The following is a 288,358-nucleotide window of genomic DNA, read 5'->3' as shown; positions in this document are numbered from 1 at the left end:
GCTCTGGGTCTGTACTCGCTGGAATTTAGAAGGATGGGGGGTGGGAGGGGGATCTCATTGAAACCTTTTGAATGTTGAAAGGCCTAGACAGTAGATGTGAAAAGGATATTCCTTAAGGTAGGGAAGTCTAGGACAAGAGGACGCAGCCTCAGGATAGAGGGGCATCCATTTAAAATGGATGTGGAGAAATTTCTTTAGCCAGAGGGTGGTGAATTTGTTCCCACATGCCACTGTGGAGGCCGGGCTGTTGGGTGTATTTAAGGCAGAGGTTGATAGGTTCTTGGTTGGACATGGCATCAAAAGATGCTGCCATAGATACAGCCTGGCCTGCTGAGTTCTTCCAGCACTTTGTGTGTGTTGTTCAGATTAAAATGGTTCTATTATATTTTTCCAGCGCCTGATCTGTATTTATCCCACTGAAACAGGCACATTGGGAAGTACGGTAGCATAGTGGTTAGCACGCTTTACAGTACCAGGGACCAGAGTTCAATTCCCACTGCTGCCTGTAAGGAGCTTGTACATTCTTCCCAGATTTCCTCTGGGTGCTCTGGTTTCTTCCCACAGTCCAAAGATGTATCGGTTAGGTGGTTAATTGGTTGTAAATTGTCCTGTGATTAGGCTAGAGTTAAATTGGGGGTTACTGGGCAGCACGGTTCGAAGGGCCAGAATGGTCTATTCCATGCTGTGACCCATTTCCAATTGACTTTTAATTTTGGACTGGCCTGTATCCATTCCCATTTCACTTCAAAATGTTATAATCACTGTTTACGATATGTTCTCCCACTAATGCATACTCTGCTTAGCCTGGATCATTTCCAGAACTAAGTCCAGCAATGCCAGCTTCCTTGTTTGGCCACAGAAGTACTTACTAAGAACATTGTCTTGAACACCTGTCAGAATATTTTCTCCTTTTTCTCTTAAGCTGCAATCTGCAAGCCAGACAGCATCTGTAGAGAAACATTTGAGGTCAATGACAAAATCATTGATCTGAAATATTGTCTCTGATTCTGTCCTGACAAGCTGCCTCACTGGTTGTGAGTATGGATGGATGTGAAGGTAGTCTGGGAGCAATCTTCAGCTCTGTTGCTGTAATATTGTTGGGTTCAATTAGTCTGTCATAACCAGTGCTGTCAGCTACTATTTCACATTATATTGGCTTAAGATTGACTTTATGTTGTGGAGACCTTGGGAAATGTCATCCACTCAGTGAAGACATGGTGGACTGAAGAGCTTGTTCCTGTGCTTCAACTTGCTTTTTGGCATTCATGTCCTCGTTCATTGATGACACATATTTATAGAACCTCCTATTGCTTATTTGCCACCACAGTTCATGACTCTAACCTGATTATTTTGGTCACAAGTAATTAGGGAAGTGAGTTAAGGAATGTCAGATGGAATTTAACTCACACAGGTGCAAGATATGACCATGCGATACAAGAGCATAATTAGGCCACTCAGCCTATCAAATCTGCTCCTCCATTCCATCATGGCTGATGTATTATCCCTCTCAACCCATCTCCTGCCTTCGCCCCATAATTTCTGTTGCCCTTACTAATCAAGAACCTATCAACCTCCAATTTAAATAGTCCACTACTCTACTCTCTCCACCTATGACTGTGGCTAAGCACAATTCAAATGCCATCTATAAATTTGCCAACAGTTGTTGGCAGAATCATAGATAGTGACAAGGAAGTAATACCGGAATAAGATTGGCTGGTTGTGTGGTGTTGCAACAACTTTGCACTCAATATCAGTAAGACCAAAGAATTAATTAAGGAAAGAGAAGGGGAAGTCAAGACAAGACAGACCCATCCACATTGAGGGAACAGCAGTGGAAAGAGTGAGCCATTTCAAGTCCTTGGATGTCTGAAGGTCTATCCTGGGCCCAACGAATTGATACTATCATGAAGACACAACAGCAGCTATAGTTCATAAGGAGTTCCAGGAGATTTGGTATGTCACCAAAGACTAGCAAATTTCTAAGTGTACCACGGAGAACACGCTAAATGGTTGCATCACCACCTGGTATGGAGAGGCCACAGACCAGGACTGGAAAAAGCTGTGGAGGGTTGCAAACTCAGCCAGCCCCATCATGGGCACAAGCCTCCCATGAACTGAGGACAGCTTCAAAACACAGTAACTCATTAAGACCCCCATTACCCAGGACATCCTCAGAGAAGGTAGAGGAGCCTGAATACAAACTAATTATTTTAGGAACAATTTCTTTCCCTCCAACAGATGTCTAAATGGACAATAAACCAACTCATGAACACTACCTCACTATTTTTGCTCTACTTACTTAATTTAATTTTTAAATATATTTTTCTTATTGTAATTCATATTTGTATACCTTTTGCATTGTACTGCTGCAAAACAATGAATTACATGACATATGTCAGTGATATTAAACATGATTCTGATTCTGAAATTTACCCCATGATATGGCCTCCACAACTGTCTGTGGCAATGAATTTCACAATTTCACCACCCTTCGGCTAAAGAAATTCCTCTTCATTTCTGTTCTAAAGGGACATCCTTGCTTGTATTCTGAGGCTGTCTCGTCCAGTCCTAGACTAACCCCACTATAGGAAACATCCACTCTATCTAGGCTTTTCAATATTTGATATGTTTCAATGAGAATACCCCTCCCTCCATTCTTCTAAACTCCAGTGAGTACAGACCCAGAACCATCAAGTGCCCCTCTTTCATTCCTGGTATCATTTTCATGAACCTCCTCTGGACCCTTTCCAATGCCAGCACATTCCTTCTTAGTAAGGGGCCCTAAACAACTCTCAATGATCCAAGTGGGGTCTGACCAGTACCTTATAAAGCCTCTGCATTACATCTTTGATTTTATATTCTAGTCATCTTGAAATGAATGCTGATATCACTTTTACTTTCCTTACCATTGACTCAACTCTGCAAATTAACCTTTGGGCAATTCGGCACAAAGATTCACAAGTCTATTTACACCTCTGATTTGGAAATGTTCTCCCCATTTAGAAAATGGCCTACACTTTTATTGCATCTATCAAAGTGCATGGCCTTACATTTCTTTACACTGTATTCCATCTGCCACTACTTTGCCCATTCTCCTATTCTGTCTAAATCCTTCTGCATAACTCCCTGCGTCTTCAATACTTCCTTCCCCTCAATCTTTGTATCATCCACAAACTTGGCCATAAGGCTATTGATTCCATCATTTTGATAAGTTAAACAAAGGCAGGACTTAAACCACAAAAGGTAGGGCCCTAGAGAGTGTTGTAGAAGAGAGCTAGGGGTATGTGCACATAATTGCTGAAAGTGGTAATACAGATAGAGATAATAGACAATAGGAGCAGAAGTAGACCATTCGGCCCTTCGAGCCTGCACCGCCATTCTGAGATCATGGCTGATCATCTACTATCAATACCCGGTTCTTGCCTTGTCCCCATATCCCTTGATTCCCCTATCCATAAGATACCTATCTAGCTCCTTCTTGAAAGCATCCAGAGAATTGGCCTCCACTGCCTTCTGAGGCAGTGCATTCCACACCCTCACAACTCTCTGGGAGAAGAAGTTTTTCCTTAACTCCGTCCTAAATGACCTACCCCTTATTCTTAAAACATGCCCTTCGGTACTGGACTCTCCCAGCATCTGGAACATATTTCCTGCCTCTATCTTGTCCAATCCCTTAATAATCTTATATGTTGCAATCAGATCCCCTGTCAATCTCCTTAATTCCAGCGTGTACAAGCCCAGTCTCTCCAACCTCTCTGCGTAAGACAGAGAATTCTCAGGAATTAACCTTGTGAATCTACGCTGCACTTCCTCTACAGCCAGGATGTCCTTCCTTAACCCTGGAGACCAAAACTGTACACAATACTCCAGGTGTGGTCTCACCAGGGCTCTGTACAAATGCAAAAGGATTTCCTTGCTCTTGTACTCAATTCCCTTTGTAATAAAGGCCAACATTCCATTAGCCTTCTTCACTGCCTGCTGCACTTGCTCATTCACCTTCAGTGACTGATGAACAAGGACTCCTAGATCTCTTTGTATTTCTCCCTTACCTAACTCTACACCGTTCAGATAATAATCTGCCTTCCTGTTCTTACTCCCAAAGTGGATAACCTCACACTTATTCACATTAAACGTCATCTGCCAAGTATCTGCCCACTCACCCAGCCTATCCAAGTCACCCTGAATTCTCCTAACATCCTCATCACATGTCACACTGCCACCCAGCTTAGTATCATCAGCAAACTTGCTGATGTTATTCTCAATGCCTTCATCCAAATCGTTGATGTAAATCGTAAACAGCTGTGGTCCCAATACCAAGCCCTGTGGCACCCCACTAGTCACCACCTGCCATTCCGAGAAACACCCATTCACCGCTACCCTTTGCTTTCTATCTGCCAACCAGTTTTCTGTCCATGTCAATATCTTCCCCCCAATGCCATGAGCTCTGATTTTACCCACCAATCTCCTATGTGGGACCTTATCAAATGCCTTCTGAAAATCGAGGTACACTACATCCACTGGATCTCCCTTGTCTAACTTCCTGGTTACATCCTCGTAAAACTCCAATAGATTAGTCAAGCATGATTTGCCCTTGGTAAATCCATGCTGGCTCGGCCCAATCCTATCACTGCTATCTAGATATGCCACTATTTCATCTTTAGTAATGGACTCTAGCATCTTCCCCACTACTGATGTTAGGCTGACAGGACAATAGTTCTCTGTTTTCTCCCTCCCTCCTTTCTTAAAAAGTGGGATAACATTAACCATTCTCCAATCCTCAGGAACTGATCCTGAATCTAAGGAACATTGGAAAATGATTACCAATGCATCCGCAATTTCCAGAGCCACCTCCTTTAGTACCCTAGGATGCAGACCATCTGGACCTGGGGATTTGTTAGCCTTCAGTCCCATCAGTCTACTCATCACCGTTTCCTTCCTAATGTCAATCTGTTTCATTTCCTCTGTTACCATATGTCCTTGGCCCATCCATACATCTGGGAGATTGCTTGTGTCTTCCCTAGTGAAGACAGATCTAAAGTACTTACTAAATTCTTCTGCCATTTCTCTGTTTTCCATAACAATTTTACCCAATTCATTCTTCAAGGGCCCAACATTGTTCTTAACTATCTTCTTTCTCTTCACATACCTAAAAAAGCCTTTACTATCCTCCTTTATATTTCTGGCTAGCTTGCGTTCATACCTAATTTTTTCTCCCCGTATTGCCTTTTTAGTTAAGTTCTGTTGTTCCTTAAAAATTTCCCAATCATCTGTCTTCCCACTCACCTTAGCTCTGTCATACTGTTTTTTAACGCTATGCAATCTCTGACTTCCTTTGTCAACCACTGTGGCCCCTTTCCCCCCTTTGAATCCTTCCTTCTCCAGGGGATGAACTGATTTTGCACCTTGTGCATTATTCCCAAGAATACCTGCCATTGCTGTTCCACTGTCTTTTCTGCTAGGATATCCATCCAGTTAACTTTGGCCAGCTCCTCCCTCATGGCTCCATAGTCTCCTTTGTTCAACTGCAACACTGACACCTCCGATCTGCCCTTATCCTTCTCAAATTGCAGATAAAAACTTATCATATTATGGTCAATACCTCCTAATGGCTCCTTTACTTCAAGATCGCTTATCAAATCCTGTTCATTACACAACACTAAATCCAGAATAGCCTTGTCCCTGGTCGGCTCTCGTACAAGCTGTTCCAAGAATGCATCCCGTAGGCACTCTACAAACTCCCTATCCTGGGGTCCAGCACCAACCTGATTCTCCCAGTTCACTTGCATGTTGAAATCCCCCATAACTATTGCGACATTACCTTTGCCACATGCCAATGTTAACTCCCTATTCAACTTGCACCCAATATCCATGCTACTGTTTGGGGGCCCGTAGACAACACCCATTAGGGTCTTTTTGCCCTTACTGTTCCTCAGTTCTATCCACACAGACTCTACTTCTCCTGATCCTATGTCCCCCCTTGCAAAGGACTGAATCTCATTCCTCACCAACAGGGCCACCCCACCCCCTCTGCCCACATTTCTGTCCCTACGATAGCACGTATACCCTTGTACATTCATTTCCCAGGTCTGATCTCCCTGCAGCCATGTCTCCGTTATCCCAACAACATCATAGTTACCCATTCGCATCTGAGCTTCAAGCTCATCCGCCTTATTTCAGACACTTCGTGCATTCAGATATAGAATTTTTAGCCCATTTCTCCTCTCTCTGTTTAAATTGCTGCCTATTGTGCTTAACCCAGCTCCCCGAACTCCCATCAGGCTATACGCCCCTTGAATTTTGTTGTCCTTCCTAAATTTACTTATTCTTTCTGCACATTTAACTCCATGTTCCATCAGACCATCCCTCTGTACATGTGTCCTCCTTATCACTTGTTACGCCTCACCTTTCTCTACTACACACTTAATATTCCGGAATAGTGGTGAAGATGGAGTTTGGCATGCTTACCTTCATCGGTCAGGGCAATGAGCACTGGAGTTGGGATATGTTACAAAGTACAAATCATTGATGACACTATACTTGGTATTGGGCACAGTTCTGGTGGGCCAACTATTGCAAGGATGTCATGAAGCTAAAAAGGGTGCAGAAAAGGTTCACAAGGATGTCACTGGGACCAGAGGTCTTGAATTATAAGGAGAGACTGGATAGGCTGTAAATGTTTTCCCTTGCAGAATAGGATGCTAAAGGGTAACTTTACAGAGGTAAATAAAATCATGGGAGCTGCAGAAAAGCTGGATGGTTATTTTCTGTGTTTGAAACAGACCTTTCCCTTCAGAACACTCTGGAGAGAGACAAGTGTACCAACATACTCTCCATTTTCCCTGGGTGGCAACAATTTGTTGTCTTTTGCACACTGGTTGTCTGCCCCGTTAATGCAGTCTTTCATTAATTTCATTATGGTTATTGGATTTACTGAGTATGCTCACAAGAAAATGAATCTCAGGGTTGTATATGGGGACATATGTACTTTGATAGTCAATTTACTTTGAACTTTGGTTCATTTCCATTGCAACTATAAGAACATCTGCTCTTTTATTCCTCACTTTCCAACATAGAAAGGCCCCAAACTTTTGCTGGCCAAATTTTTTTTAAATTACTCCTTGGAACATGGCCAGCACAGACATGACCAGCCTTAACTGCCCATCCCTAAATGTTAGAGGTTGTGGTACACGTTGACTGGGGAATTTCACTATCTGGACTCAACAATGAAGAACTGGTGATACATTTCCAAGTCAAGATTCTGTAAACTTGGAGAACATACAATGATGTTTTAATGCACTTGCTGTTCTGGTCCTTTCTAACTGAGGTTGTGGGTTTGGGAGGTGCTATTAAAGTGGTCTAGGCACATAATTATAGTGCATGTTGTAACTGGTGTACCCTGGGGTCATAGTACAATGGTGGTGAAAAGGCTGCATATTCAAAGTTGTGTTGGGGTGCCAGTCAAGCAGGCTGGATGGTCCTGGGTGGGGTGGGGTTGGGTTGCTTGACTGTTATTGGAGCTGTACTCTCCCCGGGCAAATAGTATGTAATTATGACCTGAGCCTTGAAAAATTTAAGGGTGTCAAGAATACAAGAAGTTACTTGCAGTTAGATGCTCAGCCTCTAACCTGCTCATCATCAAACTTATGTACCTCACTCAGTTGAGTTTCTTGACAATGGTGAACCCTTTGATCAGGGGTTCCCAACATCTTTAATGCCATGGACCCCGACCATTAACTGAGAGGTCCATGGACCACAGGTTGAGAATCCCTAGATGTTGCTGTGGGGGACTTAACAATAGTAGTGCTTCCAAAAAGAAAACCTAGGCATCTTGTTGAAGATGGTAATTTCTTGGCACTTTTGAGGAGTAAATGATGCTTTCTGCTTATTAGTTACATCTGTTTCGAATGTTGAGGAGTTGTAAATAGAATTGAACATTGTCAACCTTCAGAAAATATCCCTACAACATAGGGTCAAAAGTGGGGAAATTCATTGAAGGAGGAACTGAAGATGTTAGACTTAAAACAATTTCCTAAGGAATTCCTGCAGACATATCCCACGTTGGGATGATCAGCCTCCAATAGTGACAACCATTGGTGCGTCTCCCTTTACTTCGATTTTTTAGTTAGGTCATTGTATTTGCTTTCATTAGATAGAACAGAGAGGGTGACTGCTTCACAGAACTTCAGTAACCTTGTGCTTTGTCCCCCTGTCAGGATCAACCTTCCACACTGTTAAACTAATTAACTTAGCTTCTCCCCTTCTGCTGGCACTCTTAACCCTTGCTGTCGATCACACCTGGTTGTTATATTCTTGACAATGAACAAACTCCTTCACCAATATGATATCCTGTGCCCTTGTTGTTCAATATGAAAGAGTTTGATTCATCAGGGCACTAGATGTTTCACATAGCATCAAGTTTCTTTGCCTATATTGGAGCCAATTTCACAGTGCTTCACAGAGCCACTGACTGCCAGTGGGACAGGAAAGCTAGGCAAAGGTCAAGTTCTTGGTTTGTAGACCCTTATTCCTATTTAAACATATCTCCAAATATTTATGAAGGGCTTATTTAATTCACTAAATTAAATTCTGCTGAGTTTGAACACATGTCCCATTTTTAATCCACTAATACACCGACCATTCAAAAGGAGTTTGTAGAGACATGAGAAGTATTAGGACAGTAGAGAGACTGTTTCTTTTCCCCCAGGAAGGTAATAGGCCAGTGGTGTGTTATTAAGTATATAAAATAATGAATCCTGGTTGATAAAGAGCTTTCCTTTTGTAAAGAGGTCTGGTAAAAGACAAATGTTAGAGCCAAGTTGCAGAAGTTCAGGTGGCAGGGGCAGAAAGAATATTTTGAGGCAGAAAATTTCAGATTAAAAGCGTACTTATGTGAGCACCATGACAGAACCTTGCAGAAGCTTGGAGAGGCTGAGCAACGATGTACTTACTTCCTGCACGTTTGGCTTGGACCACTTGTGAATATTGCACTCGGACTTAAGCCAAACGTCAGGCAGGGTTCAGACAGTCAAGTTCAGTTACTGATCAGCCACAAGTCAGAACAAATGTGAGCAGTAAGTAGTGCCCTGCTGTTTTTATCGACAACATTTAAAGGTGAATTGATTTTTGATGCCTTTTCACACACATGCTATAGCCAGTGTATTTTTTTATTTTAAATCAATCACATCTCTGAAAATCATAAATCATTATATTACATCTACAACCAAAAATACAAAATTTCTATCAAAATAAGCATTGCATATAACTATAATGAAATAAACTCTTCGCTAGTAGACTGTCATGTCCATAATTGAGGTGTTTTTTTAAACAACATGCTTTCTTAGCATTTGCATTAAAGGTGAGTGTTAATAAAAGAGCAACACATTTGGCCTTATGACTGGACGGTGGCAAGTTCCATTTCTTCCTTACAGTTCATTCTCTAAGTGCAAAATTGTATAGTGCATATGGAATTTCCTGGAATAACAAGTTTCACCCTGGCATCCAGATCTATGATGATGCACTCCCCTGGCTTGCCAAGCAATTTCTAAGTGTTTTTGTATGTGCACACAGAATTCATCCCTCCTTTGATAACCTTTTTGTCAGACATGCTGATCTGTGTCAAAAATCACAGAAGGCTCTATATTCAAACACTGTATGTGAATAAAATGCTTACAACTCACCCAGAGCTATAAATTTCTCCTAATAAGAATGCTGTTAGTTGGTCTTAGAGTACTTGGAGTGTGCTATTTGGAGTGTTGACTTAAGTAGAGAGAATGGTTAATTTTCTTCAAAAATTCTTCAGATCGGTCAGATGGTGTAGGCCCCTTGTGCTCGGAACTGTTAATCAAAAACGTGTAGCTCTAATGTAAACTGTCAGCTGAAGCTCTAGCTTTCTATTAATAAAAGTAGAATATATTCAAAATAGGTGTGCTGTTAGCAATTAAAACAGTAAAAATGTCAATTGCGTAGGTAGAAATCTTTTGCTCGACAATGTTTTGATCACAAAAGTCTACCCAAAAGATTAGCCTGGTTCCCTCTCCTGACGATTTTTTTTTAATTTTCCAGTGTGCTTCTCTTTTTAATTTTGTGTCACAAATCCATGGGATTACAGTAGAACATGGGCGGGAGTGGGAAAAAAGCAGAGGGTGGATGAGTAATGGCTTTACCTCATACACGTCTGCGCCTAAATAAATGACACATTAACAGGCAGTCAGCTTGCACTCAAAGTTAAACCCACCCTCAGACAGAAAAACAAACACAGTGACTATAGTCTCAAAGCGGACAATTTGGTATTAAAGTGCAGGTCAGTTTATAATAATTTCACGCATCCTTTTACACAATTATGACACTGCCTCAACTCTTAACACCAGCATTAGAACAATGCCTACCCCTCTACATCATCCCTGACCAGCTGTGGATGATCTTTGCTCTCATTCATCACCCTGAGGGAGACGGCTGCTTAACTAGGAATAAAATTGCAAATGCTGTTAGACCGCAGACTTTTGTCCAAAAACCTTGGGGGGGGGGGGGGGGGAACAGGGAGAGTACTTGAAAATAGCTTCAACATAAAGCTGCCAGACAGGTTTCTTCAATCACCTCGACCCAAGCAGGCTTTAAACCCGGGGAAAAGGAGTGCATTCTGCAAGTTTACATTTCAACTTGAAGTCTACCTTATGGAGCACCAAAGAACCAGATAACATCAAGCTAATCTAGTGCAATTGCTTGATTTCCAACTCCTCATCTAACATTTTAAACCCAATTATAATTAGGAAGCTGTAATGCGCTAGACTTTTTAAATTGCATTCCATATTCTCTGGAAACTGAAGATAAGTTACCCAGGTCTTGAGGATTCTCATTCATGGTCCATTGCCCCGAATCCCAATGAATTAAGAAACATACTTATTTGAACAATTGGGAAACTGGCATGCAACTAATGCAGCCCAGCATTTATCTCAGCACCTTTCCACATTCCTCTCACAGCTATTGTCAAATACAAGCAAAACATCTTTCTACACACAATTCAGCTAGTATGACTGGAGAACAATCTAAGTCATTAGTTTTTCTTTCCAGCTTTCTCTTTAGTAACTGCAGCATTGGAATTAGTATTGTCATTAACTGCTTCCCAGCTCTGACACATTCTAGCTCAAAGAACAGCAGCCTCCATAGCAATGGCTAAAGCAGCATGTCTTACAGACTTTCACCATTACAGCAGTGCACATGACCATTTCAGTAGACAAGAGTAAAACAGAATTTCAGGTCTCACATTTTTCCCCCATTTGAGGATCATTTTTTGTAAGATCTGGGAATAAATTTCTTATTTGTATAGGAAAGTCTGCACGAATCAACACAAAATCATCCCTTAATTAGGTGTGGCATCATACCACAAGCAGCCTAGAAGTGATTTCTGCTTCAATTCCCACACTTTTGCTCTCATTAGCAGGCATTGATATCAGGTCCAATTTACAAGGACCTTTGTACGCCGGGTACAGAACGTGTAAACCAGATTTAAATGAATCCACAAACAGAGACGAGCTTTGTCCTCGATCACTGTTTGAAGCCTCTCAAAAATCTAACATCTCACTTGAGGCATTAACATACTTTCATTCCTGAGGAGTAGCAGGTGCACAGAAAAATTCAACGCCACTCTTAACTCTTCTGAATTTAGCAACTCGCTCCCGCTGCCCAAACTAACCAGTAAAAGCATGGCACTAAACTCATTCCATAAAGAAATTCCACCTTTAAATGCAAAGCGGTTTGGCACTCTCGCAGCCTCTACGCCTCACCAGGAGGCAGTCGGAAGTCAAAAATGCCAGGATGGTTAATTACATCATTAAGGAAACTCAGACAAGCACAAAAACGAAAACAGACAAACCCTTAGACCAGTACCACCATCGGTTAAACCTGTGGCACAATGGAAGTTACAGACAAAAAGGTTCATTATATACACTTCATGATATTGCAGTCTCAAATACAACTGGAAGCAACTGCTGAGAACACAAACTAAGTTCGGTACCCAATATTCAAAGACAAAGGTGGCCAAAGCCACAAAAGACAGGACAAAATGAAATTCTCCAGTGAAGAATTGAGTAGTCAGCATCTTTCAGAATAAGCTTCAAACGTCCATTGTCTGGCAGTATCCGGGAATGATTTAGAAACAGGTCAGAGCCCTTAAAGAGCAAGTGCAAACATAGCAAACTCAGTGAGTCAGTAAAAAAATCTCTGAGCCTCAAGGCTGCCACATAAACACCGCTGTGTCTCACATGTAATCTGGAGACGGATCTCCTCGTAGGCACAGGAGATACCTGAAGGAATGTATGGAAGCAAATTGAGTCTCTCTTGAAATTAACCTTGGTCCTGGGACATGCAAGTGTGGCCCACAAAAAACAGCGATTGGGAGGGTGAGCTTTTCGAAGGGCACCTGGCCACATCTCAGGTGGCACGTGGCCTGCATTTGCCAGTCTAATCATTCCTGGCAAAGTTGTCCCAGAAAAGCACTGTTACTGTCTCTAGGTCCCATCTCCTTCTGATCAGAAGTACAGTGCTGGTTCACTACTGTAATCCGAATGGGAGCTGCTGTCTGCTGGTGTGAGCTGAGGATAAAAATGGAACAAGAGTGAGTATTGAGCATCATTAAACAACAAATAGCACTGTATAGAAGCAGACAGAGGTTAGTATAAAATGATAATACCCTTATTACATTTTCTTTTATACCCATGTGCTATCTCTGTTATTTGCTTATTTTCCTTCTTTCTGTTTCCTAGTTATTTCAATCCAATGAGTGATCTCATGTTCCCAGCATTGCCCATAGTTTTATGGCTTTTTATATTTCTATTGTCTTGCGCAACTACCAACTCTACTTCCTAACTTTGCACCATCAACAAATGTGAAGAAGCCATTCGTCATTGCCTTCATCCAAGTTACTCACATATTCTCAGGGAACGGAATTTTAAATTAGCTCAAAATCATTAGTCTTTCGTGTTTTACTTGCATAATCCCTATTTCACTATTATATCATTTGATTTTATCTTTACACATAATGCCACTCGTTTTATATCACTTTTCCCCAGCCTTCTCCCAAATGCCATTTCCGAGTTGCAAGTCCTTGTACCCACTGTCCACTGGGTTCCTGGTCCCAGTCTCTTCCAATGGTACAGTGACACCAATACAGCAGTAGGAAATTCCCTAAGAAATAAGGACATCTTCCCACACCGTTCTTTTGTCAAAAGTTCATTACACAAATTGATGTCAAGCTGAGTACATTTGGGTGTTTTCATTTAGTAATTCAGAAGATTTTAATCCGTGAGGTTCTTAAGCTGCTTATATCCGGTATTCTCCAAACAGCACCCAATGTGGACCACAGCAATGACATTTTTCCTTTAATCTTCAACACCTTTTCAAGTCTACATGAGACATCTACTCACCTGGAGCCAGATATGTAACATGGCGCAGGTGCCCATGACTTTCACACAAATCTTATAAGCACTGTTGTTTCCCAACTCCCTTTTCCCTTTCTCAATCTGAACTCTTTAGTTCTCCCAGTTCATGTCAAATTAAAATTATTAATGCTCCTTTCACTGCTGCAGCTTTATCACCCCTTTTCTTTTCCCCAGATACATCTCATTCCCAGCTTCAATCCAGTTCTCTGTGATGGCCTTCCAGCTCATCCATTTCCAGTGCCTGCACCTCTTTTTTAGGTAACCAATAATAATCAATAATCCTTCTCCCACCTACATTGGCTTAACATCCTTTCTACAACCCCATTTGTTCTTTTCACAATGACTTTACTTCAGTCCAGGTGCCTGTATTGTATGAAGTGGAACCCTAATTCTCATGCTGTCTTTCAGCTTTCTTCTTTACTTCCCTGAACAGTTTATCCTTTAAAGCAATTAACTTGCGTCTTGGGGAATAACCCTGAATTACCTTTTCTAAATTTGGAAGAGATCATCATAGTCCCTTACGAGGGAACAGGGAGGAGGTCCTGACGTGTTACTCACCTCAAAGTTTATAACTGGCTGTCACCCCATGTTACGCTGCAGAATACACATGCATATAGTTCCTGTCAATATTATGGATCCCCCTTGTTGAATCTATGGCTTATCCTCCACTAGTAACATAATGGTCACCACATCAACCAGCAGGCAAACTCCCTCACTGAACGAACTCACCATGTTGTCCTCTGTCATGGATTCGTTATTCTGCAGCAAGCTGTCCCCACTGGACAAGTTTTCATTCAGCTTCTGCTCCTGCCATGTATCAAATGGCATTGTGTGTTTAGGCGTGTAGCTCGACAGGTCTGTATCAAAGGTGGCAGGGTGAGTGGCAGGAAAGGGAAGAAGATTAAGAAATTTTTATCTTTAAGATTGTTATCAGATCATAAATGGCGAAATATCAAATCGCTAAGTTTGTTTTAAATTATCCTGTACAGTGGGTGAGATGAGATCAGCATACACATCCACTGACTGGAAGCTGCATGAAACTTTGCAAAACCCGAGGAAAAAGAACGGAACTGAAATTATATGGAAGTTCAAAAAGTGATTCAGATGTATCAATGTCAGTCTCTCATCCAGAGGGCAGCAAGTACATAAAACGTCTTTTCTGAGCTTCAACATGTACTTTCTGTGACTACTACAGGTGATAATCAAACATCAATGCTAACTTCTACTACCTACTTTACTAGAAAATCAAACACCTTAAGATTTCTAACTAAAGAGGAGAAACAGTATTCTCGACCAAAAGACAGTGGAGGCTAATTTGCTGAAAGTACATGAGGCAGAGCAACTTCTAGATGCAGAAGGCATCAGAAGGGGAGGTGGAGGTAAGAGAAAGCAGGAGTGTGGTATCTGGATACAACATCAGCCGTAATTGTACTGAACAGTGGAACTGAAAGACCAAATAACCCCATCAAAACCTATTCAAATAACTCCTGTTTTCCTACATTTAGCACTTACCCTCACCATCCAGCACAATGCTGAACCTTCTGCTGAATTAACCATATGATCTACTCTAGTAAGCATGATCTGATGTACCTGTGACTTCTGTCAGTCATAATAACATTACTTCCTCTTTTATGGTATTCGCTGCGATTTAATTTTTATTCTTAGAGGACCTCACTCTCATCTCTATCCTGTGGTGACCATAATACTTATTATAAAGAGCTGCCTTCTTGTACATTGTAATCAATAATCTACCACCAAAATAGCTCAGTTAAGACTTCTATTTCATTTTTTCTTCATTCATTGTTCTTCTTTCCATTTGCTTTTTAAATTTTGAAGACAACTAGTTCTGCATACAGTGGATTCCAGTTAATTGGGACACGTTGGGACCAGAACATTTTGGCCCAATTAAATGTCTGCCCCGATTACCCAAAATTTCATGGAAATAATTAAAAGGGTATAAAAAAGCTATTTCCATTTAACTGAGTAACAAATTATATATTTAAATGAAATACAGAACAAATTAAAACACTACCAATACACTACAATAAAACTGCATTAGTTCCTAATAGTTATCGATGGATAAATTCATCCAGTGTATGCTGCCACATTAAATGAACAAAATCAGCTCAGATACCATGTGCAGATAATGGGCTGCCTTTACTTAATGCTTCAGTCTTCATTTTCATTGTGACATTCAAGATGATTATCAATACCTTCAAATTCTCAGTAGTTCCTAATTTGTACACTCCCAGCCAGTTCTGACATCTAAGTCTAAATGCTTGAAACTACACCGAGGTAAAGAGTTTTGCATTGTCTTACTGCTTATTTCTCACCATTAGTGACAAAAAATCACTACTTTTTGAACACAAACACACACAACTGACACTTTTTAAAGCTACTTGCTCTACGCACAGTGTAGTGTCTAACAGTCATATAAGTGTAAGTGACTGATGTTAGTTTGAAACTGTTCGGCAACAGTCTCCCGTCCCGGTTAAGCGGCATGTGTCCCATATAAAAGCTGGGAATCCCTTCTATTTTCTCAATTAAGTTTTGTTCTCTAAGTTGTCCCAAATAAGCAGCTGCCCCGATTAATTGATGGCCCAATTATCTGGAATCCATTGTATTTTAAAAAGCTTGCAGTACCCCACTGTAGCCACCAGATGATGCTATTTCCACAGTTCTGCCTGGAACAAAGCTAACATGGTCTCAAATGGGCCTTTGCCATTGGTCTGAAGGAACATTCATCACGAAGACAGATATTCCAGCTATTTTCAAAGGAGAAATACATCTGGACTTGGCTTATTTTCTTTTCTACAGGACTTTATCAAACTGGGAATTTTACAATAGTATAGTGTAACCCAAATTGATTTAACTAACAGAGTTTAAGTTTTGATGTGATCTGAGCTCTTCCCTCTGGATTATGAGTTCAATTCTCAAGATTAGTGTCCAATAAAATAACTATCAACTTCTAAGCAAAATGAAGAACCAGAGTGGCTTAAAGTGAAATGGTTCCTGTTGCAATGTGAACAGTAATTCCCCTAGCAAACACACTTCCAGCCATGAAAGCCAGCAATTACTTTGCCCCACTTAAACCTATTTTTAATTTTATTGCATAAACTTGTATAATTTTGCAAATTACTGACAGAACCTTTCTGGGCAACATCAGATCATATTCAGGCAATGCTTCATCCATGATTTGTTTCCTGAACCTTGCGTTCAACATTAGTTGATCGAAGAGCTGATTGTGGACTTCAGAGAGGGTAAAACAAGGGAATGCGAATCAATCCTCGTACAGAGATCAGACGCGGAGAGAGTGAGCAATTTCAAGTTCCTTGGTGTCAAGATTTCTGAGGACTTAACCTGGTCCCAACATGTTGGTGCAGCTATAAAGAAGGCAAGACACTGGCTATATTTCATTATGAGTTTGAGGAAATTTGGTTTGTCTTCTAAAACACTTGTAAACTTCTACAGATGTACCATGGAGAACTTTCTGACTGGCTGCCTCACCGCCTGGTATGGGGGCTAGGGGAGGGGGACTACTGCAGAAAGTTGTAAAATCAGTCAGCTCCATCATGGGTACAAGTCGCCACAGTATCAAAGACATCTTCAAGGAGCAGTGCCTCAGAAAGGTAGCATCCATCATTAAGGGCCCCCACCATCCAGGACATGCCCTCTTCTCACTGCTACCATCAGGAGAGAGGTACAGACGCCTGAAGGCACAGACTCAGCGATTCAGAAACATCTTCCCCTCTGCCATCGGATTTCTAAGTGAGCTTTTGACCCCATGAACACTACCTCACTACTACTTTTTAGTTTCTGTTTTTGCACTACATATTTTAATTTACCTATTTTAAAATAAATATATGCTCTCCATAATTTTGTTTTTTTTCCAATATTTATCATGTGTTGTATTTCAACATGTGCCCGTGATATTGAACCTGATTCTGAAAGTTCCTGATTTATTCTAGATCCAAGCAGCAGTCCTGTTGTTGTATCAGCCACTTTCCCCAGGAGACTCCCTGCTCCCCAGCCTAGTTTTGTGAAGGGAACAGTAGATGTGGGTCTTATTTCCCCACTCTTCCATTACTAAAATGACTGTTCTGTACATGTCCCTCAATGAAAGGCTTTGCTGAATCAATCCTGATTACTAAAACAAATGGGAATGATGTGAAAAGGTCTGTGCTAAAGATGGGCAACACAATGCACAGTAGAGCTGTTACCTCACAGTGCCAGAGACCCAGCTGTAACCCTGACCTCGGGTGCTGTTTCTGTGGAGTTTGCATGTTCCCCTAGTGATCAAGGTCTTCTCCGGTTTCCACTCATGTTCAAAAGACACATGGGCAGGTAGTTTAATTCTCTACTGTAGAGGATTGGGAAGCTTTTAAAAACCAACAGAATGCAACTAAAAATGTCATCAAGAAAAAAAATTGAATACAAAAATAAGCTAGCCAATAATATTAAGGATACCAAAAGTTTCTTCAGATAAATAAAGTTTAAAAGAGAGGCAAGAGTGGATATCAGACCACTGGAAAATAATGCTGGACAGATAGTCGTGGGGAACAAGGAAATGGAGGACAAACTGAATAAGCAGTTTTCAACAGTCTTCACTGCGGAAAACACTAGCAGTATGCCGGAAGTTCAAGAGTGTCAGGGAGCAGAAGTATGTAAAGTTGCCATTACAATGGAGAAGGTTCTTGGGAAATTGAAAGGTCTGATAAGTCACCTGGACCAGACAGAGGTCCTCTGAAAGAGGTGACTAAAGAGTATGTGGAAGCATCAGTAATGATCTTTCAAGAGTTAATTGATTCTGGCATGGTTCCAGAGGAATGGAAAATTGAAAATGTCACTCCACTCTTCAAAAAAAGGAAATTATAGGCCAGTTAGTCTGACCACAGTGATAGGGAAGGTGTTGGAGTCTATTATTAGGGATGTGGTTTCAGGGTACTTGGAGGGACATAATAAAATGGACCACAGTCAGCACAGTCAAGGGAAAATCTTGCTTGACAAATCTGTTGGAGTTCTTCGAAGAAATGAGAAGCTGGATAGACAAAGAAAAACCAGTGGATCCCGTATACTTGGACTTTCAGAATGCCTTCGACAAGATGCCACACGTTAAGAGCCCATGGTTTTACAGGAAAGATACTAGCATGGCTAAACCTGACTGGCAGGCAGCAAACTGAGAATAAACGGAGTCTTTTCTGGTTGGCTGCTGGTGACCAGTGGTGTTCAGAGTTTTGAGGAAGTAGGGAGGTTACTGAAGTACTTAGATTAGGAGAATGGGCAAAGTAGTGGCAAATAAAATGCAGTATTGTAAAGTGTATAGTCATGCACTTTGGTAGAAGAAATAAAAGGGTAAACTATTTTCCAAATGGAGAGAAAATATAAAATTCAGAGGTGCAAAGGGTCTGGGCGCCCTTGTACATGATTTTCTGAAGGCTCATGTGCAGGTTGAGTCGGTGGTGAGGAAGGCAAATGCAATGTTAGCATTCATTTCAAAAGAACTAAAATATAAAAGCAAGGATGTAATGTTGAAGTTTTATAAAGCACCGGTGAGGCTTCACTTGGGAGTATTCTGAGCAGGTTTGGGCCCCTTATCTACGAAAGGATGTACTGACATCGGAAAGGATTCAAAGGAGGTTCACGAAAGTGATCGCAGGATTGTCATATGAAGAGCGTCTGATGGCTCTGGGCCTGTATTCACTGGAATTGAGAAGAATGAGGGATGACCTAATTGAAACCCATCAAATGTTGAAAGGCCTCGATACAGTGGATATGGAGAGGATGGAAGAGTCCAAGACCAGCCGACACAGCTTCAGAATAGAAGGATGCCCTTTTAGAATGGAGTTGAGGAGGAAATTCTTTAGCCAGTAAGTGGTAAATATGTAGAATTCATGGCCACAGGCTGCAGTGGAGGCCACTGCCTTCATTGGGGAAAGCTGATCACAACCTGGTTTTGTTACAGCCCAGATAGTTTTGTTATAGCCCAGATATAAATCAATTGTGATGAGGCATCCCACTACCACACGCTCTTTTAGGAAGTAGACTCCTGAAGCTGAACAGGCCCTGAGAGACTGCTTCGGTACTACTAACTGGGATGTACTGCAAGGGGGGTTCTGTGGGGGCGTTGAGGAGGTCACTGAATGCACAACGGACTATATTAACTTTTGTGTGGATGCCGTTGTCCCTGTTAGAACTGTTCGCTGCTATCCCAATAATAAGCCCTGGATCACTAGTCACATCAATGGCCTCCTAAACCAGAAGAAGAGGGCCTTTAAAGATGGTGATCGGTTGGAGCTTAAAAGAGTTCAGAAGGAACTCAGAGTACAGATAAGGGGGGCAAAGGAGCAGTATAGGAGGAAGCTATAACAAAAGCTGCAGAAAAAAAGCATGAAGGAGGTGTGGGATGGGATGAAGATCATCACCGGATGCGGTGCAAAGCGGGGGGCAAACATAAGTGGAGATGTGGAGAAAGCGAACCAGCTGAACAACTTCTTCAATAGGTTCGACAGCACAATCTCATCCTCACCGCAGAACTCCACACCAGGCTTACTTCCCTCACAGGAAAATAGCCACTCACAGGAGACCTTGCCCACGCCCAGGATTACGGCTGCACAGGTGGAAGGTCAACTGAGGAAGATCTGTACCAGCAAGGCGGCGGGACCGGATGGAGTTTCCCCACGATTACTGAGGGCCTGTGCGACTGAGCTGGGAGAACCACTACAGCGCATCTTCAACATGAGCCTGGAGCAGAGAAGAGTACCCAGACAGTGGAAAACATCCTGTATTGTCCCGGTACCGAAGAAACCACAACCAAAGGAGTTGAATGACTTCAGACCTGTTGCCTTGACGTCGCACGTGATGAAGACCATGGAGCGGCTGATAATACAGAATCTGAGGCCACAAACCAGGCACGCCCGGGATCCTCTTCAGTTTGCGTATAAGGAGAAGGTGGGAGTGGAGGATGCTATCACGTATTTGCTGCACAAATCCCTCTCTCACCTAGATGGGTTCAGTGGTGCTGTGAGGATTACATTCCTGGACTTCTCTAGTGCCTTTAACACCATCCAGCCCAAGATCTTAAGGCACAAACTAACGGAGATGGGAGTATACTCTCACATGGTGAATTGGATAGTGGACTACTTGACAGATAGACCTCAGTATGTGCGGTTGGGAGACTGTAGGTCTGACACGGTGGTCAGCAGCACAGGAGCGCCGCAGGGGACCGTGCTCTCTCCGGTCCTGTTCACCCTGTACACATCGGACTTCCAATATAACTCGGAGTCCTGCCATGTGCAGAAGTTCGCTGATGACACGGCCATAGTGGGGTGTGTCAGGAATGGACAGGAGGAGGAGTATAGGAAACTGATACAGGACTTTGTGATATGGTGCAACTCAAACTACCTGCGTCTCAATATCACCAAGACCAAGGAGATGGTGGTGGACTTTACGAGATCTAGGCCTCATATGGAGCCAGTGATCATTAATGGAGAATGTGTGGAGCAGGTTAAGACCTACAAGTATCTGGGAGTACAGTTAGACGAGAAGCTAGACTGGACTGCCAACACAGATGCCTTGTGCAGGAAGGCACAGAGTCGACTGTACTTCCTTAGAAGGTTGGCGTCATTCAATGTCTGTAGTGAGATGCTGAAGATGTTCTATAGGTCAGTTGTGGAGAGCGCCCTCTTCTTCGTGGTGGCGTGTTGGGGAGGAAGCATTAAGAAGAGGGACGCCTCACGTCTTAATAAGCTGGTAAGGAAGGCGGGCTCTGTCGTGGGCAAAGTACTGGAGAGTTTAACATCGGTAGCTGAGCGAAGGGCGCTGAGTAGGCTACGGTCAATTATGGAAAACTCTGAACATCCTCTACATAGCACCATCCAGAGACAGAGAAGCAGTTTCAGCGACAGGTTACTATCGATGCAATGCTCCTCAGACAGGATGAAGAGGTCAATACTCCCCAATGCCATTAGGCTTTACAATTCAACCGCCAGGACTTAAGAACTTTTTAAAAGCTATTATTAATGCTTTTTGAGATAGTGATTTAGATGCATATCATATTTTTTTACTGAGTTAAGTATTGTATGTAATTAGTTTTGCTACAACAAGTGTATGGGACATTGGAAAAAAAGTTGAATTTCACCATGGGGATGAATAAAGTATCTATCTATCTATATCATTGGGTAAATTTAAGACAGAAGTCGATCGATTCTTGATTAGTCAGGACATGAAGGAAACGGGGAGAATACAGGAGACTGGAGCTGAGAGGGAAAGTGGACTCAATGGGCCAAATGGCCTTATTCTGCTCTTATATCTCATGTCATATTGCCCTTAGTGTGTAGGTAGAATCTGGAGGGTGATAACAGACATGTGGAAGGAAAAACTGGGATTAATGATGGTTGACAGTGGTCCAAAAGACCCATTCCATGTGGTATCTCTCTGAGACTTTATCAGTTCATGACTGTACAAGGTCAACTGCCTGTTACCTTGATGCATAGTATGATTTGATTTCGAATCATAGCTATTTGAATGCACCAAAGTGACTTATAACAGCCTTCCCTGTGGATTCTCTGTTGGAAAATACCAATTTACTGCCCCACTTCACTACTCTGTGCTGAGTACACAGGATGGACCTCTGCCAACTCATCACTTCATTCTCATCACTTTCTGCAGTGAGAGAGACCCTTTGAGTAGAAAGGTTTCATTTGTGATTGAAACTCTAGTGCACGAGCCCGATGTCCCCCGCGTACTCCCACCCGGACACGCACCTGAGGCCACGCTGTTGCTCACAGACGTGGGAGAGCTGGTGTAGTTGGGACGTGGAAAGCTGCTCATCGAGAGCTGCTCCTCTTCGTCATCCTCACTCGCTTCAGATTCCTCCTCTTGAATAAGCGAGCTCTCAGAGGGATACTCAAATGTTGTGTGCAGACTAGAATCATTGAAAGAAATCTTCATCTGGTAAAAAGGTAACAAGAAAGGGCAGATGATTAAACCAGGTGTGAACTTCAGCCTTCCTCCACAGCTCAGTTTTAATCTACTTAATAAAAGGCTTTGACTTGTGCTGTAGTGGGAGGTGGGAAGTAGTGGCAGATGAAGGGAGAAGGTTAAGAGTATAAGTGGCAGGAATGTAAATAGAGGAAAAGCGAATGGGAGACTGGAAGCTACGGTCACGATGAAGGAAGCCAGAGATGGACCTCCATTGCTGTCCTAAATGCTAGTGGTGTAACAGGCAAGAGAGAGAGAGTGGGAGACAGCAGGAACTGAGAGAAGTGATGAGACAGAAAGCAGATGGGGAGGGGGAAGAAAACAGGAGCTGTTAGTAGTAGGGACACAAGACACTGACGGAGAACAAGCACTTGGCATAAAGAAACAGTGTGCGACGACAAGAGCTGAATGTAAGCAGGCCGTCAGTCAGAGCACAGGAGAAATGAGAAGAGTACAAAGAGCTAGCAGCCAGCACCATGAGAACAGCCCAGAGACTGCGAACAGGCCAGAACTTCGAGAGGTTTGATTTTCAATCGTTAGAATAATGGATTAAACAGGCAAAGGGGAAATTAGAACTTGATTCATTAAACAACTTACACTGGGCACATTAAAAAATAATCAGACAGTCATGAGCCAAGGGTGTGCAAGTGTGAAGGAAGAGGCAAGAAAAATACACTTTAAGTTGATGGCAGCTGAGGAAAATTAACTACAGTGCTTTTCTGCCTTCTTTCACAGATCAATGTTAAGTCTTAATATCACTTATGATAAACTTAATAGTAAGAGAGCACTATATTTAATAATAAATAAAGGCAAGGTGGAGTAAGATCAAATGCATACGGTGGTGTAGCGTGACACAACTACAGCTCAGAGTGTCAAGAGTTCCAGCATCCTCGGTGAGGAGTCTCTCTGTACATCCTCCCTGTGGAATGTGTGGGGTTTCTCCGACCCCTCTGCTGTGCTCCCACAAACCAGTGTTGGTTAATTGGTCATTGTAAATTGTCCCGTGATAAAATTAGGGTTATATTGGGGGTCGCTGGGCAGTGCAGCTCGAAGGGCCGGAAGGCTGTATAAACATGAAGGGGAACTCTGACCAACACATACAAGGAGAATCACCGGCTGGAATTCCAGCTCCAGACATGAGTATATCCATGAGGCCGAGAGCTGCAAGAGTGAGTAATGGATTGAGAGGCCAGAACTCTAGGTATTCCCCAGTTGTGACTCATTCACTGAACCATATTCAGCCCTGAATCCTGCAAGGGTGATACTTCCTTTAGGGAATACAGCCAGGGCCAAGCCTTAGGTATCAAAGGTGCTCCAGCAATCATACAATTGTGAACGTACAAACATTCTCACATACCAGTCAGGAACTTCAATTGTACCAATAGTTATCAACCGAGATATTATCAATACATGTTCACACAGGTATACAGAAAGATCAGAAAACTGGACCCACTGAATGTTCAGAGTTCTAAAAATCTATTGAAAACATTTTTACCCAGTACATGGCAAGCTCAACAAGACAGGTAACAGTTCTAGACTTGCAAATGGAAGTTCTACATCTGTAGGCGTTATCGATGAGAGATAATTTTGGTGGTTATGGAATTGAGTTAAATTTATCACGGATAGGCAAGAGTGCAAAGATGTGGTGTAGCAGGTATGAACTGGAAACCGTCATTTGCGATCAAGTCAGTCACCAGGGTGTGGGAAGCATTCAGAGATGATGAGAGCTCAGACCACATCCTCACACAGATGTACAGAAAGATCACAAAATTGGAATTCTTCGAACGTTAAAAGATTATACACGGTTGTGCCAGGCACAAAAGGAAATTGAGGTCTCAGTCCTACTGAAACCGAGTATACAATGTGCAATATGAAAATGAGGACAACAAAGGTGGAATACAAAGCAGCTGAGAAATGAAATCAAGCTGTATTAAAATATGTGGCACTCATGACCAACAAGGAAATGGTGGTTTTGGGCAGGGTTGGGAATGGAGAAGAAATAGAAACACAAAAACATAAACAATAAGCGCACGATAAACAGATGAAGCAGTAAGCGACTCAGTACTTGCGCCTGCTCAGAAATCCAAATGTTTTATCTCAGTGCCACTTTCCCCCATGAAGCCCAATTTCACTCCATTCTTTTAAATATCCACATACTTCACCTATCACCATCTTTAACTAGGAAGTAGACCAAGACTGCAGTGAGAGACTGACTAAAACCTGCAGCCTGAATTCAGAGTTCAAAGTACATATATCATTTCTGGTCGTCTCACTACAGGAAAGTTGTGGAAGCCATAGAAAGGGTGCAGAGGAGATTTACAAAGATGTTGCCTGGATTGGGGAGCATGCCTTATGAGAATAGGTTGGGTGAACTCGGCCTTTTCTCCTTGGAGCGATGGAGGATGAGAGGTGACCTGATAAAGGTGTACAAGATGATGAGAGGCATTGATCACGTGGATAGTCAGAGGCTTTTTCCCAGGGCTGAAATGGTTGCCACAAGAGGACACAGGTTTAAGGTGCTGGGGAGTAGGTACAGAGCAGATGTCAGGGGTAAGTTTTTTTTTACTCAGAGTGGTGAGTGAGTGGAATGGGCTCCCGGCAACAGTGGTGGAGGCGGATGTGATAGGGTCTTTTAAGAGGCTTTTAGATAGGTACATGGAGCTTAGTAAAATAGAGGGCTATAGGTAAGCCTAGTAATTTCTGAGGTAGGGACATGTTCAGCTCAACTTTGTGGGCCGAAGGGCCTGTATAGTGCTGTAGGCTTTCTATGTTTCTATACTAACATATACAACTCTGAGATTCATTTACTTGTGGGCATACTCAATAAATCCACAACAGAATCAATGAAAGATGGCACCAACTGGGTGTTCAACCAGTGTGCAAAAGACAACAAACAGTGCAAATACAAGTAGTAATAAATGAATAAGGCTAGGGAGGTCACAGGCTGAGTGTGGGGCAAGTGGCAAAGTCACCAACACTCTGAAGTAGCAGTAAACTCAAAATACGGAACACTCCCAGGCAGTCAAAAATATATTATGTTTTTGTTTAAAAATCTAGCAGTTCATACCTTCCTCTCATGAGAACTAGAGATCTAAGTCAGGAAGCTTGACTCATTTCCTCTTTGCCCATGCTGAAGTATCACTGATACTTCACTGAAATACATCAGTGCGAATCTTTCAAATTCATGTACATTTTCCTCTCTAACCTGAGTCAACTTTGGGTTGGTAATTCAAAATATCTTGGCCTCCATTTTCATTGCAACAGCTCTTTTAAAAAAATGGTTAATATTAATTACGTGAACTGCCAGATCTGTATCGATAAGTATTCCATCCCATTGTTATAGAGCAACACTGGACCAGTACAGGACATCTTCATTTATGGCTGGATCTCAAGTTGGGCCCAAAATAATCCATGAATTTCTGGTCCCCAAGTCTCTGTCCGCAAGCTGGCATTAGATTCCTGGGACAAAGCTAGTGAGAGGGATTCATGTTCTTAGTTCAGGTCTTCAGTGGCCCACAGCTTCCTCAACACATTGTCGAGTCAGCAAAATGGAGTAGGCACAGTGGTCACTGATTACTGCTTTAAGGAGATGTGCCCTGTCCCATCGCGCACCCTCTCTCCCTCTCAAACACACTTGAGAAAGACGTGAGGTGTTTTGGTTAATAAAGGAAACTTTCTTGCATGTCACTTTAATCATTTGTGTACCTGCTTCCATACCTTCTCCACCGTTCTTGCCCACTCAGATATTCTACCAGTTGACTTCTGGGGTACAAGTACTATGAGGGGATAGGACTGGAGGGGAGAGGTCTATTACCATAATTCCTTAAACACATTTATAGAGGTTTTAAAGACAAATTAGTTAATAAAGATTTTTGTTTTGAAGTGCCAACCCTACCACAGCCTCACTCTCAGATTAGAGGGAGGCAAATCTCAATGAACTTGAAAGACTTGCACATAAAGCTGACGTAGAAAAGTTCAGTGATAACTCAGGGTGGACAAAGAGGAAATGAGTCAACCTTCCTGACTTAGTGGGGCAAACATTTCCTGTTCTCATGACAGGAAAACTAGAACAGCTAGTCTTTTAAAACAAAAATCACATAATTCTCATCTTTTTAGAATGGATTGCTGTGCTGTCGTAAGCACGTATCTCTGAATGCTTCATTGAGTTTTACCTTTGCATGTTGACGGCTCTGCACTTTTCATTGAGCATTCAAATAAAATTCTTTACACCTCACCAATTAGGGTAAAAAATTGGGAAAAGCAAAATATTTCAGATTTCTGCAGTAAAATACACAATGATGGAATACTCAGCAGTTGAGAGAATGCAAGGGTACAGCGGGGGGGGGGGGTTTACAGAGAAGCTTTTCAGCTCAATGATCTTTCACAACACAGAAAACCTATAATACAGGAAGAGTCCATTCAGGCCATCACATGTACAGGACAGAGCTACAAAGCTGAGCCCACTTTCTAGCACTAGTTCTGTATGGAGCCTTTTTGGGTTGGTCACGGCTCTGAGTAAATATGGTGACAGTTTCTGCCTCCTCCACCCTTTCAAGCAGAGAACTCCAGACCCCTATAACCCTACCATTTATTTTCAATCTATATCCCCTCAGTTTGATACTGCTGCGAAGGGAAATAGATCCTTACTCACTTTTTCTAGCTTGTCATGATGTTAAACTATTACATCTCCCCTCAGCCTCCAAAGAAAACATTACAATCCTGCCAATCCTTCTTTGTGGCTACAAATTTTCAACCCTGTCAAAAGCCTCCAATTGTTTTTGCAGCTTGATCAGTGCCATCACATCTCTCCTGTAATTAAGCAAGATGAAGTACTCAAAGCTTTATTTACAGTTCCAACATAACCCACAGCTTGGTGGTGCAGCAATGTATATCTGCTGCCTCATATCATCTGCCAGCTCCCTCTATGACTTCAGCCTCCTCCCACATCTCAAAGACAAGTGTAGTGTGTAGTTGAGAGGCTGAATGGAGTGTACAAATGACTAGAAAACTTGTGGGAAATAGGATTAGTGAATTGCTCTGAGAACCAATAGGGTGAAATGGTGTAGTGTAAAAAAAAGATAAATTCCATGCTAATAAAGGAAAGCATCCAATTTGCCTTTTTAAACCAACTTGTTGACACATATCTCTGGACATACACTCTATTCCTCTGCACCACCCCGTATCCTCCCTCCATGCCACTCCATATCCCCCACTCAGTGTATATTCCCTTGCTCTGATCCACCTCATTAACGCAGAACTTCACACAGAGCAGTCGTCCGGAGGGTGAAAGGTTGCTGTCAGAGGAGCACTACAGTCTGTGGTACTTATCCTTTCCACAAGACTGAACGCAGGGTATAGTTGCACATAATTATAGTAAAACACATTTCTCATGAGGTGATTTCAGCAGTCTGGAGGAAACAACAGAAAAGTCAACAATCAGAGCCTCTCACCTGTTCAGTGTTAATAGATAGATTTAATTAAAGATAGGGGAAGCTTACAGCTTGCAATAAACTTCTTCATGCAATGATGCAAGCAGAAAGCCTCTATCCTCCATAAAGTATTTGCATATGCACTGATAGCCACTCTACTGGGAAAACAGAATTAACCCGTAGCTCTCCTTTATCAAGGATGGATGCAATTGGACAAATGGGTTACTCGCATACTCTTAATTGTTTAATGACTACATGGAAATCACCTTCAGTCTGAGATCCTCAAAGTTTCTTTCACATTTAGTTGAGTTAGGATTCTGAAGAAATATGCAAATTAACGAAAAGGGATGGGGGAAAAAAAAACAATCTGTTGGAGGAACTCAATGGTACAGCGGTATCTGGACCCATTGAGTTCCAAACAGATGGTCAATATTTTGGGTCAAGACTGTGCACCATAACAAAATAACTATTACAGTATAAGAAACATCTACTAGAACATATGGTAATGGCAGCCTAGTAGTTGTGGCTTATAACAAAAGCTTATGAATTTTAAGTTTACAGACTGAATTCAATAATTTGAGGCAGTTCATAAATGATCATGAAAGTCCATCAGTCAGTCATGAACAATCATTAGCTTTGCTGATAATTAACATCTGCTCAGTAAAACCTGCTTGTGACTCTCAAAAAATAACTGAAATTCAGTCACTTTAACAGTCTCCTTGTAAGTCACTCAGTCATCATCCTAACTGGGGATGGGCACAAAATCTCCGACTTTTCACATTCATAGAGGAAAAAAAATTGTATCACTGTACTATGGAAATCCTGCAGATAAGTTGGGTTTCTACACAGACTAACCAATCTCAACCGGCTTAGAATGGCTTCACCTATCAGCTTCTAGCTAGTCCTACTTCCCTTCCTGCCCCCCCACCTTTTTATTCTGGCATCTTCCCCTTCCTTCCCAGTCCTGAAGAAGGGACTTGGAGCCATTATGAACAGTTTTGCTGAGGAAGCTCAGTAACTTAATTGAAGTCTTCATTTTGTGCAACGGATCAGAGTGCTGGAGGAACTCAGCAGGTATGGAAATGAATACCTGCTGAGTTCCTCCAGCACTCTGATGCTCTTGCAAGGGGCAACAGTTCATAATGGCTCCAATACAGAGAATAAAGAATAAAATCTTTGATAGAGTAGGTAAATAATTAGCCTTTGTATACATGCCAGCTAAAAATAATGAGCCTTCCACTTTCCTACCACTTCTGAGCTCTCAGTTTGTAGTTAAGTGGTTACCCAGGTGCCTCAAGAACAAAATGGAATTTCTGCCTTCACGATCTTTTCCACACATCACCATACTCAACTCCTTTCTTTTACAGTTTTTGTTTGCTTTATTTCAAAGTTTTAAATTTTAAACTTGAGACATTACCATTTAGCTTTAACAAGATAGAGAAGATGGACACATGGGGTTTGATGCGGGATTATATATGCACAGTGAAGTTTTGGATTTGTGGAAGTTTGAGGATCTGTAGTGTTTGCTGCCTCAAACTCTTCCCTCCAACTGTGTCAGGCTTTTCAGTGCTACAGACAAGAGCACTGGGCTTCAAATTTCACCCCAAAATTTGAGAAAGAGAAGCTGAAGTCAGATACATCAGTATTACAGTGGAGTAAAGGGAATTATAGAGGCATGAGAGAGGAGTTGGCCAGGACTGATTGAAATAAAACACTGGCAGGGATATATATCCCAAAGAGGAAGTAATAGTCTAAAGGCAAGATGATACAACCGTAGCTAAGAAGAGAAATCAAAGCCAACATAAAAACCAAAGACAGGGCAGAAAGTAGCAGGAAGTTAGAGGATTGGGAAACTTTTAAAAACCAACCGAAGGCAACTAAAAAAAGTCATTAAGCTAAAGATGGAATACAAAAGTAAGCTAGCCAATAATATTAACAAGGATACCAAATGTTTCTTCAGAGACATAAAGTGTAAAAGCAAGTTGACAGTGTATCTCAAGTCATTGGAAAACAATGCTGGAGAGGCAGTAATGGGGGACATGGAAATGGCAGACAAACTGATTAGTATTTTGCACCAGTCTTCACTGTGAAGGACACTCACAGTCTGGTGGAAGTTCCAGGTGTTGGGAGTCATGAATTGTATGAAGTTACCATTACTAGAGAGAAGATTCTTGGGGAACTGAAAGGTTTGAAAGTCAAGAAGTCACCTGGACTAGATGGTCTGTACCCCAGGGTTCTGAAAGAAATGACTGAAGAGACTGTGGAGGCATTAGTAATTATCTTTCAAGATCCACTCAATTCTGAATTAATTCCAGAAGACTGGAAAATTGCAAATGTCACTCCACTGTTCAAGAAGGAAGAGAGACAGAAAAAAGGAAACTATAGGCAAGTTAGTCTAACCCTAGTAGTTGGGAAGATGTTGGAGTTGATTAAGGATGAGGTCTCAGGGTACTTGAAGGCACATGCTAAAATAGGCATGGTTTCCACATAGGCATGGAAAATCTTGCCTGACAAATTTGTTAGAATTCTTTGAAGAAATAACAAGCATGACAGACCAAAGAGAATCAGTTGATGTTGTGTACTTGGATTTACAGAAGGCCTTCGACAAGATGTCACACATGTGGCTACTTAACAAGCTATAAGCCCATGGTACTACAAGAAAGATTCTTGCATGGATAAAGCAGTGGCTGATTGGCAGGCAGCAACATGGAAATAAAAGGGAGCCTTTTCTGACTGGCTGCTGTTGACTAGTAGTGTTCCACAGGGGTCTGTGTTGGAACTGATCATTTTTATGTTTATATGTCAATGATATGGATGATGGAATTGATGGCTTTGTTGCAAAGTTTGCAGACAATATGAAGATAGGTGGAGAAGCAGGCAGTTTAGAAGTAGTAGAGAGGCTACAGAAGGGCCTAGACAGATTAGGTGAATGGGCGAAGAAGTGGCATATGGAATATACTGTTGGAAAATTTATGATCATGCCCTTTGGTAGAAGAAATGAAAGGGTTGAGTATTTTCTAAATGGAGAGAAAATACAAAAAAGTGATGTGCAAAGGGACTTGGGGGTCCTTGAGCAGGATTCCCTAAAGGTTAATTTGCAGGTTCAGTCTTTGGTGTAGAAGGCAAATGCGATGTTAGCATTCATTTCACGAGGACTAGAATATAAAAGCAACGATGTAATGTTGAAACTTTATAAAGCACCGGTGAGACCTCACTTGGAGTACCATGAGCAGTTTGGGCCCCTTATCTTAGTAGGATGTGCTGAAACTGGACAGGGTTCAAAGGAAGTTCATGAAAGTTACTCCAGGATTGAATGACTTGTCATTTGAAGAGCTTTGATGGCTTAGGGTCTGTATTCACTGGAATTCAGAAGATTGAGGGGTGATCTAATTGAAACCTATCAAATGGTGAAAACGCTTTGATAGAGTGGATGTGGAGAGGATGTTTCCTATGGTGGGGGGGGGGGGGGGTGTCTAAGACCAGAGGACACAGCCTCAGAATAGAGGGACATCCTTTTAGAATGGCGATAAGGAGAAATTTCTTTATCCGGAGAGTGGTGAATAAGGGGAGTTATTTGCCACAGGCAGCTGTGGAGGCCAAGTCTTTATGCATATTTAAGGCAAGAGATTGATAGACTCTTGATTGTTCAGGACATGAAGGGATACGGGGAGAATGTTGGAGATTGGGGCTGAGAGGAAAATTGGATCAACCATGATGAAATGCCGGAGCAGACTCAATGGGCCGAATGGCCTAATTCTGCTTCTACGGGCTGAACACCAGTTTGTTTTCCCCTCTCGGGCCTCAACTCTTCAATCTGGTTTGAAGTCCGCCCCAGCAAAGGCCAGCTTGGCAATTGCTGTACCTGCATTCTTGAGAGTCAATTTCACCGAATCCTTCAGGAGATCGCACAATTGCTAGCTAGTTTAGTAGGTTCAAAAATAGATGGCAGTGGGGATGAAGCTGTAGTTGAACTTTCAGGTTGAGGTCTTCAGGTTCCTGTACATTCTGCCTGATGACAACATAAAGAAGGTGTGGCCTGGATGGTGGGGGCCCTGATGATGAAAGTCACCTTCCTGAGATGTGCCTCCTGTAGATGTCCTCAATGGCAGGGAGAGCTGCACCCATGATGCAACTGGCCTGGTGCATTCCTGTGCATTGGAGCTTCCATTCCAAGACATAATGAAATCAGTCAAAATTTTTCCACTATATATCAGCAGAAGTTGGTCAGAGTTTTTGATGGTGTGCCAAAACTCCTTATACTTCTAAGAAAAGAGAAGCTGACATGCCCTTGTTCTGGTTCAACCAAGGGCACCATGCTGTGAGAATGGACATCACCTGGTTTTCAGGTCAGAGAACAAAAGGAGACTGAAAGCTGAGTTGTCTGCCTTATGTTAATCCTCAGCAGTCTCACTAAAATGTCTGCTTTCTGATGCATCAGCAAATATCCAAACACAATGACTGTTAATGCCTCTGTCACTGCAAAGCGCACTGGCAAAAAAAATGGACTTTTTTCCTTTAGGTTAATAAGGAAGAAAACTAAGGTGCAGTTGCACTAATAATCACTAAACAACGATCACTGCTGGAAGCACGTGAGGAAGGACTTTCAGACTCCAAGCAATTTAATCTGGTTATTTGGCCCCCAAGTCTCTCCCAATCTAGACAAAAAGATAATTATCTTGGAAAGGTAGAAAAAGCATCCAGTAACCATTCCTCATATTGGGGTCAATGGCCACAGGCAAAACTGAGATATAATCTTTCACTGAATACAAAGCATAAGTAAAACCATAAATATATGTTGTTCTCAGCTCAGGGTATCGATGCCCCTCCCTTTCTCAGCACCACGAAGAAACAACACCTCCCAATCACCACTGTCACCTCGGATGGCAGAATGAGCAGAGGAACGTTAAACGTCTGAAGCCTATTTAAATGTGTGCACACCAGAGTATACTTGTGACAGAATTTTGTAGTCATGGCCCCTTCAAGATTTGTTGCTCCGGCGCTCACCAACAGTTTAATTCAGCTTTCTCAGAGCTAAGGTAATAAAGATCAAACGAGCCAAGAAATAACAGTGACCCATGTAATACTGATCCCACAAGCTCATAGGCAGCACTGCCCAGCACCCAGGGCTCAATCAGACACCGCTCGTTCTCCGCTCCTGAACATACTGCGCACTGATGTCATGAAAAGGGAAGAGTACAATTTCACTGATTGGTCATTGCCCACACTAATAGGCTTGGCGATAAATGACCCTGAAGTGTGTCCCTGATTTTTATTTAAACATATGGCCATTTAACACGTCTGAAAGGTACAATACAGCTCAAAAAACACACTCCAGACTGACTCAACATTCACACACAAAAACATCACTGAAAGAGAGTCAGGTGATGCTGTGCAGATTTGAAGTTAAGCAGCAGGATATGCAAAGAGAAACTGATTTCATCAAATCGCACCCATCACCTAAATCACCTTTCTGAATGATTGGTAAAATCTATTTGAGCTACTATGAGGTGCACGTCTAACAAATTTATGTTTCAAAGATTCAAAGTACATTATCAAAGTGTGAATGCAGTACACAACCTTGAGATCTGTCTTTGCCACAGACAACCACAGAACAAAGAAAGGAGACTATGGAATCCATTCAAAGAAAAACAAACCCCCAACGCACACACACAAAAAAAGACCAAATTGCACAAATGGCAATAAACAAAAAGAAATGAGGGGAAAACACAGAATATAAAACACCAAACATCAAACCAGTCCAGGTATATTCAGTTCAGTTCTAAACTTAAAGAAGCACTAAATCCTTTTTTATACAAAAAAAGTTTAGAACAGTACTTCCAAATGAACTGGTAAAGATAGCCAAAATATTTTTCACATTTTGAAATAATCTAAAAGGGAATTTCCTTGTCCTTTATGTAGCACATTCCTGATTTTTTTTAAATAAATTATACATAGGTAAATGTACCCATACATCAGGAGAAAGACCTATTCCAGATTCTCCTGAATTTACAGAATCCCACAAATTCCAGTTGCATGGTATCAACTCCAAATTTACTGAAGGCCCATCCCATCCCTGTGAAATCAATAACTGTCTTGTGCTGCTGCATTTTAAAATATTATTAATTTCTATGACTGCTTTCATTTCTACAGATCCAAGATTGAATCCTGCCAGATTTCATGCCCTAACACAGGAGCTCCAAGACATTCTCAATCAGACGATAAGATACAAGAGCAGAATTAGACCATTTGGCCCATTGATTCTGCTCCAAATCAGCTCACAAAATCAAACTTTTTTTCACCTTCCTCTGCTTTGAAACCCTCCCACAAGCTATCTATTCTAGTTTACTTGTTTAAGCTCAATAGGTATAGAACATCCCTATAATTATTACTTTTGGTGTGGCAAGTATTGTTTGTGCTATCCTTTACCATGGAGCATATATACCATGTTTACATTCAACTCCTATTTATTGGATGGAAGCCTATCCAATTTGTGGATCAGTCCTGCACACCCCATACACACGGCATCTCTCTGGACCCAAACATCCAAGATTCTATCTGAGTGGGAGTCCCAGGGAAGGTCACCACTCTCTGGATTTCATGGCAGAGCAAGGTATTCTGCATTATTCCTTTCTGTATTGTGAAATGGAGATGCTGCATCGCAACACCCTGGATAATCAAGCACCAACTCTACTAAGGTGCGAAAATGCTACTGAACATTTGGCATTTTACCACAAAAAATACAAATAATATTCCAAATACTTCAATAAAATTTACCAGAAAGCTTTGCATTGTGCAGTAACCCAGCAGCAAGTGAAGTCCAACAAATTGTCTGAAGTCACACTACCGTTTACCAAATATACTGTCCATTTATAACGTCGTAATTATACCAAAAGAACGTGAACCTCGCATTCATACAAATTCTGAGGGATATCAAGCTGATCAGAAACACAAGGAAGTCTGTATGTGCTGAGAATCCAAAGCAATGCACACAAAATGCTGGAGCGACGTTTTGGGCTGAGACCTTTCTTCGGGACTGAGAATGAAGGTGGAAGATGCCAGAACAAAAAGGTGGGGGTGGGGGTAAGGGAGGCTAGCTGGAGGGTGATAGGCGAAGCCAGGTGGACGGGAAAGGTCTGTGGTAGTGGGTCTGTGAGAGTACACAGTCGAAGAGTCAGAGGGCAGCAAGAACCTGAACTCTTACCCAAATCTTCACCTCCAGGAAACTACAATCAGGTTCCCTGACCAATTCCTGACAGGAACTACCTTATATACAGCAAAAACTACTTCACAAATCATTCAAACTATGTGTTACGCTCCATACACTTCTTCTTGTCAGAGATTTAGAAGATGGTGCTTACTCCCTCCCATGTCCTCGATTGAACACATCCGTTTGCAAAATGGGCTTACCGCTGCATTCGAAGAGATGATGCATTTAAAACAGTTCCCATCTTTGTCACTCAATTTTCTGAACAAAAACATGACCCAATTCAATAGAACAGAATTATAAATCACCCAACTCCATTTACTGAAAGATAATAAGAACTACATGCACTACACAAATTACATTAAGTATATCAGTGAAGACAGATTTATAACTGTGTTAATGAGCTTTCTCCAATATACTCTAGGCTCAGATAAGACTGAATGGTTAAACAGAACCCAATTCTCAGCAACAAAAGCCGACAAGATCAAACTAAGTGAAGCAAACCTCTGGCTTTGTTCTTTTCTCTCTCCCTAACAGTGATAGAGATCACGTACAAAATCAGTTCCAGGCTCAACGCAGAAATGTGGATACTGTTAGGAATAGGAAGCATTTGGTTTAAATCAGCTCTCCGTCACCAAACTCATCCAGCAAAGGGATGGAGTCAGCTTGTCTGTGCTCTACGAAATAAAGGCATTCTGGTGTGGTGCTGGTAATCTAATGATCCAACAAACAGTATCTCAAATCCCATACGGAGCTAATATCCAATTGAATATTGGTCACAGAGCTGCTGGGCCTTTAATTAATGGTGGGAGTAAAGTTCTCTGACTCTTTTTTTAATCTCAAGTAGACCCTGCTTTCTGCCCAGATTGGGACGAGCTTCAAGTCTCCTCCTCCCTCTCCCCCCTCTCACAAAAGACACAGCGAGTGGCCAAAACATCAGGAAGCTTGTAAATTAAAATGGAAAGCATCCCTCCTGTGAATAGGACATGTTTAACTCACATTTTACTTCAGTGCCAAGCACTGTTCTCCACTATGAGAAGCACTCTGCCTACATAAGAAATTTAAAAGACCCAATGCTGACTGACAGCCAGCCACATAAATCAGGACCAGCTACCTGGGGCAAAGTAAAATGAATATTTTTTAGCTCTTCATTGGAACAGCGAACATTCAGAGGTGTGGCCAGCCAAGCAGAGAGGAAACAGCATCACACACAAAATGCTGGAGGAACTCAGCAGGCAAGGCAGCATCTAGGGAAAAGAGTAAACAGTCGACGTTTCGGGCCAAAACCTCGACTATACGTTTTTCCACAGATTCTGCCTGGCCTGCTGAGTCCACAAGCATTTTGTGTGGGTCTTGCTCCGATTTCCAGCATCTGCAGATTTTCTCTTGTTTGAGGAAACGCCATGTTCGGAATGCTGACAGTCTCTGCACTACACAGTCACACTGCTTGGGTACCCTGGGACTTCCTTATGCAATACTAGCTGCCCTTTAGACTGCTCTGCTACCCTCAAGCAGTGGCAGATACAAGTTAAGACCTTGTCTAGGTCAGTATAAAAGACAATTGCACAGTTTCTTGTATGGTCACAGGAAAAATGGGACTCCTGGGAGGTGCCAACCACTGCCAAAGCAAAGTTAGCCATAGTGGACTGGAGCTGTGATACAATACACAAGAGCTATGACTGAAGAGGCAGGGCCAAACAACACCTGCCAATGCTTGAGGATGGGCCAAGGATGGTTGGATGAACTACTCACTGATTTATAGGAATGGTTCTTTGTTAAATAGATGCATCAGAAAAAGATCACAAACAGTTCCCAATAACACAGGAAAAACACATACTCCTCTACAAGGTAAAATAATCTAACTTAAAAAGTGAATTTCCTCACTGACTGATGAAGAAAGTTGGCCTCAGTGAAAATCTTGTCAGGTTTTGTATAGACAATACCAACACAGTTATTATGCATTTCTAAACAAGTGCGGCGCCATGGTAACATAGCAGTTAGTGTAACTCAATTACAGCTCAGGGCGTCAGGAGCTCGGAGTTCAGTTCTGTAAGATGTTTGTACACCCTCCCCATGAATGCCCAAAGACGTACTGGTCAATAGGTTAATTGGTCATTGTAAATGGTCCTATCATTAGGCTAGGGTTATATAGGTGGGCTGCTGGCCAGTGTGGCTTGTTAGGCCAAAAAGACCCGTTCCACGCTGTATCTCTAAATAAATATTAAAAGTTAGGAAAGGCCATGTATGGTAAAAAAAATACAGATCGAAGTAGGGAGCTAGAAACAGCATGCATATTGTATTGTTTTCAAACTGTCTACAGCCAGCAGACAACTTGATTTCCACTTAACCTGGAGTGTTTTGCAGTGGAGGTTTATAATTACTTTCACATTTGCACTATTAATAAAGAAATTGAAGGAATCTACAAGTCTGAGTGTATTCTGGGACATTGTCACATAAACTTCCCACCAGTATTTGAAAGAATTTTATTTTTGAGATAGTAAATGCATCTTTCTGCTGGTAAACAGGTAGCCATCTTTCTGAAGACAAAACTATTGAGGAAAAAAAGAATCATTGGTGATCAAAGCTGCACTGCAAAACCATATCCTTCAAGAATACTTATTGGAATGGAGGCTGCAAACCTTGTCGGACACGAATGCCCTTCAGGATAGCGGCACTGCAAATCGTGCAGCTGATGCACTGCTCCAGGTTCGACTCTGAGCTCCAGTTGCAATCATGAGAGGTCAGAGAGTTTTGCCCTTGTCACAGAGGGACTCCTTGGGGCCGTGTCCCACGCTCAATGTTCATCAACGACCTTCCATCGCAAGGTCAAATATGAGATGCTGGATGATGACTGCACAAGTTCAATCCACTTGCAGTTCTTGCAAGATTAACACTACCCAGGACAAAGTAGCCCTCTGGTGGTCGCCCCATAGACCCTTCTACAAACACCTTACAGCTACAACAAGTACCCTATCCTCTACAAATGAACTTCACTTGTTTGCCACAGCTACACTGAGGGCATCTAAACCAACAGCTCTAACAGCAAGGTAGGCGGGGCCATTGGCACAAGGAAGCAGCACCATTTCTACAGTCTCCTCAGAGATGCACAAAACACTGACTGGGAAAGATACATGTTGCCTCGTTATTAATGAAATCTTGGAATTCCAACATTGTAAGAGCCCTGTTGCAAATGTTCAAGGCAATAGCTCAGCACCATTACCTCAAAGGCAATTAAAGCCAACACCCATAGCCTATGAATAAGTACATTAAAACACACAGTAATCAGATTGACAAATAACAGGAAGCTCACGCCCGGATTAAGTCCCGCGATCACATGCAAACAAAGGTCACGTGGCTGCAAAGCCGGCAGCAGCTATGTAAAGTCTAAGTGTTTAAAAGGCCACTGCCTCCAAATGACTGTTTTATACCAGCTCATTAAAATAGTCAGCTCCTGAAATACAAGCTAAAGCGAAAAAGAAAGCTGATACAAAGCAATGTCATTAAAATAACTGTATCTGCAGAATATGGATAATAACTCTGCTGCAGGGTGCCACTTGGTCATCCAGTAACCTGAATAGGTTAGTCACAAACACAAGAAAATCTTGGTGGCCACCCATTTCAATTCTACTTCCCATTCCCACACCGACAAGTCAGTCCATGACCTCCTCTACTGCTGCACTCTGGTTGGAGAAGCAACACCATATATTCCATCTGGGTAGCCTCCAACCTGATGGCATGAACATTGTTCTCTTGAACTTCTGATAATTGCCCCTCTCCCTTCACCATCCCCACTCCCGTTTCCCTCTTCCGTCCATCATCTCCCTCTGGTGCTCTCCCACCCTTCCTTTTCTTCCATGGTCTTTTACTCTCTCCTGTCAGATTCTTCGACCTCCAGTCTTTTATCTCTTTCACCAATCAACTCTCCAGTTCTTTACCTCACCCCAATCCCTCTCCCGGTTTCACCTATCACCTACCACCATGTATTTCTTGCTCCCCTCTCCCACTTTCTTACTCTGACTTCATTTTTTTTTCCAGTTCTGATGAAGGGTCTCAGCCCAAAGTGTTGACTGTTTATTCCTTTCATCAGAAGCAGCCTGACCTGCTGTAATCCTCCAGCATTTTGTGTGTATTGCCCTGAATATGTTAGTGCTAATTACCCAATAATGACAACTCAAAATCCTTTCTTCTACTAACACCAACTACCAATTCCTTTTCAATGCACGTGTCCAATTATGGACACCAACTCAAATCCTCCACCTCTGCTGACATGCTTAAAAACTGACTAGGACTGTCAAATCAAACTGTCGGTAATCTTCATTTGATGGGAATGATAAGCAATGTTGTTTTCTAATTGTACAGTGTGGCATCCGTTAGTCTCGCCAGACCATGGATCTGTCCCCTCTCCAGGGCACAGGCCTGGGCAAGGTTGTAAGGGAGACCGGCAGTTGCCCATGCAGTGAGTCTCCCCTCTCCACACCACTAACGTTGTCCAATGGCAAGGGCCGATACAGCTTAATTGTACAGTAACTTTTCCTCATGCTCAATCATTCGTCCATTAAATTCCAAATCAAATGGAAAATGCTTCACCTCACTGCTACAATTTAAAATTTGTGTTCAACCTCTCTTCACTTCTTCCAGTCCCACAATTCATCCAATTTCAGTACCTGGATCTATCGTTTGTCACAACATTAGCTACCACCGTGCAGCCTAACATCAAACGGCTTACTTACATTCTTCAGTAATATTGCACTTTAAGAATAGTTTTGTTTTGATGTATCACTGCAAATGGAGAGGAGTGAGGGAACCAGATCATTGAGTTGAAATCTAGACCTGCCACAGATCAGACTCCAGCAGCTGTGACAGGCTTGACCAACTCTCACTTCTGTCAAGTATCATTTTTCTCCACTAATATATATAATTAACACTTTAACTTTAAATCTCATTATAACAATTGACACCTCTATTGTTAGCTGAAAGGAAAATTACTGATAGGCATAGAAAAGTATAGCACACAAACAGGCCCTTCATCCCCTCTAGTCCAAGCCAAGCCATCTAAGGTGCCTACTTCAATTGACCTGCTCTGCGACCATAGCCCTCCATACCCCTACCATCCAAGTAACTATCCAAACTTCTCCTAAATGTTGAAATTGAGCTTGCATGCACAAATTGTGCTGGTAGATCGTTCCAAACTCACACCACCCTCTAAGTAAAGAAGGTTCCCTCATGTTCTCCTTAAACTTTTTAATCTTTCACCCTTAACCCATGACTTCTGGTTGTAGTCCCACCCAACTTCAGTGGAAAAAGCCTGCATGCATTTGCCCCATCTATACTCCTCATAATTTTGTATACCTCCTGTCAATCCTCTACGCTCCAAGGAATAAAGTCCTAACCTATTCAATAATAATGTGCAATAATTTGCTGTTGAGATGAGTAAAGGAGAGAAAGCAGCCCAGCGGTAGCAGTCTCTTGCGGCCCTTGTCTCTTTTATCTGTGCCTTTGAGTCAAGCGGCCTGCTGTTCTTACAATTCATGAGTCAGTGCACAAATCCTTTCAAAATGTATTTGTGAAATGACTGCACATCTGGATGAACAACATACGGCCAATAATAATCACTGGAAGCAACACATTACTTCATTTTGTGTGTTCAAATAACAAACATGATACACATAGTGAACGTTACAGCTCCCAGACTCCAAGTTAATGGATCAGCTTCGTTCAAGAGGATTAAATAAAAGAACGCAGTTTTCAGAACTTACAGACCCTCATTCCAAAATATGGACAACATAAAATCTTACTAAAGCCCCTTTTGTTACAGATGTATTTGGGAAACTCATCATATTTCACATCACTCTCAACATCCAACGAGAAATTAAATTAAATTAAGTGTGCAGCTTTGATACATGTGAGCCATAATTGGTATTTGAGTAAAATGCTATTTCTTTTAAAGGTTTGCCAGATGACAGTCTTGACAAGATTTGAGTTTTTTAAAAATGCCTACATATAAACTTATTTGGGTGGAAAACTAACTGCTCGATAGCGTGAAGTGTTCTGCTGGCACATCAGCTGCTGGAGTTAAGATCAGAATAATCCTTCACAAATCTCTTACTTGTTCAAAAATGCAATAATAAGCATCTTTATATCCACAACACATGAAAATTATTGAAACCAGATCACCAGAGCAAATTGCTTGGGACAGGCCTACAAGTCAGATTGCATTGGGAAGAAATGTTACTCAGACACCTTGCTCAGCCTTTCAGCATACTAAACCCCCCCAAATGCAGCTACCATTGATATCATAACTTAGTCCAGGGCAAGATTTGCACTAAAAGATCTGGGAGCCCATTCCATGCTTTGGGGCAAGGGGTAGAAGAGGCTCAATAGTAATCTTAAATGTTACTTGTATCAGTTGTACACTACACTTTCACATTTCAATCTCACATTCTTTCTAAACACTTTGATTTACCCTTTCCATTTTGTTTGCTATATTTATTTGTCTGTTGAGACACAGTGCAGAATAGGCTCTTCTGACTTTCAACCCACATCACCCAGCAATCCCCAATTTAATCGTAGTCTAATAACGGGAAAATTTACAATGATCGATTAACCTGCCAACCAGTAATATCTTTGAACTGAGAGAGAAACCTGGAGCACCTGGAGGAAACCCATGTGGTCTTGGGGAGAACGTACAAACTCATTACAGGCAGTGCTGAGAATTAAACCCAGATCACTGGTAATGCAAAGTGTTGTGCTGATCACTACGCTATCGTGCCACCTACTCTTTCTTCCTAACTTAGGATACAGGATTTAATTGTCAATAATTTTGATAAAATAAAATGAAAGTTAGGCTTTAACTATTATAACTTTCAGAAGAGCACAAAATTAAGTACATAGGCCGAGACAATGCACAATTATAAGTTTTATGTAATACTATGACTACTTTGCACTACAATGGACTTCAAAAATACAACTGCAGATGCTGTAGATCAAAGAATACGTACACAACGCTGGAAGAACTCAGCAGGTCAGGCAGCATCCGTGAGATAAGAGTAGCCAACGCCCACTCCTGATGAAAGGTCTCGGCCTGAAACGTTGGCTATGCTTTTCTCATGGATGCTGCCTGACCTACTGAGTTCTTCCAGCGTTGTGTACGTATTAATGGACTTTAGCTTATGTTCTAATAGTGTCTTTCATGTATAATTTATATTTTTCTTATAAATGTTGCATCTCCAATATTATGTGCTTGTGAACCTGCTGCAAGTACATTTTTCACTGCACCTGTACGTAAGATATTAAACTCAATTTGACTATAAAAAGCAAATAATACTCGTTTCAATTTATTGCTTCCAGCCAGTAATATAACATATGAAATATAAATAAAATACAAAAACAAACATTTTCATTAACGGCTGAGTACATACATGAACCTTAAACCTAACATTGCAATTTGTTAGTTGATCAGTGTAGGGTGAAACTGAGATGCTGATGATTAAAAATAAAACCCTGCCAATCTACTCATAACTCAGCCCTGTGACTAGTGATCAATTTCATCACTGTGCACCGCCTCCAAAGCTAAAGCACTTTTTTCATTTCTTGCTGATCTGAACTCAACCCACGCACGAGCTGGGATTAATGAGAACTTGTCCCAAAACTACAGGGGCAGTCTGACAAGAGGTGAACCTCAGATTCTGCAAAACCTGGCCACTGAACAGAGTCCTCAAGGTGTGGCCACAACTGTTTGAAAGCCAATTTGCCACTTAAGGTATGTTTGACCCAAGTTCTGCACTGTGTGGTCATGCTCTGTCTGAATTGCATACTGTTATTTTGACTCAGTTGTACTTTGGCTTCAGTTGAAAATGAATTGGCACTGAGTGAACTACAGCTTAGTTTCTTGGCATGTTCAGTCAGATTCTGATTCTACAAGTGCTACTAATAGGTTACATTATTTCACTTTATCATAATTGCTTTAATTTACTAAACAATTTTTTTAAAACCATTAGTTGTTGGATCAATAAACTCTTCTCGGGCTTCCAGCTGGGTACAGGTACCGACAGCAGAGTTTGTTTTTGAAACTTGGGTTAAAATCAATACCCGTACCTGGATGGAAGCCTGAGAAGAGTTTATTCATCATATATGCCGGGAAAGCACTAGATCCTTTTTCAGTATTGGATCAATTCGAATAGTCTAATTGTCTTTGACTACTGGAATTTTTTATAAGTGGTTCATAAATCTACCAGGAGTGGGATCTCGTCAATATGCTACTGAAACTCACATGCCTTTGAGCTTATTCTGCTTCACAGGATACCTCAGGGAATGTTCAGCCTTCCAAATCTGGGAAATTCTAGGTGGGCTGCACAGAACGTCTTGGAGACCCTGAAGGAGGCAGTGATGGTGGATACTGTTGGATGATCCGGAGAAGAACATCAAAGTCATTTGGTCAAACGCTTCATTGATGGAACTCTCAAACAAACAAGACCTTGTTCAGCTGTTGGCAAGAACCCTCCCCATCAGATCGCTCTTATACAGCCAGACTCTCAATACACTGCCTTCAAAATAGCTGGGATGCATCTCAGAGTCCATCTCCAAGGTGGCCTGGAAAGAAATTCAGTGGCCTTTGTCAAGGAGCTGTCAGAACAGCTGGTAAATATAGGTCTCCTTTTTCCGCGGGTTGTATCCAGTGATACATACCGAGGCAAACACCAAAACAACTCAGTGGAAAACACATTTCATTCTGCCCGAAACTTATTGGTCTTCCAGTACAAAAATCAAGTCAAGTCACTTTTATTGTCATTTCAACCATAACTGCTGGTACAGTACATAGTAAAAATGAGACAACATTTTTCAGGACCATGATGTTACATGACACAGTGCAAAAACTAAACTGAACAACGTAAAAAAAAAAGAGAAAACTACACTAGACTACAGACCTACCCAGAACTGCGTAAAGTGCACAAAAACAGTGCAGGCATTACAATAAATAATAAACAGGACAATAGGGCAAGGTGTCAGTCCAGGCTCTGGGTATTGAGGAATCTGATAGCTTGGGGGAAGAAACTGTTACATAGTCTGGCCGTGAGAGCCCGAATGCTTCAGAGCCTTTTCCCAGACGGCAGGAGGGAGAAGAGATTGTATGAGGGTGATTGTCTGGGGTCCTTCATAATGCTGTTTCCTTTGCCGATGCAGTGTGTAGTGTAAATATCTGTGATGGCAGGAAGAGAGACCCCGATGATCTTCTCAGCTGACCTCACTATCCGCTGCAGGGTCTTGCGATCCGAGATGGTGCAATTTCCAAACCAGGCAGTGATGCAGCTGCTCAGGATGCTCTCAATATAACCCCTGTAGAATGTGATGAGGATGGGAGGTGGGAGATGGACTTTCCTCAGCCTTCGCATAAAGTAGAGACGCTAAAAATACCTAGAAACAAATGATGCTGGTGGGCCCACTCGCTAAGGCCATGATGAACTTTGGTGCAGTCACTGCAAAGGTTGTGTGGGGAAAGGCTACTGTTTCAGGCTGTATCAACACAGGGCAATTATGCCATGTTTGAGGATGAACATTGTAAGGGAATGCATTGAACTGTTCAGTGTAGGGAATAAAAATAATGACATACACCAATTGTATTCCTGTATATTTTATGAATAAAATAAACTTTAGGGCAGACAGAGACTGGAAATAGCACATCTTGGTCCAGAACAATTGGTAGATGGTATTGTTTCCAACTATACATAGGCTAGCCGCAATCAAAAATGCGAAGTTGTAAAGAATAGGTTACACTCAAGCTTCTACCAACCAAGCGTGCTTATCAGAGAAAGATCATGGAAACATGACACATGCATGGTCACTGGAACCAGCTCGATCGCTGGAAGTAGTACCTGCAGCAGGAATATTGGGTAACTTTAAAAGCAGCGTGACTTGAGTTAGATGCAGAACCTCACCACTCCCAAAGCACGTAAGGTGAATTATAAAGGAGAAGCTCTACCAAGCCCATAAAATTCACTCGGTATTGCGCAGAGCAAACACCCCACCCACTATCACAAACTGGTGTCAAAAAAAAGCAGCAAGAAGTCAACACCTAAAATTTGTGATACCAAAATATAAACAGTCAGATTAAAACAGCTAAAAATACTAGCAGCTATTATTTTTCCACAAGTTTGTCTCCTTCACTGAAAGCCTGGGCCGAGGGAATTCTTAGTGAAACACAATGTTAACAAGGCCAAGAATAATCCTACAACATCTTGTTTAAAAACACACTGAGCAAGCAATAGTTGGGTGTATAGTGCTTCAGCAACGAAAAGCAAGGCGTGGCTGCTCTTTCAAAAGATGTTCATCTACTCTCAGGTGAAATACTGCCACTGATAAACAAACTCTGATGAATATACCATCTACTCAAGTGAGACAGGACCTTGTCAGAACTCTACAGTTTCCAAAAACAGCAGTTCTCGCAATACAATAATTATCATATGCGGTTTATACAGCCTTGTAAAATTTGGTTATACCGCAATGGTTAAATCACTTGACTAGTAATATGGTGGATTCCAGTTAATCCGGACACTCTGGGACCTGTACATTTCGACCCAGTTAAGCGGCTGCCCCAATAGTGAAAGTTTCGCGGAAATAGTCAAACAGGTATAAAAAAGCCAAACTACTATTTAACTGAACAACAAATTATGTATTTAAATGAAATACCCAATAAATTAGAACACTACCAATGCTACTACAGTATTATAAAACTCTGAATTAGTTCCTAATAGTTATCAACCAACAAGTTCTTCCGGTATACACTGTGGGGTTTGGGGTGTCCAGGGAGGAATAGCACCTCTGGTGAAGGAAATTATCGTGTCCATTCTGGGGCAGCTAACTCACCTTCTCTGGATGTGTGGTGAAGAGTATATTATCTGGCTGCATCACTGCCTGCTATGGAAACACCAATGCTCTTGAACGGACCAGTCCATCATGGGTAAAGCCCTCCCCATCATTCAGCATGCCTGCATGGAGTGCTGTTGCAGGAAAGCAGCATACATCAACAGGGAACCCCACCGCCTCTGTCATGCTTTCTTCTCACTACTGCCTTCAGGAGGTGCTGCAGGAGCCTCATGACTCATTCCAGCAGGTTTGGGAACAGTTATTATCCCTGAACCACCAGGCTCTTGAACCAGAGGGGATAACTTCACTTGCTCCATCACTGAACTGTTCCCACAACCTATGCACACACTTTCAAGGATTCTTCGTCTGATCTTCTCAATATTGATTGCTTGTTTATTTATTTATTGTTATTATTTCTGCCTTTTTGTATTTGCACGGTTAGTTGTCCTTTGAACACTGGTTGTCCACGTGTTGGGGTGGTCTTTCATTGATTCTATTATGGTTATTGTAAGTTAGAGTATTTCCACAAGAAAATGAATCTCAGGGTTGTATACAGTGCCATACATGTACTTTGATAATAAATTTATTTGAACTTCAGGAAAAGTTATTTCCTTTTTAACACAAATAATGAAGTTTATCAAAACTTACCAAGGAAACCACATCCTTCTCCAGCTCCTTTGTTCTGAGCTCCCACCCTTACACGTTTCTCTTATGTATTTGAATATTCTGATTACTTATCATGTAATTTTGTATTTTTGTTTAAAATGACTGAGCAAGGATTCCAAACCAAAGTCACGATTGGGCCAAGATTTGGTTAAAGTATTAATCAGCATTTTTTTTAAAACTTAGATCTGACATTTTGTTAATGTTCTCACCTCAGAAGTTTACTCACACAGGTGCTTGTTGCCTTCCATCACCTTTTCCACTCCTCACTGGGAGGTTTGGAGGAAGAAGCATCAAAGCCAATTCTGGTATCAGAATTATTTTGCTCATGAGCAGAACTGTGAATGACGTCTGGCAAAGCCAACTTTCATCTGTGAGTACCAACTTGTGTTTCTAATCATTCTATGTCTATGGGATATTAAACATTTGACCCTCAAAGGTTAATTCCAGCAAGGCCAAATAATATTCCAATGACATTAGTGAGAAGTAAATCAGCTAATAAGTAAAACAACAGTGGGAGCTACTGATCACAGAACTACTCTACAACAACTCCACTTATCTCCTCCCCAATTACTATGTCGGAAGCACCATTGTGGCCCTGAATTGAGTACACAATTAACCATCCACATTACCAGCTAATTACTGGCTCAAGAAGAGTAGCTTTGTCCACCTCAAGTAAGCTTGGTACCAAAATAACCAACAGGATTTAAAATCTTAATCTCAATAGATGTCTAAGCTCCAGAGAAATCAGCCCAAGGAGATCTTTCCTACACATTACTGGATTCCTGACTCTTTGGGAAATTTGGTTGCATACTCTTGGAACATTAATAGCACAACACATCCACTAATCTGTCCTTTAAAAACATTTTTCATCTACATTGAAAGACAAGAAGCTACCCAACCTGCTGAGACTACCAGCAAGTATGATGAAAGAAAGAGTTAACATTTAAGGGTTGTTAACCTTTTATAAGAACTGGGCTAAATTAAACTGCATTAACTACATTAATAAATAATTACACTGGATTCTTGAAAACTTGCTTAAATCAAGTGTTGAGGCTGAGAGAAAAACAGAGCTGGAGGAGAGAACTGACTGCAACTTGGTTGACCTTCAACCAGTAAATACAAAATATTTAACATCCTCTACGCACATCCAGTTAGTTATATATAGTGATTAGCCAAAACATCAATTTACTACAGTCCCAGGAGATGCAGCTATTCCAAGACACACTTCCTGCCAACATATTTTCACTGAACACACAAGTATAACTTATTTTTGAAACCACTTCAATGATTTTAAAACACATTTAAATTCTTGAGAATGGAGAAAATAATTCTTAGAAAGTTATCTTTACATGAAACAGAACAGTATTGGTTCTATTTATCCTATACTAAAATATTGAGGTTATGGTAACATAGTATTGACAGAATATTTTTTTTAAATCTCGTCATTACTGGAAAAATTTGAAAGCAAGCTGTATTTATTGGCTAAATCCCTCTTGGGAGCTCCATCAAAGCACATTCAATGGATAGAATGCCAATTCCAATAAAGGGGAAACTTCTAACCAAGGGTCTCTGTCAGAAATGCTGTCCCTTCAAATGTTACTATACCTTGCTTTGTCATTTTAGCTGCAGTTAGAGACCACATTCAGAACTGTGTGCACATACTATGCAGAACGGAACTGGCACCCAGCTTCACCAGCAAAGTTCTCTACCAGGGTCCCAAAAGGAGAACCCTTCATTTTCATTTGTAAAATTGTTCTATTTTCCAGAATAGTCACTTAATCATTGTCAAAGGTTCATAGACAGGGTGTGACCAACTATGTACCAACTCTCTTCATTAATCAGAATATTCAAGAGCATTACAATGAACTGTACTGGAAAGATGAAACTACCGGTAATTCCAATTCTACATGATTTCTCCAAAGCCAATCTGTGCCGATCCAATTACTGATAGTTTTAAATTCCATTTGAAAAGAACTTTTCAAGTTTTCACAGCTCCAAATAGATCATCAGCTTTGTATATTACTTTGTCCTTATGCAAACTTGCCTTTCATAAATGGCCAGATCAAAAAAATTATATATTTACAGCAGGTGACAAAGCCTAGTTTGCAATGCAACTCAGATATTGACCCTCCTAGGAAACTAACTTCTACTTTTGTTGCAGACATCATCCTGAAGACATTGGCTGCACAACCAGCTTCTATTTTTACAGCTACATGTAGACTGTATCCCGATTACAGGGCTATCAACATCAGTCAATTGTATAACCCTAGTGTTTCATCCAATTTCTTCTCACTCAACAGCCATCCTAGATGTAACCAATATGCTTCTTCCCTGTCAGACAGGGAAAACCTGTACTAAAAAGCAGTGCAGGGTCACAGCTGATTAGCTCTACGGATCGATTACCTGGATGGAGAATAAGCAATGAGCTTACATATCACTGACATTACAGATTCTACAAGGCTTTCACCAAATTGACATTTGAAACTTTCTAATAAATGGCATAAAAAGAATGTACCATTTATCAAAGTTCTTAGCACAAACAGTTGGCTAAACCTCCTTGTTTAGCTGCTGCTTTTGAGTTTGTTGAGCCTCCCCAATGACACGAGTCCACAAGCGTCAAATTCTTCAGCTGAGCACCAGCAATGTCCACTCCACCTTAGTTTTGAAGGTGGATGCTCAAAGTGGGAAAAGAGCAAACCCGAGCAAGGAAAGGCACAGCAAGAAATGGGGAACAAGATTCTGTGTAAGGGGGATGTGACAAACTGCAGGGAGGCAAGGAATAAAGATCAATAAGTGATCTAGGGCTGAAGTGAACGTGATTGTGAATAAATTAAACAGAAGATTTTAAAAGTATTTACACAGCAACATTCTTGACTTCACTGCAGCCTCAAGTGCCTTACAGGAAATAAAACCATGTATCATGTGAAGTTACAAACTAATGATATATTGCTGCCACAGGCAAGATTCCACTCAAAGTTCAAAGTACGTTTACTATACAACCTTGAGATTTGTCTGCTTACAGGCAGCCACAAAACCAAGTCCAAAAGAACCTGATTTTAAAAGAAAGACCAACATCCAATGCGCAGAGAGAGAGAGAAATAAAACACAAATCATGTAAGTAATAAAAGCAAGTAACAGCATTCAGAACTAAAGAGAGCCCATAGACCCGGAGCAGCCAGAGTAGGCCCAAAGACTCAGCCGATCACACATCAGGTCAAATCATCGTGAAGCTCGCAGAAACAAAGCCTGGAGCAGCCACTCAGCCTCAGCACCACAGAGAGAAGAATAAACAACATGGAACAACAAGCAGAGTCAGTCCGACCCTTGCCTCTGGCCTCGATACCCTTCTTTTCCAGTCTATCCGTCCAGTGTTTAAATTGCCCAAACACCGGCTCATCTCCTGAACTAGGATCCAGACCCCGCCCCAGCACTACACTCTGGGCCTAGACCCTGACACCCAGCCCATGGCCACAGCCACGTTCCAGCCCACACTCGACCTTTCCAAATCGGCTCTGTGCATAGATTGATCCAACCTCGCTGCCGGTTTAAGTGGATGGGCTCCATCGCTCATTCCAAACTCCATTTCCAACATGCCTCCACCTCACTCCAACCACTTCTCCTCAAACATTCTACACTCCAACTTTGCATCCCACCTGCACGCCTTAACCCTCGAGTCAGCCTCGCCTTTGCACGCCTCTTCATTGCTTGTGATGATAATTTACCACAATTTACCACAGAAAAAGTGTTATTAATAAAGTAATTAGTCATATTTCTTGCCAGTAAGCTGTCCACCAACTTCAGTAGCGTCATCTTAAAGCAAAAGCAACCTTTGATCTTTCACCACTGATAGAAATAAAATTTACCCTGCTTGGCTGAATGATTGTTAACATTGAGGAACTGGATCTAAAATTTATTTGTGTTTTCCTTCTGTTCATCAGTGCTGAAATAAAGTTATAAAATCATTTGAAATCCAAATAAAGGAGTCATTAAAATGACAAGGTCTGCCCTGTGGAAGCTGGACAAAAGGTCAATGCTTGCCTTTTTCCTAATCTGGCCACAGATTTTCAAAGAAATGAATTTATGAAAAAACAGAATACAGCAGATGAAGGCACTTGGATGAACGTTTCCTAGAGATGAATATTTCTGTTCAGAGTGACCTCCTTCCACTGTTGTTGGCATTGAGTTGAATCCTTCTGTTGAAGAAATTATTGACACTCAGTTATCAGTGGAAAGATTTCATGTAAAGAGAAGGTTGAGGAGAGAAGACTTTAATTCAGTGGAGTTGGTTCTGACACATTTTCTCTCATATTATCGCTGGGCTTGTCTCGGTCTGACAAGAACGATACATCTTAATTTGTCTGGACAGCAACTGGCTTTTTCTTGGATTTTCTTTTATAGAAAAGAGAAAGACCTTCACTCCAGACATCAGGCAAGAATGCCTCTCAGCTGCCGTGACAATAAAGGAACCATTAATTACCCGAGAAGGATTAGATTTAATATTTTAAAAATGCTAATCTTGTTTGCATCAGGCAGTACCACAGCACTGACTGAAACACCAACCAATGATCTTGCTCTACTTAACCACAATGCACAGCAGCAGACCTTTAGAGAGAAGCCAGCTTTCAAACTATTCATTATTCACTTGTGCTGAGAAGTGGAAGAGCCTGAACCCTTGAAACGTTACAAATCGCCCAAGGAGCAATGTGCATCAAGCAACAGAATTCTAATGAGCTCATTACGGCATCTTAGCCAGGACATGCACCATCAGTAGCGCATTAAGGTCTTGTAGGGAGATCCGTTATTATGCAGCAGGCTTCGGAGACAGCTATATTACTTACTTGAAAGGAATGCCAACTCACAGCTAGCTGATCTGTACTTTTTGCCTCTGACACAAATGGGCAAAACCAGCCATTGAGAGGATATGTGTGGAACAGTGAATCTTAAAATTACTCCACAAATATTTCAAAGGAATTAATTGCAATTTGTTCTGCAACTGAATGCATCTTCCTGAATACAAAATCTTCAGAAGAATGGAGAAAAACAAGACTGCTCTGGGTTCTTAGCTGTAAACAATCTTTGTAAGTGTTTGAACAGTCGATTCAAGAGAATGGAAGCAAGGGCACAGTAATAATTTTACAAGAATAACTTTTGCCTTACAAATATGAAAATAAATTAATCATCTGCAATAATCAATGCTATCATCTGAGCAGGGAGAATTATCCAACCATATAAATTCCTTGATTGAAACTTCAAAAAATTAAACAAGACCATTTTATTGGTGTTGGGACCAAATAATACTTCGGATTATCACAGAAAGACAACTCATTCCTTAAACTAAACCAATTTTCCATCTTGTCCTGTAACCATTTAAGTGCAGGAGTGTGGATTTCAAATTGCCATTTCAGCAATTTGCAGAGCCATAGCCCTCAGGAGAACAAGACACAGCTGTGTCAAATGGTATTGACAGTAATGGATGTAAAAAATAAAAGTAATTTTAGGGCAACTGATCAGAACAGACTTTCATTTAATCTAGTGAGAGGCAAAAGGAAATGCAATTTTTTCCCTAAACATTCACATTTTTGAAAAAGCGAAAAGCATTAGCTTTTCAAAGTAAGCGGTTTCATAATTCTTTTTGCTTGCTCAAATCATCACCCTTCGAACTAGTAAGTGTCTTGCCAAATTAGGTACACGGTATTTCTGGGCTCTGAAAAAATCTGTAACTTAAGTGGCTTTTGGATTAGCATGGGGTCATTAACAGCTGAGACCTGTGCCAATCAATGATGCTCCCTGGTGTAAAAACTCTTCAATATTGTGACATGGAACGGTCCTCACTCTTCAACAAAGTGAAATTGTATCACAGTATTTCCCAGTTTAATATGTAAAGCCTCCTAAAAAGAAAAGATGGACTTAAGGGTGAGCTGCTTCCAAGGCTGGACTGATGATCAATGATAAATTGGTCTTTGTCATGCAAGATGTAAATTTACCCAACAGAATTCTATTGAATATGGGAGTCAGCACAAAGACGCTACTGTCAGGGTGAAAATGATGGGTCAATTTAAAATCTAAGCATTGTACATTGCTTGTTTTATTAGTACTGGGGACAGCTTTTGACTAATCACTTAATTTCCCCATTAGCATTATTTCCACTTTGTATTCAGATCCAGCACAACCTTGAATATAAAAATAGAAGATTACAGCAGTGACTTGCCCCTCCATACCTCATCCATTACATTAAAACAGCAAAAGAGTCTTATTTTTGAATGCACAGGAAAATTGATGATGCTTCAAATACAGACACAATACAAATTTAAGTTCATACCACATTGAGAAACCGGTATTTAATTCAAATTGGAATTATTGAGTGCATTCCTGGTCAGCTACCTACAGAAAAGATGTCAGCAAGATTGAACGAGTGCAGAGAAAATTTACAGGGGTGTTGCCGGGTCTTGAGCACCTGAGTTACAGGGAGCAGTTAAATAGGTTAGGACTTCATTCCCTGGAGCGTAGGTGAGTAAGAGGAGATTTGATTAGAGGCATACAAAGTTATGAGGGGTATGGATAGGGTAAATACAAGCAGGCTTTTTCCACTGAGGTTGGGTGAGACGAGAACTAGAGGTCAGGAAATTTCTGCACTCAGAGGATGGAGCAAGTGTAGAACGAGCTGCCAGCGGAAGTGGTGGATGCGACGTTTAAGAGAAATCTGGTTAGATACTTGGATGGGAGGGTATGAAGGGCTATGGTTCAGGTGTGGGTCAATGGGACTAGGTAGAATAACAACTCGGCATGGGCTCGATGGCTGAAGAGCCTGTTTCTGTGCCATAGTGCCCTATGAGTCCATGACTAAGTCACTGACCAGCTCCTTTGTTTTTCTGACACTGACAGAAATGCTGTTATCTTGACACCATGCCACCAGGCACCTGTACTCCATATTTGCTTGAGATCCACACCTCAACAGTGATAATATATCCTTTCCTAATTACTTGGTGTAATTGTTATGTTAAAGTTCAGTATTTTGTACACAAGACACCCAGGTCTACCTGAAAATCAAGACCGTTCAACCTCTCACCATTTAAACAAAATACAGACTCCACCCCATTAAAGTGGAGTTGATCACATTTATTTTACATTACGCTCCATCACCCATGTCCTTGCCCATTCATTTAACTGTGCCATATTCCCTAAAGCTTTTGTATTTTCCTCCCAGTCCACATCACCACTCCAGCTCTGAATCATCAGAAAAACTGGATATATTACATTTGCTTTCCTCTTCTACAGTAGTGCTAGGAAGCTTGTGAACCCTGTGGAATTTTCTTTATTTTGCATATGACCCAAAACATGATTAGATCTTCATGCAAGTCCTAAAACTAGATAAAGAAAACCCAATTAAATAAATAACACAAAAATCGTTATATTTGTTCATTTATTTGTTGAGGAAAAAATGATCCAATATTATATGTATTTATTGGAAAAAGTATGTGAATCTCTGGGGTAATGCCTTCTACAAAAGCTATTTGGAGTCAGATGTTCCGGTCAATGAGCTGAGATTAGAGGTGTAAGTTGTAGAGATACACCAAGCTGGAAAAGGCTACAAAGGATTTATAAAGACCCAAGTGTTCATCAGTAAGAGAAATTGTCTGAAGATGGAAGAAATTAAGTATTGTTACTACACTCCCTAGGAGTGGACATCCTGCAAAGATCACACCAAGAGCACAACGTGCAATGCTGAAGGAGATAACGAAGAACCCAAGGGCAACAGCAAAAGACCTGCAGAAATCTCTAGAACTTGTTAAAGTCTCTGTTCATGTGTCCACTGTAACAAAAACACTGAAGAATGGCGTTCATGAAAGGACACCACTGCTTTCCAAAATAAATATTGCTGCACATCTCAAGTTTGCAAAAGTCCACCTGGATATTCTACAACACTTCTGGGATCTGTCTGTGGACAGATGAGACAAAAATTTTTTGGCAGAAATGCACATTGTTACATTTGGAGGGAAGAGGGCACTGCACACCAACACCAAAAACCTCATCCCAACTGTGAAGCACGGTGGAAAGAGCATCATGGTTTGAGGCTGCTTTGCTGCCTCAGGGCCTGGACAGCTTACAATCGTTGAGGGAACAATGAATTCAAAACTGTACCAAGACATTTTAGAAGAGAATGTCAGGGTTGCAGTCTGTCACTTGAAGCTTAATAGAAGTTGGATAATGCAAGAAGATAATGATCCAAAAGACAAGAGTAAATCAATAACAGAATGGTTTAAAAAGAAGAAAATTTGTGTTTTGGAATTGCCACGTCAAAGTCCTGACCTAAATCTTATCGAAATGTTGTGGAAGGACCTGAAGCAAGCAGTTCATGCAAGGAAGCACACCAACATCCCAAGATGAAGCAGTTTTGTAAGGAAGAATAGCATAAAATTCCTCCAAGCTGATGTGCAGGACTGATCAACAGTTACTGGAAACATTTGGTTGAAGTTATTGCTGTACAAGGGGGTCACACCGGTTACTGAAAGCAAAGGTTCACATACTTTTTCCAACAAATACACATAATATTGGATCATTTCTCTCAATAAATAAATGAACAAGCATAATATTTTTGTGTTATTTAGTTAATTGGGTTCTCTTCGTCTAGTTTAAGGACTTGCTTGAAGATTTGATCACATATTTATAAAGAAATTCCACAGGGTTCACAAACTTTCTAGCACCACTGATTATCACTGCTATTGCTAGTGAACAGCTGGGGCTCAACACTCATCTCTACAGCACCAAACAAGGAAAAGGCACTCTTATATTTTCTCCCTTATCTACACATGAGTATATTACTCATAATACCAAGCATTTAAATGTTGTTTAATAATCCCATGCGATAACTTATTGAAGAAATGTTGATAGCTGAAATACACAAGGACAACACCCATTTACTAGAACCAATCATCCATTTTCTGGGCCCTTTGGAACAAAATTACCCATGCCATTCTCCTTTCTCCAAACAGGAAACACAGTTAATCAGCATTCACCCCTGTTACCCAATTAAGCTGTGAACTTTGCCTGCGGTTATTGTTCCACAAAATTGGCTTCTGCCTTTTCCACCAGCCACTCCCTTGTACTTGTGTCATTTATAGATCTTTTAACTAAAGATTTAAACATTCAGAGTACATTATCAAAGCATGCAGACAAAATACAACTGAGATTCGTCCTCCCACAGGCAGCAACAAAACAAAGAAACACCATAGGACATGCTCAAAAAAATAACAAACACCCAGCAGGCGAATAAAAACGAACAAATTGCACAAATGGCAAAAAGTGAGTGAACAACACAGATATCAAACCAATAGTATTCAGTTTAGTTCAGTTCAGCGTGGCGCCACTGGTCAATGCAAGCCACAGGACCATTCTTTGATGAAACGGCCCAATCCAAATCAATCGCTCCTATCAAACTGCCCAAAAACATCAGAAAAAAGAGTAATCAGAATCCAGGAACACATGCAATATGAATCGCAAAGTTCCCCAAAACGAGTACACAGCCTTGCTGATCAATCCTGGCAATGTGGATCCCAAGACTCCTGCATTTTCCTTAGACAGCAGCTGGTAAAAGGGAGAGAAAGACCTCTCCGGTCTCCACGGTCCATATTAAAATATTAAAAGGTTTCAAAAGGAAATACAGAAAACTTCTCTTGGGTGGGAAAAGAACAGGGATACAGCTTTAAAGTGTGTTTGAAGGCAAATAAACAGCAACATTTTTTTTGGAGAGGTTGTAATATAGATCTAGCATTCTTGCTCTAGTAGTTTTCAACAGAGGAGGCAGCCTGATACACAAATGACAAGTTAGGAACTGCTTACTGCTCCAAAGTAACTCGGTCTCTCAAGTCTTTTCCAGCATTCTGATTGGATAATTGCTGATCCTAGCTCTGCATTCCCACCTTTCCCTAGTAATTTTTCAATGCCCCTCTCCTCATCAGGAACTTTTTTTAAAAGAATATCAGGAATATGATAGCAAAATGTGAAAAATATAATTCAGATTACAACCAAGAGGATCACTTTCATAATCACAACACTAATTATTTTGGCCACTTTGTAGTAAAATAGACTTTTGTTTTAAGAAGTTCCTTCCTAAAATTTCATATAATGTGTTAGTGTTTTTCATACAAATGCTGCTTTATATAAAGCCTATATAAGCTTATGTGCCCATAAATTTGTCATTACATACACTTACTTGTGCATATGGCAACAAACCCAACTTTGACTTTCATATCCAATTGATACCCTATTGGGATGAAATAGATCAGATAGTAAAAAAAAGCTCCTAGCACATTGATTAATCTTTGTTATCTCTCACTGGGTCAGAGTACTTCGGTATAAAGCTATTTCCAGAAGGTGCAAGAACAAACTTGATTGGACTCTACATATAAAATATTATTTATTTCCTCAAAATTAATCATTTGGCCCTCAGCCCTCCATACCTCTCCCATTCATGAACTAGGTGGCTTTTAAATGTTGCTAATGTTTCTATCTCAGCCACTTTTACTGGCAGCTCATTCCACGAGCATAAAGAAGCTGCCCCACTATCTCTTTTAAATCTCTCACCTTCAATCCTAAATCGATGTTGTCCCCTCTTGCTTTTCACAACTCCTCCCTGGGAAAAAGGCTATGGGATTTCATCCTGTCTATGCCCCTCATGACCTTACATACTCCTATCAGGTCACCCCTCAATGTGCTGTGTTCCAGGAAATAAAGTCCTAGTTTACTCAATATAACTCAGCCCCCCCAACCCCCACCCAAGTCCAGGCAACATCCTGGTAAATCTTTTCTCATTCTTTCTAGTTTAATAACATATTTCCTATAACAGGAATACAATACTGCAAGTGAGGCCTCACCAATGTCTTATATAACAGCAACAATGTCCCAGCTCCTATAGTCAAAACATCAACTGGTGAAGGCCAGCTTGCCAAACACCTTCTTCACCACCCTATCTACCTGAGATACATCTTCAGTGAACAATGCACTTGCACTCCCTCTATCTGCAAACATGACCATAGTTAAAAAATAAACAATGCATGTATATTCTACAAAAATATTGAATAAAATTAGATGAATCAGTATCAACCACACTGATAGAGTGGATAAATTTTTACCACACCCTAAGCACTATAATATCACAGTTACCAACCTGACCATCATCGGAGCATGGTCACTGCTATGAAAACAACCAGGGTGTTGGCACTATCAGCCTTTCGGATCTCGTTAACATCCAAAGAATAAATGATGAAAGGTAACCAAGATAACGTCAAAGACATTGGAATATGATTGCAGGAAATAAAGAGTTAAGTGACATGGTATCATGACAACAACCTTTCCCTCAACATCAACAAAATAAAAGTAGGGGACTCGTGCACACGTTCCAGTCTACATCAATAGTGTTGAAGCTTTAAGTTTCTGGGAGTGAACATCACCAACAGCTTGTCCTGATCTAAGCATGTTAATGAAACAGCCAGGAAAGATCACCAATGCCTCTACATCCTCAGGAGGCAAAAGAAATTTGGCATGTCCCCATCAACTCTTACCAATTATTTTATTGATGCACCATAGAAAGCATTGACTCTGGTTGCCATTCTGTTCATTTGGCAACTGCCCTGTACTTGACTACACAAAATGGCAGTGAGCTGTGGATGCCTCCCCTTTATAGATTCTGTCCATACTTCCTGCTGCCTCAGAAAAACAGTCAATGCAATCAAAGATCCCATTTACCCCTCCCATCAGGCAGCAGATACAAAAGCCTAAAAAGTCAGCTTCTAACCTACTGTTACCAAACTCCTGAATAGACATCTTGTACAATAAGGTAGACTCTTGATCTCACAATTTATCTCAGTATGATCTTGCACTTTATTGTTTACCTTCATTCTTGTTTCATTCAATCCTTATACACCTCCATCCCACATCAAGAAGGCCTCAAAGCCCTCCGCTACTTTTTGGATAACAGACCCCACCAGTTCCCCAGCACCACCACACTTCTCCGGTTGGCGGAGCTTGTTCTAACTCTCAATAACTTCTCCTTTGGTTCTTCCCACTTTCTCCAGATCAAGGGTGTAGCCATGGGCACTCACATGGGCCCCAGCTATGCCTGCCTCTTTGTGGGTTATGTGGAACAGTCTATGCTCCAAATCTATACTGGCACCCTCCCCAACTTTTCCTCTGCTACATCGACGACTACATTGGTGCTGCTTCCTGCACCCATGCTGAGCTCGTCAATTTCATAACTTTCACCCAGCCCTTAAATTCACTTGGTCCATCTCGGACACTTCTCTCCCCTTTCTTGATCTCTCGGTCTCCATCTCCGGAGACAGACTATCCACTGACATCTTCTACAAACCCACTGACTCCCATAACTATCTTGACTATACCTCTTCCCACCCTGCCCAGTGCAAAAATGCCATTCCCCATTCCCAGTTCCTCCGTCTCCGCCGCATCTGCTCCCAGGATGAGGCTTTCCGTTCCAGGACTTCCCAAATGTCCTCTTTCTTCCAGGATCGTGGTTTCCCTTCTGGAGTCATCAAAGATGCCCTCACCCGCATCTCCTCCACCTCCCGCACTTCAGCCCTTAACCCATCCTCCCGTCACCACAACAGGGACAGGGTTCCCCTTGTCCTCACCTACCACCCCACCAGCCTCCGGATCCAACACATTATCCTCTGCAACTTCCACCACCTTCAACAGGACCCCACCACCCAGCACATCTTTCCCTCCCTACCCCTCTCAGCTTTTCGCAGGGATCGTTCCCTCCATGACTACCTGGTCCACACGTCCCTCCCCACAGAACTCCCACCTGGCACTTATCCCTGTAAGCGCAAATGCTACACCTGTCCCCACACCTCCCCCCTTACCACCATTCCGGGCCCCAGACAGTCCTTCCAGGTGAGGCAACTCTTCACCTGCGAGTCTGCTGGAGTTGTCTATTGCATCCGGTGCTCCCGGTGTGGCCTCCTCTACATCGGCGAGACCCGACGCAGACTGGGGGACCACTTCATCGAGCATTTCCGCTCCGTCCGTCACAATAGACAGGATCTCCCAGTTGCCACCCACTTCAACTCTGCCTCTCGTTCCCATCTAGATATGTCCATACATGGCCTCCTCTACTGCCATGATGAGGCCAAACTCAGGTTGGACGAGCAACACCTCATCTACCGTCTGGGTAGCCTCCAGCCTGGTGGTATGAACATTGAATTCTCCAATTTCCAGTAATTCCCTCCCCCTCCCCAAGGTCCCTCTCTGCCCCTCTCCCCTTTCAACTTTCTGCTCCTTTATCTCTACAGTTCTTTCATGCTTATCCCCTCCCCCTTTTATCCTTCCTCTGATTGGTTCTCCACCTGGCGCCTCTAGCCCTTCCCCCTCCCCTATCTCTATTACTGGGCTTCGGCCCTCTCTTCCACCCCCCTCCCCCCATTCCTGATGAAGGGTCTCGGCCCGAAACTTTGGCTACTCTTTTCTCACAGATGCTGCCTGACCTGCTGAGTTCTTCCAGCGTCGTGTACGTATTCTTTGATCCACAGCATCTGCAGTTGTATTTCTGTGTTTCTTGTTTCGCTGTAGCTTTTGTGTTTTATTCTGCATGATTGTTTTACCTGGTTCTACAGCAACACACCGTATCATAATTTAAAGTTAAAGTTTCAAGATTAGCTTTATTTGTTATGTGTACATCGAAACATACAGTGAAATGCATTGTTTGCATCACAACCACAGTCCACGAGTGTTGCCACGTGCCTGGTGCCAACATAGCATATCCACAACCTACTCAACCCTAACCTATAACTTCTTCAGCAAATTATCTGTTTGAACAGAAGGCAAGATAAGTTTTTCACTGTACATGTGACAATAATAAAGCAACACCAATAATGTGGCCACTCACCTTTCTTTCATTTACTCAGCTCGACATAGGCACAGCACAGAAGCATCAATGGACTGCACAAGAGAGCAACTCCATTCACTCCTCTGAACAACTCATTGATAGTTACCTATGCTTGACAATAGCAACACCACTTTAGTCACTGTCATTCATCAAGTCTATGGTTCGGTATAAGCACATCTTAAACCTGATCAATCTGCTCTTTGCAAAGCCTTCTTTCTGTCCAGCAAAGCTCATCGTACCCCTGACAGAGCAATGGGCTGCTTTGGTGCAAGTCTACTCACCACTGTAGAAAATACCTGGCTAAAAGTCAAACGCCTCAGTGATCTTCTAGTGCATCACCACAAGACTCCCACAACTACATAAATAAGATTGCTACAAGACCTTTTGGAAGATTTGTCATTGCTGTTGAGACAGAACACAAGAGCACTCACTCTCAATGAGACAAAACTTTGATATCTGATATTCTTTAAGTTTCTGGACTTCAAGCTTGCTTTTCACTAAAGACGGCTGTACATACCTAGGGGGTACATACTTAGGGGGTATAGTGAGTTATGCAGAATGCAGCCGCAAGTTACAAATTGAGCACCTTCTGCAGATGGAACCTGATACAACAAAATGAGAAATTATCCAAAAGACAAATCAGAACAACTTCATGGTGAGATATTGTGAAGTTTAACTGAGAAAAGATAAGTGGACATATATTAAAACTAAAGCATAATATTGCTGGCCTATATTCAAGTGAACGTGAGCTGCAAGCTAACAGGAACAGTCATTCTCTGGAGAAATGTATGCTGGTTTTGCCACCAACTGTGGAAAATAAATGTCATGACTTTGTGGAGTGTGACCTTCATGATCACTGGAACAACACTGGAGTCCAGTCACACAAATTTAGCTTATATATCCCTAAAAAGATTTGCCTTCTCTTCAATTTAGGTATTTAATATGATAAAATAGGGTAGATCCAGGGAGACTGCTTCTCTGGTGCAGGACAGCAGAGCTTAAGGATTGAGGGGCAGACCAGCTGAAAGTACCTGGACTTGGCCAACCATCCACGTTCACTTTTTCTGAACATACAAGGCAGAAAAAAAGATAACCCAATCAGCCTGCAGTTCTCCAAGTGGCAAGTAGGCCTGGAGCAACGTGCACTGAGATTACACCTCTGGTTTTCCTCATGACCTTTGAGGGCCTACCACTAACAAAGGCTTCAGAACAGTAACACAATCATTCAAACAGATTTGCATAAATTAAATATTAAGGAATTAAAGTAAATAACAGATTAATACTTTGCATAATCTAAGGCACTGATTATTTGACAGTAGACCTGATAAATTAATTAGTTTACCGAGAAGACGGATAAAAACTTGATAGGGGCTATGTTCAAATGATTTAGATGTCCTCCCTTCAAAGCCTTCTTCAGCTCATGTCTTTCCACCCAATTATCAAAACTGCAACTATAACCCTCCACGTCAGTCAACATAATCAGTAACTAAATGACTTTACTGAACAGCTAAGCTATAAATTAATAAACTATGGGGCAAGAACATGGGCATTACTCCCCATCCTTATCATACCTTTTGGATTACCTTTGAGATTTGTTCAGAAAATCACATGGCTGGGGTAAAGTTTCTTTGTGAGGTTTCCTTTAACAGAAGGGATCAACAGAACAGGGCCTAATACTGAACAATATCTTCAGGAAATATCGAGCATTTGAACTAGAACAAAGACACTTTTATTAACCAATAAACAATGTGGAAACTAACATTGATTCGCACTGCACTCAGTATTTCTGTACACTTTATAAACTAACTACAACTCCATTTATCAAAATTATGAACAATTATCTCCTATATCATACATTAGGAAGAGAGGGTGGGTAGCTTTACAGTACAGGTGACCCAGGTATAATTCCTGCCCCTGCCTGTAAGGAGTTTGCATGATCTCCCTGGACTGTGTGGGTTTCCTCAGGAGCTCCGGTTTCATCACATGGTCCAAAAGATGTACCAGTTGGCAAGTTAATTGGTCATTGTAAATTGTCCGGAGATTAGGCTAAGGTTAAATTGGGGAGACTGCTGGGCAGCACGGCTCAAAGTGCCAGAAAGACCTATTCCTTGCTGTACCTCAATAAATAAATAAAAGTCTTTGGTACATTTAGTTCAAATGTATTTGGTCCATATTACATGGACAGCTGGGCATTCCTTCTGCCAGATCACTGCTCTGCTTCAAAAAGTGATAATGGTAAAGATCACAGAATATCAAGAACCCGCAGTATTACTCTACTGCCTAAACTTGGCTTTCTCTAAAAAAAACTAAAGCCAACATCTAGCCAGGTTTTAACAACTAGGTGCATGCATTCAGCATCTCTACTGTTGAACACTTCTCAGGGCCAAACAAATTCCAGATGAATACTTTGAATTGGTCTCATTAACAGCAGTCAACTTGCCAGTCAAGAGTAAAATACAGTCGGCCCTCCTTATCCCCGTATTCTGCATGCGTGAATTCAACCAACCGCAAATCGTGAAAATCGGAAGTGCTCTTCCAGCACTTGTTGTTCGAGTATGTACAGACTTCTTTTTCTTGTCATTATTCCCTAAACAATGCAGTATAACAACCATTTTACATAGCATTTACATTGTATTAGGTATTATAAGTAATCTAGAGATGATTTAAAGTATATGGGAGGATGTGCGTAGGTTATCGTGGATCGGGATCGAAAAAAATCGCAAGTTCTCTTACTAAGTAAGTCGGAACAGGTACATCTGGTATTACTTAGCATCAGTTAGTCAAACTTTTGTCTTAGTATATAGTATATATTTTACCCTTCTATGCATATAAAGCACTTAACATGTGTTTCAAGCACCGGGCTCGGGAACAGAAGCTCTCAGGACAGACCGCTCCAGAGTGCGCTCTCCACCGTGCCGGGTTGATGTGGAGGATCAAAAACCCAAAACCCAATAATTAAACCACTGCATTACTTAGTAATAATTGTAGCTTTCATTGGGGCAGGGCCTTTCTCACTTTATCTTTTAAAATTGTTCCGATCGTTGACCAATGTAGCCTAACACTTTTCCAATAACCGATGGCATTTCACCTCTTTCCGATCGCTTTATTATTTCCACTTTATTTTCAATTGCGATCATGATTATTTTCATGAACAGAAACACTGCGCATTCAGAGCTCTGGTGCCGGGTCCTAATGTCCACCGCTCTGAGACAGGTTAAATAAGGTCTGGGGGTTCCGCTGGGTCCAAAGGTCCAGCACATTGAGACAGGTTGAATAAGGGTCTTGAGCATCCGCAAATTTTGGTATCCGCGAGGGGTCCCGGATCCAATCCTCCGCGGATAAGGAAGGTGAACTGTATTTCACTTTTACTTCCATTTCCACACCATCCTGTTCATCCTTGACCTTCTCTACTGCCAGAGTGAGCAAGGCCCAATGCAAACTAGAGAAATACCTTACGCCTGGGTCGTCTACAACCAAATGGTATCAGCTCGGAGTTCTCCATTTTCAAATAGCCATTAACTGCCATGTTCTTCACTCCCTTAATCCACTACCAATCCTCCTGTCTGTCCTCTTTCGCATCAGCTCACCACACCACCCCCTCCCCAGCCCTATCAGCATTTTCATCCCCTCCCACTCCGGGTTTCATCTGCCTTCCGCTCAGTGAATGCCTCCATCTCCATTACTTAATAGATTGAAACAAGGGCACGATTGAAAAGTTTTCTGATTACGTCAAAGAACTGATACAGAAGCAAAAAGCTCTAAGTTGTGGCTGATATCAATGGAATGATTAGCTGAGCAGAGGAGTGGAAAATGGAATTCAAAATAATATGCTGTATCTGAGAAGAGGAACCAAGTGAATGAATCAAATTGGTTATTGGTTAGTGCAGGGATCCCTAGTCCAGAGTTTCCTAGTTGTACATATTTATCTTGTACAGTCTAGGATCTAAAAAATCCATTTAATTCAGGGTTTTAAATATCAAAATTAATACATTGGGTAAAATCAGACCGTTTTCACTGGAGGAAGAAATGAAAAGTTAAAGACCTGGGGCCAAAACTCAAGTCGCAACAGACCACTGGCTGGATGCCACAAATACACTCATATCTTTTTTTGTACACAAAAAGCTAAACAAACTAATTTCCTGCATTTCAGACACATCCCACACACTGTGGAGCAGCTCCCAAGTCGCCAAAAGATTTTGGGTGATGTGATCCTAAGGTGCCCCTGCAGCCTTTCATGGTTTGACTCAACAAAGACTTTTGGTGCTTGATAGAAACTTAATTAAATAGATTAAATTATTTCAGCATCAGAATCAGATTTATTATCACACTTAACATGACATGAGATTAAACAACGGCGGCTGCACAAAGGTTACAGAATTAAAATGGGAACATATTAGAAAACAGTAATAGGTTATAATAAAGCCACATAGAGTAAATATCCTCCCATTCTCACTGCAGCCAGCTTTGTGTAAAGGTCAGCGGCTGGATGTGAAGTGTTTACAGACTCTCCCGAACTTGAGTGTTATTTAGTTGAGCCCAGTGCCATGACCAGCAGCAGAGGAAGATGTGATGAGCTGGCATCTGGCCTGAAGGTAATATGGACTACTGTGTTAAGCCTAAAGCAGATGGAAAAACTTGATGAGCTAAGGCCTGAACAGTAACAGACAGCAGTTCCCCAAGGAAACATCCCAAAGAGGAAGAAGCATTCTAAAGGCAAGATGACACAACTATGGCTAGCAAGAGAAGACAAAGCCAACGTAAAAGCCAAAGAGAGGGCATATAATAGAGCAAAAATAAGTGGGAAGTTAGAGAATTAGGAAGCTTTCAAATACCAACAGAAGGCAACTAAAATAGTTATTAAGGTAAAGGTGAAATACAAAAGGAAGTTAGCCAATATATTAAAGGGGATACCAGATTTCTTCAGAAACAAAGTATAAAAGAGAGGAGAGAGTGGATATTTGACCGCTGGAAAATGATGCTGGAGAGGTAGCAATCAAGGACATGGAAATGGTGGATGAACTGAATATGTATTTTGCATCAGTCTTCACTGTGGGAGATACTAGCAGTATGACAGAAGTTCCAGGTGTCAGGGGCATGAAGTGCATGAAGTTACCAGTACCTGAGAGAAGGGCCTTAGGAAACTGGAAGGTCTGAAGGTAGATAAGTCAGCTGAAGGTGCTCACGCCAGAGTTCTGAAAGACATGCTGTAGCGATCGTGGAGACATTAGAAATGATTTTTCAAGAATCACTAGTTCCTGGAATGGATCCAGAAGACTGGAAAATTGTAAATGTCACACAACTCTCCAAGAAGGGAGAGAGGCAGAAGAAAGGATACTACAGGCCAGTTAGTCTGACCACAGTGATTGGGAAGATGTTGGGAGTTTATTGTTAAGGATGTGGTTTCAGGCTACTTGGAGGCACATGACAAAATAGGCCTTAGTCTGCATGGTTTCCTCAAGAGAAAATCTTACCTGACAAATCTGCTAGAATATTTTGAAGAAATAACAAGCAGGTTGGACAAAGGAGAATCTGTTGATGTTATGTATTCTGGATTTTCAGAAGGCCTTGACAAGGTGCCACACATGTCAAAGCTATGAGCCTGTGATATTACAGTAAGGATTCTTGCATGGCTAAAACAGTGGCTGATTGGCAGGAGGAAAAGAGACAGAACAAAGGAAGCCTTTTCTGGTTGGCTGCCAGTGACAAATGGTGTTCCATGGGGGGTCTGGGTTGGGACACGTTCTTTTTACATCATATGTCAATGATTTGGATGATGGTATTGATGGCTTTGTCGCAAAGTTTGCAGACAGTATGAAGATAGGTGGAGGGGTAGGTAGTCTTGAGGAAGTAGACAGGGTACAGAAGGATTTAGACACATTAGAATGAGAAAGAAGTGGCAAATGGAATAGTGTCGGGAAGTGTATGGTCTCGCACATTGGTAGAAGAAATGAAAGGATTGACTATATTCTGAATGGAGAGAAAATACAAAAAACTGAGGTGCAAAGGGACTTTTGAGTGTTTACGCAGGATTCCCTAAAGGTTAATTTGCAAGTTCAGTCCATGTTGAGGATGGCAAATGCAATGATAGCATTCATTTCAAGAGAACTAAAATATAAAAGCAGGGATGTAATGCTGAGACTTTATAAAGTACTGGTGAGACCTCACTTGGAGTTTGAATGGCTTTTCATATAAAGAGCGTTTGATGGCTCTGGGCCTGTATTCACTGGAATTCAGAAGAATTAGGGGTGACCTCATTAACACCTATCAAATGATAAAAGGCCTTGATAAAGTCGATATGGAGAGGATGTTTCCTATGGTGGGAGAGTGTAAGACCAGAGGACACAGCATCAGGATAGAGGGGCATTAGAACAGAAATGAGGAGGAATTTCTTTAACTAGAGGGTGGTGAACCTGTGAAATTCTTTGCCAAGTCTGTATGTATATTTCAGGTGGAGGTTGATAAATTCTTAATTGGTCAGGGCATGAAAGGATACAGGGAGAAGGCTACGTGGACTTTGCATCATGCTTCGCTGTGTGCCAGAGGACTGTGAGTGTCAGGGAGCAGGAGTGAGTGCCATTGTTATTACAAAGGAAAATTGCTAGGCAAACTGGCAATAACTGTCTTAAGGTGGATGAGTCACCTGGACCAGATGGACTACAGCCCAGAGTTCTGAAAGAGGTTGCTGAAGAGATAGCAGTTGCATTAGTCATGACCTTTCAAGAATCACTTGATTTTAGCATGGTTCTGAAGGACTGGAATATTACAAATGTCACTCCACTTTTTAAGGAGGAAGGAAGGCAAAAGTAAAAAAAAAAGACCAGTTAGCCTAACCTCAGTGGTTGGGAAAGTGTTGAGTTCATTATTTAGGATCAAGTTTCAGGGTACCAAGAGACTAATGATAAAATAAGTCAAAGTTAGCATGGTTTCTATAGAGGGAAATCTTGCTACACAAGGCTGCCTAACAAGATAAGATCCTATGGCGTTATAGGAAAGATACTGGCATGGATAGAGGAATGGCTAACAGACAGCAGGCAGTGAGCGGGAATAAAGGGGGCCTTTTCTGGTGACTACTGGTGTTCCTCAGTGGTCAGTATTGGAACTGCTACTTTTCACACTGTTTGTCAATGATTTAGATAATGGAATCACAAACAAGAGAAAATCTGCAGACGCTGGAAATCCAAGCAACACACACAAAATGCTGGAGGAACTCAACAAGCCAGTCAGAATCTATGGAAAAAAGTACAATCCGCCTTTCAGGCTGAAACGCTTTGGCAAATAATGAAATGATGGCTTTGTGGCAAAGTTAGCAGATGATACGAAGATAGGTGGAGGGGTAGGTAGTGCTGACCATGCAATGCAATTGCAGAGGATTTAAGCAAATTGGAAGAATGGGCAAAAGTGTCAGATGGAATACAGTGTTAGAAAATGTATGATGCATTTTGGTAAAAGGAACAATAGTGCAGACAATTGTCTAACTGGAGTGAAAATTCAAACATCAGAGGTGCAAAGGGACTTGGGAGTCCTCGTGTAAGTCTTCCAGTTTAATTTACAATTTGCATCTGTGGTAAAGGCGGCAAATGCAATGCTGCCATTCATTTCAAGGGGAATAGAATATGAAAGCAAGGAGATAATGCCGAGTCTTTGTAAGACTCTGGTCAGGCCAGACTAAGAGTATTATCAACAGTCTTGGGTCCTATATCTCAGAAAGGATTTGTTGTCTTTGGAAAGAATCCAGAGGAAGTTCATGAGGATGATTATAGGAAAGAAGGGGTTAACATAAGAGAAGCATTTGGCAGCTTTGGGCCTGTACTCACTGGAATTTAGAAGAATGCAGGGGTGTCTCATTGAAACCTACCAAATGTTGAAAGGACTAGACAGGGTGGATGTGGAGAGGGTGTCTCCTATGGTGGGGGTATCCAGAACTACAGTGCACAGCTTCAAAATTGAAGGACAACTCTTAAGAACAGAGGAAAGGAGGTTTTTTTTTTAGCTAGTGAGTGTTGAATCCGTGGAAAGCTCTGCCACAGACTGCGGTGGAGGCCAAGTCCGTGGGTATATTTAAAGCTAAAATTGATAGTTTTCTGATTGGTCAGGACATCAAAGGTTATGGTGAGAAACAGGTATATGGGGTTAAATGAGATCCGGGATCAGCCATGATGGAATAGTGGAGCAGACTCAATGGGCCAGATAGCCTAATTCTGCTCCTATGTTTTATGGCCTTATGGAAACACCAGCTGTAGGTCATTCAATTCAATGCAACATCCTAAGGACAAAGCAAGGCTACTCAGAATGAAATGAGGACATATTTCCTCTCACAAAAAGGAAATTGGAATATCCCTACAAGTCTAAAATAGACTTTGTACCAACTGCATAGAAGGTGTATCTGCAAATCTTAGACTCGCCCCTATATATCCAACATGGTGCAAAGTTCACGGGTCATAACTTAGCTGTAAAAGAATAAACTCAAGGTGGCAATTGAGTTTATTTACATTTTGCAGAAACTGTCAATACAATACTTACTTCATCAAAGTGGTCTAGGTGAATAGAGTTCAGTTCGAGGACATAAAGAAACACACAGGAGAGAAGTAATTTACAAAATATTGGGAAGTACAGCTGATCAGGTTCTGCTAGAAGTATTAATTAGTTCCATGTTATTTTGAGAACTGGGAGAGTTCTGAAGAACATTCATGCTGTGACAAATACTTGGCTGCATTTTATTCCATTGAAATGCCAAAAGGGAATGTAAAATTGAGCTCCAATTTCTGAAATTTCGTTAATGGAAGCAGTCCTCAATACTCTGTATCCCACAATGATTTCTTTAAAACTAAAGCACTAACCTAAACAGCAATGGTGTTACTATTTCACATCTCAAAAGAGTTGTCTTAAGAATCCTCCAGGTAAGATTAATGGATTGAAAATGGCTAAAAGCACCTTTGCTTAATTTTAGTGCCAACTCAGACTCAGCATTCTTGTTTCAGTGTCACTAAATGAAGATTCAAGCTGCCCACGACTGATGCTTCAGATAAAGTGCATGCAAGTTGCTCTCTTACCGAGTCACCTGCATTCCAAGAACACAGGTTCACACTCACTGCAGTTTGGTTGTCCAGGTACTGAGAATTCAAGTCACACTCTAGAGAGCACAGAGCACAGATTTTAGAGCTATATACTATACAGTATCACAAATTTCAAGATCTGTCCCATAACTAACTGACTTCTTTCCGAGGGCAGTTAAGCATCAAGTGCATTGAGGGTCCAAGTCTGGACAAGTAAGGATGCCCGATCTCCCTAACACCACAGCTGGAATGGAGAGATGTTTATACAATAATAACTATTTTGAAGGCCACAGTCAAGATTCATAATTCTGGACTTAATTTAATATCCACAATGGGATTTAATACCTCTGGAATAAGAAAATTCAACCTCAGTCATGTGAGACTGGGGTGTGGAATTGTTATCTTTCTTGCAGTTTTACCTTGTATTTTTATATAACCACCCACATACGTGTTAATGTGCAGAGCTTTCTGGTTAATTAGCGTACAGTTGCTTCTGAATTTTTCCAGAAACTTTTAAGTTTTCAGTAGCAGGTGTCTGGCCACTTCAGTCTGGGTTAATTGTTGAACAGTCAGAGTACAAGATTTCTTTTTTTCTCAGTTCCTCCTTTGTTCATTCATCAATCTTGCAACACTTAATATAACTACTTAGCAATAAGCTTTCTGCCTCATTCTGGACTTCCAAAGAACCTCTGGATTGCAAAAGCAATAGGATCCAGTGGTAGCTTAGCCACGTGCCCTCAACCTCTCCCGTTTCTGATCTTGTCATGTTTAGCTGACTCCTATTACTGGATAAACAGTAATTTCCTATTATCACATACAGTGAAGACCAGGCTTATATAAGACCATATGCATTTACTGTCATAGCTGACAAAGGCCAGCTTCAAGCACCATCAACAAAACCGCTCAACTGATCTCCCAGCTCAGCTACATTTGAGACCCTCGTCTACATCTGAGTCCTTCCTGAGTGTTTTTCTGAAGCTGAAATCACGCAAGCTAGTGGGGAATATTTCATACTGACTTGTACGTAGCACATTTGAGGTTTTAGGAGTTCAGTGACCCGTCACAGATTACCATTCTCTGCTCTTTTAGCCATGGTGTTTGTGTGGCTGGTCAAGGTGAAACTCTAACCAGTGGTAATTCCCAGAAAGTTGATGATGGGGATTCACCAAAGTTGATGCCACTGGACATCAGCGATGGTGGGCTCAACTGCCTCTTGATGGAATTGATCGATACATATCTTCATAGTATAAACATCAGCTGTCACCTTTCAGCCCTTGACTTAATGTTGTCTTTAGTTTACTTCATGCAGGCATCAACTATTTCATTTGGTAACAGAATAAATGGAATTAAATATTGTACAAACAGCAAATCTCCCCATTGCTGACCTTATGATGGAAGAAAGCCATTAATTAAGCATGAGTAAATGGTTAGGCTGCAACTCCCAAAAATATAAAACACTGCAGCAATAAGCAAATAACCTTTTTTTAATGTAGCAATCCTCAGTTACAACACTCATATAGATTCAGCACACTATCAACACTATATAGAAGCAGTGTAAATAAAGTAGGAGATTTCAAGCCTGCCTTCAATAGCAGTTTACAAGCAACTCAGGGGAATGGTGAAGGACTTAGTTTTCTAACTGCCTGTGAGGAGAGTGATTGTTCTCCACCTTTCATCAAGTTCAAGTTTGTTTAATGCCATTTCCTGTGCACAAGTGTAAGGAGAATGAACAAATTCTTACTGTGGATTTGATGCAACACAAGAAAAAATGCAAAAGAACAATAATAATACTAAAAAGCGCATAATAAGTGTAAATACACAGGATACCTTATATACGTAGATTGATTGTATATTCATAAAGTGATGCTACGCTGTACATACGGTGACTGATAGGCAACAATAAAGTCATGGTGGAGATGGTGGGTGGAGGTGTTAATCAGCCTTACTGTTTGGAATCAAACTACTGTGCTTCTGTAGAATGACGTGTGTATGAATGTGCAAAGTCCAGCTCTCTTCAGAGGTGTTGGCGAGCCTTCCTGACTGTACAGGATGTGCTCTGGGTCCATGAGAGGTTGTGCGTGATGTACACTCTGAGGAGTTTGAAACTGTTTGCAGTTTCCACTGCTGTGCAGCTGATGTAAAGGGGGTTCTGATTGACATGTTAATTTGCTTTTAAATCAGAAAATTATATTTTACATAGAATATCAGGCAGTATCTTTGGGTTAATGATCCTTTATCATACTCAAATGAATTAGAGGTGAACAAATCTTAGAAAGCAGGAACAGAAGACAGGAGAAAAAAGTGGCAGGTAGAATACAGAAGGATATGACCGGAATGGGATTGTGTATGACAAACGTAGGTAAAACTGATCTAAGAACCTAAAAGTAGATTTATGGAGGCAAATCAAGTATTCATTCTCTGAAATTATTTTATGGTGCTGTTTCCAGAAAGCCATAATGAGCTAATCTGCCAATGAAGATGAACACAACCCTCATCTTTTAACCAAGCAGATTACAACTTCTGTTTTTAACACAATAACTCCACGATGATGCAGCACTCTTGTGACCTTTGTAGTACCAGACCAATAGATTTCCCAGATCAGCCCTATTAATATGCTTTTATTTTCACTTTTAAAATATGTAGTATGCTAAGTTTTCCAGTAAACCTGGCAAATTTAAAGGGATTGAGAAATAGAGAAGAACTCCAGAGTCTAACTACATTAGTTGCCTGACCCCAGCACAAGCTCTAACAGTGACTGCTTTGCAGATCTCTGGTCTGGCCACCTATTCCATCTGCATTCTGAACTCCCAGCTCACGAGGCAGAGACCAAACCATCTGGATTTCCAAGCAATCAGATATTACATTTGAATCTAATACCAAGTTCAATAGCCAGATAGTGATTCTGCTACTCATTTATACCTCCTCTCCATCTCGCTGCTTTAGTTGTCCCACTACCACCCTCTTTTGCCTTGCCACATCATCCTTGTCATCCAAGCACTGATCTCTCCTCCACGGTTCCGTACCGTTGCTTGGAGGAACAGACACTGGAAGATGACACAACACACAATCTGCTGAAGGAACCCAGCAGGCCCAGCGGCATTTGCAGAGAAAGAAATTGTCAGTCCTCGCGAAGGGTTTTGACCCAACAATTCCTTTTCCCTCACAGAATCTGCCAGAGCTCCCCCAGCAGATTCTTCGTTCCTTCCTACCATTTCCCCTACTGCGAAAAAACTTGTTACATTTCAGATTTGTTCTAGTTATAATTAAAGGTTATCAACTTTAAACATTTGTAATTATAGTTCATTTCCATAGATGTTGCACAACTTGAGTACTTGCAAACATTTTTTACCTTTACTTCAGATCTCTGGCATCAGCAACATCTATTTTAATCTTGCTATGTACTTTTCACACATTCCACTAATGTGACACGTCCTATTTTAATAATATCCCACTAACCCCAAAATAATTAGCAATACACATCCTTGCAGGGTGAAAACCAGACAATCTTGATTGACACTCAATGGTAACATCAAGTTTGGGGCGGGACGAACAAAACTGAAATCAGTCTCTCATGTAAAGCCTACAACGCGGGAGATTCAACTCGTGCGTTAAACCAGCTACTCTCACCTGTTGATGATTGACAAGAGTCAACTCCAATCAAAATCCAGACAATGAATAGCTATGCTAACCAGACAAAAATCTGCCAATGCACAAGTAACTTTGCTCACACGAAGTGAACGGGATAATTCACAACCTTTCCAGGTGAATCATTTTATTACTCGCTGTGTGATCCAAACAAGTTACTGTTTATCAGGAGATATCAGATCACAAATTATCAGCATGTTCACATCTGTAATAAATGAAAGATACAGTAGTGAAACTAATGTAGAAGATGCAACCAGTCTAAAGTTAAATCCAATTTACTAAGTCTGCTATACCAATAGGAAAATCATGACAGGTTCAGAATTCTGTTTCACAATCTCACGCTTCACATCATAGAAAGCCAGACTCTTGCACGCAGTCTGAATAATCTCTACTACTACTCACATATAGAAATAATACATTCCATTGGGACTCGCAAATGGGAATATCATATATACCAGTACGACCCTCACACGAGATCCAGAATTCTTGCCCAGATAAAGGCGTTCTTCATTCTGCACCTGACCTGCTCTGCAGTTACACCGTGTCCATGGTAACTATCCTTGAATCTGTGGGACTTGTGCAAAAACACAATACATCATTTCCTTTGTCCCACCAAGAATTTAAAGAAATAGTACGGTTTTTGAGATCCTCCGAAAGCTCCTGCAGAGCGAAGTTTCAAAAACACCAGCATCCATATTCTCTGCACAAAGAATCTGAGAGAGTAGAACCTACAAAAATCAGACACACTCTGTGGCCACTTTATGAGCTATACTTCCCCAATAAAGCAAACATCGAAATCAGCAAATCATGTGACAGCAACAAAATGCATTAAAGCATGTAAACATGGTCAAGATGTTCTGTTGTTATTCAGATCAAACATTAGAATGGGAAAGAAATGTGATCTAAGTGACTTTGATCGTAGAATGATTGTTGGTGCCAGACGGGGTGGTTTGAGTATCTAATCTCCTGGGATTTTCACACACAAGTCTCCAGTGTTTTCAGAGAATGGTGCAAAAAAGAAGAAAAAAGTTCACTGCAGCAATTCTGTAGGTGAAAGCACCTTGTTAATGAGAGGTCAGAGGAGAATGGCCAGAATGGTTCAGCTGACAGTAATGCAAAGAGCCATGTGTTATAACAGTGGTGTGCGGAAGAGCATCTCTGAATGCACAACACATCAAACCTTGAAGACCACACCAGGTTTACAACCCTGTACATGATAAAGTGGCCACTGAGTGTGGATTGTAGGTTTTCGTTTACAGAAACAAATTATTTCCAATCTTGCAGTGTAATGTATCTAGCAATTTATTGAACAACCGAGATTTACTATCTCCATTACTGTATGTAACACAATAGAACCACAGAACATTAAAGCACAGAAACAGGCCTTAAGGCCCTTCTTGGCTGTGCCAAACCATTTTTCTGCCTAGTCCCACTGACCTGCACCTGGCCCATATCCCCCCATACACCTCTCATCCATGTACCTGTCCAAGTTTTTCTTAAATGTTAAAAGTGAGCCTGCATTTACCACTTCATCTGGCAGCTCATTCCACACTCCACGTGTGAAGAAGCTCCCCCCCCAATGTTCCCTTTAAACTTTTCCCCCTTCACCCTTAACCCATGTCCTCTGTTTTTTTTCTCCCCTAGCCTCAGTGGAAAAAGCCTGCTTGCATTCACTCTATCTATAGCCACATAATTTTATATACCTCTGCCAAATTTCCCCTCATTCTTCTACGCTCCAGGGAATAATTTCAGTCTATTACTACCAAACCTGTCTGAACCATTTATAGCCCAGTGCAATGCATTAATCTTTACCCAAAATATCGACAACTCCCTCCCCCGCCCCCATCATCACAGAATTCCTCCAGCATATTGCTCAAGATTGACCAAATCGTTAAGCGAGAGCTGATAGATTCTGGTGTCAAAGGTTACAGCCAGAAGGCAAGAAGGTGGGGTTAAGAGGAATAATATATCAGCCATAATCGAATTGCGAAGCAGCTCAATGGGCCAAATGGCCTATTTTGCTCTTATAACTTATGCCAATGGATTTGTGTTTATTTTACACCACTGCTGCTCTCAGATGATTCTGACAGCCTCTAGAAAATCCAACTGATTACAGAGCTCAGAATGAGGGATCAGACTTCTAATCAAGAAATTCTTTCCACTGAACAAAAATATATGCTGGGCCAAGAATAACATTCATCACCTTGTACAGTGGGCATGTGTATTCAGTTGAAAATTGAAGCTGTCAAAAGCCCTGGATTGCATCTACTAAGTCTCGCAGGAATTCAAAGATGAAAAGTAAGCTTTCATGAAAAGTACTAATATAGTTCCAATTCAAATAAGATTGCAGTTTACAAAATGACCAAAGCTGATGAACAACAATGCTGAATAATTGGGAAGATTTTAAAACAGCTTTTAGAATGCAGTAAAAACATTTCACAAAAAGAACACACTAGACACCCAAGAGAATTTATGGATAACACAAGAGAACAACTCAGGATCAGAAGAGACATATACTGTAGCAAGAAAAAGTATGTGAACCTTTTGCAATTACCTGATCTACACTGGTCTCAACTCCTCTTCTGTGTCAGTTCCTCAAACTTTCCAATATTTATCTTTAAGTATACCTTATGAACTGCCCTCCACCATATCTAGATTTCAGAGATACACAACCAAGAAATTATGAGAGGAATACATTTGCAAGACAAAGGGAAAATATGAAATCATATCTTCACTAAATAGTGAAGAATTGTATAAATGTCAGTTGAAGGATGGAATAGCAATAAGACAATTAAGAGATAGAAGAATGCCAAAGATTTTCAGGAAATATTGAATGATTAATTTTGCTTCAATACTTAGAAGTAAGATAAAACAAGTGGATTGTAACATGGTAAATGGTAGGGCATTGAGGAATGCAGTAGAACAGAGTGATCTAGGAATAATGATGCATAGTTCCCTGAAAGTGGAATCTCATGTGGATAGGGTGGTGAAGAAAGCTTTTGGTATGCTGACCTTTATAAATCAGAGCATTGAGTATAGGAGTTGGGATGTAATGTTAAAATTGTACAAGGCATTGGTGAGGCCAAAATTGGAGTATTGTGTACAGTTCTGGTCACCAAATTATAGGAAAGATGTCAACAAAATAGAGAGAGTACAGAGGAGATTTACTAGAATGTTACCTGGGTTTCAGCACCTAAGTTACAGAGAAAGGTTGAACAAGTTAGGTCTTTATTCTTTGGAGCATAGAAGGTTGAAGGGGGAATTGATAGAGGTACTTAAAATTATGAGGGAGATAGATAGAGTTGACGTGGACAGGCTTTTTCCATTGAGAGTCGGGGAGATTCAAACAAGAGGACATGAGTTGAGAGTTAAGGGGCAAAAGTTTAGAGGTAACACGAGGGGGAACTTCTTTACTCAGAGAATGGTAGCTGCGTGGAATGAACTTCCAGTAGAATTGGTAGAGGCAGGTTCGGTATTGTCATTTTAAGTAAAATTGGATGGGTATATGGACAGGATAGGAATAGAGGGTTATGGGCTGAGTGCAGGTAGGTGGGACTAGGTGAGGGTAAGCGTTTGGCATGGACTAGAAGGGCCGTGATGGCCTGTTTCCGTGCTGTAATTGTTATATGGTTATTTGAGATGAGTGTTTTTAGTAACAGAAAGAGATACAGTAAATAATCAAACTCATACCAGAAAGCAATCCAAGCAGATTGCTTCTACACATCTTAAAAGAACCCAATTGATAGTGGAGACATCACTACACATTTAATAATTTGTTACAGAAGGGTATTGAACCAGACGACAAGCAGATAGTTAATACAATACCTAAATTAAGGGGAATAGAACTCGCCTCAGGAATTACAGGCTAGTTGGTATTAAAACAAAAACACAAGATATAGGATCAGAATAAGACCATTTGTCCCATTGAGTCTGCTCCACAATTTCATCATGGCTGATCCACTTTCCTACTCAGTCCCATTCTCCTACGAGGCCACAAGGAGCAGAAAGATAATGAAACCACCCTCAAAGGGGAGGATAGAAGAACTTCTATTCAGCAGAACATTAATGAACAATGGAATTCTCTGACCAAATTTGGTAACGTTGAGGAGGAAGCAGAGCACATACACACGATGCAATTTATTTTAATTTTCACAAGTCCCCACACAAGGTTCCCCATCATAACTACTAAGCCCTGAGATTGCAGTGAAAAGGAGCAAGCAGCTGAATAGATTGCTAGCTCACATATGGACAGAAAGCAGTGTGGAAGCAAAGCTCTTCACAGTGCTGGGTAATGGTGTTTTAAGGGAATCATCACCGGGACTCCAGCACTTTAACAACGTACATTCATGTGTTGGAACCAAAAGCCCAACTACTAAATTTGCAGTTGAAACCAAATTTGGGATGGGGGTCGGGAGAACAGTGAACACTGAAAAAGAAAATTATACAGAACATCATCAAAACTACAGAACAGGGAAACAAGCAAAGATCAGTGCAAATAAATTCAAGGGGATGCATTTTGGTAAAAAAAAAGGCAAGATGTGAGATCACAAGTGCAAGTTCTACATGGAGTAAACATAGAAAACATACAGCACAATACAGGCCCTTCGGCCCACAAGGTTGTGCTGAACATGTCCCTACGCTAGAAGGAAATCAAAAAGATGCTGAAGCACCAGAAGATGCCATACAGGTTAGTAAGATCATTAAAAGAAAGTATTCAAACAAACATGGAGTTATTGTGCTAAACCTGCACAGAATACCGGGCACAATGCTTTACAGTACCAGTGACCCGGGTTCAATTCCCGCCTCTGCCCGTAAGGAGTTTACACATTCTCCTCGTGATTGCGTTGGTTACCTCCAAGTGGTCTGGTTCCCTCCCACTTTCCAGCTGACAGCCCAGGTAAATGCAAGAGGCCAGCAAACAGACAACGCGAGGGGTGAAGCCCTTAGATGTAGATGAGTGAAAAGAAGAGATCTGAATACACAAACACAAGCCTGGGCTGGCTGGACCACACAGCCTGATTCTGTCCCACATTCCCTGTGTAATCTTACATATCTGCTAAGCAGCTCCAAATTATGACTAGCTTCCTAGTAAAATCAGCCATTCACCAGTTTAAGATCAAAATAACCCGCAGAGTGAGAATGCTACTGCCTGTGTGACAAAGGGAGAGTTATTTTTGGGACCAGTGATTTGCTGATCATAGTGAACCATTCAGGCAATATGACATGTACAATCCATCCTGTGGGCGATTTCATATAAACCACAGGCTTTAAGTTTCCAGTCTGCTGTGGGAGATTCCATTCCCTCTTGACAGCCAAAAAGCACCCAGAGACCATGGGATTTTCATGAGAGCACAAAACCACAAGTCGGTAGATAGTGAAGTTGGGAAATAAATGTGCACTGGAGGAGACATTTAAAGAGGCAACCACAGAATTGAACTTAACCCAAATGTTCGTCCAAAACCATACGCAACAGAAGAGGAATTGCATAATTCGCCTGGGACAAATGCACAAAGAAACATTTGGCAACCTTCCCTGCCTTGACATGTAAATTCATCGTGCATATAAACAAGTTATCACCTGAAATCGGATGCCTACCTTCTTTCTGGTGGAGCCACTCTTAGATAAACAGGATTTCTCCAACGACAGGTAGCCTCCTATCACCTGAATATCTTCAGCAGCTGGGTAACGCTTCTTTAATAATGCCCCTAGTTTGGCAAGTTCCTCAGTTGGCTGCTTGTCAGGAGAGATCTCACTTGTGTGGGTAGGAGCTTCTTGGCTACTGTTTGCTGGCTTTCGCTGAGGGACAATGATGAAGGTATTTCCACTCTTCCGTTGCATAAAGGGGTGGTGTGGCCCACCAAAGGATTCACTGGGAGACTTGTCTTTTTTTACAGATGGCTTTTCGATGGTTGATTGTTTTGAGGTTTCTTCCGTAACTAAAATATCATCTATGTTAGTGACAGGGAGGTCACCTTTTCTGATCAGTACGACAGCAGATTCAGCATCCTGCTCTGCGTCTGACAACTCGGTGGGCAATATGCTTGATGTTTCTTCACTCGATGAAAGCTGGGCATTCGTGTGCCTGGAATACACATCATAACTACCTTTTGATGTAGGTTTACTCAAGGTCTCTTTCATCTCAAAATCTGCTCTGGAAAGAGGAGATTCTTCATCAGACAGGTCCTCTTTTCTTTGATCGTTTTCCTCTGGCTCGCCTGAACTTCTGTCTGTTTGAATCACAGTGGGCGCAGAAGCATTAACGTCAGGTTTTGGCTTTTCATCAGATTTATTGCTCACTTCCCTGGAATCACAAATATCCCTGGATGCCACAGGGGCATCCGCTCTTTTCTTTGGAATCACAATAAATGAGTTCTTGGATTGCTTTTTAAGATTTGCCAGCGCTCTTGCTTGGATATCATCCTCTGGAATGGACGCAGCATCTGGCGGAGTGGCAGGAGCGATCTCAAAGGTGTTGTTGAGACTGGTGGAAGCAGACACGCCATTGCATAGGTTTGGAGTGACTTTGGCTGCACCCTCCACTTTCCCCAGATGAGTGGGATTCTCAGGCAGAGGGGCACAACGAACCTCAGCCGCAGTGAGTGAGGGTGCTTCAGGGCTCGATTTGGGAGATTTTCCAGAATCCACTTCATACTTTGGCCCCCATTTATCAGTTCCTTTGGAGACTTCCACACCGGACGCTTTAAGAGGAGTGGGCACCCGGACATTCCCAACATCATTTGCATTTGAGGGATCTTGGTGGGCTATCTCCCCATCCTTCACTGAGTTCACATGGTTCCCCACAAAATCAACTTCGGAAAGACCATTCTCTATTACCTTACTTCCCTTGCTGGTGCAATCTTTCAAACCATTCTCGTTACTCCTCTGTGAAGGGGATTTCCAAGGGTGCAAATCCTTCTGCCATCCATCAGTGTGCAAACCTTCAAACTGCTTACGATAAGACGACACAGAGTAAGGTCTGTCTTCAGAAAGGCTGGTACCTTGATCCTTCAAGGCAACATGGGGAAGGGAAGACGTAGCGCCTGGAGACAGGGAGGAAGGGTGTCTTATGGGGGACGACAACGGGAGTGTTTTGGAACGAGAGGGAGACACGCTGCTCACGACAGGACCAGGTGATCGCCCAGCCTCCGAGAGCGAGCTGCCCCAGGATCTAGACTGGGCATCCGACCGTGCTGAACCATAGTTGTGTTTAGAGAGGACTAAAGGTTTTGGCATCAAGGGTGGCTTGCTCTGTCCGTCCTTGGCGGAGAATCTGTCCAGCAGATTCTCCGTGCTCCTCGACCGGGCTGGCTTCACGTAGTTTTGGTCAAACTTCTCGAGCAAGCGGCTGACTTTGCCGTGCAGGTGCCCCGAGCCGGCCTCCTCGGCGGCCAGGGTGCTCAGATTCTCCTCGCTGCGGCTCAGTGGCGCCTCGTAGACGAACACTTCGTCGGCTCGGATCTCGGTCACACCGGCCTCGCCGTCCCGCGGCAACAGCTCGCTCAAGCTGCCGACACGCGGCGAGTCGCCGTGCCTGGGGCTGGCCTCGGAGAAGTAGTCGGGGTCGGACTCGATGATGATGATGTTGTCGGCCCGGATGGTGCGGACGCCCGGGATGTGGCCGTACAGTTCCAGGAGCCGCGGCAGCGAGCGGCCTGAGGTCGGGGCCGCGCCGCCACCTGGCTCACGGTCCCCCTGCCGCCGCTGCCGCCTCTCCCGCTTGATGAACGGGTTTTCCTGGACCGGAGCGATGCTCTCCGACAGCACGGAGCCGCCATCCTCCGCCTGCTCCAGCGGCGGCTCCGACCCTTGGCTGGCGCCCGGGCTCTGCGCCCAGCCGCTGGCAGCTGAGGCTCGGGCTCGGTCCACCGCCTGCTTAGCCTTCCGTCGCTCCAGAATCTCCCTCTTCCATGCCGGCATCCTAGCCATGGCTTGGGCGTCCGGAACCGGCTCCTGGGCGCGGGGCGGCAGCCTCTGCTCGCTCAGCGACATCCCGACCGACCGCTCGCCCTCTCCGCGCTGACTGACTGGCCAGCCCGGAACCTCTGACTCCGGCTCCCCCTTCCTCCACCGTCCCGCCGGCCACCGCGCCCCGGCCCGACACGCCCCCGTCTCCATGGCGACCACAAACACAATCACGGGAGTAGCTCCGCTGCGCCACCTGCCGGGAGCGGCCGACTAATCCAGCCCGGAGACGACTAAGTTTCCAACCTCGTGACAGCCAACCTGGGACAACTTTTCTCCCACTTTGTCAAACCCGTGTTAATTTCCTCTGAACTTCAACAGTTCCTCCGGAGTAGCTTGCAGGACTTATTTATTAACATGTTAAACGAATCATTAGCTAATACAGGAAAGTGGGGATGAGGTAAAAAATCTTATTTTATACTGAAGTAGGAAGGTTGGACGGATGATCATTTCCGTTTTTGTTGTTACCTTATTATTCCTCTCCTTTACCATTTGTGTTTCTATGTTTATCTGCAACCCTACAGGCAAGTAAATGTCATCATTTATGTATGGTAGGCTATATCATAGCCAAAGCCATTCTTAATTGCACCGAAGAAGTTCACGGATTCATCAGCATTTAATCCAGCAGTGGAAGGATGCTACGTAAATAAGGTGGCCATACTGGAAATCTGGTGTAAAACAGTATACGTGTTGACAGAAATGTAATTAGTGTTTTGTTTTAGTAAGGTAGAACTGGCATGTGCCCTCATAATCATTCGAAAATATACGCATAGAAATGCCTATGCACTTTGTCCTCAATAGCATTCAACAAGTTAATACTTCTCCAAAAACCAGGAAAGATAGCACCCTCTGAATGCCCGCCCTGCCACTAATCTGAAGCGCTCATCGCTCCCTGAATTCACTTTTGCACACCACTTTCAACCACGCCTCGTCCTCCGACTTGATCACAGACCCGCTGGCCTGTGTGGGTTTTAGCTGCAGATGCTGGAAATCTGAAAATGCCCTCAACACTCAGCAGGTCAGGCAGCATCTGCGGGAAGAGAAAGGACATTATTATTTCTGGTTGGAGACACCTCCTCAGTGACGGTGAGGTGCCGAACAGGTTTACCAGGATGCTGGCTGGATGACAGGGCATGTGCCGTAAGGAGAGGTCGGACAAAGTTGGATTGTTTTCTTTAGAATGCTGGAGTCTGAAGGGAGATCTGGTAGAAGTTTATAAGAAGCATAGTCAGAGTAGACAGCTGGTATATTTTTACCCAGGGCTGAAATGTCTAATACCAGAGAACCTGTAGAAGGGTGAGAGGGAGTAGGTTCGAAGGAGATGTGTTTTTTTTTTACATTTAGAGTCTGGGATTGCACTGCTGGGGGTTTGGTGGAACCATTCAACCATTCAAGCGGCTCTAGGATAGGGTCATAAAAGTGCAGAAAATGTAAGGATATGGACCTTGTGTCGGCTGAAGGGACTTGTTTATCTGGACAGTTACTTCTACTTTAATTCGCCCGTTAAAGAGCCCGAAAGGCCCGTTCCTGTGCAGTACTGTTCTAATTTCATTATTACTATTGTGGTGTCGACCTGATAACGTCCAGCTTTAAACTGCTAGAGCTGGCATGAACTTATCCCGTTTAGCACAGTGTGCCGCACAATACAAGGTTGAGTGTTTTTGTGCAAAGGTAGAACTTGTTTTCCGCAGGAATTGTGTGATGGTCACTCATACCAACGCTGGCTTGGTCAGATTCTTCTACAACAGCAGATTGTTTAGGATGAGGTCGTAGCTTCACCGCTTGTGTGGTTGTCTCTTCGCCTGCCACACGTTTAGTCCAGCCGCTAGGTCCTTCTGCTACTGAGGCAACCTCGGATAATGAAATTCCGCCCCCACCCCACCCAAGCAAATTACATTCTATACATTCCTAGAACTCCCTGCATCATTGTTCTTCCTGGTAGAAAACAAACGACAATTAATGCTTCAACAATGGGAGATATGGCGAAACACTCCCAGAAAGCACTTCCCGTCATTGAGTCATCTCATCGGGTGGGTCTACGCTGCTAGAGGCAATGGCGGGTTCTTGTGCGGTACTGTTCTATGTTCAATGTACGGAGAGGGAAATTGAGCTACCTCCTCAGGTGAATGACCTTTCAGAAACCTGATTAAAGATCATCGACCTGAAGTTTCTCTCACCACAGAAGCTGCCTGACCTGCTGAGCAGTCCCAGCTTTCTCTCTCTTCATTGTGATCCAAGACTTTCATGTTGGCTGGAGAGTCTAACGCTGTCTGTACAACTTCGCAAGAATGATACTGAAAATTCATCAAGTGCGGGTGCTGAAAATCTGAAATTTTTTTAAAAAAAGAGGAAGTGGTGGGAATATTTCACACTGCCGGTAGTATTTGTGGAGAAAATAAAGCGGAGTTAGGGTTCTAGTGAAAAATTCTTCAAAAGAATTGGCAAAATGGGAAATCAAGTTGGCGTTGATTTGCAGAGAGGGTGTGTGGGCGGGGGATTTTCGGACAAAGGGTTCATCTCCAAAATGGTGTCGCCAGGACTGCTGAGGTGATTCTGACGAAGATTCTCCACCTGAGACTTGGCTCTATTTGCCTTCCCACGGGTACAACCTTACCCCGTCGCGTATTTCCAACATTCTTTGTTTTTGTTTTAGAGTTGCAGCTGTGCTGGGGTTTTCGTTTATTGAGCTGGTCTGGTCCCACTCTTCACAGAGCCGTCGCGGGGCTTTATTAAAAATCCAGAGGTACACTAGTAATGCGATGCGCTTCCAGCGCTTTGTTTCCTGTTTCAGAGTGTTGCTTGAGGAACAGCTCTCCAAACGTTCCTGGGAAAGACCTTGCAGGTTTGAGTGGACTGGGAGTGCATGGAGGCGTGGAGTCTGTGGCGGGAACAGACTCCTGCCACAGACCGGGCGGCAGGGCAAGTAGAATTGCGAGAGCCATACGGTACGTCATCAATGACGTAGGGTGCCCTCGGGGAGGGGGGGTAGTTGATGAGAGATATGAAAGTGAGAGACTATTAGTCACGATACACAAGCCAAAGCTGGTTTTGTTTAAGTTGAGAGGTGACACGATGTGGCTGACTGATCTGCAGCTACAGCAGTTAAGTGCCAGTCACACAGCTGTGGGTCTGAAATCATGTCTGTATACAGACCGGATAATTATAGCACATTTCCTCCCCCAAATGATGTCAGTGAAATAGACTAGTTCCAAGTCATTGTCTTCAACGCAGCCTTTTCTTTAACACAAGCCCAACTGCCGTGCAGGATTCAGACCCTGAATCTCTACTCTAGATTACTGATTTACCAATCCAGTAGCATGGCCAATATTCTACAATTGTAGTAGATCTCCCTGCACATCCCCTCCTCATCTCTCAGCAGCTCACCGTCCCTGAGATGTATTAAACAGCTCTTGCGGTTCTGCTTCTGATGGTCTTCCCTCCTCAGCCCCACTCCAGTGCCTGCACCCCCAGCACAAGCTCCTTGCCTGCTCATCTCTCGCTCCAGGTCAACAGAGCAAGCCTGGCAAAGCAGGACTGAAGACAGCCACAGCAGCCCAGCGGGAAGGGGCCTGAAGGGACACTGGATGCCAGAAACTATGACAAGCTTTTGTCTCTCCACCCTCACTCTTCCAAAGATTCAAAGTACATTTATTGTCAAAGTATGTATGCAGAATCCAACCCTGAGATTCATCTTCCCACAGACAGCCACCAAACAAAGAAAACAATGGAACCCGTTCAAAGATCAATGCTCTCTCACACAAAAAAAATATCACGCAAACAGCAACCAAAAAAAAAAATGACAAACGAAAAATACAGAATGTGGAACACGAGAGTCCTGGCACATTCAGTTCAGCTCTGTGTTTGTCATGAAGACACAGGCTGCCTCGGTTCAAAGTCGTCCAAAATAGCAACCAAAAAAAAAGAGCGACCAGGAATCAGAAACACAACATAACATGAACTACAGAGCCCGATCCACTGACCATGTCAATGAAACCCTGCCCAAGACCCCAGACTCCAGCACTATTGAGGGAGAGAGACTATTCGAACACAGGGACTTTCCTTTGGGAGAAAGACAGGGACCGTCACACGTACCTTCCTCTGGCAGCAGTGAGCGAGAGGCTGACAACACAGCACTGAACACCGGCTTGCCCTCCGCACTTTTCAATATTCCTTGGAGCTTTAATTGTTGAGGTCGTAAAGAAGTGGAGTCGATCATGGGCTCACTACTATCTCCAGGCTTCTCGGAGCTTTAATCATGGAGGTCGTAGAGAAATGGAGTCGATCACTACCGTCTCCAGGCTTCTCAATCTCAAGGCCACACACTTCGCTCAAAGCCTTACGGAACAGCAAAGTGCCAGATCACTCAATCGCCCCAATTACAGATCACCAAAATGCCGATCACAGACTCCAACAATAGCAGGACCACATTTGAAAGAAAAAGACAACAATAGGAAATTATAAAGATTTGTCTTCCAGGCTCTGGAGAAAATGCTCTGTGCATGGCCATATCTATCTTATTGATGCAATGATTAACTGCCAGGCTGCAAAAGGGCTTGATGGATTCCCACAACTCTGGAACAGCCGTCAATAATCACAGTCACAAGTAACAGTAGTTTGTCAATATAGAATTCAGAGCCATAGTGTAGACTGGTGTGGACTTCTACACACCAGGGCTGTGTACAGTAGGAGCTGTACATTGCAACTCAATTTGAGGAATGAATGCCATTCCTTATCCAAAGTAAAAAGGCTAGAAAAGCACAACAGGTCAGGTAGTCTCTGTGTTATATCTGAGACTCTTCATCAAAACTGAACTTTGATGAAGTGTCTCGGACTTCAATTATTAACTGTTTCTCTTTTCATGGATACTGACTGACCTGCTGAGGTTTTCCAGTATTTTCAGTTTTTAATTCAGATTTCCAGGATTTTTCTTTTTCTTTTGATTTTCATTTCTTATCCGAAGGCTTGCCCTGAGACATCAGATGGAAACCAGCAGTTACAAAGTGTGACTTGCAAGAAGTGTTACCTGCCTTACACAGAAACTGCCATTTAGTCTTCGGGTAACCGGGGTCTGTGGCTCTGAAACTCTACACACAAATGCAGAGATCAGCCCCTGTCTGGTATACTCCCTCTGCCATTCGAGGAACGTCAGCAGCAAAAAGAGGTGTACTACGAGATGTTTGATCACAGAGGCAAGTGTAAAGAAATAATATACATGGGGAAAGAGAGTGAGAGGGAGAAAGAGATTCAGGGAGCATATTCTATGAATCAGAGTTTTGTCAACTTAAGGTAAATCTGCCAGCGATGGAATTGGTGTATTATTATCATATGTACTAAGATACGGTGAAAAGCTGTTTGTACAGATCAAATCAGTACATTGTGTATTGAGTAGAACAAAGAAAAACAGAACATGGTAATACTCGTGTTAGGGTCACTGCCGGAGACGGAGTGAGTGATTTGGAGAGGAACTGTTGCAGAAGAGTTTGGATGCCCCTCCATTTAACCCAGGCGTGAGGCTGGATTGCTCCAAGCGCCGAGTCAATTTGGTGAGGACGAGAACAGTGGCCAGGTGTGTTGTTGCTGTTGGATTCGAGTCCTGGAACGTGGAACTACCCAGAGCTTGGACAATGTAAACATTGGCCCAAATAGACTGGAAGCCCAAGGGTCGGGTACAGAGGTGAAGGTAATGCTGATTTTGCTCGCTCTCCAATGAATGTTCATTTATTTCTCCGTGGCGCTGAGGCTGTGAACTGATCCGGCTGCTGTGCATTTCTGCCCTGCTGGTGTGATGACTGGGGATTGAGGCTTGGTCTGCACCTACTCCAGCTGCTCTGGGGGTGGATTTGGGACTCAGTCTGGTTCAGGATACTGTTGGCTTGCTTCTACTGTTTGCAGAGTGTGTTTTTTCCCTCTCTTCCTCTGCACAGTAGTTTCTGATCTTTTATTATTGGGTTATTCAGGTCTCTTGCTTTGTGGCTGCCAGTTAGCAGACAAATTTCAAGGTGTGTAATTTATACATTCTGTGATAATAAATATGCTTTAAATCTTAAATGTTGAATCTTTGAATTACGATGCAAAATAAAGAGCTCTGTAGCATTTCACAGCCAGTGACTTGTTAGTCAGTGGTCAGAGTCTGCGGCAAGGACTGAAGGCAGTAACTTGATACTAAACTGTATGAACTGTTCTTCCACTTTCACACAGAGCTGGCAAAAGCTGGAACTACCTCAGTCTCCAAAAGAATTCAACATGAAGCCCGAAGTGGAAGTCTCCAAAGGAGAAGGAAGACAGTCTGCGGTCTTTTGTATAAGCTCCCTGCATTCTTAAAATGTCATGAAGTGTTTCACAACCAAAGAACCACAGCTGATGTGAGATTACAGTTGATGTGTAGCTGGACACAGTTGCAATAAGACGCATTTTATGTTGGAGGGCTGCAATTGACCAAAGAACTTGTTGCTTTGCTCTCAGCTGGGGACATGGGACTTTCTACATCATTTGTACAGCAGACACATAACTGTCTACATCTACAGCAGATAGTTTCCTGGCCAAAAAAAAAAAACATTTGTTGGTACACTCCTTCAGTTTGGTGGCAGAGTTAGTCTGATGGTGCGTTTGGGTCTAAAAGAGGGCTTAAGCCTTGGGGTAAGAAATGAGGTGGCCCTTAGAGCAAAGACATTGCATAATAGAAGTAGGAAGTCCTGCTGTTTGTATACAATTACACTGAGCATTGGTGCTGTCAAACCTGTATACAGCTTTCGTCTTGTTATTTAAAGCAGGAACTAGTTGCATTGGAGCTGTTCTGAGATGGCTCACAAGAATCAGTCCTCAAATGAAGGGAGTTTGCTCCACAAGAGGATGAGTAGGCTGAACACTCGCTCAACTTTAAAGAATGAGAGGTGATCTTGTCTCGACAAAGCAGGTGCTGAGGGATAGACAAACCAAAACTACAGATGCAAGAAACCTAAAAATTCTGGAGACCTTCAACAGGTCAGGTTGCATCCCTGAAATGAGAAATGAGGTACATCAATAGAGAAATGAGGTACTTCAATAGAGATATGAGGTACATCAATAGAGCTGTAGTGGAGCGTGTATCAAGCTTCCAATTCCTTGGTGTCCACATTTCCGAGGATCTCACCTGGTCCCTGAACTCCTTCATCCTGATCAAAAAGACTTCCTGCGGAGCATCAAGAAAGCTCACCTCTGTCCCAGGATACCGACGGACTTTTACCGCTGTACCATTGAGAGCATACTCACCAACTGCATCTCAGTGTGGTATGGCAATTGTCCCGTATTGGACCGCAAAGCACTCCAGCGAGTGGTGAAAGGTGCCCAGCGGATTGTCGGCACCCAATTGTCCACCATTGAGAACATCTACCATAAACGCTGCCTGAGCAGGGTGAAAAGCATTATCAAGGATGCATTTCACCTTAACCACGGACTTTTTACTCTCCTCCCATTTGGTAGGCACTACAGGACCCTCTGCTCCCGCACCAGCAGGCACAGGAAGAGCTTCTTCCCTGAGGCTGTGACCATGCTGAACCTCACATCACAGTGCTAAGCAATATTGCACCCACATTGAACTGTCTCAGTACTTTTATATTTGTGTGCTGTAGCACTTACTTTTTATTCAGTTATTTTGTAAGTAACACTGTTCTTTGCATATTCTTTGCTAATTGCATTTCATAAGCTTTGTATCTGTACTCAGCACAATGACAATAAAGTTGAATCTAATCTAATCTAATCTTTGACCTGTTGAGTGTTTCCAAAATTGTCCGCAGATCCTGAGAGGATGTTTCCCTTGTGGTAGAAGCGGGACGATAGTTTCAAAATAAATTCTCATCCATTTAAAATGGCGTCGAGGAGGAATTTCTCTCAAAGGGTCATGGATCTCTGGAATTATCTACCCTAGAATCATAAAAGCTGAATTGCTCAATATATTCAAAACAGATCTAGTCTGATTTTTGGACCATAGTGGGGTTGAGCCTAATGAGGATTAAGCAGAAACGTGGCCATCAGATTCAACCAGACCAGCCATGATCTTTTTGTGTGGCAGAGTGGGCTTGAGGAACACATAACCTACTCCTGCTATTATTATCCTACTATTAAGTAGTAACATATCCAAAGCTTTCTGGTATCTTAGCAGTGCTGGAAACTATCCACCCCCTTTTCTATTCTTGAGATATTACCAATTCTATTCAGATAAACAAAAGATGTTATTGTAACATACACACACACACATTGGAATGCAGAAAGCTCTTGAACTGCATGTTCCACACCTTAATTCATGCCACTGACATCTGCATCTGCATCCCACACCCTGCATGGTATTTACTAAAACTTGTTTCCATAACATGCAAACAGACATTTTTATTTAAGCTTAGTTTGATAAACAGATGAACAGCAGAACATTTAAATAGGGACTTTAATTATTAACCACAATACTAAAAAGAGCAACTTAAGCAGACACACATTGATTTATAAGTAGTTTCTATGGTCTGTGATGGGTGTGACTGGGTACATGAATATGTGTGTTAGTGAGACGAGTATGGTGAAAAATAGACACACACACACAGACATTTGCAGGCACAATACATTAAACAAGGGATAGTACTGAATGTAGGGAGTACAGTAAAGGCAAAGGTTCACAGAAACATGCTGTGCTTCTCAAGTTTATCACACAAAATGCTTTGCTTGCCGAGGTTCCACAATGAGAGGAATCTGTTGTTCTGCAGGTTAGAGTGGCAGAGGAGTTTGGACATAGCAGGAGTGTGAAAATGTCAGTGGAAATCATTTACTCCTTTAGTTATAACACTGCATCCACAACATTCACAGAAACCGTGACACGCTTGCACTCGTACTTGAGGAGTGGGCATCATTAGCGCAGCAAGCAATTCTCGCCAGTGTCCAGGCCAAACACAGGTCAGAGCTGTCCAGTCCTGAAGAGGAGTCTCGGCTCAAAACGTCAACTGGTTATTCATTTCCATAGATGCTACCTGACCTGCTGAGTTCCTCCAGCATTTTCTGTGTGTTGCTCTGACAAGCTGCCTTGACCAAACAACGATAGCAGTTTTCCTTTCTTAGCTCTTCCCTAAGGAGGAATTATTTACATTTTAATTCAATCTTAAGGGTTTGGAGTTTCAAGATCTTGGGAATGAACCTCCAATAAACTGCTAGCCAGGAGAATACACATCACAGTAGTCTCTGTTTTATTATTTTGTACATTATCATTGCACAGTATTGCAATCGGTAAATTATTATTGTATATTATTCTGTACTTAATATTAATTCATATTTATCATTATTATTGCCAAGTGTGTTTTTAAATGTTGCTATCGTAACAAAATAATTTCCCACTCGGGATCAATAAAATACTTACTATTAAGTCCTCACCCACCCTGGACGTTCTCTCATTTCCCTGTCCCATTGCGCTAAAACTACAAAAGTCTGAAAGCAAGTTCAGCTTCTATCCTGCTGTTATGGAACTATTGAACAATCAATTTACTAATCTTCATCGCAACAGTTTTTGATACAAGTTTTCCAAAATGCTTTTTAGAACTTGAATATACTGTCCAATCCATTAACAGAACTGCTTCTCTACTATAGTTTGAAAACTTGGCTGACAGACACTGAAAATCTTACTCTGCTTATTGGAGTAAAGGGTTAAAGTGCAGATGAACATAGACTAAATGAATGGTGAGTGTCCTACCCGACCTTTGCAAGGTGCACTTTCATCCTGCGTCAATGGCACTGCCCGAGAAACAGCGAATGCTGAGAACATGCAACATTCCAATTCAGTTTCGTGGTGTGCAGTGATGTACTTTAGTTAATGCATTGGGTGTGACTCTTCCTTCCCAGTTTTCTGCAAATGGATTACACCCAAAATGTTAATCCTGCTTTGCCTTTCAGCTTCTGGTTATATTGTTCAACATTTCTAAAACTTTCTGAAGACTTAAAAGGAAAACCTTTAAATATTAATGATTCTTCAGTTACAGACTTACAACCTGAAAATGGTCAATGTGTCCTAAATATGTTTTCTGTTTGTTAGTACTCCCATTCTGTTACTTCAATGCCACAAGCTCTTACTTAGTGCAGTAACTTTTAATGTGGCACCTTATTAGAAAATCAGATGCACCATATATACAAAGTCTCATTTATCTATCTCGTCCATTACATTCTTAAAGGACTCTAAGACAATTACCAAACATTAGTTTTCTTTCGTAAAATCATGTTGGATCTGCTTATGGACTTTCCAAATATCCTGCTGCCAAAATTATACTTTTCTGATGACAGATGGCTGGTCTATAGTTTCCTGGTTTCTCTCTACCAACTTTCCTGAATTATATTTATTTTCCAATCTGCTGGAACCTCTCCAACGTTCAATAGATTTTGGAAAATTGAATCAGGTTTAATGTCACATACATAAGTCATAAAATTTGTTGTTCTGCGGCAGGAGTACAGTGCAATATTCGAGGGGTGATTGATAAATTCATGGCCTAAGGTAAGAGGAGTCAATTTTAGAAAACCTAGCACATTTTTCAATATAGTCCCCTCCTACACGTACACACTTAGTCGAGCGGTCGTGGAGCATACAGATCCCTTCTTTGTAGAAGTCGTCCACAGCAGGGGTGATTGATAAATTCGTGGCCTAAGGTAGACGATGGGTTATACAGCTCTCCTTACATGCATGTGCAGTTCAACTCTGAGTGAAAATGCAGAAAGTTTGAAGTTAATAACTCATCTCCTTCTACCTTAAGCCACAAACTCATCAATCACCCCTCGTATAATGGGCTATAGACTAGAGTAGTGGTAAATACAATACTTTACAGTACAAGCAACCCATGATCAATTCCCATCGCTACCTGTAAGGTGTTTGTACATTTTCCCCGTGACCACATGGGTTTCCTCCAAGTGCTCCAGTTTCCCCCAACATTCCAAAGATTATTGTAACTTGTCCCATGATTAGGCTAGGATTAAATTGAAAGATTGCTGGGTGGTGTGGCTCGAAAGACCAGAAGGGCCAGTTCCACACTGTACCCCGATAAATAACTAATTAAAACTGTAAATTACTGTAAGTCAAGTCAAGTCACTTTTATTGTCATTTCGACCATAACTGCTGGTACAGTACATAGTAAAAATGAGACATTTTTCAGGACCATGGTGCTACATGACACAGTACAAAAACTAGATTGAACTACGTCAAAAAAAACCCAGAGAAAACTACACTAGACTGCAGACCTACACAGGACTACATAAATTGCACAAAAACAGTGCAGACATTACAATAAATAATAAACAGGACAATAGGGCAAGGTGTCAGTCCAGGCTTCGGGTATTGAGGAGTCTGATAGCTTGGGGGAAGCCGAGGAATGTAGGCCCGTTCCCTCCAGCAAGCTGAGGTCGCGTAATTCAGCCAGATCTTTATGGAGGTTTGTTTTTGGGCGATCTCTGTATTGTAGTAGTATCTGGCGATGGTAGATAGTCGCTCTGTTATCCATGTGTCCTAATCAAAAATTGTATATCAAACTTAGAATAGAAAATTAAAGTAACACCAGGTCTGAAAGGCCGCTGCTGCCGTGCCTCACCGCCTCATGGGAACATATAGTTTTTAAAAGTTGTATTCAGTAAGTAGTGCAAAGAGAGCGGAAAAAGAAGTAGTGAGGTAATGTCCATGGGTTCAATAGCCATTCAGAAATTTAAAGGCTGAGGGGAAGAAGCTGTTTCTGAATCGTTGAGTGTGTGCCTTCAGGCTCCTGCACCTCCTCCCTGATGGTAACAATGAGAAGGGGGCATGTCCTGGGTGATGCAAGTCCTTAATGATGCATTCTGTCTTTTTGAAGCACCTCTCCTTGAAGATGTCCTGGACGGGGGGAGGCTTGTACCCATGATGAATCTGACTGAGTTTACAAATTTCTTCAGCTTATTTTGAACCTGTGCAATGCCACCCTTCTCCCCCCCCCCCTCCCCGTATTAGATGATGATGCAGTTTCTCATCATGTCTAATCTCCCTGTTACGTCTGCACCCTAGGATGTGGGCCCTCAAGTCTAGGTCAGTCTGTGGTTACAGTGGTCTGTCTAGTAACACAGTAAAAAATGATTACAATGTGCTGCCACCTACAGTTACTTCCTTGTATGTGCAGGTGCAATTAAAAAAACATGCATCATAGGCAAAATTGCATCAGATAAGCAGCATTCAAGAGAAAATAACTAAAACACAAACTATACACAAATTTTACAAGAAATAACACAAGTAGAACTTAACTATCCGCTGTAGTGCAAAATGACCTAAGTGGTCATAGTGTTGCTATGCTGAGGATAGTGATTAGAGTTGTGCAGGTTGATTCAAGAACTGTGGTTGGCTTCTGTACCTCCTGCCTGATGGTAGCTGCAAGGAGATGGCATGGCCTGGATTATGGAGATCTTTGGTGATGATGTTTCCTTCTCAAGGCAGATACTGCCAATGTTGGAGAGGGATGTGTCCATGATATATTGGACTGAATCCACTATTCTCTTCAGCTTCTTGTGTTCCTGTGGATTCAACTTATATATCACCATGCCTTCAGTCCTCAGTCCCGAAAATCCTGGTTCACCTGCAGTGCTGGATACTTTGACAAGAAGTTCAGCAGTTCAGGAAGGTGGCTCAACATAACCTTCTCAAAGGGAATTAGGTACGTATGATAAATGCTGACCTGGCAAATTAAACCCATATCTTTATAAATTAAAATATATTTAATAAAAAATAATTCATTCAAATCAAAACCATCCCATTCATATGACCGGTAACACCATCCAATATCCTACAATTCATTTCCTCCACCAGCACCTCAGTTGCTCGGAAAGACCCAAGAACAAGGGCAGCATGTACGCATTAAAACACTGCCACCTACAGTTTATTCTCCAAATTACACACCAGCTGACCTGGAAATGCAGTAGTCTAATCACAGTAACTTCATCTCTGGAAAGACTACCCAACACTACTACAGTGGGACCACCTTTCCTAGAGGGACTGCAGTGGTTGGTGATAGTGCCTGAATTCCACCTCTCAAAAGCAATTTGAGATGAGCAATAACGCTCCGTGAAAAAAAAGCAAAAGATACTCAGCTGCTGTTGCCCTTATTCTAAAAGATTTAATATTGTTAAAATACTTTTAAGTTCCTCAATCCTTTTGTCACTTGGTTACCAATTATCTTCAGAATATATTTAATACAATGAGGGTGAATACGCCACAAAATAATTGTTTAATTTCTTGAGCACTTCCTTATTTTTTCATTAATTCCTGCTTCTGCTCTTAACTTATTTACTCACTGCCCGCTACGGCACTGGTGTTTAAGGCAGGAATGAAGGTTCCCCATCTCTGGTGGTGTTCAGGGCTTCTTTCATCATGTCAGTAGTTTCCTCTCGGTTTTCATTACTGTCAGCCATGCGAATGTCAGGTGGAGACTCAGGGACACCATTGCACTCATATGTCGAAGGATCCTTCATTGTTGTTCCTGTAAAATTCTTCATACCTGTCTACATGCTTTAAATCTCCACAGCCCTCTAGTGCTCTCTCTATACCTTGTAGTAACTAAAATGGTGCAATACTCTCACCAGTGTTTTACAGTTCCATCGTCACCTTGCTGCTCTGGATTTCTATGCTTTGGTCCATAAAAACGTGCTACCTGTATGTCATATTCATCACCTTAATAACTAGTTCTGCTTCTTTCAAGAATCTATGGACACAAACAACACGATCACTGTTTCTTCTCATTTAGTATCCTACCAAATAATATAGTTTCTTGCATTGTTTGCATTCCTTAGATGCATTGACTAATACTTTTACATTTGGATTTTGTTTTTCCTTTGTGTGCTCTTAAGCCTACATTTTAATCACAATTGGCAAACTTCTTAATACTTGTCCCTATATTTAAATCTATATTAGTAGTTCATCCATTGTGTCGTATGACATGGGCAATCATAGTATTTCCAAGACCGTGACTGTTCTTGGCAAATTTTTCTACAGAGTGGCTTGCCATTGCCTTCTTCTAGGCTATGTCTTTACAAGATGGGTGACCCTAGCTATTATCAATACTCTTCAGAGGTTGTCTGTCTGGTGTCAGGGGTTGCTTAACCAGGACTTGTGATATGTACCAGCTGCTAATACAATTGACCACCTGCCCCCATGGCTTCACATAACTTTGATTGAGGTTCTAAGCAGGTGCTATACCTTGCCCAAGAGTGATCTGTAGGCTAGTGGAGGGAAGGAGAGCCTTGTGGTAGTACATACCACAAAAATCAAGAGACACAGTTGCAAGAAAAAGTTTGTAATTACCTGATTTTCTGCATTACTCATAAAAAGTAGTCTGATCTTCATCTGTCACAATAATAGACAATCTGCCTGAAATAATTGCACACAAACGTTTGTACTTCTCATCAATACTGAGTACACCATTTAAATAATCACAGTCTAGGTTCAAAAAATTATGTGAACCTCTGGGGTAATGCCTTCTACAACAGCTATTTGGAGTCAGGTGTTTCAATCAAAGAGATGACATTGGAGGTGTTGGGGTGTGGGTTATGGAGGTGCCCTACCCTATAAAAGTGACACACTAAATCAGGTTACTGACAGAGCCTGCTTTTCTCAAGAAAGACCTGTTTATGTGCATGCCTCAATTAAAACAGCTTTCAGAGGACCATGAAAGAAAAATTGTAGAGATGCATGAAGTTGGAAAAGGCTACAGAAGCACTTCTAAAGACCTGAGTGTTCTTTAGTTGACAGTAAGAGAAATTGTCTACAAATGGAGGAAATTCAGTACTGTTGTGACTCTCCCTAGGAGTGGCCATCCTGCAAAGATCACACCAAGAACACAACATGCAATGCTAAAGGAGGTGAAAAAGAACCCAAGAGTAACAGCAAAAGACCTGCAGAAATCTCTAGAACTTGCTAAAATCTCTGTTCACGTGTCCACTATAAGAAAAACACTGAACAAGAATGGTGTTCATGGAAGAACACCACAGAGGGAACCACTGCTCTTCAAAAAAAAACATTGCTGCCCATCTCAAGTTTGCAAAAGACCACTTGGATATTCTACAATGTTTCTGGGACAATGTTCTGTGGACTGACGAGACAAAAGTTGAACTTTTTTGCCAGAAATGCTCATTGCTGTTTTGGGGAAAAAGGGCACTGCGCACCAACACCAAAACTTCATCCCAGCTGTGATGCATGGTGAAAGGAGCATCATGGTTTGTGGCTGCTTTGCCGCCTCAGGGCCCGGAAAGCTTGCAATCATTGAGGGAACAATGAATTTCATTGTGTGCTGCATCTACGAGGCTGAGTCGGGCAGCGCCGTGGAAGTCCATAACGGGGTTATTCCCTTCTGCCACCGGCGTGGGATGGTGAGTCTGTCGGGACCCTGAGGACTTGTGGAAACTGTGTGGTGGTTTCTTTCGAACTTATAGTCTTTTAACATCTTTGGACTATTTTTACCGCGCCCATGGTTAGTTTTTTAATCAAATTTTGGTATTGTTTGCACTGTTGTAACTATATATTGTAACTATGTGGTTTTGTGCAGGTCTTGTAGCTTTAGTTTTTGGTCTTGTTTTATCTGGTGTGTTTGGAGCTCCTTTCTGGGGAATGCACTAAGATAGTAGCGCAATATTAATACGCAGCAGCCTCTCCTGACTCTGGATTGGGGATTGCCAAACGTTATGTGGATTTTCTGGTGTAGTCTATTTTGTCATGTGCTTTGTCGATATCATTCTGGAGGAACGTTGTCTCATTTTTTTAACTGCATTGCATTTGTGGTTTTTAAATGACAATGACAATAAACTGAATCTGAATTAGAAGTTGTATGGACATTTTACAGGAGAATGTCAAGGTAGCAGTCCCTCACCTGAAGCTAAATGGAAGTTGGATGTTGGAATAAAACGATGATCCAAAACACAAAGTAAATCAACAATAAAATGGCTTAAACAGAAAAAAAAACATGTTTTGGAATGGCCAAGTCAAAGTCCAGACCTAAACACAATTGAGATGCTGTGGCCTGTGGCTGTTCGTGTAAGGTATCACAGAAATATTGATGAACTGAAACAGTTTTGTATGGAGGAATGGTCTAAAATTCTTCCTCACCGTTGTACAAGCCTGATCAGTAGCTACAGGAAATGTTTAGTGAAAATTATTGCTGCTAAAAGAAGTTCTACCAGTTATTAAATACAAGGGTTCACGTAATTTGACCAGCCTGGACTGTGAATGATTAAACAATAAAGACATGAAAAGTACAATTGTTTGTGTGTTATTAGTTTAGGCAGATTGAATTTGTCCATTATTGTGACTTAGATGAAGATCAAACCACATTTTATGCAGAAAACCAATTGCAAAGGGTTCACAAACTTTTTCTTGCAACTGTAAATCACAATGAATATCTTCTGTCACTACAAAGTCATAGCCATTACCCTTTTCTCAATTTTTTTCCTTAGCTCCTGTGTGCTTTAATGTCTTGATCAGTCTGCCACATAGAACTTTGTCATACTTTGGTAGATCCATGCATTCTACATCAGAGTGGCTAACCTGATGGATCCACTAATGAAAAATTCAATCCAATTAGACGTACTGCTGAACAAACACACACTAGTCCTTATTGATTAACCCATGCCTCTTCAAATGCGGAGATAGATACACACGTACATGAATCACTACATTTGTTTAAGTCTGTCTGTATGTACAGTGGTTATATAGTCTATCACTTTCATTCTTTTTGCATCAGTTGTCCTCTGGTTGTTGAATGCATAAGCTTTTATAGCAGCATAAACAAGATGTGGGTTCTGGTGAGCTCACATCTTGAGTACTATGTGCCACTCTTGGCCTCAGTACTCAAGGAATTCATTTTAAAGAGAGAAAGCAACAAAGATTCACTCTAGGATAAGAAAACAGTCCCATGGTCAGAAAGTGCTGCATACCCACTGCAGTTTGGAATGGCAGATGTTACCTTACCAAGATTTTCTTCCACGGATTAAGAGGATAATGCAAGAAAGGGGCTTTCATGGCTGGAGAGCTCAGAATCAGCACAACCGCCCCCATACTAACAACTTTCTATAGGAGCAGCACTCAGAGTATCCTGTCTGGCTGGATCATTTTGTGCTATGGACGCTGCAAGCCATTCAACTGCAAGGCCCTACAGAGGACTGTAAAAACCAGCAAGAGGATCACCTGGGTCTCCCTCCCTCTGTTTGTGACATTTACTGGGAACATTGTAGATGAAGGGCACGAAGGACTGTTGGGGATCCCTACCACCCATCCCACAATCTATTTGACCCACTGCCACCAGGAATAATGGACAGGAGCATCACGACTAGAACTGCCAGACGAGGTAACAGCTTCTCTCCTCAGGCTGTGAGACTAATGAATACCCTACCACCGAGGTCTCATCAGTCGGGGCAGTGAGCTGTTTACTGCTTACCTGTGCTGTGCACTACGTGCATTTTAAATTATATTTATGTACTTATTGGAGGGAATATTTTGTTTTATGTGCTGAATGTTTTGTGGACGTGTGGAGGAACGCTATTTTGTTTGGTTGTATATACATACAGTCCGATGACAATGAATTTGAAGTAGATCATCCTTTTGGACAGGTTAGAAAAGAAAATCCACTTATATGGCCGTGGATGCTTAGGTCATTGTTTAATAATTAAATAGGTGACTGTTCCCTCCATTTGTTTAATGAATGTATCCAAGACTGAGAATACATTGATTTTTGAGCACTATGCTAATGAACAATGAAGGGACAGTGGAATTAAAATTAATTGATTAAGCACAATTGTATTGACTGGCAGAAGAGGCATGATGGATTGTGTCTCTTTTACTATATCTTTACATTTGTTGAATTTTAATTTTGTTGATGTATATCTAGAAACTAATGAGGAACAAATCTTTTTTTACTTAAAGTTAGAAGGTAAACTGGAATAAAATGGCATGTGATAATCATGATTAAATGTCTATAAGATCATCCATTTCCAATTGAACCTTATCATCCCTATAAAATTCCTGTCACAACACACATTAACATTCTCTGCCTTTGACTCTGAACTGCAGAATTTAACTGGATCAGGTATGAAAGGAAATGTTTAACTTCCAAGCAGTCAGTTGCACCACTGCCAGGGAGCTGAATGAATGGCGTCACAAAGAGAAAAGTTACCTTCAGCAAGGTAACTGTGACCGGACTGAGAGAATGAATCAGGTGGCGTTGTGATTCTTTTAATGCTGGTCCTGTGCCCACAATAATTGTAGAGGATGTTGCATTCTCTTCTTGCTGCAGTCTAGTCCTATCAGGCTAACCTCAGTACAAGGCAAGCATTTATTTTGCCAGTCCGGCACAAACCCAGTATCGCAGAAAATTAGGGACTTTGAAATTATAATTACAGAATATTTGATCAGACCTCTCAGTAAGAGCTGAAGCAATGCACCATGAATTACTAATAAGTGGTTGCTGCTGTTCCTTAGGAAACAGGTCAGCCATTATACACACAATTAACAACAAAATGAATGACTCTTTCAGCCGTTGTTTATCGAGGAAGGACTTTGCATATGGAAAAGCAAACCTACTGCTCTTTAAACCTCACCTGGGAATACATACCAGACTTGGGTTTAAACATTGCACCTGTAACATCACCTTCAACCTTGCAACACTCCTCTGATATATAAAGGGTGGATCAGGTGCAATGCATTTTGAACTTAGTCTTCACACCCAAATGCCAAATGTGAAAGTCATAGTGCTACCAAATGCTAGGTTGTTTATAACTGTCAAATATTCTCTTCACCTGTAGTTTTGCAGCCTACTCAATTGTTAATTTTTCCCATTTAGAACATCTAGGCAGGGTGCTCTCCACTCTGTAAATACTAACCTCCATCCAATGAGTGGAAGGTACACAAGATCAGGTGAAAGGAGCCCTCTGTACATGTAAATATAAATGTAAATAAATTAAGAGTCTCCTTCCTATAGGTTAGATTAGTTTCATTCAGGAAATTGCTATAACATAATGTTAACTGGGCCTTGTCTCAACACACAGCAAAGCAATACTATTGCTGCTAGCTGAACTACCTCTTAACCAGCTTTCAAACAGGGATCTTATTCAATCTCCAGATCGCATGGAAAATAATAATCCATTCCTGAAATTCCTTAAAAGGTGTTAGAAAGATAAAAACAAAAATCAAAACGATAAAAGTGGCAGCTTTCTGAGAGAACCCTATCTCAGGGTGTAAACTAAATTTAACAAGGCTTCCTCTCTCAGGGTGGCCACCTTCCACAGTAAACGAATACACAACACACAAAGAAGCTTGAACAAAACAGTAAGACATTAGGCTCATCTGAGTACAGGAAGCTGATTATGTTGGCAGCAACAAACTGATTGCCTGTATTTAACCTGAAAACAATTGGAATGGTCTTTTGACACTAGCAGCATGAGTTGTTAATACAATTAACCTCAAATGCCTCCATTGTTGATATACAACTGTGAATTCTATTAAGATGTAAATAAATTACGAGCCAATCACTCAGGGCATCAGTCACAGCGGCTTGAAATCAAAAGTAGTCTGCAAATAAAAAATTTGAAACTCAATCTACGAAAGGTTGTTTGCTTACAAAATCTTTATTACACTCTCCTGGAGACCAGCCAGGTGACTTGGTAATACAAGATAGCATAGGGAGCTGTCAGGTGTCGTTAGGACATTTAGGAGAAGGAGAAACAGAAAGAAAGAAAGGAGGAAATGGATAAATTTTAAAATTTAATTCAACAACATCTTGGATTATTTCTATCACTTCTAGTCCAGTGAATATATCAGCTAAATCCCTGTAAGAATTGCAGAACATAGAACTCCACTGTTACCTTCAACCTTTGGAAAGTTTGAATGAGTTCCCAAACATAAACCTAGTGTGGAGTCATCTATTGATTAAAGTTTCACCAAAATGTTAACATATTCAGAGGAGAGTATCTTGGTCCTAGGCAATCACCGCACCCTTTCTCACCGTTGACTCTGATTAAAGAGTAATGGGGCAAGACCACTTGAGGGTTGAACTGGCCTCTGGAGCTGAAGGTTAGTCGTGAACACACTCTTTGTGCTTCTCCTCACAGCAGGCCAGCAACCAGGTTCACTGTCTGGTTGTACTGTGCTCAACAGCCACTGCGTAATAAAGCAACCACCATGACATCACTGAGACAAGAACCATCATTTAACTCAAGTTTTCCCTCCTTACAGCCATCATCCAACACCCCTGGGACTTGTACATCTGGGAGTCAGTTGGCTTGAACGTGAAAGGCAGAATGGATGGTTTCAGGCCTCAGTTGACCCGGCAGGCTCGTATCATCAACAACTGGAGGAGAATGAAGACTGGTGACATGATGAGGCCATACCATAGGTGAGTGCTTTGTTCTACCAGCTTTTGGCACAGCAGCATCTCAAAGACAAACTTGAGGCTAAGGACAGTCAGGATCCAGAAAAGGCGCATGATGGCCAGGCGTTTCTCACCATCCTGGAACAGGCGGACAGAGACAATCATGGTGAAGTAGGTACTGAGCCCATCGGCAGTGAAAAGTGGGATGAAGACATACCACCAGTCCAGCTGTCCCACAAAGTTGTCCACCTTGACAGCCAGCAGCACCGAGAACACCAGGAAAGCTGTCAGATGCAGCAGCATTTCAAATGTGGCAAAGCCCAACCATTGTACCAACTCACGCAGTGAGAACAGCATCTTGGTGCCAGCGTTGCCCAGGCCCCAGAGAGGCCCTGTGTCAGTCAACAGGAACCAACAGCTCACATCAGTACAGCAGCAGCTCCTGGTGTGGACTTGCAGAGTAAACAAACTTCACTGAAAAATAACAGAAACATTTCATTTTAACAGGGATCATCACTCTCAGTAATGGCACAAGACTATAGCATTTTTACAGAAAATCTTTGTACTTCCTGTAACAAACTTTTGTAACCTCACAGAGTCCTGCCTCACAGCACTAAAGACCTGGTTCAATCCCAACACCAGGTGCTGTATGTGGGGAGTTTGCATCACTCTGCCTCTGACCACATGGGTTTCCAATGAATGCTCCAATTTCCCCCACATCACAACGACGTGGGTTGGTGGGTGAATTAGCTGCTGTAAGTTGCCCCTAGTGTGTGGTGTAGAATCTTGGGGAAATGTGCGGAGAACAAACAGAATGGGATAATGCCAGATTAGTATAAATGGGTAGTTGAAGACCAGCAGGGACTCTGTGGGCCAAAAAGACATTTTCCATTCTGTACCACTCCATGACTCTAATGTCACACAGCACATTACAGCCAATTGAATAGCCTGAAATCCAGTCAATGTTATAATTTAGAAAGAAACAGAACAGTCAACATACACAAAGCAAGCTCCTGAAATCAGAAATGTGGCAAAGAGCTATTGACAGAACAGGCTTGAGGGGTAAATATTAGTCTAGGTATTGAGTTCAAAGTCAAGGGGTTATGTTAAAACTTTATAGAACTTTGGTTAGGTCACAGCAGGAGTATTACATTCAGTTGTGGTTGCCCCACTATAGGAAGAATGTTGAGGCTTTGGAGAGGGAGCAGAAGAGGTTCATCAGGATGCTGTCTGGTCCTGGTAGATCTGATAGAGGCTGAAAGATTATGACAGGCATAGATAAAATATACAGGGAGTATCTGTTTTCCAGGGTAGAAATGAATAATACTAGAGGGCATGCATTGAAGGTGAGGGGGGTAGGTTCAAAGGGGATGTAAAGGTAGATTTTTTACTCAGAGTGGTGGATGTCTGGTATGGTGATAGAAGCAAATACACTAGAGGCTTTTAAGAGATGTTTAGATAGCCACATGAATATGTGGAAGACGGAGGGATATGGACATTATATATAGGAGGGATTAGATTATGTTTTTTTAAATTTACTGTTTAGCTGGCTCAGCACAACATTGTGGGCCAAAGGACCTGTTTCTATTCTACGCGAAGGAAAATTCTCTTGCTTGGTCATCAAAATAGGAACCAAAAGTTCTGTTCCTAAGAATTCAAATAACACCATGGATCTGGGCCATTTATATTCAATTAAATGGAAACACAGTAACCATTAAATACCAGTCTAAGATGCATTCATTTACGTGGCTTTCAACCCACATCCATGCGGCAAAATCTCAACCGCTTAGCAAGCTATTCAGATGGATCAAATCCAAACATATTAATTAGTTCAGCTGCCCACAGATCAATCAAGCAATAGTCTGAAGTAACGATTTCTCTCAGTGAACTTGCCTGGTTAAATCATGTCGCATCAGCAGTACAGACAAACCAGGATGCAATGATACAGAGATAGAGATTCTGGAAGTACTCAACATCAATTTCATGATGTTGTATGGCATCTGATCAAACAAACCCAGGAAATCTGCTGATTGGTGCCTACAGTCTTCCCTTGGCGATTGAATTTAAAGCACTTAATGCACAGGGTAGTTAGAACAGAGAACATTTTCAGAGTGGGAGATTTCACTGTCCAGAGCAGCTCTTTAGCACCTCCACTAACCAAGCCAACAAAATACCCAAGGTCATCGTGGACTTGTGGCAGGTGAGGAAAGAAGCCACAGGAAGGAGAAACACACCTATCCATGAAATTGGCAGCTGAACTGCTTTTGCACTTGCAGTATTAACAAGGTCCCATCCCACCTGTACAGCAAGGACCCCCTTCATCACTCGATGCCACTTATTGATGGGATAAAAAATAGGGCAGCCTAAGACTACACCATGAAACACCATTAACCACTAACAGAACAGTAATCCATCATAACGTATACTTGCTACATCGCAGAGGTAAGCTGCAATATGATAGTGAATTTGAAGCTACGAGTTTATTTATTGAAGCTTTAACAAAAAGAGTAAAAGCAGAAGCAGTAGTTTTTAAGACAACATCAGATTACACTGGATAAGAAGTTTTTCAAAAGTGTTGCTTCCTCAGTATTTTTTTTTTGTTTATGATAAGACTGCTTGAAGCTGAACACGAATATAATTTCAGACCACTTGTATCATGATGAAATTTGGAAAAACAAGAAACTTAACTTTTATTGAATATAATGTGTTTAATTGCAAAATGCTTCATCTAAACTAAAATGTTTTGTTGATGATTTTCATTTGTACTCAGTGTCTTAAGTGTCCAACAATAATCAGCCAGCATTGACAAGACCACAAGATATATGTAGGAGCCAAATTAGGCCATTTGGCCCATCGAGGCTGCTCATCAAGCCATTTCATCATGGCTTATCTATTTTCCACTTCAGCCCAGGTCTTCTGCTTTCTCCCTGTATCCCTTCATACACCGATCAATCAAGAACCTATCAACCTCTGCCTTAAATATATGTAAAGACTTAGCCTCCACAGATTCACCACTCTCTGGCGAAAGAAGTTCCTCCTCATCTCCATTCTAAAAGGATGCCCCTCTATTCTGAGGCTGTATCATCTGGTCCTAGAGTGACCCACCAGAGGAAACATCCTCACCACATCCACTCTATCGAGGCTTTTCAACATACAGTGAGTCATAGAAACATAGAAAATAGGTGCAGGAGTAGGCCATTCGGCCCTTTGAGCCTGCACCGCCATTCAGTATAATCATGGCTGATCATCCAACTCAGAACCCTGTACCTGCTTTCTCTCCATACCCCCGATCCCATTAGCCACAAGGGCCATATCTAACTTCCTCTTAAATATAGCCAATGAACCGGCCTCCACTGTTTCCTGTGGAAGACAATACCAAGATTCACCACTCTCTGTGTGAAGAAGTTTTTCCTCATCTCGGTCCTAAAAGGCTTCCCCTTTATCCTTAAACTGTGACCCCTCGTTCTGGACTTCCCAACATCGGAAACAATCTTCCTGCATCTAGCCTGTCCAATCCCTTTAGAATTTTATACGTTTCAATAAGATTCCCCCTCAATCTTCTAAATTCCAGTGAGTATAAGCATAGTCGATCCAGTCTTTCTTCATATGAAAGTCCTGCCATCCCAGGAATCAATCTGGTGAACCTTCTCTGTACTCTCTCTATGACAAGAATGTCTTTCCTCAGATTAGGGGACCAAAACTGCACACAATATTCTAGGTGTGGTCTCACCAAGGCCTTGTACAACTGCAGTAGAACCTCCCTGCTCCTGTACTCTAATCCTTTGCTATGAATGCCAACATACCATTTGCCTTTTTCACTGCCTGCTGTACCTGCATGCCCATCTTCAATGACTGGTGTACAATGACACCCAGGTCTCGTTGCATCTCCCCTTTTCCTAATCGGCCACCGTTCAGATAATAATCTGTTTTCCTGTTCTTGCAACCAAAGTGGATAACCTCACATTTATCCACATTAAATTGCATCTGCCATGAATTTGCCCACTCACCTAACCTATCCAAGTCACCCTGCATCCTCTTCACAGCTAACACTGCCGCCCAGCTTCGTGTCATCCGCAAACTTGCAGATGCTGCATTTAATTCCCTCGTCTAAATCATTAATATATATTGTAAACAACTGGGGTCCCAGCACTGAGCCTTGCGGTACCCCACTAGCCACTGCCTGCCATTCTGAAAAGGTCCCGTTTACTCCCACTCTTTGCTTCCTGTCTGCCAATCAATTCTCTATCCACATCAATACCATACCCCCAATACCGTGTGCTTTAAGTTTGCACACTAATCTCCTGTGTGGGACCTTGTCAAAAGCCTTTTGAAAATCTAAATATACCACATCCACTGGCTCTCCCCTATCCACTCTACTAGTTACATCTTCAAAAAATTCTATAAGATTCGTCAGACAAGATTTTCCTTCCACAAATCCATGCTGACTTTGTCCGATGATTTCACCTCTTTCCAAATGTGCTGTTATCACATCTTTGATAACCGACTCTAGCATTTTCCCCACCACCGACGTCAGACTAACCAATCTATAATTCCCCGGTTTCTCTCTCCCTCCTTTTTTAAAAAGTGGGGTTACATTAGCCACCCTCCAATCCTCAGGAACTAATCCAGAATCTAAGGAGTTTTGAAAAATTATCACTAATGCATCCACTATTTCTTGGGCTACTTCCTTAAGCACTCTGGGATGCAGACCATCTGGCCCTGGGGATTTATCTGCCTTTAATCCCTTCAATTTACCTAACACCACTTCCCTACTAACATGTATTTCCCTCAGTTCCTCCATCTCACTAGACCCTCGGTCCCTTACTATTTCCGGAAGATTATTTATGTCCTCCTTAGTGAAGACAGAACCAAAGTAGTTATTCAATTGGTCTGCCATGTCTTTGTTCCCTATGATCAATTCACCTGTTTCTGACTGTAAAGGACCTACATTTGTCTTGACCAATCTTTTTCTTTTCACGTATCTATGAAAGCTTTTACAGTCAGTTTTTATGTTCCCTGCCAGCTTTCTCTCATAATCTTTTTTTCCTTTCCTAATTAAGCCCTTTGTCCTCCTCTGCTGGTCTCTGAATTTCTCCCAGTCCTCAGGTGTGCCACTTTTTTTTGCTAATTTATATGTTTCTTCTTTGGACTTGATACTATCCCTAATTTCCCTTGTCAGCCACGGGTGTACTACCTTCCCTGGTTTATTCTTTTGCCAAACTGGGATGAACAATTGTTGTAGTTCATCCATGTGATCTTTAAACGCTTGTCCAGGCCCAGACCCATCAAATGTTCCTTATATGACAAGCTGTTCAATCCCAAAATCATTTTTGTGCACCTCCTTTGAACTCCCTTCAGCATCAACACATCCATTTCTCCTTGACTGCAATGCCCTGGTGAAACCTTTCACCATGCTCGGCACTAACAGCACCAAGATTTGCAGGGAAGAAGTCTAAATGGGAATGCTGAAAATGAATCTTTAGTGACATGTTGCACTTCATGGTTTTATATGCTTGAAACATGTTGTCATCCAACTGCATGTAGTTTGCCAAGAAAATTTTCAACAACATCCCTGAATGCCTTCCATGCAGTTTTCTCTGACCCCGCTAGAAGTTCTTCAGAGTGCCTATCATCGATGACCTGTTTGATTTGTGGACCAACAAAAAATGTCTTCCTTAATCTTGGCATCAGTTACTCTGGGAAACATCTGTCTCAAATATCGAAATCCTTCACAGAAATTTATAGCCTTTCTAAAGCCTGTCCTGCCATGCAGCATCCACCATAAGCATGCCTGGACAAACAGAAAACACTTCAGCTTACATGTGGGGAACAGTTTAATTGACTTAAAATATAAATTGAAATAACAAATATAGGTGATTTTAAAAAATGGTGCATGATAGGGAAATTTTGTGGTGACTTTCCTGATCAGCAGCCCAAAATCAATAAGATAGGCCCAAAAATATTCAGGAAGCAAAATCTTTGTTGTCCAGTGTTATTTTACAGATCAATGGCCCCCAAAATAGGGTCACATTGGATATATTCACATGTAGGTCAAAGGACAGAGGAAGGTAGAAATTTTCAGAAGAGTAAGCTGATACTCAATCTGCAAACCAAGGATCAAGGTTACAATCAATGTTACTAGCGTGGTTGGAATGGTTCAACTTAGCTGACAATACACAGTTGGATGGCAAAATAAATTTTAAGGGGGCAGAACAGGCTTATTGACAGGCTAAATAAGTGGATAAAAAAAGTAGATTGAAGGTAAAGGGTAGAAAATAAAAATACATTTAAGTGTGATAAAATATTAACACTTGGTCTTCAAAGGGAGATTCAAAGTGTTCTTATAAATAAAATACAAAGCGAACATAAGTTATAAGTTTGCAATCTGGAAAATAAATGATATGCTCATTTTTGTTGTGAGAGAATTAAAGTACTAGGGCCATAGTATATAGGATGGCCATTCAACCCATCAGCACGTTAACTGCCAGGCGTGCAATCCTAATAGCACTCCTATTCATCCTGTGCCCTTGCAAATTGCAATTCCCATCAACCTACCCTCTTGATTTGTTCTTCCATTAATAGACCATAGGGCAAGTCTTCAGGGCATGAGGGAATCCCATACAGTCAGGCACAGATATCAAAATCAACACCAAATCTGCACTCATGGAGCTGTAGGAACAGTTGTATTGATTGCTGCACCACTGTGCCACAACAGACTTAGCTCTGATCAAAGTCAAAGTAAAGTTCATTGTCATTTGCACAGCTGCAATGAAAAACTTACTTGCTGCAGCATCACAGGCACACAGCATCAGAAACAGTGTTCACATGAAAAACATAAATTATACAAGAAAGGACACAATCAGAACAAAATAAAACAAAGTCCATTGTAGGTGAAAGTGACCATGCTGTTGCTATACTAAGGTGGTGATTAGGGTTGCTTCAAGAGCCAAATGCAATTACAAGGACCTTGGGAGGATACACTTCCTGAGAAGTAGCACAGAAGTCCATATGAATCCTGGTGTGCAGGATTTGCTGATTAGCAGAAATTAAATTAATGGAGTTCCAAAGAATGAGAAATTATATCAATGAAACGTTTAATTCTAAGAGGGATTGACAGGGTTTCTACTGGCTGGAGAGACCAACCTGTGATATACACCCAACCCATGAATTGGACCCATCGCTACTGCATTCACCATCCTCACAATCTCAGCAACTTTGCTTCAAGCTCAAATGGCCGCTTTCCTACCATCTTGGGTTACCAACAGTCTCGCTTGTGAAAGGGATATTGAATTTGCAGTTTGGTGTTAATAACAAGATTTCGATTTCCCCATACAATCATAGAGCCAGGGATCCTCAGGACAGCCCCAACAGCTGAAAGGGAGCTACCTGTAAGATAATCAGGCAGCAGAGCATTGGATTGAAAGGAGCATGGTGTCTACAGCTGAAGATTGAAAAGTAGAACTCCCTCTAGTTACCTTGTTACCCAATACTAGGCTTCTTTCCACAGAGCAGAACCAATTCTCTGGCCCCAACAAGTGGGCACAGGTCTAGATACCGGGGTCAGGAGCAGTATTTCCCAGCTTGTGGTTAATACGTGTGTGGAAGATTTAGATTGGTAAAGTGAATGAGCAATCTCGAAAAACCTGACATTATCCACTTTAGCAGAAAGGTCAAATACTTCCACTTTGAAAAATGGTGACAGCCCATTGTTGCATTCAAAGGGACCTGATACACAAAACACTGAATCTAATATGTCAATACACCAACCAATTAAGGTGCCAATGGTATGCTGCCCTTTACTGCAATAGAATTTGAATACAAGGGTAAAAATACATTACTGTAATTATATAGAATGTATTGTTATAATTATATAGGATCTTGATAATATCACAGAGCCGATTGTGTATATCTTCTTACCCTAAAAAAATAAGATGTACTTGCTCTAGATTCTGCATCAAAGATTCACCAGGAATGACGGGTCTTTCAAGAGACCAAACATGGGGTAACTAGTCCTGCATTCCCTAGCGTTTAGAATTTGAAATAATTTCACGGAAATATAAAATAACAATTCTTGGAGGTACGATTCTGGGGTATGACTGACGTGTGGAGAAATTTCCAGATTCAAATCGTTGGGAGTTCCCGACCCCAGCGGTGTGGAGGTTCTGTCAGAGTTTATGCAAAGCTCAGATGGACGGATATTGGAGCAATTAAAAAAAAACTATATGGGGTCGGGGCAGGGAAGCGGTGCTGGAGGTAGATCAGCCGTGATGTTGTTGAATGTGGAGCCGAGCATTATCAACTCCGCTCGGCCCTTTCGGCCTCTCCCAGGCCCGCGACCTTACCTAGGAATGGCGTCTTTCCCGGTATGCGATTCCTCGCTCGGAAGCTGAGTCTTTCCCCGATTCTCGGTACTCGGCACCACTCAAGGCGGAGATTCCGCTCCTGCCGACGGGCGCTCTGCTTCCCCAATGGTCCTACTCACTCACACCAGCAACAGCTCGCACTGCGCAGCCGCACGATGGGCTCTCCTCTCGCGAGACTGCGCACGGGAGCCCGGCGGCGGCGGTGTCGCAAAACGTCGGGAATCGTGAGTATGGGAAGGGAATGAGAGGTGTTTGAGGGTGACGATAGGGAGTGGGTATCGGAGAGTAAGAGAGGAATGAGAGGTGCCTGAGGGAGTTGTGGGTGAGGAATGATGGTGTGGGTGGTTGGGGAGGTGAGTGAGGGATATCTAAGGTGTGGGTGAGATGAGTGAGGGATGTCTGGAGGGGTGAGTGAAGATGAAAGTTGGTGGGTTCTCGAGGTGTAGAGGGGAGTGAGGGAGATATCCGGTAGGCGAGGATAGTAAGGGGCTTGGATGTGGGATTGTTGAGAAAAGTAAAAGAGGCTGCCAAGAAGAGTGATGGGTGTCTTGGAAGGGTTGAGGGTGATAGAGGGCATGAGGTTCTGGAGTTGGTTGGTGATGAGAGTAAGAGGGAGGTGGAGAGAGTAAAGCGACCTTATCATATTGAACAAACATGAGGAAATCTGCAGATGCTGGAAATTCAAACAACAACACACACAAATTGCTGGTGGAACACAGCAGGCCAGGCAGCATCTATAGACAGTGCTTCTCCCTATAGATGCTGCCTGGCCTGCTGTGTTCCACCAGCATTTTGTGTGTGCTATCATACTGAAGGTGGTTGGGGAGAGTAGGGAGGTTTAGGATGGTATGGCAAGTGAAAATGATATGTGGAGAGAAAGGGAGTATGGGGGGGGGGGGGGGGAGACACCTGTTCATGTAATCTGGAAAGTGTTGCAAGGTAATGCAAACCTATTTAGTCTATGAACAGTAAATGAAAAAGTGGCCAATTGTGAAGAACTGTAATCTTGAGCACATTATGGGAGGCAAGAGGTGTAAGCAATTGATGTAAACAGCTAAAGTGTCATGGTTGGTAGATGCCCCTTCAGGGCAATGTGCACTCTGGAGTTGGAGTGAAAGTGAATTTTACAGACAGAAGTACTGATGAGTTAAATAGTAGAGTGTGAACGGTCGAAATAAAGGGCTTGCATTTAGTGAAGGATGGGGGATGTTCTATTATTTGCTGGATTATGTGTTACTGATGTCAATAGCACATTCTTTCGACACTGCATGTAACATGGGGCTATTTTAACAGTTGTGCTTTCTAATTGTTACAATCTACATTTGCCTTCAGTTCAAGGACATGAACTGAAGAGTCCATTTCTGTGTTGTATGACTGTATCAGCCAATGTGTATATTTATAGTTTGGTATACACAGCCAGGTGTTACTGCGCACCAAGATAATAAATTTTTTTCTTCACTATATGCACCAAGCAATTTGTTCTTAGTGATTGAAACTTGCATCTCAACTTTGTTTTCTTCTGCTCTCGATCATCTCCCTTGTAAACTCTTTTAGCCAGACTCAAGGGTAGTTCTCAGATTCATTTAGTTCAGCAGCGAATTACCAGTTTCATTCATTCAGCACAACATCGTGGACTGAAGGGCCCGTTCCTGCACAAACCTGTTCTATATTATCAATATATAAAATAAATTTCAAGTAGCAATACTGAGATGTGAAGTTGACCAACGTGGTAGTGTATGGAAATTTGTAGCAAGATATAATGAGCCTTTAGCAAAGAACATCATGTTGTTTTTATGATGAACAATCCAATTAAATGTGCATCCAGTTAAGTACTTTATATTTCTGTGCTCAATTATACTAAGATTAAAATAACATTTGTAATTTGTAATTTTCACAAATGTTTTCATTAATGGCAGCCATTTTTCAAGTAGTTGGTGTAACCAGTTCAGTGATGGTGAATGGTGTAAATGGGGCTGAGTGGACATAGTAATCCTGACCATTTCTACATCAGATATTCAGGTCTTGACCATAAGACATCAGAGCAGAATTGGGCCATTTGACCCATCGAGTCTACTGCACTATTCCATTATCTTCCCTATCTATACCATTCTCCTGCCTTCTCTCATGAACCTCTGACTAATAAACAACTATCAACATCCACTTTAAATATACCAAATGATGTGGCCTCTGCAACTGTCTGTGGCAATGATTTTCACGTATTCACCACTCTGGTGAAAGAAATTCTTCCTCATCTCAGTTCTAAAGGGACGTTCCCCACCACTATAGGAAACATCCTCTCCATGCCCACTCTGTCGAGGCTTTTCATTGTTCAATAGGTTTTAATGAGAGCCCCCTCCCCAATTCTTCGAAACTTCAGCCAGTACAGGCCCAGAGCCATCAGATGCTCCTCATAGTTAACCCTTTCATTCCTGAGATCATTCTTGTGAACCTCCTCTGGGCCCTCTCCAATGCCAGCACATCCTTTCTTAGATAAGGGGTCCAAAGCTGCTCGGAATACTATCACAATGTTACTTATTCAGGTGTTTCTGTTAACTGTTGGCTTTGCATGTTGAGAGGTGAAATAACTTTATGATGTACAGTGCTATCAAAGATTATGGGGCATTAATGCAAAACAGTAGGAGTTATTTTTATATAACTTGGAGGAGCAACAACTCTTATTCTGTCTGGGTAACCTCCAAAGTGAGGGCATGAATATCGATTTCTCCTTCCAGTGAACAAATATCCCTTCCACTCTACTCTCCACTCTGACCTTTCAATTCTTTTCAGCTGCCTACTATTTCCCCCTGGGTCCCCTCCTCCTTCCCTTCCTCCTATTGTCCACTCTCCTCTCCTATCAGTTTCTTTCTTCTTCTGCCGACCTTGCCTACCTGCTTGGCTCTCCTTCCAGCTAGCCTCCCCCTCACCTTCCTCCCACTTTTTTATTCTGGCATCTTCCCCCTTCATTCTCAGCACTGATGAAGGGTTTCGGCCCGAAACATCGACACCATAGGCTCCTCTCCCACTCTCAGACACCTCTTCCCTTTCGTCACCCTCAGACACTCCCATCCACAGACGCTGCCCGGCTTGCTGGGTTCCTCCAGCATTCTGTGTGTGTTGCTTTAAACTTCCAACATCTGCAGACTTAGTTATTTCTATAAGTTGTTACTAAACTCTCACGCAGGTATTCAGCAAACAGAACGGACAGGGTCAGGTTGAGTGAAAATAGACTGACTCCTGGGTGTTGCTACTGGTTTGTACAGTTTCTACTCACAACAAACTGACAGCTCTCCTGAGTAGGAGAGGCAAGCACAGGCCAGCGTTATTGTAGAGTTCTCACCCTTCTGCCCATTGTCGGTGTCTGTGATGAAAAATCAAACAAATGAAGTTTCCCTTCTAGAAGCCCATTCGGAGCCATGGACCTGTCCTTCCCATGGCTTCTCGGTCTGAGACCTAGCCACTCAGCTAACTTCAAATGCGATAGCAGAACCCACACCACCTCCACCACAGCTCTCTCACTTGTACAAAGGCTGGGCAATTCCTCCCTCTCAGCAACCAGGGGTTGATAAGCCATTGGAAAGGTCACTGGCATGGCACGTGGGAAGCAAGTTCAAGTTTGATTGTCATTCAACCATACATGAATACCCAATACAGCTACTGAAGGGAAGTGTTGACAGTTTCAGCAGTATCAGTCCGTGATTCATCTAAATATTACACCCAACATCTAAATCTTAGCCCTGTTTCCGTTGCCACAGATACAGCCTTACCTGCTGAGTGCTTCCAGCATTTTGATATCTTTTTTTTAAATTTGAGATTTTTAGCACCCACCGTTTTTTTTACTTTTTCTGATACAACATAATTTGTTTGTTCAATCACATTCTCAGCTAATTTTCAGATTCCTTGGCCCTGACAGCTATAGCCGTCCTGCCAAAGGGTTTTGGCCTGAAAAGTCGACTGTACTCTTTTCCTAGACGCTGCCTGGCCTGCTGAGTTCCTCCAGCATTTTGTGTGTGTTGCTTGGATTTCCAGTATCTGCAGATTTTCTCTTGTTTATAACTGTCTCCTTTTCTGGTGTTTGCCTTGGACTTGCTCTGCCTTCACTCCCTGAATCCCAATGGTTGCACGCTCGAGTGGTTTAAAACTCAAGTACAGGATGAAGCAATTGGCTGTAGTCTGATTATTGTTATGTGTCATTTACTGTTGAACTGCCCAGTCCTCCAGACTCACCCTGATTATCTTTGTTCCTTTTCCCGCCACCATTTGCTCTTCCCCTTTAATCATCACTAAGTCTGAGGAGCTCATGTAATTTTATCATAAATTCAAGAACATTTACAAACTCTGTCTGGAATGGAAAACCTTCCTGTGTCAGATACACCACATGTTTCTGTGTTACTGTTCTCTCCTAGCTTGGAATACCAATGAGATCTACTCTGTGCTTTTTTCTAATGCAAGCTCCTACCCCCATACTGACTAATACTGGATGTGACTCCTGCTTCTCTTTCTTTCCGAAATCTCTAGTCTGTCTTCAAATTACTTGAACATCTTCACCTGATTGGGGCCTAATTTTCTGACAGCTTTACATTTGAGCCCTTACTTCCCCCTCACCCCTCACCCTTTCTTGCTACAGTTTGGTTCCTCAGTCTGTCTGAGTGACTGCTAACTAAGTCAGATTGATATTTGCTTTAACAGTGTCTTGGTAAACTATGCCCAGTTCTTCTGTCCTTGCCTCTGACTTTGTTCAACATCTGACACGATCAATCATGCCATTCTCTTGCATTGTACTGCTGGGTCAGTGAGAACAGATCCACAAAAGTCCTATGCTTGCTGTTTGTTGCCAGAGCTTCAAATGCAATATTCCTTCACTGTTACCTTTGCGATCTGCTTTACTACCTGACAGCCCCATCAAACAACAGTGCCAGTTTTCCACAACATTGCTTAGCACTCGGTCATTTTGCATTCCTCTTGTACCTCAGTCTCCTTCAGGTAAACATTGATAAAATCGACACTGTGATCACCAGTCCCTGGCACAGACTCTGTTCCCTTGCTACAGTACTCCCTTCTACCTCTTCGACTGTGTCAGACTGAATCTGATCATTTGCATAGTAGCATTCTCTTTGAATATGGGATGGACTTCCAGTGCCCGATTATCTCCATCTTAAAACTGCCTACTTTCCCCTCTTGCTTCAGCCCATTTTCTACTGCAGCACATTTTGATGGTGTGGCTGCCTCTCTCTACAAATGCTACCTGAGCTGAAGAGTATCTGTAGATTGTTGTTTATTTACTGAACAAGTAATTTCTTTGCTACTAACGATCCATTTACTGTTTTATTGCTTGCTCAGACAGGACTTGGTTCAAATTGTATTCTGAAGCTGATACTGTGGTGATGTATGGTAAGTGTTTCATCGGCCTGTCATGTTATGTAGCTATAATTAAACCTGTACACGATTCACAGAATGGGAGCACAGCTACTCACTGGTTGGAGCTGCTGCCTCATAGTTCTAAGCATCCAAGTTCAATGCTGACCTTCAGTACAGTCTGGTATGGAGTTGGCTTGTTCTCCCTGTAGCAACACGTCTCTGATTTCACACCACGGGCTAATAATGTTTGATTGAAGACTAAATGGGTACTGTAAATTGCTTGTAGAGTAGATGGGGAAAATCAGGAGTGGGGTAGGTCGAGTTGTTGGTGATATGAGGGGGAACAGTGTGTTGTGTAGATGGTGCTTGTCAGGCTGTGCTTGTGTTTCCACGCTGTTTAACCCTCACTATGATGACACATCATTAGGGGAAATTTTTCGGTAATCCATGCTGTTGAGTCTCTCAAAAGCAGAGGTGGTGGTGTATTTCTCATGATCAACTCCTTGTGTACTAATGTGTCAGAGACATCCCAGTTTTGCTAACCAGACCTGGAATATTTTGCAATTAAGTGCCGTCCATTTTACCTGCTGCAGGAGATTTCAGCGATTCTTTTCAGTAGCGGTGTACGTTCCACCTCATCAAAGAGACTCTAGATTATCTGTCCGATGAAGGCAACCTGCACGAAACAGCACAGCCATTCCCCATCATTTTGGAGGGGAGGTGTTAACCAAGCCAGCTTGAAAAAGTCACTAAATAATTATCATCAACAAATCACTTGTAGTACCAGAGGAAACAACACACTGGACCACTGTTACACTGAGATCATGAGTGCTTACTGTTCTATTCCACGTCTATACTTTGGAAGGTCTGATCACCTGGCCTTACTTCTACTCCCTGAGTATAGGCAGAGACTGAAGACTGCAGCACCGGTAGTGAGGTCCAAGAAGGTACGGACGAGGGAAGCACAGGAGCGCCTACAGGACTGCTTTGAATCGGTGAACTGGACTGTATTCAGGGATTCATCTTTGAATCTGGATGAGTATGCCCCAGTTGTTACCAGCTTCATTGAAACCTGGATGAGTGTGTGCCTACAAAGACTTGCTGTACAATCCCAAACCAAAAGCTGTGGATGAACCAGGACGTTTGTCATCTGCTGAGGGCTAGAGCTGTGGCATTTAAGTCTGGTGAGCCAGGTCTGTACGAGAAAACCAGGTATGACTTGCAGAGGGCCATTTCAAGAGCGAGGAGAAAATTCCGAGCGAGGGTGGAGGTGACACCGGAAGCGCGTCAACTCTGGCGGGGTTTGCAGGACATTACTTCCTACAAAGCGAAACCCAATAGCATGAATGGCAGCGATGCTTCGCTACCAATGAGCTCAATGCCTTCTATGCCCACTTTCAGAAGGAGAATGTAACTACAGCTGGGAAGGTCCCTGCTGCACCCAATGCGATGTGATCTCTTCCTTGGAGGTCGAAGTCAGGCTGTCTTTCAAGTGGGTAAACCTTCACAAGACAGCAAGCCCTGATGGAGTACCTGGTGAGGCTCTGAAAATTTGTGCCAACCAACTGGCGAGTGTATTCAAGGACATTTTCAACCTCTCATTGCTACAGTCGGAAGTTCCCACCTGCTTCAAAAGGGCAAGAGTGCCCAAGAAGAGTAGTGTGAGCTGCCTTAATGACTGTCGTCCAGTAGCACTCAATCTACGGTGATGAAATGTTTTGAGCGGTTGGTCATGGCCAGAATGAAGTCCACTGCAATACTCAAACTTCTACAGATATACTGTGGAGAGCATCCTGACAGGCTGTATCACTGTCTGGTATGGTGGGGTGCGGGGGCTATTGCACAGGATCAAAAGAAACAACAGTAAGTTGTAAAATTAATCAGCTCCATCTTGGATACTAACTTTTGTAATACCTGAGACATCCTCAAGGAGTGGTGCTTCAGAAAGGCAACATCCATTATTAAGGACCCCCATTATACAGGGCATGCCCTCTTTTCATTGTTACTGTTAGGAAGTGGGTATAGAACCCTAAAAGGCACACACTGTGATTCTGGAAGAGCTTTTTCCCCTTTGCCATCCGATTCCTAAATGGACATTAAACCCATGAACACTCCTTCACTTTTATTATTTCTGTATTTGCACTATTTTTAATTCAACTATTTAATATATATATACTTACTGTAATTGTTTTACTTTGGTATTGTATTGTACTGCTGCCACTAAGTTAATAAATTTCACGACATATGCCCGAGATATTAAACCTGATTCTGATCATTCTGCTGATAGTCATTTTTATTGGCATATCATCATTCATTGGATTTAAGAAAACAAAGTGTGTGATTAAAGGACATTATGTTGCAACATGCAACTTGTGAGATGGTGCCCCCTGTACTTGCATCAAGTGTGGTGTATATTTTGGTTATTGAATATAGCTGACATCAATAGGTAGCTTGGGGCTGTGTAAGTTTTGCCTCGTCATCTCCCGGCTTCTAATACCATGCTTCATTCTTTTCTTGCAGATGGTGGAGCGGAAGCTGTTGGTGTTGTTCGGTAGCCAGACTGGCACGGCACAGGATGTGGCCGAGCGGATTGGCAGAGAAGGAGTACGGCGCCATTTTGTATGCAGGGTTTTGCCTTTGGATAGTTACCCAATAGTAAGTACCAGTGAGTGGTGACTGTACTGACCTTGACTTCAAGTGCTATCGGATATGTGTTTTCTTTTTCTGTTGTTACCTGTAAGTACTAACAGTGCCATGGTTTATCAGAGGCATGCCTCCTCAAAAAATAGGTCTGCCTCTGTTTTGTGTGAAGTACTTTGGCATCCTGGGGATGTAGGCCCAGCAACAGAGAATGCATTTTGCCACCTAAAGAAGTCCCAAGTGAGTTACTGTTTCACTGTAGCCTTTTTTTGTAATGTAGGAAGCACAGTGTTCACATGGTACATAATACATAGCAAACCCCATACACAGCAATGAGCTAATGAAAAAGAAAATAATCAAAAATGAAAAAAACATAAATTAAACAACACAAAACTAACCAGGATCAGGCTGCATCTGTGGAGAGAGAAATGGAGTTAATGTTTTAGAATATTGACCTCATCATAGAAGTCTGATTTGTCCTTTTGCTTGTGTGGCATCAAGTGTTGGATTGACCCCAGTTAAGGATTGGGAGTATGGAAGCCATTGACTTTGTTTCCTGCTTGAAGTTCCACTGCCAGCTCAATGGCTTCATCCCTCTCCCTCTACAGAAGTAGTTCTTGTTTGCCCTTCATCTAGGCTTCTAACTACATATCTGCACCATCGTTAAGCCCCCCAGCTTTCATCTCTGTAAATATTTCCTAACTTTCTACCTTTGTCTCAGGTGAATTTTTGCTGAAATGTTTCTGTTATCTTCAGATGCTCTATAAAAACAGAAATTGCCAAAGACATATCCCACATAAAGCTCTTTGTGGGTCATTGACCTTAAGCATTATCTCTATCTCTATATATCCAGCAACTTCCAACTCCCAGTGCCTGCACTTCATTTGCTTCTCACTCAATATTCCACAACTATCTTGCCATCTTCCAGCACTTGTCAGTTCCACTTCACTATATCGTCAACAACACACACACACTGCTGGAGAAACTCAGCAGGTCCAGCAGCATCTCTGGGAGGGTAGAAAGATTGGCCCCCGAGTTCTTCCAGCAGACTGTATGATGCTTCAGATTTGAATGTCTGCAGTTCCTCGTGTATCACCAAATGTTCTGTCGTGCCCTAGCACACTAATTGCCATTCATCAGCCCAATGCTTTCTGACCAATTTTATCATAGCATACAGCAGTGGTTGTAATTTAAAATTCTCTCGGTTTAGCCCTACATTTTTTCTCATCTTCTGCTTGAACCCTCCATTTAGGGCTTCATGTGCCTCACCATTGACAGCCTTTCCTTCAGCTGCTTGAGCCCAAACCTCTGGCACTCTCTAAATCCTTTCCTTTCTACTTCTGTCTCCTGCTCTAAGGTAAACCCTGATTCAATTACCTTGATCAAGTTTCTTGCCACTTAAAAAAAGTTACCAGTGTATCTCAGTATCATATATATCCTGCTGCTGTCTGTAAGGAGTTTGTATGTTCTGTCCATTTCCATGTGAGCTTCCTGCAGGCATTGCACTTTCCTCACACGTCCCAAAGACGTACACATTAGTAGGTTGTCCTGTCCTGTTCATGTCCTGACGAAGGGTCTCAGCCCGAAACGTCAACAGTGCTTCTCCCTGTAGATGCTGCCTGGCCTGCTGCGTTCCACCAGCATTTTGTGTGTTTTGCACATTAGTAGGTTAATTGGGTGCATGGATGTGCTGTAATTGGGTGGTGCCGGCTTGCTGGGCCAGGAGGGAATACAGTGCTGTATTCCTAAATAAATGAGTAAAATTTAAAAGAAATTTCTGATCCTGCATCTGGGAGCGCCTGCGGATGAGTTAAGGGCACTCGATATAAAAATCATTATCATTGTTTTCAGCAGTAGTTTAAATGTAGTAGACAGGGATCGAGGTACAGGTTCACAAAGCCGTGCCATAGTTCTTTTGTATTACAGTCACTGAAAACAGATTGCTTTGCATGTTAGAAACTCTGCTGCTACCCTGTACCTTTTATTCTGATATTCTGACAGCACTTTTCTCTACCCTCTCAGGCTGACCTGATCCAGGAGCCTCTGGTGGTGTTTGTGTGTTCCACCACAGGCCAGGGTGAACCTCCGGACAATATGAAGGTAAAGTATCATCTGCTAAAGTCTCCTCATGCCGATATGCTGTCCCTGTTTTCTTTGGGGGCTGGGAAGCGGATCTCTACAAACATAAAAGTACAGATTTTATTAAAATCCTGCTAATGAAGAATTTACAGTGCTGAAAGTTACTTCATTGTTTGGGTAAAATGAAACATGAATAATTTTTGCATAGTGCAGAATGTGAATGGTCTAGAAGGAAGTGTTATGTAGTTAGACTATTCTCCTGATACAAGTGCAGTGCAGGTGAATTGGGTTACAGAGCCGCACAGTACTGTATCACAGTGTGAGAGAGGGACAAAATCATTCATATCAGCACGAGTGCAATGAGGAACCTGAGTGAAATGTAACAGCAGTGGTCTATTTTTCCAGGCCTCTGTGAACAAGCAAAGAAGCTAAGTGATTTTTGTACCACTGCTTGTTTGACCATGAGAAGCACAAGTTCTCCTCTAAGAGAAAGAGCTTTTGCCTGTTCTTTCTGCCTTCAGTCTTTCCTCAGATGATCTTGGCATGTTATCCACTGTTGAGCAAAGATCCTGCTCACTCCCCTATGTCCTATAGCGTCCCCACTTCTATTCTGGTTCCCCATCTGACCTCTCATGGCTCTCTCACCCCCATCTGACCTTTCTTGGCTTTGCCCTAGTCTCCTGAACCCTTATTCCCCCAAACCTCTTGTACCTTTATACCCTTAAACCCCTTTTGCCCCTCTTCCCTCAAATCCCTTTTGCCCCTCTTCCCTCAAATCCCTCTTACCCTTATCCCCTCAAACCCCTGTCAAGCTCCTACCTGCAGCTGTCAGCCTCATGGTGGTAAGGCAGCAGCTATGAAGTATTTTCCCATTGGTTGACAACCAGACTGTCAGTGTCCAAGGTTCCTCGTTGATCATGCACTCTAACCATTTTTTCTGCATTCCCACATACTTCCCTACAACATTCATGTACACAGAGTTTGTATAATTATAGTTATATAAAATAGTTCTGTCTAAGTGCTCCCTAAAGTTCTCCCTTCCCTGATAAACGCTGACTCTCATTTTGCCTGTAGAAATTCTGGCGGTTTATCTTCCGACGGAATCTTCCTGCTGCCTCTCTCTCCATGGTGAATAGTGCTGTCCTTGGTCTTGGAGATTCTTCCTACCCCAAGTAAGTGGAGTAATGAATCTGCAAACAGAGGGTTTAATCAGTGATTGTTTCTATGGATCATGATGATGAGTGAGCTAGAGATTTTATAATGTACCGTAGATTCCGGACTACAGAGCGCACCTGATTTTAAGCCGCTGGCTCTAATTTTAGAAATAAAATCATTTTTTTAATTGTAAAGGCCGCACCGGATTTTCGGCAGCAGGTGTCCCACGTTGTAATATGAGATATTTACACAGAAAGATATTACACGTGAGGATTTTTTTAACTTTTAATTAAATCCATATGGTAACAAAAACAAATACATATTGCAAATGCTTTTTTTCGAACCGTGCCCGTACGCGGCTACTTTTAAATATACGTTGCGTATACTTCTTTACTGAACAACATTCCAATATCTCCTAACGACTGGTAAAAAATATATATATTGCAGCCTACCAGGAAAAGTTATTGATACCTTTAACTTAAAAGCAGAGTTCGCTCAGATCCAAAGCCGCTCGCGTAATGCGCTCCCTCCCTCCGTCCCGTTTCATCGCAAACCGGCATTTTCCCACAAGACACCGCGAAACCGGGTGTGACGTCATAGCATCCCGCGATGTAGTACAGAAAACAAATATAGTTTAAACTAAGTAGGCAGCACAATGCTTCGAGTGTTTTCCATGTTGATGAGGGTGAGTACAAATGACTGATTTACAATAATTTAATTGTGAAAGTGCGCTTGATTTATCGTACAATTTCATTGGACCTCTGTGAACTACTCATCAATTTTATTGGTCTACTGTTACGAGGCAAAATGTTTACGAGGCGGCATGAAAAAAATCATGCATTAGCCGCTCCGGATTATTGGCCGCAAAGTTCAAAGCTGTTCAAAATGTGGGGAAAAAAGTAGCGGCTTAAAATCCGGAATCTACAGTAATTTAATGTCTTTCCTTGCAGCATATTGAATGTTATAGAATACTGCTGCTCAGTGTTCAGTGATCAATAGTGCACTAGTGGCAACATGTCTAAACAGTTGTTTTATGTGCTCTGTGAATATGGCATGCACACACAGTGACCCCCTCCACCCTGCCCTGGCTCCATGTGGTCATGTCAAACAGTGATTAAGGCCTGCTTTGATGTAACTTGTGCACCGTTCATTGGCTCTGTAGTAGCTGCTGACATGGTGTGCCTTAACTGGATTGCTGAGGTGTGGTTTAACATTAATTAAAGGTTGGAAGGTGGGGAGTGCAAGACGTGCAACATCTTCAAGCTGGAGTCTCCTTTAATTTATTCAATGTTTTTTTTTTCTTTTGTGCTCTTACCTTTAGAAGGTATACAATGCATTGGCCTTTATCAATCGTGGGATTGAGTTTAAGAGCCGAGAGGTAATGTTGCAGCTATATAGGACCCTGGTCAGACCCCACTTGCTCAGTTCTGGTCACCTCACTATAGGAAGAATGTGGAAACCTTAGAAAGGGTGCAGAGGAGATTTACAAGGATCTTGCCTGGATTGGGGAGCATGCCTTATGAGAACATGTTGAGTGAACTCGGCCTTTTCTCCTTGGAGTGACGGAGGATGAGAGGTGACCTGATCGAGGTGTATAAGATGATGAGAGGCATTGATCGTATGGATAGTCAGAGGCTTTCTCCCAGGGCTGAGATGGCAAGCACAAGAGGGCACAGTTTTAAGGTGCTTGGAAGCAGGTACAGAGGAGATGTCAGGGGTAAGGTTTTTTTACGCAGAGAGTGGTGAGTGCGTAGAATGGGCTGCTAGCAACGATGGTGGAGGCGGATACAATAGGGTCTTTTAAGAGACTCCTAGATAGGTACAGGGAGCTGAGAAAAATAGAGGACTATGGGTAAAGCCTGGGGAGTTTTCTATGTTTGTATGTTTTGATTACCTGACTGACTGCCCACAAGCTCCTTTGTAATGAAAGGTCATCAACCTATGTGAGAATCTATAAATTAGAAGCATTTAATTAATCTGATCTGATCTGATTAAAATCTGAAGGCTGGGCTTCTCATCTACCACTGATAACCTTTGCCCAATAAGTATCCACCTTAAAAATATTGAAAGATTTTGCTTTCATTGCATTTTCAAGAAGTGGTTTTAAAGATTTGTGACTCACCAAGCAGAAAATTCTCCTCCGCTGTTCTAAATGTATGACTGTTTATTGTTGCAACAGAATCCACTGACTTGTGCGACTGCAGCTCCAACAATTTGCTGAGGATCATTGTGATCGTAATTTTCCCCAGTTCCACCCTCCCAGCTCCCAATTTACTGCAATTTCTGGGGTATTACTCATATTCCGTATAGTGAAGACTGTTGCAAAACACTTAGTTTTTGGCCCATTTTATCTTATTCTCCCATCGGTTCCCAGTCTTCACGTTTTCCAGTTTGGGACACCAGCTCTTGATTTAATATCCAATCTAAAAAATGTATGGGGCCAGTGATGTTCTCCCACGGTTAAACATTGGACTGTCAGCCTAGATTACACATTCATGACATGGTCTGATCATAAACAATCTCATCCCTTGCAAAGACACCACTTCTCTCAGAGAATCAGAATCAGATTTAATATCACCGGAATATGGTGTGAAATTTGTTGTCTTTGTGGCAGCTGTACAATGCAATACTTAATAGAAAAAAACATGAATTACAGTAAATATATATAACTAAATTAAATAAGTAATGCTGAACTAAAGAAGAGTGAATCTCTGATGCTGTCTTTCCATGAGGGTGGTGGAGGCCAAATCATTAAAGATATTTAAGATAAAGATTTATAAATATTTAAAAGATTGAGGAATTGAGGTCTATCAGAACTGACACAGAACAGGAGACATAGAACACCCGCGGTAATATAGAATGATGGACAATCTTGAGGGGCTGAGTGGCCCCTCAAGATTTTCTTGTGTTCATTGAAGAGTACTGAAACTAATCCAATCCACTCCTTGCAAATGATCTAATCTTGCCAACTCTAGTAGTTGCTTTGTTCTTAAGCCAAGTCAAGCTGATACATTCAACTTGGATGTGTGGCTAGAACTGGAGTCTGTGTGTAGCAGTAATAGGCAGATACAACTGTGAGTATATGTGCAGCATTGAACATAAGAGAATCTTGAGTGAAAGAGATTTATCAGTTTCATTTGATCATTCCTGATTGATCCAAAATTATTTAGGTTAAATGTTGATAGAATCAGTTTGGAACTTAAAAAGCAGAAAATGCTGAAAATACTCAGCCAGTCAGACCTCATCTGTGGGAAGAGAAACGGAATGAATGTGTTCAGTTAGGAACTGTGGATATGAATACATTTAAATGGGCGAGTTTCCAAAATGAAGGCCTTTTGTTTTCATGTTCTTTCTAATTAAAGGTTCAACTTTATTGCCAAGAAGCTGAGTAAGCGCTTGATGCAATTAGGATCCAATAAACTACTACCAGTGGGATTGGGTGATGACCAACATGATCTGGGGTAAGAGAGCTCTCTGCAATTCTCTTGAAAACTGCTCTTGAATGCTTTGGTTGATTAACAGAACCATACAATATTCATGTACATACAAAATGTAGCTTGTGTTGTTTCTCAAACTGACTCAACACTAATCCACTTCTGCTAAGCCCTGATACTGTTCCTTATAGTTCTGTTAGAAGGTAACTGCTTTTATGAGTGTAACTAATGATGCTTGAATGGTTTAAAACCTGTGAGCTTAGCAGTAACCATGTTCAGTCCTGGCCTTCCTGTGTTGCAATTGCCTTTCCGTTGTTCACAGGCAAACTTTGCTTTAACGCAGTTGATAGCCACGTTTTATAACACTTCCTTGTGGTTTTTTGAGGGGTCTTTTACTCTCTGGACAATTTGTTGTCTGGATGTGGAATGCAAGCACAGCTGCCTATGTACAATATGGAAACTGGAGTTCTGTAAATGTCAAGCTACTTCTAAGGTAGAGAAGGTGCAATAATAGAGCTAGCTTGGTTCTTTAGAAATGTAGAATTTGACAACAGTTTTTATTTCTGCAGGAATCTTTCTGCATTGTTGTCTATATCATACAGATATACCACTGATCTCAAAACAAGGAATGTGTAGGTTATTGACAAATAACAAAGTTAATACACTGTATGTCATCTTCTCCATATTTGATCTTGGACCTCCTAGCTAATGATATCACACTTCATCTGACCTTTAGCCTATAATCTATGTTCATATTTCACACCCTGGCCAAGTTTGCTGCGGGTTAATCTCAAAGCAGCCATTATTACATGTGAATTAACTGAAATTTTTATTATACTCACGAACTATTTATATTGCAGGCTACTTACTGACTGCGGGTTCCAGCTGCTATACATTATTGTCCATGTATTTTGTGTTTTCTGATGGAATCGTCACATCATCTGCCACTAATATATAAAATGGTTTTCTTCTGAGAGATGCTTCAGAACTAATGTAAATGCTCTTTCCCGTCCAGACCAGATGCTGTAATTGATCCATGGCTAAAAGAATTCTGGGATCACGCTTTAAGAATCTATCCTCTTCCACCAGGGTTAACCATGCTTGGTGATGATGTCATGTAAGTACAGAACAGCAAGCAACTCGGGAGGGAGGCATATGCCTTAGTTGTAGGTTTCTCTGTTGCAAAGTAAAATAGGTTCCGAATGGAGGAGTGAATGATTGGACCAAGAATCTCACACTGGGCAAGATGGATTGTGGCTATGTAGAACTAGCCATTATTGCCCTGTAGATGTGGGTAAAGGAGACCTTGACATCTGCTGCACATCTGATCTGTTGGACAGTAAGCACTGGTTCTGGCATGGTGGTTTATCTTGCACTCTGTTGGACACCATGGGATGCTTCAAAAACACCTCCTGTGGATTCTCAGATTTTTACTATCTTGGCTTGGGATAATGGATTTCTGGGAGCTATCGTTCATCTTTTCAATCAAATTAATTTTGATACAGATGTGCAAGGTGATACATTTGGTAGGAGAAAAATCTGATTTCTTCAGTTAGCAAGAATGTGAATAGGGTCTCCCTTACCTTAATTTTCATCTCCACCAGTAAGTGTGAGAAATTCATGGTCTTTGGCATTGGGATTTAGCCTGCTGTTTCCTCCTTCCCTTTGATCCACCTCGCTTTAGCTCAGGACCCTAATCTCACCCAGCAATGACAATTCAAGTTCTTTTCTTGGTTCCAATATGTAAGCTGATTCTGTTAATGGTTCTCTATCTCACTCTACTTTGTGCTTGCCATCACCACCAGTTTCTGATATATCTTTCACCTCTCAATCCTTGCAAATTGCTGCCCCATCACCAGTCCAAAAACATTGCAGATGGTCAAGTTCCCCAGATCCATGCTTATCTTTGTCAGAATGTTGAATCCCTCCAATTAGATTTCTAACTCTCTACAGTGCTGAAACTTCTCCTGTCATTCTCAGCAGTCTGTTTGAATGGGTTGAGGGAATCCAACTCTCCTTGTCCTTTCTAATATGTCTGCAGCCTTTGAATGCATCTTTCTCCTCCTGTATATCTCCAACTAGAGAAAAATACACACCCCAGGTCCCATTCGTAGCTCTCCAGTTACAGCATGAGTATCATCATCGAAGCTGCTGGAGCTACCCTTGGTTTTCCTCAAGGTTCAGTCCACAGCTCCCTCCTGTTTCTAAATTCCCAGCTGCTCCCTGGCACTGTCATCTGAAAACACTGCATTTGTTTTTGTATGAATGCTCTAAAATCATCCAGTTTTATTTTTAAATCTCCACCTTCTCTACTGACAACTCGTGTGTTGACAATACCTGGCATAATTTTACAACCTCTATCTCTGCTGATTCATTGTGAGTCAATGATATACAATTTCATTTCACTAACCTGACTCCCAGTCCAAACTCTTTCTGAATTGCAAGACTTTTTTTGCCTGATGTGCAGTTCTGGATGCTTAGAAATGTCTTCCAACAAAATATTGTGAACACTAAGCCTTCAGTCTCTGTCACAAATTTAATTTGTATCCAGCAATTTCATCTCTCTGCCTGACATTGAATCCGTCCTGGTGTCACATTTTACCCAGAGGTGAGCCATGAACTAGTACTATTGAAAACCGATCTCTTGTTTGTGTTAGCTTGAGATGAATATTTTGCAAGTATTATCTCCCTCATTCTACTGTATGTCGTCTTCTAAAACTCTGCTGCCTGCGTCTTAACTCACACCAAAACCTGTTCACCCTGCTCTGTTCTTGCTAACCTACAGTGCTTCCTGGTTAAGCAATACTTTGATTTTAAAATTGCAGCTCTTGTTTTGAAATCATTCATAGGAAGCTGCACTCCCTGTCTCCAACTTCTTCTCCAGCTCTAGCATTTACCAAGTCATTCCTGCTTCCCAGGTCTGGGCTCTTGATTTTCTATTTAATGATGTCACCTTTGGTATTGTGCCCCAATCTTTTCCCTTTTTCATTCCTCATCATTAATAGTGCATTATACCTAGTACCGCACTCACTTAACATTTTCCCCAGTCTAAAGAAAACTATCCATCGCCACTCTTTTCACTGCTCTGTTTCTTGTTACGTAACCACCTGGGCTGCTACAGCCTTCTTTTCCCACACCTTTCAATCTGGATGACAGATTACGAAGCATGTTTTGGAATTCCAAAGCTACCACATAAATGCAATTCCATTTTTCACAAAAACCTTTACCAAGTTAGTTAAACTTAATGTGCTTTTAACTAATCTATGTTGGCTTCTTTTAATCAATCCATGCTTGTCCAAGTGAGAGCTTGATGACAAAATTCAGGGTAACATTTGAGTGAAACCCACACATAAGCCATCAAAAGTGAACATAAAAGATAGCACAGCACTAATCTGAATGGGGATTTCTCCTCAAAAATGTCATACAGAAACAGGACTTTCAGATAGTCCATCAACCACCCATTTTACACTAATCGTATAGTAATATTATAATTATTCTTCCCAAAGTCCTGATAACTCCCCCAGATTCTACCCAGGGGCGGCATGGTACAGTACAGTTCAGGTGACCTGGGTTCAATTCCTGCCACTGTCTGTAAAGAGCTTTTACTTTCTCCCTGTGAACGTGTGGATTTGCTCCCACAGTCCAAAGACGTACTGGTCAATTGGTCATTGTAAATTGTTCCGTGATTGGGCCAGGATTAAATTGGGGGATTGCAGGGCACCATGGCTTGAAGGACCAGATGGGCCTGTTCTGTTCTGTATCTCAATAAATAACAAACACACACAAGAAGCAATTGACAATGGCCAATCAACCTAGCAACCTACACACTTCTGGGATGTGGGCGAAAACTGGAGTTTACGGGTAAATTCAAAGAAGGTATGCAGGGAAGAGGATGGTGGGTGCCTGAAATATATTGCCTGGGGTGGTGCTGGAGGCAAATATGATAGAGATTTTCAAGAGGCTGTTGGATAGACATGTGAACATGCAGGAAATCAGTGAATATGGACATTGTGTAGGCAGAAGGGATTAGTTCTGTTGGGCATTTGATTACTTATTTTTTTGGTTTAGCACAACGTTGAAGGCTGAAGACCCTGTTCCTGTGCTATACTGTTCAATGTTTTAAGTCTCTGGAGTAGGGTTTGAACCCGGTGATGTTTGTCTCAGGGATGAGCACTGAACTTGTTCAGCCATTATACTGCAGACTGACGTATCAAACTGCACAAATGACAGTTTTCAGCAGGTTGTTTCAGTGATTGCCAGTATTGGTGAGATTCACTTTGTTGGTTCTAATGAACAATACTACAAATGCTGTAAATATCTAATGGACACAGGAAACTATGGAAAGAGCAGATGAGGCAACATCTGTAGAATGAAATTATTAATATTTCGGGTCAGTGACATTTGCCTAGATTGAAAAGTTCCAGCACTTACGCTTTCATTTTCTTGGCAATATGGACGCTCTATGTTTCAGATCCAAAAGCTTTCTGAATGTGACAAACTTCATCTGATTCCATGTGTAGATTGCCATCAAAGTACCGCTTTCAGTTTGAGGAGGATGCCACCAATGGCGTATTAGTGGGACCTTTTGACACCGACAGACAAATTCCTGGTCCGCCCTCACAGCTCCACCCATTCCCTGCCCGGATGATCGCCAACAAAAGGGTCACAGATGACAACCACTTCCAGGATGTGCGACTGATCACCTTTGATATCACTGGCTCCGGCATCGAGTAAGAAATGTCTGAATCTGTAATTTAAATTTCAAATAGCCTACTATGATTAAACTGTGCAGAGACCCCAGCATCAGACCTCTCTATTTTGTCAGTAATGTCTTTGTGGGGTGGCTGATGAATATTAGTTCTCCCAGTTAATCAGACGAGTTACCCAATCCTATCCCTATTGATTTCCATCTTTCCATTTTGCCAATTGTGGGTGAGAACTCACCTACCTCTGATCCACTTGTGATCAGAAATGCAGATTTGCGTTTAATTTTTAATTTTTATGATGTCAGAACATGCCAATGAAAAGCTTTTGAAGTGTAGTGAAGCTTTTGCAGTGGTGGCTAATTTAAAGTAAAAAAAACACAAGATCCCTGATGTGAAGTTCTGATACTATCTTCCATCCTTTGGGAGTTCTTGTTTCATGGCTGTCTCTGCAAAGAGTAAGAATTTCACCTTGTATACTGTGTACATTCTCTGGTATTAAATTTAACCATTCAGTGTGGTAAATGGCCAGATCATCTATTAATCATATTTGATGGACAAATATTGGCCAAAGCACAAGGAAAACTCGTATGCTTTTCACATGGTGTGATATCAACTTCTGAAAGAAAGTAGTTCCAAGAGTGCAGCATTTCTCAGTACTGCACTGAACTTTCAGTGTTCAGAAAATCCTATTGAGAAATTTGCACTCGCAGTCTATAAAAATGATAAAAATGATTCACGTGGAGGCAAGAGACTGCAGGTGCTGGAATCTGGAACAACAAAAACTTTTGCTGGAAGAACTCAGCAGGTCAGTCAGTATTTGTGGGAGGAAAAGAGTTTTTGACATTTCGGGTCAAAACCATAAAGGAATTGCCAGTGTTTTAGGTCGTATTGGCAGGGTTTCGATCTGAAACGTTGACAATTCCTTTCCACCCACAGATACTTTTCGACACACGTAGTTTCTCTAGCCAATTGTTTGTTGCTGAATGACTCACACATTTCCTGAAATTTCTGTATATTTAAAGCTCAGTTGGTGACAGTGATTTTTGTACCGTATACTTATGGGTAAATACAGGGTTTTGAGAGGATCTGCTCATGGAAATGGAAATGAGGCACTATAGAAAGAGGCCATTCAGTCCATAGTACACATGCTCTTTCAATGATAGTTCAACAGCTCTGACCTTCACCCAAACATCATCAAAATCTTCCCCTTCAAGCAACTGTCTCATTCTGGTTCCTATAAATCTGAATCTACTATAGCTTCAAGCATTTCAATTCAGGTTATAACAATTTATGATATAAAATAAAACTGCTCTTTACTTCACCTCTGGTTCATTTGGAAATTACCCCTCATGTGTGGCCTTCTTTACTGACAATCAAAACATATACAATTTCTTACCTTTTTTTCTGTCAGTCCTTTTGTGATTCTAAACTTCATTAATTTGCCTTTAAGCTTTTTCTGTTCCAGCCCAGCTTTCATACTGAGTTTACATGATTGAAATCCTCACCCTGATATCAATTTGGCTGAACTCCTGTACACTTCTCTGAGCTCCTGATATCTTTCCTGAAGTGTCCTGCTGGAATTGACCACGTTTTTCCAGCCAAGGCCTAAGCAGTGACCTTTGTTTTCAAAACTCAAAACAGGTTTATTGTGGCGAGTGCTGAAGCTGTGATCCTTCTCTCTAATTTGATTTTTCCCTCTGAACTGCAGGTACTCAGCAGGGGACGTAGCAATGATCGAACCTCGAAATTCACCAGACAGCGTGGAGCAGTTCTGTCAGCTCTTTGGCCTGAATCCATGTAAAAGTTTTATCCTGAAGCCCAATGATGCAGGTTGGCTCTTTTGCATGTGATTGTTTGTTGCTATTGAGCATTTGCTAAAAACAGCATTTATTCATAGAATTTAGAGAGTTTATGACACAGAAGATCATTCTACCCACCCTGTCTGTGGTGCTTGGGCAATGAGTTCCAGACCCCTGCCATCTTTTCTTTAAATCATTTTCTTTACCTCTTTTCTAACCTAATTGCTTTAAATCTGCTCCCTTCTTTTTAACACCTCAACTAAGAGTAATTTGTCCTCCATCTAGTCCCTGTCTATGCTGCTCATTATTTTATGTACCTCATGTAAATCTCTCCGTGATCTTCTCTGTTCTAAACAAAATAATCTGAGCTTACCAATTCTTTTCATTATAGATCAAATTTTAAAGTTTTATCCCAGTTTATATCAGATTCAGTGAATTCCCCATTATTAGTGTTCTATTACCTGAAATCTGGCCACGTCTTTATTCTCCCACCTCCATCAGATTGTTTGGCAGTACTAAGTACACTGTTAATGGTGATTCTCCCCTCCTTGTTCTTGTTCAACATATGTCACAGCATTTGATGATCCTTTCAATATTTCCATTTCACAGTCATGCTTGATTCTTTTACCAATATTGCCACTCACCCTTCTTTAATTGCCCTCTCCTGTAAGTAGATCAATAGGCTATTCCTGTCCTTTTCTAAGTATTGTTTCCATAAAAGCCAAAATAGTTCCAGATGGCCATAAATGCACTTACCTGCCTTTTTCATTGTACTTCTTGCAAGTGTGGATAATTATGCACAGCTCTAGTAACTAATTATTGAAGGTTAATTAATGCGCTAACATCTTTTACTTTACCTAAATATGTTTAAAGCCGTACATTTTGTGCATTTTCTTGGAAGTCTTGTATTTGCTCCCATTAATATGTTTATAACCTAATATTTTTGGGCTGGCCGGTGGTATCGTGGCATCAGCACTGGACTTCAAGACACATAGTTCTGAGTTTGAATCTGGCCAGGTCCCAACCTGGGCAGCAGCAGTATTTTGCCACAAAAACCCTACGGACAACTACACTATCCATAGGGTCACCATGAGTCGACGAGGACTCGACGGCACTCAGCAACAACAACAAACCTAACATTTGCCTCTTGGCAAGTCTGTCATCCAATGGTTCAGTGCTTGCCTCGTATCCCTGCACCTCTTAAATTCCAGTTAGCTTTATATAATTCTTCCTCGAATTTTAACTGTGGAGTTTATATCAACATACCCTGCACTTCTTTACAAGGCTGAGGACTGCGCTGAGTTAACCCAGGGAAATGAAAAATAAGGCAAAGAAGTGGGTTTGAGACAGGATCAGCCCTCAATCACATTGAGTGGTGGAACAGCTCATGCTCTCTTCCTGTTTCTGCTTCTTACATTTTTAACATGTAGTGCCAGAAATGCTCGTAATACTCTGAATGTGATCAAACCAAAACATTGCATTAGTTGTGGCATTACAACTGTCCCCATTCGAAGGCCAGTGTTTCTTTAACCTTTTGATTTTCTCTCTATAATATTTTATATATATATATGAGCCCTAATGTTTCTTTGACTGTAGTAATACAGCATCAGAACTGTGCATCAGTTCCCCTATCATTGTAAGCAGCTTGTAAGTTACAGAGTGATATGATAATGGGCATAATGTGATCCCTGGCATTGCCCAACTGTTCAGTAAGATTTCAGCTCCAGTGAAACAATTTCCGATCTCTGACGCTGTCCTGTGCAGATAGGGAAATGGAACACCCAGTCACGTGTCATTGCTGTAATTCTAGAGATGTATTTCTTCTTCTGGCCTTTTCTATTACTGATAATGCTTGAAGGTCATGCTGATCTTCCACCGACAGGAGAATGATGCATGTGCTCATTGTATGCAGAGAGTAAATAGGATGTGCTATCCCAGTTGCACAGAGCTCCTGTGGTTTCCAATCCCTCCCTCAGCAGGTCTCAGGTTTCCCAGAAGAAATGGAAGTAAGTCCAGTTTCAAGTTCCAGACTGTCTTATGGCAGTAAGTGGTGGACACTTGTAGAATCAAAAACATGAGGAAATCCGCAGGTGGTAGAAACCCAAGCAACACACACAAAGTGCTGGAGGAGCCCAACAGCTCAGGTAGCATCTATGGAAAAGAGTAAACAGTCGACATTTCGGGCCAAGACCCTTCGTCAGGAAGGGTTGACAGTTTACTCTTTTCCATAGGTGCATTTTGTGTGTGTTGCGGGGATGACACTTGTATTTCGTTTTGCCACATTTCGTGTTCTATCCAACACGCTGATGACTCTGTTGAAGTCAGCCACTGGCTGCTGACACCTGAAGAATTAGTTATTTTTGTGATTTATTTTATTTAGCGATAAGAGCACGGAGTAGGCTCTTCTGACCCTTCGACTCACGCTTCCTCAACAACCCCACAAACCCCATTAATTCTAATCCACCGATGGCACAATTTAAAATTTATGCCTTTGGACATTGGGAGGAAACTGGAGCATCTGGGGAAAATCCACACATTCCACAGAGAGAACATACAGAGACTCCTTACAGAACGGCACCGGGAATGCAGGACGGGAGTGGGTATATGGAGTTGAGTCACAGGACAGCCAGCAACTGAAAGAGCTAATTGGTCCTCTTTTCCTCGATTCCCTTGTTGCTGTCTTCAGATTTCCTTTGTCCTGCTGTGACTAATATCCCACTCTGTCTCTCCAGCAACACCACTTCCTGCTCGATTGCCGCAGCCCTGCACAATTCAGTACCTAGTTGAGCGATATCTGGACATTAACTGCGTTCCCCGACGCTCCTTTTTCGAGCTTCTATCGTACTTGTCTCCTGATGAGTTAGAGCAGGAGAAGCTGAAGGAATTCAGCTCAGCCGAGGGCCAGGAAGAGTTGTACAGCTACTGCAACAGACTTCGAAGGACCACTTTGGAGGTAGGCCAGATAATAGCTCTTCATGTGATAAAATGTCCCACAACATCTTTGAGCAGCTACTGAGTTTAACACCTTTCAGAATATATTAGAAGACAGCATGAAAAGATAAAGCAGGCAAGTTTAAGGAACATCTTGAAGGTGTTGGTGAGCGTTCCTGATTGTGTAGAATGTGTTCTAGGACTGTGAGAGTTTATGCAACATGTGCACTCCCAGGAGTTTGAAACTGCGCACCAAGACCACCGGACTCAAAAACAGTTACTTTCTCCTAGACCGATCAACAACTCCACCCACTAACCCACCCCTCCACACCCCTCACCACCACTACTTTATCATTTCCTGTCAGTCAACTTATGTACAGACACTCCTGTGCCTAGTGGCACTTTATAGACATTCAATCTCTCTCCCTCTCCCACCTTATATATTTATATTTATTATGTTTTTTTGTTATTGTGTTCTTTATTTTTCTCTGTGTTTTTTTGTGCTGCATTGGATCTGAAATAACAGTTATTTTGCTCTCCTTTACATCTGTGTAAATGCCATTAAACACTCTTAAAGAGTAGGAAGTTAAGACAGAAACCTGGGAACTTTGGAGCCCAGGCAAGTGAAGGTATGGTTTTCAATGGTAGTTAAAATTGAAAGGGTTCAGGGGTCTTGGAGGGTTGCGGGATGGGCAATGGGAACTGGGATCATACTGAAGATTCATGTGCTCAGTCAGAAGATCCTTGTGCACTGACAAGCTACATCGGGTGTGAGGCGACGTATTTGTTCATTGGAAGTGCTGCCTGTACAGATGAGGAGGGTGAAGCTGTCCCAAATTGAGAGATGAGGTGATAATTCTTTCAACAGCACAGAAGCCAGTATATTGGAACAAAGGGAGGCCTGAGAGAAGATGAAGGGTCTCGCCCAAAATGCTGCCTGGCCAGCTGAATTCCTCTGGATTTGTAGCAACTTTACCCAAGAGTGGAGGAGAAGTTGTTCTCCCCAGGGTGGCCGACATGGTGGAGGCATCACTGAAAACTATGTCGATCCTTTGCTGTAGCTTCAAGGCAGTGGCCACATCCTGGAATCTTAGAAAGCTAGCCTGATTTTATTTTACTCCGCTGTACTTGTTTCTGGTTACTAAGCAAGTGTTGAACACTGTAAAAAAATTTTAGTTTCTTGGGATTTTTCCTAGGTTCTGTTCGATTTCTCGAAGACGACAGCTGCCATCCCAGTTGATTATCTCCTGGACCTCATTCCTGAAATTCGACCACGGGCTTTTTCCATCGCTTCTTCCCAGTTGGTAAGGACCCCTCCACATTGGATTTATTTGGGAGAATTTTTGCCCAAATTGGGATAGATTTTCAATTTGCTGATGCAGCATCAAAGCTGCCAATGACACTGTCACACCTGAGACTGTCTGTAACCAGTGGTGCAGTGCTAGCCGGAGCGCATCCGGCACATCTTTAAGAAAAAAGCCAAAATAAACAAGCTAATTAATTAGGTGCCACCCTGGGCGATTTGAGTATCTCAGAAACTGCTGATGTGGGATTTTTACACACAACAGACTCTGGAGTTTACAAAGAATGGTGCCAAAAACAAAAAAACTTCCAGCGAGTGTCTGTTCCGTGAGTGAAAAAATCTTGTTAAATCCACTGTCTGTAACAAGCACATGATCACATGGCGAGGAGAGCCTGGGGACGGGCAGGGTTTGATTCTGTTACCAGATTCATGATTCAGACTATGTAAGTTTGAATCCCACCAGTGGAAGTTCGGACTTTTAGTTCAGTTTAGTAAATCTTTAAAATTAGAGCAGGCAGTGCAGTGGCTCAGTTAGTAGAGCTGCTTCCTCATATTGCCAGAGACCTAGGTTCAATGCTGTCTGTGTGGAGTTTGTATTAAATCCTAAGATTGCATAGGTTTCCTCCAGGTGTTCCAGTTTCCTCCCACATCCCAAAGATGCGCAGGTTGGTAGGTGAATTAGCCACTATATATTACTGCTAATGTGTAGGTGAGTGGTAGAATCGGGGAGAGTTGATGAGAAATGGTGGAGAATAAAATGGGATTAATGTAAGGTGGGTGTGAATGGGTAGGTGATGTCGACATGCAAGTGGATGGAAGAACCTGCTTCTGAGCTGTATCCCTCCAGGCCTCGGAAGAGCAAACCTCGTTTAGTGGTCAGGCTCTGGAAAGGATCTTATTGGTATGGAGTGCCCTGTAGGAATGAAACTTCTTGTTCTTGGGCTGTGGGGATGAGACAGGAGAGTGAGGCTTACGGTGTAGATCCACCAAGCTGCAATTGAATAGAGAAGCTGGTGTGAGGAGTGGTCTAGCCTGTGTCTCACATTTCAGGGCCAACAAATGACAGTCTTCATAATGACCTCCAGGAACCAAAATTTACAAATAGTATCTTCCCACTTTTACTTCTTACAAACAGAGCATTTTGATCTCCAAACATTGCTAGTGTCAGGCATCCTACACACCAGCACAGAAACATAGAAAACCTACAGCACAATACAGGCCCTTCAGCTCACAAAGCTGTGCTGAAAATGTCCTTACCTTAGAAATTACCTAGAGTTACCGACAGCCCTCTATTTTTCTGAGCTCCATGTACTATCCACCTATCCAGGAGTCTCTTAAAAGACCCTATCGTATTTGCCTCCACCATCATCGCTGGCAGCCCATTCCACGCACTCACCACTCTCTGCATAAAAAATCCTTACCCCTGACATCTCCTCTGTACCTACTTTCAAGCACCTTAAAACTGTGCCCTCTTGTGCTTGCTATTTCAGCCCTGGGAGAAAGCTTCTTGTCTATCCACACGATCAATGCCTTTCATCATCTTATACACCTCTATCAGGTCACCTCTCATCCTCCATCGCTCCAAGGAGAAAAGGCCGAGTTCACTCAACATATTCTCATAAAGCATGCTCCCCAATCCAGGCAACATCCTTGTAAATCTCCTTTGCACCCTTTCTATGGTTTCCACATCCTTCCTGTAGTGAGGCGACCAGAACTGAGCACAGTACTCTTTAAGTGGGATCTAACCAGGGTCCTATATAGCTGTAACATTACCCCTCTGCTCTTAAACTCAGGCCCACGATTGATGAAGGCCAATGCACCGTATGCCTTCTTAACCACAGTGTCAACCTGCGCAGCAGCTTTGAGTGTCCTATGGACTCGGACCCCAAGATCCCTCTGATCCTCTACACTGCCAAGAGTCTTACCATTAATACTATCTTCTGCCGTCATATTTGACTTAGCAAAATAAACCACCTCACTTATCTGGGTTGAACTCCATCTGCCACTTCTCAGCCCAGTTTTGCATTCTATCGATGTCCCACTGGTGAAATGCTGCCAACATTGCAGCCAATTCTAGTCTCTCACATTGGCTTGTACATTATCGCTATGGTGCTGTTGTTTGGCTGCAAGATGTTGAGAGGATCTGTGAGCTGTAAGAAGCAGGGGATTTTTGCCTCATTACTGTGGAGAAAAAAGAATGCTGCCATGTTCCAGGCAATGATTTTCTGGTGCTTGCTTCCAAAGCTGATAGAAATACTCCAGAATTTTGACTATCAGGCTGTTCTTCTTGTATACCCCCAGACTGTGCTCGCAGAATATAGGTCATCCCTTGTGCAACCAGAAACAGACTGTATCTGGTGGTTTTAGAACATCATGTGACCCCAGACAGGGTCTTTTATCTATGCATGAACCTGTGAGACATCCAGTAGTTCATTTGTACGGGTTTCTACCCGATGATGGATTTCCAGGCTAAGACCACTCTTACCCTTCACTTTTTCATTCGGGGCTGGTACAAGTGTGGAACAAGCTGCCAGCAGAAGTGGTAGCTTCCGATTCTATTGTAACATTTAAAAGAAATTTGGATAGGTATATGAATGGGAAGGGTTTGTAGAGAGATGGTCAGGTTGCAGGTAGATGGGACTTGGCAGAAGATCAGGTTGGCATGGACTGGATGAGCTGAAGAGCCTGTTACTGTGCTGTAGTACCTCAATGACTGAGTGCTTCGGTGCCCTTCGATGAAAGAGATGCCGTGGCCTTCTCTGACTGGTAGGTTGTGTGTCTCTGAACCTCCCCTCACTTACTACAGAAACCCATCTCTCATGAGTTTACCTTCATGCTGACAATTTCCAGTTAATTATTTAATGTTATGTAGCAGACTGTAACCTGTGAGATGCAGTGTTGGCGAAAATGAGAATCCGTTATAGGAGATCATGGTGGTTAGTCAGGATATGCGCACTTCAATCATCCAGGCCTCAAGCCAAAGGATAGGGGGAGCTTGTGCCTCATTTAGTAGCAAACGCTGTGAAGATCATATTTGAATGGAAATCAATGTGCATTTCATATTCTCAGTCTTTTTCCTGGTTCCCAGGCTCACCCCGGACAGATTCAGATTCTGATGGCAGTTGTTCAGTACAAGACCAAGTTGAAGAAGCCTCGACATGGTGTGTGTTCCAGTTGGCTGGCATCCCAGAACCCACAGCAGGGTAAGCCTCGCCTGGTACTCCCCGTGGTGTGCTTTGGCCAGTGATTCTTCGTCGGGAAAGGCTTTGGCTCTTCCTTTTTCTATTGCTGTGTGTTGATCCTACTGGCTAGCCCTCTCCATTCCCCATTCAATGTTGGTACCCACAACCAAAAAACCTTAACTTTTCATCCTTTATTGATTGTACCCCATATGATCTCTGATTTATTTTTTTTCCCCACTCCTCTGTTGCTACCCCTGATGATGTTTTGACTGTGGCTTCCAGGGACTTGATCATAAGGTTCTCAGTTTTTTTATTTTGGCTTAACTGTCTCGATCTTCCTCCCAACCTTATCCTTCCTCTTTCTCTCCACTTCTAAAACTTCATCAAAGCCCATTCCTCTGCCCTAGCTGTGTATCTTCCTCTTTGCTGGGTATCAGTTCCTTTATAAGGCAGAGCAGACTCATTGGCCCAATGTGTCAGCTCTGCCATTTCATCATGGCTGATCCATTTCCCTCAGCCACAATCTCCTGCCTTCTCCCTGTATCCATTCATGCCCTGACCAATCAAAAATCTATCAACCTCTGCCTTAAATGTACCCAATGTCTTGGCCACCACAGCCGTCTGTGGCAACAAATTCCACAGATTCACCTGTCTCTTGAGAAAGAAGTTCCTCCTCATCTCCATTCTAAATGGATGTACCTCTATTCTGAGGCTGTGCCCTCTGGTCTTAGACTCTCCCACCATAAGAAACATCCTCCCCAATCTACTCTATTCAGGCCTTCCAACATTCAGTAGGTTTCAATTAGGTCCCCCCTCATTAGACCATAAAACCATAAGATATAGGAACAGAAGTAGGCCATTTGGCCCATCGAATCTGCTCTGCCATTCAATCATGGGCTGATGCAATTCTTACAGTTATCCCCACTCCCCTGGCTTCTCCCCATACCCTTTGATGCCCTAGCTAATCAAGAACCTATCTATCTCTGCCTTAAATGCACCCAATGACTTGGCCTCCACTGCCAACCATAGCAACAAATTCCACAGATTTACCACCCTCTGACTAATTTCTCCACATCTGTGTTCTAAATGGACGTCCTTCAATCCTGAAGTTGTGCCTGCTTGTCCTAGACTTCCCTACCATGGGAAATAACTTTGCCATATCTAATCTGCTCAGACCTTTTAACATTCAGAATGTTTCTATGAGATCCCCCCTCATTCTCCTGAACTCCAGGGAATACAGCTCAAGAGGTTAACCTTTAGGGTATCCTGCACAAGGACTCCCAAGTCCCTTTGCATCTCTGCATTTTGAATTCTCTCCCCCATCTAAATAATAGTCTGCCTGTTTATTTCTTCCACCAAAGTGCATGACCATACACTTTCCAACATTGTATTTCGTTTGCCACTTCTTTGCCCATTCCCCTACACTATCTAAATCTCTCTGCAGGCTCTCTTTCCTCAACACTACCCACTTCTCCACCCATCTTTGTACCATCGGCAAATTTAGTCACAAATCCATTAATCCCATAGTCCAAATCAATGACATACATCATAAAAAGCAGCAGTCCCAACACCGACCCCTGTGGAACTCCACTGGTAACCTGCAGCCAGCCAGAATAGGATCCCTTTATTCCCGCTCTCTGTTTTCTGCTGACCAGCCAATGCTCCACCCATGCTAGTAACTTCCTTGTAATTCTATGGGCTCTTATCTTGCTAAGCAGCCTCATGTGCAGCACTTTGTCAAAGGCCTACTGAAAATCCAAGTACTCCACATCTACTACATTTCTTTTGTCTACCCTGCTTGTAATTTCCTCAAAGAATTGCAGTAGGTTTGTCAGGCAGGATTTTCCTTTCAGGAAACCGTTCTGACTTTGGCCTATCTTGTAATGTGCTTCCAGATATTCCGTAATCTCATCTGTAACAATCGATTCCAACAACTTCCCAACCACTGATGTCAGGCTAACAGGTCTATAGTTTCCCTTCTGCTGCCTCCCACCCTACTTAAATAGCAGAGTAACATTTGCAATTTTCCAGTCATCCGGTACAATGCCAGAATCTATAGATTCTTGAAAGAACATCATTAATGCCTCCACAATCACTCCAGCTACTTCTTCAGAACCTGAGGGTGCATTCCATCAGGTCCAGGAGATTTATCCACCCTCAGACCATTAAGCTTCCTGAGCACCTTCTCAGTCGTAATTTTCAGTGCACAAACTTCATTTCCCTGACGTTCTTGAATGTCCGGTATACTGAAGATGTCTTCCACTGTGAAGACCAATGCAAAATACGCATTCAGTTCCTCTGCCCTCTTTCATTACAATATCTCCAGCATCATTTTGTATTGGTCCTATGTCTACCCTCAATTCTCTTTTACCCTTTATATACTTTAAAAAGCTTTTAGTACCTTCTTTGATATTAGAGTAATTTTCACTGCACATACTTCACTTCCCTGACACTCTTGAATGTCTGGTATACTGCAGATGTATTCCACTGTGAAGAATGATGCAAAATTCTTTTCAATTTCAGTGAGTATCAGAGTTTCCCTTCTCCTAGCAGGCTACCATCCAAGGCCGATGAGCCCCACTTGCCTGATGAAGGATCTTGGCTCAATATGTCATCTGTTTACTCTTTTCCATAGATGCTGCCTGGCCTGCTGAGTTCCTCGAGCATTTTGTGTGTGTTGCTTTGGATTTTTAGCATCTGCATATTTTCTTGTGTTTGTGGTCTACCATACCTAGAGCACTGGGTAGAGATATGATCTCCTTACCTCTCAGACTGGGCATTGTTCACAGCAAAGGCTGACCAGATTTACTCCAAGGCTGGTAGGGCAGTTGTATGAGAAGAGATTTGGTTGAATAAGCCTATCTGTGCTGGAGTTTATAAGAATGAGAGAAGATCTCATTGATATACTTTAAAATTTTAACAGGGTTAAGCAGATGATTGAGCAAGGATGGTTCCCCATGCCAGGCTTTCTAGAACAAGGGAATCAAGATCTCAGAATAGAGGGCAGAAAATTGAGTACTTAGAAGGCGGTAAACCTGTGGAAATCTTTACCAGTGAAGATGATGGAGGCCCATTCACTGACGGTAATAAAGAAAGAGGCAGACAGATCTCCAGACACAAATGGATTTGTGGAGACACCAAGAATATGTCATTGGCACAGAGGATCAGGCATGGTTGCACTGAGTGGACCAATGGACCAAATGGAAGGTTACACCTATTTTAAGCATAGCTCCCCTCTGTAACAAATTATCATAGAAGATTACAGCACAGTACAGGTCCTTCAGCCCTCCATGTTGTGCCGACCCATATAATCCTTTAAAAAAAGTACTAAACCCACACTACCCCATAACCCTCTATTTTTCTTTCATCCATGTGCCTGTCCAAGAGACTCTTAAATACCCCTAATATTGTAGCCTCCACCACTATCCCTGGCAAGTCATTCCAGGCACTCACAACCTTCTGTTTAAAAAAATTTACCCCTGATATCTCCCCTAAACTTCCCTCCCTTAATTTTGTACATATGCCCTCTGGTGTTTGCTATTGGTGCCCTGGGAAACAGGTACTGACTATCCACCCTATCTATGCCTCTCATAATCTTGTAGACCTCTATCAAGTCCCCTCTCATTCTTCTACACTCCAAATAGAAAAGTCCCAGCTCTGCTAACCTTGCTTCATATGACTTGTTCTCCAAACCAGGCAACATCCTGGTAAATCTCCTCTGCAGCCTCTCCATAGCTTTCACATCCTTCCTGTAATGAGGTGACCAGAATTGAACACAATACTCCCTAAGTGCGGTCTCACCAGAGATTTGTAGAGTTGCAACATGACCTCTCTACTCTTGAACTCAATCCCCCGTTAATGAAGCCTAGCATCCCATAGGCCTTCTTAACTACCCTATCAATCTGCGTAGCGACTTTGAGGGATGTATGGATTTGAATCCCAAGGTCCCTTTGTTCATCCACACTCTTAAGTAACTGACCATTAATCCTGTACTCAGTCTTCTGGTTTGTCCTTCCAAAATGCATCACCTCACACTTATCCAGATTGAACTCCCATCTTCCATTTTTCTGCCCAACTCTGCAGCCTGCCTATATCCTCTTGTAACCTTCAACAACCTGCAGCTCCATCCACAACTCCTCCAATCTTCGTGTCATCCGCAAACTTACTCACCCATCCTTCTGCCTCTACATCCAGGTCATTTATAAAAATCACAAATAGCAGGCGTCCCAGGACAGATCCCTGCGGCACTCCACTAGTCACCGACCTCCAGGCAGAATACTTTCCTTCCACAACTACCCTCTGCTTTCTTCCTTTAAGCCAATTTTTTATCCAAACAGCCAAGGTTCCACTTATCCCATGCCTCATGACTTTCTGGATGAGTCTCTCGTGAGGGACCTTGTCAAATGCCTTGCTAAAGTCCATGTAGACCACATCCACTGCCCAACCCTCATCAATTTCTTTTATTACCTCTTCAAAAAACTCTATCGGGCTCGTAAGGCACGATCTTCCCTTCACAAAGCCATGTTGACTATCCATGAGTAGACTGTACTTCTCCAAATGCTCATAGATCCTGCCCTTAAGAATCCTTTCAAGTAGTTTGCAAACCACCGACGTAAGACTCACCGGTCTATAGTTCCCAGGTTTCTCCCTATTACCTTTTTTAAACAAGGGAACTACATTTGCCATTCTCCAGTCCTCCGGCGCTTCCCCTGTAGCCAGAGGATTCAAAGATCATAGCTAATGCTCCAGAGATCTCTTCTGTCAATTCCCACAACAACCTGGGGTGTATCATATCCGGCCCTGGGGATTTATCAATCTTAGTGTTTTTAAGAAGATCCAGCATTTCTTCTTCCTTAATCTCCACATTGTCCAGCACACAGGCCTGCTCTATTTCGACCTCACCCTGATCAAGATCCTTTTCACTTGTGAATACTGAAGCAAAGTATTCATTTAGGACCTCCTCTGCCTCCAGGCACATGTTGCCCTCTTTATCCTTTAGTGGTCCCACCTTCGTTCTCGTCATCCTCCTGTTCTTCACATATGCATAGAATGCCTTGGGGTTCTCCTTAATCCTACGTGCCAAGGCCTTCTCATGCCGCCTTCGAGCTCTCCTAAGTCCTTTCTTTAGCTCCTTCCTGGCTACCCTATATTTCTCAAGAGCCCCTCCTACTTCCTGCTTCTTATATCTAACATATGCTTCCTTTTTCCTCTTGACGAGTTGCCTCACGTGTTTCGTCAGCCACGGTTCCCTTTTCCTACCATTTTTTCCTTGCCTCAGTGGGACAAACCTATCCTGAACCCAGCTCAAGTAGTCCCTAAACTTCTCCCACGTTACTTCTGTTACATTACTTCAAAGGGGAAACCCTTTGAACATCTGTTTCCAATTTACTCTCGCTAGTTCCTGCCTCATCCCTTCAAAGTTAGCTCTTCCCCAATTAAGCACTTTACCATTTCATTTGATTTTATCCCTTTCCATAGCTATGCTGAAGCTAAGGGAGTTGTGGTCACTCTCACCAAAATACTCCCCCACCAAGAGGTCTGTCACCTGACCAGGTTAATTACCCAGAACTAGATCCAGTATAGCCTCTCCTCTCATCGGCCGGTCCACATTCTGTGTCAGGAATCTTTCTTGAACACACCTGACAAATTCAGCCCCATCTATCCCCCTTGCACTCAGGAGGTGCCAGTCAATATGAGGGAAGTTGAAATCACCCATAACTACTACCTTGTATTTTGTGCACCACTCTAAAATCTGCCTACTTATCTGCTCCTTGGTGTCCCGAGGGCTATTTGGGGGCCTATAGACTACTCCCAGCACAGTGATTGATCCCTTCCTATTTCTGACTTCCACCCAGACCGACTCAGTAGACACTCCCTCTGCAGAATCCTCCCTTTCTATAGCCGTGATACTATCCCTGATCAGCAATGCCACTCCCTCCCATCCTATTCCTTTTAAAACACCTGAACCCCGGGACCTGCATCATCCAATCCTGCCCTTCCTCCAACCAAGTTTCAGTAACGGCCACAACATCGTAGTTCCACGTACTAATCCATGCTCTAAGTTCATCCTCCTTGTTCCTAATACTCCTAGCATTGAAATAGACACATTTCAACCCCTTTAACTGGCTACAATTATGTTTCATCCCCTGCCTGTCCTTCCTCATCAACTCAGAATTCTTAGCATCATGCCCTTGTCCTTCTACCTTAATCCCTGCACTCACATTCTGATTCCCACCCCCCTGCCAAACTAGTTTAAACCCTCTCCAACAGCTCTGTCAAACCTGCCCACCAGGATATTGGTCCCCCTGGGATTCAAGTGCAACCCATCCTTTTTGTACAGGTCACACCTGCCCCAAAAGAGGTCCCAATGATCCAGAAATCTGAATCCCTGCCTCCTGCTCCAATCCCTCAGCTACACATTTATCCTCCACCTCATTCTATTCCTATTCTCACTGTCGCATGGCACAGGCAGTAATCCTGAGATTACTACCTTTGAGCTCCTGCTTTTCAACTTCCTTCCTAACTCCCTATAGTCTTCTTTCAAGACCTCTTCCCTTTTCCTGCCTATGTCATTGGTACCAAAACGTACCACAACCTCTGGCTGTTCTCCCTCCCACTGCAGGATTAAGGCAGTTTACTGTTTAGTGATAGTGGAGAATTATCCTTTGAGCACTTACTTTGTTAAAATACTCATGAGTCACTTCACAGCAGTGGTCTGTTAGGTTTCTACTGAACATGAACCCTGTCCCATTAATTGTAGCAGTGAGTAGGACAAGTGAAAGGTGATTCAGTCAGTACAGCTGCCTAAGGCTCTATGGTTAGAAAATGTCAGGTACTAATTAACTCAAATTTCCCTGCAGCATTTCAATTTTTAGCCAAAAACCTTGAACTTAATGAGACATTACTTTATCAGTCATTAAGTGCATCAGTTACAGGCAATCATTAAATATATGATTGTATACTTGACTGGGTTTAGACTTTATCTCATTTCCCCAGTGACAGATAGACAGTAGTAACAGTTTTGCCGCTGTAGTTATTTCAGTAACCATATATTATTAAAGTTCAAACACGAGGAAATCTGCAGATGCTGGAAGTTGCAATTTTTAAGGTTCTGCTGAGCTTTAGTTAGGGATCCTTGTCACCAAAAGTCACCTTACTACATCAGTTCATCGAACAAATTGCTAAACTCACACAGCAACAAGGAGTATCCTTGCCAAGATTGAGACAAAAAGCATCAGATGCTGGAAATCTGAAATTAAAAAAGAAAATGCCTGAAATACTCTGCAGGTCAGGCTGCATCTGTTCTGATGAAAGATCATCCTGAAAACATAATTCTGTCTCGCCCTACTGCTGTCTAACCTGCTGAGTGCTTCCAGAATTTTCTATTTTTGATCATTATCAAGATCTATGTCTAAGCTTAACATCTTTTTCAATATTTTTCAATCTACTTTAACAGTAATTGTGAAATTCATTCCTACATATGTCGGTTGTAGAGTGAGATGTTTAACATAGTAAAACTACTGGTTCCTCTATCAAAATCAGATTCAATCAGGTTTATTTTTGCTGACTTAGATTATGTGAAATTTGTTGTTTTGTGGCTGTAATACAGTGCAAAGACATAACATTACTATCAATTACAAAATTAGATAAATAGTGCAAAACAAAGAAATAATGAGGTAGTGGACAATTCATAAATCTAATAGTGAAGGGGAAGAAGCTTTTTTTTATCTGGAGTTGTGGGCTTCAGAAAGGCTTCATGCCGATACTCAGTCCCATTCACAATTTTACCAATCTACTAATTTATATCTTCCCCCAAAATCTTCCAGTAACCCTTCTGTCTTAATTTTAGAAATGTTCTGGAAAAAAAAACATATATCTTAAACGTGCAGCCTTCAGAAGGAGAGATTAGAGGAGGCAGATAGTCCATAATATGATGGTATCAATGAATTCTTTAGGAGAATGATTTCCCTGGTGCTGCCTGGTGCAATCTCACATTATCTTCCTTAGTCACTGACCTACTTTGTAAAGGTTATTTGCTATGACTAAATCTCCTTGTTCTCCTCCTGCAGGTGATGTGTATGTGCCACTGTGGGTGAAGGAGGGGACGTTGCAGTTTCCTACAGACACTGAAACACCCATTATCATGGTTGGACCAGGCACAGGGGTGGCACCATTCCGAGCAGCAATACAAGAACGTGTTGCAAAGGGGAGAAAAGGTCAGAGATTGTTAGCTCAAATTAATGTTTATTCCTTTAGAGTTTATGTTCCACAGACTTTTACCACCTTTAATGGGATCCAGCTTCTACCTTTTTATTAGAATATAAAAAAAGAATTTCCACCTACTTGGGATATATCCAGATGTCCCAGGTCTGCTTCCTGCAGCCATCTCTGATGGTGCCACATGCAACATGCAGTGACTTGTGTCTGAAACAGAGAGCCTGTCTCTAACCCTCTAGTCCCAAAATCCACGATCAAAGTCTACAGACCAATTGGGCTGTGAGTGGCACAGCGCAGAGGCCCTGACCCAGAGCAGTTTAAGGATGTATTAAACACCTTTAAAAGTATACTACTTGAGAATAATTAAAGACATTAAGGTAATTTTAGTAAAAAGTAACTCCATTCCCTATGCCTCCTATTCCGTGTGGCTAGATTCTACATTAAGGGTGTTAATGATTCTGTGTCTAGTCTGATTTGGTATAGAATCCAAGAGGCAATCAACTCCACCCACCCCCAGAATATTGCAGGTCCTTAAGGAAGGTGAACAGACAGTTGCGACCTTCCACACTATAGACAATAGGTGCAGGAGTAGGCCATTCGGCCCTTCTAGCCAGCACTGCCATTCACTGTGATCATGGCTGATCATACACAATCAGTACCCCGTTCCTGCCCTCTCCCCATATCCCTTGACCCCGCTATCTATAAGAGCTCTATCTAACTCTCTCTTGAATGCATCCAGAGACTTGGCTTCTACTGCCTTCTGGGACAGAGCATTCCACATATCCACCACTCTCAGGGTGAAAAAGTTTTTCCACATCTCAGTTCTAAATAGCCTATCCCTTATTCTTAAACTGTGGCCTCTAGTTTTGGACTCACCCATCAGTGGGAACATGCTTCCTGCCTCCAGCGTGTCCAATCCCTTAATAATCTTATATGTCTCAATCAGATCCCCTCTCATCCTTCTAAATTCCAGTGTATACAAGCCCAGTCGCTCCAATCTTTCAACATATGACAGTCCCGCCATTCCGGGAATTAACCTTGTGAACCTACGCTGCACTCCCTCAATAGCAAGAATGTCCTTCCTCAAATTTTGAGACCAAAACTGCATACAATACTCCAGGTGGGGTCTCACCAGGGCCCTGTACAGCTGCAGAAGGACCTCTTTACTCCTATACTCAATTCCTCTTGTTATAAAGGCCAGCATGCCATTAGCTTTCTTCATTGCCTGCTGTACCTGCATGCTTGTTTTCATTGACTGATGTACAAGAACACCTAGATCTCGTTGTGCTTCCCCTTTTCCTAACTTGACTCCATTTAGATAGTAATCTGCCTTCCTGTTCTTGCCACCAAAGTGGATAACCTCACATTTATCCACATTAAACTGCATCTGCCATACATTTGCCCACTCACCCAACCTGTCCAAGTCACCCTGCATTCTCATAACATCTTCCTGACATTTCACACTGCCACCCAGCTTTGTGTCATCAGCAAATTTGCTAATGTTACTTTTAATCCCTTTATCTAAATCATTAATGTATATTGTAAACAGCTGCGGTCCCAGCACCGAACCTTGCGGTACCCCACTGGTCACAGCCTGCCATTCCGAAAGGGACCCGTTAATCGCTACTCTTTGTTTCCTGTCAGGCAGCCAATTTTCAATCCATGTCAGTACTCTGCCCCCAATACTATGTGCCCTAATTTTGCCCACTAATCTCCTATGTGGGACTTTATCTAAAGCTTTCTGGAAGTCCAGGTACACTACATCCACTGGCTCTCCCTTGTCCATTTTCATAGTTACATCCTCAAAAAACTCCAGAAGATTAGTCAAGCATGATTTTCCCTTCATAAATCCATGCTGACTCGGACTGATCCTTCTACTGCTATCCAAATGTGTCGTAATTTCATCTTTTATAATTGACTCTAGCATCTTTCCCACCACTGACGTCAGGCTAACCAGTCTATAATTCCCTGTTTTCTCTGTCCCTCCTTTCTTGAAAAGTGGGACAACATTAGCCACCCTCCAGTCAGCAGGAACTGTTCCTGAATCTATAGAACATTGGGAAATGATTACCAATGCATCCACGATTTCTAGAGCCACCTCTTTAAGTACCCTGGGATGCAGACCATCAGGTCCTGGGGACTTATCAGCCTTCAGACTCAACAGTCTATCCAACACCGTTTCTTGCCTAATATAAATTTCCTTCAGTTCATCCTTTACCCTAGTTCCTTTGACCACTATTACATCTGGGAGATTGTTTGTGTCTTCCCTAGTGAAGACAGATCCAAAGTACTTGTTCAACTCATCTGCCATTTCCTTGTTCCCCATAATAAATTCACCCGTTTCTGTCTTCAATGGTCCAATTTTGGTCTTAACTATTTTTTTGCTATTCACATACCTAAAGAAGCTTTTACTATCCTCCTTTATATTCTTGGCTAGTTTACCTTCGTACCTCATTTTTTCTTGGCGTATTGCCTTTTTTGTTATCTTCTGTTGCTCTTTAAAAGCTTCCCAGTCCTCTGGTTTCCCGCTCATCTTTGCTATGTTATACTTCTTCTCTTTTATTTTTATACTGCCCTTTACTTCCCTCGTCAGCCACGGCCGCCCTTTACTCCCCTTAGGATCTTTCTTCCTCTTTGGAATGAACCGATCCTGCACCTTCTGCATTATTCCCAGAAATACCTGCCATTGTTGTTCCACTGTCTTCCCTGCTAGGGTATTGTTCCATTGAACTTTGGCCAGCTCCTCCCTCATAGCTCCATAGTTCCCTTTGTTCAACTGTAATACTGACACATCCGATTTTCCCTTCTCCTTCTCAAATTGTAGGTTAAAAACATATCATGTTATGGTCACTACCTCCTAATGGTTCCTTTACCTCCAGGTCCCTGATCAAATCCAGTTCATTGCACAACACTAAATCTAGAATTGCCTTCTCCCTGGTAGGCTCCAGTACAAGCTGTTCTAAGAATCCATCTCAGAGGCACTCCACAAACTCCTTTTCTTGGGGTTCAGTAGCATTCTGATTCTCCCAGTCTACCTGCATGTTGAAATCCCCCATGTACCTTTGCGACACTAGTAAGTAAGTCCTGGACACCTGCACATTTTCTGCATATGTGTAGAGTCCTGGGATCTATAGTCTGAATGGCTGAACTCCAGCTATAAATTTTGGAGCCAGGTGCCCTGCTGAGTACCATTTATTTCATTGACCGGACAGTCTGGTATTTTCTAAAGTGATGCCACTTGAGGGATGTAGATTGGTGTGATAAGGCATGGAAGCAAAGCCTTGGTCCAGACTCATCCATGTCGACCATGGTACTATCATGAGCTAGGCCCATATGCCTGCATGTAGCCCATATCCCTGTAAAACTTCCCTATCCATGTACCTGTATAAATGCCTTTTAAATGTTGCAGTTTACCCATGTGTATCACTTCTTCTGGCAGCTTGCTCAATGTAACCTCCACTCTCTGTATGGGAACTTTCCTCTGAGTCTCCCTTTACGTCTTTCCCATCTCTGTTTCATTCCTTGTTTTAATCCTGGTTCCTGACAGCATGATCCAAGACAATGCCAGATACCATAAGGTTCCTTTAAATCTTCAAATTGGTTAGGGCATGGAGAAAACCCTCTCTATCTCAAAATATTTCTTTGGATATTTTATACCCAAGAGAGAGAAAACAAGGCCTCACATTTCAGACAGTGCTGCACTCTCTTTGTGCTATGCTGCAGTGTTAATTAAACACAGCATTCACATTTCTGGAGTTGGAGACTTGACCTTTGACTATGGGCACCAGGTACCTTTTGCTGGTACAGCAGCCAGAACTGGGCACATTACAAGACAGCTGCCCCTACTTTTGAGATGAATCTCTGTCTCACCCGTGCATGTTCCTTCATTCCCTTCAGTCATTGATTTAATACGTGCAGCAATTTAATTAGGATGCTCAATTAAGTTTCAGCATTGTGATGAAATATGACTTTATAACAAACAGTTCAACTCTGTTCACAGTGCCATGTCCACTTTAATATCTCCTTAGCCTCTCTCTGCTTGTTTCCTAAATCATCTGGGTTTTTCTATTGATTCTTAAAAGCTATCTGCACAGAGATTAATGAAAGGTCCCCGTTGTTTCCTAAAAAAAAGACTTGTCGCTCAATACTTAAACGTCCTCTCACCTAGTAATGAGGACTGGATGGGCAAAGCAACTCTAATATCACTTGTGTAAGGAGAGAATAGAAAACCCCACAAAATACTGCATTGTGACATTTTTCTTTCCATCATAAGGCAACTACCTGTTCTTTGGCTGCCGTGGGAAATTGAAGGATTTCTTCTGTCAAGCCGAGTGGGAGGATCTGCAGCACAAGGGCTTGCTCAGCCTCTTCACAGCTTTCTCTCAGGATCAGGTGAGGATGGGGAGTGTATGAGGTTGGCCTGGGCCTGATACTTTGTGACTGAAACTGTAATTCGTCTGACAAACGTGGTTTAAATGTAGATTTCATCCAACTCTTTTCTTTCCAGAAACCTTTTGTTACTAGAATTAACTGGTTTCTAACCTAGGCCATGGTTCAGTAGTTTATGATCAGTTTCCCAGTTTTTTGAGCCATTGAGACTTACCTAAATATGCCATGCAGAATTAGGCAGGGATTATTACCAAAAACCTGCACTAACCCAGGAAGCTGAGAGCCGGATGAAAAGACTGTAATTCTGAAGCATCAGAAAAAACTGGAAGTGATGAAGAGATTTATTCTCAATGAGACACAAAACAGTCGTAAGAAAGTATGATTCCAGGAGTCTAAAATAGCCATGGGAGAGGGGTTTGGGAGAGCAGTGAGCAATCTTAATGATTGGGAAATCTGAGAAAGTTTCTTAATCAGTTTATATCCACTCATACTATATGAAGTTAATTTAGAGTTGCTTGGTAGGGCAACTCCAGATCATGGAATGTCCACAGGATCTCCAGGATGCTTGCTGTGGACAGTTTTAGGTGCAGGAAACTTGGAGGACATGGATTTTGGAGTCATCTGCTGTCACTGTTCGTGAGGCTGAATGTCCTATGGATAGGAGGTGGTCACCCTAGTACCTGAGAGAGTGCAAGCAGAAGGGGACTAAGGGACTGCCAGACAGATAAAGCAGAGCAGGCGAGTTGCTCTGTGCTCCTCTGAGGCTATTTTACTCTCTTACCTGTATTGATTTCTAAGTGATGGGGGGAAGGCTTCCCTGAGGAGAGTGAGTCAGAACCAAGGCAGTAGCACCCTGATTGGCTGACCTGTGCAAGGAGAAGGAGGAATGGTTAGAGGAAATGGGGACAAATGAGAGGCACTGTGGCTGGAGATTCCTGCAAAATAGCCTCAAGAGCATTGAACAGACCACCTGCTCTTTTTTTCAGATGTGTCTGGCAGTCCCCCCTTACTGCCAGGTTCAAGGATATCACTGAGGCTACAGAATATCCTGAGGGAGGAGAGCAGTCAAAGGTCACCATACCAGTGAGACAGGAAGGTCAAGAGATGAGCTGCAGGCGGACTAGGAGCTGGGAAAGACTAAGATGCAGGTGTAACCCCTGGGTCACCTCAGGCATCGCTCAAACTCGTTCTAGTCTAGGGGGAGCAGCCTTCGGCCCCGCCAAACTGGGTAATCAGCTGGTGTGGATGCTGTGTGATGTCCCCGCCTCGCCCAAAAAGAGACAGTACACCTTATGCGATTAAATGAGTACAATTTATAAAGATTACTATAACTAAGCGATTACTAACGATACAGTATATATGAATAAGAGAAAAAAAAAGAAAAGGCGCCAAACTTATCAAAGTCCAAACCACTTCGTGCACAACCGTTGGAGCTCAATTACTGAAGTCTTCTGGTATTCGATCCCCCTCCGAACTCCTCGACCCGCCTCCTGGGACCCCCACGGTGGTCGACCAGTCGCTCCACACTCCTCTGTCTCCGTCTCCTCTCCTCACCGAAAACCTTGGGCCGGGGACCCCCGCTCGGGGTCCATTCCGTCGCCCGGCTTCCAGCACTCCGTCCTCTCTCTGTCACTCCATCGCACCCGACTCCCAAAAGTCCCCACCAACAATCAGTTTACAGTCCCAAACAAGCTTCCAGCACTTATCATAACAAAGACAATAGCATTCCTACCATTAGGACAGGCGCCAGGATTCCTACTTGTAACAAACAAAGACGCCATTTTGATTACATACACAGTAACAAAGAAAAAGAAAAAAAACCCCCGTTACACTCTCCCCCCACCAAATAAAAGTCATGTCCTCATGACTATTAGATAACTCGTCACCTTTCCTGCCAACACACCGTAACCCAAGCACAAGCAGTGACATCTCCTCCCCACACAGTAAACCTCAGGCCCTGTTCCTTAGGCGCTATATAGGCCAACTATCTGGGCGTTCCCTAACCCTTCTGAGACCTCCATACCCCCCTCACCTAAACCCTTAGGCTAGGACACAGCTGGGGATACCTTGGGTCCACTACCAACTCCTCTTTCAATCTCTCACTCATACCCCACACTGCACACAGCTAACCCTCCCCACTACACCTGACTCAGTGGAAGAAGGGACAAAGGTCTCTTCCTCAATCGAGGGAAAGTCAGCAAAAGGCAGCATGTACCACACATCCAGCCATCAGCCTTTGAATCCGTGTTCTTCCTCATTTCTTTGATCGGTAGCTGCTGTTTGATCTTCTCCAAACGGAAACACGTGACCTGCACTGCTCCTGCAGTCTCTTCAGCCTCCTGCAATTTAGATTATCCTCTTCTCTGGCCCCTGGCTCAGCAGTTCTGACTCCTGCATCCTGGCCATCTCAATCTGGAATGCAGTTACTCCAACAGCTTCTTCCACCCTGACCTGAAAAGCAGCAGTTAACGATTGGTCACCCTCCAGTTCAGTATTCACTGCACTTCTCTCCAGCTTCTTTTTTTTTCTCCTCATGACTTCTTCCAGATCAACCGTCAGGTTTGCACTTCATTTGAACTGTCGATGGTCATCTTCAGGTTCCCTTCAAGCTACCGCTTCCCCCTTCCAAGATTTGTCCGCAATTTCTTCACCTCCACAAACTACCTTCTCCAGGCTCTCAGTTTGCTGTGGCTCTCAGTCAAACAACTTTCTTCGTTCTCTCCAACTTGTAAGTCTTTCAAATGGTTCCAGATCACTCTCTCCGGTCTCTCAGTCTTCATTTCAAACTTGATTCCGTAGAGACAGACACTCACGAGCTGCGACCTTCGCCAGCCCTGGCACGTGTCCAGAAAACACTAACTCTGTAGTTCTCAGCCGCTCCGGCAACGACCTCACTTCATATTCTCCTGAGGCAAATCCAAATACCAGGAGATCATCCACATACGTCAAAATTCCAAACGCCTCCACACCCCATGGTCTTCCACATGCCCTGCAGGAAGGTTGCAAGGGCTCCGGAGATACCCTGTGGTATCTTTTCGGACCGGAAAGACTCCTAGGAAACTTTTAACCGCCGTCTTCTCCTTGGCGGCCTCACTCATCGGGATCTGGCAACATCCACTCCTCAGATCCAGCACCTTAAACCTCTTCGCACCACTCAGATAGGCCATCGCCTCTACGGCCCAATATAATCCACACACACGCTGCCTACGTCTGCCACGCTGTAGGGGCCAGTCGCCGCAACCTTTGCCTCACCGAGGTGTCTTCAGCAGTCAACTCCCCTCCCTGGTGGTATTTTGCAGCGTCCACTAAGAGGGTCTCACCCTCAGATACTCCTCCAGGCCATACCACCACCGGCTCTCGTTTGAATTCGGTATTGGCCCAATGCTGCTACACACGTCCGCACAAGCAGCTCGAAACTCTGGGTGCATCGATAATGCCTCCAAACAGCTCTCACCCGCCTCCTCCGGGCAGGCCCCCAAGCGCACCAACAGGATATTGATTCTCTCCATAACCGAAACGCTGCCCGTCTCAACAGTGTCCGGACACATCAGCATCAACGATTCACGAACCTCAGTCACCTCCACATTTGCCTCTAAGAACTCCATTTTCACTGACCAACAACCGTCGTCTTTATAATCACCGGCACTGGTACCCCAAATCTCCAGTGTCGTCAATGTCATCAAGGGTAAAGGCTTCCAAAAACGGTTATAAAACAAACTGTACAGCAACTTAACCGGTGCCCCGGTGCCGAGGATGGCTTTAACTTGACTTCCATCCATCCGTAACAACACCTGAGTGCGTGGTCCCTCTAAGCCTTCAGGAATAGAGTCTGTTCCTTGCGGGAGTTCCTTGGTACGTTGCTGGGAACGTGCTCCCCCAGAGACCCCAAGCCGTTCCCCCACTGGGCCTCCTCTAAGTTTCCCGACATCTCTCGGATCAACGGAACAACTGATCCCCTTGACAAATCCCCCTGTCTCCGCAAGCAATTTATCTGCCCTCCTAACCAAAAGGGATACCCTAAAAACTTCCCACCAATCTCCTGCCACGGATATGATAAGCCCCCCAGCTGCGGTATTTGACTTCCCGTCGAACCACACGCATTTTCCCACACTTTCCCAGAACTGGCAGCTGTCACTTCGAGATAATTGCGCCCGACAGTTCTAACAACGCTACCAGCCCGCCTACTCAAACTTTCAACCAATCCCTGTCGCTTTCCCTCAGCCAAGCACTGCCACTCACCCAACAACTGAGAGGTCTGCTCCGCCCACGTCTCCGCCCCTTTAGGGCTGGACATTATCCCAACAACCCGGCGGAGCCCACCGCCATAGCTGAAAAATCCCAACCTCACTCTCCAAACAGTACGGACAACCCATGGTACCACCACCATTTCGTCAGCGCTTGTCGGAACTCGAACGACGACCTCCGGGCTACCAACAACTACCACACCCAACACACATACAGAAATAACCAGCAATCGCACACCAGCTCTTCGCCGCAGACACAATTCAAAGAGGGCGATCACACAGCTTCCACAGAAATCAATCCCGGACGATCGCACCCACAATGTAACCCCTGGGTCACCTCAGGCATCGCTCAAACTCGTTCTAGTCTAGGGGGAGCAGCCTTCGGCCCCGCCAAACTGGGTAATCAGCTGGTGTGGATGCTGTGTGATGTCCCCGCCTCGCCCAAAAAGAGACAGTACACCTTATGCGATTAAATGAGTACAATTTATAAAGATTACTATAACTAAGCGATTACTAACGATACAGTATATATGAATAAGAGAAAAAAAAAGAAAAGGCGCCAAACTTATCAAAGTCCAAACCACTTCGTGCACAACCGTTGGAGCTCAATTACTGAAGTCTTCTGGTATTCGATCCCCCTCCGAACTCCTCGACCCGCCTCCTGGGACCCCCACGGTGGTCGACCAGTCGCTCCACACTCCTCTGTCTCCGAATCCTCTCCTCACCGAAAACCTTTGGCCGGGGACCCCCGCTCGGGGTCCATTCCGTCGCCCGGCTTCCAGCACTCCGTCCTCTATCTGTCACTCCATCGCACCCGACTCCCAAAAGTCCCCACCAACAATCAGTTTACAGTCCCAAACAAGCTTCCAGCACTTATCATAACAAAGACAATAGCATTCCTACCATTAGGACAGGCGCCAGGATTCCTACTTGTAACAAACAAAGACGCCATTTTGATTACATACACAGTAACAAAGAAAAAGAAAAAAAAACCCCGTTACACAGGTTTATATCCCAGTGCCATACACTAGTGAATGCAGGGACAAGAATACAGGGCAGATGAATGCGTGGCTGGAGCGATTGTGCGGGAGCTTTAGATTCCTGGGATGTCAGGACAAGATCAGAGGAAAGTGAGACCTGCAGAAGCTGGGCAAGTTCAGATTCGATTTAATTTATTTATCACATGTACATGGAAACATACAGTGAAATGCCTCATTGCATTGACATCCAACACAGCCTAATGATGTGCTGGGGACAGCCCGCAAATGTTGCCATACATTCCAGCAGAGCAACAGCATCTACAGCAAAACAAGCCCCTTACCTCCCTCCCACATACACACATAGATAATCCTCTGACCGCAGGACCGGCCATCTCCAAGCTTCCACCCTCCAGTGGACACATGGACTCACTGACTCTGGGCCTTCGACCTGCCCAGTGCCCAGCCATCAGGCTTTGACCTCCGGACTTCTGACCAACCTTCGGGCTTCGACAATGACAAATGCAGACCCTGAACTCTAGGCCTCCAACTCTGGACTCGTCGATGATAGAACCCTAAACATTAAGCTTTGAATTCCAGACTCATCGATTCACATACCTTGGAGTATTCTCGTGTACCCTAATGCCTCCTGCCTGTATGAAACTCCGATCCCAGAATCCATCGGCAATTCAATGACCTAGGAGACATCAGCCCTTGACCTTGCTGGTCTGCTGGCCTGACATCCATTCACAAATGTCCTTTGTCACACGTCCATGCCACCAGCCTTGAAAGTGGAACAGAGACGTAGACTCCATCCTGACCTTTAATACCCATCATCCCTATCCTTCAACCCTAACCTGACCCCTAACTTCCCTCTCTGTCCCCAAACCACCTTTACAAACCTAAAAAAGCAACAAACTCTGAGCTACAATCTCAACAGAGACTGCAGCTCAGCCCCTTGTCGACCAGAAGACAGAACATGATAATAATGGATGAGAGTGGTTGGAATGTGGATATGGTTAAACTATCTTGGCAAGAGATTGGTTATTAGTATGATGCACTGACAAGAAGAGAAAAGGTGCACATAAATAAACAGTACTAGAATAAGAATGAAGCTTTAGATAGGACCAGATTAACGGATGGGTACGGGGAGATCTAAGTAAGATTACAGCATATGCATATGAACACACAAGAAAATATTGGTGAGCTACAGGCCTTGCGATGAGGCTTTTGAAGTTCTTTTTAGCGATCACATTGAAAAGAAAGTGGTCTGTTTACACACCTGTAAGATCAGTGATTAAATACTAATTTATGAATACTTGGGAGGAAGTCCTTCTCCTCTAGAAAATAATGCTCTCAAAATCTTTTATATCCACTGGGAGTGTGTAAGAGACCTTTAATCTACAGTTTCCAAAATGCAGTAGCATTCGCTGCATTTAAACTTGAGAATCAGCCTGAATTATGGTTCATGTTTTTAGCCCCAACATGAGCATACAACCATGTACCTCGAGTGTGAAGGTTCCTAGCCAACCAAAACTGCCAAAAAGAGCCAACTGAATAAAGAGTGAGGACTTGAATCTCTGGAAGGAATGGCAGGCTGAACTGCTATTACTTTAAAATGTTCTTTTTTACTTTCGTATGAATTTTATTTCTTCTAACATAATGTTTGCTTTGTGTGGTTTCAATGCAGGATCATAAAATATACGTCCAGCATCGTATAAAGGAGAATGGAGCTGTGATTTGGGACTTGATTGGGAACAAAAAGGCATACTTCTACATTGCAGGGTAAGTGGGCCAGAGAGTAATCTCACTGACAAACTTCCCTATCCCAGTGCAGCAGGTTGAGTGGGTGACAGACTCCCCTGTATGGATACTCATCTCTGAACAGTAAAGATATTCCACAGTGTGTTGTTCTCCCATTACACGTCTCACATTCCTGTTTCAGTCGTGTTGTCCCTCAGTATTTTTATGCTGGTCTGTGCCACAACATTTGCGATGGTGAAATTTGAACTCAGAAGCAGGCCATTTGGCCTACTGGATCTTGCCAGTGTGTGAATCCCATACGGACACCCTTCCACCTCAGAGCAGCACCTTCTAACTTTCTTCCATTTAGCTTGCCCTTGAAGGAATCTGTGCGCCTCTTGCAACCACTATTTTTAGTCACGAAAAGCAATAGAATTAATTCTCTGGAAATCTGAAATAAAATCAAGTGCTGGAGTGGTGCAGTAGGTAAGGCAACATCTGCAAAGAGGGAAACAAGTTTCAAATACTGTCTGTTCTTTGAGTAGACAATGTCTCAATTCCTCACTGGATTTATTGGTGACTGCCTTGTATTTCTAGCCTTTAGTTTTACACTTCATCCTCTGAAAATTTATTTTTTTTACAGCTATCTGGAAGTCCTTTTACAATGTTGAGACTGTGTCAGATCATAACTCAGTCTTCTCATTTCTAGGAGAAATAGTCCATGTTTCAGAGTACTCTGATAATAATATATTTTCTGGTACCATGTAGTAAATATTTTTCTCTAGGCTTCAGGTGTCCTTTTAATATAGAGATGAGAATTTTCAGAAGTAGGAATGTAATAATTCTCTTTCCTGTGTTTCCTGTTTGCTGGGAGTTTAACTACAAATTTCTTGATGCCCTTTCCTTCCTGCTTCCATTACTCAACTGTTGCAACTCAATGGCTATGGGGATTTTATTGATAAAATCATACAGATGGAAATGGGTCCATGGCATACTGTGTTCCAGCTGACCAACTGTCAGGTAACCATCTGTACTAATCCCATTTACTAGTATTCGGTCTCCTCCTAGGCAATTGAAGTGGTTATCTAAATGCTGTGGGAATGAATCTCTGCTCTATTACACCCAGCAGGCAGTTCATTCTAGATTTCAGCCACCAAAACAAAATGCTTCCCCATATCCCCTCTGAATCTCTAACCCCTCACCTTAAAACTTTGTTCATGGACTTTTTGGCTAATTACTTAAATAATCCACATCCTTCATAACTTTGTGTGTTTAAATTAGGTCGCCCTTCACTCTTCTCTTCTCCGAGGAAGAGAAGCCCAGCCTATATCTCTGCTGGTACCTGAAACAATCCATCCTAGGTTCTGACAAAGCAACCCTGACCTGAAATCTTAACTTTGTTTCTCTTCCCACCCATGCAGTCTGACCCACTGAGCATTTCCAGCATTTTCTGTATTTATTTCATCCCATCCTGATGAATCTCCTCTCTTATCATCTACAGCTAATCACCCCCTTTGTACAGTATGGCAACCAAGGATTTATAAAGTTGTAAGATAAACATACTGTTCATATATTCTATGCTCCATATATTGAAAGCAAGTAACCTGTATGCTTTGTCAACCACTTTATTTACCTCTGTTGCTGCCTTCAGAGATCTGTACACCGAGCTCCCTCTTTTTCTCTGTTTACTTCCTGGTCTTATTATTCCTTCAAGGTGCCACACCTCACATTTTTCAGGATTAAATTCTGACTCTTTTACTCTACTATTCTTTCCAATTCGTCAATACCTTCCTTGCTATCAACAACATTGATACTTTTCTGTGATTCCTTCGTCTCATCCTGTCTTCTCACTTCACAGCAATGCCAAGATGATGCCAGCACAGGTCACCGATTCCTTGAAGTCTGTTTTCCAGTCAGAGGGAGGCCTTTCTGACACCGACTCTGAGCACCTTCTTGTGGAACTGGAACAAGGCAAAAGGTTCCAGACGGAGACCTGGTCGTGAAGATACGTACCCGGGCTCGGAGCCCAGACCACAGGACGTGCCTTCTGCAATGGGGTGTGAGTGAGTGTCGTCTGATCACGGAACAATTGACTGTGGCTTAGGAGCTCTTCCCTGCTCCTTTCACCCGATCGCTCACTGCTGAAGTGAAAGAGATTGCATGTTGTGACATAATTTATCAAGCAGAAGCATTTCCCATGAGATGACTGGCCAGTCAGAACACACTAAATATGACTGTTCAATGAAATAAATTGGATAAAGGCAGCAATAGGCTGCTGAACAGTCTCTGTTTGCTTTGCTTGTGATGTTGTGCTGAGCATGATCACAGGCTCGGAGGCCACAGCTGCGTGAAGAAACCTGTTACTGCCGATGGAGCTCAGAACGTTTGTGCCCCTCCTGTATTTCACTGGGGTCATTGAGGGAAGCAGGCCTTTGGCCCAAATCATCCATGCTATCCAAGGTGACTTCCTGGGCTAGTCCCATTTGCCCATTTTCCTCTAAATCTTTTCCATCCATATGCCTGTCCCAATGCCTTTTAAATGATTCCCTTCTCAAGATGGTGCTCAAGAGTGGTGACTGAGGTGAGCTGCTTTCAGTAGATCCACTCATTTCATTGTAATTATACCTGCTTTTGCCTCTTCTTCCACATACCCACCACCCTCTGTGTGAAAAATTTACCCCTCAGGTGTTCTTTCAAATATTTCCCCTCTCACCTTAAACCTATGCCTTCCAGTTTTACGCTCTCCACACTGGGGAAAAGGCTGTGATTATTTATCCCTTCTCTGTGCCCCATAATTTTATAAGCCCTGAAAAGGTCACCCCTCAGTCTCCTTCACTTCAGGGAGCTCCAGGGAGAACAGCCTCAGCCTATCCAATCTCTCCTTATCACTCAAGCTCTCCTGTCCTGGCAACGTCCTAGTGAATCTTTCCTACACCCTCTCTTGCTTAATAACAACCTTCATCTTGCACGGTGACCAAACTGCAGTATTCCAAGTGCAGTGTCAGCAACATCTTGTACAGATGTAACATGATGTCCCGACTCCCGGAATCAGTATCCCCACCACTGAGAGCCAGCAAGCATGTCATACACATGTTGTATGAGCTGCCGTAGTGTTACTCTCCTTACTTACTGATCCTCCCTCTAGTCCTCCACCTCCCAGTCTTCCCCATCTCACGATACTACATTACATCAGGTGAGAATGGAGCAAGACCGTGGCTTGTCTCCTGCCTGGAACAGATTTGAGGCTGTCACAGTGGCATGGCTGATGGAGCTGCTGTTTCACACCTCTGTTCAGTCCTTGCTTGGGCTGCTCTTTGCACGCTCTCCTTGTGACTACATGGATTTTGTCCAGGTACTCCGTTTTCCTCCCACAGCCCAAAGACAAGCAGGCTGGAAGGTTAATTGGCCTGAATGTAATTGCCGCTAGGTTTGAAACTAGGGGTAAATATTGAAAATAAAATGGGATTAATGTAGCATCGATGTCAAATTCAAATTCATTGTCATATGCACCAGCGCAATGAAAACTAACTTACATCACAGGCACATAGCATCTTATAAGCAGCATTCACAAGAAAAACAAACTAAACACAAATTATGCACTATTTCTACAAGAAAGAACACAACTAAAATCAAGAAAACTCGAAGTCCATTTTAGTACAAAGTGTTTAAACAGATTTCAGTATTGCTAAATTGTAGTGATTACTGTTGTGCCAGTTGATTCAAGTACCCAATTGTTGAAGGGAAGTAGCTGTTCTTGAATCTGATGGTGTGTGACTTCAGGCTTCTGTACCTCCTGCCTGGTGATAGTTGTGAGATGTAAATGGGTGGTTGGTGGTTGGCATGGACTTAGTGGGCTGAAGGGCCTATATTCCTTTTGAAACTCTATATGAATGGTAACTGAACACCTTCAGTTGTCAAATAGAAAATTATGAATTATTCACAGGCACTATACAAAAATATTTCTCCTCATCTCAGTTTAAATGGCCGTACCCAAGCCTAAACCCAAGTTCCAGATTTTAGGGGAGGTAACTTCTCAATAACTATCCCAGAATCATGCATGTCTCAATGATGTTAGCTCATGTTGATCTAACCTCCAATGTATACAGGCCCAACTTGTTCCATATCTCCTCATGAGATGATCTCCTCATTCTGGGAATTGCTGCAATATCTCAGGATCCATGTAAATTTGAATTAAAGAAAAAGATGAGAACAGAAAGAGCAAAGTCACTCCTGGAATGTTTTTCTTTTCGATACTTATTTCCTGTGTGAGTCTGGGATCCATTCAACAAAACTTAAGAATCTGGTGTACATAATCACACTTGTGAAATTAATAATTAAAACAAGAAAGTTGGTTGCTTTCTCTAGGGGAAGTTGTATCCTTGCTTCCCTAACTTCAGGAAATAGCATTTAACTGCCAACCTTGTGACAAAGGCACAAGGACCATTGTCAGGGAGGAAAGCAAAACCTCCATCCACCTCACCAAACTAAGATTAAAATTGCCAAAAAAATCTTTGAATGATATTGTGCAGATTGCATGATATTGGGAGACTGGTGTGTGGTTTGTAGATGTACTGAACATAGCAATTGAAATGGATGACAAATTTAAATTGAATTGCTGATCACAGACACACTTACTCACTAGACAGCAGCACAGGAATGAAAGGGTTACCATATGAGGAACATCTGGTAGCTCTTGGGCTGTATTCCCTGGATCTCATGAGTGGGGATCTCATAGAAACATTCCGAATGTTAAAAGGCCTTAACAGATTAGATATGGCAAAGTTATTTCCCATGGTAAGGGATTCTAGGACAAGAGGGCATGACTTCAGGATTGAAGGATGTCCTTTTAGAACTGAAATGCAGAGAAATTACTTTAGTCAGAGGGTGGTAAATCTGTGGAATTTGTTGCCACGAGTGGCTGTGGAGGCCAAGTCATTGGGTGTATTTAAAGCAGAGATAGACAGGTTCTTGATGAGCCAGGGTATTAAAGGGTATGGGGTGAAAGCAAGGGAATGGGGATAACCAGAGGAATTGGATCAGCCCATGATTGAATGGCGGAGCAGACTCGATGGGCTGAATGGCCTACTTCTGCTCCTATGTTTTATGGTCTTACAACATGGGATGGGTAATGTGGCTGAGGAAGATGAGGCGGCTATTGATGTCATAAGGCACATTGAGAAACTGCCAAATGTGAGGTGGATTGAAAATGATGAAATGGAGCAGCATAGGATTTGTTTTCATATGTTGCTAGGGAATGCAGGAACTTGCATCAACTGAAATCTATTTTAAACATTTCCAGAAGAGGAAGTTTAATTATTAAAAATACAACATGATGAGTAACCACATGAATGGGAGGTGGAGATTTGGTAAAAGCACTTGGATGTCAAGGACTTTATGAAAACAGTCATAGATAAGTGTCACCCCACAAAATCCTTCAAAGTCTTCCCAAATCGGAAGCCCCAGATGAACCATGAGATTCTCAGTCTGTTCAGAGCCAGGCCAGAGGCATTCAAGTCTGGCAACCAAGAAAATTACAATAGGTCAGGGCATGATCTCTGTAAAGCCATCTTCAAAGTTCAATGTAAAATTTATCATGAGTTCATACATGTCACCACAGACAACCTTGAAATTCTTTACCTGCAGGCATACTTAGCAAATCTATATTCTGTAAACAAAATCAATGGACAACAAATTGTGCAAATGCAGATATAAATAAATAGCAATAAATAACAAGCATGAAATCACAAGATAAATGAATGTAGTTATCCCCTTTTGTTCAAGACCCTAATGGCTGAGGGGTAGTAACTGTTCTTGAACCTGGTGGTGCGAGTCCTGATGGCAGCAGCAAGAGAAGAGCATGAGCTGGATGGTGAGAATCTTTGATGATGGATGCTGCTTTTCTATGTCAGTGTTTCATGTGGACGTGTTCAATTGTTGGGAGGATTTTACCCATGATGCTGTGGACTGAATCCACTATCTTTTGTAGGAATTTCTGCTGAAAGGCATTGGTCTTCCCATATCAAGTTGTACTGCAGCCAGTCAGCACACTTTCCACCACACAGCTATAGAAGTTTGCCAAGGTTTTTGATGACATACTGAATCTCCGCAGACTGCTGAGGAAGTAGAGACGCTGTATGCTTTCTTCGCAATTATATTTATGTGATGGGTCCAGGACAGGTCCTCTGAGATAGTGACACCCAGGAATTCCAAATTACCTGCCCTCTCCATCTCTGTTCCTCCAATAATTACTGTCTCATGGACCTCTGGTTTCCTTCTCCTGAAGTCTACACTTCTTGTGGGCAAAGTGGCAATTCCAGACTAAACTTGAATCACTGAATGATGCTCGGCAGCTGTGTCAAAGCGCGAATGCAGTCACTTCTTACAAAGTGAAACCAAAAGACATAGGTAATAACAAGGCTTTGCTTCAAATGATCTCACTGCATTCTGTGCTCACTTTGACCGTCAAAGCATGGAGGAACCTTCTCGAACTGCCACAGCCCCCTATGATCCTGTGATGGTCTCTGAGGCCAACATGAGAACATTCTTCAGGAGGATGAACCCATGAAAAGCATTTGAGCCAGATAAGCATCTGACTGAGTACTAAAAGACCTTGCTGGCGTGTTCACTGATCTTTAACCTTTCACTTCAGAAGACTGAGGTACCAATGTGTTTCAAGCAGGCTTCAATTACACTGGTGCCTAAGAAGAACGTGGTAACCTGCCTCAATGACTATCATCCAGTAGCACTTACATCCACAGAGATGAAGTATTTTGAGAGGTTGGTGATGTACCTGAGAAGTGATTTCGATCCACTCCAATTTGTCTATGGAGAAACAGGTCCACTTATTAGCCCTTTGCTCAACCTTGGGACATCAGGAGAGCAAAGATGCATACATTAGAATGTTCCTTATAAACTACAGTTTGGCATTTAATACTACCATCACTTCAAAACTAATCAATAAGCTTGAAGACCTTGGCCTCAGTACCTCCTTGTGCAATTTCCTCACTTGCAGACCCCAGTCAGTTCAGATTGGCAAATCTCCTCCATAATCTTCATTACACAGGTACACTACAAAGCTGTGTACTTAGCCCCCTGCTCTACTTGTTTGACACTTATGGCTGTGTGGCTATGCACAGCTCCAATACTATATTTAAGTTTGCTGAAGACACCAATGTCTTAGGCTGAATCAAAGGTGGTGATGAATCAGCATATAGCAGGGAGGTTGAAAATCTGGCTGAGTGGTGCCAGAACAACCTCTCGATGTCAGCAAGACCACGGAGCTGATTATTGTGTTCAGGAGGAAACCGTGGTCCGTGAGCCAGCGCACATCGTAAGGTCAGAAGTGGAGAGGGTCAGCAGCTTTAAATTCCTCATAGTTATTATTTCAGAGGACTTGACCTGGGCCCAGTATGTAAGTGCAATTATGAAGCATGGCAGTGCCTCTACTTCCTTGATGAAGATTCAGCATGGCGTCTAAAACTTTAACAAATTTCCATTGATACGTGTTGGAGAATATAGCGACTGGCTGCATCACAGCCTGGTATGGAAACTCTAATGCCCTTGAATGGAAAATCCTACAAAAAGTAGTGGGTACAGCCCAGTCCATCACAGGGAAAGCCCTCCCCACCAATGAGCATATCTGCACAGAAGTGTTGTTGTAGGAAGCAGCATCCATCATCAGAGACCCCCTCCTCCCAGCTTGTGCTCTCTTCACTGCTGGTAAGGAGGCAGTGGAGCTTCAGGACTCTCACCACCAGGTTTAGGAACAGTTATTACCCCTCGACCATCAGCCTCTTGGACCAGATGGAAGTAACTTCACCTGACCCATCACAGAACTGTTCCCAGAACCTATGGGCTCACTTTCAAGAACTCTTCTTTTCATGTTCTTGATATTTATTGCTTATTTGTTGTTATTTCCTTTTTTTCTTCTTTTGTTTTTTATTTGCATATTTTATTGTCTTTTGCACACTGGTTATCTGCCCTGCTGGTGTGGTCTTTCATTGATTCTATTATGGTTATTGTATTTACTGTGTATGCCTGCAAGGTAATGCAAGACAAGGTAATGGTGACATATACATACTATGATAATAAATTTACTTTGAAAGCTGCAGCAGGCTGAATTAATCAACAATAGTGAGGATGCAAAGGTTGTTTGGAAGAGAAAAATATTTTTTTTAATAAATGGAGGCGGAGTGGAACATCTGATGATAGTCAACTTGATGGCATGCATGAGAAGGTCAGGTTATTAAAGGCTCAATTCAATCCTGTAAAGACAAAACATTAAGAATTAACAGAGGAGTCTCATGAATTCAAGATAGGCTCTTGTGTGTAAAACTGCTGGCTGAATTTAACCAAGAATGGTCTTGGTGGAATATTTTAAACAGGACATTTTTACCTCTCCTCAGAGGAACAGATGGGAATGCATTCTTGAAGCAGCAGCATGTTCCCTGGAGTTTCCATAATCAGGCTGATAAATGGCTCAAATGATCAAAGTGGTGAATGCGTAAAGGATTAACACTGGAACCAGCATGTTAGCCATATATTTGAGTACTGGGGTTTGAATACCAGCCTAATGATTCATCAGTTACAGTAAGAGTGACTCCTTATGATCCATGGGACAGATGTGCAAGATGTACCAGTCCTGAAGAAGGGTCTTGGCCGAAAGGTTATTCATTTCCATCGATGCTGCCTGGCCTGCTGAGTTCCTACAGCATTTTGTGTTGCTTTGGATTTCCAACATCTGCAGAATCTCTTGTGTTTAAGATGTACAAGATTGTCATTCTGCCATACTAAACATTTCCAGGAAGTCAGACGACAGGTTTCCTTGAAAAATATTAACATCCTCGCCATGGGGATCCCTGCTGCATGTTCACTCAAAATGGAAAAAGAAACTGATCACTGTGAAGTTTGAAGGCACTGATTGTGAGTTTAATTGATTCACAGTCTCTCAGTGAAGCATATGCTTAGCAAGTTGTGAAGATTTTTTAGTCTTTTGGCCTAAAATCCATGAAAAACAACAATCAACTAACACTTTCAAACAAGAGAAGATCTTCAGATGCTGGAAATCTGAGTAACACAGACTGCTGGAGGGACTCAGCAGGCCAGACAGCATATGTGGAAAAGAGTACAGTCGGTGTTTCGGACCGAGACCCTTCAGCAGGACTGGAGAAGTCAGAGTCAAAGGCTGGGATGAGGGGAGGGAGAAACACAAGGTGAGAGGTGAAACCGGGAGGAGGGAGGGGATGAAGTAAAGAGCTGGGAAGTTGGTTGGTGAAAGAGATAAAGGGCTGGAGAAGGGGGAATCTGACAGGAGAGGACAGAAGGCCATGGAAGAAAGAAAAAGGGGAAGGAGCACCAGAGGGAGGCGATGGGCAGGCAAGGAGATAAAGTGAGGGAGGGGAATGGGAAATAAAGAAAGGAGGGGGGGGGGTGTTACCGAGTTCGAGAAATCGACGCACATGCCATCAGGTTGGAGGCCATAAAGTGTTGCTCCTCCAACCTGAGTGTGGCATCATCACGACAGTAATGGATGGACATATGGGGTGGAATTAAAATGGGTGGCCACTGGGAGATCTTTTTCTGGCGGACGGAATATAGGTGCTTGGCTAAGAAGTGCTCTCCCAATCTACACATCGGGTCTCACCGATATACAGGAGGTCACACCGGGAGCACCAGCCACAGTATATAACCCCAAAAGACTCACAGGTGAGGTTTCGCTTCACCTGGAAGAAGTATTTGAGGCCCTGAATTGTAGTGTGGGGCCAGGCGTAGCACTTGTTCCGCTTGCAAGGATAAGTGCCTGGAGGGAGATCAGTGGGAATGAATGGACAAAGCAGTCGTGTGGGGAGCGATCCCTGCGGAAATCAGAAGGGGTGGGTGGGTGGGTCCCGTTGGAGATAGCTAACACTTTGTATGTAAGCCTCAAGTCCAGCAATCAGAAATGAATGACAGAGAACGCAGAGGGGATTTACTGAAACAGCAGCAGGAATACTATACTGCAGTCAATGAAGAAGTGAACGAAACTAAGGTTAAAAGATGGAAAAGTTTCCAGCGACAGGAGATTCGCTAATCAAAAGGTCCGATGGAAGCGCCTTTGGCGATGTTTTATCAGTCGGAAGGTAGACAATAACTTTCAATTCCCCTCTTGTGTTTGGAAAGCCTAGCTTTGAAGGAACTAGGAGTTTTCCAAACTATTCGCGACCCCCTCCCCTGTCCTTGACCATGTATACCGTATGTCACTAACACGGGTCCCGCCTCACACACATCCTTGTCACCGATTGGATGTTGTCCAAAGGTTGGCCAATCACGTGCCACCATCTCCGCTCTTGCCCACGGGCTGTGAACAGCCTCCCCTTGACGTAGGAATTACAACCAATCAGGAAAGGCCATGGGCGGGGTTTGCCTTTGCTTCCGGGTTATGTGGGGGTTTCTCCTCGTTGAAATCAGGCGCAGAGGTAAGGAGTAGTTGTAATTATTTACTCTTTTCTGAAGATAGTTTGTGCCAGTTGTGTTAGGGTACTGAACTTCATGGTTGGCGATGTATTTGCTGTGTGGTAATCGCTTAGATACGGAAGGTGTGTGAGAGAGTCAGTTGATTCTGAACTGGCAACAGAAAATGCTGCAAGCGGTCGGGGATGGGGTGCGGGTCAGACAACATGTACGGAAAGAAAAATTATTGTTTCGGGAGTCAGGACCGCACATGCTGGAATCTTGAGCCAAGTACGAACTGGATTGAGCAGCGTCTGTGGGGGAAACTGTTTCGGGTCAAGATCCTTCATTGGGACTGAATGAATAGAGGGTAAAAGCCAGTTTAACGAGGTGAGAGGAAGAGATGTGGAAAGAGCTAGGTAGGTCGAGATAAAAGGGGGAGAGAAAGGCGGCAATAGTAATAGAGGCTGGGAGTTGATGAGTGAATGCAACAAAAATAAAAGGAGATGGGGAGAGCAGACGGGAGAGGTGAGGATGAAGTGAGCAGGTTGGAAGCGATGGATGAGTGAAGGGAGGAGGTGTTGGGGCAGGTGAAGCACTTGTTCCGCTTGCAAGGATAAGTGCCAGGAGGGAGATCAGTGGGGAGGGACGAGTGGACGAGGCAGTCGTGTCATCTGAGCAGGTCAGCAAGGGGAAAGAAACTAGGGAAGTTAATGTGAACGATTGGGTATGTGTAGGCTGACCTGGGTAGACCTGAGTAAAGAGGAGGTGACAGAGGAGAAGTGTTTCTGGGCTTGAGAGTGGGATAATTAATTGATGTAGATCTGTTTATCCTGCCGGTAGATTTTAATGTGTCAAATGACCTAATCCAAACAATCAATGCATTAACTGTCGTTATTTAGCAATTCACAATGTTTATGAGCTGGCTGTTTGGAGTAGGCGATCTGGATGGAATTAGGACACAGGTATAGTTCCAGGTAAAAGAATAACAAATTAGTTGTTTCTTTTTTGTGACTCTCTCAACAAGCGTGGTTTCGTAACTACAATAGATAAAGATCAGACATGGGGGAATATTCTCTTTAACGTGAACGAATGAAGGCAGGCGTCAACGATGGAAATCACCATCACCTTCAGTGCACCAGCTCTCCTTTTAGCAGCTGAGGAAGAAGGGTGTTTGAGTTCAGGACCTCAGGCCAACAAAAAAGCCCATTGTTACCTGGTGGTGGTGATCCCTATACATGGACAACCTCGGCTGATACCCCACTGCACTGCAGCTTGATCTCTGCTAAATGGGGGGGGGGGGGGGGTGGCAATTACAGATTGGCTGGGAAGTGGCACAGTGCGACCACATCACTGCAGTGTTACCAGTCGGGGTTTCGGTAATCCGAATGCAACCAACAGGGGGCTGCTACAGATGCTGTAACTTACTTAGTGAGTTTGTATGGAAACTGGTTGCAGTTTCTCTTACGGGAAACGTAGCTGCACTATAACCAGTGGGGCACCTGCACAGAAAGTAACAGGGCTTAGTGCCGGAAGTGATGCTGCTGGGTTAGCAATGGGGAGTGAAACAAATATTGCGATTGCAGTGCGGCCGGTAAAAAGTTGGTTTTGTACCTGCAACGAATGGGTAATGGGTCTAGTGTAACCAGTGGATAGAGCAGTACAGCACAGGAACAGGCCATTCAGCCCACAATGTTGTGCTGAGCCAGCTAATAGACAAATCAAAAACACCCAAACACTAATCCCTCCTACCTACACAATGTCTATATTCCTCCATCTTCCTCACATCCATGTGCCTATACAAATGTCTCTCAAGAGCCTCTAATGTATTTGCCTCTACCACCATACCAGGCAGTGCATTCCAGGCGCCCACCACTCTCTGAGTAAAAAGAAAACTTACCCCTCATATCCTCCCTTGAACCCACCCCATCTCACCTTCAATGCATGTCCTCTGGCATTAGACATTTCAGCCCTTGTAACAGATACTCCCTGTCCACACTATCTGTGCCTCTGATAGCCTTATAAACTTATACCAGATCTCCCCTCAGCCTCCGGTGCTCCAGAGAAAGCAACCCAAGTTTATCCAGCCACTCATAATAGCACGTGCCCTTTAAACGAGGCAGTATCCTGGTAAACCTCTTCTGCACCCTCTCCAAAGCCTCAACATCCTTCCTATAGCGGGGTGACCAGAACTGTATGCAATACTCCAGATGTGGCCCAACCGGAGTTTTATGAAGTTGCAACATAACCCCCCGACTTTTGACCTCACTGCCTTGACTAATAAAAGCAAGCATTCCATAAGCCACCTTAACCACCTTTTTGACCTGTGTAGCCACTTTCAAAGAACTGTGAACTTCGATCCCAGGATCTCTCTGCTCAACAACACTGTTAAGGATCTTTCCCTTAACAGTGTACGTCCTCCTTGCATTGGCCCAACCAAGGTGCGACACCTCACATTTATCTGGGTTAAACTCTCCCACAGAAACTATAATTGATGTATTTGTGCTGAGCTGAAACAGATATTATAACCACCAAATGGTCAATAATAAATTAGTACTCTTAACAAATTGGATGTTGGCATGGAAACTGTTAACTGCAAAGTTACCAGCCGTGAGTTACTAAGTTGCTGTAACTATGGTATGGTCAGTAGGTGTTGATGCTGAAATTGTACTGAAGTGTGGGAACTAGGGAGCTGGTACAGATAAACTACGATTCATCCAATGGAGAGCTGGTACAACCTTTAACTAAAAAGCCAAAAACAAATTTAACTGCCAAGTGACCAATATTCAGCTGAAGCAGTTTGTGAAACCGTAACCAGTTGGGTTTTGATACAGAAATGGAAGCTATGTACAGTAATTCACAGGCAGTGAGTATTGAAAGCATAGCTAGAATACACAGACAGTGGGTTACCATTGAAGCTAACTGCATTTTGACCTATACAGAGTTAGGACAGATACTAGGAATAGAGAGTTGAAACATTGCAGTTGTAGTAAAGGTGTTTGGGAACCAAGTAGCAGACAGTAGCTAATGTTTCCCTGTCTGTAGCCGGTGTTGAACTGTACTGACGTTACAATCAGCTGTTGCGTACAATAGAGGGCTGAGTACATTGATGTAATTAATTGCTGTATAATCAGCAGTGATGCTAATATCTGCAGGGTAGGGCAACTGAGTCAGGGTTTGTCTGCCCAAGTAGCTGTTCTTGAGCCTGCTGGTGTAGGACTTGAGGCTTCTGTACCTCCTCGCCGTGATACCTGTGAGAAGACGGTATGGCTCCTGGATAGTGGGGGTCTTTGATGGCAGATGTTGCCCCCTTGAGGCAGTGCCTCAGGTAGCTGCTTCAGCGGTAGAGAGGGATGTACTGGGGCGAAGGCACTTCTCCCTGCAGCTTGCATTCCTGCACCCTCAAACTGCCGTACCAGACCAAGGTGCAGCCAGTCAGGATACCCCTGTAGGATTTTGATGTGCCGAACCCCCTCAACATTCTAAGAAAGTAAAAATGCTGGTACGCCTTCCTTACGGGCATCCATCCGTTATGTTAATACCCAGGAACATAAAGCCATTGATTGCGTCCATACACTATGTTAATGCCCAGGACTTTCAAGCTGCTGACCCTCCCCAACGCGATCCACCAGTTGCAGACTGATATATGTTCACCCTTCTTTACCTTCCTCGAGTCAGCAATCAGATCTTTAGTTTTACTGGCATTGAGTGAGAGGCTGATGCTGAGGTACCACTCGATGAGGTGCCCTGTGTCCCGTAAACTGACTCATCCCCACCTTTGATTCATCCAACACCAGTGTCCCTGTGGAACAGCCCTTCACCTTCACCTTCACCCCTTCACCTTCCTCCCTCTGGTTCCCCACTTCCTTCCCTTTATTCTGCCGCCACATTCCACCTTTCACGCCCCCAGCTCCTCTCATCAACCCCACCTACCTACCTTCACCTCCTCCCCTGGACTCGCCTATCACCCGACAGCTTGGGATCCTCCACCCCTGCCAACCCCAACTTTTTTATTATGGTCTCTGTCCTCGTTCTTTCCAGTCCTGATCAAGGCTCTCTGCCCAAAATGATAACTCTTCATTTCCCTCTGTGAGCGCTTCCAAACCTGCGGAGTTCCTCAAGAATTTTGTGTGCAGCTGCTCCAGATTTCCGGCATCTGCAGTCTTGTGTCCCCGTTTTACAATTGTACTTTTTGTTTTGCTGCCTGTCCGTTGGTGATAAGATCTTTTAGTGGTGGTATTTGAATCCACAGATCTGGGGAAGTATTAGAATTAGAAGTAGCAGCCCCTTTAATGTATCGCTGTCCAGAGGGTGACCCTCCCCTCTCCCTGGGGTGTCTAGATCCGTTCTGACCCAGTGTTCGTCTGCAGAGGAGGTGGGAATATGTGGGTGGGGGAGGGGGAGGATGTGGGTGTGATCTGAGAGGTGGAGTTTCATTGCAGTCCAGGCTGGAACTCAAAGACAAGATACCCTCCCTGAATTTTTAGTTGAAACGTTCAACTGTTCGAGTTCCTGAGAACTTCCTCCCTGCTCTGCTGCGTTTTAGGTCTCTGAGCGCCCGCCAGGGAAAGGACGATGCAGACAGAATCGCTCTTGCACAGTGGCTACTCACATCCCCTGCTCCGAGCCTGGCAGACTTGTGCCAGCACCTTCACCGCAAGCAACCTCATCTACCCCATCTTCGTAACGTAAGTGCTGGTGGAGGGGAGCGTCATCCCGTGAGGGAATTTTGTACTTAACCTAAAATGGAGGGCGCGATAAATATCCAGACCAGTGTTTGACTGGTACTGCTGTTCCTTCGATAACACGATCGGGACTGGGAGGTGAAGGGCGCTGAGACCCAGGACGGGATTTGTTGCCCTCAGAACCGCGGAGCTGACACCTTCTCTCTGCTCTTTCAGTGACGATGCTGACGCCGTGGAGCCTATCGCGAGCCTCCCAGGGATCGCCAGGTAGGCAAGCCCGATGACAAGTCGCTGCAGGTAGCTGGGCAGAAGAGAGGGCGAGGGAGGAGGAGTAGACAGGAGTGAGGAAGAAGAGGGACCTAGTACGGTAATGGGAAGGGGAGGAGAAGAGGAAGAAACAGGGAGGAGGACTCTCCCTCACTGATCTTTGCACAGTCAGTGCAGGCCGGCCCTGGGTTACAGCAGGGCTCCCTTCCCAAGGACTGTTTCACGGGTCTGAAGTGCGCCCGTAAGCTAAGTTGCAAGTGGCAGGTTTATTGGCCGTGTTGGGGCCTGCATCCAGTGTCCATCCCACCGGTCTCACCCACACCCGTTCATCAGGCTGTCTGTAAGTCGGGCATTTATAAGCCAGGAGGACCCGGCTTGTGTTTCTCTGCCTATTCAGATGATGGAAATTATTAATATTTCTTTGCAAGAAAATGGGTAGGGAAGGTGAAGCTCTTTCTCTCTCATATAGTGAGGCCACTTTCTCCTTTCTTTCTCTTGTTCAGTACTTTAAACTGCCCGTCCCCTCCAGACGCAATGCCCTGTCATCCTGCATGTTTGTAGCCACACGTCTGAACAACTAACAAAACTGCCAGCAATGGTTTGAAACAGCTGTTTAGTAGTGGCCCTGCATCTAGGATGATTGTAATGGGACTGAGGAACTCACGGGTACTGCAGGGTCCACCTGGAGCACTGCTGGTGGTTTCGGTCACCTTATTTATGAAGGGAAAGCATCCAAGCATTGGAGAGGTGGTTCACAAAGTCTGCTCCTAAAATGAATGGTTTGAGTTCCAAAGAAAAGCTCGGCAGCTTGGAACTGTACTCATCGGGGTTTAGGGGAAAGAAGGGCGATCTATTGAAACGGGGAAGATTCTGAGGAGAATTAGCAGGATCGGTGCTCAGAAAAAGCTGCCCCCACCCCCCATCTCATGGGGGTATCTGGAATCACAGGTGTAGTTTTGTTAAAAAAAAAGATGTGGGCAATTTCAGATAGAAATGTGGAGAAATTTCAGATAGAAATGTGGAGAAATTTCAGATAGAAATGTGGAGAAATTTCTTCTCTAAAAGGGGGGCTGAATCTTGGGATTCTCTGCCCTCCAAAAGCTGTGAAGATTGACAGAATTTTGGTCAGGAGTAGAGCCGGGTTTGAGGAACTGACAGAACGAGTCCTGACTTCACTACCACTCCAGCCACTCAGCACGACGTATTCCTTCAGACTCTCCAACGTGAAACAGAGTTTCAGGATGTATATTGTGTACACTTCTCTGACATTAAATGTACCTATTGAACATGTTCTGATGTTCAGTAAGGTGGGATTTCCAGCTACATTCACTCACCTTGTCTCTATGCCTCTTGAGTACCCTTGTCTAGCAAGTACCCATCAGGCTTGGGTCAGTGGCTGTGAGCACGTGCGGTGTTTCATCCTCTGCCTGGCTTTCGGACCTTCTCAGTGTTGTCTCCGAAAGTTCCGTCAGTCTTTCTTTACAAACCTTTATTAGAGGATAAAGTTTCTGTCTGTCCCCCCCTTGTTGATTCGTTTAAAAATGCTGGAATTATTCAGTATTTTATGTTATTCCAAACAATAGATGTCTATTTCGCGTATTTTCAGAAACTTGTCACATTTTAACATGGGGAGCACTTTCAGCATTTTGGTGAATCTGTGCTGCCCTCATTTTGAGGCCCGTGTATTCTCTAATGTTCGGTGCCCAGAGAGCTCCAGACGTGTCAGTCCCCGTCTTTGTACCGCTATAACTAAACCTCACTCACTTTCTATTCCAGCTTTCTAGCTTTAAAGGCAGATGTTGCACTTCTCACACACTCACACACACACACACACACAGAATGCTGGAGGAACTCAGCAGGTCAGGCAGCGTCTTTGGGAAGGAATAATCAGTCGCCGCTTCAGTCCGAGACCCGTCATCAGGGCATTCCATTTGCCATTTATGTTCTAATCAGTTGCGTTGGCTCGGCACAGTGGCACTTTTCACGAACTGGACAACGTTGGGATTTGCATCCTTGCTGTGAATAAATGTGATGTTAATTTGTTTGTTTTAAGAGAGACGGCCACTATTACAAAAAATGCATTTGTTTTAAATTGAAACCCTGACAGTACGATTGTACAATCACATTGCAAGCAAAAAGCAGACAAATCATGACTAGCACAGACTAAGCTAGCACATTCTCATCCTCAGTGAGGACAGCATTTATCCCCTGTGATGAAATACCTCTGTTAACCATGGAGGCATGTTCTTTTTCCACAGCTACCTGGGCACCGACTTGCCCCCTGAACATTATCAGGCAGTCACCCCTGGTGGAGCCCTCCACTGCCCGTCTCAACGATCCACGGATAGCTGTCTTAGCCTGCCCCAGGAGCAGGCTTGTTGGGGCATCTGCCCCCCTCCGTACTGGATGACCAGAGATGAGGAGAGTGGGGCTAAAATGCAGCCCCCACATATGTGAATAGAGGCGGCTCCCCTTTGCACACGGTCTCTCCCAGGCAGCTGGGCGATCTTTACCCATGGTAGTGACACGAATTAGGAGGGAATCAGGAATTGCTGCTGTAGGTAGTTTTATATAAAACAAATGAATTAACAACACGTTTAGTCACATTGTTGAGGAAACTAAGCAGCAGATTGAAGATTCTCCACCACACCCGCCCCATCAGCTGAAGTGCCTGCCTGTGTGGAGGCTGATAGAGCACTGAGGGTGGGGGGGGGTTCCCGGTTTGTCTCTCTCCGCACAGAGGCGTGGACGCTGAAGCAGTAGTCTGTCCTTCCCCTCAGACAAAGAAACCTTGTGGCCGAGCAGTCTTATCGAGCTGCGCGACTCTAGGTTGTACATGTGGTTCACTCCCAGTGTGATAACGGTCCCATTACACAGAGCTCAAGGCCTGGCAAACTGACCTTTGTCCAAAATTAAAAATGCTTGGATTAGTTCACCAGTCTGGTGTGAGAGATAAACTGAAATCTGCAGCAAGGAAGCTTATTATGTAAATATATTTAATAAAAATGTTTTAAGTATTTCTGCTATTCCGAACTGAGCTACAAAATTAACTCTGATTTTACACAGTTCCTGGATGGCCCCGTTTCTGGCAGAATCCTCCACCCTGCAGTTTCCAGCAACAGTTTGCTCCGTTGTGAGGAAAGGAAGGGTATGGCAGATGGGAATTATAGTGAATCGAAGGCTGTGTGCAGTGGAGTGCCACAGGCTCTGTTCCTGCAGTACATATCAAGATCTTCCACGTGCATGGAATGGTGTGATGAAGAACTTTGCTGATGAAACCAGACTGGCCAGTGTGGTTGACAGTGATAAGTTCTGGGCTGCAGCAAGATATTGACAGACTAGTGAAGGGGCACAGGAGTGGAAAATGGAACTCCGTTTGCTGAAGTGTGAGACATTGCAATAGGGCTGTTGGATCTCTGTTAGGGTTCTTCCAGGAGTCAAAAATGGGGAGCAGGCGTAATTCTAATGATCGTTTATTTTAGAGTACAAACAAACATACAGATACTAAGCAAACTAAAGAGCTGAGAAACGATGTTGAGGTAGAACGAATGTGAAAACAAAAGGAACAAAGATGGTGCAATGGAAAAATCAGTCACTTTTATAGATAAGATAAGAAGTTCCTCAGATAGGAGTAAACTAGTTAATAGGCTACATAATTAAAGCAATTACATCATGTGGGTAACGGGCTAGTACTTGGCCAATGAAAGATGAGAAAGGTGATAAACCGTTTAGCTGCTATACCACTTTCTGCCAGTGAGTGTGAAAGATACATGAGATTATTTAAAAAGTACAAATCTTATTAAAAAGTATTATTTTTAAAAAAAACAGTGGTTTCCAAGTAGAGTGGGAGTGAGGAGTGAGGGGATCCTGGAGACACAGGTCACAGGATAGTCAGGTAAGTTAGTTCAGAGGGCATTGGTTTAATTAACCAAGCCACAGAGTGCAAAAGGTTCGGGGTCATGTGTAAAGTACTGGTTCCACCCACATTTGGGACTCTGCACGTAATTTTGGTGAGAATGCAGGAGAAGGAGTGGAGTAGGTTCAGGTGGAGAGTTACAGTTATGAGATCAGGCTACCTCGGTGTTTTTGGGAGAGAATTGACAGATGGGACATGGAATTGAGGCTGAGACAGTATGAGCAAGGACGACTTGTTTCTTTGGAGCCTGTATTCCTTGGCGTTTAGACGGATGACGGGAGACATTTTTTAAACTGATAGGAGACCTGATGGGGTGAACATTGGGATGTTTTCACTACTGTGAGAGTTTTAAACAGAATAAGAGGACAGTCATTTAAAAGTGAGGTGAGATAAGCATCGGACAGAATAGGGAGAAATGGCACAGTTGAGACCAGCACAGAACAGCCATGATATTAAATGGTGGGCAGGCTTGGCCTTATGGTCTGTGTTCCACAGCCTGTTTGTCTTTGAAATGTTGGAGGAAACCCGTACGGTTACAGGGAGAATGTACAAACTTCTTGCAGACAACAGCGAGAATTGAACTGCGATCACTGGTGCTGTAACGAGTTGCGCTAACCTCTGCGCTATTGTGCCGCGCCACACCTGACGTGCCTAGCTCCCTGACCCTGCACCTCAGTACAGTGCGTGTGTGTGAATCTCTCAAGGGGAAAGTGGAAAACCGGGTTGCCTTGTGCTTTTGGTCATTATAACGTTTCAGACAGCAGGCAGGTCAGGTACACTGCACAGCTTCCTCCATCATTTTCCCTGGGGTGTGATGGTTGTACGGTAACGACGTGGTGTAACCAGAGGCTGTTTGTCTTGTCTGCCTCTCCAGGTATGGTGTCAATAAGCTGGAAGGGATGCTGCGACCCCTCGTTGACCAGGGTCTGGCTTGTGTGTTGATCTTTGGTGTTCCAACTAAACTTGCCAAGGTAGGATTCAAAGTACCATTTCACCAAGCGTGAGCTTCCTTTCCAGGAGTCAGGCTCTGTCTTTACACTCTTCATCATTCTTCTTTTTAACGTGTAGTTTTAGGGATCTGGGTATCGCTTGCAAGGCCAGTATTTATTGCATGTCCCTAATTGAGGCGCCTCCTTGGATCACTGCAGTCCTGCTGGTGAATTACAGTGCTGCTGGGGACGGAGTTTCACAGTTTAGACCCAGCCACGGTTATTCCAAAGTCAGGGTTAGGTGACTTGCCCTCAGCCCTTGGGCGTCCCAGGTATCTTCATCGCCAGTCAGCCGCTGGTGAAGCAACCCAGGAAGAGCAGGGAGACAGACTATCTCTTCCTCAAGCATTGGCTAGGCATTGAGATCTTCACATAAATTGATTGTTCGAATTTTCTGAAAGGTTTCACAAGGAATCTGTCATAACTTACTGATGAAGGAGAATTGATTTTGCTGCAGGGAGGTTTTGGATAGAAGATGTCAGATGAAGACTCTGTTCCGAGTGATCTTTCTCACGTGCTGTCACCTGATGGCTGGTTACCTCGGTCACTTCCTGAGGCAGCCACCAGATCATTGGCTGGTGGTCTAAAGCTGGGCTCAGTGTGATTTTGGCACAACATAGCTTTTCATTTTAATCGCCTGCCTGCTACATTCTCCTCGGTGCTCACAATCTGTTTCACTGACGTATTACAGCGCACTTTGCGGGAGTCTGGAGAAAATATAATCTGTCTTTGTTTAGCCTGTGCTGTCCCTGTCTCAGAGATTGTACAGAGAGAGTTGTATCCCATCTCAGCCTGTGCTCTCCCTGTCCTGGAAGTAAACTACGGGACAGTGTAGAGGGAGTTTTGTTCTCAACATAACGGTACTGCTCCTATCCCAGGAGTAAACGATGGGACAGTGTAGAGGGAACTTTGTTCTCAACATAACTGTACTGCTCCTATCCCAGGAGTAAACGATGGGACAGTGTAGAGGGAACTTTGTTCTCAACATAACGGTACTGCTCCTATCCCAGGAGTAAACGATGGGACAGTGTAGAGGGAACTTTGTTCTCAACATAACTGTACTGCTCCTATCCCAGGAGTAAATGACGGGACAGTATAGAGGGAGCTTCACTGAACATGGCTGCAAGTGTATTCTACATTGTTTAAGTTTTCCATCAGGTGATAACAACAGACTGAAGCTGGTCACTGGTGAATGCCACCGCTGCCTTTTACTGAGCTGTGTTTCCTGGACAGGATGAAAGAGGGTCTGGAGCAGACCAGGAGGAGACCCCAGCCATCCTGGCTGTTAAAAAGCTGCGCAGCGCATTCCCAGGTCTGGTGATTGCATGTGATGTCTGCCTCTGTCCGTACACCTTTCACGGGCACTGCGGTGAGTAAACAGTTGGGGTTCCTTTCTCAGACCCCTCCACCTCTCTGATTCTTAGTAACAAAGTTAAGGTCGAGTATTGTCCTGTACACAGGTAATGCGTGCCCAGGTGCAGCAGCATCACGGTATGTAGCATCATAACAAAAATGTAATTACATATAAACTATGTGCACATTTCACAAGAAAGAACACCATTAGAACAATAAAAAGCAAATCTCACTTTAGTGCAGAGTGATCCAAGTGGTCATGGCAGTGCTAAACTTGTAGTGGTTAGGCTTGTGTCAGTTGGTTCAAGAACTGACTGATTGAAGGGAAGTAGCTGTTCCTGAATTGTGTTGTGTGTCTCCGGGGTCCTGACATTCTTCCTGATGGCAGCTGTGAGAAGATGGCACGGCCCAGATGGTGGGATCTTTGGGGATAGATATTTTGCCTTCTGCAGTGCCTCCTGTAGATACTCCCAATAGCGGGGAGCAGTTTGCCTCGATGTATTGGGCTGAGTGAACTACAATGGATTCCGGTTAATTGGTCAATCAGTTCATCAGGGCAGCTGCTGATTTGGAATAACTCTTAAAGAATAAAAGTTCATCGAGAAAATAGCCAGGATTCTCTTCGTTTATTTTGGACACTATGCCGCTTAATTGGGACTATTGCCAAATGGTTTCTAGCTAGTGTCAGTCGTGTGGACTTGTGTGGCTGTTAGACACTACACTGTGCTTAGAGCAAATAATTCTTAAATTGTGGCAGTTGTGTGCATTTGTGTTCAAAAAAGCAGTGATTTTAGTCACTGAGAGTTATTGATAAATAAGCAGTAAGACAATTCAGAACTGTTTTTCTCACTGCGGTTTCAAGCATTCGGGCTTGGAGATGCCAAAAACGGCCAAGAGTGAAAAGAAAATGATTTCACTTCTTCAACAAGTTAGGAGCTATGGAGAATTTGAAGGTATCGACAATCATCTGAAAATGAAGATTTTGAAGGATGCAATCGTTGAAAGCATTGTATGAAGGCAGTCCATTGTCTGTGCTAGGTGTCTGCACTAATATAGATCACTTACCATCAATCAAAAGAATACAGCAGCACTTTGGCTGTCCATCTTATCCGATGACAGTGAAACCTGTGTGGAGAAGTTGTTAAAGTGGAAAGGCCATTGCACTGGGGCATTTCCACTCTCTCAACCTTGGAAGTCCAGGTCCAGTGGTAAATGTAGTCATCCCAAACTGAGGTCTTCCTTGGTTACGGTGGACGACCATGACTCCTTCTGTGCCTTGTCTTGCCCCTCACTCTCCACAGAGCATCGTGGAACTGCCTTCCTGGTTGGTGGATCTCATTCGCCCAGTCTGCCAGAGCTGACTTCAGATGCTAGGACAGGTGTGTCCCTGTCTCACCGGGGTATGAGATCAGCTGGCTGCCCTCACCCAGTTTAACCCGCCTGTTGAAGTGGTGCAGTGGGGGGGGGGGGGGGGGGGGCGCCGTCACAAGCAAACAGCCGCTTGGAGCCACGGGTGAGAGGTGGGTGTCCGGTGAGAAACAAAGGTGAGTTTGGACTGGACAGAATGGACTGGACAAGCCCCTTCATGGACACCCCTTACGCAGCAGAATTTCTCTGTTGGTAACTATTAGAAACTAATACACAGTTTTATAGTACTGTAGTAGCTTTGGTAGTGTTCTGATTTATTGCGCATTTCATTTAAATACATAATTTGTTACTCTTTTAAATGGTAGCTTGATTTTTTTTATACCTTTTTAACTATTTCCATGATATTTCAGCTAATTGGAGCAACTGCTTATTTGGGCCAAAACGTACTGGTCCCCGATGTGTCCTAATTAACCGGAAAACACTGTGTTCTCTGCAGCTTTTTATGTTCATGCACTTTTAAATTGCCATACCAGACCACAACGCAACCGGTCATAACGCACAGGATGTGTCAGTCCGACTCCAATAAGCGGAGTTGGAACTGTGTCTGAGCCAAACCACATGTGAGTGACAGCCAGAGTGGTGAGTTGAAATGTTTTGAGGAGGAAGAGACCCAACTCAGATCCAGAACTTCCACTGGATCTTTACAAGATATCAGGCAATGTCTGTCTCTAACAAGGAATCTAATCACCGCCCCTTGACTCTCGATGGCAGTACCATTACTGAGAAACTCGCCATCAACATCCATTGACCGGAAGCCAACTAGACCAGCCACATGGTTATCTTAGCAGTAAGTGTAGGTCAGGGGCTGGTACCCTGCAGCGAGTGACTCCCCCTCCTGACATCCCAACGCCTTTCCATAATCTGAAAGGTGTGTCGTGGAAGACTCTCCGCTTTCCTCGATGATTGCAGTGCCAACACCTGTCAAGAAGCTTGATGCCATCCTGGATAAAGTGACCTGCGTTGATTGGCAGTGTTCATTTGGCCTAAATGTTTATTCCTCCACCACCCCACCCACAAAATGCATTGCAGCTAACTTGCCTGGGGCATCCCAAACAGGGAGCCCCTGCCTCCAAGAAGGGTAGCAAGTCAAGCGAGCGCCAGCACCTGCAGGTTCCTCCAATTCGCACGCCGTCATTGAGATCACAGTGTAGAAACTGGCCCTGCAGCCCATCAAATCCGTGCCTACCACGGAACATCCATTTGCCCTGGAGATATTTCACAGCTCCTGAATTATCGCTGGGTGTAAATCCTGGAATGTCCATCCCAGCGATGGGCACGGGTGTATCATCCAGGTCAAGTAGCGGCCTCACCGTTTTCCTTTCAGGGCAGTTAGGCATGGGCAATAAATGCTGGTCTTGCCCGCGGTGCTCTGATGCTGATAATTAATCTTGGCTGATGTGCTGGGGTAGGGGTATCGGGCTCCGAGACAGTGCTGGGGTAGGGGTATCGGGCTCTGAGACAGTGCTGGGGTAGGGGTATCGGGCTCCGAGACAGTGCTGGGGTAGGGGTATCGGGCTCCGAGACAGTGCTGGGGTAGGGGTATCGGGCTCCGAGACAGTGCTGAGAGGCACTGGGGTCAGGGACCACCTGTGATAGGCACAACTGTGATCGTCTCCTTCCACGAGGTTCCTGGTGCCTCAGTGGTGCTCTCCCTCACACCATTGGCAGCCAGCTGTTGAGGGATACGTTTCTGGAAATGGAGATAAAGGGCACAATGCCAGGGGATAATGGCTTTTGGTCTTCTCTTTCTAGGGATCCTCCGAGAGGATGGGACGTTGAACAATGAAGCCAGCTGCCATAGGCTGGCGGAGGTGGCACTGGCTTACGCCAAGGCAGGTGAGCACAAAAGTCAGGAGCTGTAACTTTTCCAAAAGCTATAAATTTAAAGTGACAAAGGCTGATGGGTCAAGGGGACCTGGAAACGTCTTCTATTGTTGTTCAGTTTTAATCCAGTAGCAGTCCAAGATTGACTGTGTAACCCAGCGTGCAGTGGTGTTCAGTCAGAATGCAAAGTGACCTTGCAGAGGGTTGACCCAGTGAGGTGGTGAGATTGGTTTTGAGGGTACAAGTCATTTACTTTGTGGTTAATTCTGTGCAGTCACAGCTGCTCAACAAACAGTAATCTTAGTCTGAAATCCCTGACTGAGTTACAAATAATGTTTCATCAGAACAATGTGGTCTGATGAAACATTTCTGACATTTAATGGTTGTTCTCAGTTGACAGATGCTGCCTGATATACGAGCATAAGCAATGGGAGCAGGAGGCCATTCAGCCCTTCAAGTCTGTTCTACTGATTGCGACTGATCTGATAGTTGGCCACATCTCTGCGTTCCCCTCCATTATCCCTCATTCATCTGCAACCCAAAAGTCAGCCCCAGCCTTGAATGTACTTAGTCTCAGCCACCGTCTGGGGTAGCAAATTCCTAAGGTTTACTGACCTCCAAGAAGAAATTCTCCCGTATTGCCAAGATGAGTAGCCAATTTTGTCTATGAGACTGTGTCCTAAGTTCCAGGACCCCAGTGAGGAAAACACTCTCACAGCATCTACCCTTCCAACTCCCCTTCGTTTTCTTCAAAATTCCAAAGCATGTTAGATCAGCCCTTCACCCTAAAACAATCCTCTCATCCCAGGGATCAACCGTGACCTTTCCTGTTCTGCCTTGACAGCAGCTATATCCCAGAGGATCCCAGGGGTGGTCAGTCGGGAACCCTGCACCAGAGTTCCTGTCAAAGTGTTATGTTCCTCCCTAATAATCTGCTGTCTCTGCACATCAATGGAGACATAACAGATACTGGGATGGCGGAAGTCCAGAGTAACTCCACTCAGCAGTTCCTCCACCATTTTGTGAGTTGCTCTGCACCTGACCCTTTATGCTGCTCTTTCTGAACACCAGCCTTCTCTTCTCTCAGTATTTCAATGACATACTTCTTTATTTTTTTCATCGAATAGATAACTTCACATTTTCTCTGTTATACAAAATCTGACATTGCTTTCCCCACTTAATTTGTTCATGTTCTGTATCCTTATGCTTGTCTTTGTTACCTAACTCTGTATCATGTGAAACCTTGTACATTTGTCTAAATTATGGTAAATAATTGATGTTCCAGTCCTTATTACAATCTGCCAACCTGAAAATTACCTATTTTTCCTTTCTCTGCCAGTTAACCAAAAATCTATCTCAGCCCTGAATTTACTTAATCACAGCAGTTCAGCTGTCGTGGGTAAAGAATTACGAAGATTCACTGGCCTCGGGGAAGAAGCTCTCCCTTGTATTGAAAAAGACGCCTTGACCTGCCATATGTTTCCAGTAACTTGGGGTGGGGTGGGGACGTTACTGGAAGGGACACTAATACCAGCACGAGCTGAAACACCATTGGAATGTGATCAAACACAATATGACAACAAAAGCATTGAGATATTAGAACCAGGTGCAGGGGGAAGTTTTAAAGAGCATATTAGAGAAGATAAGGGGGGTTTCAGAACTTGCTCCCCTCCCCATGGGTTATCTTATAGAAAAATAGTGTGTGACAGATTGTGAATTCTGAGACATTACCAATGGGAGATTTAGGACTGAACTTGTAAGGGAGATTACTGCTTGTCAGGGTGTGAAATCTACTCTGACATTAGTCATCCAAATTATCTGGTTATTTGGTAATTCAGTTAAAAGGGTTTGGCAATTATATCTTTAACTTTAAACTGTACAGAGAATGGTTGGGAGTTACAGGAAGATGAAAGGTCCACCTGTAGCAATCCAACCAGTTCATGGAATTTCAGTTCTACCTCTTGCATTAGGATTTATCCATCTTGAATCGTGTCTTGACCCCTGGCAACTTGAGACCAAAAGTCTCCCAGTTCTTACAGGAGGCTGGCACAGTGTCCTCGGGGCCAGGCATGAATTCACCCAGCCTGGATAAGTGAATGTAATGAAATTGGACCGCCTTAATCCAATTTTCAATGGGAATAAAATGATTGTACTCAGTTCTATCATTTATAGAATGTGTTAAATAAACTGTTGCTCAGAGATGTGTAGTCAGCAAAAGTCATGTTAATTCATAGAAGGAACTTGGATCAGAGTTTAATCCACCGACCTGATGTACATTCCATTCCGTCTTCAGTGCTCAGGCAGCTTTGAGCACTTTATGTTATTTCACCACGATGCTCAGAAAGAATTCCTTTGTCTGTTAGAGTAAACTTGTGGGAGGGTGGGGGAGGCAGCAGAGAAATTCCTAGATGCGTGGAAAACTTTTTTGCCAAGTGCCCGAGGGGTCACTAAGAACTGATGGCCACTCTCGTTTCAGGATGCCACATTGTAGCTCCCTCGGATATGATGGATGGCAGAGTTGGATCCATAAAGCAGGCTCTTGTCTCCAATGATCTGGGAAACAAGGTAAAGCTCTTTTACTTCGGAGCCAGCTCCGAGCTTGGTGTAGAGTTATCAATGAAAATCAGTGCAGGAAAGCTGATCTAAAAGTAGTCAATACTGGAAACACTCAGTAGCTGAGGCAGCATCTATGGAAGGAAAAACAGGTTGAAGGGCCTTCATCAGAAATACTGGGTATTTCCTGAATTGTTCATTCATTCTGAGAGTTCTCTCCTGGTGGTACAGTCTTCAGATGAAATCACAGATGCTGGAGTCTGGAATAAAAACAAACACTGTGGAGGAACTCTGGGTCAGACAGCATCTCTTGAGGGAAGTAGACAGTCAGTGTTTCAAGTGGAAAATGAAGATTCTGAACTAGAAATGCTGTCTGTTCATTTCCTTCTACAGTTGTTACCTGATCCACTGACTTCCTCCTGCAGTTGTTTTTTTTTGCAGTATTCAAACATTAGAGTATAAACTGATTGATTTGAAATGTTGATTCCTCTCTCCACCTGTCGATGAGATACAACACACATCCTGCTGGTTAGCGGGTTAGACAGCACCTGTAAGGGGGAACGAACCGTCAGCATTTCTTAACCTGAAACATCAACTGTCCGTTTCCCTCCATTCGTTCTGCCTTACCCACTGAGTTCCTCCGTTTTTTGTGTGATGCTCCAGACTTCCAGTATCCGCATTCTCTCTCGTATTGAGGTGAGGTACAAGACTCATCACCTAGTTGACCATGGGTTCTCAGCCTGTCGCCAGGTGATTCATGGGGCTCACCTCTCCGAGCTGCACCTTACAAGCAACAGCTTGCACTGTTGACCTGCCACTGTAGTTAACTCAGTGACTGGAGACTGCACTTCCTGTTAGTTTGTCCCCATTCTCACACTCGGCCTAGCACACACACCCCTTCGACAATTCCAAACAAGAACATTGTTCCGCACAAATTGAGGGTGCGACCTTCCTGCACTGGTGATACGGGAAAGCAGCGACTGGGATGTGGAGATTTTATATTGGGGGGGGGAGGGCTGGGAATTAGGTGATGGGAGTTTGAAATAAAATGTACTTGAATTTTGTCAGATCTTCAACCTGAGTTTAATCTTTCCACCAGGTTTCAGTGATGAGCTACAGTGCAAAGTTTGCTTCCTGTTTTTATGGACCTTTCCGGTGAGTTCACTGACTGGCACAGGATTGATCAGTCACATTCTTCATTTTAATATCAAGAGACCGTATACAGTATGCAGCCTGAATTTCTTACTCTTCACAGACAGCCACAGAACAAAAAGCCCCAAAGAATGAATGTGAGAAGCATCAGAACCCCAGTGTACCCCCTCCCACATACAATCAGTAGCAGAGGCATCGGCAATCCCCCCACTTGCACCAACCATACTCCACCCTCCTCAAAAAGTATGGATACATCTTCCCACTCAGCACCAACCTGTCCCTGTCCTTTTTCTTGGTGCTGTGGGTAACTGTGTCGACACAGCAAAGCCTGTGTGTTTAGGGTGAGCAAACGAGTGTAACGGTGGATGGTGCCAGTTCAAAGATCTAATTGAGGAGGAATTGGAGCAGAAATTCTGCAGACTCTGCAAATCTGAAACTAAAGTAGAAAATGCAGTAATCTCCCTGCAGACCGAGCAGCAGCTGTGAGGTGAGGAATGTTGGCTCAGCTGCTGCCCGAACTCCCAGTGCCGGCTATTCTTGTTTTTAAAATACCTTACACCATCGCGTGGACTGCGGGAAACGTGTTCTGGGGGGGGAGTGGAGGGTGAAGTAAGCTGGATGTATTAAAAAGGATAAGGGAACATGGGCCCTTTGTGCACGTTGGAACTGGTGGTTGTGTGATTCATGTCCTTCCCCATCAGAGACGCTGCCCAGTCAAAGCCAGCTTTCGGAGATCGCAAGTGCTACCAGCTGCCTCCGGGTGCCAGGGGACTCGCTATCCGAGCTGTGGTAAGTCGAAGCCTGCAGCCAGCATGCTGGGACTCCCTGCTGAGCCGCAAGCGCAACAAGTTCAGGTTGGGCAGTAAACCGCAGCCATGCCAGTCTCAGTCACAGTTAACTGCAGAGTACAGTAGTATGCTTGGGTGTCAGCTGCAGGTTATCTCCTTCCCCGGTGAAGGAACTGTGCTGCCATGTGGTGTGAGTTAACTATTCCCTTGCACAAATGTAGTTGGTGGGGGTGGAGATACGTCTCTGCCAAAGGAGGTGTAAGGCGCTTCTTCGCTCTGCTACCCTATAGGTCACCCTTGGGCAAGGTGTAACACCTGCTCAGCTCCCCGATCAGGGTCACGTGAAGCCATGGGATCAGGTCGTACGAGCAGCTGGTGCCTATCTCAAGTCCTGGTTATGTGACGATGATGCCAAGCAGGCAATCCCTGAAGAGTATTGATAATGGATGGGCTCACCCGTCTTGTAAAGACACTGCCCAGAAGAAGACAATGACAAACCATTTGTGCAGAAAAGTTTGCCAAGAACAGTCCTGGTCATGGAAAGACCATGATGATGAGTTGAGTTGACAAGCAGCCCAATGTGTCTTTTAGGGCAGCTCTGATTGTCTGGTGCTCTCTGGCAGATTCGAGTTGTAAATTGATTTATTATTGTCACATGTAGCAAGGCACAGCAGAAAAACTTGCCTTGCAATACTGTCCGTGCAGATCAATTCATTACAACAATGCAAGGTAGTACAAGGTAAAATAATAACGGTGTTAGACAGAAAGTACAGTGCAGGAAAACAATAAGCAACAAAGGCACAAGGGGACACATTGTGAGATTGAGAATCCGCTTTATTATACAGACAGACGGACATACTTTATTGATCCCGAGGGAAATTGGGTTTCGTTACAGTCGCACCAACCAAGAATAGTGAAGAAATATAGCAATATGAAACCATAAGTAATTAAATAATAATAAGCTAATTATGCCAAGTGGAAATAAGTCCAGGACCAGCCTGTTGGCTCAGGGTGTCTGACACTCCGAGGGAGGAGTTGTAAAGTTTGATGGCCACAGGCAGGAATGACTTCCTATGATGCTCAGTGTTTCATCTCGGTGGAATGAGTCTCTGGCTGAATGTACTCCTGTGCCTAACCAGTACGTTATGGAGTGGATGGGAGACATTGACCAAGATGGCATGCAACTTGGACAGCATCCTCTTTTCAGACACCACCGTCAGAGAGTCCAGTTCCACCCCCACAACATCACTGGCCTTACGAATGAGTTTGTTGATTCTTTTGGTGTCTGCTACCCTCAGCCTGCTGCCCCAGCACACAACAGCAAACATGATAGCACTGGCCACCACAGACTCGTAGAACATCCTCAGCATCGTCCAGCAGATGTTAAAGGACCTCAGTTTCCTCAGGAAGTAGAGATGGCTCTGACCCTTCTTGTAGACAGCCTCAGTGTTCTTTGACCAGTCCAGTTTATTGTCAATTCGTACACCCAGGTATTTGTAATCCTCCACCATGTCCACACTGACCCCTTGGATGGAAACAGGGGTCACCGGTGCCTTAGCCCTCCTCAGGTCCACCACCAGCTCTTTAGTCTTTTTCACATTAAGCTGCAGATGATTCTGCTCACACCATGTGACAAAGTTTCCCACCGTAGCCCTGTACTTTGCCTCATCTCCCTTGCTGATGCATCCAATTATGGCAGAGTCATCAGAAAACTTCTGAAGATGGCAAGACTCTGTGCAGTAGTTGAAGTCCGAGGTGTAGATGGTGAAGAGAAAGGGAGACTCGGTAATCTCTGGCGCAGACTCAGACATGTTCTTTTGTTACTGTCAGAGTCAGGAGGTTGTACACAGCAAATGCCCGCTGATAGTCGCGAACGTGACTGCTGCTTTGTCTCTTTGGCTCCGTGTAAATGGATAACTTGTAGTGACACTGTTTGCCACCTTGCTGCAGGACCGTGATGTGCGTGAGGGCGCGGACATGCTGATGGTCAAGCCCGGTATGCCTTACCTGGACATGGTCCGAGAGGTGAAGAACAAAGTAAGTGGGTTCAGGTTCCCTCTAAGAGGTGGAGGGGAGGGGGGAGCAATCTTGTGCAAAAAGAAAGCAGCTGAGGGTGGCTGCACCCAGTGAGCCCTTTATGACTGAGAGTCAGAATAAGGTGTGCAGACCTGAATTTGATCTAAGTGTCTGTGTCGATGGAGAGATCTTGTGTGTCGGCCTATTAGTGCAGAACAGTCCTCTCCTCTCTGTTGAGGGAGCAATGGAGGGAGGTTTAAAGGTAGGCTGTCGTATCAGCTCGTTCACCCCATTACAGTGAAGATTCATCACAACTTTCATTCCAGGTTCCCATCGACTGTTTCCACTTGTTCCAGCTTCGCACTCGGGAATTGTCGCTGGTGATGAGTGAAGCCCATGCCCATTTGGATCGCCTATGTGTTGCCTGCAGAAAGCAGAAACTTAGTGAAACAAAGTCTGAGGGAAGATAGCAGATTGTATTAGAATGTAACGTTTGATTGATAGCAGTTTGTATTAGAATGTAACTTTGGTTTGAACTAAGCAATGCTTGTCAATGATTTGTTCATTTTCTCTCTAACACTCACTCACTTGTTCTCCCTCCTACCTTACCTTCAGTACCCCTGTCACCCACTAGCAATTTACCATGTCTCCGGAGAGTTTGCAATGCTGTGGCATGGTGCCCAAGCTGGAGCATTTAATCTCAAGACAGCCGTGATGGAGGCGCTGACCAGCTTCAGGAGGGCAGGTAGTACTCTTCACCTAACTAAGCACTTCTTCCATTGTCTCGCACCCGGCACCAGGCAGGATCCCAGCAATGCATCAGCACGTCGTGCACCAACCGGTGATCACGATGAAGCCATTATACCCAAGAATAGCCTGTCTTTGATAATCCTGGGATGCAGGTCAGATACCACTTCTACCCCTGTGCTGCTGGAGCTGACCATGTTGTGAGTTTACAAGGAGCATTTCAGTAGTGGGGCAGTCCCCTTCTCTATTCTGCATCAATGTGTGAACTAGGGCATTAGAGAGAGAAAGCTCGGTGTCTGCTGAGGCGTGTGAGGGACTGGGTATTCGATGAACCACATTATCACTTGTGATGCAGGAGGCCACTTGGCTGCTTGTGGTTGTACTGGAAATGAGTGTTTTTTTAATTACCTGTAGCTCTTTAAAAAGGACAATCAGAAATCAGGTTCAAAATCACTCATACTTCCCGGAGGTTGTTACTTTGTGGCAGCAGTACGGTTCAAGACATTAAAAATTTATATAAACTATGATTTTAAAAATAACTAAATTGTGCAAAGGAGGAATGGCGAGGTAGCGAATTAATGAACCGTTCAGAAATCTGATGGCAGAGGTGTTCCAACTGCACCGTTTCTATAGACAACGCCAGACCAGCTTTCCAGCGCAAAATCAAAGTTGTCTGGCCCTGAGATCTCTAGTCCCCTCTCTGAAGGCACCAGATGCTGCTGGATCACGGTCTAGTGTCTCTGACAAGGAAAAGCAGTCACTCTGTCTGAGAACTTGGACAACAGTGGTGACATGTTATGTAGATATGAGATCATCACACACACACAAGGCCAATCTGCCCACACCCACCACTGAAGGCAATTTCACGACCCAGGTTTGCGGACGTGATTTGGAAAGAAGACACTCCCAGACAGATTTCTGAAATTGAGATTTGCCAAGTGTGTATCAAACTGCACCATAGCCTGAGAAATTATACCTAGATCAGGAGCCAGGGCAGCTCTGCCCTCTTCCCGATCACACGCGCAAGGCTTTTGGATACTCAAGCTACTCTCTCACTCCATCCCCACCGGGCAGCTTTTCAATCTCTTTATATTGCTGTGGAGAATTCTGTGGGTGTTTACCCCAGGAGGGGAGCAGGGATATGGTCCTGGGGTTTGGGAAGAGACTTGGTGAATGATGTGGCTAGGGCAGGGGAGGAAGCAAACATTGGATTTCCCCAAGGAACAAGGGACGAGTGTTTCACTATGGTTGACCCTGGGTGTGGCCATCTTCTGTGGGAGGCCACCCCACTGGGGTGTTTTTCTTAGTCATTTAAGGGGCAGGAAGTTGCCTGCGTTTATTGCCCACCCCCAGAAGAGTGGCAGTGAGCTGTTGCCATGATTTTGGTCCATCTGACAAAGGGGTCCCCGTGACACTGTTGCACAGAGTTCTGGATTTAGAACCAACAACAAGGAAGGGCGTGCATGTATTTCCAGATCGGGGTGGTGCTTTGTGGGTGTCACCGTGGGCATGGTTCAGTGCACCAGCTGCCCTTGTCCAGGATGGTTGTTGAGTTGCTCCCGTGCAGGCAAGGTGGCAGTGTTCTCTTCTGCCTTGTGAAAGGCTTTGGAGTGCCAGTGACTCCCCAACCTTTGATCTGCCATTGTAACCACAGGGCTCGGCCCAGTTGCATTTGTGCTGAACTGAAAATCAGAGGATCGCAGCGGCTGTAAATCTGAAACAAAAAATAAAGTGCTGGAAACACCAGTGGGAACAGAAACACGAGTCAGGCTTACAGGTCTGAGCCCCCCTAAACTGGGAAAGCAAGAGAAAGCAAGTTAGTTTTAAATATGAGAGAAAAGTCTTCGACTTGAAACAAAATATTTTGGTCCATGAACTGACACACTGAAGTCCCCCTGTGCATCAACATCTTTCAATCTCTCACTATCTGCTTGCCCGTTCAGTGTATCTATCTACACCAACTCTACCTCAACTTCACACCAGTCACTCTGTATCCTTCTCAAAGCTCACCTGCCCACCTTGACAGATGGTGTGCCCTAGCATTGCACCACTAGTCACTGTTCCCCATTGTTAACCAACTCTATTCACCCCATTCTACTTCTTCCTTTGATGTGGTTGCTGACTGAAAGCACAAAAACACAATCAGGTTGTTACTACTGTCCTGTATGATGTGAAATTCGTTGTTTTGCACCAACAGTGCAAAGACGTAAGTTGGTCACCCTTATCAATTATAATTGCCTTCCTCTGGACAGTGTCTTTACAAGACGGGTGACCACAGCATTTCACTCTTATCGCCTTGGCTGGTTTCTAGGGACTGGTGCAGTGGACTATTGTTGTGGACTCCAAACACGAGCAAGTCTGCAGGTGCTGGAAATCCAAAGCAACACACACAAAATGTTAGGGGAACTCAGCAGGCCAGGCTTTTCTGTGGAAAAGAGTAAACGAGTCTTCTTCACAACTGGAAAGAAAGAGAAGTCTTCTGTTTCTTTCCAGTCCTGATGACGGACGGGTCTCGGCCCGAAACCTCGACTGTGTACTCTTTTCCATAGATGCTGCCTGGCTTGCTGAGTTCCCCAAGCATTTTGCGTGTGTTCCATTGTTGTGGAGGCCATTCTAGTCAGAGCGTTGCATTAAGGATCATCCCAGTCCAGAAGTTCCAGGTTGTTATGGTGCGTGACTTGTCAGGTATAGCTACAATCAGGGATTTTCCGATGTGAATTGAAGGGGAACCAATCTGGAGGTCTGTAGAGGAGCGGTCTGTATTGATTGGCCCTGCTGATGTTGGGTATTAGCCACCTGCATTCAGTAGAAAGCCCTGATAGGAACAGCCTCCTATTGGTTTTCACTGGGGACTGCCCCAGGTGACGTGTTCTGTGCTGCACCTGGAATGGGTTGTCTATGGAGCAGTGCAGCCCTGGATTTTGGCGGTCTGTAGGGAGCTGCCTTAACTTGGGTGTTTGAGGGGAGAGGTTGGCCTTGGTTAAGGGGCTCTGTGGAGACTTCTCTGAACGTTCTTGAAGTGTTGGTGCGTAATTAAATGCAAGTCCATATTAAGCTACGCTGGTTCTACTGTATATTTGCTGGTCATTCACCCAAAGATGGTCCCATTGGTACCCCACCCTCTTTGTCCACTGGAAGTGTGCACGGACGCAGCTTTCCCTCTGATATGTGGTTTCTTCTGTACGGATTTTGCAGGTGCTGACATCATCATCACGTACTACGTGCCACAAATCCTGAGCTGGCTGAAGGACATTTGATGCTGCTCCTCCTGAGCACAGAACATACTGGGCTTTGAAGAAATATTAGTCTGCTCTTCCACTCACCCTCAACCTGCTCCAATGTCTATCTGATCCTCTGTCTGACCGTGAGAGGGACAACTTATAAGCTGGAACGTTTGTGTTCACCAAAGGTATATTTTCACAGATGTTTGGCACCTATCGGATCTTTGCATCATGTTTTGGAGTGAATCCGACTGAAAGAAAATATAAAAGAGCCAAGAGAATGATGTCTGAAAGCCCACAGACACAAGAAAATCTGCAGATGCTAGAAATCCAAAACAACACACACACCAAATGCTGGAGGAACTCAGCAGGCCTGGCAGCATCTGTGGAAATGAGTAAACAGTCGACGTTTCTCAGCAGGTACTGACGAGGGGTCTCAGCCTGAAACGTCAACTTTTTACTCATTTTCATAGATGCTGCCTGACCTGCTGAGCTGCTCCAGCATTTTGTGTGCGTTGCGATGTCTGAAAGACTGCAGGTGAGAAGGTTCTGGTGACATCATCGTCGAGAATGGCAGCTTAAGTCACTAGCCCCTCCGGAAAAACGTATATTAAGCCCCGTTAACCCATCAAATATAGTATTTTTCGAAAGTATTTGAACTGATAAGAGGGGCAAGAATGGGAGAAAAGAATGGAAATAAAAAAAACTGAAAGACTGCAGGTATTTGATCTTGCAAACGATCTGTGATTATTTCAATATACAGAACCTCAGGGATTGTAAAAATGAATGAGTATGAAGATTTTGTCAGTAAATCATGTGACTGGCATGTTAATGTACTGTGTAATGGTTGCCCAGGTGCCTTCCTGAACTTGACCCTTCTGTGGGTACATGCCTTAGGAGTACAATCTGTATGTGAAACCCTGTGAATGAATGAAGTGGAATCCTCTGTTTTAATAAAACAAACACTAAAAATTATGTTCTGTTTGGAGCTCAATAGAGAATTGTTCCTTTAAATTGTATGGTGTTTCATAAACTGGTATAACAATCTATAGATTAAACTCTCATTCTGGCTAGCTGGTGTATTTTGTGTCCATTGATGTGTACCAATTCAGAATCAATGTCAGGTTTGTTATTATCGTGAAATTAGTTTTTACTCAATTTTATCAGCTGCTCGATGTTTACCTGAAGACCAGCTGTTTCATGGATCACTCTCCCTGTAGTCTCTTCCAACTGATCCTGAGGCATCTCCCCTGCGGTCAGGGATGACTCAGTTCCACTTCAGTCTGTGGATTTCCGAGGTGGGTAATGGGGCCAGTGCGGTAACAACAGACTCTGGGCAGGAGAGGTGTTACATCACAAGCTAGGTACATTACAGAGAACTCCTGCAAACAAACAAGTCATCTCAGATCTATTGTTTCGAGGCAGTGTCTTGTATCTGGTGGGACCAGAACTGGCAATTAAAGTTACAGTGTAAAATCAAAGTTCAGAATGAATTTATTATAAAAGTACTTGTGTATCACCATATACTACCCTGAGATACATTTTCTCACAGGCATTCACAGCCCATGATTGGCAGAACAGACTCAATGGGCCAAATGGCCTACTTCTACTCCTATATCTTATGGTCTATGGTCTTAGTATAACAAAGAAATGCAATAGAAACAATGTAAAATTACAAAGACTGACAAACAACCGAAGATTTCTACTACTCATGTATGTGAAGGATGTCAATTCAATGAGCAAAAGAAGACAAACTGCAAAGTTGTCTAGTGAGTTTCCTAACCTAGTTCCATTGATGAGTGGTCAACGTACTTGAAGGATTCCAAGTCATTTAAGTCTCTATACCTATAGTTGTAGACTGAAGCAACATGGAACAGGTCCTTTGACCCTCTGCATCCACTCTGAACATCAACTCCCCATTCACACTAATCCTGTGTCCATCCCATTTTACTCTCCCCACATTCTCTTCAACTCTCCCATAGGAACTACCATTTACCTACACTCTAGGGGCAATTTATACTGGTAATTGACTTACTAAACTGTGTTCTTTGGGATGTAGGAGGAAACCAGAGAACCCAGAGGTAACCCGTGCGGTCACGGAGAATGTGTAAACACCAGACAGATTGTGTCCAAGATCAGGACTGAATCTGGATCTCCGGTGGTGTGAGGCCCCGGTTCCACCAGATGCAACACTCTGCCACAAAACGTTGTGGCCTTGGAGTATTTTCCAGGCAGCAGTACAGAGGATTCTGGGATGTGGGATGGTGGAATTGAGGCAGAACATCAACCAGAGGGGACACAGGTTTGGTTATTGGTCCTTTTTCTCATGTGTAATGATGAGGGAGCAGAAGAAATATAATTTCTGAATGTTATGAAATAGTCCATATCCTAATGAATTGAGGGAAAGCATGGAAGAAGTTTGTTACTCTTAGAGCAAAATTAATGAATTCTGAGTTGGAAGAGAATCCTCTATATCACTGGGTACAATGGAATTTAATTTTCTGGCCCCAATGACAGTTGCCATTAGTTCCCTTACAATAAACTTGGAGAGGATGGGTACAACATTCTGCCAGAAATCACTGAGATGCATCATTTCTGTATCATCAGTGCCAAATCACCTGTATCTCAAGTACCACTACTTCAATTCTACTTACCAACCTCAAGATGGCGCTGGCGATATACCTTTACCGGGCAGCTCACATTGATACCCTCTGTCTGAACTGCTATTGCTGCAATCCGCAGCTTGTAATTTCTCTTTAACAAACTTGCTTTTGAACTGTTTGAACACTCTAGCATTTTTGCAATCTCCTGAAGGACTCGGAGAGCTTGACTTTTAGCAATGCAGGTACAGCACCTCGAAGCAGATGAAGGGTGGCCATCGCTGCAAGGTGCCGGCACAGACTTCAAGTCGGACAAATGGGATGGGGTACGTGACTACCTCTCCCAAGCTGGCCAATGTACTGGAGAGCAAGGTAGAGAACCTAAGGGCAAGATTGCTTTATCAGAGGGAAATGAGGCATTACTGTGTTCTCTGTTTCACGGAGACATGGCTCATACCCGACACTCCATGGTGCTCCATCCAGAGGGGCTCTCAAGCCACCGAGTGGACCAAGGGGAGAGGTGGAGGGCTCTGCTTCAAGATAAACTCATTGTGGTGCTCGGATGTAGCGCTCTTGTTCAGCTGACCTGGCACATCTAATAATTAAGAGCCATATTTACTGAGAGAGTCCTTCACTGTGATCCTGACTGCAGTTTACAAACCGCCAAAGACAGGTGTCAAGTAAGCTCATTGCATACTATGACTAACAAACAAGAAACAGGCTACCATGACACCTCTTATATCCTTGCCGTGGACTTTAATTAGGTTAACTTGAAGAAATCTCTGCCCAATTACCATCAGCACATCACCTGCAGCACCAGAGGACCCAGCACACTAGACCACTGCTACACTAACACTAAGGATGCCTACTATTGAATCCCTATACAACAATATGGGAAATCCGATCCATCTGTACCGATACCTTTGTACTTCAAAATGCAACGTACCAAATAGGTTGTCTGTAAACTATCTGGTATATGCTACGATTTGAACTTTACTTTTTTTTTATTTTCTCCCTTTAGGTTAATATACCCTTCTTTGATTCCACCCTTTCATGTTCCATAATTTTTCTGCATTAAGCACTTGTTCGCTGCCCCTCTTCTTGCTCCTTATCCACTCACTTTCATCTGGGTTGTGTCCAGCAGCTTTTGGAGGCTTTTCCATTCTTTGGGATTGGTGTTTCCATACCAGGTCAGATGCTCCATACCATGCTCCGCTGTGCATCTATAGAAGTTTGTCAGAGTTTTAGATAACATTTTGTGTGTGTTACTTGAATTTCCAGCATCTGCAGATTTCCTCGTGTTTGTCTTCGCCTCGGTATTAGCGGCTCACTGCTCACCACAGATAGATCTGTGAATGGTGAAGTGCGTGGTCCTCTACTTACCGAGGGAGTTCGCTGCCATTGTGATTGTTGCTTTTTTTAAATCTCTCTTCCCACCTCCCCCCCCCCCCCCCACCCGCCACCACCCCTCGACTACCTCCAAGTCACTCACCCCAATTTTTTTTTTATTGTTGCTGGCGACTTCAATCGTGTCAACTTAAAAACAGACCTGCCAATGTTTTACCAGCGTGACAGGACCTGACCTCTGCTCTGTTTCTAAAGCACGGGCTGTAGCGATCCAGGGAGGCGGCGACCCACGATCGTTGCGTCAATGTACCTGCGGGATCGGCGACTGGTTACCATGGTTAAACACTGCACTGCCAGAAGCCATGGCTAGCTGCAGAAGTTCGGGCACTGCTTAGGGATCAGTACGCTCTCTTCAGCCCTTCAGATCGTGGTGGGGGGGTGTGGTATGGCAACTCCCAGAAGCTCTCCTATGCCATCAGGAGGACAAAGCGAGAGTACGCACAGAAAACTCGCAGCCACCTTTGGGGCTCCAGGTTCACACAGAAGATGTGGCAAGGTGTACAAACCGTAGCAGATTACAACTCCACTCTGTGTGTCAACAACGGCGAGCGGAATGAGTTCTATGTACGACTTGACGCAATGAATGATGCGACATCGAGGAAAACCCCTTCTCTCCCCCGGAGGAGTAGGCACTCTGCCTGGTCGCAGCCGAAGGGAGGAGGTTCCCAGCCAGGATAAACTGACACAAAGCCGAGAGCCAGACAGCATCCCTGGTCAGGAGTTGAGGGATTGTGTGGCCCAGCTAACAGAAGTCCTAATGGACATCTTTAACATCTCTTTGCAACAATCCACTGTCCCTGCCGGCTTCAAGGCAAAACCCATCATTCCGGTGCCCAGAAAAGCGACGGTAAGTGGCCAGTGGCACTGACTCCAACAATCATGAAGTGTTTTGACAGCTGGTACAGTAATGGATCCTATTAAATCCCATCTTCCAGCTACATCGGGTCCTTTCCAGTTCGCCTGCCATTCAAACTGATGATGTCATAGCTTTGGGCTTCAACTCCGCCCTGTCCCACCTAGAAAACGATGCCTCGTACGCCAGGATGCCGTTCATCGACTTCAGCTCGGTGTTTAACACGGCCATCCCTCAGAGGCTGGTGGGTAAAATGTCCTTGTGGGGACTCAACCTCCCGCTCTGTAACTGGACCTTGGACTTCTTGACAAAAAGAGGCCAGTCAGTCCTAGTCGGCAGGAATATCTCAAGCTCCATTACACGGAGCGCTGGTGACCCCCACACTCACACCCAGGACTGTGTGCTCACCCCCACACTCACACCCAGGACTGTGTGCTCAGTCCCACGCTGACTCACGGCCGCACTGCCAGGTCCAGCTCAAACCGCATCATCAAGCTCGCTGATGATACAATACTGGTCGGCCTCATCAGCGACAGTGACGAGTCGGCATACAGAGAGGGTTGTCAAATGGTGCGAGAACAACCTGAGTCACAATGTGGAAAAGAGATGACTGTGGATTTCATCATGATGCAGGTATATATATATATATATCACTCTCCATGCGCATCAGCGGCTTTGCCATGGAGAGAGTGAAGAGCAGGAAGTTCCTTGGAGTGCACGTAGCGGATGATCTACCCTGGACCCACAACACTTTCTCACTGCACTTTCTGAGGAGGCTGAGGCATGCAAGGCTCCCCACCCCTATCTAGCAACATTCTACAGGAGCACCGGTGAGAGTGCCTTACCTGGCCGCATCATTGCGTGGTACGGAAGCTGCGAGGCATTAGACCCAACAGAGGATGGAAATAAAAATGGTAAGAGGATCAGCGTGGTCTCCCTCCCCTCTACTGGTGACATTTACTGGGAGTGCTGGATTCAAAGCATTGTTGAGGTTTCCCACCACCCATTCCACAATCTCTTTGACCCACTACCATCAGGAAGGAGGTACGGGAGCATCAAGACTAGGACTGCCAGATTGGGTAACAGCTGAGACTGAGACTAACTCTCCCATCACTGAGGTCTCGTCACTAGGACAGAGAGTTGTTGACTGTTTATCTGTGCTGCATTTTGAATTATATTTTATGAGCTTCTCTGTGGTAATATTGTATTTTATGTGCTATGTGTAATATATCTATTGTGGAGGAACACTGTTTCATTTGGTTGTATGTATGTACAGGCAGATAACTATAAACTTGAACTCCCCCACCTCCTTATTCTGACTTCTTCTCCCTTCCTCTTCAGTCCTGATGAAGGATCTCAGCCTGAAACATCATTTGTTTATTCCCCTCCATAGATGCTTCCTGACCAGCTGAGTTCCTCCAGAATTTTGTGTGTATCTCTTAAAAAATGCAACAATATTAATAGGGCAAAGGCAGCCTGTTTTGTTCTTATGTGAGTTCACCTGGTGAAATCATCAAATCTATGATTGACTGAAATGTTGTGGAGTGATGCATTGTCATCACCGATTAACTAGACTCTGAAAACTCACACTCATTCCTCAATCTCACCTTATTTGCTTGTGGACAAGGAGCCCTGTCACCAAACTGTTACAAAGTTTGAACAAAGAAATGCCATTTTTATACAGAAATTGATTAGCTGCATACGGATATTGACTAATTGGTAACTTTGTGTGTGTTCATTATTCCTTATTTGCATCTTCAATCCACAATCACACTACAATATTACGGGTATTAACAGCCAATAGAATCTCCGCATTAGAAGTGAATAATACTCCAGGAAAGTAACTAACTAATTGAAAATTGTAAACATTAGAACCCTTCATCTGCACCATTGTCTTGGTATGCCCAAAGGCTCCGGTCCCTGCTGTACAAAAAGAAGCTATGCTCTTCAAAGATGTTTCTGAAAAAAGCCTCCCTTGCTTGGGTTGACCTCACATGATCTGTAGGCAAACCTTTGCCTGGGCACCTTGGTAGTGTAGCAGTTTCTTCAACGCTATTACGGTTCGGGACATCGGAGTTTGGAGTTCAATCCCAGCCTCCCAGTGAAATGCGTGGGTCTTCCCCGGGAGCTCCAGTTTCCTCCCACAGTCCAAAGACTGACCGGGTAGATTAATTAGTCACTGTAAATTGTCCCATGGTTAGGTTAGGGTTAAACCGGGATGGTCAGGGCTTGCCGGGTGGGGCGGCTCAGAGGTCTGGATGGGCCTGTTCTGCTATATATCCCAAAATAAAAATAAAACCATTATGTTAGCCCTCACTGCAACTTCCACAGCGTCACTTAAAATTAATATCGATATCTTTGTAATATCTCCAGTTCCTAACTCTATCCATTCTGCCTCTACTTTGAGTTTTTGAGCTGAGATTCTCCTCTTCTGTCCTCATTGCATTCTTCATATTAGGGCTCCCCCGTCTCCTTTAAACATCAAGTATCATGGACTATTTAAGTCCTAGCCTTGGACGTTTCATGAGCACATTCTGTAATAACTATTGGATTGAATCTTTATTTATATTTATGACATTATTTCACCTGCGTTTTTACAAAGGCTAAGGGCATTCAAACAATGAGCCTCAAATTCTGCCTTTGTACCATTTCTGATTCACATTGGTGTGTGAACAACATTTAGATATCTTTCTTTCTGGGCTGCCTTCAGATATTAAATTGAGCTGGTGCCCATCTTTTTGACAAAGCAGACTTTATAGCAATCTTCTGAGGGAGTCCTTCTCAAAGCCAATCATTTGAAACCTCCTCCCGACTCAGCACCTATGCATTACCTTCCTGGTCCTATCAAGGATAAGAAATGCCAAAATAACATGTTAAGTATTTAGAGTCACTAAGACAAAGAAGCTGGCTCTTCAGCCCATCATTGTCTCTGCTGCCTGTTCTGCCTAATCTACTTGTATTAGGTCCTTTGGCTTGGTGATTCACGTGGGGATTTTTGTCAAACTGCTGCTCCACCAGCTCTTCTGGCAGCATTTTCCAGTTCCAACCATCTTCTGTGGAAAAGATCCATGTCGGATCCATTCAAAAACTTCTACCTCTCATCTTAAACCTATGCCCCCTCGTCACAGGCATCCCCACCATGAGAAATAGACTCTTCCTTTCTGTCTCCCCTCTCTATCCCACTCGCAATTTTATAATGAGTAGAGGTCTGTCAGGTCACCCCTCCATGTTGGGGAAAGCAGCCATCCAGTCTCTCTGCAATCCTGGCGGCACACTGGTGAACTATCTCTGCACCCTCTCCAGCACATCACTTCCTATCCATCGCACCGCGATCAGAACTTTACACAGTCTCACCAATGTTTCCCAAAGTTGTAACAACACGCTCCTGTTCTTATGTTTTGTGCCACTGCCGATTCCATACACCTGAGGTCGTTCTGCTTCATCACACTCTCTAGGGCTTTACCATTTACTGTGCATGTCCTGCCTTTGCTTGCCTTGCCTTAATGCATCACCTTGAACTTGTCAGAATTGTTCCATCTGCCGTTGCTCTGTTCAGCTTTCCAGCTGATCTGTATCCTGCTATAGCCTTAATCCGCCTTCCTCGCTATTTGCAGCACCGTCAATTTGTGTATCAGCTGCAAATTTACTTATGTATCTCCTACATTTACATCCAAAAGATGTACTGGTTAGTAGGTTAATTGGTCATTGTAAATTGTGCTGTGGTTAGGTTAGGGTTGAATAGGTGGGTTGCTGGGTGGTGTGGCTCATTGGACAGGAAGGGCCTGTTCTGCACTGTGTCTCTAAAGTCATTAAGGTCCCAGCACTATTCCTTGTGGTACACCACTCTTCGCAGGCTGCCTCTTGTTACCAAGCCAGCTTAGATCCAATTTCCCAGCCTTTTCTCAATCCCACAAGCTCTAAACCTTTGGACCAACCCACCATTCAGGACCCTACTAAAGATTCAGAAGCTTTATTGAAGTACAGGTAGACAACATCTACTGCAGTCTGCTCATCAATATGCTTAATTCTTTCTTCAAAACACTCAATCCAATTTGTGAGTCAGGGTTTTGCAGAACTCGAGGTTGTATAAAGTATCCATATTTTGGTAATAAGTGTACTTTGACTTAAACTTAGCCATGCCGTCTATTCCCATTCAACCTCTGCTTGAAGATAAATCATGTTCCTTAGATTTTTTTTTTAATCGAGTATTTTCCCAAGCACTGACATAAGACTCGAAAGCCTGTAGTTAGCTGGCTTATTCTTGCTGCTCTATTTTAATTTTAAAAAAGCACTTGCTATCCCCCATTCATCTAGTACTTTATCCAGTGCTAAGAAAATGGTAAACATGTTTATCTGAGCCCCAGTTCCAAGGTTACAGAGTGAAAGCAGGAGAGTGCAATTGAAAGGGGTGATGGAATGGCAGTGAGCTGACTGGACTAAATCTGCTTCTATGTCTTATGTTCTTAGCAACCTCCTCTTCCAAAATGCTAACAAGCTGCAAAACATTACTGTTCCTCCTCCTGACCGTCCTCCCTACTGTGTCATTCTCGTGCTGCACCTTTATTTTAAGCAAGTTTCTAATACGGGCTTTCGCTGCCCTGCAATATAGACAGAGGTGAAAATGCAAAGAGCAATTCACGTGGATGGTTGCAGGACGGAGAATTTCTACCTATCTCAAAAGACTCAACAGTTTTCTCTAGAACTGGGAAGGGCGACTAGATAGTCGGTACTATTGTGAAAAGGTTTAACTGAGAGGGGCATACCAAGTTCAGGAAGCCCAATCTAGGGGTCATAAATATAAAAATAATAGCCAATAAATACATCAGCTATGTGCAGGCTCGATGGGCCGAATGGCCTGAATCTGCTCTACTGGAGGAACTCAGCAGTTCAGGCAGCATCTATGAAGGGGAATAAACAGTCTATGTTTTGAGCTGTGTTCCTTCATTGAGACAATAAATACAATAGGAATGTGGGAGTAATCCCTTTAGAAAATGGAATCTGCTACCAGTGGTAAATAGCACAGTGGCTTTGACAGGACAGATAAGTATGTGAGGGAGGGAAAAAACAATATATTGGAGGAAGGATAATAGAAGCAGTTGAACCGGGCATATGTACATTACATCAAGAGTATAAAATGAGCATTCCATTCTAGTTAATTATGATGTATTATGGAATATATGGTATTGACTATCAGACCAACACTGTGCTGGAGGATGTAGACATTGGAATCGTTCCCTGATTCCTGAAAGGATTCCCTGGGTCATTTGAAAAAAGACTTTAAAATTTCGTCCCAAAGGGTAGCAATTTCAATAATGCAGCACTTTATCAAGATGGGCCCAGTGTCCCAATCATTATGCGTTGTGCCTGATGCAAAGCCCTGGGTTCCACGTAGTTTTGTGAAATGTGGTCAAACACCAGGAGGACCAAATGGTTGATGCAAAGCTATTTTGCTCAGTTAATCTACATTCATATAAATCCATGAGCAAAAGGAACAGTTTGAAGCTTCTTTTTTGTAATGAACAGAACTGATCTTGACGCACAATGTATTCCTATTTTAGGGTTCATCAAGCCACCTTACACCTGCCCAACAAATCAGACATGTGTACGTGTTCAGTAGGCTTTTCAACTAGACTATTACAGATCATATCCTGGGACTGTAAAGAATTATATTTTTAAAGTATTATTTTGTTTTGACAATTTGAACGTCGAGGCGGTTAAGTTGCTTTGTGGCACAACGAATAGCACATTGTGAGATGACAGGAGTAATTGTGACGGGTCGGCGCCTTTCCGTCACCAGGCAACAGCCGCTCAAAACTAATCAAGGCCGAAGGGATTAGATTAGGCCAATGGGAAGGCAATATATGTGATTGACGGAAGGAGATGTCCAATAGAAACTGCGCAGCGATGACGCGGATTATATCAGCAAAGTTGCGGGCGTTGGGAGCTCAGTTGAGCGACCTGTCACCGGCAGGAGTAGTGTAGGGAGAGCTTCGGTATGCGAGAAATCGTGCATCTGCAAGCCGGCCAGTGCGGCAACCAGATCGGGGCCAAGGTCTGTAGAGTTCGCCGCTTTAGGATTAGGGGAAGTTGGGGAGAAGGTGATGGGCGCGGGTGCACGGCTCGGCGCCTCCTCACATTAAGGCGGCCATGCCGTTGGGCGCGCCCCCCGGCCGGCGTGCCCGTGACTGCTGGTGGCGAGCCTTTTAGAAAAGCGTTGCTGCCCTCGGTGTACACCCACCTGGGTCTGGCGCCGCAGTCCCGGTGTTGCACCAAGGATCCCATGGAAGGGGACGTCCCACTGGCGGCTGGGCCGAAATCAAGCGACCAACGGTTCAGAAACCGTTTCCACAGGGTCTCTGTGGGACTAGTTTGTCCTATTCCTTTTACTGGAGCACTTCAAGCAGTACTTCACTGCTGTGTAGAGCGCTAAGGTCCTGGAAAGGTGCAAGGACGGATTGTATTTACGCAGAAGGTGCTTAACAAGTGCATGAGCAAATCAATGTTTGACACCGATCCTCTGCTAAAGAGGAAGTAAGGCCGGTAGAATTATTGGTTTGCACAGTTGGGTAGCTTGTTGGTTTGGAGCTATCCCATGCAGTTCCCCTACACTTGTCCCCAAAACACCTTCATCTATATACCCTGGCGCTGGAGTCTCTGAAAGCTCCAGAATGGCGCCCAACTTGTTAAGGAGCCACATAAAATAAGAATGTGTATGCATGTATGGGTAAATAAGTCTTAAGGTACATAGGCAGATCGATTAAGTTTACTGTATGACAGAGAGACGGTGGGAAGCTGATCTCAAGCATTGTCAACAGCATGGATGAGGGAATTCAGCGAAAATAAATGTTTTTTTTTATTGATTTGAATATTTCTTTGTGACATGTTTGAATTTTTTAAATTTCTGAATGTCAACTGTTCTGAAATCCAATGAGATTAATGAAACAATTCTTGGAAAAAAATGGAAGTTTGAATCAAACGGTGAAACGATCTTGAATGTTATCTATTTGCATGACTTGATCGTCAATATATTAACCATGATCCTCGATAATATGCCATATTGATATGTAGATATTCAATCACATAGTGTTTTTCTTCAATGTAGAAGTTCATACAACCCTATGAGTTTATGCCAGGCTTTTTCTTTCTGGGCTGGGATTATTTCAGTCCCATGTAATGGGACATGTTAAAGTGGAGTAGAATAAGAGGGTAAACATTTTGAGATTACACATACCTCCAGAAATTTGAGTAGATGCTTTTGGTAGCAATCCATGCTAATATGTGTGACAAAAATGTTTTCAGATGCTTGTATTGATAAGGCTTGACAGGCTATGGACTAAATTGAGTTACTTACTTCCCTCATGTACATGAGTAAAAATCTTTACATTACGTTGCTGTCTAAATGTGCAAATATGGTAATTTATAATAAAGATGTATAACAGGACAGTAGATATAACATAGAAATACAGTTGCATCAACATGAATTAAGCAGTTTGATGGCCTGGTGTAAGAAGCTGTCCTGATGCCTGTTGGTCCTAGCTGCAGTACCGTTTCCCGGATGGTAGCAGCTGGAACAGTTTGTGGTTGGGGTGACTCGGGTCCCCAATGATCCTTCAGGTCTTTTTTACACACCTATCTCTGTAAATAGAAACATAGAAAACCTACAGCAAAATACAGGCCCTTCAGCCCACAAAGTTGTGCTGAACATGTCTCTACCTTAGAAATTACTAGGCTTACCCATAGCCCTCTACTTTTCTAAGCTCCATGGACCTATTCAAAAGCCTCTTAAAAGATCCTATTGTATCCACCTCCATCACTGTTGCTGGCAGCCCATTCCACGCACTCACCACTCTCTGAGTAAAAAACTTACCCCTGACATCTGCTCTGTACCTACTCCCCAGCACCTTAAACCTGTGTCCTCTTGTGGCAACCATTTCAGCCCTGGGGAAAAAGTCTCTGACTATCCACACTGTCAATGCCTCTCATCATCTTATACACCTCTATCAGGTCACCTCTCTTCTTCCATCGCACCAAGGAAAAAAGGCTGTGTTCACTCAACCTCCTATCATAAGGCATGCTCCCCAATCCAGGCAACATCATTGGAAATCTCCTCTGCACCCTTTTTATGGCTTCCCCATCCTTCCTGTAGTGAGGCGACCAGAACTGAGCATAATACTCCAAGTGGGGTCTGACCAGGGTCCTATATAGCTGCAACATTACCTCCTAAATTCAATTCCACGATTGATGAAGGCCAATACACCGTATGCCTTCTTAACCACAGAGTCAACCTGTGCAGCTGCTTTGAGTGTCTTATGGACTCAGACCCCAAGATCCCTCTGATCCTCCACACTGCCAAGAGTCTTACCATTAATATTATATTCTGCCATCATATTTGACCTACCAAAATGAACCACTTCACACTTATCTGGGTTGAACTCCATCTTCCACTTCTCAACCCTGTTTTGCATCCTATCAATGTCCTGCTGTAACCTCTGATAGTCCTCCACACTATTCACAACACCTCCAACCTTTGTGTCATCACCAAACTTATTAACCCATCCCTCCACTTCCTCATCCAGATCACTTATAAAAATCAAGAACAGTAAGGGTCCCAGAACAGATCCCTGAGATATACCACTGGTCACCGACCTCTGTGCAGAATATGACCCGTCTACAACCACTCTTTGCCTTCTGTGGGCAAGCCAGTTCTGGATCCACAAAGCAATGTCCCCTTGGATTCCATGCCTCCTTACTTTCTCAATAAGCCTTGCATGGGGTACCTTATCAAATGCCTTGCTGAAATCCATATACACTATATCTACTGCTCTTCCTTCATCAATGTGTTTAGTCACATCCTCAAAAAATTCAATCAGGTTTGTAAGGCACGACCTGCCCTTGACAAAGCCATGCTGACTATTACTAATTATATTATACCTCTCCAAATATTCACAGATCCTGCCTCAGGATCTTCTCCATCAACTTAACAACCACTGAGGTAAGACTCACTGGTCTATAATTTCCTGGGCTATCTCTACTCCCTTTCTTGAATAAAGAAACAACATCCGCAACCCTCCAATCCTCCGGAATCTCTCCCGTTCCCGCTGATGATGCAAAGATCAACACCAGAGGGACAGTAATCTCCTCCCTTGCCTCCCACAGTAGCCTGGGGTACATCTCATCCAGTCCCGGCGACTTATCCAACTTGATACTTTCCAAAAGCTCTAGCACATCCTCTTTCTTAATATCTACATGCTCAAGCTTTTCAGTTTGCTGCAAGTCATCACTACAATCACCAAGATCCTTTTCCATGGTGAATACTGAATATTGAGCTGTCTGCACTACTCTCTGCAGAGAGTGATGGATATGATGAGTGATGGTAATGGGATTAATATAGATGGGCTCTTAATGGTGCCATGGATGTGGCCCTGTTCTGTGCTGTATAACTAAAACAAATTCACAGGTTTGGTCTTGGGCTTGTTTGACAGTTTTTCCTTCTCATAACTTCATTGCAGTGCTGTGCAAAGGGCACCTCACATTTCGCAGTGGAATGACTGCAGAAGTCTCTGGAAGCCACTTTCACAGGCTTAGGAATGCTCAGTTACCACAAAAAAATTTTGGGCAGCACAGAGGAGCAACTAGTGGAATTTGAATGGTCTTCCTGTGACTACATCAATTTCCCGTGTTCCAATTTTCTCTGGGTGTTCTGGTTTCCTCCTACACCCCAAAGTTGTGCACGTTGTTAGGATAATTGGCCTCTGTAAATTGCTCCTTGTGTGTAGACAATTATTGAGTGCTTGAGAACGCTATTTACCTTTCCCAGGTTGCAATTCTACTATTATCCTTCATTATTTTCAGACTTCTTGAGGAATGAGTTAGTGTTCTGATTTGCTGTGACCCTGCCCTCACTCACAAGCTCCAGACTAGATTTGGATAAGGTTGTCATGTTGGACTGAGTAGCTAGGCTCCAGTAGGTGAATTTGGTTGGTAGCAATTTTGGGGTAATAGATGTGTGTTTGGTTGGTGGGTGGCACAAGTCCCCAGCATATAAATGTGGGATATATTCCATCCCAAATGCTGGGGAGGGTTTTTCATGATCATTAAGGCCCTTCAAATCCCATCAGTCTTCTCCCACTTCATTTTGCTGTTGACAGATGTCCTGGGTTTAGGCTGCCCTTAACAAATGCTAGAGTTCAGTGTTGCTTCTCCTGGTAGTAGACTGTTTATGGTCATTATGCATTTGCACCAGCCTTCTCAAAAGCGGGCCTCTACCAAGTTCCTCATTAGAGTCTCCTGGACACTGTAGCCTGTCTGGCAAATCACTAGCCCAGAATGCCAATTGCCCCCTGCCACTAGTGCAGGTTGCTCCTATGTACCATGAGGTACTCCTCTGAGGTACATTCTTCCCTTAGGCTTCCAGTATCTGATGTTGTGCTTAATGCAGTCAAGCACAATGGGACAATATTGCCGTCCATCACCTTCATTCTTACCCTTGCCACCAAGCTTCTACTGCTCCTTTTCCTGTGCAGGTGGTTGAGCTGGGGTGGTGGAGAAGCCTCTCAGTAATTGAAACTGTAGATGCTGTAACCCCCAATGCTATCTACCATATTATTGTTCCTATAATTTTGCATATCACAATTGGTAGGCTCACCCCTCCCCCAACTCCTCTGCTCCAAGGAAAATAAATCCAGCCTATCAAATTTCAAAATTAGCCTCTCTATCCCAGACATCATCCTCCTCTGTGCTTTCTACTTGGCAACCAGAATTATTGTGACCTAATCAATGTGTTATAACCTACCATAACCTTCCTACTCTTAGATTCCGTGCACTTTCTAATGAAGGCTTTTTTTTGCCACCTTATCTCTACCTATGCTGTCATTTTCAGAAATTCTTAGATCTTCTTCACCAAGATCTCTTTGTCCCTCGATATTCCCTTGCCCTACCATTCATTATATGTCTTGCCCTTATTAATCCTCCCAAAATGCATCACCTTGCACTTATCAGGATTAAATTCCATCTACAATTGATCTGTCTGTGTTACCAATTAATATCTTTCTGTAGTTAAGACTATTGTCCTCATGATAATAAAAAACAGTGTTTGTGTCATCTGTGAATTTACTGATTAGTCCTCCTGCATTCACACCCAAATTATTAATTAATATGTCAAACAGTTAAGGTCCCAGAACTGATACCGACAACATACCACTGGTATCACAAAATAACCCTCTACAAGTGAGCTCAAGAATGCTTCCTTGCCCCTCCCACAGCTTAAATATTGGTTGAACTTTTCCAATTTAAGTGTTTTACAACAACATTTCTAAACTCAGTGCATCTTGTATGGGTGACAGCTTGTGATTTAGAGGGGATATTGGTGTAAATGACGTATCATTAAGAAGTTTTGGTGTTGCATCACTCATCTTAGTAAATAAGGTTGTTGTAGTAGAAGTTAGGATTTCTGTGACTTTCTGCAAATGCATTGAATGGCTGCATGACCCCACTGACACAATGTGCTTATCTCTTAAACAAGTAAAGGGCGTGGCTTGCGGCCTTTCCTCTCCTGCTTCTCTTTTCTCTGTGATAGTTACTGTGTGTGCGGCTGCTGTTGGTCAACTCTGGAAGCCCTCTCATCGTTACTATATGGCTAATTATTGGCAGCTGCTTGAGTTCAGATGAGCCATGGTGACCTGTGCTGCCTCCTGTACAAGATGATGATCATTTTCTATGGATTCACTGGACATTGGCACATTTCTCACTGTTACCATCAGGTGGGAGGTACAGAAGCCTGAAGGCACACACTCAGTGATTCAGAAACAGCTTCTTCCCCTCTGCCATCCAATTCCTAAATGGACATTGAAGCTTTGGACACTACCTTACTTTTTTAATATACAGTATTTCTGTTTTTGCACATTTTAAAATAATTTATTCAATATACATAATTGATTTGTTTATTTATTATTATGTTTTATTTTATTTTATTTTTTTTCTCTCTCTCTGCTAGATTATGTATTGCATTGAACTGCAGCTGCTAACTTAACAAGTTTCACATCACATGCTGGTGATAATAAACCTGATTCTGATTCTGAACATGCAAAGATTTTATATAGTGCTTCATAATGGGGCTATTTAATTTCTAGCTAATTATCCAAAAAGGCTAATCTGCCATCCCCTCCAATTCCCACCCTTATTTTGTTATTAGGGTATTTATTTATTTTCAGTTTAATCAGTTGATATGGAGAAGATACACAATGCTAGTAGATATTAACATCAGGTATACATTTTAGTGCTTGACACCCATATTTGGCTGTACCTGAGGTATTAGCCAATCTTTCACAAAGTCACAGTGGAATTCCCCAAGATAATTCCCAATGTAACTGTTAAATTGTGCACAGTTAATTATGTAGGAATACAGTTAAACTGACCACTATGACATTGTAACTCAACTTAGAAAAAGGTGATTAAATGTACAGTTCCATTCGTTTACTTTGAAAGGTGATGAGATGAAAGGCTGGATGATGGGTGCATCTGAGCTGGAGTAATAGAGGATAGTACTTTGATAATTATATGATAAATATATGGTCCTATTTATTGATTTGAGATAAGGCTGGAGTAATGGAAAGCTGACAGAAGTAAAATTAGAGCTAGTAATAGCATGTGAAGAATTAATGAGAGAGAGAGCAGTGATAAGAACCAAGGCTTAAGGTGAACTGGAATGTTGTGCATTGGCTTCAGGAAAGGCAGCTGGTTCTACATTCTGCAATTTCTGTGTCATTAATCCAAAGAATGTCTAGGCAGCATCTAGAACCATGACATCACTAAACCCTTCCCTCCTACATAGCTCTCCCCCATTTTTCTATCATCCCTGTGCTAATCTAAGAGTTTCTTTAATGACCCTAATGTATCTGCCTCTACTACCACCCTTGACAGTGTGTTCCACACATCCACTATACTGTGTAAGGAACTTACCTCTGACTTCACCCTCTACTTTCCTTCAATCACCTTAATATTATGCCCCTCCATATTAGCCATTTCCACCCTGGGGAAAAAGTCACTGGATGTCCACTCTATCCATGCCTCTGGTCATCATGTACATTTTTATCAAGTCACCTCTCATCCTCCTTTGCTCCAAAGAGAAAATCCCTGGCTTGCTCAACCTAGGACATGCTCTTTCGTCTAGGCACTATCTTGGTAATTTAAGAGAAAATCTGTAGATGCTGGAAATCCAAAGCTTCACACACAAAATGCTGGAAGAACTCAGCAAGTCAGGTAGCATCTATGGAAATGAATAGATAGTCAATGTTTTGGGCTGAGACCCTTCTTCAGGACTCCTGATAAATCTCTGCATGCTCTCTAAAGCTTCCATAGCTTTCCTATAATGACGCAACTGAAATTGAACAGAATATTCCAAGTGTGGACTACCCAGAGTTTTGCAGAGTTGCAACATTACCTCGTAGCTCTTGAACTCAATCCCCTGACAAATGAAGACTGTCACACCAAATGCCTTCTTAACCACTCCATCAACTTGCACGGCAACATTGAGGGATCTGTAGATGTGGACCTCAAGATCCATCTGTTCCTCCACACTGCCAAGAATCCTGCCATTAATCTTGGTTTCTTCCTTCAAATTTGACTTCTAAAATGGCCAATTCTGTTTGAGTAGCTGGAGAACAATAGGTGGGTAAAGGTGGTCAAAATATCAGAAGAGATGATTCCAAAGATTTAATTTAGAATGCAGAACAAGGTGTGAATGTTTGTACAGTACAATAAACACAATAATCCAGGACACTTAGCACCATGGCTTTGGGTTGGCAGATTTTCCAGTCACTCGGACGTTACTCCATTTTTACTCCAAGGCATTTGAATTCTAGATGTTGTGCTGTCTTTTTAAATAAAAATCAAGTGAACCAGCTAAGTTTAAAAGGAGTGGTGGAGCCAGGAACGTAGGGAGAGGAAAATGAGCACAGAAATCATGACCCCAGTAAGTGGAAAGGAAGCACGGGAACTGAGACCGGGGTAAGTGCGAAGGGATTGTGAATGCTGGGATCTTGGTGATGGAAAGGAGTGTGAAAGTCGCCCCGTGGGTGGAAAGGGAGACTGAGAATTGGGGCCCGGGGAGCTTATGGGGAATGTGGGAACTGGCACTCTGGTGAGCTGATTTTGAGAGTGGGTAGCATTACCAAGTGATCATAATACCAAACAATCAGGAATTCTGAATGTCAGAAAGATTACTGTACTGCTTTAAATACTGAAAATACTTTAAAAAGGATAGGAACATTGCAAGAAGACAAGATTGAATGAAATAGCATTAGAAAGGTGGTGTCAATGTTGGCTGCATGGCTAATCAACATTTGAGAAAGTTGTGAATGGTTTGTGGATGGAATATTATGAGGTAAAAAGTTTGCTGTTTGAAACAAAAACCATGAATTACCAGGGGTTCCTAACCTGGGGTCCACTGACCCCTTGGTTAATGGTAGGGGCCCATGGCATATAAAAGGTTGGGGACCTCTGCATTAGAATGATACACAAATACTAAGAGTCAAACAATTAAAATGATGAGCAGTCAAGCTAATGAATGACTTAACCAGAAATATACCACGTACACTTCAGAGATTTAACCCAAGTAAGCAGAGATTGGGTGTCTATGGGAACAAGAGTTTTTAAAAAATCTTTTTATTAATTTTCAAACAAACATAAGAAGAAAAACAGCAAATACAGAGAGCTTGAGAGTACATAATTAATAAGGTTGGAATGCAAATATAAACAGTTAATAACACAGATATAATAACCTCCCAAACTTGTACTGTATTACAAAAGTAGAAACCCCCCCCCCCCAAAAAAAAAACAACAGCTAACCTAACCATCATGGGCTATTGTATCATATCAGGTATACGCAGTAATGTCAATAGCTCTATGCAAATAACTAAAGGTGATAAGAGAAAGGTTTGGGAAAGGTCAGTTTAACTCATATGAAAATGTTGAATAAATGGTCTCCAGCTTTCTTCAAATTTGACCGAAGGGTCAAAAATGACACTTCTGATTTTTTCTAAACTCAAACAAGATATGGTTTGGGAAAACCACTGAAATGTAGTTGGGGGATTAATTTCTTTCCAGTTCAGCAGAATGGATCTTCTAGCCATTAGTTGACAAATACAATCATCCGCTGAGCTGAGGGGGATAAATTATCCACCATTGGTAAGCCAAAAATTGCAGTAATAGGATGAGGTTGCAAATTAATACTCAAAACTGTTGAAATGATACCAAAAATATCTTTTCAGTATTTTTGCAAGCAAGGGCAAGACCAAAACATGTGGGTCAAAGAAGCTACTTCAGAATGGCATCTATCACAGGTTGGATTAATGTGAGAGTAAAATCGAGCTAGTTTGTCCTTAGACATATGAGCCCTATGTGCCACCTTGAATTGTACTAGGGCATGTTTGGCACAAATAGAAGAGGAGTTAAGGGAACAAGAGTTTTGAAGCCAGAACTGTGCAGCAAATGCCAAATCACCAGTGCCAGAGATGCAAACATTTGAGTGTTTGAACTAAACCTCGAGGTTCAACTGGAAAGGAACTTGTAGATGATGCTAAAGTTATTTGAGGAAACTAGTGATCATGGCTGGCATGATAATTTCTGGCTCTCTCCTACTGGAGATTGAGATCTGAGGAATGATGGAAGGAGGACTGTTTTGAAGGATGATCTGAGCAAGAAGAAAGTGACTGAATTTGGAAATGGCATGGATGGTGTTTAGTGCAGATTGAGAATAGGTTTTATATTTAAGAAGTTGAATGTCATGAGCGAAATACACAATACACAGTTGTTTGAAAGGGTAGTAGTATCCAGCTCTCAGGGTTCATTGTTCACTAAGAAATTGTTGGCAACTTTAATATTTCTGTAGATGCTTAGTTTAACAGGGAAATCCCAGAGATGGTGTCAGAGATACTGTCTGCATCCATTGGCAGCAGGGTTATCCAGCCTTTAGTTCTGTAAGCAATGAAAGAGTTGTATTGCTGTAAGGTATCCTGCAAATGCTGTACTTTGTGGCACGTGGTCTAATTAAATTTTAATGATGTAACTTTGTAAATTCTCTAGCTGTAATTCTAATATTACACATTTGGATTATAATTCCCTTGCATATTTCAAGCTATACTGGACTTTAAAATGCTTTAGTTTGTATTTATGATTTCACCATTTAATTTAATTTTGTATATATTCCAATCTTTATTTTGTATTACTATTTGCTAAATAGATATTTTTTCATTTTTATATATTACGATTAGTTTTTTTCTTCAGCTCTATTAATTGTATACATATTAATTTGTTGAAGTTTTGTATTATTCTATAGTTGTAGAAGATTATGTATTAATAAAAAGATTCTAAAAATGAAAACAAATAAACAGATTTTTTTTTTAATTTCTCTTTTCAAATTAACATGAGGCTGATTTGGTGATTTACTACTCAGCCAGTTTGATGTATTTGTGAGTAAGGACAAAGCTGATGTCAGTTGTAAGTGTAGTTGCAGCTGCCTCTTTGCTGCCCATAAAATCTGGGCCAGTACAACTGCCAATGTGGTTGCACTGATGGGAAATATTCTCTTCTCTGCTAGACCTAAGTGGTCAAGTCACAAGATTTTAAAATGAGGGTACATTAACACACCATGTATAGAAACTAATTACAATCAAGTCTGCAGAATTATTTAGTTTCTAGGAAACATTATAGCTGAATAATAGTGTAGTTGGTTGTTAACTCTGAAATTTTAGGTTGTACAGTTTCAGTTCTTTTCTTTCCTTAGAATCTAAGAACTGTCACAAAAAATCTGCAGCTGCTGGGAATCCAAAGCAACACACACAAAATGCTGGAGGAACCCAGCAGGCCAGGCAGCATCTGTGAAAAAGAGTAAACAGTCAATATTTCAGACCAAGATCGTTTCCATAGATGCTGCCTGGCCTGCTAAGTTCCTCCAGCATTTTGTGTGTGAATCTAGGAACTGTGTTGGAGGAAGGATTTAGATATTCATATGCCAGTGACATTAAAAGCCATCATAACCTGCACTGTCCAGCCAAGGGAAGGATATTGGACTGTTGGACTGGAATACAGAAGATGGAATGTTGTGTTTCAGACACAATTTGCTCATTCCACCTGGGCTGCATTGTATCTTGGTCAGACTGTTCACGTTGGAAGGACTTTAATGCAGATTAATTTAATTAATATTGGGGCTAGGTATTAGTAGAAACTTGATTTTTATTGCCTTGAACATAAGAGATTAAGGGGTTTTCCCCACTAGAAGCTGAGCCACTAAAGAGGAAAGTCCAGAAGCATTTTTCCCCAAAGGATGGTAGATTTTGGAACACAATTTTAAATTCTGGGATAACTGAATTTGAAATGTTGAGCAGACCATTCCTATTCTTTTGGCAGAGCAGGCCTAGAGATTGTTGGGTCTACTTTTAATGTCCTCTATTAGGTAAAGGATTGTACCTTTGCAGCTGGGTCATTGTGCCTTCACTAACACGAAATGAAGAAAATACAAGTGTCCACTTGGTTCACTGTCCAATTATGGGCCTATGTTATTTAGAACCAGACTGATGAGTTATGAAATAAAAACCACTCTGTTGCAGATAAAAAATAATTATTTATCAGTCAGCCAAGGATTTGAATGATTTCATGGTTTTTTGCAGGAAGAATTTAGTCCAACGAGCAAGCTTTTCAAACGGCTTTAATTTTTATGTGTATTAGATAGATTGTTTACTGGTTCAGAGAAAATATTGCACATGCCATTGAAGTGGCTTCCTTTGATGATTCAGTCAATCAAGGTTTGATAGAAGCATCAAGCGTGTTTGATCTGAGCCCAGATGATATTTAAATCACAGAAACAATGTTGTTGTTGAACCCAGGCAGACAGGAGCTGCAGAGAAACCATCATCACAGAGGGATAGCAATAACCTCAACTTTTGGTGTTGAATGAAACTAATAACCTACTTATATTATTGATTAGAATTAACTTAGCTTAAACACAAACAAGGCTTTACAGGCCAGATTGCCTTTCGTTCACTCAGATGTAGTCTGAGTAGTCCTTAAAGATTAAAGATTAGATTAGCTTTATTTGTCACATGTACATAGAAACATAAAGTAAAAAGAGTCGTTTTGCATCAACAACCAATTCAGTCCAAGGATTGTGCTAGGGCAGCCTGCAAGTTTTGCCATACTTCCAGTGCCAACATAGGATGCCCAAACTTACTAACCCTATTCATAAGTCCTTGGAATATGGGAGGAAACCAGAGCATCTGGTGGAAACCCATATGGTCACAAGACATAAACACTCTTTACAGACAGCAGCAGGAATTGAACCTTGATTGGTGATAGTTTGTGCTGGAAACTGAATGTGCCAACTGCAACACTACCTTGGGAAAGTGCTGACTTAGCTGCTGTTCACATTATTACTCTTAGCAGATGATTGATACTGAACATCATCATGGAAAACATTTTGGGCCAAAACTAGTTCTGTATCCACAAGACTGTAGAAATTGATGGTCCTCCACCTGCAGTAGTGTTATCCCATTTTCTAAAAGGTGGATAGTGCATAGGGTTGGGACCATGGTGGTAGTAAAATAATTTAAAGCAGTTGAGCTAATTTTGACAGATTTTTATTTCTAACTCTTAGATACTAAAGACAGCCCTCAAGAAATGGAGAGCTAAGGAGATTGGCAACTAAAATCCTCTAAAGAGAAAATTATAGTGATCAATTTACCAAATATGATTAAGAGCAATCTGAAAATACACACTGAGAAGCTTGGATGTCCAATAGAGCTGCCGCCTCACAGCCCCGTGGCCCCAGGTTCAATTTGGACCTTGAATGCTGCCTGTCTGGAGGTTGCAACTTCTCCCTATAACAGGTAGATTTTCGCCAGATGCTGTAGTTTCCTCACCCCAGTGTGTGCTAGGTGGTTAATCATCCCTTACTGTAGGTAAATAGCAAGAAAAATCAAAAACAGGGAGTTGCTGGGTATGTTGGAGAGTAAGTTTCAAGGCTACAGAGAAAATAAAAAGAGAGACCTGATGGGATTGCCCCTATCAGGAGTCAGCATGGATCTGATGGGCCAAATGGCCTCCTATTTTATAATAAGTAAACAACATTTTTAATTTAATTGGTAGAAGGTGGATCTATGTTGGGGGCAGGCATTTGTTAGCTGTCAGGTAAAGCATTGCCTTGTTTATTATTTATTGTAATGCCTGCACTATTTTGTGCACTTTATGCAGTCCTGGGTAGGTCTGTACTCCAGTGTAGTTTTTTTTCTGTGTTGTTTTTATGTAGTTCAGTGTAGATCTTGTACTGTTTCATGTAACACCATGGTCCTGAAAAATGCTGTCTTGTTTTTACTGTGTACTGTACCAGCAGTTATGGTCGAAATGACAATAAAAAGTGACTTGACTTGACTTGAAACCTATAGCTTTGTGGCTGAATTGAAATAGTCTGAATAGCTTGAGCATATAGACATTAAGAAAGGATGTGCTGGAGCTTTTAGAATGCATCAAGTTGGATAAGTCACTGGGACCAGACTAGATGTATCCCTGGCTACTGCGGGAGGTGAGGGAGGAAATTGCTGAGCCTCTGGTGATGATCTTTGCATCATCAATGGGGATGGGAGAAGTTCCAGAGGATTGGAGGGTTGCGGATGTTGTTCCTTTATTCAAGAAAGGTAGTAGAGATAGCTCAAGAAATTGCAGACCAGTGAGTCTTACCTCAGTGGTTGGTAAGTTGATGGAGAAGATCCTGAGAGGCAGGATTTATGAACATTTGGAGAGGTATAATATGATTAGGAATAGTCAGCATGGCTTTGTCAAAGGCAGGTTATACCTTACTAGCCTGATTGAACTTTTTGAGGACGTGATTAAACACATTGATGAAGGTAGAGCAGTAGATGTAGTGTATATGGTTTTCAGCAAGGCATTTGATGAGGTACCCTATGCAAGGCTTAATGAGGAAGTAAGGAGGCATGGGATCCAAGGGGACATTGCTTTGTGGATCCAGAACTGGCTTGTCCACAGAATGCAAAGAATGGTTGTAAATTCTGCATGGAGGTTGGTGACAAGTGGGGTGCCTCAGGGATCTGTTCTGGGACCCCTACTCTTCATGATTGTTATAAATGACCTGGATGAGGAAGTGGAGGGATGGGTTTGTAAATTTGCTGATGAGACAAAGGTTGGGGGTGTTGTGGATAGTGTGGAGGGCTGTCAGATGTTACAGTGGGACATTGATAGGATGCAAAACTGGGCTGAGAAGTGGCAGATGGAGTTCAACCCAGATAAGTGTGAGGTGGTTCATTTTGGTAGGTCAAATATGATGGGAGAATATAGTATTAATGGTAAGGCTCTAGGCAGTGTGGAGGATCAGAGGGATTTTGGGGTACAAGATCAAAGCTGCTTGTGCAGGTTGACTCTGTGGTTAATAAGGCATATGGTGTATTGGCCTTCATCGGTCATGGGACTGAGCTTAAGAGCAGAGGGGTAATGTTACAGCTATATAGGATACTGGTCAGACCCCACTTGCAGTACTGTGCTCAGTTCTGGTCGCCTCACTACAGGAAGGATGTGGAAGCCATAGAAAGGGTGCAGAGGAGATTCACAAGGATATTGCCTGGATTGGGGAGCATGCCTTATGAAAATAGGTTCAGTGAACTTTTCTCCTTAGAGTAACGGAGGATGAGAGGTGACATGATAGAGGTGTATAAGATAATGAGAGGCATTGATTATGCGGATAGTCAGAGGCTTTTTCCCAGGGCTGAAATGGCTAACACAAGAGGGCACAGTTTTAATGTGCTTGGAAGTAGATACATAGGAAATGTCAGGGATAAGTTTTTTATGCAGAGAGTGGTGAGTGCATGGAATGGGCTGCCGGCAACAGTGGTGGAGGCGGATAAGATAGGGTCTTTTAAGAAACTCCTGGATAGGGACATGGAGTTTAAAAAAATAAAGGGCTAAGAGTAACCTTAGGTAATTTCTAAAGTAAGTACATGTTTGGCACAGCATTGTGGGCCGAAGGGCCTGTATTGTGCTGTAGGCTTTCTATGTTTCTATGATGTAACAGTTTTAAAATACAGTAATATGTTTTTTGTATAATAGTCATGATATCAGTGTGATATGGAACTTTACAATCTTCGTTAACTTGTTCTGCATGCAACTGATGCCCTTTATGTGATATTTTTACTAGTCTCCATAACAGGCTTTTGCAGATTTTTATTTGAATGCATACCGTATGTATATTTGATAGCTGGGGTGATCAATGTGTTTAACTGATGGGCATATTTTTTAAAGGAAAAGGTTACCAAATCATACCTATCTTGGGACAGTTCAAGGACCAAGGTAGTATAGCGATTAGCACGACACTATTGCATCTTGGAGCGGCGCAGTTTGAAGTTTAATTCATCCGTATGTCCTCCCTATGGAATGCATGGGTTATCTCTGGTTTCCTCCCACGGTCCAAAGCAGGCTCATTGGTCATTATAAATTGTTCTGTGATTAGGCTAGGGTTAAATCAGGCAATGCGACTTGTAGGGCTGAAAGAGCCTATTTGTACTGTATTGTTAAATAAGTTGTTACGTACCCCGTAACTGGGTGTCTAACCAGCAGAGAAAGAAGTATCCGTTGGAGTCTGGTGGTACTATTTTTGAACAGTGTTTATTAGTAAAATACACAAATCAATATCAATAATGCAAATTTATAGATAATACACGTTAGTAATAATAAACCTAAAAATGTGGGTATAATAATAATCAATAATAAACAAGCTCTATCGATGTCTAGGGGATAATGAATTGTCATATGTGAATATAAAGTTCAGTTCAGTTCATATGTGCTGAGGTAGATGTTGGTCGTTGTGTTGTAGTTGTTGGAGAGAGAGAGAGAGAGCGAGCGAGCAGTAACAGCTACAGACAGGCAAACCTTCCTTTACGTTCTTGATCCGTCGATGTGTTGTGGCCATTCAGGTATGACCCCTCTGTCCTTCAGCTAGACCGTTCTTCTGTGGTGGACTCGTCACCCAGGCAAGGGCGGACACACACACAAGCCCCCACTGGCCCTGCTATAAAACTGTAAGTTAAACTGACCAATCCATTTTTCGGTCTCCGATGCCCCACACCTTCACATGGGTTCCAACACTCAAGCAGTGCTCACTGGTGTGTCTCCCCAAACCTCACTTTTATCCCTACTCATGGGGTCTCAGGTGTCAATCAGTGTTGAATGGCTTTGTCCATCAAACCAGCCCACTCTGGCTGTCCACTGAGGAATTTTAATGAACAGAATAGTATAAGGTAAAGAATCCTTCTCAGAAGCCATAAGTCTTTCAGAAGTCATAATATGGTGGAACAACAAGCCTCTCTCCCCCTTCTTTATCTCTCTCTTATCTGTAGCAGATGTTCCAATTCCAGCATGTTTTCCCCTCACATCTCTCTCTCTCATTAGCAGCATAGCAACAGTAACGGTTTGTGAATCTCCCGGGGGGGGTTGGGGCATGGGCAACTCTGCACCCTTCTGCCCATCAGAGCTGTTCATCCTTCGTAACAAAGTAAATACAATAAGTTAAGACAAAGAAATCTGCAGATGCTGGAAATTCAAACAACACACATAAAATGCCGGTGGAACGCAGCAGGCCAGGCAGCATCTATAGGAAGAAGTACAGTCGACGTCTCGGCCCGAAACGTCGACTGTACTTCTTCCTATAGATGCTGCCTGGCCCACAATAAGTTAAGCACTATTTATTCATCCTGTCAGATTTCTTGCATAAATTATTTCAATTCAAATGTCCTTTTAAGTTTGTAAGACCCTTTTCAAGAATTTAGAAGGAAGAAAAAGTACATGATATTGAAAATATATTTTCTAATGTGTGTTTTTTGATTAATGTACCAAAAAAAGTGTGGTAGCTCTCTCTGTTAAAAATGAAAACAGACCTCATTACAGAACGTACTCACCTGAACCCACTGTACTCCATTAAATGACATTAAAATGACATGATCATAGACATCAAAGACATAGGAAGAGCCCATTAGAACCATTGTTTCCAAGCTGATCCAAAAAAAAAGCAGTTTTTAAGATTCACGTTTGAATAGCCATATACCATAGTTCACACTTCTCCAGGTGTTTGTAAGGTGGTACTGAAATGTGATGAAGGTTTATGGTTCCACTTCTGTTTCAGAGAATGAGTTCCAGATCCCAATCACTCAACTGCCCTTAAATAAAGTGGCAAATTATATTTTAAAATAACATTAGCTTACAGCCACTGACCCAGCAATCAAAAGGAATGATTATTTTGGATTTCCACTGTAATCAATTTAACCTGAATTTTTTTAAAAATTTGAAATATACTACATTATTAGTATTTTCAGTGTCACCAAAACCAGAGTACAATGCAAGATGAACACCACTAAGCTCAATTTAATATACTCAGAGGCCGCTTTATTAGGTACACCTGTACACCTTGTTAATGCAAATATCTAAATGGCCTATCATGTGGCAGCAACTCAATGCATAAAAGCATGCAGACATGGTCAAGAGATTCAGTTGCTGTTCAGATCAAACATCAGACTGGGGAAGAAATGGAATCTAAGTGACTTAGACTGTGGAATGATTGTTGGTGCCAGTTGAGGTGGTTTGAGTATCTCAGACACTCTCTGATTTCCTGGGATTTTCATGCACAACGGTCTCTAGAGTTTACAGTGAATGGTGCGAAAAATGAAAAAACATCCAATGAGTGGCAGTTCTGTGGGTGCCTTGTTAATGAGAGAAATCAGAGGAGAATGGCCAGACTGGTACAAGCTGAGAGGAAGGCGACTTTTTCTGTTAGCACCAGAATTGATCGTTTCTACTGTAATTTTGTATGTCTGCAACTCAGTTAATTCAATTCTAACCTTCCCATGACACTGCCAATCTGGGGGACATTTTTGGGACTCTGCTGTATGTTTCAGACCTCAGGAACAGCTCTGACCTGAATTTCACAACTGTACCCTGTTGCTATGCTTCCTTGCCTTCTAACTGACTTCATTAATCTATAATTAGATGGTGTATAAATAGTGGAATTACCTACACATAGGACTACCGCTTTCTCCTGTGCACCCACCTCCACCCACTCGGCAACTTTAAACCTACTTTTTTTTACTTGCCCAGTTCTAATAGGCTTCAACCTGAAACATCCAACTCTTCTCATTTGCTGGGTGTTTTTGACAATTTTCTTTTAAATTCTGTGTTAAGTAACGATTAATCTGCAACCACTTTGTTTTATTTATTTTTATGTCTTTATCCATCAAAAAATCACCCATCTTAAATTTTTATATTGCTTTCTCTGCTGAGGGAGTTCAGAGCCTTGCATTGATAAAAAGTTCCATTTGTCCAGGTATGTGATTAGATATGTGACCACATATTTAAGCTTCCACTAAACACCTAATGGAGTCAGAAGCAAAATTAGAGATTACTAACTGGTTGCCTCTGGTACATACCAGATGAATGTGGCAACGGGGCATGCAGGTAATGAATGCGTCTCATGACATTAATTTAGTAGACCCAGATTTTAATTACTTCCTTCCGTAAAAAGTGATCACTGCAACACTCCAGCATCCGGACTAGCCACTAGCTGATCAAGTGTAGCAAACTGGAAAGGTGCTGAAATATCTGTGATTGATTTGAATAATGAGCCACTGATTGAAGAAACCAGGTTGCAGATCTTTAGTATTACCCTCTCTGAGCTGTGGTTTGATGTAATCAGGTTACGTTATTTAAAAAATGTATTTCTTATTGTAATTTATGGGTTTTTTTGTGTTGTAAAACAACAAATTCCAGAACACGTGTAGTGACAATTAAGCCTAATTCTGAGTCTTCATCAACATGTACCATCCAATGTGCTCCAGTATCTGAGTTTGAATTCCCTGTCCGAGTGGGAAACTTGGGCTCTGACAGAGACTTGGTGCCTTCCTTAATTCCAGAAAGAATTATTGACTTCAACTGATGTCAGTGCAAAATTCAGAGAACCACATTGAAGTTCCCCATGTATTTTTGCATAGAGGTAGCTAGTTTGTTCATGGCCAGTGATCTAATCCCGTAGAAAAGAAATTTAGTTCAGTTTCCAAAGTGAGAGGTGACTTATCTCCAGTTTAGGCAATCTATTGGGCTTCCTCGAACGGAAGTGTTTGCTGTGCCATTGGTGATGATCTTGTGAAAACTGGAGAATGGCAAATGTTATTCCTTCTTTCAAGAAAGGTAATAGGGATAAGTCTGGGGATTATGGACCAGTGAGTCTTACATCATGGTAGGCAAACTATTAGAGAAGATTCATAGAGACAGGATTTACAAGCAGTTGGAGAAGAGTAATCTGATTAGGGACTTTTAGCAAGGATTTGTGAGGGCAGGTCATGATTGACTTGTTTAAGAAAGTGCAAAACAGATTGATGAAGGTAGAGCAGTTGATATGGTATATATGGATTTTAATTCAGTAAGGTATTCAGCAAGGTTCTGTATGATAGACTTATTCAGAAAATCGGGAAGCATTTGATCTAGGGAAACTTGGCTGCATTGATTGGAAATTGACCTGCCCACGGAAGTAGAGGGTGGTAACAGATTAAAGCATGTTCTGCCTATGGTCCATGACTAGTGGTCTTCCACAAAGGTCTGTTCTGGGTCCTTTTTTTTATAAATGATTTAGATGAGGAATTGCAAGGGTAGGTTATTAAGTTTGCAGATGGCGCAGAGGTTGGGAGTGTTGTGGATAATGTAGAAATTTGTCATAGTTTACAATCGAAGATTGACAGGATGCAGAACTGGGCTGAGATGTGGCAGATGTTCAATCCAGAAAAGTGTGAAGTGACTCACTTTGGAAGGTCAAACTTAATTGCAGAATACGAAGTTAATAGAAGAGGTCAGCAGTGTACAGGAAAAGGTGGACCATAGATCCACCAAGTCCTCCAAATCCATAGATCCCTCAAAGTTGCTGTGCAAGTTGGTGGGATGTTTAAGAAGGCATCTGGTGTGTTGGCTTTTGTTAGTGAGGGGACTGAGTTTAAGAGCCATCAGGTAATATTGTAGCTCTATTAAACTTGGGTTACACTAGGTGTATTGGGTTCAGTTCTAGTTACCTCTTTATAAGAACGATGTGGAGGCTTTGGAGAAGGTGCAGAGGAGATTTACCAGGATACTGCTAGGCTTTTTTCATTGGAGCTAGGCTTTTCTTCAGAGGAGACATGATAGAGGTGTATAAGATTTATTTTTGTTTATTTCGAGATAAGTGTGGAACAGTCCTTACAGTCTACCAAGTCGGGCTGACCAGCAACCCATTGATTTAACCTTAGCCTAACCACAGGACAATTTACAATGACCAATTAATCTATTAACCAATACATCTTTGGACTGTGGGAGGAAATTGGAGCAACTGGAGGAAACCCATACACACTCAGGAAGGACGTACAAACTTTCTTACAAAGGATGTTGGAATGGAGCTCAGAACTTCGACACCCCAAGCTGTAGTAGTGTTGCACTAACCACTACGCTACTGTGGCATAGAGTGGACAGCCAGCACCTTTTTTCCAGAGTGGCAATGGCTAATACTTTCAAGGTGACCGGAGGCAAATATAGGGGGTAATGTCGAGGTAAGTTTTATACAGACAGTGTCAAATGCAAGGACGAACTTCTTGGAGTGATGGTAGAGGCAGATACATTAGGGACACTTATGAGACTCTTAGGCAGGCACATGGATAAAAAAAGAATGTTGGGTTATAGCGAAAATGACTCTGGATTTGATTTCTGTGAGTAGGTGGACAACATGTAGAGCATGTTTCATTGGAAAATAGAAGTAATTTGTATTGATTCCTATAACGGCATGTTTAAGTTGCCATTGCATAGACTTGCATGTATGCAAAACTGAAGCAAGCTCCACCCACATGATACCACTCAGTTAAAAACTTGTAAATATTAAACTGGAATCCACAGAAGTACCTGTGAAGCTTTGCAATTCAAGCAAAATCTAACTAGTTTATCAATGTCCATTAGAGAAGAAAACATGTCAGTCAGTCCCACTTGTGACTCAACAATACAGTTAGCTCTTAGTTGTTGTTTGAAGTAACAACTGTATTTAAACACTTTAAAGAACAACAAGCTGATGGTAGACAGTAAATGTAGACTTGCCAGCAATGGTCACATTCTAGAAGACAGTGCAAAGAACATTTACATGAGTATTGTAAAGGCACTTAGGTCTGAACTGGGGGTCCTGCTCTCCCAGTTCTTCACAAGCTACAATTATGGGATTAACATGTAAGATTTCAATTAAGATTCAGTTTTGATCCATGTGGTCCCACTTGGTGGTGCAATAATATCAGCGCTGGACTCCAGAATAAAGGTTCCCAAGTTCGAATCCATGTCGGGTTAAGCGTCGAGCTAGCAACTCGGGTTCGTAAAAACAAGAATAGCTTGCTACGGAAACACCGTCAAAAGACAGTGCCCTGATTACTCCGCTGCCGAGTTAAAGGCTATTCTTCTTCTTCTTCTTCGACCCATGTGGGATATAACAACACAGATTTTTGGATTCTCCCATTGTAAAAGGAAGTAAAATGAAATCAGAGAATGCAGGAAGCCCTCGCAGATTAGGCACCATCTGTGGGAAGAGAAACAGTTTAATCTTTCAGGTTAAAGACTCTTCAATCGAACCGGGAAAGAGAAAGAAGTTAGTTTTAAGTTGCAGATGGGGCAGAGGTGGACCATTTCTGCAGTTTAAATTACCTAGCTCTTCTTCACTGTTGTCCCTTTAAAACTGTCTTTCCAGTTATGCATTGTCAATGTTGAACCAGGCAAATGTAGCTGTTGTGCAACCTCTTGAACTGTAAGAAAAGCCCAGCTTACCTTGAGCTTAAGCATTTCTGTATAGCTGAAACCACACTGTTGTGTACAGAAATTGGATTTGAACTCAATGTCATTATTTGTATATATTTTGTTATTGGACAACTTTTAAAGTTGACTAACCAATTAATAACTCAAAATTCCTGGGGTGTAATTATTTGAATGTTATATAGATGCATTGAATAATTAATGTAAAATCCACCTCAAATCAACTTTTCATAAGTTATTAATCCTTACTGTATTACTGTGAAACATCACAATGTATTGGAAGAAAAGGACTCATATTTGTAATATACAGTAGATGAGGGTCAATGAGAGGGTCAAAGTGTCCGTTGTCTTTAAGCATTCAAGCTCTTCTTTTTTTGCAAGTATTGTAACTATTATGCTGTGAAGCTATAACTAAATCAGGGAAAGAAGAGAGTAAGAGATTGGAATGAGACTGATAAAATGAGGAAGAGATATATATATATTTTTGTTGACCAGTTATTTCAGAAAATATTAGATAAGCCAGATGTCTAGCTTGCCTGTTATGTAATGGATAAATGAGATTATAAGGTAGCCAGTTGATTGTTTTCTTGGAGAATAAAATTCAAGGAATCAGGCTGCTGGTGGGTGCAGTGCATGCTGATTCACTGTAGTCCTGAAGAAAGCAACTCAAGATTGGTATGTGTCTGTGTGATGAACATTATGGGAGCATCTGTTCTATATGGTACTTAACATCATATTGACATTAGGTCTTCAGCTGGCCATCATGTTTTATATTTCAAGATCATCATTTCCTTTGAAAGCTTAACTTTAGAAAAAGCATCCTCAATAATTCTGCTTTGTCCCTGAATGGTGTTCAGCTTGACATATCCAAGCAAGTGAGGACTATGCCATCACAGTTTGATTTATGCCTTGTGGATGATGGGTTTAACTTTGGATATTAGAAGGGATCACAACTCTAACTTGCCTTAGTAACCATAATGCTTAGATTAGGTCAATATTTGGGAATGTGGTGGTGATAATGTCTTTGAATTTCACGGGGACATAATTTACTGCCGGCAATAGTTCATGTGTAGATGTGTACATTAGTGAGCTATATTGGCTGGTTGCTTGGTGATGAAACAACCTTGTGCCAGAGTCAGTAGGACCAAGCAACTGATTGTGGACTTCAGGCAGGGGAAGTCAAAGGAACACACACGAGTCCTCATCGAGGGGTCAGTAGTGAAAAGTTTCTAAGTATAAGCCTCTCCGGAGATCTAGCCAGGGCTCAGTATATTGATGCAATTATGTAGAAGGCACACCAGCATCAATATATCATTAGGAGTTTGAGGAGATTTTCTATGTCACCAAAGTCACTCGCAAATTTCTACAGATGTACTGTGGAGAGCTGGTTGTACCACTGTCTAATATGGAGGGGCCACTGCACAGGATCAATAAAAGCTGCAGAGCTTACAGCTCAGCCGGCTCTATTACACCAATGAGCTTCATAGCATCGAGGACATCTTCAAAAGCCAGCATCCATCATTATGGACCCTACCACCCAGAACATACCCTTTCCTCATTACTGCCATTAGGGGGAAGGTATAGGAGCCTGAAAACACAGTCAACATTTTAGGATTAGCTTCTTCCCCTCTGTCAGTGGATTTCTGAATGGTCCATGAACCCACAAACCCTACCTCACTATTTCTTTTTGCACTACTTATTTAAAAAATTTTAATACATGTTTCTTATTGCAACTTACAATATAGTGTCTATAAAAATATTCACCCCTCTTAGAAATTTTCATGTTATATTGTTTTACATTGAATCACAGTGGATTTAATTTGGCTTTTTTGACATTGATCAACAGAACAAGACTCGTGTCAAAGTGAAAACAGATCTCTACAAGGTGATCTAAGTTAACTACAAATTTCAAATATAAAATAACTGATTGCATAAGTATTCACCCTCTTCAAGTCAGTAATTAGTAAATGCACCTTTGGCAGCAATTAGAGGCTTGAATCTGTGTGGATAGGTCTCTATCAGCTTTGTACATCTTTATACTGCAATTTTTTCCCCATTCCTCTTTACAAAACTGCTCAAACTCTCAGATTGCATGGGGATCATAAGTGAACAGCCCTTTTCTAGTCCCCCCACACGTTCTCAATTGGGTTGAGGTCTAGACTCTGATTTAACCACTCCAGGACATTAACCTTGTTGTTTTTAAGCTATTCCTGTCTAGCTTTGACTTTATGGTTGGAGTCATTGTCTTGCTGGAAACCAAATCTCCCAAGTCGCAGTTCTCTTGCAGACTGCATCAGGTTTTCCAATTTGATTTCCCTGTATTTTACTGCATTTATTTATCCTCTACCTTCACAAGCCTTCCAGGGCCAGCTACAATGAAGCATTCCCACAGCATGATGCAGCCACCACCATGTTTCACACAGTAGAGATGATGTGATTTTGATAATGTTTGGCTTACACCAAACATAGCGATGGCCAAAAAGCTCAATTTTGGTTTCATCAGACCATAGAACCTTCTTCCAGCTGACTTCAGAGTCTCCTGCATACCTCTGGCAAACTCTAGCTAAGATTTCATGTGAGATTTTTTTCCAACAGTGGCGTTCACTTTGCCACTTTCCCATAAAGTTGCAACTGGTGAAACACCCAGACAACAGTTTTTGTTTGCTCAGTCTCTCCCATCTCAGCCACTGAAGCTTGTAACTTCTCCAGAGTTGTCACAGGTTTCTTGGTGGCCTTCCTCACTGGTTCCCTTCTTGCACGGTCACTCAGTTTTTGAGGATGTCCTGCTCTAGGCAGATTTACAATTTTATCATATTCTTTGCATTTCTTGATGATTGACTTAACTGTACTCCAAGGAGTTTCAGTGACTTGGAAATTTTCTTGTATCCATCTCCTGACGTGCTTTTCAATGACCTTTCCATGGTGTTACTTGGAGTGTTCTATTGTTTTCATGGTGTAGTTTTTGTCAGGATACTGACTCGCCCGTAGTTGGACCTTCCAGATACAGGTGTATATTTACTAAAATCAATTGAAACGCCGCGACTACACACAGGTGATCTCCATTTAACTAATTATGTGTCTTCTAAAACCAATTGGCTGCACCAGTGATGATTTGGTGTGTCATACTAAAGAGGGTGAATACCTATGCAATCAATTATTTTGTGTTTATATTTGTAATTACTTTAGATCACTTTGTTGAGATTTGTTTTCATTTTGACACAAAAGAGTCAAAAAAGCCAAATTAAATCCACTGTGATTCAATGTTATAAAACAATAAAACATGAAAACTTCTGGGGGCAGGAATACTTTTTAAAGGCACTGTATATTTTACGTAATGTATTACACTCTACTGCTGCCACAAAACAGCAAATTTCACGACATATGTCAGTTAAAGCTGATTCTCATATGCAGGTCCTGTTGCATTTAGGTATGGGCTAAGTGCTGCAATCAACAGCCAATGCTCTTACTTTTGACTATGATAGATTGAAGACAAATGATAAAGCAGGTATAAATAATTGGATTCAAGATGCTGCCATCAGGAACGTCCACAGTCATAGAATTGGTGATCAACAGCTACATTCGTATTTCTTTTTTCTAAGTATGGCTCCATCCACTGAAGAATTTCCCTGCATTCTCATTTTTTAATTTCTTTTTCCATGGGTGTACTGAGGAAAGGAGTTCATGACTCATGAGCCGATCGGGTTGGTAGAGAGTAAGCGAAGAGATTCTCCAGTTGGTGTCTGCATGGAACCAAACCCCTCAGTCCACTGTGTCCGTGCCATCATCAATCACCCATTTACACCAATCCTTCCCTGACCCATGTATTCAAGTGGACTATGATATTTTTCTCCTGAAGACCGAGTGTCTTTTCAGTTGCTATTGCCCGCACTGTAAAATTGAGACATTGTTGTACATTGTTACTTGTCAGTTTTTTAGGAAGTTGGTTTTGATAAAGAAAGCCCTTCAATCTATTTTATCTTTCAGAATACATTTGACCATTTTCAAAATTGTTTGCTTAATGAAGCTAGTGTTGTGGTCTAAGTCTTCTAGTTAGATAAGCAAATACTTAACGGTGTACTCACTTACATGTGTCTCATCTGTATTTAACTTGTATATCTTTTATTTCAAAATTTAACAATACACAAGTTTTTTCATTAGCTCAAGTGGGCTCTGTTAAGAATGTACCACTTTAGAAGTGTAAAAAGCCCAGGGATCAGGGATGAATTATCTCCAATTAATGATAGTCTCCATACATTCTAGATCTAGTTCTCTTAAACATGCCTTACTCATTTACATATGTTAACAATGACTTTATATTTTATTTTAGTTCTGGGAAGTTATTAGTGATGAGCATGGCATCGATCCTACTGGAACCTACCATGGAGACAGTGATCTCCAGCTGGAGAGAATTAATGTCTATTATAATGAGGCTACAGGTATTAATTGGCATATTTACATATTTTAGGTTATATAATATGAATAAGAATGGTGATTGCTCCCTACATCACATTCTGTGATCAATTCCACCTTTTACACTTCTAGAATTGTTTAGAACTTTAAAAAAACTCTGCTGCCAATAACATATGCGTCCCATAAGAATGGTACAACCTGGTACTTCAGGACAAAGGGAGATAATCTCCTTAGGAATTTTGTGTATTTGATCTAACACCCTCAGAATTCAACATTATTTTTAACACTTGATTCATAAAGCGATGTCAGGTATTAAAGTCTCTCCCCTTGCAATAACAATCCAAAATCAGGGGGCTTTTAGTAACTAATACAAAGTGGGAAGTACAGAAATACCTTCTGATAATTTATTTAATTATCTGTATTTTGAATGGAAGCACAAACCAATAAGAACATATCCAAGTTCAAACAAGTGCAGAAGACATCACCAGAAGACAAACAATTTGGGGGCATTTTTCTACCTTTGACTGTTGTTTTGCCTTCTTCCCTGCCCCTTCTCACTGCCACTCTGGTGAGTAGAGAAATGAATATTCAGTGATGTCTACTGAAATCAGAATGTAAGGCAGTAATGTTCTGTACATGCAATGAGTCCCAGTTGGAGGCTTCCATTACAGGTTAAGTTTGATGAGAAACACATGTACAATCAGACTTTAGGATCACCTGCTACTGGAGAACATATATTTTCCTGACGTTTACTTACTTGTACTGTATGTGAAGCTCATTCCAACTCCACATTTAGAGAGCTTGGGCCTCCACTCATTGCATCATAGTCCCAGATCAATTGACCCTAGCTGAGACTTTGAGCAATGGAGATTCAATCTTCATTGAATCTCTCCCATTTTATGCATAAGCTCCATATCCCAATATCATTGCAACCTTAGAGCTTGGACTGCTAATGTAGGATAATCCCCTGAAACCCCTACATATCCTAACCCTGCAGGAATGTGATTGCCTATTTACACAGCTTCAGTCTCAGACATGGGGTGCCTCACAAGCAGGTTCAAAAGTAAAGTTTAAAACCCTTCAAATTCAATTATGCTTCTAGTCTTCTATCCTAACCAAATATACGAGTTACAGATATCTTGAAAAACCAAAAGACAGTAAATGCTTAGCCTGTTAGCCAACATTTGTGGAGAGAGAAACAGAATTAATGTTCCATTAAAAATTACATTTGGAAATCAAAGATATTCTCACCTGTGGCAGGGAAGAGAGGGTGATAGGAACGAAAGAAATATCTATGATGGTGTAGAGACCAAGAGATTTGTTACTAATGTTTATTGATGTTACTATTGCTGTTTGAGAAAGGGTGGTGAAGATTCCTCCTGGTGTTTAGCCTTCCTTTCATAAAAATGTTGCAACAAGAAGTGTGGCCATTGGACCCTCAAAGATTCTCTGCAATGAGCAATTGTCAGTTCTGTTCACTTGCTTTTACCCTGTAGACTATCCATTCCCCATACCAATATCCTTGAATTTGTTTCCAATATACCTTTCAGGAAGCAAATTGTGTTTCATAGCTACAGGATCTGATCAGCAGCTATGTGTCCTTCATTAAGTAACTTGTTTCCTGTCAACTCAAAACCTTTCCATTACAGGGCACCAGTCAGGACAGCGATGGAGAATGCTTCATTTAACCAAATAAATGTAGCTTCAACAACACCCACAAAGCTTAGAGGAAACCAGCCTGCTCGAATATCTACCAGCCTTCATTCATTCCTTCCACAACTGTTTTCACTCTGTAGACTATCCTACATTGTTCTGACAATACCTCCCAAAGAATTCTAGGATAGCCAGCACAGGAAAACCCAACTACCTAAATGGTCCCTTCCAAGTCTTCCAGGTGCCAGGATCAAGGAAATTCTCAGTCTCTTAAAAAGATAGCGATATATTCACATTGATTCATAGGAATCCTTGGCTTGTCACTGCCCAGAATTGAGGAGCATATGGAATTGGTCTGGATGCCTAGAGTTTCTTGATTGTGTTGATTGAAACACTTCCAATTGGGAATCCATACAGAAGCATAGAGTGAGAGGGTTTGTTCATGTTATCATTCTATTCTTTAAAGATCTCCTGCAAGAAGGCAAGGAATCCCCAGACCTGTAAAAGTTACAGCAACTCTCCTTTTGTTGGAATTGAAGCAGAGGAGGGTTTTTGTCTTTGACATAGACCATCGCAAGAGGAGCTGCCCAAGGGGGGCTAGCCTGAACAATAAATCTCATGGCTGCCACTTTATGTATAATCAAGCAGCACCAAAAAGGTTAATGACAAGACCACACCATGCAGACAGAACATCACTTGGGATACTCAATTCCTTAATCTTCAGTCATATATACTATGAGTACAAATCTTTGCTTTATCAATATAAGAATGTGATTTATTAATTTTGTCTTCTGGACGTGAGATTTGGTGATGTTTATAACCATCTGAAGTTGCGCTTGAGAAGACAGCAATGGGCCCACTTGACCTCCTAAGGTCTATGTTGTGAGTTGCCAGACTTTAATCCAGTAGTTTTGAAAGAATACTGACACATATGCAAATGGAGATGCTGCAGGAGCCAAGTCAAGTCAAGTCACTTTTATTGTCATTTCGACCATAAGTGCTGGTACAGTACTTAGTAAAAATGAGACAACGTTTTTCAGGACCATGGTGTTTCAAGACAAAAAGTTGACTGAACTACATAAAAAACAACACAGAGAAAAAAGAACAACAACAACTACACTAGACTACAGACCTACCCAGGACTGCATAAAGTGCACAAAACAGTGCAGGCATTACAATAAATAATAAACATGACATAGGGCAAGGTATCAGTCCAGGCTCTGGGTATTGAGGAGTCTGATAGCTTGGGGGAAGAAACTGTTACATAGTCTGGTCATGAGAGCCCAAATGCTTTGGAGCCTTTTCCCAGATGGCAGGAGAGAGAAGAGATTGTATGAGGGGTGCATGGGGTCCTTCATAATGCCTCTTGCTTTCTAGATGCAGTGTGTAGTGTACATGTAAGTGATGGCGGGAAGAGAAACCCTGATGATCTTCTCAGCTGACCTCACTATCTGCTGCAGGGTCTTGCAATCCAAGATGGTGCAATTTCCGAACCAGGCAGTGATGCAGCTGCTCAGGATGCTCTCAATACAACCCATGTAGAATGTGGTGAGGATGAGGGGCGGGAAATGGACTTTCCTCAGCCTTCGCAGAAAGTAGAGACGCTGCTGAGCCTTCTTTGCTATGGAGCTGGTGTTGAGGGACCAGGTGAGATTCTCTGCCAGGTGAACACCAAGAAATTTGGTGCTGTTAACGATCTCTACCGATGAGCCGTCGATGTTCAGCGGGGAGTGGTCGCTCCCTGCCCTCCTGAAGTCAACAACCATTTCTTTTGTTTTGTTCACATTCAGAGACAGGTTGCTAGTTCTGCACCAGTCTGTTAGCACTGCACCTCCTCTCTGTAAGCTGACTCGTCGTTCTTGCTGATGAGACCCACCATGGTCGTGTCATCGGTGAACTTGATAATGTGGTTCGAGCTGTGTGTTGCGGCACAGTCATGGGTCAGCAGAGTGAACAGCAGTGGACTGAACACACAGCCCTGGGGGGCCCCCGTGCTCAGTGTGATGGTGTTGGAGTCGGTGGTATTTCCACAAGTATGGCTTTTATCAGTCCATCTCTGTGGTGGTGTGCCAATGTAAAGTGTTGTCATGATTATACTAATGAGTCATTCTGCATTGCTGGAGCTCGTCTGTAGTCACAAGGTACTAAGGAAAGATAAATATCAAGCTTCCTCAGTGTTGCTGTTCCAGAATATTGATTTATTTTTACGAAGGTAAGCTGCTGTCAGGATATAGAGAAACGTGGATGTGGTACGTTCCTCTGAGGGAAGCTTCAGGTGTGAATGGTGCCGTTCAAAAAAGCTTTGTTGTTGTTGAACACACCTTGTTAGAAATGGTTATTGCCTGAGTGGTGTGATTGGTACTTGCCACACTTCAATTAAAGCTAAATTGTTGTCCACTATTTTCTGCATGTTTCATTATCTAGGGAATTGGAAATTGTGCTGAACTATGTGTAATTATTAGTGACTGACAGTATAAAGGCGGGTACGAGCAACTCCCGCAACGAATATTTGGACGAGATAATTGATCTTCAGTAGTTTTAATTTTTAGACAGGATATGCCTCCACTTTCCGTCTTGATACCCTGTGTTTTATATTTTGCAGCAATTTTTGGTTGTCCTTCCTCAAATTATTCTTCAGTGTCAAAGGCAAGCATTCATGCCTTATCTTTGGAAACCAGCTGTTGTCACATTACATTATAATTTTATTACAGGCAAGCCATGTTTGTACTGACTGTACTAAGTGTGAGGGGTCTAGTCTGAATTCAAATTCACTTTGGTAGTCACATTACTGGTTAATAGTGGGCACTACTTGATTGTTGATCCTTTCCATCACTTTTGGAATGGTTATGAACAGGTCTGGTTAGATTGTCCTTTTAGGACACAGGACATAGTTCCATTTTTCTAACTTGGGTGCAGTTCAGGAGTTAGAGGCCTCAGTACTCAGTACATGCAATTTGTGTAACCACAGGACATATGAGGTTGGGTGGGATTTCAGTGAAGTTTTGGGGTAAGGATGAGAGCTGTGATGACTTTAATGAATAATATCAAACACAGAAAATAAAACCAGGTGAAGGCCAACAACTCTGAGTGAGGAAGCACACCCTCAGGTTCCCCTTAAATATTTCAGCTTTTACCCTTAACCCATGACCTCTAGAAAATCTCACCCAACCTTAATTTAAAAAGTATGCTTACGTTTACCCTATCCATACCCATCATAATTTTGTATACCTCTATCAGATCTGCTCTTGTTCTCCTCACCTAGACTCTAGTCCTAACCCATTCATCCTTTTCCTATAACTCAGGTATTCAAATCTGGCAACATCCTTGTAAATTTCCTCTGTACTGGTAGTCTTATTGATATCTTCCCTCTAGATAGGTGACCAGAACTGCACACAATACTCTAAATTAGGCTTCACCGTGGTCTTATATAACTTCAACATAGCTCCTATAACACAATACTTTGATTTATGAAGGCCAATATGCCAAAGGCTCTCTTTATAACACTATCTACCTGTGATTACACTTTCAAGGAATTATGTATCTGCGTTCCCAGATCCCTCTTCTGCCGCACTCCTTCAAAGTGATTGTGGCTGATCATCTGAATTCCATACCCTGTTCCAGCTTTCTCTGCATTTCCCTTGATTTCCTGGTCCTAAGAAAAATATCCAACTCCTTTTTGGATTTATTTAATGATTTGGCTTCAACTGCTTTCTGTGGTAGGGAATTATATAGGTTCACATCACTCTCTTATCACAGTCTCCTTATCTCAGTCTTAAAAAATGCTAGCAGGGCCAGTCAGGACATATTGTGTGCTTCAGATCACAGGGTAGTCGAGGACCAGTGAAAAGAAGTCAGGTTTAAGCGGAGCAGTCACTGTGGACGTGACCATAGTGTGAGTGGGCCCGTGTCAGAATGGAGAGTTTGAGGCTTTGGCTCAAAGGTGCTTTGGTGAGAAGAGGTGAGGGCTAAGGTAAATTTCTGGGAAGTTTCTTTCTTTCTTTGTCTGGTAGTGCCTAGCTAGTGTAGTGAGGATGGGTCCAGGGTCATGTCAGACATGGGAATTCTTGGAGACCTCCAGACTACCCAGCTGCAGCTCCTGACAGACCACGTTAGGAAAGTGGAGCTGCAGCTGGACGAGCCACAGCTCTGAGAGAATGTGGAGACAGTTAAGACCTACAGACAGGTAGTCAACCATCAGTTATGGGAGGCAGGTAGCTGGGGGAATGTCAGGGTGGGGAAAACGGAATAGATGGACAGAGCAGAGTTCTCCTCATTAACAGGCTTTGCGTGGTGTTGGGGGAAACGAGAGAAAGCTGCAGCAACCAGGTGTCTGACACTGACCATGGCTCTAGCTCTGAAGGGAAGGGTGAGAAGAGGAGTGCAGTTGTGATGGGTGATTCAGTGGACTATAAGACATAGAAGCAGGATTAAGCCATTTGGCCCATCGAGTCTGCTCAGCCATTCCATCATGGCTGATTTATTATCCCTCTCAACCCCATTCTCCTGCCTTCTACCTGTTACTTTGATGCTCTTTCTAATCAACCACTGCTTTAAATGTACCCAATGACTTGGCCTCCACAGCCACCTGTGGCAAGGAATTCCACAGACTCACCACCCCCTAGCTAAAGAAATATGTTCTTGTCTCTGTTCTAAAGGGACATCCCTCTGTTCTGAGGCTGTGCCCTCTGGTACTAGACTCACTCACTATAGGAAACATCATCTCCACTTCCACTCTGTCTAGGTTTTCAATGTTTGACAGGTTTCAATGAGATTAACTCTCATCTTCTGAACTCCAGCAATCACAGGCCTGGAGCCATCAAATGCTTTTCACACTCAGGATCACTCTCAAAACCCTCCTTGGACCCTCTCCAATGAAAGCACATCCTTACTTAGAAAAGCAGCCCAAACTGCTCACCATTTTCCAAGAGCGGTTTGACGAATGCTTTATAAAGCCTCAGTGTTATCCTTGCTTCTATACTCTTGTCCTCTCGAAATTAATGCTAACATTGCATTTGCCTTCCTCGCCACTGATTCAGTGACTTTGGCTGAGTGGTGTAATAACAACAGTCTCTCACTCAATGTCAATAGAACAAGGAACTGATTGTAGACTTCAGGAGAAGGAAACCAGAGATCCATGAGCCAGTAATCATTGGAGGATCAGAGGTGGAGAGGGTTAGTAACTTTAAATTCCTGGATGTCATTATTTCAGAGGACCTGTCCTGGACTCATCATATAATTGCAAAAAAAGGATGACAGTGCCTCTACTTCCTCAGGAGTCTGCAGAAATTTAGCATTAACATGTCGTCAAAAATCTTGGCAAACTTCTATTGATGTGTGGTGGAAAGTGTGCTGACTAGCTGCATTATGACCTGGTAGGGGAACACCTTTGAGTGGAAAATCCTACACAAGGTAGTGGATTTGGCCGAGTACATCATGGGTGAAACCCTCCCAATCAATGAGCACATCTACATGAAATGTTGCCATAGAAAAGCAGCATCCATCATCAAAGATCCTCTCCACCCAGGCCATGCTCTTTTCTCACTGCTGCCATCAGAAAGAAGAGACAGGTACCTCAGGACTTGCACCACCAGGTTCAAGACTGGCTCTTGAAAAAAAGGGGATAACTACACTCATTTAAGGACTCATTTATCTTGTTATTCATGTAAATTATTTATTGCTATTTATTTATCTGCCTCCTGCCAGTCAGCTGATCTTCTATCCATGCAAATATCTTTCCTGTAATACCACGGGCTTTTATTTTGTTTTGCAGCCTCAGGTTCAGCACTTTGTAAAAGGCCTTCTTAAGATCTAAGTAAACATCTACTGACTCTCCTTTGCCTGTTACCTCAAAGAATTCCAGCAAACTTGTCAGGCATTATTTCCTCTTAAGGAAACCATTCTGACTTTGGCCTACATTATCATGCCCCTCCAAAACCTCATCTTTAATAATGGACTCCAACATATTCCCAACCACTGAAGTCAGGCTAACTGGCCTATAATTCCCTTTCTTTGGCATCCATCCCTTCTTAAAGAGTGGAGTGACAGTGCAATTTTCTGGTCCCCCGGAACCATTCCAGAATCTAGTGATTCTTGAAAGAACACTGCTAATGTCTCCACAATCTTTTCATCTACCTCTTTAAGAGCTCTGGGGCATAGTCCATCTCATCCAGGTGACTTATCTACCTTCAGACTCTTCAGCTTCTCTGGCACTTTCTCCTTAGTAATAGCAACTACACTCACCTCTATCCCCTCACACCCTTGAATATCTGGTATACTGCTCATGTCTTCCACAGTGAAGACTAACGCAAAATACTTATTAAGCTCGTCTGCCACTTACTACCTCTCCAGCATCATCTTCCAGAGGTACAAATTCCACTCACCTTTCTTTTACTCTTTATATATCTGGAAAAAACTTTTGGTATACTGTATTACTGGTTAGCTTGCCTTCATACTTCAGCTTTTCTCTTAGTGCATTTTTGTTGCCTTCTGTTGGTTTTTAAAAGCTTACCAGTTTTCCCACCAATTTTTGCTATATCATGTACCCTCTCTTTTGCCTTTATGCTGTCTTTGACTTCGCTTGCCTGCCACGATAGCCTCATTCTCCCTTTAGAATATTTTTTCTTCTTTAGAATGTATCCATCTTGCATCTTCTGAATTGTTCTCAGAAGCTCCAGCCATTGCTGTTCTGCCATCAGTTCTGCTAGTGTCTCCTTCCAATCAACTTTGGCTGGCTCATCTCATACCTCTGAAAATTCCCTTTACTCCATCATAATACTGATACATATGATTTTTATCTTTTTCTCAAACTGCTGGTGAATTCTATCATATTATGATCTCTGCCTTGTGAGGGTTCCTGTACCTTAAGTTCAAATCAAATCTGGTTCATTAAAACACACTCGATGCAGAATTGCCTTTTCCCAAGTGGGCTCAACCACAAGGTATTCTAAAAAGCCATTTCTTAAGCATTCTACAAACTCCCTTTCTTGGGATCCAGCACCAGCCTGATTTTCCCAGCTTACCTGCATATTGAAACCACCCCCCCCCCCCCACCCCACCATGACTACTCAGGGACAGTATCACAGCTGCAGAAAGGAAGGACTGCATGGAGGGATTATCTTTTTGAGATAGTGATTTAGATGCATATCATATTTTTTACTGAGTTAAGTATTGTATGTAATTAGTTTTGCTACAACAAGTGTATGGGACATTGGAAAAAAAGTTGAATTTCCCCATGGGGATGAATAAAGTATCTATCTATCTATCTATCTATTGATTGTCAGTATGGGTGGAAGTAAGAAACAGAGAGGGAGCATTCTGTAGACACTCAAAAGCAACAGACACTGAAGAACAGATGGCAAGCAGATTTTTGGAGAGGTGCAAAAATAACATGATGTTGTCATAGGTGATTCAACTTCCCTAATATTGATTGACACCTCCTTAGTGTAAAAGGTTTACATGGGTCAGATTTTGTTAGGTTTGTCCAGGAAGGATTCTCAGCTCAATATGTAGAGGAGAGAGCGTGCTGGATTTGGTGCTGAATAATGAACTATATCAGGTGTCAGCTCTCTTAGTGGGAGGGCATTTTGGAGACAGTGACCAAAACTCTGTGACCTTTACTATTGCCTTGGAAATGGATAGGAGCAGACGGTATGGAAAATATTTGATTGGGGGAGGAAGAATTATGATGCTTTTGGACAAGAACTTGGGAGTGTAAATCGGGAATGGATGTAGTCAGTGAAATGTGCAACAGAAATATGGAGGTTGTTCAGGGAGCACTTGCAGGGGATTTTGGATAGATCTGTTCCAATTGAGACAGGCTGTTAGGATTAAGGAACCATGGTGGAACATCTAGTCGAGGTGAAGAAAGAAGCTTACTTAAGGTTTAGGAAACATGGATCAGACAGGGCTCTAGAGAGTTACAAGGTAGCCAAGAAGAAGTTGAAGAATAGACTAGGGAGAGCTGGAAGGGAGAATGAGAAGGTCTTGATAAATAGGAATAAGGAAAGCCCAAGGCATGCAACATGTATGTGATGGCTACAGTGAGGGCAGGACTGATAAGGGTAGAGGAGGAAACATGCCTGGAGTCAGAAGAGATGCAAGGTCCTCAATGAATACTTTGCTTCAGTGCTCACCAGTGTGAAGGACCTTGATGTTTGTAGGACAGCATAAAACAGACTAATATGCTGGAACATGTAAGAAAAAGTATGTGCAGGAACTTTTGAAAAACATTAGGATAGATAAGTCCCCAGGGCCAGATGGGATATACCTTTGGTTACCACTGGAAGAGAGGAAAGAGATTGCTACATCTATAACTATGATCTTTGCATCCGCACTGACCACAAGAGTAGTACTAGATGCTTGGAGGGTGGCAAATGTTGTTCCTTTGTTGAAGAAAGGGAGTAGGGGTAATCCTGGAAATTATAGACCAGTGAGTCTTACTTCAGTCTTGGACAAATTATTGGAGAAGATTCTTAGGGACAGGATTTATGAGCATTTGGAGAAGTATAGTCTGATTAAGGATAGTCAGGATGCCTTTGTGAGGGACAGGTCATGCCTCATGAGCCTGATTGAATTGTTTGAGGATGTGACAAATTACAGTGATAATAGTAGAGCAGTGGTTGTGATGTATGTGGACTTTAGTAAGATGTTTGACAGAATTCCCCATGGTAGGCTCATTCATAAAGTCGGGAGCTATGGATCCAGGGAAACTTGTCTGTGGGGGTACAGAATTGGCTTGCCGATAGATGGCAAAGCAATTGTAGATCAAGTGCATTCTGCTTGGAGGTGAGTAACCAGTGGTGTTCCATAGGGATTTGTTCAGGGACACCTATTCTTTGTGATTTTTATAAATGATTTGGATGGCGAGGTGAAAGAGTGGTTTAGTAAGATTGCAGATGACATAAAGGTTGGTGTACTTGTGGATAGTGTGGTGGGTTGTTGTGGGTTGCAGCGGGACATTAACGATGCAGATCTGAGTTGAGGAGTGGCAGATGAAGTTCAACCTGAGAAAGTGCAAAGTGATTCACTTCAGAAGGTCAAATTTGAAGGCAGGATACAGGGTTGACAGCAGAATCGTTGGCAGTGTGGAGGAACAGAGGGACTATGGGGCTCCATGTCCAGAGATCTCTTGAAGCTGCTGTGCAAGTTGATTTGGTTGTAATAAAGGTGTATGGTGTGATGGCCTTCATTTTGGAGGATTGAGTTCAAGAGCGTGAGGTAATGCTGCAGCTTTATAAAGCCCTGGTCAGGTTGCAATATTCTGTTCAGTTCCAGTTGCTGAATTATAGGAAGGATGTGGAAGCTTTAGAGAAGGTGCAGAGGAGATTTACCAGGGTGCTGGCTGGCTGGACTAGAGGGTATGCCTTCTGAAAACAGGCTGAGCAAGCTAGTGCTTTTCTCTCTGGAGTGAAGGAGGATGAGCATTGACTTGACTGTATGTACAAAATAATAAAATACATCGATCACGTGGACAGCTAGAGACTTTATATAAGGGGACATAATTTTAAGGTGATTAGAGGAAAATATGGAGGGGGGATGTCAAAGGTAAGTTCTTTACACAGAGAGTGGTGGGTGTGTGGAACCCTCTGAAGGGTGGTAGTAGAGGCAGATACATTAGAAGCATTTAGGAAACTTACACAGGCACATGGATGATAGAAAATTGGAGGGCTATGTAGGAGCTGTTGCAGCTTGTGAGGGGGAATGATGACACTGAACAAAGAATCAGATTATGTAGTTCATTGGATGGAAAGCTCTGGTGTCTAAATTTCTTATCGAGCAGTCCCTCAGAGTTGAGGATGACTTGGTTCGAGTGGATCTGGGGAGACTAATGAGGGCAGTGTCGTGACACAAAAACTCTGCTTCACATGTGACAAAAGGTTGAGTAAGCAGGGGTATGAACCTTCTGCTGTTTTATCTGGACTTCTGTGCCCTAACAATGGACTAGCTCTTGGTGGCATCCTGAATTCATTTTGTGCAGTCACAGGCAAAAGATTTCCATGAGTCCAAAGGGTTCTGCCATTTCCAGGAGGCTTCGAGAATGTCTTTGAACCATTTCCCCTGTCACCTAGATATCTCTTGCCATGACAGTGCTCAGATAGTGACTATTTCCGGAGTCGGGTGTCACTCAACATCAGATTCCCAAAACAAATGTTCATTTCAACCTCCATCACAGCAGGCTATTACCAGGTGAATTCTACTTCTCTGGGAAGAATGACGCTTGCGTAGAATCAGGTGTTGATACATCTATTAGTTGCAGTGCATATAACTTTGGTGAAGAAGTTTACTACGTTGTGCTTCAGAGTATAGATTTCCAACTTCACTGTTCATCATGGAGCATTGCTTGCTCTCACAACATCTGTGATTAAGGATCTCCAAGGAAGAATCTGCAATAGTCCGTACCACCTTCATGGACACTGATATGGCTAACGTGGTGGGCTGAAATGTTAAAATTAAGGAGGTTTACCCGTTACTAACTGAATTCCAGCTAACGTTACAAAACTTTGTAAATACAAGAGATTCTGCAGATGCTGGAAATCCAACTCCACGAGAGTGGATATCAGATCATTAGAAAATGATGTGGGAGAGATAGCAACACACACAAAATGCTGGAGGAACTCAGCAGGTCAGGCAGCATCTACGGAAGTGAATAAACAGTCGATGTTTTGGGCCAAGATCCTTCATGAGGACTGGAAAAGAAGGGGAAAGATTCCAGAATAAGAAGGCAGGGGAAGGGGAAGAAAGACAAGCTAGAAGGTGATAGGTGAGACAACACATATAAAATGCTGGATAAACTCAGCAGGTCAGGCAGCATCTATGGAATTGATGATGGGTAAAGCCAGGTTGGGTGGGGTTGATGGATGAAATAAGAAGCTGGTAAGCGATGGGCGGAAGAGGCAAAGGGCTGGAGAATATATCTGATTGGAGAGGAGATTGGACCATGGGAGAAAGGGAGGAGGAGAAGCACCAGGGGGAGGTGATTGGCAGGTGACGAGAAGAGGTAGGAGGCCAGAGTAGGGAATAGAAGAAGAGGGAAGGGTGGGGAAGAAGAAATTACCAGAAGTTGGAAAAATCGATGTTTATGCCATCAGGCTTGGAGGCTACCTAGATGGAAAATGAGGTGTTGCTCCTCCAGCCTGACAATGGCTTGATTGTGGCAGAAGAGAGTGCCATAACTGGCAGGAATAGGGATAGGAATTAAAATAGTTGGCCACAGGGAAATTCTGCTTTTTGCGGTTGATCGACAAAGTGGGCCCCCAATTTGCGCAGGGTCTCACCAGTGTAAAGGAGGCTGGAGTGGGAGCACCAGATACAATAGACGACCCCAACAGATTCACAGGTGAAGTATTGCTCACCTGGAAGGACAATTTGGGATCCTGAATGGAGATGAGGGAGGAGGTGAATGGGCAGGTGTAGCATTTCTGTCACTTGTAGGGATGTGTGCCAGGAGGGAGGTTAATGGGAATGGACAAAGGTGGACAGCTGAGAGTGGGGGGGGGGGTGGGGTGGAGAAGGTTAAAGACATATTTGGTAGTAGGGTTCCATTGAAGATGCTGGAAGCTGTAGAGAATGAGGCACTGGATGTGGAAACTCATGTGATAGTAGGTGGGGACTAGAGGAACTCCATCCCTGTTAAGGCAGTGGGAAGATGGAGTGAGTGCTGATGACTAGGTAATGGAGGAGATGCAGACGAGGGCAGCATCAGTGGTTCAGGAAGAGAGATCCTGTTCTTTGAAGCAGGAAGACATCTCTGATGTCCTGGAAAGCCTTTACTGGTATCTTTGATCACTGAATCTGTCTTGACTTGAGTTGCTGGCTATGATAACCTGATGCTATTGTACCTGAAAGATCAGGAATAGGCACAGCCAACCATCTCCACTTGAATAGAACTGGATATCTGTTACGCTAACCGTCTGTAATAGATGGATAACTGACAGAGATAAATGAATGACAGAGCTTCCTTAAAATGAAGTGTTGTGCAGCTTAGGAGAAGAATAAGGATTTATTTACATAATATATGTGGAAATCATTTTGTACTGGTTAACAGGCACATTGAAGGGAACCAAATTGGTCAACATTCTCCAGTCTATACAGCTTAGTTCTTTGGGTAGTGTGTATCTCTAAACAGTGTTTGTGCAGTGGTTATCTGTGCATAGCTGTTGACTGATGTAATTGACATAATCAAAAACAGTCCTGAATTACTCTAGATGTACTGTAAAAATTCTGAGTATAATGTAGCACTGAGGTACTTAAGGTAGAAATGATTTGAACTGTTACACATTTTATGGGCCTTTTCCATAATCTTATTTTCATAACTACCTTCAAAGATACAAAACAAAAAGACATTAATTTCCTTCTTTTAAAACCGAATCTTAAACTTTCATCTTGCACTTTCTGAGTACCAGGACCCAGACCTAGCTGACCGTGCAATGCACTAATGGTATGGTGTGGTGTTTAGACAATTGCACAACAATGCTCAGGAGGTACTCTGCCTGTTGTAGGGAATGCATGAATAAGAATTTGCTATTAATGGTTAGGCTTTATGATAAATTGCAAACAAAAAGAGTTTTGATTGAATTTCCAGTAACAAATTTCTAAACCTAGCTATGTTTTCATGATTTATTGACATATAGTCTATTGGTGTAGGTGGTAAATATGTGCCACGTGCTGTGCTGATGGACTTAGAACCTGGTACGATGGACTCTGTTCGCGCTGGACCTTTTGGACAGATTTTCAGACCTGATAACTTTGTGTTTGGTAAGTATAGCTTACAAAGCAAGAGAGACTTGCATTTATATTGTGTCTTTGACTAGAGCTAAAGCAGTAGTTGTGTCATTATTATGTTGTAAATGCATATCAAGATCTTCAGAAAGTAATGAGCTTTTGATGTCTTTTATCTTTACATTGACATAATGGATGCCCACTAGGATGCTGAGGACTATTAAACAGTTTTTTTCAAAAATAAGGTCATTGGACCTTCTATGTATAGGCAGTTGGGCATCTGGTTTAACGTTTGTCTCGTTTAAGAGATTTGGTAGGTGACACAGTGGCACCGCTTTGGTGGCAGGGTGCAATTCTGATGTTGGCCACTGGATGTCCCACTATAAATGGCTGGTGGTAAAATCTGGAGGGAGACAGTAGTTTACAAGAAAAAGGTGGGGAGTAAGATTTATTGGACTTGGTTGGAGCTGACATCGGTTTGATGGGCTGTAAAGGTTCCTTTTATTACACTGGGAATTAACTCATTTAAAAATTAGAAATTTAAAAAATCCGGTAAAAATTCTCAGTCCCATTTAATACCGTTGAAGTAAAGACTGCAGGAAATTTGGGACTTAAGGTCAATTCCCTACAGATTTTTATGTTATATGTTGTCTTTGTTAGGTTATTAAGCAGAAAAATATAGTAACTAAACAGCACTTGGCAACAAATCTGATCCTGGAGGAGCTCATGCATCTCGATGGGACAACCCTCTCATTCCAGGAATTCACCCAGTGAGAACCTCCTTTGGACTGTCTTCAATGCTACTGCATTCTTTCAAAAGTTCAGAGACTGTTTATTGTACATCCTGTACAAATGTAACAGTACCTCCCTGTTCTTAAACTCCAACCCCTTTGCAAAAATGCTATTTTTTTTTATGTGGTCCGTGTACTGGAACACCTAGATCCTTCTAAGCTTCAGTCATTTGTAACTTAACTTGCTGAAGAACAGAACCTCCCATTTCCCAGCATTAAATTCCATTTGCCAGGCGCCTGCTGAATCGCTCTATCTATATAACCCTGCAGAATCACAATGTCCTCATCATAGCGTACCTTTCTGCCCAGTCTCATATCATTAGCAAACTATGAAACCTTGCCACCCTTCCCCAAAGCATTGATGTAAATAGAAAACAACTGAGGGCCAAGAGCTAAACCCTAGGCTTCTCCACTAGTTAACTCCACACAGCCTGAAAAGGACCTGTCTATTCCAGTTCTTTGCTTTCTATGTAACAATTGGTTTTTAATTCATTCTAGCACACTTCATCCAATTGATGTACCAGCATCTTATATTGGAAATTTCCTATCAACCTTCAAGGAATTTGAACCAATTTGTCACCCGTTAAGAATAAGGGTAATGAACTTGGATTGGTGCAGAAAATTACGATCTGGTGGAAATTACAGAAACTTGGCTGTTGCAAAGGCAGGATCAGCTGCTCAAAGTTCCGAGGTTTAGATGTTTTAAAAGAGATTGGTGGGGGTGTTTAGCGGCATTGCTCATCAGGGATAATGAAGCAACTGCAGAAAGAGAAGATTTCATAGAGGGATCGTCTACTGAGTCAGTGTGGATAGAAGGAGCAAATGCTCTATTGGCAGTATTCTGCAGGCTCCCAATATCCACTGAGACATGGAGGAGCAGGATAAGTAGACAGATTTTGGAAAGGTGCAAAAACAACAGGCTTGTTCTTACACTGACTTCAACTTCCCTACTATTGATCAGTACCTCCTTCATGCAAAATGTTCAGATGAGGCAGAAGTTGTTAGATGTTTCAAGAAAGGATTCCTGACACAGCATGTGGACAGACCAACTTGAGGTGAAGCCTAGACCTAGTACTTGGCAATAGATGTAAGAAAAATGGAAGATTATTTTTTGTGTAGGTGGAAAGGTTTAGATTAATTGTAGACTAGGTTTATAATGGTCAGCACAAAATCATGGCCCAAAGGGCCTGTGCTGTTCTATGACTTACTTTCATAAAACACTATTGACTAGATTTGATTTTCTTCAGCTTTCCTAAATGAACAGTTATTTTCTCTTTGATTATTGACTTCAGCATCTTGTCAACATTACATCGTAAACTACAGTTCCCCATCTTCTGTCTTACTGAACAAGGAAGTCACATTGGCTGCTTTCTAATCTACTTGTACCCTTCCTGAATGAAGTGAGTTTTGAAAATTTCCACCAATAGGCCCACTATTTCTGGAGCTACCTCCTTTAAAACTGTTGAGTTTAAGCCATGAGGTTCCAGTGATTTTTCTGTCTTTAGTCCCATGAGTTTCACTAATACGTTATCCCTTATCATAGGCATTTTTACATGTTTCTCCATAATATTTGAAATTAGCCCATCCCATATCTTAGGGATATTTGTAGTTCCCTACAAAGTTTATGTAATTTATGTTTGTCATGTTATGTTCTCTGCTGTTGCTGCAAAAAGCTAATGGATGTGGATGCCCATGATCATAAACTTGAACTTGAAGACTGATTCAACATATCTGTCTTTGTTTCCCATTATCAAAGCAGCACTCTCCCTGTAAGGAGGTCCCACTCTTACGTTAGCCTATGTCTTTCTAGTTATATATACATAGATTAGGCTTATTGTTTGTTCTTGCCACTTTGCATGCCCTACTTTTCAACTTACCTTTATCATTGAAAGCCTTTCCAAAACTTTTCCAAAAGAGGGCAAGACCAAAACATAAGAGTCAAAGAGGCTACATATGGATTTACAACCTCATCCAATTACTGCAATTTTTGGCTTACCAATGATTGATTTGCCCTCTCCAACTCAGCGGATGATTGCATTTGCTACCTTAATGGCTAGAATATCTATTCTATTGAACTGGAAAGAGATTAATCCTCCAACCACATCTCAGTGGTTCTCCCAAACCATATCTTGTTTAAATTTAGAAAAAATTAGAAGTGGTACATTTGACCCCTCGGTTAAATTTGAAGAAACTTGGAGGCCTTTTATTCAACACTTTCATAGAATTAATCTGACCTTTTCCGATCCTTTTATTTTATTCATTGGCTTGAGTAGAGGAGCGGAGTTAACGACGTTAAAGATTTTATTTGATATAATTGAATAGCCCAGCTTTGTTTAGTTTTGTCTTAGTTTGGTTTAGTTTAGTTTAGTTTTTTAAAATTTCAATTTGGGGTTTTTTTTCCATCTTTTTATTTTTTTATTTTGGGTAGCAAGGGTTTGGGAGGTCAATTATATTGGTGCTATTTATAGCTTTTTTCCCTTATGTTAATTGCCAACCATGTAATCCCACTCCCTTTATACTATGATTATTATGTACCGGTATTTACTTTCGAAAAACTTAATAAAAAGACTGAAAAAGAAAAAGAAACAAGATAACAAATAGGTGCAGGAGTCAGCAATCGGGTCCATCGAGCCTACATTCAATAAGATGATGGCTGATCTGGCCATGGTCTCAGCTCCGCCTACCAGCCTTTTCCCCACAGCCCTTCATTTCCCTACTGTGCAAGAATCTATGTATCGAATTGTGTCTTAATGAAGTAGCCTCTACTGCTTCCCTGGACAGAGATTTCCATAGAATCACTACTCTGGGAAAACCAGTTTATCCGTTACTAACCTCCGATCCTGCCTCTTTCTTATTGAATTCCTATAATTTTGATAAATTCCTAATGAGTGTCATAGACCAGCTGTTTGAATATCTGCCACCGTTCATCTACTGACAGTCCAGTCAGTATGTAGGTTAAAACCTTCCATAATTGTAGTTCCCTTCAAACATCCCCTAGATATTTCTCTATTTATACTCTGCCATATAGAGAAGTTACATTCTGAGGGCCTGTCCTCAACATCAACCATGTCTTTCCCCTGATATTCCTGATTTCAACCTAAGCTGATTCTACATGAAAAACCATTATTCCCATATCATATCTCAACATAGCTTTTAATAGCTTTCTTAATTAACAATACTGCTGTGCCTTCTTTCTCTTTTAACCTGTTCTTTTAAAATATAATGTGAAATAACGATAATCCGGTCTTGGTCAGCCTCCACCTATGTCTCCACAATAGCTCTAAGTTCATTCTTTAGTGTTGTTATCTGTCAAGTCATCTATCTTTTGAAAATGGTATTTGTATTCAAATAATGGCAATTAAACTTTGATTTTTACAGTTTATACTGAAAATTAAGGACAAAATACTCACCAATGATCTATCTTGTCCTGTAACGTCACTGTCCAGCATGTACAATGAGGAAGAGACTGAGCAGTGTTGTGCATATTTTGTGATTTCAAACAACTCTTACTTCTGCTGTTAGATTTCCCTACTTTGATACAATTTGTGGCTACACTTTCTACCTTTATACACTTCATTTGCTGTTGCATTCTGCTCATCATTTATCTATGTTACAAAACTGCATTATTACTTTATTTCTCTTTAATTTACAACTTTTCCATCAGATGTAATAACAGAAAATGAATTTGTTTCTCAGAAAAAAAACTCCTGGACTGCAAGTACATAGAAATCTGTAATATTGTTGTGAAGTGTGTTTGTAGTTATTAATAAAATAGTAGAAGTTTGATTCAGTATGAAGGACAATGCTCATCTACTCTTGTAAAATTCAGTTGTGTCACCAGTGCTCTTCTGAATGAAAAGCAGTGAGATCATGCAGATTATCACCAGCTTTAAAAATAATATTGCAAACAATTACCAACAAACAAAGGCAGGCTTATGGTTCTATGAGCCATAAGATTCTGATGTGTTCTAATTTCTTGCAGGTCAGAGTGGTGCTGGCAACAACTGGGCCAAAGGTCATTACACCGAAGGAGCTGAATTGGTCGACTCTGTTCTGGATGTGGTGAGGAAGGAGGCTGAGAGTTGTGATTGCCTTCAAGGCTTTCAACTCACCCACTCACTGGGTGGTGGTACCGGTGCTGGAATGGGCACACTCCTTATCAGTAAGATCCGTGAAGAATACCCTGACAGAATCATGAACACTTTTAGTATTGTACCCTCTCCTAAAGTATCAGACACTGTAGTAGAGCCTTATAATGCAACTCTGTCTGTCCATCAGCTTGTAGAGAACACTGATGAAACTTATTGTATTGATAATGAAGCTCTTTATGACATCTGTTTCCGTACCCTTAAACTGACAACTCCTACTTATGGTGACCTGAACCACCTTGTGTCAGCCACCATGAGTGGCGTAACGACCTGTCTGCGATTCCCAGGGCAGCTGAATGCTGACTTGCGAAAACTCGCAGTGAACATGGTCCCCTTCCCCCGTCTGCATTTTTTTGTGCCTGGTTTTACTCCTCTGACCAGCCGTGGTAGCCAGCAGTACCGTGCCCTCACAGTACCCGAGCTGACCCAACAGATGTTCGATGCCAAGAACATGATGGCTGCCTGTGACCCTCGGCATGGCCGCTACCTGACCGTGGCCGCCGTTTTCCGGGGCCGTATGTCCATGAAGGAGGTGGATGAGCAGATGTTAAATGTACAGAATAAGAATAGTACCTACTTTGTGGAGTGGATCCCCAACAATGTTAAGACTGCTGTTTGTGACATCCCACCTAGAGGGCTCAAGATGTCTGCCACCTTCATTGGCAACACAACAGCCATCCAGGAGTTGTTCAAACGCATCTCTGAGCAGTTTACTGCCATGTTCCGGAGGAAAGCGTTCTTGCATTGGTACACGGGCGAGGGTATGGAAGAGACTGAATTTACTGAAGCTGAAAGTAATATGAATGACCTGGTGTCTGAGTATCAGCAATATCAGGATGCCACATCTGGAGAGGAAGCTGAGGAAGAAGAATTAGGTGAAGAAAATTAAGAGATACAGTATATTGTGCATTTTGTCTATTGTCATTCTGCACTTTTATGTTTTCATATCAAATGCTACTTTTAAAAGGAATAAATTTAAATAATTTCAGTACAACTTTGTTTGAAGTGTTTTGTATAATGGCACAGCACAGGAACAGGCCCTTCAGCCCATCATGTTGTGCACAGTGTGTTATCTGAGGGCAATCTTCAATACCCCGATGATGAGCAGTGGGAAGTATATATGGGCCTCTGGGCAGTGGTCGGAATGGTGGCTACAGATTACAATAAGAGATAGAAAATACACGTAAGAAGAGATTTCAATATGCAGATAGGTTGGGGAAAATCAGCTTGGTGCTAAATCCCAAGTGAAGAGTTTGTTAGAATGCTTCTGAGGTGGCTTTTTAGTGAAGCTTGTGGTTGAGCCCACTAGGGAAAAGGCAGTTCTGGATTGGATGTGTGTAATGAACCAGATTCCATTAGGGATACTTATGTGAAGGAAAAATTAGGAGGCAGTGACCATAATATGATAGAACAGTTTTGGAGGGGGAAACTAAAATCTGATGTATCGGTATTACAGTGGAGTAAAGAGAACAACAGAAGCTTGAGAGGAGAAGGCCAAAGTTGATTGGAAAGGGACACTAACAGGGATGATGACAGAATAGCAATGGCTGGAGTTGCTGAGAGCAATTCGGAAAGGGACAGGATGGATACGTCCCAAAGAAGTAGTATACTAAAGGGAGAAAGAGGCATCCAATCTGACAAGGGAAGTCAAAGATAGAATAAAACCAAAAGAGAGGGCATATAGTATAGCACAAATTAATGGGAAGCTAGAGGATTAGGAAGCCTTTAAAATACAACGAGCAACTAAAAAAACAATGAGAGAAAAGATTAAACATGAAGGTAAAATAGCCAATAATATAAAGGAGGATACTAAAAGTTTGTTTTCAGATATATATAGAGTAAAAGACGAGTGGATATCAGACAGTTGGAAATGGATAAACAGTCAATGTTTTAGGACAGAGAAGTATCTCAAAGTAAACCATTGACTTTATTAATTTCCATAGCTGCATCTGATGAAGGGTCTCGGCTCAAAGCGTCGACTGTTTATTCATTTCCTTAGATGCTGTCTGGCATGCTGAATTCCTCCAGCATTTTGTGTGTGTTGCTTGGATTTCCAGCATCTGCAGAATCTCGTATTCTGGAGAGGTAATCGTGGGTACAAGGAAATGGTGGATTAACTTAATAAGTACTTTGCGTTATTCTTCCCTGTGGAAGTCACCAGTGATATGCCAGGATTTTGAGAGCATCAGAGGGCAGAAATTTGTAATTGAAGGAACTAAGGAGAAGGTGCTTGGGAAGCTGAGAGATCTGAAGGTAGATAAATCAACTGGACTGGATGATCTACACTCCAAGGTTCTGAAAGAGGTTGATAAAGAGATTGTGGAAACATTGGTAGTGATCTTTCAAGAATCACAAAATTCCAGAATGGTTCAGGAGGACTGGAAAATATCAATCATCAGTCCACTCTTTAAGAAGGGAGGGAGGCAATAGACAGGATTTCACTGGTTGGCAAAATGTTGGAGTCCTATTTGAAGGATAAGGTTTCAGGGTATTTGGAGGCACATGATAAAATAGGCCAAAGTCAGCATGGTTTCCTTAAGGGGAAATCTTGCCTGACAAATCCTTGGAATCCTTTGAGGAAATAACAGGCATGATAGAAAAGGAGATTCAGTGGATGTTGTTTACTTGGATTTTCCAAAGGCCTTTGACAAGGTGCCACACATGAGGCTGCTAAACAAGATACTAGCCCATAGTATTACATGAAAGAATACTAGCAGATAGAAGATTGGCTGACTGGCAGGAGGCAGAGAGTGGTAATAAAGGGGTCAGGCTGCACTTGGAGTATAGTGAGCAGGTTTTGAGCCCATTATCTAAGAAATGATGCGCCGGTATTGGAGAGGGTCCGGAGGAGGTTCATGAGAATGATCCCAGGAATGTAAGAGTTAACATACAAGGAGTGTTTGACTGCTCTAGGTCCATACACACTGGAGTTTGAAGAATGGTGGGGGGGTGGACGATCCCATTGAAAGCTATTGAATATTAAAACCTTAGGTAGAGTGGATGTGGAGCAGATGTTTCCTATAATGGGGAAGTCTATCACCAGAGGGCACAGCCCTGGAATAGAAGGGCACCCCTTTAGAACAGAAATGAGGAGGGATTTCTTTAGCCAGAGGATAATGAATTTGTGGAATTCATTACCACATGACTGTGAAGGTTAGGTCATTGGGTATACTTAAAGCAGAAGTTAACAGCTTCTTGATAAGTAGGACTGTCGAAGGTTACAGGGAGAAGCCCGGAGAATTTTATTCCCACCCGTTGATTTGCTCACTATCTGCCACAGGCCAATCTAGCAGTGAGCCCCTTCATAACTCAGCCACTTCACTTACTAGTAATGCTGCTGATCCATTCTTGGTTCCCTGTACATTTTATATCCCTTTTACTCATTCTTTCTTCTGCCTTTTCAAAAAGAGTTTTGCTGATTCACCAGCTAAAGGGACAATGAGAGGTGGTCATTAGAAGGAGGTATCCTGGCTTGTGTTTTACCTGATGCCAAGGGAATTCAGTGGTCTTAAGTCTTTCTGAGGAATACCCGACCTACTTCCTCCTGTCTTGTCTATCACTTGACCACCACCTCTGATTGTGTTCTGGCAGAGCAACTAAATACACCCAGGGAAGCTGGTACTGTGGCTGAAAAGTTTGGTTTTATCAGCCTGTTGCTTGACAAGTATGTGAGTTGGCTCTCCCAATTAGACACCAGTACCCAGTTGTTTTTGATGAGTACTGTGTCTACAATGCTAGGAGAAATTTGCTGGGTCTGAATTCAGTATCCAGCTGAACTGGATGGATTCCTACAATGGTTCAGTGGTTTCATTACACTGTTGCAAATGCTAGCTTTTTAAAAACTAAATAATCTAGGTTGTTTAAAAAAACGTTGAATTTACATTGCATAGCTGTCTTGGTGATGGCTGGATTGTCTAGGCCTTCGGATTACTGATTTGGTATTTGATTATTTACATGCTTTCACCATTATTCCCTCTCAGCCTGGGTTGCAGTGCTTCACAAATAACATTCGTGACCAGCTAAAATTTTCCATCCTTCTACTCTTTCACAGTTCTGCCAGAGATTGAGTCAGAATCATGAGGTCTGCAATTTTTAAAAAAATATTCATTTACAGGATGTGGGCATCTCCAGCTAAGCCAGCATTTATTGCCCATCCTTAGTTGCCCTTGAGAAGGTGATGATGAGCTGCCTTTTTGAACCGCTGCAATCCCTGAGGTGTGGTACAGAGCTGTTAGAGAGGGACTTCAATGATTTTGACCCAACCGCAATGACAGAATGGCGATATGTTTCCAAGTCAGGGTGGTGAGTGATTTGGAGGGAGTTTTCCAAGTGGTGGTGTTCCCAGGTATCTGCTGTTCTCGTCCACCTAGATGGTAGTGGTCGTGGTTCTGAAAGGTGCAGGTAATTAATGCTAGGCCCACTAATATATATTTAAGACTTTTGCACAGTACTGTATGATAATTAAGAGATCCATAGAACAGGAATATTTGTCCACAATGTGGGCTCAGATTCATAAGTAGGCAAGTAAACTGCAACCACATGCTACATTGTGTTGTTTCAACCATAAAACTTGTTTTGTGTGTACTCTGAGACTCCTTTGTATCTTGAAGAATTGAGGGTGGCTGTTTGTGACACGATTGAAATCTGGTGGTATTGCCAGATACCAAAATCTGGTTATTTTGTTTTACTGCACAATTGGCACAAGTAGAAAATATGTTTTTATTAGCCAGGTAATGTATGAATTGGGCCAGCTGGTGGTGCAGTGGCATCAGTACTGGACTTCAAGGCCCATGGTCCTGGGCTTAAATCCAGCTGGGTCCCTACTTGGGTATCTGTAATATCTGCATGGAAGAAAGGCCTGGCAATCTGCTTCCGTATCTTGCCATGAGAACCCGTTGGACAACTACACTATCTATAGGGTCGCCATGAGTCAATGACTCCACGGAATTCAACAAAAATCTTATGGATTAAAAGTGCGGCTGGAAATAATATGTAAGGCACAATTATGGAGATTCAGCATCCCACAAAATGCTGCAGAAACTCAGCAATTTATACAATACCTGCAAAGGGAAATGAACAGTCGATGTTTCTGGCCAAGACCTTTCCATCAAGAAGCCAGAATAAAAGGGTGGGTGAAGAGGCTGGAGCACACGCTGTCAGGTGATGTGCGAATCTGGAGAGAGGTGGAAATGACATTAAAAACCTGGGGGATGATAGGTGGAAGAGGCAAAGGACTGAACAAGATGGAATCAGATAGGAGAGGACAATGGAACAGAAATGAGGTAGAGAACTAGAAGGAATGTGGTATGGGTGATAGGCCAGTCATGATGATGGGGGAATGTGGAAAAAGGTAACCACTCCTCTCTGTTCACTACACCTCCCTTACTCCCCTCTCTTCACTCTCCCACCCTCACGACTTCTTCCTCTATCAGATTACACATCCCCTCCTACCTTCCCTCTCTCCCCTGGATTCACCTATCACCCATTAGCTCGTGCTTCTCCCACCCCATACCATTTTATTCTGGCTTCTATCCCTTCTTTCCAGTCCTGATGAAGGGTCTCGACACAAAACATCGACTGTTCATTTCCCTCCATTGATGATGCCTGAAAGGCTGAGTTCCTCCAGCGTTTTTCTGTTATTCCAGATATCCTGGGTCTTGCCCCCCGCTTTACGACATTTCGCTTTTACGAAAGACATACATTAGTGCCTGTCTTCGATAACCGAAACGAATTTTCGCTTTACGAAACAAAGACGCCCACTTTAAACTTGTACACACACAAAATGCTGGTAGAACACTTGTGGAACACTACCATGACCATGAAGCCTTGCGCGGGCAGGTGTGCGCGCATGCGTCTACATCTCCCCCTCTCTCTCTCTTCCCCTCCCCTCCCCCCCCCAAAAAAAAAGGGTTTGGCTCAATCTTCCAGTGAAACTACACTGTACATACATTATTTCTACTTTATATAGGCTGTGTATTTATCATATAATTCCTGCTTTTACTGTATGTTAGTGTTATTTTAGGTTTTATGTACCATTTGGTAGGTTATTTTCTGGGTCTGGGAACGCTCAAAATTTTTTCGCATGAAAATAAATGGTAATTGTTTTTTCGCTTAACGACAAATGTCGGCATGCGAAGTTTCGTAGGAACGCTCTACCTTCGGATATCAGGGGAATCCTATCTGAAGATTTGGCATACTGCACTTTGACTCTTTCCGTAGATCTTGGCTGGACTTTCTCAAGTTTATTTCTTAATTTCAGCACGTTTACTTTTCCAGACATTCCACCCTGCAAAAACTCATTTCAGGAAGGTAGCACCCCCGCAACCCCATAAACCCCCGCAGACCTCCAAGGGTGTATGTAATTTTAAGAGCAAACACGGGTTAGTCCTGACGAAGGGTCTCGGCCCGAAACGTCGCCATCGCTTCTCCCTATAGATGCTGCCTAGCCTGCTGTGTTCTACCAGCATTTTGTGTGTGAAGGGTGTATGTAATACTTTGTTTAGTGATTTTGTCTAATCTGTAAACCAAGTTAGGTATATGCAGAAAATGTGACATTAAAATATGTACTTATATTATGGAGTCATTTTTTTCATTACAACTTTAAGCAAGTCTACAGGGAGTTTGGCCTCATCACGTGGGACATTAATAGAGTAGCTCCTTAGAAGTCAGCCAGCTAGTTTAAATAACGGTAGCTATGTTAATAAACAAATGACACCTGTTAAACTCACCTCAACATGTCTTTTACAGTTTAACCCGCCATGGGCAATAGAAAAGTCACTGTTGCGAACAACAGTCATCATATTTGAAATCGACTGTAAAGCCCGCCCACAGAGAAAACTGATAGATCTACTTAACACCGAGAGACCTCTCCCTCTCTAAAAAATCTACTTCCGGGATATCGTATATAATTTGCGGGTGTCAGGGAGCCGCTATCAATATGGGGGAGAGGTGGGGTGCCTGTTTTCCCGCCAGTTCTCATTCCGCCTTTTCCCGCCTTCCTCTCCCTGCACGTGGGCCACGAGCGCTAACCCGGCCTGAGCCAATGAACAACCAATAGGTGATTGAACAGGATTGTCCTATGGGGACACAGCTTTCTCGGGAAGGGTGGGTATATACTTTGATCGCTGCAGCACAAACCAATAGCATGTTAGATAGCGGCAGGTGACGCAAACGGCATATAAATTTGGGCGCGGGCAGGTCGCTGCTGTTGTTCGGAGTGTGCATTCCTGAGGGAGAGCTTGTCAGGATGAGGGAGATCGTTCATCTTCAGGCAGGACAGTGTGGAAACCAGATAGGAGCCAAGGTTTGTACAGTTGAGTAGGAGTGAGGAAGTTGCCCCACTGAGATGAATGAGGTGGTGCATCATTGGGGCAGAGACTGCAGACACCGAGGTGTTAAGACCATAGGAAGCAGAATTATGGCATTTGGCCCGTCGAGTCTGCTCCGTCATTTCATCACGACCGATCCAGTTTCCCTTCAGCCCCCATCTCCTGCCTCCTCGCCATAACCCCTCAAGCCCTGATTAATCGGGAATGGAATACGTGCCCCGTGGTAATGGCGTCTAGGTGCGCATGGGGCTATTTTCGTGACGGAGGGCAGGTCTGTCGGGGTGAGGCTGCGACCGCGACCGGGCCCGGGCCCGCTGACCGTTAGACGCCACTCGCCCGGTGGTTGGAAAGCGCGCGCTTCCAGTCTGCGCATGCGGACATTTCGGGGGGGGGGGGCGGGGACTGAACCGAGGGCGCATGCGTACTCCCGTGAGGCGCCACGTGCGGCCAACGGCCCTCGCTCGTTGCTGGAGGCCTCAGGCCTCGTATTACCCGATGCAACACACGGAGTGACGGAGGAACACGGCTTTTCCACACTCTTCTCGCTCAAAACCTGTTACATCTGACCGTAGTTCCTCCGGGATTTCCAGCATCTGCAGAATCTCTTCCGAGAGTGCACAGAAACTACCGGGAGATCTAATGAACGGGATCGACGCTGCCAGTGCCACTGGCGAACTGGACGCGTTTAATAATTTCTCTGACTATCGTGAAGGCGCGGTTTACAACTGCTATCCAGTTTTTATTTCAATTTTATGTTGATTGGTGGACTAATAAACTATTAAAACGGCACACCCCCCCTGACTTCAATAATAAAAATGCCCTTTCCAGTATTTTACAATGTTTGTATTTCTCTGAACAAATCACAACATGGTTCGATAGATATCCAATAGTGCACAAATGTGCTTCCCATTGCCTCAGTACGTAGATAGGAAAACTAAGTAATGTAGATTTTGTTTTAGCGAGTTGCCGGTTACTATTTTTAAAAGCTGACTTTGCACTAAACTTGGTATCATTAAAACTTTTGGTTCCATCTGTTATTTAGCTGTAGATGTGATCAACATGAGGACAGAAGTTCTGTGGAGCTGAAATCTGGAGCGACAAGTAAGCTGCTGGAAGGAGCTCAATAGGTTGAGGAATATCTGAGAGGGGGGGCCTAATTGATTCCTGATGCAGTACTTTGACTCCCTATCAACCAGATTGTTTAGTCAACATGAGTCCAGTGCAGGGGTACTCAACCTTTCTATGCCATGGACCAATACCATTAAGCAAGGGGTCTGGATACCAAGTTCACAACCCCTACAAGTGGAATATATTCTCGAGTTGACTCAAAACAGAACTTGAATTTTGTTTTATAGTAATGTAAGTTCTAGCATTTGTCAAAACTATCTTGATGACTTTATCATTCAGGATTATTATCACTGATGTGGCAGCAATACAGTGAGACAAAATTACATTTTACAATTGTAAATGAGGAATAGTGGGGTAGTACTTATGGACAGTTTAGTAATGTAATGGCAGAGGGAAATGCTATTCCTCATGTTGAGTTTAGGTCTTTAACTCAGTACCTCCATCCTGGTGGTAGTAATGAGAAAAGGGCATATTCTGGATGTTGAGGGTATTTCATGATGCCTTCTTGAGGCACTGCCTTTTGAAAATGCCCTCAGTGGTGGGGAGGGTGGTGTCTGATAGAGCTGGCAGAGTCTACAGTCCTCTGCAGCTTTTTCTGAATCTGCATTGGAGATTCCACACAAAGTGTTGATGTAATTAGTTGGAATGCTGTAGAAATTTGCTGAAGTCTGGTGACATACCAAATCTCAAACTCCTAATGAAGTAGAACTGCTCGGGTGCCTTCTTCATGATTGGGCCCAGGATAAGTCCTCTCAGATGTTGCTGCCCACTCTTTCCACTGCTGACCCCTTCTGAGCAAGTCCACAATCATCTTGCTGATGTTGAGTTCAAGGTGGTTGTGTTGGAAGACTAAATTATTTCCTAATCAGTCAACTGTCATCAAGAAGCAAACTTACAATATCGTAGTCAACAATTGTGCCAAGCAGCTTCTTGGACTTCTGAATGCTTTGAATTCAACTTGGTATTGATAGGCAAGTTTGTCTAAGCCCACTTGTCTTCATATCACAAAGTCTTGGTCCAAATATGGCCTAATCTAAATTCTATAAATAACAAGCAAGATTGTGATGTTAGTGATTCTGCAAAACCACTTTAGTACTATACACAAAGGAAAATGATTATAGTCCAATCATTTTAAACTAGGGCATTCATGCTATTAATAAACAAAACACTCCTAATTCTATATGCTGCAAGACCTAATCAATTATCCATGGGCTGATAAGTGAGCTGAATTTGCTAACTTCATGGCTGCTATGAATGATAGTAGATTGGTTAAGTAGTAATTTAGTATGCCAGAGTAGCACCAGGCAAACCTCTTCAAGAACAATGTATTTCAGACAATTTTTTATATATTGGCAGAAAGATGTTATTGTGGAATAGTATAACTAAAGTCCTGGTCTTTAATACTATTAAGAGTTCAAGAGGACGGTCACATGGATACTGTGGCTAAAGGCTGGATATTCTCCATTGCTAACTTGCTTGATATTAAAAGCAAAAGCAAAGTACAAGGGGCAAGTTAGGACTGTGGTGGAATACTTTTGTTTTCAGTAAGTGAATGCAGAACCAAAAGCATTCAGAAGTTCAATGCAAGACAAATCTTCCATTGGGTTGCTATCCACCCACCACCCCTGAGTATTCATTAACAATATGGCCGGAGTGTTGTACTATCAATAGAATTTGTGGCAATTAATGACAGCCTATTCAAACCACTTTTATTGAAACTGGCATCTATCAGCAAGGACACAGACTGCTGGTGCATTGAACACTCCTACCTGCAGAATATCATTCCCAAGTTACGTAGCATTTTGACATGGAATTGCTATTACACATTTGTGCTGAATGTAAACACTGGAAACTTACAAACTGTTGCAATGGTAGTATCTGATCCAGAAGGATGAGAGCAAGAAGGCCCTTCAGTACCAACCCCCTAGTGTATATGAACGTGGTAATATACAACATTGATATTGACATACTGAGAAATTAGTAAAGGAAAAAACACCTAGTTGTCAAGGGACACATACAAAATGCTGGTGGAACACAGCAGGCCAGGCAGCAACTATTAAGGAGAAGCACTGTTGATGTTTTGGGCCAAGACCCTTTTTAAGCACTGAGTCTGCCTGGCCTGCTGTGTTCCACCAGCATTTTGTGTGTTTTGCTTGAATTTCCAGCATCTGCAGATTTCCTCGTGTTTGTAGTTGACAAAGGAGATATCCTCAGCTGTAGTCATATAGTTTATTTCATTATACAATTTGACAAAGCATGTGCCGAAAAGGGGAAGGGAGTACAATCTTAAAAATTGTTTTGTAGCATTTCATTGTAATGTGCAACTGCCCTAAAGTACTTTTTGTGGTGCTCTGTTTGATAAATGATTGGCTAACATTGATCAAAGGAAGAATCGGAAACAGTGGAGCCTAATTGCAAAAAAAAAATCAGCGGGTTTTGACCAGTTCTTCAAGCATTTTATTTATTGCTTCCAGATGAAACATCTTCAGTCACTTGTGTCTGCAAATCTAATAGCATGTTTATTTCATCCTGTCTTGTCCATACTGGCAATGCCAGAATGTTAATCAAGATCTTGGAACACCTGGTATTTTAAATCTCTGGAATTTTTTTATTATCCAGTGCTTTATTCAAAAATAATGATTTTGGTTGCAACATTTTAATCTAGAAGAAAACTGTGTTCTGCAGTATCTTGTCTTAGCTTAACATTTCAAATGTTAAACATTTATATTTAGAACTTTGGGTCGTATGCCTTGATCAGATTATTGTTTTGATATAGCCAAACACAACGTTTTTGGTTTGAAGATAAAACTGTTTTTTAAATGAAGACAATGTGAAGTGAAGGGTGGAAAATTTATCTTGAATCTCCAAGGAATACTGTGCACTAAACTTTAACTGCCTAGTGTTTGTGGATTTTTCAACACACCAGTTCAATATTGAATTCTGGTGGATTACCATTTCTTTCATTGAATGAATGAAGGCTGTGGTTTCACTTTTTGATTCCAATTGTGGTGCTTCATGGTCAGATAAGTCTTTAAAACATTCTTAAAGCCTACAGCAAACTAATATGTTCATGGTATGGTATCCTAAGTTCCAAATATAACCATATAACAATATAAATTATGTTTTTGTAGAATTTTGAAATATTTTGTTTTGAACAATACTGAAAGTTTTGTTTGAAGCTCTAATTATGCCCTCTTTTACCCAATGCCACATGACAGTAGAGTGCTTCACTTGGTGCTTATGTTGCTTTTGACGTTAAGATTGGCTTAAAAATACAAATTGCCTACTTATATTCCTAGCTCTGTATGACATTTTAAGCATGTTAACGGTTCTGTTTTTCTTTTAGTTCTGGGAAGTCATTAGTGATGAGCATGGCATTGATCCTACTGGAGCCTATCATGGAGATAGTGATCTTCAACTGGAAAGAATTAATGTCTACTACAATGAAGCCTCAGGTATAAATTGAAAATATTGATTATTTTTTTTGTATTATGAATGCAGAAACATTTCTATTTTTGAACAGGTGGAAAATATGTACCCCGAGCCATTCTCATGGATTTGGAGCCTGGTACTATGGACTCTGTTCGATCTGGACCCTTTGGACAGATTTTCAGGCCAGATAACTTTGTGTTTGGTAAGTAAATATTATAAAAGTGATTATCTGAAGGTGATTGCCATTTCTATGATAAAATTAACTTTGAGAGGTTGATTGTCCAAACTATTTCATTATTTAATGGTTTATCAACAACTTCTGATCATTAAGCAGTTTCGTTCAGTCACCGATTACCTTAAGGTAGTTTAAAGAAATATTAAGAAATGAAATCAAATTGAAGCTGAGACCATGAAGCAATACCATGGAAGATGACTAAAAGCTTGGTCCAAAGTTAGGTTTTGAGGAGCATCTGTTATATTAAAAAGGAAACAGAGGTTTTGAGAGAGAATTCCAAAGCTCAGGGAACTAAAAGCGTGGCCATTTTCTGTGAAACAGTTAATATTTGGAAATTTGCAAATTAAAAATAAACACTGATTTGAGAGGGTGCTGGTCTGCAGGGAATGACCACACAAGAGCTGAAAAGGAGAATAATTTTTTAAAAATTTAAAAGTTGCCTTATCATTCATTTTAACAGGCTTAGGTAATGCCTGATTGGAACTTGATGCAATGTAAGATGTGAACAATAAAGTTTAGAATCATTTCAGGGTCTATAGAGAAGAGTAAGGGTAACTGGCCATAATTTGGTTTCAAATTTGCAGATGATAGGCACAGTTGAACAGAGGATCTGAGGGAAAGTTTGAGTTGGGTCATTTATAGAGGTGAAAATAAAGGATGATGCATTTGAGGTCCATAAATTGGATGTGACCTTGATTGTAAGAATCATTGAATAAATGTGAAACTGTAATCCAGGCAATTTTTGGCATTAAGTGTAGGTTAAACAGTTATCCTATAGTTATCTCTATGCTTTAAGCATGTTTCAGTTTCAGCTAGCTGCAAGAGAGAGAGTTGGTGCCATATCGGAGTATTGTTTGTCTTGGGTCTTGAAGATGAAATCTCACTTCTTTATGGAGAAAAATTCCAATGTACTCCATACTGGATGTCAAATGGTCTGTATCGTCAGCACCTGCCGTCAAACTGATGGCATTTTTGAATGATGCTGCTGAAGGCCACTATGCAGGTAAAAAAAATTGTGATATATCCAAGAATGGTACCTAACAACAGCAGAGCTTAGGGCTGGCATGCAGATGGAAATGCTGGTTCTTTAGACCAGGATATCCAGTGAACATAAAGTCAGGTGAGTGTATATTTATTCATTGGTGAAACATTGAAAGAAAATGTAAGGTTTGCCTATAAGCCTAGAATGTCAAGGAAGAATTTATTGTCTTGAAGAACTTCAGTCAGAGATATTTTGTATTGTAGCTGAGGTAGAAACCTAAATGGAAGGATTCAAACAAAGAGTTCTGTATAAGTTGGGCAACTATAATTCTTTCACTTTCAAGGACTTTGGTAGGGAACTGGAAGGTGATAGCTTTCAGGATTATGAAGAAATTTTATTTTGGAATTGAGATGCACATGAGGGGAGACAACCATTAACAATCACAAATGAGAAAATCTGCAGGTGCTGGAAATCCAAGCAACACACCCAGAATGCTGGAGGAATCAGCAGTTCAGGCAGCATCTGTGGAAAAGAGTAAACAGTCGTGTTTCAGCAGACTGGAGAAAAAAGGTGAGAAGTCGCGAGTAAGAGGGTGGAGGAGGGAAGGGGTAAGAAATGCAAGGTAGTGGATGATAGGTGAAAGTGAGGGGGGGAGGTGAAATAAAGAGCTAGGAAGTCGACTGGTGAAAGAGAGAAAGGCCGGAGAAGGGGGAGTCTGATAGGAGAGGACAAAATGCCGTGGAAGGAAAGAGAAAGAGGGAGAAGCACCAGAGGCTGATAGGTATTTAAGGAGATATGGTGAGAGCGGGGAATGATAAATGGGGTGGGGGGCATTACTGGAAGTTCGAAAAATTGATGTTTATGCCATCAGGTTGGAGGCTTCCCAGATGGAATACAGTGTTGTTCTTCCGACTAAAGTGTGACCTCATCGCCGTAGTAGAGGATGCAATGGACTGACATAGGAATGGGAAGTAGAATTAAAATGGGTGCCCACGCTTTTTCTGGTGGACGGAGTATAGGTGCTTGGCAAAGTGGTCTTCCAATCTGTGTCAGGTCTCACCAATAGACAGGACTGGATGGACTGTTTGGGGCCCTAAATGGTAGTAAGGAAGGAGATATGGGGCAGGTGTAGTTCTTGTTCTGCTTGTTGGGAGGAATGAATGGACAAGGGAGTCTTTGGAAAGCAGAAAGTTGGACATATAGGAGGTTAAATTGAAAGAGAATAAAGGTGACAAATTAGAGGTAGGCCCAAAATTGGGATTAAGCAGAATCTAGCAATAGATGCCTACTATTAAAAATAATCAAAGAAAAGAAAGTAAATTAGCAAACAAGTGAAATACTAAAACAACTAATCATCATTTAGTGTTAAGTGTATTAAAAGGAAGGAAGAAAGAAAATGAAGCTGAAGAACACTGGAAGAATTAACAATGAAACAATGTGATGTGCCATAGGCTCTTCCCCTCAATAATTGACGAGGTATCACGCAGCAAGAGGGGAGACCAACAAAAACTCACTGATTATAATGTTAAAGTGTGTCACATCACTTTTCATTTCTGAGTTCTGTGACTCAAGAATTGACAGCAAACTCCCCCACCATTGAGAGAGAGATAGCAATTCACCGAGTACGGAGATATCCAATAACTGATCAGCTGTTCACAATTTTCTGCTTTCTCCCATGATGTTTTAGTTGGTGAATCGGCTCATCCACAGGGCCACAAAGCCTCAGCAATTGGGAGGCACGCTCATCCTCTTGGTTATACCTTCGAGATACTGAAGAAACAGCTAGGCAGTGAGACCCAGGAGTGGGAGCCATCGCCATAAAGAACCACAGTTTGAGTACAGCTGCAGGTTAAAGGCACTGACAGAATCCCATCACCTTGAAAAGGGAAAAAAACATTAAAGATAGAAATTAAGGTTTTTCCACAGAATGTGCCATCGTAGCTCCACCATATGGCAATGGCAAATTAATATCCTTATTCAGAAAGGATACAAGACAAAAAGCTGGCAACCACAGTCTAATTGTCCCAACATGTCCTCCTTCCTCTCCCACTTTCTTATTCTGGCACCTTCCCCTTCGCTTACCAGTCCTGATAAAGGTCTCGGCTCAAAACATTGATATTTTTATTTATTTCCATAGATGCTGTCTCATCTTCTGAGTTCCTCCAGGATTTTATGTCTGTTAGTGGAAAAATGTTAGAATTAGTCCTAAGAAGATACCAACTGAATCTTTAATCTGCAGAGCCAGCTTGGTTTCATGAAGGGTAAATGATGTCAGATAAACTTAAGAGGGTGCTTTGATGAATTATCAACCTGAATGGATTAAACCTCACCAGTAGATTTAATATATTTGGGCTTTCAAAATGCATTCAGCAAGAAACCATGCAAAAGGTTACTTTGCAAAATAAGAGCATAGGTAATAGAAGTACTAAGGATTGATTCATTAATAGGACTCATCAAGTGGAAATAAAAGGGATCATTTTCAGGTTAGAATCCCACTGCCATTAGGTACAATAGGTATTGGTGCTGGGGCTGCAACTGTTAAAAGTAATTGGATTGCAGCCAGAGTTGCAGATAGTACAAATGCAGTTGAGTGTGAGCAGAAAATAGTTTACAATGACATATTGATAGGTGAAACAAGAAGGCAGAAAAAATGGAAAGGCTAATGAAATATTGGCCTCTATTTCAAGTGGGAAAAGTCTCACAGTGTACCTGTGCAAGGCCCTAGTGAGAACACATCCAAAACACTACATACAATTATGATCTCCTAATTCAAGATGTATTGTTATTGGATAGAGTTCAGAGAAGGTTAAATAGGAGGGACTGATGTCTTATGGGAAAATGTTGAATATATTTGGTCTGTGTTAGTTATAATTAGAATAATGAGAGGCTGTATTATTGAAATATGCATAGTAATATAGGGCTTGACCGTAAATTCTGGCTGGATGTTTCTCTTCCCGAGGGACTCTAGGATCAGAGGGCTGAGTCTCTTAAGTAAGAGAATGCCCTCTTAAAAATGAGATAAGAATTTATACTCTCAATGGCTAAATCTGAATTGCAGAGGCTGAATCCTTGAATATAAGTTACCTCTTCATTATGAGAGGATAGTGTTCCTAGAAAGTAATCCATATTGTAATTTTCCATAACAGGAATCTGTTTCATCTGCACATGTCAGAAAACATGAGTTTTTAAAAAATAAGTTTCGTGTTGATTTTTTTTCACATAAATTCCATGAAGTGAATATTATTCCATATCTCAAATTTTTGAAGTTATTTGAATTCTGTAAGGACAGATCTCCCCAAACTGAATAGCCATGTATTCAAAGAAGATAGATACAGGCAGGGAATCGAGGATTCTAAGGGTAGGATTGTCTTGAGAGAGGTTATTTCAGTTACAATTTTCTTAAATGATTGAAACAACAAAAGTGTCAGAAATGCCTATTTTTCATATTTCTGCGGTCTTTTAGATACATCATCATTTAGTTTCACCTTCCTTTGGCTTCACAAGATTCATTTGCTTGATTATACAGGTTTTATATTTTAGTTAAAGTAGTATAAGGAGGCTGATGTGAAAATGTTAACTACTAGAATTTACTTGGAAGACTAAATAGCAGAGCTATTGCACCAGTACCCTGGAACCAGGGTAGATGGGACTTTTAAGTATTGTCCTACACAGGAGGGAGATTATTTTTGGGCACATGGTTATCTTGCACTTTTTTTTAATTGGTGCATTAATATATTGCATGGAAACAGTAAAAATTAATTGTCCTCTTTATTTCTTTCAGGTCAAAGTGGTGCTGGTAATAATTGGGCAAAAGGTCATTACACTGATGGTGCTGAATTGATTGACTCTGTTCTGGATGTGGTGAGGAAGGAAGCCGAAGGTTGTGATTGTCTCCAAGGATTTCAGCTTACCCATTCACTGGGTGGTGGTACTGGATCAGGCATGGGTACACTTCTAATCAGTAAGATCCGTGAAGAATACCCTGATAGAATCATGAACACCTTTAGTGTTGTACCATCGCCTAAAGTATCAGATACTGTCGTAGAGCCTTATAATGCAACTCTATCTGTTCATCAGCTTGTAGAGAACACTGATGAGACCTTCTGTATTGATAATGAGGCTCTTTATGACATCTGTTTCCATACCCTTAAACTGACAACTCCTACATATGGTGATTTGAACCATTTAATGTCAGCTACCATGAGTGGTGTGACAACCTGTTTGCGATTCCCAGGGCAGTTGAATGCTGACTTGCGAAAACTAGCAGTAAACATGGTTCCCTTTCCCCGACTGCATTTTTTTATGACAGGCTTTGCTCCCTTGACCAGCCGTGGTAGCCAGCAGTACCGTGCCCTCTCAGTACCTGAGCTCACCCAACAGATGTTTGATGCCAAGAACATGATGGCTGCCTGTGACCCTCGGCATGGCCGTTATCTGACAGTTGCTGCCATTTTCCGTGGCCGTATGTCCATGAAGGAGGTGGATGAACAAATGTTAAATGTACAGAATAAGAATAGTACCTACTTTGTGGAGTGGATCCCCAACAATGTTAAGACTGCTGTTTGTGACATCCCACCTAGAGGGCTCAAGATGTCTGCCACCTTTATTGGCAACAGTACAGCCATTCAAGAGCTATTTAAGCGCATTTCTGAGCAGTTTACTGCTATGTTTCGAAGGAAAGCGTTCTTGCATTGGTACACTGGTGAGGGTATGGATGAAATGGAGTTTACTGAGGCTGAGAGCAACATGAATGACCTGGTATCTGAGTACCAACAATATCAGGATGCCACAGTTGGAGATGAAGGTGAATTTGAGGAGGAGGGGGAGGAAGAGGCTGCATAAGCAGAATTGTGTGTTATGAACTTCCAGCACATTATCTTTGTTATGTTAAGATGTTTCTAAAGTTTGTCCATTTTCTTGTACTTTCATATATTGTGTGCTTTCTATTGACTAATGCTTTGAAAGTTTTAAATAAAATTGTTCCAAATTTAGTTTTAGTGTTTCAATCCCCACAAAGCTGAGTTTCTGCATCAGTAAATTCTTCAATGTGGATGGAGCTTGAGGTGTTCATTAAAAAACATTACACTGTATTACTGAAATAGTTTTTTCTTGGCCAAAACACATGCTACATTTAATTGAATACATTACTAATAGTTTTCATTTAGACAGTCTCATCAAACCACTACACTAACCATTTCTGTTTGTGAAATTGAAATTTAGGTGGAGGTCACAAAATACCTGAAGAATTTAAAAGAATGGGACAAGTCAAATCAGATTGGGGAATAAAAGGTAGTAAATTACAGAGAGAGAAAAAAAAGTATTGAGAAAATTCAGAAGAAGCAACATTTTACCTATTTCTTTTAAGCAAAGTGATGAATGGCATTGAATTTTTAAAAAATGGGTTAATCAGAAGGAAAGGTAACAGTTATGATTGGTAAAGGATGGGATATTTTTTCATGTACTCAGACCAGATATGATTAGATTTTGGAAAAGTTTGAAAGATTGAACAAGTGTTGAGAATGAGATGGGCACAAAAAAGAAAGTAACTGTCCTGAAGAGACAGATTACATTTGTAAAAATTGCTACTGGGTGACTAAAGTTGGGAATTAAATATTTCAAAGCATTCAATGTTTAAGAAGGAAGGCCTGAAGGGAAAGGTGTGTAGTTATGTTAGTAAGGGAGGAGGTTACTGTAGTGAGAAATTATTTTGGTGTGATGGAACATGTAGAAGTAGAAAAGGTGAATGGCCAACAAATCAGGAAATTAGGGTGTGTGACAGGTAAGTTTTTAATATGATGGAAGATGCTTTTCTGGATCAATATGTCCAAACAACTAGGGAAAAGCCTATTTTGAGTTTTATTTTACATAATGAGCATGAATCAAGGAACTTTTGAGGAAGAGTGATCATAATTTGTGATTCTGGAAAAGTAATAATAACAGGCTTGTCGTGATGGGAGATATAATTTCTCAAATATTGATTGGCATGTCCATAGAGCAAGAGGTTTAGATGGGGTGGAGTTTGTTAGGTGTGTTCAAGAAGGTTTCTTTACACAATATGTAGATTGAGCCTGTAAGAGGAGAAGCGGTACTTGATCTGGTATTGGGAAATGATCCTGGTCAGGTGTCAGATCTCTCGGAGAGTACTTTGGAGATAGTGATCACAACTCTCTACCATAGCAGTGGAGAGGGATATGAACAAACAAGGTAGGAAAGTGTGGAGTAAGGGGAAATATGAGGCTATCAGGCAAGAACTTGGAAACATAAATTGGAAATATGACAAATGTTCAGGGGATATTTGCATGGAGTTCTGCATAGGTACATTCCAATGAGACAATAGTAGAGTACAGGAACCGTGGTGTACAAAGGCTGTTCTAAATCTAGTCAAGAAGAAAAGAAAAACTTACGAAAGGTTCAAAATACTAGGTAATGATAGGAACCTAGAGGATTATAAGACTAGCAGGAAGGAGCCCAAGAAAAATTAGGAGAACCAGAAGGGGCCATGAGAAGACCTTGGAGTACAGGATTAAGGAAAACCCAAGACATTCTACAAGTACATTAAGAGCAAGAGGATAAAACGTGAAAGAATAGGACCAATCAAATGTGACAGTGGAAAAGAGTGTATAGAACCGAGGAGATATCAGAGATTTAATGAGAACTTTGTTTCAGTATTCACTATGGAAAAGGATCTTGGTGATTGTAGGGATTACTTACAGTGGGCAGAGAAGCTTGAGCATGTAGATATTAAAGAGGATGTGCAGGAGCTTTTTGAAAGCATCAAGTTAGGTAAGTCACTGGGACCAGACGAGATGTACCCCAGGCTACTGTGGCAGGCGAGAGAGGAGATTGCTGAGCCTCTGGTGACGATGTTTTCATCATCAATAGGGATGGGAGAGGTTTTGGAGAGTTGTGGATGTTCCATTATTCAAAAAATGGAGTAGAGATAGCCCAGGGAATTATAGACCAGTGAGTCTTCAGTGTTTGGTAAATTGTTGGAGAAGATCCTGAAAGACAGGATTTATGAACATTTAGAGAGACATAATATGATTAGGAATAGTCAGCATGGCTTTGTGAAAGGCATTCCATGCCTTATGGGCCTGATTGAATTTTTTTGAGGATGTTGCTAAACACATTGATGATGACAGAGCAGTAGATATAGTGTACATGGATTTCAGCAAGGCATTTGACAAGGTACCCCATGCATGGCTTATTGAGAAAGTAAGGAGGCATTGGATCCAAGGGGAAATTGCTTTGTGGATCCAGAACTGGCTTGCCCACAGAAGGCAAAGAGTGGTTGTAGACAGGACATATTCTGCATTGAGGTGGGTGACCAGTGGTGTGCCTCAGGAATCTGATCTGGGACCCCTACTCTTTGTGATTTTTATAAGTGACCTGGATGAGGAAGTGGAAGGATGGGTTAGTAAATTTGCTGATGACACAAAGGTTGGGGGGTGTTGTGAATAATGTGGAGAGCTGTCGGAGGTTACAGTGGGACAAGCTATCAATACAGGATGCAGAACTGGGCTGAGAAGTGGCAGATGGAGTTCAACCCAGATTAGTGTGAGGTAGTTAATTTTAGTAAGTCAACTATGATGACAGAATATAGTATTAATGGTTAGACTCTTGGCAGTATGGTGGATCAGAGGGATCTTGGGGTCCGAGTCCATAGGACACACAAGGCTGCTGCACAGGTTGACTCTGTGGTTAAGAAAGCATATGGTGCATTGGCCTTCATCAATCGTGGGATTGAGTTTAAGAGCCGAGAGGTAATGTTGCAGCTATATAAGACATTGGTCAGACGCCACTTGGAGTACTGTGCTCAGTTCTGGTCTCCTCACTATAGGGAAGGATATGGAAAGGAGATTCACAAGGATGTTGCCTGGATTGGGGAGCATGCCTTATGAGAATAGGTTGAGTGAACTCGGCCTTTTATGCTTAGAGCGACGGAGGATGAGAGGTGACCTAATAAAGGTGTATAAGGTGATGAGAGGTATTGATCATGTGGATAGTCAGAGGCTTTTTCCCAGGGCTGAAATGGCTAGAACAAGAGGGCACAGTTTTAAGGTGTTTGGAAGTAGGTACAGAGGAGATATCAGAAGTAAGTTTTTTATGCAGTGAGTGGTGAGAGCGTGGAATGGGCTGCCAGCGACAGTGGTGGAGGCAGATACGATAGAGTCCTTTAAGAGAGTCCTGGACAGGTATATGGAGCTCAGAAAAATAGAGGGCTATGGGTAACCCTAGGTAATTACTCAGATAAAGACATGTTCGGCCAAAGGGTCTGTATTGTGCTGTAGGTTTTCTATGTTTCTATAACATGATAACATTTTACATTAAGTTTGAATGTGAAACAGGGGTCCTAAATCTTATATTAAAAAAGTGACTTGAAGATATGAGAGGAGAATTGGCTGTGATTGATGAGAAAAATAAATGGAAAAGCTTAAATTTGGATGCAGTGATCATTCAAAGAGATAATATGCAAGTTGCAATAAAGAGACCTTAAGGCATACAACCTCCACAAAGGAATAGTTATATCATTTGCTCAAGAGAGAAATTAAAGGTCGCATTAACTCATAGGCTTATAAGTGTAATGCCTAGTTCATATTTTTACTGTTATGCTGCATGTATTTCATTTAGTAGTTCTGTAAGAGCAGTCTGTTCTCTTTTCAGCTTGTCTGGGTTATTGTTGAAGATAAGAGATGAGAAATGTGTGCCATCCAGTCAGGATGGTCAAATTAATGGGAGGTTTCTCTGGTGAAGGACACTAAGGTTGGGCTTGAGGATTTTGTACAAGGGGAGGTGAAGAGGGAAGGTGCAGGAGAGAAGAAGTTGTAGGATTCGACCCGCAGTGGGACCGGGATTCAACGAAGCCAGGGGCGAGATTGATAGAGTATCGGTGACTATGGAGAAACTTCGAGTTCCAACTTGCGCACATTTGACTGTTTTATTAAAATTAGTTTTTTTTGTTCTTTACTAACCCTTTAGTCAGATTAAGGTCTATAAATATCTTTTAGTTGTATGTGATGTACTGTCTGTTATTTCGTGGCACTAATTTGTAACAGTAGCAAATTACACCACATCTACACAAACTGGTTTGGGTTGGGAGAGCATCTTAATCTCACGAGTTTAGTGGGGCTGGAGGTTGTCTCCCCTAGACTTATGCCACCAAGGAAACCAGGGTGTTGCATAAGGTTGGGTGGAAAATCAAATTCTGAAGGTTATGAACGATTCATAAACTTCTTAAGAAATGTGAAAACGTGTAAGATGATGTTTGGATATATTCAGTGCTTTGATAAAGTATTCAGTCCCATCCCTTTGTTCACATAAATGAGTATCACAACCAGGGGTTTTGATAATTTAACTCAGAATTATTTGTGAATCACATGCTCCTTTTTTCACAATAGAGCTTAAAAAAAACGGTTAATTGTAAAGCATGGAAAACTTAAGAACTCAAAAACTGAAATATTAGTTCAAAAGTATTCATCCCCCTTGCTCAATAATTAGTTGAACAACTTCTCATAACTATTACAGCCAGTAGACTTTTTGGATAAGTTTACTAGCTTTGCTCAATGTGATGGAGCAGGATTTGCTCATTCTTCTTTGCAAAATTGCTAAAGCTGTACCAAGTTATTTGGGGAGGAAAGATGGACAGCAATCTTGAGGTCTTGCTAGAGATGTTTGATTGAGTTAATGCCACTCAAAAACATAGATTTTCTTCATTTGAAGCCACTCCATGGTTGCTCTGGCAGTGTGCTTTGGGTCATTGTTTTGCTGAAAGGCAAACTTCCTTCCCAGTTTAAGCTTTCTGTTAGAGGCTAGCAGGTTTTTATCCAGGATCTCTGTGTATTTGTTTTACCATCAATCCTGACCAGTCCCTCTTGCTGAAAAGTATCCCCATAGTATGATGCTACCTCCACCATACTTTATGGTAGGGTTGGTGTACATGGCTGATATGCAGTACTAGATTTATGTCACTTGTACTGCTTAGTGTTAAGGCCAAAAATTTCCACTTTAGCCTCATCCGACTACAAGGCCTTCTTCCACATCTTTACAGTATCTTATAAGTGACGCTTTCCAAAGTCTTTATGGGCAAGGATACACTTTTAATGTATGACGTAAATGCAATACTGCACATCAGCAAGGTAACACCATTCTTTCTGTAAAGTATGGTGGAGGTAACATGCAATGAGAATGCTTTTCAGCAGCAGGGATTGGAAATCTGGTTGGGTTGATGGGAAGATGAATGCTGCGAAATACAGAGAGATCCTGGATAAAAACCTGCTAGCTTCTGTCAGAAAGCTTAAACTGGGAGGAAGTTTGTCTTCCAGCAGGAAAACAACACAAAGCACAGTGCCAGAGCAACCATGGAGTCACTTCAAATGAAGAAGATTGACAGTAGCCCTGTCAGAGTCCTGAACTCCTGCTGTCCCCTCTCCCAATTGCCCAGTCCACACACCCTCCCTGCCCCCAAAATCTCTCTCCCCTCTGGTGAGCGTTTGTGTTCCAAACTCCCCAACTTTAAAGAATTACGCCTCCATGACCACCCTCCTCTGCCTGACTGACTGCAGGTCAGGTTAAGAAAAACAGTTGGAGAGACTACATCAAGGCAATGGTGCTGAACTGGAGGGTATCAGCCCCAGGGTACTGAAGGCCTGTGTGAGCCAACTGCCTGGTATTTTGCAGCACCTTTACAATTAGTGTCTGGAAAAGATACCGGTGCTATGGAAGACTTCCTGCTTGGTTCCTGTACCCAAGAAGGTGACTCCATCTGAACTTAATGACTACAAGCCAATTGCCCTCACATCCCATGTGATGAAGGTGCTAGATAGGCCGGTCCTGACTTACCCTGGACCACAGATGAGATCTTCATTGGACCTTCTACAGTTTGCCAACCAACCTCGTGGGAGTGGATGATACCATGATCTACCTTTGCAGAGAACTCACTCCCACCTGGATGATGCTATTGGCATTGTGAGAATCACATTTTTCGATTCCTCCAGTGCCTACAATACTATCCAGCCACTTCTGAGCAAGAAACTGCAAAGGTTGGGCATAGACAAATCCACTGTCACCTGGATTACTGACTATCTGACAGACACCACTTGGTACGGCTGGCAGTTCTCTGTCTGAGAACTAAGGGAATAGTTGTAGAGAAGTTGATGAGTTTGAAACTGATAAATCCAAAGGACTTAGTGGTCTATGTTACAGAATATTGAAGTAGTTGTCTCTAGAGGTGGTGGATACTCTGGTATCTAGATTCTGGAATTGTTCCTGTGGATAGGAAGAGACAATTGTGACCCCCACTATTTAAGAAAGGATGAAGTGAGAAAATGGGGGACCACCAATCTGTTACCCTAAAGTTAGTGGTAGGTAAAATGCTGGAATATACAGTATATAAAGGATTTAGTAAAAATAACTTAATAAGAATGACATCACTGAGCAGAGTCAACCTGAATTAATGAAGGGAAAGTTATGTTTGACTACAATGTTGGAGGTCTTTGAGAATGTAATGGATGTGCTGTATTTGAATTTCCCTAAGGCCACATATAGGAGGTTGATTATCAAGATTAAAGCATATGGAAATGGGGTAATGGTTTGATACAGTTTGTCTATTGGACAGAAATGAAAGCACAAGTATTCCTTTGGTCTTAGATTATACTTGTATGGCAAGATTGCAACAAATGCTTATTGGACTAGTTTCAAACTGGCAAGTATGCTATCTGAGAAAGATTGGAACTATGTTCTCTGGAGTTCAGAAGAAAGAGATTTAATTGAAACAGAGGCTTGGCATAGATGTAGGGAGGGTGTTTTGAGCACATAACAATCTGCTATAGTACAGAAAGCAAGACAAATCTAGGATAAGATGGTTGAAAACAAATTTCCATTGAAAGTCACTACATAAAGTGTGCAGCATAGGAACAGGCCTTATTGTCCATCGTACCCATGCCATCCATTGTATCTATCTACATTAATCTCATTCATCCACATTAGGTCCACAGCCTTCCATAGCTTGGCTATGTAAATACTGGTTTAGATGTTTCTTAAAGGTCATGCTCTCCACCACCTCTTCAGGCAGTGCAATCCAGACTCCCAGCATTGGAGTGAAAAAAGAAACTTCCCTTTGAGCCCTTCTAATTCAACTAATTTTCACCCCCAAACTATACCCACTTGTCTTCAACATCCTCCATATCTCCCACCCTTAAAGTTTCATTTGCAGCACCCCCAAGATTGTCTGTTCCACAAACACAAACTCAGCCTATCCAGTTTCTTATAACTAATGCTTCAATCCAGGCAGCATCTTGATGAATTTCCTGTGCACATTGTGTTTATTCTGAATGAACAAACCTAAAGTTGCATAATTTTATGAAAAAGCATTGAAACAGGACCAGAAATTTTATTTGCGTCTGCAGGGTGAAGTGATGTCAGATACGGAATGGAATGCAAACAGAAAATACTGGATGCATTCAGCAGGTCAGGCAACTGTGGAAAGAGAAATTCTGCTTTTTATATTTCTGGCATCTGTAGATTTTTATTTTCACAAAAGAATGCAACTAGCAAATTGTCAGGCTAATACGAGTGTCTTTCATTGAAGCAAGGTAATATTGGGGATAAGGCAATGGCAGAGAAGTCTTTATGGAAGCAGATGCAGAAAACCTCCCAGAAATTGTGAACTACAGGTGTAAAATGAATAAGTTCAAATATATTAGTATTAGTGTAAAAAATTCTATTATAGAGATAAACGGGATTAGAAGGCAATAAACTCCTAACTTCTGATGGCATGCACCCTGATGAAGGTGGCTATAGAGATGCACCTAAAATTTTCTAATAGTTCCTTTAGTTTGAAAGATAATAAATTCAACTCCATTACTTAAGAAAGGAAGGAGAGAAAAGAACTTTGTTGATTGATTAGCCTGTTGTCAGGAATACAAAAAAAAAACCCACCTCAATCATTGACAATCCTTATTGAATGCTTTGGAAGAGGGGATCATGTAATAAATGCAAGTTTGTACAATGATGAAAATTTGTGGTCAGTGGGATGGGTTGAAGATGCAAGAAGTATCAGGAACAAGAGTCATGAAGTTAAAGCATAGATCAGTACATGGAGCTACAACATTGTGGCCATTGCTGGATGTTCCAGGGTTTAGATTTTCAAAAAGGACAGTGAGGGTTGTAAAAGAGGTGGAGTGACATTGTTAATCAGGGATAGTATCACAGCTGAAGAAAGAGGACATCGTGGAGGGATTAGCTACTGAATCAGTGTGGTTGGAAGAAACAGGAAGCGAGCATCACTATTGGGCGTATTCTATACACCCTCCAATAACAACAAGGGAACAGTTCGGGTAGCAAATTTTGGAAAGGTGCAAAATTAACAGGATTGTTCTCATGGGTGACTTCAACTTCCCTAATAATGATTGGTACTTCCTTAGTGCAAAAGCTTTAGGTGGAGCAGAATTTGTTAGGTGTGTCCAGGAAGGATTCCTGATACAATATGTAGATGTGCCTTCTAAAGGAGAGGCCATACTGGACCTGGTACTAGGCAATGAACCAGGTATCAGATCTTACAGTGGGTGATCATGTCAAATACAGTAACCACAACTCCGTGACCTTTAAAGTGGGATAGGAGCAGACAATATGGTAAGGTATTTAATTGGGGGAAGGGAAATTATACCTTTAGGTAGGAACTTGGGAGTGTAAATTGGGAACAGATATACCCAGGAAATGCACAACAAAAATGTGGAGGCTGTTTTGGGAACACTTGCATAGGGTTCCAAATAGGTTCATCCCATTGAGACATGGAAAGGATGGTAGGGTGAAGGAATTGTGTTTGACAAGATGTGGATCATCTAGTCAAGGAAAAAAGAAGCATACTTAGGTTTAGAAATCAATTAAACAGGGCTCTAGAGATTTACAAAGTATCCAGGAATGATCTTCAGAATTGGCTAAGGAGAGCTGGAAGGGGGCATAAAAAGGCCTTGGTGAGTAGGATTTAGGAGAAACCCAAGGCATTCTACATGCAAATGAAGAACAGGAGGAGAGCCAGAGTGATGGTCAGACCGATCACGGATAGAAGAAGAAACATGCCTGGACTTGGAGGTGGTAGGGCAGGTACTTAATGGATCTGTCCCCAGGGACAGATGGGATATACCCCAGGTTACAACGGGAACTGAGAGGAGATTGCTGTACCTTTTGCTATGATATTTGCATCCTCACTTGCCACAGAAGTAGTACTAGGTGCTTGGAGGAAGGTGAATGTTATTCCTTTGTTCAAGCAAGGGTGTAGGGATAACCCTGGAAATTATAGACCAGTGAATCTTAATTCAGTGGTGGACAAGTTATTGGAGAAGATTCTTAGAGACAAGATTTAGGAGCATTTGTAGGAACATAGTCTGATTAGGGATTGTCAACATGGCTTTGTAAGGGGCAGATCATGCCTCTCGAGCTTGTTTAAATTCTTTGAGGTTGTGACAAAGCACATTGAAAAAGGTAGAGCAGTGGATGTATGTGGATTTTATTAAGGCATTTGATAAAGTCCCCTATGAAGACTTTATGAAGACCATGGAGCGGCTGATAATACAGAATCTGAGGCCACAAACCAGGCACGCCCAGGATCCTCTTCAGTTTGCGTATAAGGAGAAGGTGGGAGTGGAGGATGCTATCACGTATTTGCTGCACAAATCACTCTCTCGCCTAGATGGGGTCAGTTGTGCTGTGAGGATTACATTCCTTGACTTCTCTAGTGCCTTTAACACCATCCAGCCCAAGATCTTAAGGCACAAACTAACGGAGATGGGAGTAGACTCTCACATGGTGGATTGGATAGTGGACTACTTGACAGATAGACCTCAGTATGTGCGGCTGGGAGACTGTAGGTCTGACACGGTGGTAAGCAGCACAGGGGCGCCGCAGGGAACCGTACTCTCTCCGGTACTGTTCACCCTGTACACATCAGACTTCCAATATAACTCGGAGTCCTGCCATGTGCAGAAGTTCGCTGATGACACGGCCATAGTGGGGTGTGTCAGGAATGGACAGGAGGAGGAGTATAGGAAACTGATACAGGACTTTGTGATATGGTGCAACTCAAACTACCTGCGTCTCAATATCACCAAGACCAAGGAGATGGTGGTGGACTTTAGGAGATCTAGGCCTCATATGGAGCCAGTGATCATTAATGGAGAATGTGTGGAGCAGGTTAAGACCTACAAGTATCTGGGAGTACAGTTAGACGAGAAGCTAGACTGGACTGCCAACACAGATGCCTTGTGCAGGAAGGCACAGAGTTGACTGTACTTCCTAAGAAGGTTGGCGTCATTCAATGTCTGTAGTGAGATGCTGAAGATGTTCTATAGGTCAGTTGTGGAGAGCGCACATAAGAAGAGGGACGCCTCACGTCTTAATAAGCTGGTAAGGAAGGCGGGCTCTGTCGTGGGCAAAGTACTGGAGAGTTTAACATCGGTAGCTGAGCGAAGGGCGCTGAGTAGGCTACGGTCAATTATGGATAACTCTGAACATCCTCTACATAGCACCATCCAGAGACAGAGAAGCAGTTTCAGTGACAGGTTACTATCGATGCAATGCTCCTCAGACAGGATGAAGAGGTCAATACTCCCCAATGCCATTAGGCTTTACAATTCTACCGCCAGGTACTTAAGAACTTTTTAAAAGCTATTATTAATGCTTTTTGAGATAGTGATTTAGATGCATATCATATTTATTTTTTTTTACTGAGTTAAGTATTGTATGTAATTAGTTTTGCTACAACGAGTGTATGGGACATTGGAAAAAAGTTGAATTTCCCCATGGGGATGAATAAAGTATCTATCTATCTATCTATCTATCTATCTATCTATCTATGATAGGCTCATTCAGAAAATCAGGGACATGTGATCCAGGGAAACCTGGCTGAGTGGGTTCAGAATTGGCTTGCCCCTAGAAGGCAGAGGGTGGTTGTAGATGGAGCAGAAGTGTAGAAGGGTGTGTTGGTAACTGCAGATGATGTGAAGGTTAGTGGTGTTGGGCATAATGCAGAAGGTTGTCTTAGGCTACAATGGGACATTGACGGGATGCAGAGCTGGGCTGAGGGGAGAAATGGCAGATGGAATTCAACCCTGAAAAATGTGAAGTGATTCACTTTGGAAGGTCACATTTGAAGACAGAATATGGGTAATGGGAGATTCTTAGTAGTTTGGAGGAACAGAGGAATTTTGGGATCCATGTCCATAGATCCCTCATAGCTGCGAAACAAGTTAATAATGTTGTTAAGAAAACATATGTAACTTCAATTAATTGGAAGGGATTGAATTCAAATTGTGTGAGGTAATGTTGCAGCTCTATATGACCCTGGTTAGACCACACATGGAATATTGTCTTCAGTTCTAGTCACCTTATATGAAGGATGTGGAGGATTTAAACAGAGTGCAGGGGAGATTTACAAGGATACTACCTGGATTAGAGTGCATGCCTTAAGTTCAAAGTAAATTTATTATCAAATTACATAAGTCCCCATATACAAATGTGAGATTTATTTTCTTGTGGGTATACTCAATAAATCCATAGAATAATAACCATAACAGAATCAATGAAAGACCACACCAACTTGGGTGTTCAACCAGTGTGCAAAAGAAAACAAATTGTACGAACACAAAAATAAATAAATAGCAACAATAATAAACAAGAAATAAATATTAAGAGCATGAGATGAAGAGTCACTTAAAGTGAGTCCATTGATTGTGGGAATGTTTCAATGGACAGTAAAATGTCCATTGTGAGGCGATTCACAAGGATGATTCCAGGAATGAAAGGGTTATCATCCGAAGAATGTTTGATGGCTCTGAACCTGTACTTGCTGGAATTTAGAAGGATGAGGGGATCCCACTGAAACCTTTCAAATGTTGAAAGGCTTAGACAGAGTAGATGTGGAAAAGATGTTTCCCATGGTGGGGGAGCCTAGAACAAGAGGGCACAACTTCAGGAGAGAGGGACGTCCATTTAAAACAGAGATGCGGAGATATTTCTTTAGGGCAGCTGTGGAGACCAGGTTGTTGCATGTCTTTAAGACAGAGATTGGTAGGTTCTTGATTGGACACAGCATCAAAGGTTATGGAGAGAAGGCCAAGGAGTGGGCTTGAGAAGGGGAGGAAAGGATCAGCCATGATTGAATGGTGGAGCAGACTTGATGGGCCAAATGGCCTGATTCTGGTCCTGTGTCTTATGGTTTTATAAAGCAAGTGAAATTATTCCCTGTGGTTCAAGAGACTGATGGTTGAGGGGTAATAATTGTTCCTGAACCTGATAGTGTGAGTCCTGAGGCTCCCGATGGCAGCAGCGAGAGGAAAGCATGTCCAGGATGGTGAGGGTCCTTGGTGATGGATGCTGCTTTCCTGCGACAGCATTTCACGTAGATGTGGGGAGGGCTTTACCTGTGATAGACTGGGACGTATACACTACTTTTGTAGAACTCTCTGTTCAAAGACGTTGGGGTTTCCATACCAGGCTGTTATGCAGCCTGTCCACCACACATCCATAGAAGTTTGTCAGATTTCTAGATGTCATGCTGAATCTTTGCAAGCTCCTGAGGAAGCAGAAGCACTACTGTGCTTTCCCCATAATTGCACTTACATGTTGGGCCCAGGACAGGTCCTCTGAAATAGTAACTATGAGGAATTTACAGTTGCTGAGCCTCTCCACCTCTGATCCTACGATGAGGATTGGCTCATAGACCTCTGGTTTCCTTCTTCTGAAGTGAATAATCATCTCCTTTGTCTTGCTGTCATTGTGTAAGAGGTTGTTATTAGATTAGAATACATTTAATTTTACTGTCATTGTGCTGAGTACAGATACAAAGCCCATGAAATGCAGTTAGCATCTAACTAGAAATGCAAATAGTGTTATTTACAAAATAACTGCGAATAAAAAGTAAATACACTACAGTTTATACAGCACACTAATATAAAAGTACTGAGACAGTTCAATACGGGTGCAGTACTGCTTAGCGCTGTGATGTGAGGTTCAGCATGGTCACAGCCTCAGGGAAGAAGCTCTTCCTGTGCCTGCTGGTGCGGGAGCGGAGGCTCCTGTAGTGCCTACCGGAGGAGAGTAAAAAGTCCATGGTTAGGGTGAGATGCATCCTTGATAATGCTTTTCGCCCTGCCCAGGCAGTGTTTATGGTAGATGTTCTCAATGGTGGGCAATTGGTGCCGATAATCTGCAGTTTTCACCACACGCTGGAGAGCTTTGCCGTCTGATACGGGACAATTGCCATACCACACTGAGATGCAGTTGGTAAGTATGCTCTCAATGGTACAGCGGTAAAAGTCCGTCGGTATCCTGGGACAGAGGTGAGCTTTCTTGATGCCCCGCAGGAAATAAAGGTGCTGTTGCACCTTTTTGATCAGGATGGAGGAGTTCAGGGACCAGGTGAGATCTTTGGAAATGTGGACACCAAGGAATTTGTAGTTTGATACACGCTCTGCTACAGTTCCGTTGATGTAGATGGGGATGTGAGTGTGGCTCCTAGCATGCCTGAAGTCCACAATGATCTCCTTGGTCTTCTGGGTGTTAAGGGCCAGGTTGTTGTCAGCACATCATGCGGCCAGGTGCTGGACCTCGTCCCAGAAGGCTGTCTTGTTGTCCTCATCTGATCAGGCCAACCACTATGGTGTTGTCTGTGAACTTGATTATGGAGTTAGAACCATGTATAGGAACGCAGTCATAGGTGAAAAGGGAGTACAGAAGAGGGCTCAGCACACAGCCTTGAGGTATTCTGGTGTTCAGGGTGAGAGTGGAGGAGGAGAGGCTGTCTAACTTAACAGATTGGGGTCTGTTAGTCAGAAAGTCCAAGGTCCAATTGCAGAGGGATGAGCTGATACCAAGCTGGTGAAGTTTGGCGATTAGCTTGGAGGGGGTCACAGTATTGAATGCCGAACTAAAGTCAATGAATAGCATTCTGACATAAGAGTTGGGGCTGTCCAGGTGGGTCAGGGCAGAGTGAAGTGCCGTGGAGATAGCATCCTCTGTTGACCTGTTGGTGCAATAGGCAAATTGATGGGGTCCAGGGTAGTGGGCAGACGGGATTTCAGATGTGATAGAACCAGTCTCTCAAAGCACTTTGCAATGATGGGGGTGAGTGCAACTGGGTGGAAGTCATTCAGGCCCGGTCAGTCATTATGACACCACTCAGCCAGATTTTCATTCTCCCTCCTATATATTGATTCATCACCGCCTTTGATTTGGTCTATGACAGTGGCATCGTCAGCAAACATTTGATCTGTGCTTAGCCACACAGTCATAAGTGTAAAGCGATTTGAGCAGGGAGTTAAGCACATAGACTGTGCTGCTGGAGATCGGGGAGGAGATGTTGTTGCCAATCTGAACTGAATGAGTGAGGACATCGAAGATCCAATACAAGCAGGTATTGAGGGCCAGGGTCTAGGAGCTTATTGATTACTTTTGAGGGGATGATGGTATTGAATGCTGAATTGTAATTGATAAGGAAAATTCTGATGTATACATCTTTGCTCTCCAGGGTTGAGTGAAGAGCCAATGAGATGATATCTGCTGTGGACCTGTTGTGCCGGTAGGCAAATTGGAGTGGATCAAAGTCACTTCTCAGGCAGGAGTTGATATATTTCATCACCAGTCTCTCAAAGCACTTCATCACAGTGAATGTAAGTGCTAATGGACAATAGCCATTAAGGCCAGTCACCATATTCTTCTTGGGCACCAGTATAATTAAAGCCTGCTTGAAGCAGGTGGGTGCATCATACTCTCAAAGCGTGAGGTTAAAGCTGTCAGTGAACATTCCAGCCACTTGATCAGCACAGGTCTTTTGTACTTGGCCAGATACCTCCTTTGGCCACATGTTGGCCTCAGAGACTAAAATCATAGGATCATTGGGGGCTGTGGGAGTTGGTGATGGATCTGCCATGTTTTGGCCCTCAAAGCAAGCATAGAAGGCTCTGAGCTTATCTGGAAGCGAAGCCCTGTTGTCACTTAAGTTGCTTAGTTTAACTTTATAAGAGGTGATAGTGTTCAATCTCTGCCACAATTGTCGAGCATCTTTCATTGATTCAAGTTTAGTCCAGGTAGGTTGAGCAAGCTAGGGTTTTTCTCTTTGGAGTGAATGAGAAAGAGAGGTGACTTGGGAGAGGAATATAAGTTGATGAGAGCCATAGGTCAAGTGAACAGCCAGAGACGTTTTCAGAGGATGTAACTGGTAGAATACAAGGGGGCGTAACTTTAAGATGATTGGAGGTAAGTGACTTGGGAGAGGAATATAAGTTGATGAGAGCCATAGGTCAAGTGAACAGCCAGAGACGTTTTCAGAGGATGTAACTGGTAGAATTCAAGGGGGCGTAACTTTAAGATGATTGGAGGTAAGTGACTTGGGAGAGGAATATAAGTTGATGAGAGCCATAGGTCAAGTGAACAGCCAGAGACGTTTTCAGAGGATGTAACTGGTAGAATACAAGGGGGCGTAACTTTAAGATGATTGGAGGTAAGTGACTTGGGAGAGGAATATAAGTTGATGAGAGCCATAGGTCAAGTGAACAGCCAGAGACGTTTTCAGAGGATGTAACTGGTAGAATACAAGGGGGCGTAACTTTAAGATGATTGGAGGTAAGTGACTTGGGAGAGGAATATAAGTTGATGAGAGCCATAGGTCAAGTGAACAGCCAGAGACGTTTTCAGAGGATGTAACTGGTAGAATACAAGGGGGCATAACTTTAAGATGATTGGAGGTACGTATAGTGGAGATGTCAGAAAGTGGTGACTGCATGGAATGCACTACCAGGCTTGGCGTAGGGGCAGATACATTAGGGACATTCAAGAAATTCTTAAATAGGCACGTGAATGATAGAAAAAAGTGAGAGCTATGCCGGAGGGAAGGGTTAGGTTGATCTTAGAGTAGGGTAAAAGTTTGGCACCACATCATGGGCTGAATGGCCTGTACTGTGCTGTAATGTTCTAGAAACATCAGGGGTTTGTAGGCAGATTAATGGGCAAGGTCATGGCAGCTAGAATACAATATGGAAAAATTTGAAGGCATCGTCTTTGATAAGAAAAATAAATAGTGAGAGTTTGAATAATTTTAGGGTGTTTTAAGGCAAGAGACCTGAATGTCCTTGTATATGAAGTTAGTATGTGATTCAGGGAGCAAATAGTCACAGTCACCCTACTCTAACAGAGTAATTATAATCAATTACTATTGAGACCACAGCACGTGTACAGGACTGGTTTCCCTATGTAAGGAAAGATGGAGTTTGCTAGAAAGGAAATGCAGCAAAGGGTCCTGGGATTAAACATAAGGTACAGGAGCAGAATGGACCATTCAGCCCATCAGTCTACTCGGCCATTCAATCATGGCTGATCCTTGTCAACCCCATTGATCACCCTTTTCCACATAGTCCTTAACTCCTTTACCAACCAAGTACCTATCAATCGCTGCCTTAAATATGCCCAGTGACTTGACCTCCATACAACAAATTCCACAGATTTGTCACCCTCCAGCTGAAGGGATTCCTTCTCATCTCTCTTTTAAAGGGACATCACTTTATTTTGAGGCTTTGCTGTCAGAGTTTGGACTTTCTCACCAATGAAAATTACTAATACCCACTCAATCCAGACCTTGCAGTATCCAGCAGTTTCAATGAGATTTTCCCGTCCTGAACTCCGTCAAGTACAGGCCGAGAGACATCAAATGCTCCTCATAAATTAAACTTTTCATTCTTGGGATTATTCATGTGAACCTCCTTTGGACCCTGTCCTAGCCCATCATGACCTTCCTTAGTTACAGGGCCCAAAATTGCTCACAGTGAATTCTGACCAATATGCTATAAACCCTCAGCACTGCATTCTCATTTTTGTGTTCTAGTCCTCTCCAAATGAATGCCAATGTTGCAATTGCCTCCTTTTACCATCTCAACCAGCAAATTAACTTTAAGGCAATCCTGAACTAGAAATCCCAAGACCCTTTGCACCTTTAATTTCTCAATTTTCTCCCCATTTTGAAAGACTACAAGACAAAGGAGCCAAATAAGTCATTCACCCCATCGTGTCTGCCATTCTTTCTGGACTGATTTATTGTTCTTCCTTAACCTCATTCACCTGCCTTCGTGTAACGTTTGATACTCGGGCTAATCAAGAAATTATCAACCTTCGCTTTAAATGTACCCAAATGACTTGGACCCAACGGCTGTTTGTGGCAATGAATTCCACAAATTCACCACCATCTGGATAAAGAAATTCTTCCTCATCTCTATTTTAAAGGGATGTCCAGTTATTATGTGGTCTTGCCCTCTGGCCCTAGATTCTCCTACTGCTGGAAAAATCTCTCCATGTCCACTCTATCCAGGCCTTTCCTAACGATAGGTTTCATTGAGATTCCACTTAATCCTTCTAAACTCCAGTGAGTACAGACCCAGATCAAATGTGGTCTGACCAACACCCTCCCCCAACTCTCAGAGTTCTGCAGGGATCATGTTCTCCACGATGCTCTTGTCCATTCATCCGTCCCCACTCATCTCCCTCCCAGAATTTACCCCTGCAGACAGCCAAAGTGCTACACCTGCTCATTCACCTCCTTCCTCACATCCATTCAGGGCCCCAAATAGTCCTTCCAGATGAGGCAATACTTCACCTGTAGATTTGCTTGAGTCTTCTATTATATCCAGTGCTCCTGATGTAGCCTCCTCTACATTGCTGAGACTGGTTGTAAATCAGTAGAGGGAGTGGGGATCACTTTGTGGAGCACCTCTGCTCCATCCACCAAAAATGTAATTTCCCAGTAGCCCAACATCTTAATTCCGGGATTCCCATTCCTGTTCCAGCATGTCATTCTATGGCCCCCTCCTGAGCCATGATGAGGCCACTTTCAAGGACAAAGTGCCTCGCCTTATAATCCATCTGGGTAGCCTCCAACCTGATGACATGAATATTGATTTCTTCTTCCAGTTAAAAAAATTCCTTTACCTTCCCCTCTTTTTCTATTCCCAACCCTGGCCTCTTACTTCTTCTCTACCTGCCTATTACCTCCCCCTGGTGCCTCTCCTCTGACCCTTTCTCCTATGGTCTACTCTCCTCTCCCATCAGATTCCTTCATCTCTCACCCTTTAATTTTCCCACCCACCTGCTTCACCTATCACCTTCTAGCTATCTTTCTTCCCCTTAACCCATCTTTTTATCTTGGTGTCTTCCCCCTTCTTTTCCAGTCCTGAAGAAGAACTGGAAAAAGAAGAAGGGTCTTGGCCTGAAATGTCAACTGTTTGTTCATTTTCATGGATGCTGCCCGACCTGCTGAGTTCATCCAGTATTTTCTGTGTGTTGTTTTGGATTTCCAGCTTCTGCAGAATTCTTTGTGTTTACCATTAAATCCTTGCTTTTCTATTTTATTCTTCTTGAAATCATTGCAAACATTGCATTTGCCTTCCTTACCACTGACTCAATCTGCAAGTTAATCCGTAGGTAATCCTACACAAGGTCTCCCAGTGCAGGACTAAATACAGATTACGTTGCACCTCTAATTTCTGGATTTTCTTTCCACTTAGAAAGTAGTCTATGCCTTTATTCCTTCTACCAAAGTGCATAACCACACATTTCCCTGTGCTTTTTTCCATCTGCTAATTCTTTGCCCATTCTCCCAAGCTGTCCAAGTTCTGCTACAGACTGACTACCTTCCCCTCTACCTATCTTTGTATCATGTACAGACTTGGCCACAAAGCCATAAGTTCTGCCATCCAGATCGTTAACATGTAACGTGAACAGAATCAGGCTCAACACAGAACCTGGGCAGCCCCCTTTAATCCAACTCTTTGCCTTTCGCCAGTCAGTCAGTCTTCTATCTTCACTTTTTCAGTAGAAAATAGTCTAGAACTTTATTCTTACTATCAAGTACATAACCCCACATTTCCCTAATGTGTATTCCATCTGCCACTTCTTTGTGCACTCTCGCAACCTGTCCCATCCTCCTCCGACTCTCTGCCTCCACGACATTTACTCCATCCATCTTGGTATCATCTGCAAACTTGGTTGCAATGCCATCAGCTGGTTCATCCAGATCATTAATGCATAAAGTGAGGAGTTGCAGTCCCAATACTTCCTGCAGAAGTCCATTGCTCACTGGCAGCCATCCTGAAAAAGACCCCTTTATACCCACTCTATGACTTCTGCCAGTCAGCCTATCTATCCATGCTGGCACCTTGCCTGCAATACCCTCTGCTCTTATTTATTAGCACCTTGTCAAAGACCTGAAAATTCAAGTAACACTGTCTGGCTCTGCTTTGTCTAATATGCTTGTTATCTCAAATAATTCTAACAGATTTCTCAGCTCACCTTAATGGAGCTGTACTGGCTTCATCTTATTTTATATATACTTCCAAGTACTCTAAAATTTCATCCTTAATAATGGACTCTAATATCTTACTTACCCATCAAGGTCAGGCCTGTGCTATAATATCCTGCCTTTTAACTCCCTCACTTATGAAACAGTAGTGATACACTTGCAATTTTCCAGTCCTCAGAAACCCTCCCCTATAGCACTTTTAGTTGTCTTCTGTTGCCAACATCTGGATTCCCACTAATCTTCGCTATATTGTATATTTTCTCCTTTTGTTTTTATGTTGTCCCTGACTGATCTTGTCTTGTTAGCCATGGTTGCCTCATCTCCCACCCCCGAGTGTTCTTCTTCCTTGCAGTCAGCTTCTCTCTCTCAAACTGCAGAATGAATTCAATCATATTATTGTCTCCTCAGGGTTCCTACACCTTAAGCTTGCTAATCAGGTCAGGCTTATTACACAACACCAAATCCAGAATTGCCTGTTCTCTAGTGGGCTCTACCATAAGCTGTTCGAAAAAGCCATCTTGTAGATTTCTTGCAGTCTACTACTAACCAACCCAGTTGTTATAGCCGGGAATAGAAGTGGGGATGAGCTCACACTACTTATTAAATACTCCCAAAGGTGTGCATCTCCAATAGCCTCTGACAGCCAAGTCCAGCTCCTGGCCTTCACATGTGGCTTAGCTACTAAGCTCAACAGAACTTTTTCTACTGACAGGAGAAAAGGTAAAGGCGAGTTATTGGCACCTTAAACCCAGCTGCTTCGGGCAGAGGGGGCTCATCAGCCATGGTTGGTAGCTCATCTAGGAGAAGGAAAACAATTTCAAGCTTCCGCTGTCTTGTGGCTATGCTCACTCACAGGGAGGGATTTGGAGTAAACACCAAGGAAATATCTGGAGCTGGAGACCCTAAGGCAGCACTAAATTGAGTTCAACGCTGACTGGCACCTCCTGCGATACCACTGGAGTCAAAACGGTATCTGTTCTGGCATTGCTTTGGATTCATCAGCTGAGTGGAGAGCAGTCTGTTACTTGGGCAACAGTCTGCTCTCCATACCGTGCTGCCCTGAACTGCGTATTGGCTTGCATAACACGTAGACAGCTGGAACACACATCCATGGTCAACCCCGACCAACAGAGG

The 288,358-nt window shown here is 42.6% G+C and overlaps 5 protein-coding genes across 9 annotated transcripts; 3 read left to right on the top strand and 2 right to left on the bottom strand.

Annotated features, from left to right (window-relative positions):
• Positions 1-9,146: 9,146 nt before the first annotated feature.
• Positions 9,147-81,207, bottom strand: tprn (taperin). Its single transcript, XM_073052148.1, has 4 exons — positions 78,762-81,207; positions 22,196-22,382; positions 14,163-14,290; positions 9,147-12,587 (listed from the first exon to the last, which is right to left on the bottom strand). Exons 1-4 carry the CDS (start codon positions 81,153-81,155, stop codon positions 12,525-12,527), a joined length of 2,772 nt encoding a protein of 923 aa, XP_072908249.1. The 5' UTR covers positions 81,156-81,207; the 3' UTR covers positions 9,147-12,524.
• Positions 81,208-100,719: 19,512 nt separating this feature from the next.
• On the bottom strand, positions 100,720-109,987 carry tmem203 (transmembrane protein 203). Its single transcript, XM_073052147.1, has 2 exons — positions 109,825-109,987; positions 100,720-101,956 (listed from the first exon to the last, which is right to left on the bottom strand). Exon 2 carries the CDS (start codon positions 101,837-101,839, stop codon positions 101,429-101,431), a length of 411 nt encoding a protein of 136 aa, XP_072908248.1. The 5' UTR covers positions 101,840-101,956; positions 109,825-109,987; the 3' UTR covers positions 100,720-101,428.
• Positions 109,988-109,998: 11 nt separating this feature from the next.
• ndor1 (NADPH dependent diflavin oxidoreductase 1) lies at positions 109,999-162,215 on the top strand. Of its 2 annotated transcripts, none has more exons than XM_073052144.1 (16): positions 109,999-110,069; positions 115,183-115,233; positions 117,721-117,855; positions 119,863-119,940; positions 120,994-121,091; positions 124,437-124,535; positions 125,524-125,625; positions 129,029-129,238; positions 130,923-131,044; positions 133,746-133,966; positions 135,141-135,248; positions 138,336-138,450; positions 146,499-146,645; positions 150,920-151,038; positions 157,947-158,041; positions 159,858-162,215. In XM_073052144.1, the coding sequence occupies exons 2-16, from the start codon at positions 115,231-115,233 to the stop codon at positions 160,000-160,002; spliced, it is 1,797 nt and encodes a 598-aa protein (XP_072908245.1). In that variant the 5' UTR covers positions 109,999-110,069; positions 115,183-115,230; the 3' UTR covers positions 160,003-162,215. The 2 variants fall into 2 exon arrangements, with proteins under 2 accessions (XP_072908245.1, XP_072908247.1); XM_073052146.1 differs by having other exon boundaries at positions 110,028-110,069; positions 115,187-115,233.
• Positions 162,216-168,383: 6,168 nt separating this feature from the next.
• Positions 168,384-194,439, top strand: alad (aminolevulinate dehydratase). 2 transcript variants are annotated; one of them, XM_073052143.1, is made up of 13 exons: positions 168,432-168,453; positions 169,330-169,404; positions 172,974-173,115; positions 173,329-173,379; positions 178,170-178,266; positions 179,518-179,653; positions 182,818-182,901; positions 185,366-185,454; positions 186,542-186,597; positions 187,296-187,383; positions 189,333-189,419; positions 190,014-190,143; positions 193,341-194,439. In XM_073052143.1, the coding sequence occupies exons 3-13, from the start codon at positions 173,003-173,005 to the stop codon at positions 193,400-193,402; spliced, it is 993 nt and encodes a 330-aa protein (XP_072908244.1). In that variant the 5' UTR covers positions 168,432-168,453; positions 169,330-169,404; positions 172,974-173,002; the 3' UTR covers positions 193,403-194,439. The 2 variants fall into 2 exon arrangements, with proteins under 2 accessions (XP_072908243.1, XP_072908244.1); XM_073052142.1 differs by lacking the exon at positions 169,330-169,404 and having other exon boundaries at positions 168,384-168,453.
• A 9,683-nt stretch (positions 194,440-204,122) lies between these two features.
• On the top strand, positions 204,123-267,947 carry LOC140730991 (tubulin beta-4B chain-like). 3 transcript variants are annotated; one of them, XM_073052139.1, is made up of 7 exons: positions 204,123-204,278; positions 230,394-230,502; positions 244,772-244,882; positions 249,620-249,699; positions 261,588-261,696; positions 261,765-261,875; positions 266,672-267,947. In XM_073052139.1, exons 1-7 carry the CDS (start codon positions 204,222-204,224, stop codon positions 267,730-267,732), a joined length of 1,638 nt encoding a protein of 545 aa, XP_072908240.1. In that variant the 5' UTR covers positions 204,123-204,221; the 3' UTR covers positions 267,733-267,947. The 3 variants fall into 3 exon arrangements, with proteins under 3 accessions (XP_072908240.1, XP_072908241.1, XP_072908242.1); XM_073052140.1 differs by lacking the exon at positions 230,394-230,502 and having other exon boundaries at positions 204,180-204,278; XM_073052141.1 differs by lacking the exons at positions 204,123-204,278; positions 230,394-230,502; positions 244,772-244,882; positions 249,620-249,699 and adding an exon at positions 257,007-257,088.
• Positions 267,948-288,358: the final 20,411 nt, after the last annotated feature.

Source organism: Hemitrygon akajei, chromosome 7 (genome assembly GCF_048418815.1).
Source record: "Hemitrygon akajei chromosome 7, sHemAka1.3, whole genome shotgun sequence".
In the NCBI taxonomy this organism is placed as follows: domain Eukaryota; kingdom Metazoa; phylum Chordata; class Chondrichthyes; order Myliobatiformes; family Dasyatidae; genus Hemitrygon; species Hemitrygon akajei.
This window is presented reverse-complemented; position numbering and strand designations above follow the sequence as displayed.

Bases quoted from the DNA above. Each gene is read 5' to 3' on its own strand.
- LOC140730991 (XM_073052139.1), top strand. From the start codon at position 204,222: ATGCGAGAAATCGTGCATCTGCAAGCCGGCCAGTGCGGCAACCAGATC. The intron at 230,503-244,771 runs GTATTAATTGGC...CTATTGGTGTAG, and splicing joins CTATTATAATGAGGCTACAG to GTGGTAAATATGTGCCACGT. The intron at 261,697-261,764 runs GTATAAATTGAA...ATTTTTGAACAG, and splicing joins CTACTACAATGAAGCCTCAG to GTGGAAAATATGTACCCCGA.
- alad (XM_073052142.1), top strand. From the start codon at position 173,003: ATGCAGACAGAATCGCTCTTGCACAGTGGCTACTCACATCCCCTGCTC. The intron at 178,267-179,517 runs GTAGGATTCAAA...TTTCCTGGACAG, and splicing joins TTCCAACTAAACTTGCCAAG to GATGAAAGAGGGTCTGGAGC. The intron at 179,654-182,817 runs GTGAGTAAACAG...TTCTCTTTCTAG, and splicing joins CACCTTTCACGGGCACTGCG to GGATCCTCCGAGAGGATGGG.
- ndor1 (XM_073052144.1), top strand. The intron at 146,646-150,919 runs GTCAGAGATTGT...TTCCATCATAAG, and splicing joins TGTTGCAAAGGGGAGAAAAG to GCAACTACCTGTTCTTTGGC. The intron at 151,039-157,946 runs GTGAGGATGGGG...GTTTCAATGCAG, and splicing joins CAGCTTTCTCTCAGGATCAG to GATCATAAAATATACGTCCA.
- tprn (XM_073052148.1), bottom strand. From the start codon at position 81,155: ATGTCGCTGAGCGAGCAGAGGCTGCCGCCCCGCGCCCAGGAGCCGGTT. The intron at 22,383-78,761 runs GTAGGCATCCGA...CCTTTTTACCAG, and splicing joins GTGGCTCCACCAGAAAGAAG to ATGAAGATTTCTTTCAATGA. The intron at 14,291-22,195 runs GTGCGTGTCCGG...CCTTTGATACAG, and splicing joins GAGCAACAGCGTGGCCTCAG to ACCTGTCGAGCTACACGCCT.
- tmem203 (XM_073052147.1), bottom strand. From the start codon at position 101,839: ATGCTGTTCTCACTGCGTGAGTTGGTACAATGGTTGGGCTTTGCCACA.